Source organism: Meles meles, chromosome 6 (assembly GCF_922984935.1).
Source record: "Meles meles chromosome 6, mMelMel3.1 paternal haplotype, whole genome shotgun sequence".
Taxonomy (NCBI): Eukaryota; Metazoa; Chordata; class Mammalia; order Carnivora; family Mustelidae; genus Meles; species Meles meles.
Window position 1 is genome coordinate 119963068 of NC_060071.1, and position 223368 is coordinate 120186435.

General features: G+C 48.4%; 1 protein-coding gene across 5 annotated transcripts; it reads left to right on the forward strand.

Annotated features, from left to right (window-relative positions):
* Positions 1-59932: 59932 nt before the first annotated feature.
* SMOC1 (SPARC related modular calcium binding 1) lies at positions 59933-210396 on the forward strand. 5 transcript variants are annotated; one of them, XM_046009035.1, is made up of 13 exons: positions 59933-60302; positions 127019-127184; positions 128554-128666; positions 156425-156524; positions 158649-158696; positions 173709-173798; positions 175765-175845; positions 191959-192151; positions 192696-192778; positions 194482-194587; positions 203741-203985; positions 208771-208824; positions 209310-210396. In XM_046009035.1, the coding sequence occupies exons 1-12, from the start codon at positions 60204-60206 to the stop codon at positions 208803-208805; spliced, it is 1359 nt and encodes a 452-aa protein (XP_045864991.1). In that variant the 5' UTR covers positions 59933-60203; the 3' UTR covers positions 208806-208824; positions 209310-210396. The 5 variants fall into 5 exon arrangements, with proteins under 5 accessions (XP_045864991.1, XP_045864992.1, XP_045864995.1 ...); XM_046009036.1 differs by having other exon boundaries at positions 209313-210396; XM_046009039.1 differs by having other exon boundaries at positions 173742-173798.
* The last annotated feature ends 12972 nt before the right edge of the window (positions 210397-223368 follow it).

The following is a 223368-nucleotide window of genomic DNA, read 5'->3' on the forward strand; positions in this document are numbered from 1 at the left end:
CGATTTGTCCGTGGCTCTTCTCCTGCAAGATGACAGGCCCCCATGTCCTTCTAGCCTGTTCTGGGAAAACCCTTATCTTATTCCCAAACCTGAACAGAGCAGGTCCTAGGAGGTGACTATGCTCCGCGGAGGGTAAAGCCTTCGGGGACAGTGAGGGGCTCTCGGGAAGGTTGAGAGGCTTTCTCCTTGAAAGGCAGCTCTCAGGGAAACCCTGCAGCAGAGATGGTTGTGCCCTGATTTCCCAGCCAGCAGCAGCCGGAGTGGCCCATCGCTTGAGAAACTTGCAGATAAGGAAGCAGGAGCGCACAGGCTTTCTTCTCTGATTTCCTGACTGTTCTACTTGCTCTCTGCCCACGTGTCTGGGCCTGGGAGCCAGGTTCTGCGTGGCAGCAGGAGGGCGGAAGGAGAAAGAGGTGGGGACGTGGGACAGAGCACACCATGTGTGTTTGGGGGGGCGGGGAAAGGCAGTCCTGAGCCTCCCCCTGATGAGGGAACAGAAGGCTGGCTGAAACCAGAACACAAGCTGACACCCCGCAACCCTGCCCTCCCCCTCTCCCCATTCCTGGGTGGGACCCCTGTGATGTTCTTCCGGGGATCTCCCAACTATCTTAATGTTAATACCTTGCTAGAGGGGAAAACAATTCAACCTTGGCAAGACCTCATTATCTTGCATGTCCTCTTCAGCAAATGCAAGTTCTTTTGGAACCCCCCTTTTCCTTACGTCCCACAACTCCCCAGTATATAATCAGCCACTCCTCAGGCGGAGCAGCTCTTTCTGCCCATGGGCCGTGTCCCCGAGCTGTAATAAGACCACCATTTTGCACCAAAGAGGTCTCAAGAATTCTTTCTTGGACGCTGGCTCTGGACCTCACCCCATCGAACCTCACCTGTATTCCAAAACCACATCACCTCCGTCCCAGTGGCAGGGGTAGGACAGAACAGACCTCTTCGCTGGGTTGGAACCCACGAGGCTTGGGCGGGGTCTCACAGTTTCATATTTGTCGAAATGGGATGTTAGGCTTTGTCGGGGGAGGGACTAGAGAGCAGGACAGGGATGGGTTGTGAACCCCTGCGGGTTGGGGGTGGGAACAGATTTTGGTTTGGAATGAAAAACCACTTAAAAATCGCCCGGGTGTGGGGGGACCCTGATAAAGGCTGGGGGACCGGATCCACGCCTTTTCCACCACATACAGGAAGGTGCTGCTCCCTGGAGCTGAGAAGAGTACAGTCTGTAGTCTGAATACCGTGACCTTGGGACAGGAACTTGTAACCTTGGGACAGGAACTCCAAACTGAAAGAGGATTTCATCCACCATCACTTTGACCTCAAGTTTTCTAACTGATTAAGATCTTCCCTCCGCCTAACAATTCACACACCTGTACCCCTGGGGCTAATAATACATTATATGTTAATAAAAAAATTTAAAAAAATTAAAAAAAATTTAAAAAAAAGCTCATCTCAGGCAAAAGACCCTGGGGTCAAGGCATCCCCAGAGGGAACAAAACTACCCCCTCGAGCAGTAAGGGCTGCCCTCTGAGCCCCCAAAATCCCACCCGTGATGCTGACGACCTGACCTTTCCTGCGCTCCTGAACATACCCAGCAACCTTGGCCCCACTTTTCCTTGTATAAACCTGGAAATATTTTCGGCACTTCAGAGACCATCTTTGAGACGCTAGTCCGCGGTCCTCCCGGTGTTGCCTCACGGAAATAAACTCCTTGCTTGTTTGACCACCACTACTCTCTCTGCCTTTGGATTTTGTCAAGGGCAGGTGGCTGAACCTGGTCTCTTTGGGACCCCTCTCATGCCCCTGCGCCCTGGCCAGGATGTGGAGAACAAAGGCAAAATAAATGTAGATAAAATTAAATTTCCTTATAACCTGCAGCCCCTTGAAAAATACTTGAGACAGGCAGAGTATGACATTCCTCCAGAAACTCCCAACTGTCTCAGTCTTAATGCCTTGCTGGAGGGAAAAACAATCTCAGTGTGACAATAGCTAGGCCTCCAGATCCTATAAGTCTTCTTTAGCATATGAAAATCCTTCTGGAAACTTCCAGGGTCTTTACATCCCCCCCACTCCAAAGTATGTAATCAACCCTCATGTCCCTGTGCTTTAATAAAACCGTCTTTTTGCAACAAAAACCTTTACAGAATTCTTTCTTGGCTCAGGAACCCTACTTGCAAAGCACATCAGCTACAGAGCTCCTTTCCTTCTCAGTGTAGGAAAGATATTAGGGTTTGAAGCTGACAGCCAAGAAGGAATTCTGCCCCCCCCCAAGAAAGACATCTTTGGGGCAAAAAGGTAGTTTTTATTAAAGCACGGGGACAGTGCTGTGGGCAGAGGGGGCTGCACAGAGGTGGTAAGGAGTGAATGGTTATATTCCAACTTTTAGGCTGGGAAGGGGTTAGGGACAGTGTTAAGTCTCTAAGAAATTTTGGAAGCAAGGTTTCCAGGACCTCGAGGGGGCTAGCTATTGTTGGGAAAAAGTCATTTATTACCGTCTGATAAAATGTCAGTCGTGAGACCCTTCTGATGTGTATCGGTGGGCCTTATGCTTGGGGGATGATTGCCAATACGTACCTTGGGGGGTTTAGAGACAAAGGAAGTTTCCAAAGGAATTTTTATTTGTTAAAGTAGGCTTAGGATCCTGGGGTTCAGGCTAAGATTGCCTTTTGCCCTTGGCAAAGTATTAACCTTGAGGCAGCTGAGTTCCTAGAGGAACGTCACTCCGCCTGTTTCAGGGACTTGTCAGCAGGCTGTAGGTAGTAAGGAAATTTAATCATTTTTCTTCTGCCTTTGTTTCCCACATGACTTGGATTGAGTGTACCTGGAGGGTCAGAAACAGGCCAAGAGAAGGCTGCTTCCTCTCGTGGGAGCAGGTCAGAAGAGGCCCCCTAACAGAGTCCTAGGGCAGAATGATCACAGGTACTCTGGGAATATAAAACACTCTCCTACATGTTCTTGCCCTCAGGGACTTTATAGTCCATAGAAGACTATATGTGACCAGATGGTTACAATGCAAAGCAGAAAGCAAAAAATGTCCCAGGCCCAAAATGTCACTTGGGGCGGGCCAAGTCAGGAAAATGGGGTTTCCTACCTAATCTAACTGCACTTCCAACCTCCCCTCCAAATGTAGCCTTAACTGGTCGGTCAGGAATTTTCTGATAAGCATCAGTGAGGTCATCCGTCACATGGGCCTTCTCCACCCCGCCCCCCCCAAAGGAAGACGATGTAATCTTCATAAGAAGACACTCCCCCACCCCAGGGAAAGGTCATCTTGTAGGAACCAGTCTTTTGCTGATAACTCTCTTGTCTCACTTTCCTTCCTCTATAACCTTCCATTCTGTACAACTTCTCGAAGTCACCCCCTACTTGCTCCGCAGGGTGGTACCTGACTCATGACTCACTTAAAAATGCCAGTTAGATCTTCAAATTCACTTGGTTGAATTTTGTTTTGTTTCGTTTTTAACATGTGCAACAATACCTGCGACCCTGACACCAGAACATTGCTTTTTACACGTTTGTCCGATGCCCAAGGCCGTGAGAGGTCATCAGTCAGGCCCTGTTAGAAGATCAGTTAAAAGCTCCCCAGGGTGTGGGGAGGCATTACTGATGGATGACACCCAGAGAAAGAGCAGAGCTCCCACGAGCACTGTAAACAGGATACTAATTCAGCTACTCCACATTTCTCAGGAACCTGAACTTGTGCCTCCCACTGTGGACTCTTCCCTTTGGGAGAACATACTTTCTTGCCCTGCCCCCCGGCCCCATTCCATTTTATTTGCTTTCAGTTATGTGCCTTTGCACTGAAAGGAAAAAGTCTAGGAAGCTGACAACCTCCATCCTTTTATCCATGTCTTCTCTGTACCTCCTCTGATGCCGTAGCATTTGGGGGATGGAAGGGTCTTCTGTGTTACATTAATGACATCGGACAGTTGCTGTGCTCTGCAACAGGCACTGTGATTGAAATCATGTTTCTTCTTCGGTTTTCACAATAACCTTGGACCTCTTGGTACTGTTGCTATCATCTCCCAGATTAGGAAAGCCTGGCTCAGAGAGGTTAAGCAATCTGCCCGGTTTGCGTTGCTATGGGCGGGGTTCCTGTGCAGACCCCTGTTTGAGAAGCTCATCTTCCCAGCAGCCTGGCTCTAGGCCCCTAAGTGCTCTCTCGTGTTGCTTTGTGCTGCTCCTTTCTTCCACCTCTGCCTTTTTAGATCTCCAATGTTTGAACGGAAAAACTCATTGATGACATAGTTTTTCCAAACTGGACTGGACCAGTTCTTTCACAGGCTGGTTAGAGCCAGCAACGCAGAACCGGAACAATTTACCCCAGGTAGTGGAAGCCAGGAGAATCTGCTTAAGGGGCAATATTGCTTCAGTTCCAGCAAAATGGAGCTGTTGCCCCATATTCTGCTGTGGCATAAAAAGCCCTCCATCAGCCACTACCCTTGCCCCCCGAATCCTACTTGCAGAAAAATCTCCTGCAGAAATACTTGTTCGAGTGCACAAAGGATCTAGGTAAAGGGATCCTCACTGCAGCATCGCTTGAAGCAGCGAACTGTTGGAAGCGACCTGAGTGTCAGCAGGTGAGAGGTGATGGGGAGGGGCACCTGGGTGGCTCAGTCAGTTAAGCTTCTGACCTCGGCTCAGGTCATGATCCTGGGGTCCTGGGATCGAGCCCCGTATCGGGCTCCCTGCTCAGTGGGAAGCCTGCTTTCCCTCTCCCACTCCCGCTGCTTGTGTTCCTGCTCTTGTTGTCTCTCTGACAAATAAATAAAATCTTAAAAAATATATATATAGGCTTTGAAAATCTAGCAGGGACTCATGATCTGAAAGTGTCTGTGGAATATGGTGCCTAACTGGGATGTCTTTCGATTGGATGGGGGTCCCCAAATGTGGGGTAATGATGGGATGGAGGCTAGTGGCACCAGAGGTGAAAGAATTCACCCAAGGCAGAGCAAAGGAGATAGACGTTGATTCAATCCACCAGGGAGTGTGAGCAGGACGCAGAGGCAGTGGGTGGGGGCTGTTCTTAAAGGGGAATATAAGGCGCCCTATGGAATCTTCCTTGTTCGGGACCTAGCCCATTGGTCAGTTAGGGTCTGTGGCTATTTTGAGGTGTGTGGCCTGCTGGCCCACGTGTATTCAGCCGGGGGTGAGGGGGAGGTCACTGTAGCCCTTTCTATATTCCATTGCTCAAGTCTATTTGCCTAAAAGCGGCCTCTACACAGAAACCAGTGTTTTCCTCTCTTTTCTTGGAAATCATTCAAAAGCAACAAGAAAAATGGAAGGAAAATCCCACAGACTATATATATATATATATACTTAAAATTTTCATTTATTCATTTATTTTTAAGTAATCTCAACACCCAACATGGGGCTTGAACTTACAATCCTGAGATCGAGAGTCTCGTGTTATTCCGACTGAGCCAGCCAGGCATTCCTCCTACAGACAATAGTTTTTTTGTTTTTTTAGATTTTATTTATTTATTTGAGAGAGAGAGAGGGAGAGAGAGAGAGCATGAGCAGGGTGGGATGCGGCTGAGAAACAGTAGAGGGAGAGGGAGAAGCAGAATCCCCTCTGAACAGGGAGCCTGATGTGGGACTCAATCCCAGGACCCCGGGATCATGACCTGAGCAGTAGGCAGAAACTTAATCCACGTGCCCTCAGACAATAGTTTTTAATGTAAGTAGGGGACAAATACAATTTGCAGACTCCAAAATATGGGAAAAGGCTGCCCAAGTGCCTGAGAGCAGGCAGAAGTCACAAAGGAAAACGTGACAGGAAGAGGAATAAAAGGGACAGACAGGAAGGCTCAAAGAAGATAGATGTGAGAAAGTTCCAGAAATATATGTGCCCGCTGAAAGTGAAGAAGGCAATTTCAAGGGATATCCCTTCTTTGTAACAGCAGTTCTGGGGACCGCGTCAGCAAGGCTGACAGCAGAAGACATTTTAAACCCCAATGAGGTCCCAGCAACCAGAAGAATGTTTCTGTTATCCATTGTGGGGTAGCAAAGCCCCTCCGAACTTCATGCCTTAATACACCAACTTAGAATCTTTCACAATTCTGAGATGTGGCAGTCTCAGCTGGTTGGGGTTCCTTATTATGGTTGCTGTCGGAGGGGGCTAAGGTGAGCCACGGGCGCCTCCTTTGCTCACGTGTCTGCTGCCTCGATTTGTCACACTCCTCTCTCTCTGAACCATCTCCATGCAGCCAGGATGGGTCTCCTCAGAGCTTTGTGGTCTCGGGATAGTCCGACTTCTTATGTGGTCGCTGACTTCCATCAGAGCAATTGCTCCAAGGGGCCTGAGCCAAAGCAACAAGGAATCTGTGACACAGTTTGGGGAAACCCCACGCTGTCACTTTCACCACACCCTATCTGAGGTAGAGTAGCAAAGGATCTGCAGCCATCTTGAATCCTTCACGTAAAGCTACACAACACAACAGATGGAAGAGCAGTGATTGTAGGCAGCAGCCTGTGTCTCTAGTTGACGATGGTGGGGAGAACCAGCTAGCCTGGAAGGCTCCCCGGGCCTCTTCTGCAGGAGCCTCAAGCGAATTACGAGCCCATTCAAAGATGAGTAATACCCAGCAGCAAATTAAACCCACCATAAAATGAAAGAGGAAGAGAGTAGGAAAAATTCCCAACAACTAAAGAATACTCATCAGGAAAGCATGGCCATAGAGCAGAAGAAAGCAGACCAAACATTATGCTGTTGAATTCTAAATAGTGAATCCAGTCATTGCTATGAAGGAAAACCACAAAATAGAAATATGAGAACAAAGAGTTTTTTTGAGTTCCCATTCTGGAACCCTTAATGCAGTAAGTTGATTCAGGTAAGAATTCTCAAGAGATGGGGGTGCCTGGGTGGCTCAGTGGATTAAAGCCTCTGCTTTCGGCTCAGGTCATGATCCTGGGGTCCTGGGATCGAGCCCCGTATCAGGCTCTCTGCTCAGCAGGGAGCCTGCTTCCTCCTCTCTCTCTGCCTGCCTCTCTGCCTACTTGTGATCTCTGTCTGTCAAATTAATAAAATCTTAAAAAAAAAAAAAAAAGAATTCTCAAGAGGTGCCAAACCCTTTGGGTAAGAGGTAAATGGGGAATAAGATATTCATACAGTGATAAAGGGTCATCATACAGATTAATTAATAATTATAGAGAGAAGATATGTCCTTTTACCTTGGTGAAACTTGGCAGTTACCCACCTTAACCAAGTGATCAAACTGTGAACTACTAATAATGAGACAAGCTGACGTCATATGTCTCCTGACGGAATGCAGTATGAAACGCACAATGTAATTACAGCAAATATGTTTAATATGAATCTAATTAAATCTTTAGACCTAGCTCAAAGTTCATTGAAAATATAAGTGCTACAAAACAAATGAAATATAAAGAATTAACAAGACAAATCTAGAATATGGGACACTAGAATATGGGTGTACGTTTAAAGAAGTAAATATAATGGAAGTTGGGAGTCTGTTCTACATTAAAAGAGGATGAAGAGACAGAACAACCAAATGCAATGTATGATTGGATACTGCTTAAAAAATATCTAACATGGGGCGCCTGGGTGGCTCAGTGGGTTAAAGCCTCTGCTTTCGGCTCAGGTCATGATCCCGGGGTCCTGGGATCGAGCCCCGCATCAGGCTCTCAGCTTGGTGGGGATCCTGCATCCCCTTCCCCCGTCTCTCTGCCTGCCTCTCTGCCTACTTGTGATCTCTGTCTGTAAATAAATAAATAAAATCTTTAAAAAAAATCTAACATTTGGAGGGTGATGGAGGAAATTTTAATATGGATTACATATTACATGATATTATGGGATTATAGTTATTTTTTAAAAAGATTTTATTTTTTTGTAGAGAGAGAGAGAGAGGGAGAGAAAGAGCAGAAGCAGGGGGAGCAGCAAGGCAGGGGGAGAAGCAGGCTCCCTGCTGGTGCAAGGAGCCAGACACAGGACTCCTTCCCAGGACCCTGACCATGACCCAAGCTGAAGGCAAACAACTTAACCGACTGAGCCACCCACACGCCCTTATTGTTAAATTTGTATTGCAGTTATGTTTGCAGCCTGATGTTTTTATGGGTAGAGTGTCATGATGTCTGCAGTTTATTTTGAAATGGTTTGGCAAAATGTGTTTGTGTACTGTGTGTGTGTAAAGAGAGGGCAAATGTTCAGAAAGATATGGGACAATGCTCACAGCCGGTGAATCTATGGGAAGGATCTGTGGATGCTCATTGTAGTATTTTTCTAACATGTTGGCAGTTTGCAATTTTTCAAAATAAAAAGTTGAAGAGAGAAAGAACACAGAGATGTTGAGGTAACAGGAGGAGAGGAATCATGGGCAGGTAGAACCCACAAAAAACGTATCAGAGAAGTAATGATGAAATGGAAGGGGGTACAGGGCACCTGGGTGGCTCAGTCAGTTAAGCATCTGCCCTTGGCTCAGGTCATGATTTGGGGTCCTAGGATTTGGGCTCCCTGCTAAGCTGGGAGTCTGCTTCTCCCTCTCCCACTGCCCCTCCAACCTGCTCATTCTCTCTCTCTCTCAAATAAATAAAATATTTTAAAAAATTTGTTTAGAAATGGAAGGAGGTACAAATAAGGGGCAATTAAAAAAAACCATAGTAAGGGATGTGGAGGAGAGACACCAGAAAGGCAATAATATTGAGTGGAAATAGAGGATTTTAAAAAGATGAGAGAAAATTTTTAAAAAGAGAGAAGATGATAGATCTAGAATACAGGCAAACAAGAGTCAAGACACATAATTGCAGCCTCCAAAGAAGAACAGCAGAACAGTGGGACAGATTGAATGGAACTATGATTTTCTAAGTAAAGGAGACTTCAGTTTTTACCATCTGAAAGGGGAAATTAGCCCAGGAGAGTCACCCTAGAGATATAAGGTAGTTATAAAGGTGTTAGACCTTTAAAGACGATTAAACAAAACCATCAAGATGCTTAGAGGGAAAAAAACTGGGCTGGCCTCCAGTCCTCTCCAGCAATGTTCAAGGCCAGAAATGATGTTGCAATACTTACAAGGGGAAGGAAAAGTGTTACCTAGGGATTTTATATCCAGCCAAATTACCCTTCAACTATAAAGCTTACAGATAGTCTTGAACATGAAAAAAATCAGAAGATATTGATTCTGTGGACCTGTCTTGAGAAAACTCCCAGAGGATGAATGTCAGCCAAGTCAGAGATAATCAGGGAAAATGTGGAAGGAAGATTGGCAACAAGCCTTGAACACATTTACTGGGGACCAAGCTAACATAATCCTACACATTACAGTGATTGAAAAGGGTGTACATTATGCGTTCTGACAATACCAAATCATGTAACAAATGTTGGCAGAGGAAGGGGGAAAGTAGGTGAGAGGTCAACTCTGTTTCCCGATTGCTAGGTCTCTAATAACTGGGAGCCAAAGAACATTCCTCAAAGCTGAAACAAAACAAAACAAAAACACCCAACCTCTGAGAAAGATATTATGGACTAAAATTGGATAGAAGAGGAGAAAAGGGGAAGAAGAGAAATGTGCTAATTTTTTTCATTGCTTATAGAAAGGTAATTGTTAGGGGCGCCTGGGTGGCTCAGTGGGTTAAAGCCTCTGTCTTCCGCTCAGGTCATGAACCCAGGGTCCTGGGATAGAGCCCCACATCGGGCTCTCTGCTCAGCGGGGAGCCTGCTTCCACCTCTGTCTCTGCCTGCCTCTCTGCCTACTTGTGATCTCTGCCTGTCGAATAAATAAATAAAATCTTTAAAAAAAAAGGTAATTGTTAGGTAATAGAAAACGAGAGGTATTATTAAAATTGTCATTATAAAAGTAAAAGCTAGGGGGCGCCTGGGAGGCTCAGTTGGTTAAGCGTCTGTCTTTGGCCCAGGTGGTGGTCCTGGAGTCCTGGAATCAAGCCCCGCAGGACAGTCTCCTTGCTCAGCATCTCCCTCTCCCTCTCCCTCTGCTCAACAACTCCCACCCCCCTCCACCACTTGTGCGCTCTCTCTCAAATAAATAAATAAAATCTTTAAAAACTAATAAAAGTAAAAACTAGAGCAAAAATGAAAACCTGAAATTTGAGAGGAATTAGTCATAGCAACAAAGACGACAGATTAGTGAAAGCTTTTTAAAAACTATGAAGTAAAATATTATTTTAATATGATAGAACTAAGGCTGACATGTGGGATATCAATAAGTATTGAAACAGGCTTAACTCACCTACAAAAAAAGAAAAAAGATTCAGACTCTTCTTTAGGCAAAATCCGCTTTTTTTTTTTTTGAAGTTTCTTTTATTTATTTGAGAGAGAGAGATAGCGTGAGCAGCAGGGAGGGTCAGAGGCAGAGGGAGAAGCAGGCTCCCTGCTGAGCAGGGATTTCCCAATGCAGGACTTGAACCCTGAGACCATGACCTGAGCCAAAGGCAGATGCTTAACCGACTGAGCCATCCAGGCACCCCAAGACCCACCTTTACACTGTAAGTCAAACAAATGACCCATCTAGGACACAGTGTCTTCTGAAAGGTCGAAAAGGAAAGTACGTAAAAGGTACATGAGGCAAATACAAAGAAAACAGAGCACAGGTCACAATCATTTCTTTCTTTCTTTCTTTCTTTCTTTCTTTTTTTTTTTTTTTAAGATTTTACTTATTAGAGAGAGAGCGAGCATGAGAGGGGAGTGGGCAGAGGGAGAGGGAGAAGCAGACTCTCCACTGAGCAGGGAGCCTGACTCAGGACTCAGTCCTAGGACCCTGAGATCATGACCTGAGTGAGCAGAAGGCACGTGCTTAACTGATGGAGCCACTGAGGTCCTATAGGTCATAATCGTAATACCAAGTAAAGTGAAGATGAAGAAAGATACTTTATATGCTCAAAGATGCAATTCACGGAGACTACAGGGATTGTAGATATATACCAAATAACCAAGCACAATATGCATAAAGCTACAATTACAGGAGACACAAATCAGAAATGAAGAAGCAGACAAGTAGCAGAGGACTTGAATGCATCCCTCTCAATCATTTCTAAATCATCTAGAAAAAATTAACTGGGCTATAGAAGACCAAATATTATATTTAGAGAAACAGATTCAGTTTCATAATTTCTTATCTGAAACTTTCCACAACTTCTCAAAGTTTGCAGAGATGATGTAGGGCATTGAGTGTAGCTATGTGACGTCCCGGCTGGGGTCTGGGGCAGTATCATAACCCAACACATCAATAGTCCTGATATTCTGGTATTTCTACCATGAATCATACAACGGGACAACTAAAGGTTGTAAACAGCTTCACAGCAGTTCAGAATAGGGTTTGCTGTTAAATGAATCATAAAACGAACTTCTAGGTGGCGTTTTGGATTTGGAAATTGCAGCTTTGGGAGGGTGAATCTGTATTGATACTGACCTATAACTGTCATCTAAAAAAGGATTGAAGGACATTCAAAGTGCCTGTCGCTGGGGCTACGGTGGGTGGGAACGTTTCAAGCAGAGAGGGCTTTTTCAAGGGACCCACATATCAAGCATCAATCTGACCTGAGGCTCTAGGGTTAAGACCAGTTGGGAGGAGACAGACAGGTTAGCAGCGGTGGGGAATGAGTGAAAGGTGTTCACACAGTCCTCAGCATGGTCTGTTACACATCTACTGAGATTAAACCAAAATGGTACTGTCCAATGTTCTAGCCTGTGGTTGGGAAATGTGTGTATAAGCTACTAAATCAGCAAAGATGGCAAACACCCTCTTTCCCACACTTTTGGAGAACTGAACCCAGTCCAAAATAAATATAAAACGTACGGAAATGGGGGATAGCAAAGCGGGCATTGACACACCGGCTGGCTTGTCCTGGAGCTTCCCGTGGCCAGAGATGCTGACCCACCCCTGGAGTTTTTTTGAACTCTTTCTGTTCCGTGAGACTCTTCTGTCAATGTCCGAATTGGATACTGCGAAGCCGGAGGCCTCAGCAGGTGGCTCACCTGCAGGTGGTCCCGGGGAGACCAGTAACAGAGCACTTGGCCCACCTCTAAGAGCTGAGAGGTCAGGTGGATGCTGAGCGGATGTGGCATGGGCAGAGGGCATTAGCATGGTCCGCTGACCTGATAATGATGAGTTGATGCTGGGGGCTGGGGAGACGCATCCCAGGATGTTAACCCTTTCCTGAAGAAGTTCTTCCATCATCCTCTGGAATCACTCAGGCTGTGATTACTGCCACGCTCCCTATAGTCTCTATACCGCTCAGCCTGGAAAATGGCGAGATTGGCCGAGAGGTAAGCCTCACCCCTTAAGCATTTCTTAACTGTCTGTAGATGTGAGCAAACACTCATTCCATGGCTGGGAGAGAGTGAGATGCATGGGAGGCTAAAGTCCCAGGGGCAGACAGCTACGGGACCCACAGGGTCAGGCGTCCTTTATAACATTGATTTCTTTTTGGCTTAAACGAAATTACACAAGCCACCTGGGCGTATTTTAGACGAGGGAGAAAATAAAGATAAGCACAAAGGACAAAACAAAAATCTTACCACCCAGAGATAAGCATGGTTAATTTTTTAGCAGCTTCCATCTGGGTTTCTAGAGGACCCGAGACTCTGTGTGCTTCTAAGACTCCACAAACACTGGTTGGAATGTAGTCAAGAACGTGTACGCCATCTGGGCCACAGAAAAACTGTAGGGAGCAAGTGGGCTGATGAGCTTGGAGGAGCCATCCCCTGGTGGTGACGGCCAGCGCCGGACCTTGCCTCTCCCGCCAGCTTCGCACACAGCCCCACCCGCCGCTGTCCCTGGGCACTTACTTGTGCCTGTACTCCCTGTGCCTCGTGGGCAGGCTGGAGCCCTGCAGCCCTGCAGGCAGACCCATGGGAAATCCTATGGGAGCCCCACAAGGGCAGCCTCCAGTGTGGTTCTGCATTAAAGGCCCAGAAGGCTCACGGCCTTCCCTTATGCACCCCCCACAGGGGAGTCACAGGCTGTGCTAACAAGAGGGATGTCCGTAACACAAAGGGGTGGTGTTACGTCACCCGGCGGGTCAGTGTAGCACTGGTCTTTAGTAAGGCACAGCAAGGATCCTTCCATTGAAATACCTTTATTAATTATTTTTTCTAAGATTTGACTTATTTGACACAGAGAGAGAGGCAGACAGAGGGAGAGGGAGAGTCAGGCTCCCTCCTGAGCAGAGAGCCCCATGTAGGGATGTAGGGCTTGATCCCAGAACCCTGGGATCATGACCTGAGCGAAAGGCAGATGCTTAACCGACTTGCCACTCCGGTGCCCCTAGAAATACCTTTTTTTTTTTTTTTTAAAGATTTATTTATTTATTTATTTTTTATATTTTATTTATTTGACAGAGAGAAATCACAACTAGGCAGAGAGGCAGGCAGAGAGGCAGGCAGAGAGATAGGAGGAAGCAGGCTCCCCATGGAGCAGAGAGCCCGATGTGGGGCTCGATCCCAGGACCCTGGGATCATGACCTGAGCCGAAGGCAGAGGCCTTAACTCACTGAGCCACCCAGGCGCCCCTATTTATTTATTTGACAGACAGAGATTACAAGTGGGCAGAGAGGCAGGCAGAGAGAGAGGAAGGGAAGCAGGCTCCCTGCTGAGCAGAGAGCCTGATGCGGGGCTCGATCCCAGGACCCTGGGATCATGACCTGAGCCGAAGGCAGAGGCTTTAACCCACTGAGCCACCCAGGCGCCCCTAGAAATACATTTTAATAAGTGGCAAAATGATAATGCTGAATATTAACCTCCCCCATTCCTAAATACAACCGGCTGGGCCCTGGTCTGCCTGGCTGGTGAGTTCTCAGGCTTTTAGAGGAGGAGTTCAGAAAGGCAGAGAGGAACAAGCATGTGATACTCAGCGTTTTGTTTGAAACTCAAAACAGAGAGAAGGGTCTTGATCACTTTTAAGACCAAGGTCTAAGCAGTAGTTTCAGAAAACCTAGGGCAGGGAGAGAGGAGAACCTGGGGGAGGGGGGCAGTGTACCCAATGCCCTCGGTGGCAGGCCAGCCCCCGGTCTAGATGGTTCCTGCAAGTTCAAGTCTGATCTGATCTCCAGTCCCCTATGACTTCTGTGAGAACCCCTACCTTCTTTCAGGATTCCCCTTTTTGTTTAAGATGATCAAAGTTGATTTCTATGGTTTTCAACCATACGCTCTGGCCCAACCCACGTAAGATGCAAAAACATTATTAAAGTCCCTTTTGTTGGGGGAGAGAGATACAGCAAAGAAGCACTCAGAAGTCACTGTCAGTGCTCTCTTTCTTGATCTGGATGATCTGTACTTAGGTATATATGTTTTAATTTTTGGTGACATGTATGTAAGTACATAGACACATGTATGTGTTATTTAGATATAGAGGATATGTCATAATAAATATAAGCATTAAAATGATCACTGGAATGAATTGGAAATTGAGTGCTAGCTAACTCGAGTTTCCACCTGCAACTCTATTCATATCTGGGGAAAAGTAAACAGGTCCTGCTTTTGTTGATTCAGTGTTCTAGATCAGGAACAAAACAGTTGTTGGCATGTTTGAACCCTGGAAGTGCAATCTGTTGGGGGCAGAGCTGGGTCAGACTACCGGCCCGAGAGCCACGGGAAGTCAGCTGGAATTCTGAAATAAATCAGTAGCAGGGTTATCAATGAGGGGCGATTCATTATCTACATTTTAGAGCCTTAAATTTGCCTCTCAGAAAGTAGCCCCTGTTGGAAAACAGCGAAAGAAAACAAAAAAGAGAAGAAGAAACATAGGAAAGTTGAAAACATTTTGCTGATAGAGTCAGAAAAAGAATTTTAAAGCACTTTTGGATGTTGTTTTCTATCTATATCATTACAAATATATATCTATATCTATATCATTATATATATTATATATTATTATATATTATATATTATTATGTATATAATATATATTATATATTATATATAATATATATCTATATCATTACAAATGATTAACTAGTTTAGTTAAACTAGTGTGAATGATTAAAGCTTTATATGAGCACATGTAGGAAATTCCTTATTTGAGCATAAGAAATTATATAATTTCTATATAATAGTTTCTATATGTAATAATAATTTCTGTGTATAATTTCTATTAGATAATAGTTTTTTTTTAAATAACTAGAGCATTCCTACTCCAACTAAACATGTTAAAACAGATTTGAAGGGGTCTCAAGTTACCATCAGCTGCCCCCAAACCCAAATGTCTCCATCTAATCTGGGAATAGGTGAAGATTTGTCCATCTTTACATTCCCCACAGCTCCTGGGTGCTGTTAAATAAATGGTTGCTTTGTGCGTGGTAAAATCACGTCCTGGGTTTAGCGGCAGAATCTGCGGACAAAATCCTACCCGCCCTTACCAATTCTGCCACCAGATGGCAGCAAGTCACCTCTGATGGGATTGCCCTACCTCCAGGGACTGCTGCTGGGGTGGGCGCCTGGGAAATAAATAGCGTTGGAGAGGCCCGGGAAGGTGTAGGGATGGTGTCTTGATATGGAGAATCCTTTGCAGAAAAGGGAAAATCCTGCCAGAAGTATAACTCAGTATTTCCTGCCCACAGCTTCATAAAGCATTTCGTATGTACAATATTCTCATTGATTAACACAATTTAAGAATATCTTTCTGAAATAAGTCAATCGGAGAAAGACAACTATCATATGATCTCCCTGATATGAGGACGTGGAGATGCAACATGGGGGAGTTAGGTGGGTAGGAGAAGAATAAATGAAACAAGATGGGATTGGGAGGGAGACAAACCATAAGTGACTCAATCTCACAAAACAAACTGAGGGTTGCTGGGGGGAGGTGGGGTTGGGAGAGGGTGGTGGGGTTATGGACATTGGGGAGGGTATGTGCTATGGAGAGTGCTGTGAAGTGTGTAAACCTGGCGATTCACAGACCTGTACCCCTCGGATAAAAATACATTATATGTTTATAAAAAAATAAGAAATAAATAAAAAAATTAAAAAAAAGAATATCTTTCTACATATCTGTATTTTCTCTTGACTTTTTATCCACAGTCATTCTGAAATAATATAAGCTTCTTTTGCTTTTATGGGCGGACTCCTCTTCCAAACTTAGAGACTTCTAGGTGGTTCACAAAAGGCATGTAAGACTATGAAGTCGGCTTCCCTCCTCACTGAAGAAACACTTATGACTTTTATTGGGGACCTATTTTGTACCAAGCATTTTACACGGGAAGTTCCTTTTCTTTCTCACAATAGCCTTGGGAAATCGTTTCCATTAACCCTATTTTACAGGTGAGAAAACTGAGGTTCAGAGAGAAAAATAACTGGTCCTCTAATGAGTCAGCAGCAGACTATGGGTCTGAACTCTTAGTCTGTTTGGGGTCCACACTCATGCATGTGTCATAGGGGTTCTCAACACTGGCACTACTAACATTTTGGGCTGGTTAATTTTTTGTTCGCAGGGGTGGGAAGGCCGTGGTTATCCTATATATTGCTGGATGTTTAACAGCCAGCTGACCTCTACCCACTAGATGCCAGGATCACCCCCTCTACCCTACTTGTGGGAACCAAAAATGTCTCCCGACTTTGCCAAATGACCCCCGGGAGGCAAATGCATCACCACGGAGAGCCACTGATACATCGAAGCTTTGACTGTAGACCAGGGCGTTCTTAGAGCAGGGAGATGGGGCTCTGCCCCGCATGGGCTTTTGAGAGTCCTGCTTTGCCTTCTTCCAGCTGCTGTCCTCTCTACAGGGTGAGGAGTCCCCAGAGTCATAGAAATGCCCACCCAGAACAACCCCAGCCTTCTGAAACATATTCCATTTTTCCAGAGCCTGTGTGAGTTTCCTGCCAGTTCCCCCAGCAGATGGCATGTACACTCTGAAGGGTGGTTCAGGATGTCTGCTGAGGTGGGAGGGAAGTGGGCGGGGCTGACCAGGCCAACTAGATTGTTTGGACCAAATGTGTGTACAAGGAACTTTGGTGAAGGGTGATGGTATTGGGGATGGGAAGAGAAGGGTGGTGGGCTGTGGGCCAGGGGCCCCATCTTTTTTTTTTTTTTTTTAAGATTTTATTTCTTTATTTGACAGAGAGAGAGAGACCAGCAGAGGGAGAGAGAGAAGCAGACTCCCGCTGAGCAGGGAGCCTGATATGGGACTTGATCTCAGGACCCTGGTTGAACCAAAAGCAGACACTTAATCGACTGAGCCACCCAGGCGTCCCTCCATTTGTATCTTAACTCAGTTTGCAAATATTAGGGCGGTCCTGCTCCAGACCCCAGCTGCTGGCAGAGAGATGTGGTTGTAGGTTACCCAATCTGATGTGGTGACTGTTTGAAGATCTTAGACTTGCCAAACACAGATAGTTTCTTGGGGTTCCAGACTTTCTCCGGAATCATGTTTTCTGCGGGGAAATGCTCACTTTATTTACATTTCACTTGGTGATCATCTCCCACAAAGAAACAGTTGTTACCATATTTCTCCTGGAAAAGCAGCAAGAAGTCAGACCAATAGAGGTACTTGGAGAAGTGAGTATATTCAGCCTTGCAGAGGAGTAGTCAAACTCCTGGGTTCTCCCACCCCCAAGTGGATCAATATTTTCTATCTTCACATTGAAATGACCTCCAGGTATACACGGTCTCAGGTAATACAGGTGTGGAAATGTTTTAATTCATTTGCAATTACTTAAAGCACAAAGTCTATCCATAATTTCTATTAATGGATATTTTAATGTTGTTTTCAGGTTTTTAAAAAAGACTTTATTTATTTATTTGTCAGATAGAAAGAAGGAGAGTGCACACAAGCAGGGGTAGCAGCAGGCAGAGGGAGAAGCAGGTTCCCTGCCTACCAGGGAGCCCGATGCGGGACTCAATCCCAGGACTCTGGGATCATGACTGCAGCCGAAGGCAGACGCTTAACTGGCTGAACCACGCAGGCGTCCCTGTTTTCAGTTTTTTGAACATTACAGGTAATCCATGTTGGTCGGCAGAGGACCCCTTATTCATTTACAGTGCCTCCGCATGCTGGAATCCAAAGCAAACATTACAATCAGGAGCAAGTTTTTAAAATGAGCCAAGATTTATTTCCTTATTTATTCGTGTAACAAATATATTCTGAGCACATAGTAGGTGTTGGTGCTGGGTTAGGCACTGGGTAATAAAAATACATGTTTTGACTCGTGAAGATGTCCCTTACGGAACATCGAGCTTAAAAAACCATTTTACAGTGTACGACACAATCGTATACATGCTGTTGTGTATTTATATAAGTGTAATAGGAACCATTTCCTGAATGCTGGGACTGACTATGCCTGAAAAATGAGGCTAAGCAGTCATACATGAGAATTTCACTTAATTCGAATGACGAGTGAGATTTAGGGAGGTTAAGTCATACACACACCCTTAAGTTGCACAGTTGGGATCGACTCTAACTACAGAGCCCGAGATCGCTGTCATTGTGCTTTATAGCTTTTCCAAAAACATCCACACACAAGGAAGAAGGGATCTGTGCTGTCAGGATTATGGGCAAATCGCACAGATCATTCTTTCTATTTTCTGAATATTGAATGAACTTTGTAGGCAATTTGTCAACTTCCAGAAAAAAATTGGTGGTTTTGATTAAGATTGCATTTAATTTACAGAAGACTGGGGGTAGAATTACCTTCTCTACAATTTTCAGAATTCCTGTCTAGCAATGTGGCAAATCTTTCCATACACGTTCAAGTTATTTCTGCCCTGCCGTAAATTAAGTGTGGCGATTTCAAATGCATAGATTTCCACACCTTTCTTGTTAAGTTTAATTTCAGGTCTGGTGCTCTTTTAAAAAAATGGACTTTCTCTCCAGTTGTTGTTTCCCCCCCCCACCCCCAACTGGATATTTCTGTTCTAAGTCCAGGTAATTGACTCTTGGGTGTTAATTTTTATTCAGCCACTGCATCGAGTCATCTTATTTGTTTTTAAATTGAGGTAAAATTCATATAACACTCAGTGAACCATTTAAAAGTTCAACAATTCGGTGCTATGCAGCACGTTTATAATGCTGGGCAAGCACCCTGCCCGGGTCCAAAACGCCCTGAAATAAAACCCCTGTCGGTTAAGCTATTGTTCCCCACAAACTGTTTTTTTTTGTTTGTTTGTTTGTTTTTTAACTGAATTTTAGAAGCCAGGGCTGTGAAGCCCATGCATATCTTCGGGTCAGGTGGCATTGCCACCGGCTGGAAGGGGTTGGGATGGCGCTGTGAGGAAGCGGGCTCTTCCCTTGTGGGAAATCCCACAGATCCGGGATTTTTCCACTGCAGGTTGTCCCTCGGATTCCGCCCTTCCTTCTTTGCAGCTCACCTTCCCCACGTCCACGATCAAGAGGAGGCGTCTCGCTCAGCCGGGTTAGCTCAGTCAGTTAGGACTAATTCCTCAAATTCCCCGGATTTTGCCTGGAAAGCTCTAGATGTGTGTTTTGGGATGACCCAGGTGGAGAGATGAAACGATCTAAGGTTCCTGCGAAGGCTCGGACACCCTCCGCCTGGTCCCCAGCCTGCCTGAAAATAAATAGTCTGAGACATGGCTGCTGAAGTGACCCTCAGACCCCCGCTGGCCGGTCACAAGCCTGGCTCTGGCTGCCAAGGATAATTGGTGCTTCCGCACGGCTGGCGCCGAGCTACTCGCTGCCAGGGCGGCCAAGAAGCCCCGGGGCGTGGGGAGGGGGCGGGCGGGGGTGAGGGCAGCGCAGGTTGCGAACCCCCACACGTGGGGACATTTGCATAATATATGCGTACTATGTGTGTAAGCTAAAATGTGGTCCCAATTCCATGTAGGTAAACTTCCCTGTTCTTTTAAAAAAAACCTTGTCTTAATAATGCAGGTAACGTATGAACACCCTTGCGATGTTTTCACTGTTATTTTACATTTGTCTTTCGTTTTGTTTTTAAAGATTTTATTTATTTATTTGACAGACGGAGATGACAAGTAGGCACGGAGACAGGCAGAGAGAGAGAGGAGGAGGTAGGCTCCCCGCTGAGCAGAGAGCACGATGGGGAGCTGGATCCCAAGACCTTGAGACCATGACCTGAGCTGAAGGCAGAGGCTTAAACCCACTGAGCCACCCAGGCACCCTTACATTTGTTTATAAATTTTATTTCTGTCTATCTCTGGGCCTGGGGAAGCTCTGTGTGTGTGTGTGTGTGTGTGTGTGTGTGTGTGTGTGTGTGTGTGTATGTGTGGATCTGGGTGCCATGACCTGTGCTCAGCACTGGAGACATTAGGACAACATCTTTCATGTCTTCAATGAGCTCCCAGTAGGGACGATGAGAAGCTCAACTCCGTTGGTCTCCCACCTCCACGCCACGGAGCTCCTCTCTCTCTTTGCCCACATGTGGCCCCAGTGGGGTTGTAGCCCTGGGTTAGCCAGGGCGGGCGGAATGAAGTGTGGGGTGAAGTGGTCTTGGGGATGGAGAACCGGCTCCCCCTGGGTCACAGCGGGGCCCAGAGACTTGGGACTTCTGTTGTGTGTGTGGAAACCCTGCGCCCTCTGAGCCTCTGCCCTGGGCTTTGGTATCTGTTGTACACTGGATGTTTGTGCCCACCCCGGAATTCCCATGTTGAAGCCCTACCCCGTAGTGCGCTGGTAATTCAGAGGTCCATAAAAATGTCACGATCTTCTGTTGCCGTGTTCATATTTTTCCTTGCAAAAGCCACACTTTCTCCGTCCCGAAAGTGATTGCTGGTGAATTATAAGCTTTAGCATGATCAAATGCCCTTCTTTGTTTCTTTTTCTTTTTCTTTTTTTAAGATTTTTATTTATTTATTTGACAGAGAGAAATCACAAGTAGGCAGAGGGGCAGGCAGAGAGAGAGGAGGAAGCAGGCTCCCTGCGGAGCAGAGAGCCCGATGCGGGGCTCGATCCCAGGACCTTGAGATCATGACCTGAGCCGAAGGCAGCGGCTTAATCCACTGAGCCACCCAGGTGCCCCTGTTTCTTTTAACATCACTTTGGGAGGTGATTAGGATTAGATGAGGTCAAGAGGGTGGAGCCCCTAGGATGGAATTAGTGCCCTGCAGTAGGAGTCACTAGTCCCCAGAGAGGCTGCTTCCCTCTCTGCTCTCTAGCATGTGAGGAAGTCCCTACCCGGAAGAGTGCTCCCGCCAGAACATCCCCGATCTTTGTCTTCCAGCCTTCAGAGCTATGAGAAATAAATTTCTGTGGTTTGTAAATGACCTATTGCTGTGATAGTAGCCCAAGCGGACTGAGCCAGGTTCTGATGTTGGGGTTCCAGTACCGTGATACTATGGGCTTGCATCTAAGCAGCAGTGGGTGAGGGCAGGAGACTGATCTAGAAGACGTTCTAGATGACGTCTGGACCGGCTTATTCAGTTCTCCTTTTCATCCCCTCCCCAAGCAACCTCGGAGTCCATGCTAATGGCTCCTGCTGGTTGAACTCTCCCACCCTACCTCTGCCATACCCTTGCTTGCTCTCTTTTTCTGTTGCATTTTCTTCAGTGATCATTTAAATGACAATTTCTAAAAGATTTAATGCATTAAGTGTTCAACAGTTTGCCAAAGATTTTACTGTATTGTGGACGTAGACATCAACAGCAACGGTGTTGCTCATAGAAAACAGAGCGTGACAAGGTCTAAAGTGGGATTAAGCCACAGGGAGCTGCCACGCAGGCAAGATGGTTCCTCAAGGGGAGGACTGGAACCCAGGACCCAGGTCATGAGATCTTAGACATGTTACCTCATCCTCACATGAAGTCTAGAGCTCTACCTACATGTAAGCCAACAGAAAAATTCTGGGAACTTTTTTTTTTTTTTTTAAAGATTTTATTTATTTATTTATTTGACAGAGAAAGAAACCGTGAGCAGGGGGAGCAGCAGAGGGAGAGGGAGAAGCAGATCCCCATGCGGGGCTTGATCCCAGAACCCCAGGATCATGACCTGAGTCGAAAGCAGCTGCTTAACCAACTGAGCCACCCAGGTGCACACTCCTGGGAACCTTTCTGACCATGATTTTAACTGGAACAGATTAACCTTGTATCATAGAAGTGCGGTTGTCAACAGATGTTGGCAGATCAATATTCTGTCCTTCCCCTGCATTTGTCTTCCTTTTTAAACTTTTATAATATACTTTAAAAAGATTTTATTTATTTATTTGTTTGACAGAGAGAGATCATGAGCAGGCAGAGAGGCAGGAAGAGAGAGAGAGAGAGAAGCAGGCTCCCCGCTGAGCAGAGAGCCCGATGCGGGGCTCGATCCTAGGACCCCAGGATCATGACCCGAGCTGAAAGCAGAGGTCCAACCCACTGAGCCACCCAGGCACCCCTCTTTTTAAACTTTTAAAATGAAATTCTCACCCACATTTCCCTGTAGCCTCATCAACAGAGTAGGTGGTTGTGGCAGAGTGCAGGTGTCAAAGGTGGCTACAACATTGACTGGTCACCATCCCACGTGTTCTTCTGAAACCTTCTCCTCCAGCAGGAGGTGAAACCTGTCTCTTTGCTAGAAACTGCGTTGGCCTTTTTCATTACCGTGGCCCATAGAGCGTGGTGCAAATGGTGTAATGACTTCTGAGATCAGTTCCTAAAAATGTCATGATCTTCTATTGCCATGTTCATATTTTTCCTCGTAAAAGCTGCAGTTTTTTTCTTTCCGAAAGTGGTTGCTGTATATTAATAACTTTATAGCTCCACGGTAAATTATAAGCTTTACCATTATAAAATGCCCTTCTTTGTTTCCTCTAATGTCACTTTTTTTTAATGGATTTACATAGTCCTGGTACACCCTTGAGCATTTCAAGATTGTTAACCTGTCCAAGTCCCTGTTTAGGTATGTCTCTTACATAGTGTGGGGTTTTCCCTTTGCTTTGTTGACCAACCTAAACAAACTAAACCTAAACTTTTATTAGGTGAAGTAAGCATATTTACACGATTGGTATGATCAAAGTTTCGTTCAGCTCTGTTGTATATTGTATGTCATAAATCTATTTTATTTTTCACATAATTTGTCATGTATCTTATATATATCATATATCTTATATATATCATATATCTTATATCTTTCACTGCATGGACTTCATTTCTCTTTCAATATACCTTTTGGTATTTTGGAAGGTTTTACTTTTCTTCTAACAGCTCTCTTTATTTATTTATTTTTAAAAAAGATTTTATTTATTTATTTGACAGACAGAGATCACAAGTAGGCAGAGAGGCAGGCAGAGAGAGAGGAGGAAGCAGGCTCCCCGCTGAACCTGCTTCCCACCCCACCTGGGGGCGTTGGGGGTTACAGAAGAAATATTCTTGAGTTCTTGCATGTTATTCAAGTTTACCTGTGGCCTTTATGCCTGAAGATCAGTTTGGCTGGATACACTGGCCACGGCGCTCATGGTCTTTTCCTGGGTGTCTTAAATATGTCATTCCGTTGCATTTTGGCAAAAAAAAAAAAAAAAAAAAAAAAAAAATTGCTGCTGTCATGTCCCATGACAACCTTATTTTCTTTCCCTTTAAAGTGATTTGATCTTTTTGCTCAGATATTCAAATATCCTTTTCTGTTCCTATTTTTTTAAGTGAGTGGAGTATTTTTCGAGAGAGGGTTGAGTCAAGAGTTTCTTCTTGGCTCTAGAACTCCTTCCTCGGTTGTTTTTTGCAAAATGATTAAAAAAAAAATGACCTGCTGTTTTTTGAGACTTGTTTCCTCTGACTCCCTCTTCTGTTTTGACATTTTCTCTCCTTTGCTCCTTGTGTCCGGTCCTGTTCCAGACCAGGACTTGCCAGCACTTCCGCTTCCTGGTGGGGCTTTCTCTGGAAGCGGGAGTGGCTTGTTAGTTCTGGAAGGCTTTGGGATCCCGTGCCATCAGTCACAGCTGCGCCATGGTGCCCTGTCCGGGCCCATGAATTGCGTCCTCTCCATTTCAGCTACTTAGGCTTAGGTTAACCTGCTGCATTTCCAGTGAGTTTTGGGAATTTGGAAAGGGGGGGCACTTCACGGTTTTTTGAGATACCTTGTCTAGTGCAGTTGCAGATGTTGTCTCTGGGTCTCTGACTTGGCTGTCCTGGTTATTCCATATGCCTCCAGGGGACTCACGGGAGTTTTGACAACTGTGTTACTCCCATCATTTTCTCAGAAGCCATTCTCTGACCCTCACTTTTTGTTTATTTATTTATTTATTTGACAGACAGAGATCACAAGTAGGCAGAGAAATAGACAGAGAGAGAGGGGGAAGCAGGCTCCCTGCTGAGCAGGGAGCCCGATGTGGGGCTCCATCCCAGAACCCTGGACCCTGGGATCATGACCTGAGCCAAAGGCAGAGGCTTTAACCCACTGAGCCACCCAGGCACCCCTTACCCTCACTTTCTAATAGTCCCCTTTATTCTTTAAGAAAGTTTCAGATTTACAGAAATATTGCAAAGAGAGTACAGAGAGTTCCCATATACTCTGCACTCTGGTTTCTCTCTTAGCAACATCCTACATTGGTATGGTACATTCATTACCGTTATGAAACCAACATCAGTGTATAATTATTCATTAAAGTCAATATTTTATTCAGATTTCCTCAGTTTTTCCCTAGCGTCCTTTTCCTGTTCTAGGAGTCCATCTAGGATACTGTATGACCCATGGTCCTCACGTCTCCCTAGGCTTCCCTTGGCTGTGACCCTGTCTCAGACTTCCCCTGTTTTTGAGGAGAACTGGTCAGGTATTTTGTAGAATGTTCCTCTTGGGAACATCCCAAATGTCTGATGTTTTCCTCATGATTAGAGGGCGTTTATGGGTTTTTGGGAGGAAGACCACTGACATAAAGTGCCATTCTCCTCACATCATCTCAAGGGTACCTGCTCCCCTGTTTTCTTGCTCATTCTGATTCCTCTGCCCTGCTCAGAGAAGCCCAGATTCACCAAACTTAGATTGCAGAAGAAGAAAGTGACGGAGCCAGGAGTTGAACCCAAACTCTGTCTGTCTGACCTTGGAGCTTCTACCCTTAACCATTCTGCCATGCTAGGAATTGATTAATTAATTTAGCAAAGGCCGCACACCACCCTCTTCTTTCTAGTTGCACACGGTCTCCTCTCCCCAGAGCTCCTCTCACAAGGGGTCATGCATCCCTTTTATCCTTGCTTTAAATGGAAGACGTCCACTCTTCCTCCCCGTCCAGGGGCCAGGCCATTTCCCCCTTGCCCGCCTCCCCCCATCAGGTCACAAAGAGGCCCCCTGATGAATGGGAAGGGAAAGCGGAAGGAGAGGGAGGGGGGCAAGAGGAGGGAGGGGGAAGGATGAGGGGGAGGAGGACGGAGCGGGGGCCAGAGTGGCAGAGTCACAAACCTTAATTTAATCACAGGGCCCCATGCTCAATTTAACAGACACAAGGGCTCAGAATGGGGTCCCTGTGTGGCGGTGGGGCAATCAGCCGGCTGCAGTTCCTGGGAAAGCATTAATTGCGGATGACAATGTGTAAACAGTGGGGATGAATGGAGTGTGCAGGTGTGAGCCGCTGGGGCCAGCTGGGGCTGTTTTCACACGAGCTTCTTCGGCTCCGTCACTGCTGACCTGCTCCCCAGAACCAGATTAGCGGCAGCAGTCGGGAGACCGTTGAGGGTGTTGGAGTTTGGCAGGGTGCAAGTGGCCTGGAGCAGAGGGGAAGACGCGGGGGAGGGACTGGGAGGGCAGAGGCCCGGGAGAACCGCGGAGGGCAGAGGCCCGGGAGAACCGCAGAGGGCGCGTGCGTGTGTGTGCACGCATGCACACCCACACTGCCTGCTTCTGGCCAAACCCCACGCAGGCCGCTGGCTCTCTGGAAAGCCAGGCTGGACGTTTGATGACAGCTTAGTGCAGTGGCCTTGGGTCTGGGCTTGGGGATGCTGGCCCCCTGGGCGAGGAAGCTGGACATGCCTCCTTGAGGTCGTGAGGTCCAAGGGTCCGAGGGTCCACAGATGTTCTTGGGGAAGGGCCCTGAATCAGCACGGGATGTCCAGCCTGATTTGGGCGGGAGGGCGGTGGTGGTTGTGGGGAACTGGAGTGATAATGAGAGGAAGATCTAGAGAAGCCAGGGCATTCCGACACCTTGCGTCTGAGCACCCCAAGCTCCTTCCCAAAGCTGTCCCACCTGCCAGATACCAAAACAGAGGCCCCTAGTGTATAGGACAGGAGTGAGGTCCCTGGGGGCCATGGCTGGCTCCTGGAATTGACCTGGTGCACTTAGAGCAAGCAAGGCTAGCTGTGGGCACATGACACCCTACAATAATGACAGTGTGACTTACTAGTATGGATTCTACTTACTGAGCTCAAACATTGTGCCTCCATAAACCCGTGGGTCTGCTTCGTAAGTGGCTTCGTGTATCTTTCTCGTCATCTCAGTTTTGTTGTGACTCTCTGGGGACAAAGGCAATGTCCCCCATCTCTCTTGTCTCTCCCGTGATTCATGGGACTCAGTTGGGCCCTCGGGAATCCCAGGGGTTCAGCCTTTATTCTGTAGGCAGTGGGGGTCCATGCCTGTTTTAGGGACTTGATTGTCACTACCCAGTGCGACAAGTCAGAGAGTAGGGGAATGGCTTGGCAGAAGGTTTGAAAGGGTCGTGAGAAACCAGATGAGGCGTGAGGACAGGTGAGGCAGTGGAGTTGTGGAGGAGGGGGATGAGTGGGGAGACCTCGAGGAGTTGAATTTCCAGGACTTCCGGGGTGTGCCGGCCCAGGGTTCCGGTTTGAATGGCTGGCCAGGTGATGGCAGCAGTATCTGGGTCCCTGGCAGGGAACGAGGCCGGTGGTGGAAGATAAGTCGAATTTGGAATGACTTTCTTTCCGATGGTCACTGTGAACTGAAGATTGGTAAAAGTGAGGAACTAAGAGCTGAAAATCAGCCCGATGCGGATTTCCGGAAGGGGCATCCCCACGTCTAGTCTCAGCTGAGCACCCTGGGCCAGGCTGAGTCCCCAGAAGGGAGTGCTCCCGCTCGGGGGTGCTCCTGCTCAAGGGTGCCAAGCTCATTCTGAACACCTGCTGGAGCTGGGCCTGGAGCCAGGGCATGGGCAGGGTAAGTTGGTGGTGCAAACGGGCGACGGGCTCAGGAGAGGGGGAAAAAAATCAAGTTGGCATTAAAATATCTCATGTATCAGCCAAGGAAAACAGCACACAGATGCGAGTTGAACTCAGAATCCTAAATCTGTGTTTTCTTCAGGTAGCCTGTTCAGTCCCTCCCTGCTGCTTGTTTTTATTGCCTTTTTTTTTCTTTGATAGAGAAATCACTTTTTTCTCCTGCAAGGCCAGGTGCCCGAAATGAGTTTAAAAGCTGAAGTAACTCTCCAACCAGAGGGAGGACAATGGTAACTATCTGTATTTTGGAGTCATTTTCTTTTTTCTTTTTTTTTTTTTTTAAGAATTTATTTATTTGACAGAGAGAGAGATCACAAGTAGGCAGAGAGGCAGGCAGAGAGAGAGGGGGAAGCAGGCTCCCCGCTGAGCAGAGAGCCCGATGCGGGGCTCGATCCCAGGACCCTGAGATCATGACCTGAGCTGAAGGCAGAGGCTTAAACCACTGAGCCACCCAGGCGCCCCTGGAGTCATTTTCTTATTTTAGTTTTAAAATAATGGTTTCTAGTATTTATTTTTTATTTTTTAAAAAAGATCTTATTTATTTGACAGACAGAGATCACAAGTAGGCAGAGAGGCAGGCAGAGAGAAAGGGGATCAGGCTCTCTGCTGAGCAGAGAGCTCGATGCAGGGCTCAATCCCAGGACCCTAAGATCATGACCTGAGCCGAAGGCAGAGGCTTTAACCCACTGAGCCACCCAGGCACCCCTAGTATTTTTTTTTTTTTAAGATTTTATTGAATTATTTGACACAGAGAGAGAGAGACACAGCGAGAGAGGGAACACAGCAGGGAGAGTGGGAGAGGGAGAAGCAGGCTTCCCACTGAGCAGGGAGCCTGATGCAGGGCTTGATCCCAGAACCCTGGGATTATGACATGAGCTGAAGACAGATGCTTAACAACTGAGCCACCCAGGTGCCCTAGTTTCTAGTATTGTGGTTCCAGAGACAGAATCTGGGGTCTGATCCCAGCTTATCAACTACCAGCTGTGCGACTCTGGGCAAATTGACTTAAGCACTCTCTGCCTTAGTTTCCCCACCTATAAAATGGGGACAATGCCTGCTGCATGGCACCACTGGGAGGACCACAGGAATTTCTGCACGGACTTGCTTAGAGGTGTGCTGGATCATTGTGAGCATCAGTAAATATTATTATGGCAACTGGGAGGTCTCCCATCCTGTCTTGCGTCAGCCCTCCTTGGAGAGCCCTCTGGCTTTTATGCTCCATTTGTCTTGGTACAGGCTGTGACTGCAGTGTTTTGAACCCTCAAGATCACATCCTAAAGAGAGGTCAGGATGGCCCAGAAATTAGTTTCTCCCACTCTCTCATCTGAGATGCTTTATCTCTGTTGGTCAGACTTGAACAGTGGTTCCTCCCTGTTGGGATTTCTTGAATCAGATAGAAAACACTGATGGACAGATACAACTATTTTGGCAAGTAGGGATATTAAAGAAAGAGTCATCATCATCATTTCATACAGGGACATTTTGCACCAAAAATGTTGGAAAGGGGCATTCGACATTGACGATGTTTGACCTTCAAACATCTCTTCACCTGCTGTAGGTAACAGATCCCAAGTTTTTGCTGCCTTCATCTCCTCCACAGTCACCTGCTGAATCAGAGCTGAAGCCCCATGGAATGCCATCATGGTTTTTCTCCTTTCCTCCAACCCCAGTGATGGAACCCCATGGCTCCAATGGACGCAGTAGGGCACAAAGAGACTTCTTGGAGTTCTGGGACAGAGGCAGCTGCTCCTTTCTGCTGAACTCTCATCTGAGAGGACATTGTGGTGGAGGTGGTGCCGCCATATTGTTACCATGTGGAACATGAAGCCAACAGGGAGGAAGGCAGCATCCAAAGATGAAGGTGTTACTTGACCTCCAAGTCCAGCCATGTTTGAAGACTCTGCCTTTTTTTTTTTTTAAGGGAACTTTTAATTTAACAATAGTTTTGGATTTATAGCAAAATTATGATAGTAATATAGAGAGTTCCCAGACTCAGACCAGTAATATAGAGAGTTCCAGACCCAGGTTCTCCCATTATTAACTTCTCATATTAGTGTGGTATATATTAATGAATGATATTGATACAATTTCATTAAATAAAGTCCCTATTTTATTCAGGTGTGTCTAATTTTCCTGTTATGGCCTTTTTCTGTGCCAGGAGCCCATCCAGAACACCACATTACATTTAGTCTTCACGTGCCCTTGGGCTTCTCTTGGCTATGACATTTTCTCAGACTTTCCTTGTTTTTGGTGACCTTGACACTGGCGAGGAATACTGGTCAGGCAGTTTGTAAAATGCGCCCCCCCCCTCCACTTTGGGGTTTGTTTGATCTATTTCTCATAATGAGATCAGGTTCTATGTTTTTAGAAGACCACAGAAGTAAAGTGCCTTATCGAATATAAGCAAGTGGAATTAACTTAAGCGTTAAACACAATTAAAATTTAACTGATTAATGAAAAAAAAAAAGAAGTAAAGTGCCATTCTCATCACAACATACCAAAAGTACTTACTGTTAACATGCCTTATCACTGTTAATGTTGACCTCCATCACCTTGCTTAGGTTGGATTGGTCAGGTCTCTCCACTGTAAAGTTATGTTTTCAGTCTCCCTTTCTATACTGTACTTTTGGAAAGGGAGTCGGCATGGGTAGCTCATGCTTAAGGAGTGGGGGTTTGTGTTCCTTCCATTTGAGGATGGAGTATCTACATAAATTATTTGGAATCTTCTGTGTGGACGATTTGCTCTTTCCCCCATTTATTTAGTCAATTATTTATTTATATAAATACTCTTGTGTATTTACTTTATACTTTGGGATATAATCCCACACTGCATTTTTTTTGTGCAAAATATTCCAACTTTGGGTATTGGAAGATCTGTCAGTTGGATCCCATCTTTGTGGTCACATGGACTTTTTCAGGGACATGAGCTATCAATTCCTTCTTAGTCCAACCTTGAGTTTAGATCAGGGCTTCTGTTGCTTGTAACTGAGAGATTCTTAACAAATCTTCTTTTTTTTTTTAAGATTTTATTTATTTATTTGAGAGAGAGAGTGAGAGAGAACATGAGACGGGAGAAGGTCAGAGGGAGAAGCAGACCTCCCGCAGAGCTGGAAGCCTGATTCAGGACTCGATCCTGGGACTCCGGGATCATGACTCAAGCTGAAGGCAGTTGCTTAACCAACTGAGCCACCCAGGCACCCAAGATTCTTAACAAATCTTAAAAGAAGAGAGAGTCCTTAGGTTGCATTATGTGTTGAAAATCTTTCATGTTTTTTATGTCAGTGCAGCTAAAATGACAATATTACACTGGAAAGCACCGATCCTCCCCTGGGCTACAGCGGCCACCTCGCTGAACACTGTAAGAGAATCAGGAGGCTCAGGAGATTGGGGCTGTGTGTGGTTCAGGTTCCAGCCTTGTGGTCTTAGACAAGTCATGTAATCTCTGGGTTAAAAAAGCGGCGCAGAGATGAGAAGGGATTAAGTGACATCACATCATTGTGATTTGATCCAGATGCCAAGACTGTGCCTCTCATCTGCTAATAAACCAGCTACTGGGGAGTATAAACGAAGCTCTCAAAGCAAGGCTGCCAGATAAAATATAGGATGCCTCGTTAATGTCAAATAAATGATGAAGAATTTTTGTTTAAGTAGGTCACAAATAGTGCATGGGGATATGCTTACACTAAAAAAATTTTTTTTCCACTGTTTATCTGAAATTCAAACTTAATTGGGTGTCCTGTAGCTTTATTTGCTAAATCTCTGGCAACCCTACCTCAAAGGCCCTCCCATTGTTAGGTTCCTCTGGGCATGGACTGCTGGAGTCTGCAACTCCAGCTCCACTGATGAAGGAACGAGAACCGCGTGGTGTTTCGGGAAGAGTAGGATTTTGTGGTCAAACCATCACGAGTTCAAACCTCTGCTCCACTGCTTTGGGCAAGTTGATTAACCCTTCTGAGCCCAGTTTCCATCTTCATCGTTCAGTGGGTTGATAATTCCTAGATGCTACAATAACCCTTTCCAGGGATGGAATGAGCGATGGGTCTGACACCTGTGGGCACTCCATCAAAGGTGGCTGTTACAGGTGTTACTTTTATCTGGACAAATGAGCAGAAAGTCCTGAGAGGGCAAGAGAGGAGATTCAAGGTCATGGCTATGCACCCTCACTCCCAGTCTGTGTCCTTCTCTGACCCAGCAGGAATGCCAAATCCCAGAAGCAGAGGCCAGGGTGTCGATGGGATGTGAGGTTCTTTGCTAAAGATCAGCACCTCCCCGGGGTCCAGCTTTCCAAGGTCTTGGGGTCCTTCAGGAAGAGCTGGTCCTGAGGTCGAAGGCAGGAGTCTGTATTGGTCAGGATCTAGAAGCAGCTATCTGGGGAAACTAAAGAGAAAACTAGTTCCTAGAGGGGGAGGCTGGCCTTAACCATTCAGGAGAAGGGCTGGTAGGTAGAAACGATGATAGTTAAATTTATTGAGCACTTAGTATGTGCCAGGCACTGTTTTAACATACCCCCCCCCATTTTAAGATATAACTGGTAGATAACATGGTATTAGCTGAAATACAATTTAGCCAAATAATGACTTGATGTATGTATGTAGTACAAAATGATTATCACAAGTCTAGTTAACATGTATCAGTTCACATAGTTACAATGTTTTTCCTTGTGTTGAGAGCTTTTAAGATTTATTCTTAACAAGGGTGCCTGGGTGGCTCCGTGGGTTAACGCCTCTGCCTTAGGCTCAGGTCATGATCCCAGGGTCCTGGGATAGAGCCCTACATCAGGCTCTCTGCTCAGCAGGGAGCCTGCTTCCCTTCCTCTCTCTCTGCCTGCCTCTCTGCCTACTTGTGATCTCTGTCTGTCAAATAAATAATGAAATCTTGAAAAAAAGATTCATTCTTAACAGGTTTCTGATATACATAGAATACCATATTAATAACGATAGTCACCACGCTGTACATAACATTCCCAGAGCTTACTTATCTTATAAGCAGAAGTTTCCAGCTTTCGACCACTTTTACCCATTTTAACACCTGCACCTTACCCTGCCTGCTGCCAGCAACCACCACTCTATTCTCCGTATCTATGAATTTTTGGTTTTCTGTAGATTCCCATGTAAATGAACTCATACAGTATTTGCCTTTCTCTGACTTCTTTCACTTAGCATAATGCCCTCAAGGTCCATGCATGATGTCACCAATGGCAGAATTTCTTTTTTATGGCTGAGTAATATTCGTGTGTATGTGTGTGTGTGTGTAAATCTTTAACAACTTAGGTTGTTTCCCATGTGTTGGTTATGATAAATAATGCTGCAATTAACATGGGTACAGGTATCTTTTTGAAATAGTGATTTTGTTCCCTTTGGATATATACTCAGGCATGGAATTATTGGATCATATGGAATTTCTATTTTTAATTTTTTGAGGATACTTTCCTACTGTTTTCCACAGCGGCCGCACCAATTTACATTTCCACCAACAGTGTGCGAGGGCTCCCTCTTCTCTACGCCTCGCCGGCGCTGATGTCATCATTCTGATGACAGCCCGTCTGACTGAGGTATCACGTACTTGTCATGTGTTACTTCATGTAAATCTCACAATTCCCCATTTTGTTGACAGGGAGACTGAGCCACAGAAGGATCAGGAAACTTGCCCAAGATCGCCCAGTAGATGGGATAGCCAGGAAGTGGTGCCCTTGCCAGGCGCTCTGCTCTGAGGGCAGGGTTTGGGAGGTCTGAGAAGGTCCACTCCTCACCTTCCCCTTCCAGGCCCCACCAGCCTAGCAGGCCCGAAATTCACCGGAGCCTTTGGCCTCCATCAACCCCGGGGGGACTGCTGAGTGCCAGGCATCAGCTAACACGCTGGGTCTCCTGTTTCACTTAGTTCCCACAATAGCCCTCTGAGGGGATGTGATTGTATCTTCATTGCACAGAAGACTGTGAGGTTTATGCAGCTTGCCCAAGGCTGTAATTTACAAGGGCCATGATTCACATGTGAATTTCCAACTTGCAGGTGCCTAGAGGTGTCAGGGAGGGGAGGAGGAGGCCAGGGATGACCTTTCCCCTCGGTGCCAGCCCTCGGAAGAGGTGGAAGTGCCTGCCTTACGGCTTTTGATTTATAGTGGGGCAGGGGGTTTAGTTCCAGGGGTCAACTTGGGAAGCCACTGGAGGATTCTATTTTAAAAAATGAATCTGTAATTTGTAATCGTGAAAACAAAACAACAAACCCCAGGCAAATAGGAAGACAACTTACATGTCCAACAATGGGGGAACCAGTTAACTCAATTATGGTACAAGCCCTTAATGGTGTATATTGCAGCTGCTTAAAAATGTTTTCAGACTTACATAGGAGAATGCTCCAGATAAAGCAAGAGCCCGAGATAAAACTATTTACACAACATAATCCCCTTCAGACAATGATAATTTTATCTACAGAGAAAAAACGCTAGAAGAATAGACTCTGGAACATTGGTAGTGGTTACCTCCAGGCTGTGACATTTTAGGGCAATTTAAAATTTCTTAATTACACTATCATGTACTTGCCTCATAATTTGCAAATCAGTTCACTGACTCACAGACCGCTGGAGTTGAAGGCCATCCAGGCGGCAGCCAACCAGCGCATTTTAACAACGGGGAAACTGAGGCCCAAGCCTGGCCAGGAGGTTCAGATTGGCGGGTGGTTCAGGATGTCCATGCCCGGAGTGGGGTGAAGCCCACGCCTCCACTACGCGTGAGGGGGGCGGCCGCATAGGGGGGGCGCGGAGAGCCCCCTCCAAGGGGCACAGCCAGAGCACAGAGGAGCAGAGAGGGGAAGGGTGAAGGTGGGTGGGGGCTGGGTGGAAGCGAAGATTGGGGACCTTTCAAAAATGGAAACCAGATGAGCCTTTCAAAGGGGAACCCATTCTCCACGGCGTGCTCCTTTGTTGCGGGCGTGTGAGGCGGCGGCAGCTGCGCCCTCGCCCCCAGCCCACGGCCCGATGGGGCGGACACGGATAACTGCATTAGATGCACTCAGCTCTTTTCAATGAAGCGCTCTTGTTGGCGGCACAATAGGGGGAACGGGGCAGCAACCCCGGGCCAGGCCGGGGGCGCCTTGCCCCCGCCCGCGGAGAGCCAAGAGCGCTCTCATTTTTCAGGGCTGGGCTAATTGACGTTTGGCTGCCGTGTGGTTCCAAAGAAAAGGCCGAGCTCTTCAAGTCCACTTCCACCGGAAATGAGCGCCTCCCCCCCTCCCCCAACGTGGGTCGTCCCTGGGGGCACAGCCGGAGACCGCTGGCCGGGGGTGGAGAGGGGGACACGCGCCGCGCAGAATCCCTGCCCTGTGTTGCTTTGGCTCCGGATAGAAGGTCCTGAAGGTGTCTCCCAAAGGGCTTGGGCGCCCAGCCTTCAGTTTCTCCGGGAGAAATACACTTCGGGAAGGAGGCAGTTGGCAGCTGCAAGTGTAAAAGACACTTTCAGGGCTGGAGGACTCCACGCCATTAGTAATGACCAAATGCCACATTCTTTGAGTGGTTCTCCTAAAGATAGCGCCGAACATTGTACGTTGGAGGGGTCGGGGGAAAAAAAAAAGGAAAGCATGGTATTTCTTGTCCCCTACAATGTTTTCTCGAGGAATGAGCTTTTACAGGTGTGGAAAGAAAGGTTTAGAGAGGTTATTGGCTTGCTGAAATGGCACATAGGAGAAATGTACACAGGGGAAGGCTGAGCTGGAGTTTGAACCCAGGTCTGTTTGACTTAAAAGCAGGGTTTCCCAACGTGGGCACGACTGACATTGTGGCCTTGAGAACTCTTTGCTGGGAGTGCTCTCTGGTTAATTACAGAATAGCGGCGTCCCTTCTAGATGGGGGTAGCACCCCCTTTCTAGTTGTAGCAACCAGTGTATCTTCAAACATTGCCAAATGTGCCTGTGCTGAGAACCGCCGCCTGCTTCCTGGGCTGGCCGGCTGGTTTTCCTTGAGCTCAGCTTTTCATCTGAGGATAAAAATTGGGGAAACCAATCTGATCAGCAATGTGGGATCTTTTCATAAAGGTTAGCTCTGCGATTTTTAGAGAGTGTGGCAGAAGATGGCATAATCAGACAGGTCAAATTGCCTGGACACCAGAGCCCAAATTTACACGGAGCGCTGGAGGCATTTTGAATTGGCTGTTTGTCTGGAGTGGCCCTCAGCCCCCCTCAACTGCTCTCCCCCTTTCTTTCTGCCAAGACTGTCCCACAGAGGGTGAGCCAATCTCCTTCCTCCATTCACTCTGCCAAAGAGCGAGAGTAGCCTGGGTGGCTAGAAGGGCTAAACCATGAGGGAACGCAGCCAGGGAAGGCAAGAGGAAGAAAGGTGATGTCACCCGTGCAAAACAGAGCCTGAGGCTCATGGTGAAGTAAGACGGACCTTGTCACAGCCACCAGCTCCCCCGGTGCCCACCATGATGGGAAGGGCCTTTGCCCTGATTTTCACAAGTAAGTGATCACAGCCTTCTTAGCTACGACTTGGGAGTATGATGCTTCCCGGGCTTGCCACTGCTTGAACTTAATACTAAATGGTTCAACCACCGCCACCCCTGGGTCCCCAGAGCTACTCACGTCTCTCAAAAGCCACTCCCAGCCTCAGGGGCCACACTGAACCCAGGCCTGTTTCAGTTCAGCTGCCTCCTTCTCGTTAGGTAGAGTTGATTAATAACTGGGCACCCTCATATTTGTTTTCCTGAATCTGACCTTCCTCCTGCCCAAATGGCTGCATTGACTTTTTGGTGGAAATGCCATTTGTAAAAGGCCCCTCTGGGAAGAGTGTCAGGTCTGGAGGGAAGTCAGAGGCATGAGGGCCTCCAGGCTTTAAGCTTGTCCCCAGCACCCTCCTGGCCTGCAGTTTCTGGGTGGCAGTGGGGGGGGCTGCAGTTCCTGGGTGGCAGTGGGGGGGGCTGCAGTTCCTGGGTGGCAGTGGGGGGGGGCTGCAGTTCCTGGGTGGCAGTGGGGGGGACCTGCAGTTCCTGGGTGGCAGTGGGGGGAGGGCTGCAGTTCCTGGGTGGCAGTGGGGGGACCTGCAGTTCCTGGGTGGCAGTGGGGGGGGGCTGCAGTTCCTGGGTGGCAGTGGGGGGGACCTGCAGTTCCTGGGTGGCAGTGGGGGGAGGGCTGCAGTTCCTGGGTGGCAGTGGGGGGGGCTGCAGTTCCTGGGTGGCAGTGGGGGGAGGGCTGCAGTTCCTGGGTGGCAGTGGGGGGAGGGCTGCAGTTCCTGGGTGGCAGTGGGGGGGGCTGCAGTTCCTGGGTGGCAGTGGGGGGACCTGCAGTTCCTGGGTGGCAGTGGGGGGAGGGCTGCAGTTCCTGGGTGGCAGTGGGGGGAGGGCTGCAGTTCCTGGGTGGCAGTGGGGGGGGGCTGCAGTTCCTGGGTGGCAGTGGGGGGGACCTGCAGTTCCTGGGTGGCAGTGGGGGGGACCTGCAGTTCCTGGGTGGCAGTGGGCAGTGGCGGTGGCTCAGAGACTTGGGGTTGGGGCTTATCCTTTTTTTGATTGAGCCCTGTCAAGAGACCATAGAGGGTAAGGGTTTAAGGAGTTACGAGAGAAGAACAGGCATCTGGAAAGAAAGGAAGTGGGAAATTAGGATAGTAAAGAGCCAGCAACACTTCAGGTAACAAAGGGCTGGGACTTTGGATAATTGAATTTTGTCTTTGTATCAAGTATTTGGGGTCAGCCTCAAAGCATGTGTGTTTATCACCTGCATTCACACACACAGACTTAGTTTAGTTTGGCACAGGATCCACGCCCTTCTGTTTTCCTTTTTATGTTCCCAATAATACATATTTGGTGGCCACAGCTTCCTTCTAGAGGGACCATATCAAAAAAAGGAGACGGGAAAACAAGTGTGTGCGAACCTGTGTGTGTGTGTGTCTCTGCCATATGTAACCGCTTCTTTTCTTCGCATGCCCCCTCCCCGGGGTGGTTCACACTTGCCCTCCTTTTGCTGAGATAATTTGCGCTCTCCAACTTCATTAGTTGCAACCCCCTCCTGCCCGGGAACAAAAAATGGGGCCAAACTGTTCAAAAGAACACATGGAGACCCCATTAATGCTGGCCCTAATTGTGCCAATTCAACCCCCTCAATAACTCTAATTAAAACCTGTCTTGTGTGGGGCGCTGAATGGCAACACAGCTGTCATTCCAAACAATCACAGAACAGAGCTAGAGGAGAAAAAAAAAAAAGTCTCTACATGCGATTTTTGGTGGTGGTTGTTATGGAAAGGGTCAATGGAGAGGATTAAGACAGGGGTGCAGTCCGAGTGGGGAACCTTGAAAAAAGTCTTCTATGTCAGGTCACAGTTTGAAATCTGAAGACCTTTAGCTTTTCTCCCCCAGTTCCCCCCTCCTTCCCTCCCCGCAGGCAGGAACACCTGCAAACTGACTGGAAGGGGCCATGACCACCAGACACATGGATACCACAAGTCGACTCAAACATCTGAAAGAAAAGGAAAAAAAAAAAAATCCAACCAACAAAACCGCACACCAAAAACGGAGAAGGAGTTTTTTTCTCCGCTTTCACCCTTGTCTTTTTAGTATCCAGCTGCACTTTGCTGGGCACCGTAAATAACTCTGCAATTACATTAATTGGTTGCATATTTGTTGACACTGAGGGCGAAGCCCTTGAGGTTGGGGGAGGTGGATTTCAGCTACAGCTTAACACTCCTCCACTCTGCCGTCCCTCTAAGGCTGATTTCCAACCACCCCCGATCAGTTTTTCCGCATGGAGGAAAGCAGCGGGCTGACAGACCCATTTCTGAATAAGCTTTGACAGCCCCCATTGAGACTCATGTCCCCTATGCTGGCTGTCCCAGGATCCGTTTGTTGGTGCGCAGGGTCAGAAGTTAGATCCCACTATGGGAGGACTTGAGAGACGGGTTTCTGGCAACACTTGATGGAGTTTAATTCCCTTTGGAGGCAGGGGGTGTGCTGGGTTCGTTGTCAGGATGATAATATTGTTTAGATGGAATGAGAACCAGCTAGACATTTGTCTGAGTCCGCAAACCCATCCGGGACCCTTCTAATGGGTTGTCCCACCCTATGAAGGTCTCTGGAATTCCAGTCCTTGGGAAGCAATAGGATCTTAGTTATACACTTTATCGTAGTCAGTGGGCAAGACTTGGAGAGTTTTGCTTGAAAACCTGCTCTGTGTTAGGGCTTCAGAGAGCAGGGTGGAGGGTGAGCAGGGACAAGACAGAGTCCCAGCTGGCAGCTCAGAATTGGCTGAGGACCAGAGACTCAGAACTCATTTCCCCTCTTGCAGCTCGAGGATGGAGGGAATTCCTCTGGAGTCCCAGCCGAGGGCTGGAGGGGGAGGGAGAGTGTGTCACACACCCTGATGTTGCATCTTGGAAGTGGCCCCTGGTCAGTCGGAGACACCCTGGAGGGGAGGGGCTGCGTCTGTCTTGCTCATGCTGTATCCTCCGCGCCCAGCGTGAGCCAGACGCACAGGAAGACCTCCGCTCACGTCGGATGCTGGAGGAAGCCCTGAAGTTCTGGTTTCCAGGTGCTCTGAGCTCCAAGAAGGAAGGAATTACCTCATGCTGAAGTCATGGGCCTCACTTCTACACGGTATGGTAGAAAGCATGCAGGCTTTGGAGCCAGCAGACCGTAACCTGGATACGTTTACTTTTTAGAGCCATCGTAAGGATAGGTAAGCTCATGGAAGTAATCCCAACACAAGTAATTTCCTTTTCCTCTTTCTGTGAAGCCAGTCAGAAGAAGAACTTCTTTTTTTTTTAAAGATTTAATTTATTTATTTGATAGAGAGAGAGAGAGAGAATGAGCAAGGGGGAAAGGCAGAGAGAGGGAGAAGCAGGCTTCCCACTGAGCAGAGAGCCCTATGCGGGGCATGACCCCAGGATCCTGAGATCATGACCTGAGTGGAAGGCAGAGGCTCAACCCACTGAACCACCCAGGTGTCCCAGGAGGACTTTTGAATCAAGACCTCTGAGTTCCATAATTAAATATCAATAAAAAAAAGACCTCACAAAATCACAAAATCTTGCAAATTAGCAAGAGAAAGCAGACTTGCGAACCTAAAAGGCAGAACAAAACTGACCTCCCTGGGGTGTTTGCTCTTCCCTCTGCCTGGAATGCTGGGGGTCTCTCTCCTTCAGATCCCTGCTCCAACACCCTATCCAAAACAGAAACATCCCCCTCCCATCACTCTGCATGTCCCTCACCTGTTTTGTTTTCTTTATGGGTCCTATCACCCCCTGACACATAACATAGTCGTTGATTTGTTACCTATCTCCTCTTATGTCTTAAGTGTTATGAGAATAGGAACTTCTTTGTTTTGTTCATGGCTGTATCCGTAGTACTTGGAATAGTTCCTGACATGTTGTAGATGTTCCATCAGTAGTTACTGAATGGTTGGATGAGGTAGTGACTCTCAGATCACTTAACAGGAGGAGACTCTCTGGCCCCAGATATTGGTTGGGTCGAGTTACTTCATGATAAATGCATTGTAGGAGGGTGGTCCCTCTCCCTTCGGTTCCCGACCTGGGGTTCCTAGAGCTGTGGTGCGGATCATGGTCATCAATCTGTATTCAAATGTTGGCTCCACTCCTCAAGAGCAATGTGAACTTGGGATAATTATCCAGCACTTCTGAGCCTCAGTTTCCTCCTCTGAAGATAGTCATAGTGGCTACCGCCAAGACCGTAGGGTGATTGGAGATAATGTTTGAGAAGTGTTCATGACAATTCTTGGCACCAGGTGTATTTAGGACAAATGCTGTACCATTGGCATCGTGGTCATCACCATCTTTATTATTTTGATGCTGAGATTCCCCCATCCCTGAGAGTGGGACTGATCTAGGCATGGCAACACCATGGGGTAATAAAATAGGGGAGAAATGACAAAAGGGAGCATCAACTTTTATTTTGAAATGACTCTCCCCAGCCAATCACACTCCCAGGTGGTAAGCCAAACCCCATTTTGCTGTGTGGTTTTTTTTTTTTTTAATTCCTTTGCTCTCTTATTTTTAAAACTTACACTTGGCTGCCAAGGGCATAGTCACGTAGATGCAGAAGGACCACACATTCCTCGCAGACTTTATTCTCTTGAACTTGAACAGCTGGTGCAGAAGTTCCCCACATGGTATTTGGGTCATTATCACCTTGGCAAGGAATCTGATTCGTAGTCAAACCAGAACAGGTTTCTGTCCAAGGCCAGAGTAAATGCCATCTCTTCAACGAGGCCAGACAGAGGGATCAGGACCAGAGAAATCTGAGTCTTATTCCTCAGTTTCCCCAGGAGGTTGTGAGCAGACACACCATCATTCTCTTACCAGCCACCAAGACCTGATCTCATTTGTGGGCTAAGGACATTGCTTGCTCTGGGGGCTCTCAGCTTTTGAACTTTGGCTTCTCTAGGACTTACTAGCATTTCCCTTCTGTAGTTATTTACCTACCTGTTTGCCCCGTATCAATTATATTGTAGGATTGTATGTACGTTTGTGCGTGCATGTGGAGACGTGGGGTACACACATAAAACCTAGGCATTCCCTTCTTTGGGGGGAGTTGGAAACAATGCAGGTTTTGGAAGTATCTGGATCTCAACTTCAAATTCTAGTTTTGCCATCTGGTAGTTTGGTGACCCGGGCCAAATCATTTATTCTCTGGAAAGCGTAACTGGGGTAAAGGTCCTAGGGGAAAGTCCGCTCATGTTCCACCTCTGTGAACGCCTTATGCACACCAGGAGGAGCTCTCTTTACCTTTCCTGGCCAGAGAAATGGGGTTGTTTAAGCAGAAACTGGGTTGTGATGTCTTGCTTTATGTTTGGGCCTGTTCGTAATACTTTACAAAGCATATTGTTGAGATTTAACTAATACCTACCCTCATAAAATAATCAGGCAGCCTAAAGAAATTCCTGCAAAAAACCAAGTTTTAAAGATAGTATTAATCATATACCATAAAAGAATCAAATATTGTTTTTCAAGCCAAAACAACGACAATGGCCAACTGATACTGCTCTAGGTTCTGCTTTTCAGCCAGCCCCATTACGAGGTAAAAACAAGGATCTGGCAAGAAATCAGTGACAAAAACAAACGTAAATTATCTTAAGTCTACTTGAAACGTGGATTTACAGCAACTCTCAATGAAGAGTCTTGTCTTAAGTAAATATTTCGCCTTGAAATATTAACAAGTGAGAAGTTGAAGCCACCGTGGTTCGTAAAACATAAAAATATCAGTTACTTCATGCTTCTCCCTTTTAAAATATTCTCCGTGCTGTGTATGTAATATCTCAGTGCAAATGGTACATTATAACTAGATACATAAATACATATAGTGGGCATGGATGCTCAAAACATTTAAAAAATTATTTCTTTGAGAGAGAGAGTATGCTAGTGGGGAGGTGGGAGAGGGGGGAAGAGCAGAGGCCGAGGGGGCAAGGAGACCCCATACTGAGTGCAGAGCCGGGGCACAGGGCTCTGTCCCATGACCTGATGCCATGAACTGAGCCAAAACCTAGAGTCACACACTTAAACTGACTGAGCCACCCAGGTGCTGCTCAAAACATTTTTACCGATAAAGGCAGTCAAGAAAAAAAGGTTGGAGTCCGGGGTGCCTGGGTGGCTCAGTGGGTTAAAGCCTCTGCCTTCGGCTCAGGTCATGATCCCAGGGTCCTGGGATCGAGCCCTGCATCGGGCTCCCTGCTCCGCGGGGAGCCTGCTTCCTCCTCTCTCTCTACCTGCCTCTCTGCCTAGTTGTGATCTCTGTCTGTCAAATAAATAAAATATTAAAAAAAAAAAAAAAAGGTTGGAGCCTACCTGTGTTCCTTCGGTTGTGTATGTAGTTGGAGCCTCTGAGGGTGAAGGAGTAAAGGCATGTTTTCAGAGTCTGGCTGTGAGCTAGTCCTGGGGCACCACACAGGCACTGGGAAGCAGGTGTCCAGAACTTTTTAGCTGTACAGGATTTTGTTGTTCTTCCTAAGGATATAGCGGTAGCACTGCCCAGCTGTTTACTATGCCTCATGGAAACAGCCTGGATGGTTTTCTCTCCCTCTGCATTTCAGCTAAAAAAAAAAAGAAAGAAAGAAAGAAAGAAATGGGGTGGCAAGGCCAAGGCCCAGATTGTGTCCAGGAAGAGTTTTAGGCACCTCAAGAATGAAGGCCTCTAATGGTCACACTTGTACTCTAATAACCAACACACTAATTACATTTAATTCATGTCTATTAAGGATTTTGAGTGTTAATCCTGTAACTCTCTTAGTAAATAGTGTATATTCTAGAACCTAATAAAACTGAGTTTCTTTAGAAACATCCCTCTCACCAGATATTTGGAAATATTCCATTAATCAGGATTTTAAGTGATGAGGCTGCTTTTCCTGCAGTGGGGCAAGGTAGAGAAAATTTTACTGGAGATCAGAAAGTGCCGGGCCCCAGGCGGAGGAGGCTGTTAGGACCGAGCTGGAAGGTGGTAGGAAGGGGAGCAATGGGGGTGAGAACGGCCCAGAGAGAAAGGAGAGGAAAGGCAAAGGAGGGTCTCAGGAGAGAGAGGGAAGCTCCGAAAAGTAGCAAGAATGAGAAAGTGTGGGTGGAAATGGTGGTGAAGAGAAGCCTGGGCAGGAAGGCCATGGGCTCACTACACTCTCTGCTTCTATTAAATCCAATTAAAGTGTTGAAAATCAGATCACATGTGAAGCTTTTAACATGAATTTTTCATTACAGCGTTGGGTGGGGGTGGGGGCGGGGAGGAGGGGAGGAAGGAAGCGGGCAGCAGGGAAACCCCCAGTCTGCCCCATGTGGGGATGGGAGCCTCCTCCCTCTCCAGGACACACGGGGCCCAGGCCTGTTTCCGTGCTGGGGCCCACCAGAAACGCTGGCCTCCTCCCTCAATTACGTTCTGCCCCGTTTTTATTTCCTTTCACCCCAGACAACCCCATTCTATCAGTAGGGAACTTGGCAGCTAGGGCCAGAAAGATCACCAAGGGTCCTTTGCTGGGGTCGCAGAAAGGACACCCCTGCCGAGTCCCCCACGCCCTGCACTGGCATTGCCCATGGGGACGCAGGGCTCCAAAGTTGAAGGAGAAATGGTGTAAGATACAGGCGCCTAAGACCCCATAGTTAACTGCCATTTGCTTCAAAACTTGGTGTGAGATAAATAGCTCAGGGACCCTGAGGGGTCAAAAATGTCCCCTTCCGATCCCGAGGAAACATCGCAAGGAAGAGGAAAGGTTTGCTCCAGTGGGAAGGGTAGCTCTCGAGCCCAGAGCCTCCTTCCGTCATCAGTGCACCTGCCATACTTGAGTCAAAATCACTTTGGGAGCCTCAGCCTGGCGCCTGGCTCTGCTCTAGTGACTGTGTCTCCAGCCCAGAGCTTGTGGCTTCTGTTAGGTGACGCAGACAATAAACAAGCGAGCAAACACACTCTTTCAGGTTGTCCAGATGGGGCGTAGGAACCACTCCGATCACACCTTTTATCTAGTTTTCGTCCTGGTTCTAGCCTCTGGCCAGCAGCTGGCCGAGCTGCGGCAAAGGGACCCAGGTCACCCATCACCTGGCCCAAACTCTGCCTCCTTTCAGCACCCCCCTCCCCCTCTGCCCTTGGATAGCCTGCCCGGTGAAGTTCATGGCGGAGGAGATGATTAAGTTCAAAAAGAGAGTCAAGAGGGAAGCGTGTTTGGCCGTGCTGAGTACAGTGCTGATCTTTTCCCGTGGACTTGCTTTCGACTCCTCTCTTGTCTGACCGTGGGAAGGACCAGAGGCATGGCTGGAGTGTGGGAGAGCCAGGGCGGCCAGGAGGTCCCTCTCCTTGAACTCCCCTCTCCATGCTCAGCTCCCCTCCTGCCCAGAGGCCCTCCCCTGAGCCTGGGGTTTAATCTCTGCCAGGCCTCCACACACGCTGGGCCTGCTGGTGTGTGGTCTGTCACACTGATATGCCTCAGCAGCTGGAAATCCTGAGGAGGGAAGGGGGGCACCTCGAGCATAAAACCCTGGCACTTCTCAAAACAAAATGAATGACTCCGGCTTTTAATCAGTTTAGGGCCGAGACGGAGAATCGTGTTTGGTTTTACACAGACAAAGCCCTTTTTAGGTCTCTGCTTTCAGAGGAATCTTCGACTGCCCTCTATGCAAATGGCCGCGGCAGGCTGGGCAGGGGGTGCTGGGAGACCAGGCCATCTGCGTGCAGGGTGGTGATTTGGCCTTCATCAGCTGGACCTCGGTCTGCTGTGGCCCTTGGTATGACATCTCCTCCTCCCCTCCATCCTGGGCTCTCAGAAGCCAGAACCACAGCTTTTGGGACTGTGGCCTTAAGCTCTGATGGGTGGGCTTCTTCAAAAACGGGCCAGCAAATTTAAGTTTTAAGAACTAATTTCTGTGGTAAGACAGCTAAGGGAGCTTGCTTTTTATAGAACCTCAACTGTGAAAGAATACATTTGCAAAGCGAAGAATCCTGTCCATCCTCTGTTCCCCGACAGCTGCCCTGACCAGATTTTCAGCTACCAGGATATCCTAGAAACTATAACGATCCTAAAAGTGACCTAGTATGAACGGCTGAACGCTGAGCCACGTCTCTGGCCCAGGGTTGCTAGATTTGGCAAGTAAAAATAAAGGACAGTTCACTGAATTTGAATATCAGATAAACAGTGAATAGATTTTTAGCATAAGTATGTCCCATGCCATAAATCAGGGTTATGTGGCATTTGGGATGTACTTACAAAAAAAAGATTCATTACTTAGCTGACATTCAAATTTTAACAGGGCCTCCTATGTTTTCCTGGCAGTCCTGCTCCAGCCCTCTTGCATAAGAGCCCCTGAAAATTCTTTTCTCTCTTGGTTTCTTCTAGGTCTGCCTCTTTTTTGTGCTGGGACGCCTTGGAGACTTAGGTCTTCCGGGGCCCTGTCGTCCTTCTACGTTTCTGCCCAGTTAGAATCTCCTGGCGTCTCCATGTGGGGCTTCTCCCTGCTTTCTCTCCCTCGGTCTTACCTCTAGGTGCTGGGTTTGTCAGGATTCAGCCTCCGGTTCTGAGGACTAAAGCCAACGACGGTGTTATCCCCAATTTACTACTGTGCTGCTATGCGCCAGACGCTGCCCCCCTTCCACCAATAGCCATTTTGTGCTCCCAGCGAGACTCGCACGAAGGCAGTTTTGTGTGGCAAAGAAGACAGAACATAAAAATTAACCATTTGAACCATTTTTAGGTGTACAGCTGGGCATCAAGCATATTCCCATTGTGGTATAACTATCACCATAATTTATGTCCCAAATTCTTTATCTTTTATGTCCCAAACTCCATAACCATCCCACAACACTAACTGCCCACCTCTGCCCCCCGCCTCCGGTGCCTGGCAATCAGCATTCTGCTTTCTGTGCCTACACATTTTACTGCTCTAGGTACCTCCTCTGAGTGGAATCTTGCAATCGCTGCCCCGTGCATTAGGCTGATTTCATGTAGCATCAAGTCTTCAAACTTTATCTATGTGATAGCGTGTCAGACTCTCCCGCCTTTTTAAGGCAAAGTAACCCTCCATTACACACACATGCTATGCATTGTGGATCCATTCATTGGATGATGGACATTTGGATTGCTTCCACCTCTTGGCTGTGCTGTGTAAGTCGGTGGTGAGCATGGGTGTCCAGATACCTGTTCTGGTGTCTGCTTCCCATTCTTTTGGGTACATACTCAGAAGTGGAATTGCTGGGTCGCGTGGGAATTCCATGACGTTTCTGCTTCTGGACAAAGTGCCAAGTTGTTTTCCACAGCAGCCACGCCATGTCACATCCCTCCCAGCAATGCACAAGCCTTCTAATTTCTTCACATGTTCGCCAACACTCCTTTTCTTCTTATTCTTTGTTGTTGTTTTTTAGTAACATTCATCCTAATGGGCATGAACGAGGAAGGCATTTTTAAAAAGATTTTATTATTTATTTATTTATTTGAGAGAGAGGGAGAGAGTGGGTGAGAGTGGTGGAGAGGAGCAGAGGGAGAGGGACCAGCAGACTCTGTGCTGAGCATGGAGTCCAACACGGGACTCGAAAACATGGCCCTGAGATCAGGACCTGAGCTGAAATCAAGAGTTGGAGGCTTAAGGCACCATCTAGGTGCCCTAAGGAAGGCACTTTTAATTACTGTTTCACGAATGAGAAAACGGAGGCCCAGAGAGGTGGAGTGACTCATCCATGGTCAGCCACTCACAGAGATGTAATTCGAATCAAGGCCTAACTCCCAAATTGGAACACTTAAGTCTGAGGTTAAATTTCCTGCCTCTAATACATGCATCCAAACGCAAGTTTTTCTGTCTGTGCACAGATGTCTAATTGTGCAAGACATCTGGTAAAGGCACAAGTGTAGGAATGAAATATGTCCAAGGACTTTGACATGTTCTTATCAAAAATACACCTCTCCCGTGGGAACATAGCAATAACACATAATCTACATTTCATCCTACTTAATTTTAAAATAATTTATTCAGTTGGGCTCTCCCATAGTCCCGTATTTCAGTGTCCTCTGGCCTTTTATTTTATTTTTATTATTTTTTAAGATCTTATTTATTTAAAAAAAATTTATTTATTTATTTGAGAGAGAGAGAGCGGAGAGAGAGCATGAGCTGCAGGAGAGACAGAGGGAGAAAGAGATTTCGACTTCCTGCTGAGCTGGGAGCCTGATGCAGGGCTCCATTCCAGGGTCCTGGGATCGTGACCTGAGCCGAAGGCAGACGCTTAATTGACTGAGCCACTCAGGTGCCCCTCATCTGGTCCTTTAAATGGCCAAACTAACAAGTGTGATTGAGCATGGATTTTGACCTCGTGGGGGAGGGTAGAGAAGCCACAATATAGAAGCTATGGGTCCCAGCTTCCAGACATCTGTGGTCTCAATGGTCTGAGAGCTGTGGCCGTCGGAGAGGCATCGTGGAGCAGCAAAGACACAGGACCGCAGCGGGCAGCAGGCTACCGGGAAGACACAATTCAGAAAGGGTAGGCCAATAGCAATGCCCCCATGGCTGGTCAAGGGTGTGCCTGCCTCCTTGGCTGGCTGCAAAGCCTGGAATGCCTCCGTGCAGTGCCCCCAAGGGAAGGGGGCTGTGGTTGATGTTGCCGTACCTCTCAGACCCAGACTGTGCCTGAGTACCTATTTGTTCAGCAGCCAGAGCCCTCCCGCTGCACCATTGTCCTTAAACATAGGTCCCATGGGGACCACCTGCCTCCTGCCTCCCCTGCCAGCCGAGCCCTTACTCAGTCTCATAGGAACAGTCCCATCTAGTCACCCAGCTCTCGCAGGCTAATGGTGAAGAGCATGGTGGTGGGGTTAGACATGCTCAGGGTTGGAAACGACTCTGCCACTGATGTCTGTTTAACCCCAGTATAATGCCTTAGCCCCTCCGCACTCAGTTTCCTGATCTGAAAAAAATGGGAATAATATTACAGACAATGAGCTTGTCATGAAGATGGAATGAGGTGTGTTTTTGAAGTGCTTTGGATGATGTAAATGCTCAGTAAACACTAGCCATGAAAATACATATACAAGTAGGGCTTGTGGAAAAAACCCACCGGATTTATGTGTGTATCTTGTTGTTGGACCATTGTGCCAGTGACATCAGCACGGCCGAACTCTGTGGGAAGCCGCCGGCTGGCGTGCCGGCGTGGGTGAGGATACTGTCTGAACGGGGAGGCGCGTGCCTTCTGGAGTGGTGCTCCCTGAGTGTTTGTTGGGCTGGGGGTTCCAGATGCAGGGGGCCGTGGGAGTGAGAGTCATGGAAGCGTGTGCATTGGTGGGCAGTGAGAAGAGAGAGGACCATACTGGATCTTTTCTTTTAGTATTATAAACAACACTTGCCTCTTATCACAGATACAAAGTTCACTGTAGAAGAAAGAGAAAAGGGACGCCTGGGTGGCTCAGTTGGTTAAGTGGCTGCCTTCGGTTTAGGTCATGATCCCAGGGTCCTGGGATCGAGTCTCGCACCAGGCTCCCTTGCTTGGTGGGGAGTCTGCTTGTCCCTCTCCTTCTGCCTGCCTCTCTGCCTACCTGTGCTCTCTCTCTGTCAAACAAATAAATAAAATCTTAAAAAAAAGAAAATACAGATAGCCAGGGGTCTTTGGACAGGTGTGTGTGATGGGGTGGGGGTGGGGGGGATGGCAGCTTGTTTTCTGGAAAAGCACTACAGCTTGGGAAAATCAGATGGCCATGTGATCGCTGCAAAGCTGTGGGAGAGCAGTGGGGTTGGGGGAGGGAATTTGAGCCTGCAGGGCCAGGTGTCTGGAGCTGCCGTGGGTGGCACCAGGTGGCTCTCTGGGTGATGAGGAGATCATGCCCCCTGTTTATGACAAGCAGGTGAGGTACATGGCCCTAGGCAGTAGTCTGAGTCACCAAAGCGCAAGTCAGCCCTGAGGCTGTGACAGTAAACACCCCCCCCATCCCCCCGCCCCCCCCGCCCCCCCGCAGTGCTGGGACTGAACGCTGGGGGGATGAACAGAAGCCCTGGAGTTAGGGACATTTTGGTTAAAGAAGAGGTGGGAGGGAATCCGAGGGAAATGCAGTGTGTGGGAAGGGAGCAGGCTCAGTAATAACTCACCCCCAAAGATGTCCACATCCGAGTCCCCGAGACCTGTGACTGTGTTGCTTTATATGGCAAAAGGGACCTCGCAGATATGATTGAATAAATACCTTGAGATAGAGAGACTATTCTGGATTATCTGGGAAGGCTCCTTGCCATCACAAGGGAGGAAGGAGAGTCAGTTCAGAGAGAGATCGGAAGATGCTATGCGACTGCTCTTCCAGACAGAGGCTGGGGCCAAAGCCAGCACGTGCAGGTGGCCTCTAGAAAAAGGCAAGGTAGCAGACTCTTCCCTAGAGCCTCCAGAATGAGCGCAGCCCTGAGGATGCTTTGGTTTTAGCTCACGAAGCCTGCTTTTGGACTTCTGAGCTCTGTAACTATCAGATAGTAAATTCGGGTCATGCTTCAACACTGGTAACTTGTTATAGCAGCAATAGGAACCTGGTCCAGGGAGGGAACCATCATACTGAACAGAGCCCAGGGACTGTGCGCGGCTTCCTCTAGATGCCTGGCACGCGTGTCTTAGCACAGCCTGGGGTCTGGAGAGGATGCTCGAGATGGTGCTGCACATGCCTTCACTGCCCAGAAGCAGAACCGGCCTCCCTCTCTCCCCAGCGACCAGATTCCTCTAAAGGAGCAGAGCTTACAGCGCAAGAAACGGCCTGTTGGACTCTTTCTCCCAGGACACCGGTGCCTACTGACCCTTCAATTACACGACTAAAGGGACTCAGGTAGCTTTTCCAAAATTAGGCCATCTGCTGGAGGCAGGTGTCTGCTCCTGCCTGTACTCCAGGGTAAATGGCAAATATCTTGCTGAAGAAGATGAAAAACACAGAACACGCTACTACACCCCATGGTTTCATTCATTCCTCCCAATGACTCTGCAGGCCTTGCTACTCATCTTTGGTGGTGGGAATGGCCAGAGAGGCCTGGATTGGAACCGTAACCCTCCATCTCCATGCCCAGGGCTGATCCACTGCCCCAGGATCGATCGATCTTTCTTTCTTTCTTTCTTTCTTTCTTTCTTTCTTTCTTTCTTTCTTTCTTTCTTTTTAAAGATTTTATTTGTTTATTTGACAGACAGAGATCACAAGTAGGCAGAGAGGCAGGCAGAGAGAGAGGGAGAAGCAGGCTCCCCGCAGAGAGCCGATGCAGGACTCGATCCCAGGACCCTGGAATCATGACCCGAGCCGAAGGCTGAGGCTTTAACCCACTGAGCAACCCAGGCGCCCCTGCCCCAGAATGTTTCTTAAATGAGATCAGACTGTCCATCTGCCACCCCTGGGAGCCCATTCCAAGTTTTTGTCAAATGGATAAAACATTTCTGATGGTTTTAGACAGCTTCTTATTCGAATGACCTCTGAAGGCATTATTTCTCCTACACTGCCGTCTGCCACCAGGAAGTAGTCTCCTCTCTGTTTGGCCTGTTTGGATCAGCCCACTCTTCTCGTTCTGGGTAGGTAGCACCCAGGTTCTGGTAGAACAGAGGTAGCCCTCCCAGTGCGTTCTGGGACCACGGCTGCTCTACTGTGATGTGGTTTCATCCCATGTCCTGGTTTCCGTTTGCTCAATGGCAGATTCTGAGACAAGAAATTTTGGTCCAATAGTTTATCTGGAGATGATCCAAGGAAACACAGTAAGGGGATGTGGAAATGCAATAGGGAAGGGAGAACGGCCAACTAATGGTTCATTAATGAGAGGGTCACTGCTGCGGGCAGCTGGGTCTTAATCCGGTGGGGGACCCGCTAAGAGACTGTGAGATGCACCTCAGAATTGTCTTGCTGGGCAGTAAGGAAAGGGAGGAATGTGCCTACTAATTCCTGTTCTCCACTGGGTGAGGCTTGCTCCTGGCGGCATTACCTTCCAAGACACTTCTGGCTGACCTCTGCATGGGACGAGGAGGTACCCGGAGCCAAAGGAAGTCCTCAGGCAGAAAGAAGAGGTACCTGAGGTTAGCTGGCTGCATGGTGACTTGGGGTCCAAAAGGATGTGGATGGGACATGAAGAGTGTCTGCTTCAAGTCATGTCAGTGGTGCTTCTCCCAAATCCACTAGCTGGTTGTATTAATACCATACAGAAACCCCAGGACCCAATTTTAGCTGATTTTTAAAAGCACTTGCAACTTTGGTAAAGCATAGATATTTCTTGGCTTTGATGGCTTTGATGCTTTTTTCCGATGTCTCCCAGAACGCAAAGGTAAAATTTACCTATTTTTTTCAATATAGACTAAAACTCATTCGATCTTACAGTTATGATACGGGTACACTGGAACGCTTTTTATAAATGTAAGATACATTGCAAAAGCTTCATGATCCTCATTTTTCCTGTGTCTTAAAACATTTATTTTGTCCTCCTAGGAATTATTTCTCATTACTCATCATTTATTCCCAACAACGTTGAAAAAGACTAAAATAAGGAAACCGAAGGACAGCGGAGTTACCTAGAAGGACGGTGTAGCAGTATCATCGATCATTAGTTGTTTGTCATCCTTCAGTTTTCTTAATTCATTGCCTAAACTGTTATATCATTTTTCAAGAAGATATAAAAGAGGCCTGGAGATATCATCTTTGTGATCTGCTTTTAGTTTTATTGCATGCAATGGAAAACTCTGAATTTTTAATTTTCTACTTATAGTGGCAAAGAGAAGTAAATTGATAGCGAGAGGGGTTTCACAATTACTGAATAAATCAGAAGATGAATGCAAAGAGTCAGTAGCACTCCAGAATATAAGCAAATGATGGTGAAATTATGTAAAAGAAATCTTAGCCTATGAATATTTGGATGATGACATCTTAAGGGATTTTCCTCCAGCTTGATTATCAATGAACTAAGAATATGGTTTTTAAAAAGATTTATTTATTTGGGGCACCCGAGTGGCTCAGTGGGTTAAAGCCTCTGCCTTCGGCTCAGGTCACGATCCCAGGGTCCTGGGATCAAGCCCCACATCAGGCTCTCTGCTCAGCAAGGAGCCTGCTTCCTCCTCTCTCTCTGCCTGCTTCTCTGTGATCTCCGTCTGTCAAATAAATAAATAAAGTCTTTAAAAAATTTTTATTTATTTATTTTAGAAAGAGAGAGTGTGTGTGTGGGGTGGGGGTGAGGAGTAGAGGGAGGGGGAGACAGAGAATTTCAAGCAGATTCCTGCTGAGTGCAGAGCCTGATGTGTGGGTTCAATCTTAGGAGCTTGAGGTCATGACCTGAGCTGAAATCAAGAGTTGAAGGCTTAACTGACTGAGCCACCCAGGTGCCCCAAGAATATGTTTTAAGGACAAAAAGGAAATATGTTATTTTCATTGAAATCAAGATGAACTTGATTTCATAGTATTTCATGGCAAAAGTCTGAACCTTCCTATTTTGCTAAAAAGATTGACAATATTCTTTAATATTTTAGACTTTCTGAGCCCCCAAATTTATGTAAGGTGGTTTGTGAGTAGACAAATATTGAAAGTAGGTATACATGCAAAGAGGAAATAGATGCAGAAATGAAAATATTAATTAGATTGAAGATTTGATTTGATTTGATTTTTTAAAAGATTTTATTTATTTATTTGGCAGACAGAGACCACAAGTAGACAGAGAGGCAAGCAAAGAGAAAGGAAGAAGAAGGCTTCCTGCTGAGCAGAGCTCCAATGTGGGGCTCGATCCTGGGACCCTGGGATCATGACCTGAGCTGAAGGCAGAGGCTTTAACCCACTGAGCCACCCGGGTGCCCCAGACTGAAGATTTTAAATTAGGTTTGTAGACCTGGAAATGAAAATGTTTTGCAGTTATAGAACAAAGAAGATGGCTATACTCTCTTCAACAAAATTATGCATCACTGAGAATAAATGAATGAATGAATGAATGAATGAATAAATAAATTATGAGCCACCAAAACTTTCTTTTTTTAAAAAAATTTTTTATTTTATTTATTTGACAGAGAGAGAGATCTCAAGTAGGCAGAGAGGTAGGCAGAGAGAGGAAGAAGCAGGCTCCCCGCAGAGCAGAGAGCCCGACGCAGGGCTCGATCCCAGGACCCTGAGATCATGACCTGAGCAGAAAGTAGCGGCTTAATCCACTGAGCCACCCAGGCACCCCAAGCCACCAAAACTTTCAAAAGTGTTGTGTTTTGATGACGCAAATGCAAACAGAAGAATCATAGGGCTTGATAAGCTAGACCATTTAGAGATACAGTTGAAATCTGGAATCAGTATTTACATGATGAATGTGTTACATGTTCATGACATTTGATGCATGGATATTTTCAGTCAAATTTGTTGTTTATTTCAGTTATATTACTTTCAAAACTAGGAAAATATGAAATAAGATTTTGGGCTTGTTATATTTAAGTCCTTATTAACATTCCTAACAAAGTTGCTTTTAGCTCTCTGGGGTAGCCAGCACCCAAGATGGTTCCCACTGTTCCCTGCCTCCTGGTAGTCACACCCCTGTGTAGTCCCTTCCCACATTGCACTGGGGTTGATCTGTGTGACCAATAGAATATGGCAGAAGTGATGGTATGTCACTACTGAGATTAGGTTATAGAAGACTGCAGCTTCCATCTTGGGCTCTTGTTCTGATCATTTGTTCTGGAGAAAGCCAGCTATCCTGCTCTGAGGACTCATGTGGAGAAGAACCAACATATCCCGTCAATGGTCAGCAAAAAACTGAAGCTTGCTAACTATGATGAGATGAGCTAGAAAGTGGGTCTTCCAACCCTAGAGCCTAGATGACTGTAGTCCTGGCTAGTAGGTTGACTTCAACTAGAACTGGTTACATAATTTATGTGGTCCAATGCAACATTAAAATGGGGGAATTCCCTGACCAAAAATTACTAAAAATTCCAAGACAGCAGCAGCAGAGTCCTCGGTCAAGCCTGGGACTTCTCATGGTTGCCCAGGTTGCATGCATGCCCTGACTGCCACCTAATGAGAGACAATGAGCCAGAACTACCCAGCAAGCACCTCCCAGATTCTGACTCACAGGAACTGTGAGATGTTTGTTGTTTAAGTTTGGGTAGTTAGTTGTTAGGTAGCAATAGCTAACTAACACACTACCCATTTGTTCCTACTTCTGTAAATTCTTTGTAAAATGACTTGGAAATATAAAAACATTAAATGAGTCCATCAGACCCAGATGACTGGTATATGGTGAGAATTATTTTTCCTGGGCTACTGATAGTTGAAGAAATAAGAATGATCCAGTTAGTTGCAAACTTATTTCCATGGGGTCCCCTGCCTCGGTGCCTTTGCATGTGCTGTTCACTATGCCCAGAACATTCTCCCCCTTCTCTTGTCCAGCTTAAACTGGACATCCTTTGGATCTCAACTTTTCTCAGATAAGTTGACACTTTGGATTGAGTTAGACGCTCTTTTTTTTTTCTTTTTAAAGATTTTACTTATTCATTTGAGAGAGAGCGTATGAGTTGGGAGTGGGGGACAGAGGGAAAAGCAGATTCCCTACTGAGCAGGGAACCTGACGAGGAGACCCATCCCAGGGCCCTGAGATCAAGACCTGAGCCGAAGGCAGACACTTAACCATGTGAGCCACCCAGGTGCCCCTAGACACTCTATTTAATAACTCCCCAAATCGCCTGTGCCTCTTTGCAGTACTGTAGACATTTGGAATTTGTAGACACTGTAGACACTTGGAATAAACTGTCGATAATTAGACATTAGCAACACTTAGTTGCTTAATGTCTGTCTTTCTACGAAACTGTGGGCTCTGTGAGGTCAGTTAGTTTCTTTGTTCTCATTGTATACCAGTGCCTAGAGCAGTACTTGGCACACTATAGGGAAGCAAGGAAATTTGTCCGATTGAGTGGTTTAGCTCCGTGTCCATGGACTAGGACTGCACGGTGATGATCTGCAATGGAGTCTTAAACCCCAGTCTCAATGGGGTTTGTAATAATGCTTTCTCTGGGGCCCCCCCAGGCATGGTGGATTATGGGTTCAAAGATATTGGAAAGGCTCCTCGCTTCATGGGCTCCAACATAAAAAACAGACCAATAAAGCAGGCAAGTGAAAGATGAATAGGTGAGTGGAGAAAACCCATACGTGTGGAAATAAGAGTCAATCTTCAGTAATACACAAAATGGCACGTGTGAATATAGCATGTGCTTCTGACTCTTAGTACTGACAGATTTAAGAGGATGCCAACACTTTTTTAAAAAGTGTTGTTTGTTAAAAAGTTTGTTAAAAAGTGTTCTTTAACACAGAGAGAGCACATAAGCAGGGGGAGTGACAGGCAGAGGGAGAGGGAGAAGCAGGTTTCCTTCAGAGCAAGGGAGCCCGATATGGGGCTTGATCCCAGCACCCTGGGATCATGGCCTAAGCCGAAGGCAGACACCCAACTGACGGAACCCCCAGGTGCCTCAAGAATGCCAAAAGTTTTGATGTGCAAGCAAAATATAAGGATCACCTTTGGTGAAGTTAATCTTAGTGGTTAAGCCTCAGTTCTTCATCTGCATAATGAGACTACTAATGCTGTATTATATATTTGAAAGTTGCAGAGTAGATCTTAAAAGTTCTTTTCGTAAGAAAAAACTGTAACTATTTGAGGAGACAGATGTTAACTTATTGTGGTAATAATGTCACAAATACTCATATACCAATTCATTGTGTTAATACAATGTTATATGCCAATTATATCTCAAAAAAAAAAAAAAAGTCTGGGTGTCTGGCCCTAAGCCTATTAATGTTTTTGAGCATGAGGGAGCTGGACATGCAGAGGTGGAGAAAGGCCACAACTTACCATTCTGGACTCTATTGCATTGTTTATGGTTTTTTTGTTTGGCAACTCTAGGCATCATAATGATGTTAGCCAGGGCGCCTGGGTGGCTCAGTGGATTGAGCCACTGCTTTCGGCTCAGGTCATGATCTCAGGGTCCCGGGATCGAGCCCCGCATCGGGCTCTCTGTTCCGCAGGGAGCCTGCTTCCTCCTCTCTCTCTCTGCCTGCCTCTCCGCTTACTTGTGATCTCTCTCTCTGTAAAATAAATAAATAAAAAATCTTTATAATGATGTTAGCCCCTACTGCTAGTTGTCTTCCAGGATTTCATTCTTCTTGGTAACATAAAACCTGATTTTTAGCTGGACACCTGCGGCCACCTCCAATTAAGATGAAAATTTTTCAGTCTTTTTTGGTAGCTAGATGTGGTCATACAGATACAATGAAATGTGACTTCTTGGGAGATGTCTTTAAAGAGAGAGGCATGCTCATTTTTGGTCCTTTTCTCTACCTGCTGATGAGAAAAGAGATGTGATGTCTAGAGCTTGAGCAGCCATCTTGGACTTTGAGGTAGAAGCTGCTTATGAAGAATGACACAGCATGGGTGCCTGAGTGGCTCAGTCATTTAAACATATGACTCTTGGTTTCAGCTCAAGTCATCTCAGGTTTGTGGGATGGAGTCCCCAGGTTCATGGAATTGAGCTCCCTGTGGGGCCCCCCACTCAGCGGGGAGTCTGCTTCTCTCCCACTCCCTTTTGGTTGCATGCTTCTTCCCCCTGGTTGCATGCTTTCTCTTTCTCTCTCAAATAAATAAATAAATAAAAGAAAGAAAGAAAGAAAGAAATGACAGGGCGATACTAGAAGAAGCCTGGGTTAGAGGGAGCTACCCTTGACTTTGAAGGGAGTTTGTGTACAAAAGAAAGAAATAAACTTCTAACTTGTTTAAGTCACTTTAATTATTTTTGACATGCATTTTTTTTTCAGCTTCATTGAGGTACAACTGACAAATAAAATTGTAAGATATTTGAAGTGCACGCCATGATGATCTGGTATATGTGTACATTATGAAAGGTTTTCCCCATCAAGCCAATGAACATATCCATCCCCTCACATATTTTTCTTTTTTTTAAACCCAAGGTTCTTGGTGTCCCAGGTTTCTGGGTGCGGTAGTATATTTGAAAAGAATATAGGACCTTGGATACAACTCACTCTTTTTTTTTAAAGGTTTTATTTATTTATTTGATAGACAGAGATCACAAGTAGGCAGAGAGGCAGGCAGAGAGAGAGGGGGAGGCAGACTCCCTGCTGAGCAGAGAGCCTGATGCAGGGCTCTATCCCAGGACCCTGGGATCATGACCTGAGCCGAAAGCAGAGACTTTAACCCACTGAGCCACCCAGGTGCTCCACAACTCACCCTTTTCTGTTGTGAAGCAAACATAAATCAAAGTATATTTATATTATAGAAGGACTTTTCTCCAAAGCCTCATTCAAGATCTACCTTCTTTATGAGGCCTTCCCTGGTCGTTAGGTCTATAGTGGCTCCCTGCTCTCTGAGTCCCCAAAATACATTGCTTTTAAGTACGGTCTCCAAGAATCTGTCTGCTTTGTGTCTTAAATTAGATTACAACCACTCAGAGGGCAGGGTGTGCACCCAAAATTCCTCATAATAGTGAGCATTGTGGCGGCACAGAAGAGATACATCAAAGTGCTTGTTAAAATAAATGGAAAGGTTCTATTTGTCATATGAGACAAGGCAAGGCTCTTTTGGATTATACAGAAACATATTCTTGAAACGGGCATTTCGAGCTAATACTAAATATTTGAGGCCCTCAGGCCTCAATATGGGATATAAAGTATTATTTTTCTTCTACTGAAATATCCCCTTGCAAATAGAAGTCCCACAGGACAAGGAGTATGGCTGGAACTGGACAGACCAGATGCCAGAATAGCTAAATTTATTTTTGGACCATAAGCCTGGCCTCCAGGGAAAGAAGGAACTTGTCAATTTCACTTTTTGCTTGGATCAGAAGATTGAGCCTGGCAGAGAGGCGCTGTTTGTGACTAGTAGTTCTCTGGAATTTCTAACCTTCTCTGGGGTTGGGAGGAGTCAGGAGAAGAAAATGCATCATTTGAATGATGGCCATGGTTACGACAGGCCCTGCATGCCAACCAGAGGGAAAGAAAATACTTGCTGAGCAAAGTAACTGGAAAGCAGTTGCTCATATTTTAAACTAAGCTACATGGTCGAAATCCAGAAAATGTAGACTTTTGGACCAGCGACCAGTTGGAAATAGGCTTTCTGGCTAGAAAGCAGCATGCAGTGTTATGGATGGAAAGGACGATTGCACAGCCTTTTCCCTGGGTGCGTGGAGCTGCCAGATACTGGGGGGCCATCGCAAGCATATTTACTTACTCCAGCAGATTTCTCAATAATTCCAGCAACAGGAAGAAGTTGACCAGTTTGACCATGCGTACATGGCCAGGTGGTGGAGTCAGGACAGACCTGTCAGGCTGCGGAGCTCGGTGATAACATTTCCATCCTGCCTACCCCTGGTGCGTGAACACACAAGGCACACGGAAATTAATCAAAGTGCTGCATGAGGCGCAGTAGTATTGGGCCAGTGTCACGAGTCCAGCTGGGCGAATTCCCAGCATGCCAGATCATAGGGGCTGTTTCCACGCTCTTCCCCTGAAGTTCGGTGCCGCTCCCAAGTCTCAGTTCTTTTGCAGGTCACGGCTGAGATTTTCCGTGCACCACACAGGGAGCATCTAACCCTATGGCATTTGAGATTGGACACTGTAGTCATCACACAACAGAGGTGGAATTAGAATCTGAAAACCTAGCCTTGAATCTCGGACGTCATTTACCAGCCAGATGAGGAAAGGAAGTCACAATCTCCTGGACTATCTGTTTACTTACCTGTAAAGTTGGATCTCTCTCCCTACTTCACAAGATCATTCTGAGGATAAAATGAGATGAGCCATTTGCCTTGCCCTCTTCTTAGCCGGAGTTGGTATTTCTAACTTAACCATCTCCTTGAATCCTGACCATTCATGAAGTAGAGACCATTTTTATCCCCATTTTACAGAGGGAAAGACTGGACCCCAGAGGAGTAAAGTGACTTGTGCAAGGTTATGCCACTAGGTGGCAGACCCAGGATTTGAACCCATCCTGTCTAGCTCCAGAAAGCTGCCTGACCACTGTGTTGCTTCTCAGCAGAGGAAGACAGGCACTTCCCTTAGAGATGGTCTTTGTTTTTGTCTGGAGAATGACAAGTACTTTTGTTATTGTTCCAGCATCAAGTCTGGGCTCTCTTATCAGAGAGCACTGGGCAGAGTTTAAGTCTATTAACTAGGGAGCAGTACATTCAGGTTTGCTCTTTTGGAAGGATGTAGGGTGGAGGCTGGATGAGGCAGGCAAGGGGAGTAGGCAAAGCTGAATGCAGGAGTTGGGTGGGAAGCATGTTCACACAGTCCAGAGGAGAAGCCATAAGGGAGCAGAGCTAACCTTTGGTAGGACCTCTCAGGCACAAACGGGGGAGGAATTAAGTGCTGGTGCTAATGCTTCCTGCCTGGTTGGAGAAAGGATTCCCTCCTCATGTAGTGAGTGGTCCATTCAATGGAAGTAAACCCTAAGGGTTATAATCCACACAAAAAGGGAAGCCATGGTTCTCTTGGGTTGAATGCAGTGGATGGTGCTCTGGCCCAGGAGCTGGTGTGATGCAGCTGTGACCATTCCCAAGACAGCCCTTTGGAGATTATCCTGGGCAGAGACGTTCAACATCCGGCTAGACCTTTTGTGATGTTATCGTCTCCCAAGTGGGTTGGGAACCCAGGAGAGGTCTCCTCTCCTCTCCCCACTCTCACCCAGCTGTGGGGTCCACAGACCTTCCCTCCCCATCAATATTTTTCTTCCACTCCCCCAGTGGCTGCCCCTTGGCCCTCCAGTCCAGTCCAGTCCAGCCCAAGGCAGGGAGCCAGGATGCCTGGGTCCCAAACCTGGATTCCCACCCCCATCCCCTGCAGGGTTCCAGGTGGGCATTACCCCCACAGCCACAGGGGCCCTCCCCAGCAGGCGGATAACTAGGACGCGCTTCACCTTATCTCCTAGGCACTTCCTAGGCATTTCCGGAGGGAAATGCTTTAGGACTTGGGTTGTCATCCCCTGGAAGCTTCTTTACAAGAAGTGAACGTGCACTCCCCACTCCCAAGGCCATTCACAGCCTGTCCCGCGCGGGTCCCCTTCTCAGTTGTTTTTGGTGTCGAGACGATGAGGAAATAGATTTCTTAACTACTTTGAGCCCTAGTATCCTCTTCAGAAAAATGGGGCTACAAGTATTTTTCCTGCTTATTTTACAGGACTGTTGGGACAACTCGTGGAATTAGGTCGAAAATTACACATGCTTCAGGCCTGATTTTTAGCTGGGTGGGCGATCCGGGAGTTAGGGCCGCTGGAGCTCTTCGAGGCTTCCTCAGACAGAAGGACCGCAAGAAAGTTCCTCTTCCTCCCAGGCTCTGCGGGAGCCCACTCCGGCTGAGCAAGCGGGTGTCGCTCCTCGGTGGGGTTGACCGCGAGCCGCCCCTCTGTCCGCTCTCCGATTGGCTTTCACCTGCCAGAGGGTCGGCTGCTACGGGCCTCTCGGCCCGTCAATCAGGGCCGCCAGGCTCCGCCCCGCCCTTCCCGGGGGTTTATAACGGGAATTCCCATGGCCTGGGCTCTGGCGTCCAACCTGCTGTCGCCGCGGCCCGGCCGAGCCGAGCGAGCGAGCGCCGCGCGCGGAGCACACGCTCGCGCTCCAGCTCCCCTCCCCGGCGGTTCATGACCGCGCGCTCTGAGCGCAGCGCCGCCGCCCCCGCCGCCCCGCCGCCCCGCCGCCCCGCCGCCCGGCAGCCGCGAGGGCCCCCGAGGGAAGGAAGGCAGGAAGGCAGGCGCAGCCGTGCGCCCCGCGGAATCCGCGCCCCCCGCCCGCAGCCGGCTGCCCGGCCCGGCTGGCACCATGCTGTCCGCGCGCTGCGCCCGCCTGCTCACGCCCCACTTGCTGCTCGTGTTGGTGCAGCTGTCCCTAGTTCGCGGCCACCGCACCACGGGCCCCAGGGTAAGTGCGTCCCCGGCCGCGCGCCCACCTGCGGAGGGAGCCTGAGGTCGCCTGCCCCCATCCCTCGGGGTGGGGGTGGGTGGGGGTGAAGGGGGAAGGGAGGTGTCAGACCTCGGCCCCCCCACCCCCCGCACCTACCACCCGGCCCCCGTGGACTTCTGGGCGAATAAAAATTTCTCCCGTTCTTCCTCCCACCTCCCTCCTTTCTTGCAGCGCCGATCTGCCTCTCGCCTTCCCCCTCGAACTGTCACCGGGTTTTCTCTCCCTGTCTCTTCTCCTAGAGTATTTTGCTCCGAGCGGGTGCCTCCAGCGTCCGAAAAAGGCTCGCTCTCTGCTCGAGTGGGCTGCCCTGTGGTCTCACGCCGCGCCGGGTCCGGGTTCCGGAGCGCCGGCGTTCTTGGCAGGCGGCGAGGGGGTGGGGGGCAGTTCTGCCTCCAGAGTTTTAGGTTACCTGAAAACCACACAAGGACCTTGTGTTGTTGTTTTAAAAAGTGATCGCTGCTCATAAAACTCACGGCAGATAATTTTAATGCTCTCTCCTGCTGGGCACAGCCCGGGAGCAGGGGTGGAGGTGGGGGGCTGCGGAGAGGCGCTGCGCAATGCTTAAGAGTCTCTTCCCCCTGACTTCGGGGCTGGGAGGTTGAACTACTTGTTGAACCTTGGTCTGATTGGAGTTTCTGAACGATATGCAAACGTGCCAATTCTGTGCACAGGACAGGCTGTCCAGAGCGTTGTAAAATCTCCTGGAACTGAAGGCATTGTGTTCACGGCTGGTCTAGATTATCGCTCCTCCCACCCCAATTGGTCTAAATGAAGGATTCCGCTGCCTTAAAAAAAAAATGTTCTATTAAACCACCTGGTGGTTCATTTGACCGAACTTAATCCAGAGGATCTCTGGCCAAGAATCAGCTTATGTCAGGGCAGTCTCTCCGGATAGCTGCTTGCCTCGACTGGCAGCCTGAGAGTCCGTGTGAAGCAGCTGGAATCTTTGTGAAAACAAGGTCGTCTCCCTAAGCGCCGGGGGCTTTCCTGGGTATCTGCGGGCCTAGCCCAGTTACCACCTGTTCAGACCGCAGGTTCTTTATTCGCAGCTCTTGCTCTAGGAGAGTCCTCTTTATAGCTCTCGTGTGTGGAGGAAAAGTCTTGCAAAGGCTGGCCAGCCTTGCCGACCTCCCAGATACCGGCTGCTGCTGACGTGGGAGCCCAGCTATCACTGGGAGATCAGATTTGCAGCCACTTAGGAAAGAAAAGTGTTTGTCCCCGTGTTGTGCCGGCCCTTGCTTTTATGACCAGATGTGCCACAAAAAGCAGTTAAGGTGCCGCAGATTAGATCCAGGGCGTGTCGTAAATCCTCGACAGCAGGCGTTCTCGAAGCTGGGGCGAGTGTGGGCTCCGGGAGGGACTTTTATGGATGCAGATGAGGATGCCTTTTAAATGAAGCTGCTTGGTTTGATATTAGGACTCCGCAGCTCTTAAACTCCGAGGTCAGGAGAGCCACAGAGTTCCCTCCAATAATTAGGAACAGTCAAGACAGAGACGCAGACCAGAGCACCCCGACTGAAATCTGGATGCCCGCCCACACGAGAGGCCCGGAGACAAATGGTGGGGGGCTCGTTTGCTGCTGGGCATGTCTAGCATCTCAAGCCATATGGCTTTCCTTCTCTGCCTCCTGAAATTGGAGGAAGCAACTTTTAGGGGAAGGCTAGAGGCTTTAGGGGAAAATCGGGACATTGGTTAGGTTTCCCTCCAGCTTCTTTAGTTTAATCATTCGATAGATCTGCTGAAATAAAACAGGAGCTGTACATAGGCTTGTGTGGATCCCAGCTGTGTTCTCTCTTTCACACACACACACACACACACACACACACACACACACACACACAGTAAAAGTACCAAGGGAAAGCTGTTGTCTTGAGCATGTGCTTACTTGGGTGCATTTATAGGCTACAAGAAGAGCTGCGGTTCAGGGACATGGGGGCTGGGCCGTTTCCATTACCGCTTATGCATAGAACAACAAGGAAGGGGGTCTTGTTAGTGCCATTTTGCAAGTGAGACCCTGGAAAGCTAACTGGCTTGTTTGAAACACTCATGGTGCACATGTAGCTGTGGGACCCACATCCCAGTTTATATGGATTTACAGGTGGTCTGCTCTTCCTGCCACCAAGCCGCCGCAGGGAGCGCTCAACCCACCAGTGGCGCTGTCCCTCTCACAGGAAGAGATGGCTCCTTGAGACAGTACTGAACCTGGACGCATTAGGGGAGGCTGTAAGAAAAGGTTGATCATATTTTTTGGTGTCAGAATCACTAAAGGGTGATGCCTTTGAGTTCCAGGCAATCCCCAAAGATTCCAGCTCTCTTCTGTGGCTTCTTAATGGCCTGAGGAGTGTGGCAATGGTGGCCAGTGTCTGAGAAGCAGAAACATCTGGCTTGTTGCAGTATTCCCTTGGGCACCCCTGGGTCTCTTCTGTTAATCTTTTGAGTGACAGAGGCTTAAGGATTGGCATCTTTTCCAGCTGGCTTTCTAGGAAACCGAGAGCATGCCCTTTTGGTTTAACGTTATCTGGCCCACTAATTGAGCTCCCCCGAGGCCTAGACCCCAATCCTCACTCCCTTATTTGCTTCCTGCCTTCATAAAATTCCTGACATCTGTTTGACTCTGGAAACCCACAGCTATCAAGTATCAGATTGGAGGCTATTTTGTAGGAAGCACCTGATTTTTTGGTCTCCGAGCTCTGAGCAGCCACTTGGCTACCTGGGACGCTGGTCAGGATCCTTTTAATTACTGAGGAGGCAGCCATTTCTTTAATCCTGTACAATTTACTGAAAATGTTTCGGGGAAGGGTGGGGTGGAGGAGGGGCTATCTCAGGCTGATGGAGTCTGGCTGATGGTCAGGCCAAGTCAACTGCCTGTCTTTGTCTAAACCTCTGTCTGCCCAGGAGCTGGGTGATGGCAGGAACCGGCCCATCTTCTCTACTGGTGCATCCCCAGAGCCCAGCACGGGGCCAGGTGCTGGGTGGGGAAGGACTGCGTTGTTGTTTATGGAAAAAATAAATTAATGCAGACAATGCATGTTTAACAGCATTCTATGGGTTCCACTTTCTTAGTGCTTTTGCGCTACTGGAGGCCAGAAATAGATTTAAGAAATTTGAAAAGAGGCGAAAATGGGAAGGTCAAGAAGTCTGAGTAAGGAATTGGGTTTCTTGTTTTATGTCTGTTCTTTATTGGTTCTCTCTCCTCTCGCTGGCTGGGTTTGCCCTTCAAAACCCAGCTCCCGCACCACTCCCCAGGAGCTCTCCTGCAGAACACCCTTTGGGGGAGAATTGGTCACTCTCACCTTCGACCAACTCCTGTATTTGGCTCACTTGCCTTCTAACTTCGGCTGATCTTTCCACGATGAGCATCTCGAGATCAGGCTAGCATCTCCCACCTTCTCTGCACTAACGCTGTTGGCACATCACGTACAGCCCTGTCTTGTGAAATGAACAAACTCACCCCACCTTGAGGGCAGAATAGAGGTCTTATCTGTCAGTGTGCTGGGTTACACTGCGAAGCGTTCTCTGAATGTTTACTGAAATGGGTCAGACTCTGCAGTGATGTCCAAGCTAGACCCCTTGCTCTCATTTGAACCTGAAATTGGTTATTTCATAAATAATGTTCCCCCCATTTATAGGCTTTTGTTCCTTATTTAAAAGTTAATATGTGTGGTGGTTATGGGAGGTTTGGGGGAGGAGAGACAGAACGAGCAAACTGGGATGGGGAACAGGTGTGAAACAGCTTCTAGACAGCTCTCTTTCTTTTGACTAGTTTGCGTCAGTGTCTGGACTGGGGTGGGTCCCTGAGTCTGTGTAGACAACTCTTCCTATTACCTGTGGGCCTGACAAGACCCTTCTTTTCTACCCCAGGAGATTTATCTGAAATGCTCTTCCGGTGTTAGGCAAAGAACTTGGTTTAAACATTTTGATGGAACTGACATGTGAAATTTAGAGGAGCGAAATTGAGAAGGCCAGGGAGAGGAAATGATCATCTTAGAAGCTGTAGGAAATGCTATCAAATGGAAAACACTTGGATGTTATCTCATTTTCTCCCAAAGTTGAAATTCACACTTTGTATGGCCCAGCAATTGTGGTCCTAAGTACGTATGCCCAAGAGAAACTCATGTCCAGAAGGAGACCCATGCAACCATGTTCGTAATGCTGGAAGCCTGGAAAAAGCCCAAGTGGCCATGAGTTGGAGGGCAGATTAGTTGATGTTTTCACACGGTGGAGGATCATGCTCAGGCAAAACAAATGAGCAACACTGACATGCAAAAATGTGGATGAATCTTGGTAATAGGATATTAAGTAAAAGAAATGCACCGGAAGACAGAGCATGGCATCTTATAAACTTAAAAGGAGCTAAAATTGAAGAAAATATCTTCTAGGAATACATATAACTACAATAATGCTCTATGAGAAGAAAAGCAAAGTAATGTTGGACAGAGGATTTAGGCGAAGTTATGGGGGAGCAGACGGTTGGAACCACATGGTGGGGTAAACCATATGGTTAGTGTAAGTTATTGTCAATACTTTACCTTTTGGGGGAGGGAAGGATGGGTTGGAAGGTAGTTGTCCGTTAATAACGATTAGCGGCTGATTAAACGGAAAATGAAAGTGGGGCCTGGATAGACCAATGTTGAGTATCAGGAATCAAAGTTGATGATTAGTTCAACTCTTGGTACCCCATGCTCAGACACACAAAGGTTCCCAGAGCAGGAACTCCTGTCTTGCCTCCTTCTGCTCCTCCTCTTCCAGATGGGCACATGGTCCTACTGAAAATATCACATTGGGGAGTGATTATTGGCTTTTGTTTCAGTTCTTGGCCGGTTCGACCCAGAGCAGGCCCAGGTCCTGGCATCAGTATCTACATCAGCTGGCCAAAGGGCTCATTTATAAGGCTGAGTTGGCGGTGGGCTGTCTTCCCTCTCCCTTGCTCAGGGGGATCCATCCTGCACATCTGGGTCCCCTGCCCCGCAGAGTAGAAAAGTTCACTAGCTGATGCTTGGGTCATAAGCCTTACTTGCCTTTTGCGGGTGGACTGGGGGAGGGGGAACGGAGTGCATCTGATGTGATGCCTGTCTTCATCCTGGCTTCCTCCCTCACCCCCCTGGCAGAGCCTGGGGGAAGGGAGCATGGCCTTCCTTAGCAGGTACAGGGCACCCTTTCTCTCCCGACCACATAGAGATCTATTGTTTAAGCAGCCAAGTTCCTGGCATTGCTGGCGGTGGAAGTGGCGGGGGAGAATGTCTGTGAGGAGGCCCCCTCCTTCCCCGTTTGTCACTGCGGAGCTGTTTGGGAGAGGACAAGGGTTGAGTTGCGGATGAGAAATTGATCGGAGCTGTTTGTGAGGCCTGCCAAACAGGGTTAGCATTGTACATGTGTGCTCTGCACACATCCAGAGTCACTGAGGGGATATGAGAATTGGATCTCCAAGAACATTCCCAGCAGCCTCATAAAGACCCCAAAGCAACATGGGTCATTATAGCAATTAATTGGATTTCATTTTGCATCTGACATCATTCTAAACTCAATTGCTAGATCACAAAATAATCTTACCTTTGGCAGAAATCTACGCTTGTTAGGTGTGGAGCCCTGCACACTTCCCAGACATTGATTTCAGCCTCCTTTTTTTGGGAGCCAGGGTTGGGCAGCCTCTGTCGACTGAGCAGGGAAAGGCTGCTCAGGAGAGCTGGAGTTCCAGGACAGCTTTCCCCACCCCCTACCCCCCAGCTGGGAGGACCACACTGAGCGAGGTCCCAGGAGACAATGTAGCAGATGCTTTGAAACCTGACAGATACTACAAATGTGAGCAGCTCTGCCCTTCCTTTTTAATATCCATTTCACAGGGCAGCGTTGATCTGATTCAGATAAGGACTGAATGCTATTCTTCCTTTTTGACAGTGGGGGAAAACTGGACCTACTTCCCAGAATAGTTCATTTTTAGGACCAGATAAGCATCTCTAGGACACTGCTGGGAGTTTTAGGTATTTTGGGTGGGTGTTTATTGTGTATGCGTTCTTGGAGAACCCTGCAAAGCCAGGGAAAGGACACAAAAGTAGATCATAAGAATGAGGGTGAGGTGGAGAGCATTGCCAAAGCCCGCGGACCGGTCCCTGCTCCTCGGGTGCCCAGAGCCACTGACAATTCACATTGTCCGCAGCACTGTCCGTGGGACGTTTGTTCGGGGATGGTAATATTCTACATTGGCACTGTCCGATGGTAGACACATGTGACTCTTGAAGTTGTAAATGTGCTTAGCACAACCGAAGAACAGAATTTTTAATGAATTTGATTTCAGTTAATTTAAATGTTAACGTTAAAATAGCCACATATGGCTAGTGGCTATCACACTAGACAGTATGGGTCTCTAGCCATTGTGCCCAACCCTACCTCCTGCCAGATGCCTCCACCACATGCCCCAGACTGTGGCCGTGCTGAACCACATCACATTTCCTAACCTGTCTTTTCCTTCCCATCTCCATCTGTCAAAATTCTGCCTGTCATTTGGATGACACACAGTCCTCCCAGACTTGCCCCACGCAGAGCTCTCTCTGCACCCTGGGCTTTGCTCACCCTGGTGTCCGTGCGCGTATCACCTGCCTGGCGTCGCAGCTGACCGTGGTAAGAAGGTACTGGGGCAGCCTCAGCACAGACTTTGGAGAGAGACAGACCCAGGTTTGACTCTGGCTTGGCCTCTGTGGTCCTGGGCTAGTAATTTAATTTCACGGACCCTCAGTCCCCTGATTTGTCCAATAGAGGTCATAGCCTCTATGTCCAGGGTGGTGGGGAGGATGCACGTGGGATGTCTTAGCTTCCCATTCCTGCTATAACAAGTACCACAACCATTGACTTAAATAACACTCATTTCTGGAGATTAAGTCTGACATGGTCTCCATGGGCTAAAAAAATCAGCAGAGCTCAGGTCCTTTTTGGAGGCTGTAGGGGAGAATTCATTTTATTGCCTTTTCCACCTTCTAGAAACTGCCCGCCTTCCTTGGTTGGGAGTCCCCTTCTACCTTCAAATCCAGCAGTAGCTGGTCAAGTCTTTTTCATGCTGCCATCTCTCTGGTTCCAACTCTCCTGTTGCCCACTTTCCCCATAAGGACTCTTGTGATTGATGAGCTCAGATGTTCTCCTTATCTTATGGTTAACTGATTAGCAATCTTGATTCCTCCTTGCCATGTAACATAGCATTATTAAGATTAGGACATGGGCATCTTTGAGGGGCCATTGTTCTGCTTGCCACATTCACTAAGGGTCGAATACAGCGCCTGGCTCATAGAAGGTGCTTGATAAACAGGGGCCATTATAATGACCCACATCTATTAGTTTCTTTCCTTTCAGAGTGGGAGTCTCCTAATGGTGGAATTATTTAATTTTCTTTATAGACTTATCCTGGCCAACAACAGGTGCTTAGTAAATGTTCATTGAACAATAGAATTTTTTGAAATGTAGATTGTTTCTTCCCTTATAAAGATATATTGAACAGTAAAAACAACAAAGTAAACTGCAAATCAGAATATATGATCCTGTTTGCTCAAAGCAAAAAAAGCTGGTTTATGTATAGAAAAATCGGGTGCGTTATAAGTCGTGTGGTTAATGGTGATTAGCATGGGGATATTCCACCTCTATGGGATGTGTTTTAGTAAATATTAAACTAATTTTACGATGAGCACTTTTAAACCTTAGAGGACAATAATAAAGATTAAAACACACGTGATTTAAAAAAAAGTTCCAAACCTGTCTGAATCCAGCCTGAATACCTTTGGATTCCGTCTACATCTGACAGTTAGCCTGTCTCATGTTAGGCTGATTTTCAGGTTTAGTCACTGTTAGCACCAGGCCTCCTACTCATTTCCAGCATGCTTTGAACTTAGTTTGCTTTGAACTTTTAAAAAAGATTTTATTTATTTATTTGATGGAGAGAGAGAAAGAGAGTACAAGCAGGGGAAGCAACAGGCAGGGCGAGAGGGAGAAGCAGGCTCCCTGCGCAACAGGGAGGCAAATGTGGTGCCCGATCCCAGAACCCTGGGATCATGACCTGAGCGGAAGGCACTCGGTCAACTGACTCAGGCACCCAGGCTCCCCAAACTCGGGTTTGCCTTAAAGGAGAGTTTCCAGTTAACCTTAGCATGACATAAATGTAAAAATGTACTTATTGCTGCTGGTGGAAATATAAATTAGCACGATCACTTCTTAGGATTGACTTTTTACTTTCACTCTGCTATATGCCCTAGAGAAATGTGCTTAAATATGTGCCAAGACACATGTTTAAGGATGCTCATAGCAGCATTTTTTGGTGGCAATAACAAAACTGGAAACCACCTACATGCCCATCAGCAGGTGACTAGAAATATGAATTACGGCATATACAAAAAGTGGAATACTACACAGCACCCAAATGGCTAATCTAAAGCTATAACCATTATTATGGATGAATTTCATAGTCAGAACGTTGAGTGAAAGAAGGCAAAATGTACAAAAATGCATACATTATGCCATTTATATAAAGGTTAACATCATGCAAGAGCGATGATTGTTTAGGAGTACATACATATGTGAAGAGTGCATGAGAAAATGAAGGGTAATGATAACTCTGAAGCTCAGGTTAGTGGTTAATTAGGTGAGAGGGCAGGAAGGCCAGTGACACGCTAGAGGGGACACAGAAGGTTTGCCTTGAATCGGTGATGTTTTATGTTTTTAAAGCGGGAGGTGAGTACATGGAGTTTAAAATTCTATTTTGTATGCGTTACATAATAGATCAGACAGTTTTCCAGAAAAGATAAAATGGATTTGGATAGCCTGGGTGGCTCAGTGGGTTAAGCCTCTGCCTTTGGCTCAGGTCATGATCTCAGGGTCCTGGGATCAAGCCCCGCATCAGACTCTCTGCTTGGTAGGGAGCCTGCTTCCCCCTCTCTCTCTGCCTGCCTCTCTGTCTACTTGTGATCTCTCTCTCTGTCAAATAAATACAATCTTTAAAAAAACGGATTTGGATATGTCACAACAGAGTTTTAAGAGCAAGCAATAAGGGGCACCTGGGTGGCTCAGCGGGTTAAAGCCTCTGCCTTCAGCTCAGGTCATGATCCCGGGGTCCTGGGATTGAGCCCCGCATCGGAATCTCTGCTCAGCGGGGAGCCTGTTTCCTCCTCTCTCTCTCTCTCTCTCTGCCTGCCTCTTTGCCTACTTGTGATCTCTATCTGTCAGATAAATAAATAAAACCTTTTAAAAAAAAAAAGAGCAAGCAATAAAAGTGATGCTTCTTTGAGGGGTCTGTGCTGTTGATCACACTTTTCCTTTCCCCAGAAGAACACGTTCAGGGACATTTAGCCAAACATGCGGCTTCCCCAACTCCTTGCATTGCTGGCCACTTCCCTCCTGCCTTCCTGAGGCCCTGAGGCCATGCCTCCCCCCAGCTCAGGGCCAGGCACAGGTATTACTGTCTCCCACATCTGCCTGACAGCACTGGTGTCCCTCTCTGCTCTCCCAGGCCTCTGCTTTTCTCACTGTACCCGCTCTCGTTGCATGATTAGGAATGAGCTTGATCATTTTCTCAAACTTATTGATCATTAATTTAGGGTTGTCAGAACTGGCAAATAAAAATACTAATATAAGATCGCCTAAATTGTAAATTGCATATATTTGAAGGATATAAGTGAATAACATAATGTAGAAGAATGTAAATTACAGAGATTTGAATTCAGGTAAATAACATGGTCTTAGTGTAAATATGGCCTAAATAAAAATTTGTTTGTCATTTATCTAAAATTATTTGTCAATCATCTGAAATTCAAATTTAACTGGGTATCTTGTATTGTATCTGGCCATCCTATGTTAGCTCTTTCTCTTTTAGGAATCATCTCTCCAGGTTTTTTGTCAATTTTTAAAGTAAGTGTGGTAATTTTTTCTTCCTGGCTCACTGGCTGACTTGGAGGAGTTTTTTGTTTGTTTGTTTGTTTGTTTTAATACTAAGGATATTAATCTGTTTTTTCTGTTATGTCTGGCAGATGCCTTTCATTATAAAAAGACAATGGCCTCAGTCTAGTAAATATTTTACATCTGCATGTAGTTAATATGTTATTATGGTTTCTATCTTCAGTAACAGGGTGAGAAAGGTCTCCCCCTGCTAAGATGGTAGAAATTAAGGTGAATACATTTCTAAAACTGCACAAGCTGGGTGACTATATCACACCGGCCATCCATTTCCTGTGTGATAGGAATTTAGATAGTATTTTCTGTGAACTGAACTTCTTAATGTAACCCCATGGAAAGAGCTCTTGCCCTGTATTTCAGAAATTCCCAGCAGTATTTGGAAAGAAGATGTGTCAACTGAAAAATATTCCATTAAAGGTAATTACTTGGGAGAAATGTACATAAAAAGTGTTACTTTGGGTAAGCAGGCTATCCTGGAAGAGATACTAGGACTTTGGCAAAGAATTTAGATTCTCCTTCATCTTTGGATCTCTTCCATTCATCTAAAAAAACTTTTCCTTATTATGAGAACTTCCAAATACACACAAGAAAGGAGAGAGTGGTGTAACAAAATTTCCATGGAACCCTCGCACAGTTTCAATAATGGACAACTCCTGGCCAATCTTGTTCTTTCCATCCATCCCCCAGGCTCCTGTTCACATTATCTTGCAAGTCCAGACATTATATTTTATCATCTGTAAATATTTTCAAATATATCTCTGAAAGATAAAGACACTAAAAGAAACCTAACCACAATGCCATATCACAACCAAAGAATACTAATAAGTGCTTAATACAGGTATTTTGAAAGTTGACATCTGGCCAGTTGGCTTTTATGAAAGATCTGCAGTAGAACCAGTGTTTGCTACCCGACAGACATCCCAGGAGGAGTTTTGCCTTTACAAAAAGAGGGCAAAAAGCAAAAATTGCATTCAGTGTTCATTCTGAAGCGAGCCCTAATGGGGGTGCAGCTCCCTCCCTAGGAACGCCACGACACTCAGCGGCATCTCAGCCTCAAGCCACCAGACCTTTGAGCTGTGTCTGTGAGCATCTCGCTTTCTCTTGATTTATTTTGTGCACCCATTAGCAAGCTGTGTCCTAAGGTATCAGAAAAGCCCGCAAGGTTAAATGTTTCCACATACGTTCATGGTCATTGCTTTTCACTTTGTGCCTTTTCTGCTGATGAGATGTTTCAGAGGACGGCTGTACTTTCAGACAACAGGGGATACCTCTATAATATAATGCAATCGACATTCAGATCTCCCTGATTATCTCTTAGATGTGGTTTTATGTGAGTTTGAAACATGACCCAAATAAGGTCCACATATTGGTTAATCTGTATCTTAAATCTCTTTGAGTCTATGAATTTGCCCTCCACCTCCTTTTTACTTTGTGATTTATTTTTGAATAAACAGGTGGTTCTAGGGTTTTCTGCACTAGATGTTATTGACTACATTCCTGTAACATTGTGTACCACATTCCTCTGCCCTTCATATTTCTTGTAAAATGAGAGGTGGATCTAGAGACTTGATCAGATACAGATTTCAGATATTTCAGATACAGATACAGAGTATATATATATAATCATGTATATATGATTCCATTTATTTATTTGACAGAGAGAGAGCACAAGGAGGGGGGAGTGGCAGGCAGAGAGAGAGGGAGAAGCAGGTCCCCGCTGAGCAGGGAGCCCAGCACAGAGCTCGATCCCAGGACCTTGAAATCATGACCTGAACCAAAGGCACATGCTTAACGAACTGAGCCACCCATGGGCCCCTAGATACGATATTTTCTTGGCAAGTATATTTCGTGGGAGTTGGTCTGTTCTTCCACCAGGGAGCGCATCATGGGGCTCAGTCCCTGAACCTCAAGATTGTGACCTGAGCTGAGGGCAGACACTTAACAGGCTGAGCCACCCACGCACCCTGTCAATGATTTTTAAACAAGTAACAGGTTAAACTGAAAAGAGCTTCTACACTTTGTGTGGCATTGCCATCTTTCTCGTCTCTGGTGTTTCCTCTGGAGGGCTTAGTTGCCAATATTCTCTTCTCAGCAGTGGCCTCCTGATGGGGAGGCTGTGTGTGACTGCAGAGCTCTAAGAGGGAGACATGCTCCGAGTTCTTGGTGGGTGGCCGAGGTAGGAGGATCTCCTTGGTCTCTAGGGGGAAGCAGTAAGGGCATGAGTTGGTTTTACTCTCGAGTGCTAACCAAAAGGCCTCTAAAGTGTAATTGTAGATCAGCTTTGAGTGTGATGTTTGGTATGTACACATCAGTTGGGAATTTATATCATGAGAGCAGAGACCACATTTTGAACTGGCTTACTCAATGAAGATACAAGGTGGATTTCAGGATTGGTTGGACTCAGCATCTTATTAATGCCATCAACAATTTCCCTCTGCCGTTTGTGTTGTCTTTGTGTTTCTCCCTTTCTGCCTTTTGTGTTGTCTGTTTAATTTCAAGCCTAGCTTTTCATGGTGGTAGGATTGTTGCAATGATTCCATACTTCTCATCCCAACATCTTACTTTCTGGAATACAGAAGAGAGGTGACTTGAAGTTGTCTTCTCAGAGGAGCGAAAACTTTCATTCCTAGATGATGTCAGAAAACTTTGGATTTAGCTCATTGATCTAAACTGGATTGGGCCCATTCTTTGGGCCAATCCCTTGGCCAGGAGAGTGCCATGCTGTGAGTGACTTAGGTCTGGATGCCTTAGGACGGTCACTGTGGCAGTGTTGGAGACAGGGTGCCCATTTCTGGAGCTGTGGGTCAGATGGTTCCTCCTCCCTCTGCTGACTGCATAGCCACACATGGTGGGGGAGAGAAAGGGAGAGGAGGGCAACAAGTTGTGTCCGTTTTGGGATTTGGAGCATCATTTTTTTTTTAATCAGCAGAATGGTGGGGTGGTCTGTGTGGTAAGAAGTGTGCTGGACACCGGTGGTCACAGTCTGGTGAAGAGGGATCTCTCCTGTTACTGTGTGATCAGTTCCCTCCTCTACTAAAGGGAGAACAGATGACCTCCAAGGTTACTATCAGCACAGATGTTCTGAGATTAGGAGCCAACAGGAAAAAGGGAACAGGGGAAAATTTGAACCCTTTTGAGGCAGAATAAATAGGCCAAATGAGGATGATTCCAGAAGGCCCCCCAAATGAGATAAGCATGAGGCATGATCCCACAGTGGGAAGGACTCTCAGGGACGTCTTCCTTATATGCATGAGGTAAGATCTGTCCCCACTCTACCTAGTCAGGATCCGGATCCCTGCCTCCTTGCTCTGTCTGTGACTTTCACATTTAAAGGTGCCCTGGAGAACTTTGGGAAAGGGGTAAAGGTCCTGCCAAGGGGAGGAACTAGCTTGAATTCTAGTAGAGGATCATATTTCTGAGTTGCCTTTGGCCAATTCACCAGTTTCCATGTGGCCCCAAAGTCAGGCCCTGTGGAATCCTGACCCTCCGCGACACCTGACTACTGGTATTCTTTTAACTTCTGTTTCATAGGGTTCTGGTTTCTCAATCCCTAAAAGAGGTGAATTCCTGGTTTCTGCAAATGCTGAAAGCTCCAGGTGGGAACGTGCAGCAGAGCAGACACAACAAGTAGCCAGTGATACAGTTGGAAGAAGTAAAGGCTGATCTTGTCAGACTCTTAACGCTTGTTCATAGCAAAGCAGTGAGTGCAGATGTTCAGAGTCAGATGACGAATGGTCTGGAGCACAGGGTGTATGTTTTATGGTTGGCGCAATCTTTTCCCGTGAGGCCTTTTAAAAAATCAATACCCAATTGGAGGGTTGAAGTGGAAACCCTTTGTATTTGTTGAAGAGGGTTTGAAAGCGTCCAGCACACTTGGATGGACACGTTCTCCCTGCCTCCCTGGCAGTGACTTCAGAAAACCCGAGGGCAGGTCCAGGCCTGTGCTGGGCCCGGCGTTCTGAAGGCAGGGGCCGAATAGAGAAGTGGATGCTTCGTTTCTATCAGTCTTGACTTCTCTTTGGCTTTGAGGGTCACGTACCCTCTCATGTACCTTCTCCCCATCCAGGGAGAGGCCTAGAAAAAGATAGCACCCACAGCCTGGGCTCCATCTACTGCTGATCCCGGTTTCTAGCTTTTCTTTCCTGAAAGCCACAGCTAGCTTGAGAATGAAATCCATCTCCCGTATCATTGCTAGGAGGTGAGAGAGGTCGGAGCCAGGCCGTCTGAGGAACTGTTTGCTTTCTTGCCCCTCCGGAATGCAGCGTGGAGTAGTGCTTTGGGACCAACGAGACCTGGGTTGAGTTCCAGGTCTAGTGCTTCCTCACCATGTGCTCCCGGGCAGGTGGACTCTGAGTTTCACCCCCTCATCTGCAAATGGAAGATTTTATGTACCTCATTGGGTCACTGGGGAGCTTAAATGAAATAACGTCAGGACGCTCAGTAAATGTTAACTATTCATACCAATAAATGGACGCAACAGGAAAACGTGAGAGATTCCTAGAAGAACCCGAAGTTGTTTTGTTTCCCTTAGTTTTCCTCCTTGGAATTAAGACTATAAAGCCCATCAGTATGTGGAAGATTTCTAATCTGTATTTCTGTTACCTTTTGTTTGAAATGAAACTGGTTCCTGTGTGTGGGAGAAATCACATTCCTCCCCTTTCCCAACCAGATCCAGGTGAGGACGACTCTCTTAAATGGAGGAAAGACGTTCTTCAGTGTGATCTTTCTCCATTTGCTGTTTGACCATGTCTTCTCCTCCAGGCAACACTCTGCTTCCTGAAACCTTCCTTCACTTTCTCTTTCCCAGGATGGGAGGTTGTCTTCCTGGTTTAACATCTGAAGGAAACTTAAGTGAGCCTTCTCACCTTCCCTTTTTCCTCTAAGACTGTGGGAAGCAGTCTTGCTCTTAGGAGGCAACCAGAGGGCCACGTGACTCCATGCCGAAGTGCCTCCTCCTTACTTCTGGGCTCAGGGGTCAGGTGACTGCCCAGTATGTTCCCAGATCAGGTCACCAGGCCACTGCCCCCAGGAGGCTAGAGGAGCAGTGCCTGATTCTCTGGTGCTCCTCCCCCTCCAATCCAGCCTTCCCTTGGCCTTGTTTGGAAAGCCCATCCCAGCAGGACCTGTGGGTGGGCCCAAACCCAATCTTCCAGGCTGCTTTTAGAACCACATTTCAGAAGGGAAAACTCCTGGCTCTTAGCATCCTGAGGGATAGTTCTAGATAGGGTGACTTAGGCAACCGTATCCACGTCTTCTCCCTTCCAGGTAGTTTCATTGGTAAATTTGGACCATTGATGTTTAAAGTGATTACTGGTGTAGTTGAATCCATTTAAATCATATTTGTGCAGTTTTCTATTCCTTGTTCATATTCTTGGTTCCTGTGTTTGTCTTCCACTTTTTCCCCATCTTCTTGCTTGTAACTGAGCATTCTATGGGACTCGATTTCACTCCTTTCTTAGCATATCAATCATACTTCTTTTTAAAAACTTTTTTTTTAGTAATTGCCGTAGAATTTGCAATATACATTTACAACGAATTAAACTTCACTTTCTTTTTTTAAGAAAGCCTCTTTACTTACTGATTTTTAAAATTCCAGTATAATTAACATGCAGTATTATATTAGTTTCAGGTGTACAACGTAATGGTTCAACAATTCTTTACATTACTTAGTGCTCACCACAGTAAGTGTAGTCCCCATCCATCACCAAACAACCTTATTACAAAAGTATTGATTGTATTCTCTATGCTGTACTTTTCCATTTCTGTGACTTATTTATTTTGTAGCTCACCCTAACTGCCTCCCTGCTCTGTTAACTACCAGTTTTTTAAAATTAATTTTAAATTTTTTATTAACATAAAATGTATTATTATCCCCAGGGGTACAGGTCTGTGACTTGCCATGTTTACACACTTCACAGCACTCACCATAGCACATACCCTCCCCAATGTCCATAACCCAACCACCCTCTCCCTAGCCCCCTCCCCCCAGCAACCCTCAGTTTGTTTCCTGAGATTAAGAGTCTCTTATGGTTTGTCTCCCTCCCGATATCATCTTGTTTCATTTTTTCCTTCCATGTTGCCTCTCGAATTCCTCATATCAGGGAGATCATATGATAATTGTCTTTCTCTGATTGACTTATTTTGCTCAGCATAATACCCTCTAGTTCCATCCATGTTGTTGCAAATTGCAGGATTTCTTTTTTTGCTGGCTGCATAGTATTCCTATATATATATACCACATCTTCTTTATCCATTCATCTGTTGATGGACATCTAGGTTCTTTCCATAGTTTGGCTATTGTGGACATTGCTGCTATAAACATTCGCATGCATGTGCCCCTTTGGATCACTACATTTGTATCTTTAGGGTAAATAGTGTGTGATTGCCGGGTCGTAGGGTAGGTCTATTTTCAACTTTTTGAGGAACCTCCATGCTGTTTTCCAGAGTGGTTGCACCAGCTTGCATTCCCACCAACAGTGCAGGAGGGGTCCCCTTTCTCCGCATCCTCACCAGCATCTGTTATTTCCTGACTTGTTAATTTTAGCCATTCTGGATGGTGTGAGGTGGTATCTCACTGTGGTTTTGATTTGTATTTCCCTGATGCTGAGTGATGTGGAGCACTTTTTCATGTGTCTGTTGTCCATCTGGATGTCTTCTTCGCAGAAATGTCTGTTCATGTTGGTAACTATCAGTTTTCTGTATTAAAGAATCCATTTTTTTGATTGACTCTTTTATTCTTTGTTCATTTGTTTTGTTTCTTAAATTCTGCATATGAGTGAAATCACGTGGTATTTGTCTTTCTCTGTCTGACTAGTTTCACTTAGCATAATACTCTCTAGCTCCATACATGTTGTAGCAAATGGCAGATTCTCATTCTCTCTTCTGGCTGAGTAATATTGCATCATATATATATATAAGTATATGTATATATATGTATATGTATATATATGTGTGTATATATATACACACACACACACGCACATACATACCACATCTTCTTTATCCCTTCATTAACTGATGGACACTTGGGTTGCTTCCATATCTTGGCTCTTGTAAATAATGCTGCTGTAAACTCCATACTGTTTTTCACAGTGGCTTCAACAATTTGCATTCCAGCCAACAGTGTGTGAGGGTTCCCTTTTCTCCACATCCTCGATGACACTTGTTATTTCTTATCTGTTTGATTCTAGTGTACAGTGTACGGTGATACCTCATTGCGGTTTTGATTTGCATTTCCCTGATGATGAGTGATGTTGACCATCTTTTCATGTGCTAATTGAATATTTGTAGGTCTTCTTTGGCAGAATGTCTATTCAGGCCCTCTGCCCATTTTTAACTGGATTATTATTATTTTTTTAAATATTGAGCTGTATAGGGTCTTTATGTATTTTAGATAAATAACCCCTTATTGGATCTGTCCTTTGCAAATAGCTTTCATTCCATAGGCTGCCTTTCTGTTTTGTTGATGGTTTCTTATGCTGTGCAAAAGCTTTTTTTTTTTTTTTTTTGATGTAGTTCTAGTAGTTTATTTTCAACTTTTGTTTCCCTTGCCTCAGGAGACATATCTAGAAAAATGTTTCTATAGCCCACATCAAAGGCATTACTGCCTATGTTTTCTTCTAGGAGTTTTCTGGTTTTAGGCCCTACATCTAGGTCTTTAATAGATTTTGGAATATTTTTTTTTTTTTTTTTTTTGACAGAGAGAGAGACAGTGAGAGAGAGAACACAAGCAGGGGGAGTGAGAGAGGGAGAAGCAGGCTTCCCATCGAGTAGGGAGCCTGATGTAGGGCTCGATCCCAGGACCCTGGGATCATGACCTGAGCCAAAGGCAGATGCTTAATGACTGACCAACCCAGGTGCCCCTTTAATCCATTTTGAGTTTATTTTTGTGTATGGTGTAAGAAAGTGATCCAGTTTCCCCAGCACCTAAGTCCACTTTGAAATACTACTCTACTGCTTCATGCATAGTGTAAGTACCTTATAATAACAAAATATTCCTGATTCCTAGTTCTTCCATCCTGGTTTTTGTTCCATCGAAGTAATTCTTCTCACTTAAAAATAAGTTGAAAACATTGAATGCATTGTTGTTATTATTGCTTTGAACAAACTTACATGTTAGATCAATTAAGAATGAGAAAAAAAGTCTTCCTTCGTCAGCACTCTTGCTTTCTTTATGTAGGTCTGCGTTTCTGACCTGTATCATTTTTCTTCTCCTTGAAGAACTCCCCCCCCACACCCCCACGAAGAACTTTTAACATTTCTTATAAGGCCTGCCTACTGGCAGCAAATTCCCTTAGTTTTTATTCATCTGAGAAAGTCTTTATTTCTCCTTCGCTTTTGAAAGATAATTTATCAGGATACGGAATTCTAGGTTGGTGGGTTTTTTCCCCTCTCTCAACAACACATGGAATATCCCAGCCTGCTGTCTTCTTGCTTGTGTGGTTACTGACGAGAACCCCAATGCAGTTCCCACTTTTGCCTTTTTACAGGTGAGGATCCCCCCGCCCCACCCTGGCTCTTTCAAGATTTTTTCTTTATCTTTGATTTTCTGCAGTTCGAGTATGACATGCCCATGTATAGTTTTGGGGCATTTATTCTGCTTGCTGTTCTTTGAATTTCCCGGATCTGTGGTTTGATATCTGACATTAATTTTGGAGAGAATTCTCAGTTATTACCACTTGAGATATTTCTTCTCTTCCTTTCTTTTTGTCCTTGAAATCCTGCAACATGTGTATTACACCATTCGTACTTGTCCCACAGACCTTGGATATTCTGTTCTGTTATCCCTCTCCCACCCCGTCTTCTTTCTCTTTGCTTTTCAGTTTGGAAGTTTCTGTCAACATATCCTCATGTGTATTATTTTTTTTTAAGATATTATTTATTTACTTGAAAGAGAGAGAGAGAGAGAGCACAAGAGGGTCAGAGGGAGAAGGAGAAGCAGATTTCCTGCTGAGCAGGGAGCCCGATTTGGGACAGGATCCCGGTACTCCAGGATCATGACCTGAGCCAAAGGCAGTCAGTCACTTAACCAACTGAGCCACCCAGGTGCACCTACATCCTCACGTTTAGAGATTGTTTCCTCAGCTGTGTCCAGTTTACTAATGAGCCCATCAAAGGCATGCTTTGTAGTATACCTAAACCAATGTAACATTGTATGTCAATTATAGTTTAATAATAATAATGATGATAATAATAATAACAAAGGCAGTCTTCATTTCTGTTGCAGTGTTTTTGACCTCTAGCATTTCTTTTGGATTCTTTCTTAGAATTTCTACCTCTCTGCTCACATGACCCATCTGTTCTTGCATGTTGTCTACTTTTTCCACTAGTGGTCTAGCATGTTAAACATAGTGCTTTAAAATTACTGATCTGCTGAATCAGACATCTCTCCCTTATCTAAATCTCATTCTGTTGGTAGCTCTGTCTCATCAAATTATGTTTTTTGATTTTTAGTAAGCTTTGTAATTTTTTGTTGCAATCAGACGTGATGTATTACATAGAAAGAACTGTGATGAAAAGGCCTTCAGTGATGTTGTGGTGAGGTGTGGGGAGTGAGGAAGCATTCTGTTGTCCTGTGATTAGGTCTCAGTCTTTTGGACTGTGAGCTTCCTAAGTATGTCTCAGTGTTTCCTTCCCTTAGATGGGATAGGATGGCTAGAGTGGGCCAGACTCAGGAATTTCTCTTCCAAGTCAGGTTGACTCGCTTGGATTAAAACCCCAATAGGTTAGGCTCTGATTAAATGGTTTCTTTTGATGGTAGGCCTTGTTAAAAAGAACTGAATGCCCTGGCTGTTTCTCCTTCCCCCTGCTAAAAGCATGAGGGGACTTTTCTTTGATATTCCCTGTAGGACTCTGGTACATTGTTCTTGCCTGTCCCCAACACCCAAAAGCTCTCTCCTCACATTAATGATGAAAAAACCAATAATCGGGCGCTCCCCAGTGCTGCGGTGAGTCGGTTAATGCATCGCGGTGAAGAGTGTCTTCATGTTCCTGTGCTTACCGTATGACTGGGCTAATAACCACATACCACAATAGCCTGGGCCAGCTCATGGAAACTTTAGTCATATCAGCCTATAACTGGGTGTCATTAACAAATTCTTGGCCTCTTCTCTGAGGAGTAAGACCCAGCAGTTAAGAATCTGTTACAAGGGGGCGCCTGGGTGGCTCAGTGGTTTAAGCCTCTGCCTTCGGCTCAGGTCATGATCTCAGGGTCCTGGGATCGAGCCCCGCATCGGGCTCTCGGCTCAGTGAGGAGCCTGTTTCTCCCTCTCTCTCTGCCTGCCTCTCTGACTACTTGTGACCTCTCTCTCTCTGTCAAATAACTAAATAAAAAAAAATATTAAAAAAAAAATTAAAAAAAAAAAAAAGAATCTGTTACAGGGACACCTGGGTGGCTCAGTCGGTTAAGCATCTGTCTTCAGCTTGGGTCATGATCGTGTCCTGGGATCGAGTCCTATATTGGGCTTCCTGCTTGGCAGGGAGTCTGCTTCTCCCTCTACCCATCCACTCTGCTCCTGATCTCTCTCTCTCTCTTTCAAATAAATAAATGAAATCTTAAAAAAAAATGTTCGTTACATCCTATAGCTAAGTGTTTCTCAAAGCGTATGTTTCCTAAAGTATTGTGTGTAGCTCACCTGAGATGCCAAAGGGTCCAGCAACGTTCATTTCTCAAAAGTAGTGCAGGTGATTCTCATGCATTCTGTAGTATGACGCTTCTTTAGGCTAAAATTGTAGAAAGGAATACAATCTACCAGGCAAGGCTTGGACCCAGGGCTTATGCAACTTTTGACTTAACATAAATTAATGCAAATTCAATTTTCTTTCACTAATACATACGTACATACATCAAGACTAGCTCCCTTGGAAGGAAGGGAACCTCTTAAAGCCTCTGGCTTCTGCTTTCCCAGATGTTAGTTCATGTTTGAGGATAGAAGAGCATCTTGGTTTTGAGTTGGAGCCATTCATGCACTGGGTAGCTGCAGTTCTAAAAGGCTGATATCCAGTTCTGTGGAAGACCAAGTCTTTAGGGCCATAGGAAACTGCTATGCCATGAGATGAAATTTAAGATGAAAGTTTCTTGGGGTGCCTGGGTGGCTCCGTTGGTTGAGCATCTGACTCTTGGTTTTGGCTCAGGTCATAATCTCATGAGTTATGGGATCAAGCCCTGCATTGGGCTCTGTACTCAGCAGGGAGCCAGTCTGAAGATTCTCTGCCTTTGCTCCTCCCCCCACTAGCTCGCATGTGCAGACTCTCTCTCTCTCTCTCTCTCTCTCTCAAAATATAAATAAATAAATCTTTTTTAAAAATGAAGATTTCTTTTTCCAGCCCCTTGTCCCATGCTCAGGAGATGTCCAGTAAGATGAAAATAAGTGCTCCAATGTAAATTAGTACTTTGGAGTCCAAGAGCTTCCAAAAAGTTGGATTCCCACTTGGATTGTTCCATTGACCATCTTTGCCTCCTGTACTGGGGGGGGAGGTTTGGAGCTGAGCAGAGCTCTAGTTAGGGACGGGCATTGTGGTTCATTTCTAGTGCATTTATTCAGCAATGAGTTGGCCTTTGATAGGGCTGTAGGCGGCAAGGAAATTGTTTGCATCTGATCTAGAGAAACCACTAAGTTAAAAGACACTGATTCCTGTTATGGAGGCGTGTCTTCAGAAGCAATGTGACAGACGTCGGAGAAGGGATAGCTTTTGCCAGATGGAAGAATTGTGCAAGTGCTTGTTGCAAAAGGCTTTGTCCTATGTCTTTGTTTTTCAAATGCACAGCAAGCTATTCAGTGGTGCACATAACACCCCACTGGGAAGCTGGGACTTGTCAGCTGGCAAAGTTGCGTGATGCATCGGGAGAGGGGAGTTCAGTGCATTCCGTGGTGGCTCTTTGCCCTGCCACCATCCTGAGAAGTCTGTTATAGTAAACATCTGTTGCTTTGGTCTGCCTTGTATTTTTCTCTCTTTTCTGGTAATAAAATCACTACTTTCTTTTGCGGAGAAAGAAAGTAGAAGCATAACAAGCCACTCCAAAATTTAGTGGCTTAAAATACCTCCCTTTCCTTCCCCATAACTCAGGTGGACTCTCCCACCTCCTGGGCTTGACCAATCAGTGTGTGTGCACAGGGGTGCTCCTGTGACCCGAGCTGGACCAACAAACCCCACTGTGGGACTCCATGGTACAACTAACCACTGGGGGAGAGAAACTCTGGGGTTAGAACACTGTGAGGACGTAGGCCCATGGTGGTTGGATGTCACTTGGTCACTGTGAATGAAAAGCTTGCCCGACCATAAAGCCAACACAGAACAAAAACAAAGCTGAGAAGGAAAGAGACTGGTTTCTGATAATATATTGTGAGCATCTGGACACAGCTACGCCTGAAGCTCCCGTGTAGCTTCCATTATACATGCCAGAAACGTCCTGTGGTAGATTAAATATGGCCATAGTTTCTTTGTGACTCTTTTCATTAAGAGGTGGAGTCTCTTTCCTCATCTCTTGAATTTGGGCTGGCCTGTGACTTGCTTTGCCTCATGGAAGGTGGTCGGAGCAACCATGTGTGAGTTCTGGACATGGGCCCTCAAGGATCCTTGAAGCTTGGACCTTCATCCCCTTGAGCCTCTGCCCCACAGCCAGCATGTAAGAAAGTTAATCTACTGGAGGACAAGAGGCCATGTGTAGGAGAACTGAAGCACCAGTCACTTGCGCCAGCTGCCCTTGAGATCATTTTGGACCTTCCTGCCGAATTGACCTTCCCTCTGATGGTAGCTGCATGGGTGAGCCCAGGTGAAGCCAGCAGAGGAAGTGCTCCGTGCAGCCACAGCATCAGACATTGGTATTTTAAGCCACTAAATTTTGGAGGGGCTTGTTATGCATCAGTCAGTGGCTGATAACACTCCTCTTTTGGCTTAAGTCAGTCTGATTTTACTTTTTGTCATTTGTGGCACAGGCTGCTTTGCGATGCTTTTACCTGACATACTTACATGATATGTGAAGCCTTATCGAAAGTGTGCCTGCGCAGAACTTTCCACCTATGCCACTGGGGCAAGGAGACCAGCTGCCTCCACTTACATCTCCACTTGTCAGTGTGCGCATGTGGACTCATGTGGTGGAACCCATTTCTTGCTCATGTTTGTGTAACTTATTTGAATGATAGTGCCACTGTGCCTAAAAGGTGCACTTGTCTGGAGACCATTCAGCAGCTGGGCTTTACTGGTCGCTTATGTGATTTGACACTTGGCATTCCTTCACCTCACTGGAGACCGTTCTCTGCAAGATGACTTCTTGAAGTTGGAGTTCCTTGTAATAGGCTCTTACACATCGCTTCTGGGGTTCCTGGTCTGTCCTTAAAATGCTTAGGAGATGTGAAGCATGTTATTTGAGACTAAGGAATGTACTAGAGGCAATCAAATAACACCAGCCCTAGAGTTGGATGTATGTGGGCTCCAAGGCTCGCTCTGACACCTGCTAGCAGAGGGCCTTTTTTTTTTTTTTAAAAGATTTTTATTTATTTATTTGATAGAGAGAGAGACAGCAAGAGAGGGAACACAAGCTGGGGAAGTGGGAGAAACAGACTTTCCAGCAGAGTAGGGAGTCCGATGTGGGGCTTGATCCCAAGATCCTGGGATCATGACCTGAGCTGAAAGCAGCCGCTTAACAACTGAGCCACCCAGGTGCCCCGCGGAGGGTCTTTTGCATATCACTCCATCTGTCTGAAATTTTGTTTCTTTACAGGTACAGTGGGAGGTAGTAATACCTGCTTCATGGGGTTATGGGGCCTGTTCTGTGAGGGACGGCATGGGCAGTCCCTGGCAGGCGGTGTCGGCAGTCCACATTTAGCAGTGACTTTCAACATTGTTTCTCTTGTTGAAGGCAGAGTATCACAGAACATATTTTTTCCCCTCTCCCTTTATTTCACTGTTAACACTAGAAGGAATCATGCATTGTTTGGTTTGGAATCAAGATTGTAATGGGTCGCCTATGATAAAGGGAACTTTTTCTAATAGTGTGTCTGTTTATTTCCTTTCAAATATGACTCATATAGAGGGGATGATGATATCAACAAATTTTAGCGTCATGCGATAATGTTGCATGTGATAAAAATATGGTGATGGTGAGACAGCAGCGCTGTGGCAACATAAAGGAAAGAGTGGCTATGATTCTTTTGGGAGCAGAATCAAAGAAGACCCACTTGATCTAGGTATTTAACCCTGAGTAGGAGTTTCCAAGACAGGGACTGGAGAGGAATTTCCAGGCAAAGGCATGGAGGTATGAGGAAGTGGTATGCTCCAGAGACTGCAGGAAATTCAGTATGGAATGTAAGGATGAAGGCTGAACAGATGGAAGCCAATGGTGAGGTTCAAGATGCCTCTGTATTGCTAGGGAGTTAGATTTGTTCCTATAGAGAGTAGGGCATTGCTGGGGGACTTCAAGCAAGAGAGTGACATCAAAGTGCAGGCAATGAGGAGTTTGCAGGGATGCAGGAGGCTGCAGGACCAGCTATGAACTGATGATGGGAGTCCATCTAGAGCTAATGAGGATCTGAGTTAAGGTGGTCGTTGTGACCATGGGAGAGACAAAGGACTAAACCTTCAATGAGGCAGTGTTGCGAGGAGTTGATAGCCAATTAGATGCAGGATTGTCGAGGGTGAAAGACAAGGAGAAATCAAGGCTGCCTATTTCTTATCTCACTTAGATTTCAGAAATTAGGTGGTGCCACAGATCCCATGGGGAACACAGGAAAAGAAGCAGACTTGGTGAGGGGCAAGGGAAGACTGTTCTGGACTTGAATTTGAGGCATCTGGAGAGATCTAGGTGAAGCTCTCAGGATAGCATCTAGATCAGCAGTAGACAGAGGAACCCTCAACCTGTACAAGAGTGTTAAAGCCACTGGTACAAATAAAGTTGTTCGGGGAACATGTGTGCTCAGATTCTGGAGAATGCTACCAGTAAGCTGGGCATGGAAGAGAATGTTGGCAGACAGCGTTTTCCAAAGATGACTGCAACAGTATCCTCTAACCCACATGCCCTCTTGCCTGTGTGACTGTGCCATTCCTCCCAGAGAAGGGAGGGTCTATGTCTCTTTTCCATGATCTGGGCAGGCTGGTGACTCCAGGAGAGGTGATGTTGGGTGACTTCCAAGCTTCAGTAATAAAAGAAGATGCAGCCTCCACTTGTTCCCTTAGGACATCACCTTTGGCGCCCTGAAAACCTGAGGTTGCCATGATTTTAAGAACTCAGGCCGTGGCAAGAAGCTATGAGTAGGCATTTTGGCTGACAGCCCTACCTGAGGTCCCCACTGACCAGCAGGGTCCATACCCGATGTGTGAGTGAGGGCACTACCCGATTTTTCCTGCCCCTGGCTGTAAATTCACCCATAGCCTTTGAGCCCTTCATGAAGCAAAGAAAAGCCATCCCCACTGTGCCCTTTCTGAATTCTGACCCACAGAATCTGTGAGTATGACAAAATTATTGCTTTAAGTTGCTAAGTTTTAGGATGTTATGGCCTGGACATTTGTGTCCCCCCACTAAATTCGTATGTTGAAATGCTAATTCCCAATGTGATGGTATTAGGAGAGGGGTTCCTTTGGGAGATGATTAGGTCGTGAAGGCGGAGTCCTCAGGGATGGGATCAGTGCCTTTATTATAGGTAACCCATTTTATCTCATTTACCATGTGAGGACACCATGGGAAGATGGTTGTCTATGAGCCAGGAAGCAGGTTCTCCCCAGACATCGAATCTTCCAGCACCTTGATCTTGGACTTGCCAGCCTCCAAAACTGTGAGGAATAGATGTTGGCTGTTTAAGACACCAGGCTGGTACCTTTGTTATAGTAACCCAAACTGACAACAGAATGGGGGCAATGTGCTGTACAGTAATAGATAATGAGATAACCAGGGCAAGGACAACAAGGGAAGAGTCAAAGAAGTTGGAAGGTAATGGAGAGAGAGAGGCCTAGGAGAGGTCCAGATGGCTAACACCTAGGAGGTGTCCAGTGGGTTGGCCACTGGGAAACCACTGGCCACTTGACCAAGAACACCTTCAGTGCATCCTGAAGGCCCACGTCAGATTGCCACGGGTGGGAACTGGAAAGGGAGGGCCGGTCTCTTTTCAACAAGCTTGGCCATGAAGCATGGGACAGGAAGGGTGGGAATTAGATGGAGATGCAGGGTCAAAGAATGTTCTTTGGAAGATGGTGGGGGAGGGATTTGAGAGGAGCCAGAGGCTGGAGATAGGAAGGTTTGGATGAGAACAAACACCCTTTTGAAGAAATGGTCTTGAACAGCCTTTGGTGAAGAGGGAAGGAGGCTGAAAAGACGGCGGTGGAGATACTATCTGAGGTTGGGAATCATAACCGCTTTTACTTTGGTGGCTGTCATGAGGTGCATGGTGGAACAGACGTTGGCTTAGAATTCAGGGATTGACAGCAACAGGAAGCCGTACTATTCCATTCAACGTCTTATCATTGAGGAATTATAATATTGCTTTAGTAGCAAAACTTAGGTAATTTCAGGGTCTATTTATAAAAGATGAAATCTACCCCAGGAAATCTTACATACCTTATTTGCTTCTACTATGATTAAGAAATTATTTCTATAACATCCTTACTGAGGATCTATTTTCTTAAGTACATAAGTGATTGCTTTTTCTATTAAACAAAATTCTGCCTTTCTGAGACTTCTCATTGGTCCTGGCTCTCCCTTCAGAGTTACACAAAAGGGTAGGCACACAGATCTGGTTTCATCTTGTAATTAACTACAGGTAGAGAGAACGAAAGTAAGGACACAGAATTTAAGATGACTCTGCTATTTTTTTTTTCTTTAGCTGTAAGGGCAGTGTACCTCTCTAATTCAGTGACATTCAGTAAAAATGAGGGTAGACAAGACAGAAACAGAAGAGAAGAATGAACTTAAATAGAAAGTAGGTGAGTAAGTTATGGCACAAATCTGTGGCATAATCTATAAAAATGGTCTTATGCTTTTGATATGGATAAGTATTGGGGGAGGGAGGAAAAGGGGTTAAAACATTATTGTATAATAGGGGTGCCTGGGTGGCTCAGTGGGTTAAGCGACTGCCTTCAGCTCACATCATGATCCTCAGAATCCTGGGAACGAGCTCCGCATCCGGCTTCTTGCTCAACAGGGAGCCTGCTTCTCCCTCTCCCTCTGCCTGCTGCTCTGCCTACTTGTGCTCACTTTCTCTCTGTCAAATAAATAAATAAAATCTTTTAAAAAAGAACATTATTACATTATAGAGTCCCATTTTTTAAATGATAAATATGCATAAAAAGAAGAGTACACATTAAAATGTTGTTTCTTGGGGCGCCTGGGTGGCTCAGTGGGTTAAAGCCTCTGCCTTCGGCTCAGGTCATGATCCCAGGGTCCTGGGATCGAGCCCTGCATCGGGCTCTCTGCTCAGCAGGGAGGCCTGCTTCCTCCTCTCTCTCTGCCTGCCTCTCTGCCTACTTGTGATCTCTGTCAAAGAAATAAATAAAATCTTTAAAAAAATGTTATTTCTTTCCCTCTGGGTAGAGTATTACAGAGACTTTTCGCTTTCCTTGTTTAAAGGGAGCATGCATTTCTGTGTGAATAAGTACTATTAGGAAAAATTAAGCAGTGGCTGAAATCTGCATGTCTGTTCATTTCAAACGTGAAAGTCGGCCGGTAGCATCGCTCACTTAGCTACGCTAAGAAGGTAAGTCCTGGCTCTTGCCTTTCCCGACGTTCCACTCCCTTGACTGAGGCTCAGAGGGTGGTGGGAACAGGACAGACTGGCCACAGAGCAGTCTGCATTTTAAACACAGGACGGGAAAGAACACAGCTACACCCCTGAGAACTTGCTGGCCAGGACTGGGAGGGCCTGGGGCTCAGCATCCTCTGTCCTCTCTCTCATGGGGCCTCTGTCCCATTTCTTTGAAAAATATGCGTATGTTGGACTCGTCTTTAAATCCCGACGGTGCCTCTCCTGCGGGCGCCGTGCTGGCTTTGTGGGGCGATGTTCTTCCTGTTAGTGCTGGAGGTGAAACAGGAGATGCTCTGGCGTGTGACGGTGACCTCCTCAGGTACAATTAGGAGTTGGGGCAGCTGGGCTCCAACAGCGGAGGGAAGTGGTTTTTCTGTTTTCCTTCTCTTTCCTTACCCTTTTACTGGTAGTCCTAACTACTGGTGTGTGTGTGTGTGTGTGTGTGTGTGTGTGTGTGTGTGTGTGTGTGTGTGTGTGTATTTCTTTATTTATCTATTTTTTGGAAGGATTTTATTTGGGAGAATTCTACTTTCCAGACTGTCTCTTCGGAATGTCCCTCTCCTCTCCGTGTCTGTCGCCTGCCACTTTGTGCTCCTGCCTGCTAATGCCCTCTGTGGTGACGGATTCATTTGCTCACAGTACAGTGATCTTTTTGCCCATTAGACGGTGGGCTTCTTGAGGGCAGGAACCCCCAACCAAATCCAAAGAACTCAGCAGACCCTTATCTACAGTCTCTGTATTTCCAGCCCCCAACACTGCCTCAAGTGCTGAACCCACTGATAACGGCACCAGCCAGCATTTCATCATCCATACGCGTTTCCCGGGTCTCGGAACTACAGCAGGTGTGGGCTCTCTCTGGTGTGTAATTTTACTTTAACTGGTGTATGTGGAGTGTGTGATACGCTGTGCCTGCTCCAGAGACGGGCTAGTGCTCCTGCCTGTTTGTGGTAAGCCTCTCTAAGCAAACACGCGTCCTCTGACAGGCTTCACTTTGACTGTATAGACGGATACATCGAATTCTGCCTTACAGAGTTCCCGCTACAGTCTCTAGGCGGTGGAAAATGTGGCTGGGGAGGAAGACAGCTTCTAGTGCAGGGTGTAGCATTGGGGAAACATGATTTCTGGCAAGGGTTTATGTAAAAGCTTTTCAAAATTGTGACTGTATCTTTAATGAATGCTCCATCTCTTATTTTTGTGAGGAACTATTTTCCATTGGAAAACAATCTTGGGTTTTAAGTTATGCGGTGTAAAAAGTTTCCAGAAAATGTCAGGGCATTTTCCAAGAGCACCCTAGGAGGTAGGAGCAGTTAAAACACTTAAAAAAAAAAATCTGTATTCTGATGGACGTTGGCCATTTAATTTGTTTTTCATTGATTCTTGGGCCAAAAAGAATTCCAGCTGGGTGTAAGTCAGGATAGTTATGAGTGAGAGAGCAGTGGAGTCTTGGTCCCGCTCCCCGGGGAGGGAGCCACTGGGTTACTAGTCCAGGTAACACAACTGGAGACCAGATTTCTTTTCATCACTCACGTATCAGTCCCTTCTTTGAACCAGGTTTCCTAACTTGGAGCGCATGGCTTCCTCCTGCTCTCTGATCATTTGCTTCTGCTCCCTTTTCGGCTGTGTTTTGGGGCTGGTGTGGGGTAACTCCAGATTGGGGGAAAGAGAGGCTTAGATGTGATGAGTGTGTTTTATGAGTTAAGTCCCACGTAGGTGTTCTATACGGACATTCATTCATTTCAGCCAGCTGTCCTACAAAGGGGACCAGTTATTGTCCCCACGTATAAAAGAGCACACCGAGGTACAGAAGATTCAATCCAAGTGCTCGGGGATCCTGGGAAGAGACTGGATTTGCATCAGCTCTGCCTAGTTACAAAGCCCTATGCTTTCCAGGACGCGATGGCCCATTCATGGCACGGTGGAGTAAGGTTCAGGTTACCCAGCGCAGGTGAGTGGGCAGAAACTTTCTGAAGACATTTACTATATTGCAAGCATCGAGGGTGGAGTTCATGATGGCTCGAGGCTCATGAGGCAGGAGGCTCGAAGCTGGCAAAGTTATTCTGGCACCTCCTACCCACAAGACAGACTCTGTTTATTTCGTGCCAGCTAATGTGGAAGGTGCCGTAAATGAGTTATGTTGGAAGGATTTGGGGGGGGGGGTGTGTGTCAACAAAAATACTCCTATTGCAATGAGCTTTGGCTTCTCCATTTTCAATAAGCCAGGCACAGTAGTTGCCTAAGGTCAAGAGCGACAGACTGGGGAGGTGTCAAGTCAGATGCGTTCCAGATCAGAGTCCACCCCTGAACAGAAGGGTTTTCCACGGCCCGACTCTCGGCATTTAATCCTGGACGTTCTCAGCTTTAGGGTGTCCTCTGCCGGGGGGTCATCAGGGATAACAAGTAGGAAGCCTGAAACTGGGGGCCTCAGGAGGAAGGGCGCTGCTGTCGGTACCATTACTGGCAAGTTTCCTGGGACTGAGATGGTTCTGAACTACAGGTTGAAGCCCAAAGCATGGGGCTGTATCCAGACTCTGTGTTACCCTGGGCAGGTCCTCAAGATGCGTGAGCTGGGCAGCTGCAAAGGCCAGTAGCCGGGAGTCACCTTGGAACTCGCTGCTAATGTTTACACAGTGGCCTGTATGGAGCTGCGTACAGTATGGCCATTGCTCCACACTCTAGGGTTACCACTTAGCAGCTGGTGTGAAGATGTGTTCAGGTTGGACGGAGTGTCCTCTCTGCTCTACGGGTTCCTGGAGGAATGTCCAGACGGTGTCTGGGCCTTGGGGCTGGGGCAGATTGGGGTGGACACTGACACTCAGGCCGAAGGGGGACATCCCAGGGAAGCCACGTGGCCGTTTCGCCAAATGCTTGGTATTGTAATCCCCCATGGTAAAGATACAGAGCACTTTGTTCCCCCCACCCCTCATGTTTTGCCTTTTCCAGAATGACCTGTAAATGGAATGATGTAGTCTTTGAGTCTGGCTTCCTCTGTGTAGTATAGTACATTTGAGATTTATCCATGTTACCGTACCTACCAGCCATTTCTTCCTTTTTACTGCCGAGTATGTACTGTGGTTGGTTTACCTGCTCACTAGCTGAAGGACAGTTGAGTTGTTTCCAGCTTTTAGAGATGGTGAATAGAGCTGCTAGAAGCATCCACGCACGCACGGGTTTTTGGGTGAACGTAAGTTTTCATTTCTGGGAGTGGGGTTGCTGGGTCATCAGTAAGTGTACACCCAGCTTTAGGAGAAACTGCCAATTTTTTCCCAGAGCGGCTGTACTGTTTTGTATTCCTGTCGTCAGTGTGTGACGTTCTGGCTGCTCTGTGTACTGACCGGCATTTGGTCTTGGATGTGTGTCTCTATCTATATTTTTAGCACGGGTACTTTGCATCTCCTGGTGGTTTTTACTTGCATTTCTGTTTAAATGTTTCAAACATTGTTTCCAAATGAGGTTCCTTGTCCCAATTTTCAGGATCAAAAGAAGTAAATAGCACAATGATACTAAATTGTATTTTCGTAGGTAGGAAACAACCATTCCTTTGTGAAGTGCGCATACTTAAAAATGTAGCACAATTTTGGTAACCTTGTTTTGGTGTTTCTCTATTTTCATATTCCCTTGAGCCTATAGCATTTAGGAGTAGTGTCTGGCTACAATTAAAACCTACTCAACTGTAGTGGAGGCTTAATTATGTCTGGCTTCATTCTCCAACGTAAAGGGATTCTAGCTGCACCATGCAAAAGCCCGAGGGACCCAGGTCCCAGGTTCTTTTGTCTTTCCATGCCCTCATCCTTAGATTGTGGCTTCCTTTCTTAAAGTCACAAGATGGTTTTTATTTTTTATTTATTTTTAAGGATTTTATTTATTTATTGGACAGAGAGAGAGAGAGCGTGCGCGCGCAGAAACGGGGGGAGAGAGTGGCAGACAGGAGGAGAGGGAGAAGCAGGCTTCCCACTGAGCAAGGAGCCTGATGCAGGGCTCCATCTCAGCACCCAGGGATCATGACCTGAGCCAAAGGCAGGCACTTCACTGACCGAGGCACCCAGGAGCCCCACAAGATGGTTTTTAGAGCTCTAGCTATCACAGTAGCTTCCAGGCAGGAGGGAGGGAATGGGGAACAGGGAAGGGCTCTTTCAGCTTTTTCTCATGTGAGATGAACACACATTTCTTCACTACCCTGGCTGTAACCCTGCTCAGGCTCTAGTTGGTCCATATCCCTGACATGGGACTACTTTCTGCCTAGGAGAGCGATCCAGACTTTTACTTGGAACCTGTTTATTTCCACTTTAAACACAGTTTGAACAAGTCCATTACTTGTGTTCATTTGGAAATTGGAAGACTCAACTTGGAAGCATGAGAACATTGGAGGAGGGACGGCCAACAGCTAGTCTATGGAGACCCTAATCAGGACAGTCTGACAAGGAAGGAAGAGGCAGACAAAACCCAGGGGATAGCCTAGGGCCAGCTGGGGCTAGGGCACATAGCTGTGTGTGTGGCTTCAAAGCCTCTGGCATCTTGATTGTGTCATTCCACCTGGAGGGTTGGCTTGCTATGTAAGGAAATCATTTCTGTATCTCTTTCCTTTCTATGAGACCGTATCCCCCTGAGGGCAGGAACATGGTGGCTTTTCCATCTGTACCCAGTGTTTTATATACCTATACATGAACATTACATGTTCTTTGCCAGCTTTCTAGGAAGACCAGATGAAATAAGATTGGATGCTCTGTGAAACCGTAGAGTGAGGGCTGCTAGAGAAAGCACAGGACACCTATCAGCTTTGAATTCCAGACAGTGGTTTTTTTTCATTTGTTTGTTTTTAGTATGAGTATGTCTCAAATAGCACATGGGATATACTTATATTAAAAATACATTCACTGCTTATCCGAAATTCAGATTAACTAGGAGTCATTTCTTTTGGGTTATTAAACGTGGTAACCCTACTTAGAGTGTATGGGTGTCAGGAGAAGGCCTTGATTACCTTTCAGCCTGATAGAGCTGGAGGGGTAGAATTGATTTTAATGAAACACTCATTCTTGGCACAATGGTAGAAAATTTGTTGACCTAATTTTGCTCTGAGTGTGAGACTTCCGATGCTCTTCTGAAGCAGAGAAAATAAATTTCCCTTTTCATAACTGCTAACAAGCTGACTGAATACAGCAGGCTTTAGAGAAACCCTAACTAAGGTTTAAGAGACATAGGGATATGGAGCTTATTATCTCTTTGACTTATCCCTTGCCTATTTAGAAGTTTTTTTTTTTTTTTTTTTAAAGAGTGGTATATGCTTTCCTCGACTATCTGTTTATGCATTTGGACCTCGAATTAGAACAGGAAAGCTCCGTTCACTGCAGAGTCATGAATAAGATCTTTTTGACGTGAGCACAATAGGCCCACATTGACAGATTTGGGGCTTTCTCCAAACCAGTGATTCTCCAAGTGTGGTCTCTGGACCAGGAGCTTCAGTGCCACCTGGAAACTTAATTGGAAATGTAAATTTGGGCCTCACCCCAGACCTGCTGGATCAGAAACTCTCTGTGATAGGCCCAGCAATCTGTTTTTAACAACTCTTGGAGGCATCTGATGCATAATAAACTTTTGAGAACTGTGGCTCTAAATCAAAGATTGATAATTTTTAAAAATTTTTGAAAATTTATTTAAAAAAAAACATTTTATTTGTTTATTTGAAAGAGAGACAGTGAGAGAGAGCAGGAACGAAGAGAAGGTCAGAGGGAGAAGCAGACTCCCCGTGCTGGGAGCCCGATATGGGACTCAATCCCGGGACTCCAGGATCATGACCTGAGCTGAAGGCAGTCGCCCAACCAACTGAGCCACCTAGGCGCCCAATAATTTTTTTTTTTTAAATCAAGGAGCAGATAGTAAATATTTTAGACTTGAGGGCCACAGGGTGTCTGCTACTCAGCACTGCCATGATTGTCCAAAAGCAGTTACAGATAAGGCGAGCATGAGTGGCTGTGGCTGGGTTATAAAGCAAATGCGGCTTTACATCACAGGAAGCAGGAGCTGGGCCAGAGATGTCTCTCCCGAGTAGCTTCCTGACCCCTGCAGGAGCACTTGGGAACAACCCTCGGAGCAGGCGGACTTGCTTGTCACTTGCCTCTTCTCGTCATTGAGAGATGTGCAGTGCTCTTCAACAGCCAATCGGCAGGGAGAGCTACCAGAAGGAGAAAACGGCAGAACAGAGCTGCTGGGTCTGGTGAAGTAGCTGCCGTCCTTCGAGAAGGCTCGCTCTTCACTGGCCTGGTGACTAGGATGGCGCTTTGTCCTTCTGGGGGTTCCACCCTGTTTGCAGCTCTCATGCTCCCTAGTGAAGCCATTTTCACTGCTCTTAGTGGGGGTTTATTCCTCTGTGTCCCAAGTGCTCCCTGGCAGTCCTGTTCTGTTTCTCTAGCCCACTCACTCTCCCTTTGTTCTAGAGGACAAGCTGACACACCCACCCCTCAACCCTCAGCCCATCTTCCTCCCTCCCTGCTCTCAGCTGATGGCCTGCTCTGTCACTGAGGACATAGAAAACATAGAGGCAAGAGAAGAGAAGAGGACTTCTGCAGGATGCCATTATTAGATCTCTGAACCGACCACTTTCTGTCCCCAGGATTCCGTTTGTCCTCCTCTCACTGCAGATGAACGGCTCCTGCATCCGTCCAAGGCAATCTCTTCACTCTTGGACTGGATCTCATCTCCCTGCACCTGCTTGAGGACATTAGTGTAGCAACTGCCTCCCTGCCTTCCGTCTTGCTGTCCCTCCCACCCCCGATCCCTCCCTCAGTGTCAAAACCGCTGTGATTTCTCCCAAGTAACGTTCCTGCCACCACCCCATTTCTCTGCTGGCTCTGAGAGCAAAACTCTTGGGAAGGGTTGCCGCTACATGTTTGCCCCATTCCTTGTCTCAGTCTTCTCTTGATCTCACACCTATCTGGCTTTCGTCTCCATCACTTCCCTGAAACAACTTGTCAGTGTCACATTGACCTTCAGGCTGGCTAATCCCATGGTCAGTGTTCATTCCCTACCTTACTAGGCTTTCGAGCAGCATTCAACATGCTTGTTCACTGCCCCTTCACAACGTGCTTCCCTCAGGTTTCTGGGACATCACTTTTTCAGCTCTCATCCTGTTTCCTGGGTGCTCCCAGCTCATCTCATTTCCTGGTTCCTCCTCCTCTGCCACACGTCTAAATGCTGAACCTCCCCAGGACCTAGCCCCTGGATCTCCTCTCTGTACTCATTCCATTTCTGATCTCATCTAGTTTTACAGTTTAAATTGCATCTCTGTGCAGAGCTATCACAGGTCTATGTCTCTAGTCTGCTGGGTACATTCATAGCAACACAGCCAACTTCCTACTCAGCTCTCCTCCTGGAAGTGTTTTGGTATCCAAAATGAGAAGTGCCCAAAACCCAACTTCATATTTTTTCCCACCAACTGTACCAAACTCATTTACCCTCAATCAATCAAAACCAAACCTGATTTCTAACTCAATCCATGATGATGCTGTCTTTACCGATGTGACAAAACCCTTGGAGTCCTCCTTGACATTTCTTTCTCTCACATTCCCAATCATAGCCATCAGCACGTCCTGTTGACTTTAAAATGTGTCCAGAATCCATCCACTTCCTAATATCTTGGCTGTATACCCTAGTCCAAGCCACTCTTACCTCTTTGCAGGATCACTACGACAGCTGCCATTGTGGCCTCCTTTCTCCAGCCTTTGCCCACCATACTCCATTTCAACACAGCAGCAGAATGAGCCTTTTATAATGAGGATCAGACCAGTCCTTGCTTTGCTTTCCATCCTATAGCGGCTTCCAGAGCCCCCCATGATCTGCTCCTCTACTCCCTCTCTGATCTGACCTCTTGATGTTACCCCTTATGTTTAATTTTTTTCAGACTTCTAAAAATCAGAATAATGCTTTTTCCAGACACATTTAGAAGGCACCTCAGTTTGTAGGATGGATATCAATGGTATTAGAATTCATCTAATGTTAATCTTGCTTTAGTTGTCTTTTTTGTGAAGTGTTGAGAAAGTCCCGATTTATATTGCAACAGCAGAATACTCTCGAACTAAACTGACCCAGAAGTTTAAGGGGAGGATAGTCAGATATTTTTATTTCAGAGTTGAGTTATTAGCAGCATTTAGCAACTGGTCATTCGTTATTGCATGTGCAAATGTGCCCACATGCCAGTCAGGGAAGAAGTTATCCAGATTTATAATGAATGGGCTGCTTTTATGATGTGATGAGTTACACATTCATGGGTTCTTTTTCTTTTTCTTTCTTATTCTTTTTTTTTTTTTTTAGAGATTTATTTGTTTATTTGAAAAAGAGAGAGCGAGCATGCGAGAAGGGGGAGGAGCAGAGGGAAAGAGAGGAGTTCAAGCAGACTCCCCGCTGAGCGCAGAGCTTGATTTAGGGCTCGATCTCATGACCTGACAAAAACCAAGAATCTAGTGCCCAACCAACTGAGCCACCCAGGTGCCCCACACATTCATGGATTCTTAAACAATCGATCCACATCCGTGATGAGAATAGTTGCTGAGTATGTGCCCGAGCATTTGAACGTAGTACACATGGGCTGTTGCAGGGAACTTGCTTCTAGAATTTCACACGAATGACACGTGTGGCCTGAATTTAAAAAAGCAAAGCAAAACACATAGACCTGCCACTTCTTTCCTAATCAATGAGTGGTGTATTTAGAAAACATTTAAATAGATACACAAAGATGGGCTGGAAGAAGTCTTGTTACTGGGTGTCGTGCAAAAACCTTGGGATCACAGGACAGTGTATTTGGGAGCATGGGGCAATGCTTTGGTGGTCTTCGGTGTGTTAACATTTGGACTTGCAATATGTCAGTTGGCCATTTAAAAATGTTTTTTTTTTAAAAAGTTTTATTTATTTGAGAGAGAGAGAGCATAAGTGGGAGGAGCAGGGAGAGGGAGAGAGAATTTTAAGCAGACTCCACACTGAGTGCAGAGCCCGACTCAGGGCTTGATCTTGTGACCCTGTGATCACGACCTGAGCTGAAACCAAGAGTCAGACGCTTGACTGACTGTGCCGCCCAGACGCCCCTAAAAATGGTTTTAAAGCAGATTCTTCTGATTTATTCTCTTTTTAAGCTATTGAAGAAAAAATAGCCAGCATTGTGTTTTGGTTTCTGTATGAACAAAATCTATTGAGGCCAGTGAACTTGGGTGTCTTTTCCAGAGAGTCATCAGGAATGATTCCAAAGACAACTTCTAAGCACACAGTAGACATTCAGTTCGTGAATGCTAGATGTTGGATGAACACAGTGGAAGTCAGAAGGGGAGGCACTATGGAGTGTCTTCTTCAAAAAGCAAAACCTTGCCTCACCACCCGCACCCCCCACCGCCACCTTCCTGCCTGTATGATGTGGTTTTGACCATGAACCCTAGGGTCAGACAGGCTGGATTCCATTCCTGGTGCCATCAATCACCAGGTAGTGACCTTGGCCAAGGAATAGAGCTTCCCTGTGCCTCAATTTCTTCATCTCTAAAATCTATTAAAAAATAAGTATCTCACACGACTGTTTGGAGGGTTAAATGAATTCACATGTGAAAACACCTGGAATAATGCCCGGCAATAAGAAAAATGTTTGCCACCATCATCACTGTCATCATTACTATTTTTTAAAAATATTTTATTTGTTTATTTGACAGAGAGAGAGACAGAGATCACAAGTAGGCAGAGAGGCAGGCAGAGAAAGCGGGAGAAACAGGCTCTCCGCTGAGCAGAGCACCCGATACAGGGCTCGATCCCAGGACCCTGGGATCGTGACCTGAGCTGAAGGCAGAGGCTTTAACCCACTGAGCCACCCAGGCGCCCCTGTCATCATTACTATTATGAGAGGTGATGCTTTTCATAGCTGCCCATCGAACAAAGACCACAGGATATTGACCTAAGAATAAAGATTCTCTGTCTCTCCTGAACTTGTAGCATTTTGAGGCACTTCGGGTAATTCTCAGGACATCACATACTCCCAAGCGAATGATACAAGGATGAGGACATGTCCTCTTCCTGTTAATGTGCATAAGCAACGGGATTGTGGCTGTCTCTGATGACTGCTTCTCTGGAGTTTAAGGCATGTATTTTCTTTGCTGTTGCTTCTGCGGGCACACACACTTGGGGTGGGGTAGAGAAGTGCTGATTTGGGGTTATTTTTTGTAGAAGGGATAGAATCTTGTTTCCCGTGGGGCTGGTTTCCCACTGGGAAACCCTGTCGTTGCCTCTTACAGCCAGGTCAGGCCGATGGGAAGAGCCGGACTAAGCAACCATCTTCCATTCTGGTACAGAAAGGATGCTTAGAAACCCAGAGGTTTCCCGTGGAGGTGAAGAATTACACCCATTTTCCTGGTGCAGCCCTCCCGGCCCCTTTCTCCAGTCTGGACTCTAGCTCCCCAGCATTGTGTCTCCCCTGTCCACTTGTGTTCTGGCCAAGAGGGAAGTTACTGTACTTCCCACACAGACCCTGAACCTCTGCCTTCTCTACTTTAGAAAATAATGATTATTATTTTAACCGCAGGAATTATTCCTGCTGCTGTTTACTGAGACCGAGAAGGAGCCAGGCACATGTAGTATCATAACATACCTGTGATTATTTACACTTCACGGACATGCAGACAAAACAGGAGTATGAAATTTGACCTAAGCCCAAGATTGCTTGGCTCGGGAATGTGAGGTTGGGCTTCAAGCTCGGACTGTGATTGCCTATCTTGTCCTCTTAACTCATAGTTGTCAGAGCTGCACTGGGGATCTGGTAGGCCTGGGACCTGCAGGGAAACCCGCTTTGTTCATGTTCCTGGCTTTGGCAAAGTTAGCGGAAACGTGGCCGAAGTAGATTTTTCAAGAAATGTGTTTTCATTATACAATTATTCAACATTGATTTGGAGATGTATTATTCATATAGGAGTAATATAACCATCTGTATTTAATCATCCTATCAACGCAAATGCCGCTTGTGTGCATGTACACACACACACACACACACACACACACACACACACAGCCTCCCCTGGAGCAGGGATGAGAGGCACACCACATCCTACCTTTGCAGTCCCAATGGCTGTCTGCCATATCCATAGTCTCCGGGGATGTATGGGTGGTCTCCTGTCTCTTTCCCTGGTGGCTGCCAAGGCTGTGGGCATGGATTGATTTCAGTTTAAGGGATCCCATCGGAGTGAGGCCCAGAGTCTTTAGCGGGGACTGGATGTGCAGGCGGAAGGACGGAGTGCCTCCCTGGGAGCTGTGAGAGCCCCCAAGCCCCTCTATTCTGTCGTGGGAAACTCTTTCTATGATTGGTTTCTGCAGGGCTTTGCTATGACTGACTCTTTGCAAATGAATGAGCCCTAATGTGCTGATTCTGGCTATAATTAGTGTGGTTGCTGGCTCTGTGCTTGCCACCCACCTGGCTGTTGGGTTTATGGATATGCAGATCAGGCAGGTGCAGAGGAGCTATGGGAACCCTTGCTGGGAGCCCGCATAGCATCGGCATCTTACGGATAAAGGGCTGTTGCGGAGCTGGGACTCAGAGTCCTCATTCCCGTGCAGACACGGCAGCAGCTTCTGCCACATGCAAACCGGAACGCCAGTGCTCCATCCTCCCGACCCAGTTCCAGCGTTTGTCCCGCACATTGATGTTGAGCTTCTGCTCCGAGCCAGACACAGCCAGACTGAGTGACGAGAGCAGAATGGACACAGCCAGTGCCATGGTAGAGTTTCTGTCTACGGGGGTGGGCAGTCAGCTAATCCCATGGGTAGAATACGGTTTTGACATGGTGAGAGCTACAAGGCAGCTTCTTGGCCCATGGCTTTGCCCCAGCCTGGAAGGCCAGAGGGGCAGAGAGGGTCTCCCTGAGGATGTGATGGTCCAGGTGGGATGTGGAGGAGGAGGAGAGGGAGGATTTGCCTGGGGAGGAGAGTGGGGAGGAACACTAGGCAGAACTCACGGACTGGGATAGATTTGGTGGCTGGAGGTGCGCTGTGGAAATTCTCCCCATTCTTTTTTTTTTTTTTTTTTTAAAGACTTTATTTACTTGATAGAGAGAGAGCACATGCACAAGCAGGGAGGAGAGGGAGAAGCAGGCTCCCCACTGAGCAGGGAGTCTGGTGTGGGGATTGATCCCAGGATCCTGAGATCATGACCTGAGCTGAAGGCAGATGCTTAACCGATGGAGCCACCCAGGTGCCCCAATTTTCCCAATTCTTTAAGCCAATTCACAGTCACTGTTCCCATGAGGAGCCCTGCTCTGTGCTCCTGAGTCCTGGGTTTCTTATGGTGTTTGATACATCCTGGCCCCTGTGAGGGGCTAAATTCTTTGTGGGTGAGAGCCCACATTTGGTTGCCCAGAAGGGCCATGAACTACCCTTTCTCAGCCTAGCTTCCTGCCGCTGGGCTGGCGGGATGCCTCTCAAATTCTGCCTCCTGCCTGAGTCACAGCCTGGGGATGCCAGGGAAGGGTTAGGAGGGAGCAAGCCTGACTGAGCAGCCCCCAGCCCCGCAGGCTTCTACCTTGGTCTTTCCATCACAGCAAGACCTGGAAGACTGCGGCGGAGAAGGAGTGGCTGGCCTGGCCACCCGTCATGCCTTGCAGAGTATGTTTGACCCTTCCCAGGGCAGGCTGTCAGGACACGAGGCTCACAGCCTCCTCTGGCTTTCATTTCCACTTACTCACAGCAAAATTTAGAGTGATGAGTCCTTCTCTGTGCTGGCCAAGTTTCCCAGTAGAGCAGGAGACATCATTCATTTAGCAAACATTTATTGCACACCCTGATGTGTCCTGCCCTGAGTCCCTGGGCTCTGGGGTCTGGGGCCTCTGTCCCCTGTCCACAGGGGCTCCCAGCCTGTGGTAGTGCCGGGCCCCTCCACCTCTCTGAACTAGTCTGCAAGATGGGGGGAGGTGAGTGAAATCCCATATCACACAGGCCTTTGTATTCTGGGGAGGGAGACAGCTGGCCAACCCCAGGAAAATCTTAGTAGTTTCCTGTGTGCAACCAAAGAGCATTCCCAGGGGCTGGGCTGGGGCCCTAACTGGGGTGGTCTCATTGCATCGTCCAGCTGGACAGTGAACCAGCACTTCTCACGTACTTCTTTCCTTGTAGAAGACGGCTCCGAGGGTCTTGAAGCCTGGAGTGCTTTGCGGTGGCCACCAGAAACAGCGGGCGAGGCATCACTATGGGGAAAGATGGGGACCGAGGGAAGGAGCCCTCCTCTCTACCCCAGGACCCCTGAAGTGTTCTGGGGGAGTTTGGCTGGCTATGGTCATGGGATGCCCACCTGGGACCACTGCTTCTATCTGCTGCAACCTCGGAGGACCCCTCGATCCATTGCAGAATGAGGCAGTGCTCCCGTTCAGAGTCACTGGGCTTTACATACTCCATGAGCTCATCTAAGAGGCAGCTCAGTTGTCATGGTGCAGAGCCAGGCTCTGGAGTGGGATTGCCCAGCTATGTCGTCCTGGGCTAGTAGCAGAGCTTCTGGAGCTTTCTTGTGGGTAAGAAGGAAGTGCAAATACCACACATTGTGCGGATAGAGCAGAAAGCGCACGTAATGTCCTTTGTGGAGTGGCTGGCACAAAGCTGGCGTCAACCGGGATGGATGTTGCTACCTGCATCTGTTACTCTTCCTGTCAGGCTCTAGGCGGGAAGGTTATGCATCATTCCATGCTCAGGCAGAGTACGTGCTGCTGCTTGAAATGCTGGAATGAGGCCCAGGGCTCTCTGAACCCCTCCTGCTACGGGAACTGGCTTTCCTAGGGAAAGTCAGGTTGACCTCCTGCTGTTGCCCTTGACAACTGCTGTTGGGTGAAATGCATTCTCTATACCCTTCATGTTGGAACTGTGGTGTGGTCTGCCCAGCCAGCATCGTTGGCAGCACTAGAGGCTTGTTAGGAATGAAGCATCTGTGTGGCTGCTCCCTGCCCACCTCCAGACCCACTACAGGAGAACCTGCATGTTAACAAGATCCCAGGTGATTCGTATGCACCTTAAAGTTCGAGAAGCCTGCTTGTCCTCATATCGGCTCATGGGAATTAAGCTCTCACTATATTTTTGGTGTGGTGGGTCAAGGGTACAGATGGGCAGAAGAGGGGGGAGGAATGAGCAGATGAGACAACTGAAAAACCAATAGAACTTGACCTGGGACTTTCTGCCTCCCATCAGTTGTCACACTGAACCTCATTCACCTGTTGACTCCTCCCATAGGTGAGCTCCTGGAGCAGGGTCTCTGCTGTCCCCAGCAAACGCCCTCCCTGCCAGTTCACCCCTTGGCTCACTGTAGGACTCAATAAATGTTTGAGTAAGTGCAACAAAATGATTTCCATGGAAGTGTGAGTTTTCTCCCTGGTCCTGACAGCCAGGTGCTGATGGGGGTGGGGCAGTGGACTGGAAGGAGGGAGAACTCACTGGGTTTCCTTCTGTGTCTCCTTGGCTACCTCCTCTCAGTATGGGATTGCCCGTGCCATGGTCTTGGACTTTCTGTCTTGAGCTGTACCGTTTCACCTAGATAGCTTTAGATCCATGCCTTGGCGGCGCATTTACATCTCTAGCCCTGACGACTAGGCTCCTAGGACAGCTGCCTACTGGACATTTTCATTTAAGAGTTGTTTTGTTGGGTACCTGGTGGCAGACAGAGTCTGAGATAGGGATTCTGGTGTGTGAGATTTACTGAGAGCATGCTCTCAGGGGAAAGCGAGTAAGGGAAACAGGATAGGGTAGGAGAGGAGACTTGCAAGGTACAGTGCCATTCCCTTATACATGGAATCTTAAAAAGTCAAGCTCGTAGAGATAGTAGAATGGGGTTGCCAGCAGCTGGAGGTGGGGAATAGGGAGATATTGGTTAAAAGGTATGAACTTCCAGTTATAAGAGGAATAAATTATGGGGATCTAATGTACAGTATAGAGACTATAGTTAGTAGTAATCTAGTGTATACTTGAAAGTCATCAAGAGAGTAGATCTGAAGTGTTCCCATCATGCAAAAGAAGGTAACTATGTGAGGTTACCTTGTTAATTAGCTTAATTATGGTAATCATTTCATGCTGTATACATCTGTCAAAACATCATGTAGTATGCCTTAAATAAATACAATTTTTATTTTTCGGTTATGCTTCAGTAAGCCGGGGGGGGGGGGGAAACCAGGTAGTGCCAGATAATCTCTGGCCTCGGCCTGATCTTGGCCTGATCGGGGGTGGGGGAGTGAGGGGCTAGGTGTATGGGGAAGGCAGGCACATACCTCCCTGTGTCCGCTGGTGGAATGGCTGCCTTCATAAGGCAGTTCTGCACTTGCAGCAAACGGGTGGTGGATGCACCAGCCAGAAAAGGGGATCTGCGTGGGGTGTCAGTGGCAGCTACTACCGATGTCCAGTAAACATCTATGACTTAATAAACCTCAGTTTGTTCTTCCCCGTGCAAGCTGACTCCTCCCCAGCCTTGCTTATCTCAGTAAATGGCACTACCATTCACCCGTTTGCTCAAGCCCAAAATCTAGAGATCACTCTTGGTCCATTTTTTTTTTCCCCCCTTAACTACTCACATCTGGTACATCAGAAAACCCCATAGAGTCTGCCTCCAGACCCTCTCCCATCTGTACTGACTTCCCTCTCTCCAGCACTCTGACCCATCCTGTCAAATCGCTCCCAAGCCACTATCCTACTTTAAGCTGCTTCCCTCATCTCTTGGGCCTGGATAGCGTCAATGACCTCAATGTTGATTTCCCTGCTTTTTTCTTAACCTCTTCGAAAAGTCCCTGGGGTGAATCTTTCTTTCTTTCCTTTTTTTTTTTTTTTTTTTAAGGGCTTTAGTTTTGAGAGCAGTTTTAGATCTGCAGCAAAATGAAAAGGAAGGCACAGAAATTTCCCCTACAGCCTCTGCCCCCACACGTGCACCGCCTCCCTCATTATCAGCTTCCCCCACCAGAGTCGGACATTTATTACAGCTGGTGAACCTACACCAACACATCGTAATCACCCAAAGTCTGATGCCGTTTACATTAGGGGTCCCTCCTGGTGCTGTACATTCTGTGGGTTTGGACAAATGTTGAATGGCCTGATTCTACCATTGCGGCATCGTGCAGTGTGTTTTCACTGTCCCCCCGAATCCCCCAGATTCATCCCTCTCCTGCAACCCCTGATATTTTTACTGTCTCCTTGTATTGCATTTTCCAGGACACCCCTGAGTTGGAGCCCTAGAATACATAGCCTTTTCAGATTGGCTTCCTTCACTTAGTAATACGCATTTCAGTTTCCTCCATGTGTTTCATGATAGCTTGTCTCTTTTTGATGCTGAATAATAGTCCATTCTCTGGATGTACCCCCAGATTATCTATCCAGCCACCTACTCAAGGACATCTCGGTAGCTCCCAAGCTCTGGCAATCACGAGTAAAGCTGCTATAAGGATCCATGGGGAGGTTTCGGTGTTGACGTAAGTTTTCATTTCCTTTGGGTAAATACCAAGGAGCACGATTGCTGGGTCATAGGGGATGAGTTGGCTTCCTTTTGTAAGAAACTGTGATTGTTTTCCAGAGTGGCTGCAGCGTTCTGCCTCCCCAGGAGCAGGGGATGAGAGCGCCCCGGATTTTGTGTGGGTAGCAGCACATCTTGACCTTCAAGTCTCTGCTCAAGTGTTTCTCCACCCCCAACCGTCCACCTTCCTCGACCTCATGAGCCCATCACTTGCTACGCCGTCGTCACCTGGTTCTGTTTCCTTCAGAGCACATATTACTGTCTGAAATCGTTTGTCCTTTTACTTCTGTGTGTCTGTCCCAGCCCCCTAAAGATGTCAAGTCTGTGAGAGCAGGGGCCTCTTGTGTCCCACTCACTGCTGCATCCCCAGTACTAAGAACAGTGCCGGGCACATAAGGGGCTCAAGTGTTTGTTGACTGAATGACTGCACCCTGGGAGACTCGAGAGCTGCCAGCTCTCTGGGCCCCTCTCGGGGGCCCAGTTAAGGTCAGGCCACTCCATCCATGGTAGGTTAGAAGTTGTTCTTTTTCCAACTTTCTTCTTATCAAAATAAGCAAGGCAGGAAATGAAACCCAGTTTCCTGCTTATACCTCAGACCACCAGGAAAGACAAGTTCTGGAAAAGTCTGTGCACACCCTGGAGTGGTGTGCTGGCTCTTCCTGACTGAAGGTGCACCTCCCTGGGGCCCTGTGAGCTGTCCACGAGGGGCTCATCTCAGGAGCCCTCTGGCATGGAGGGCTGTGGAGCTGGTTAGTATCACGTCCTTTTACATTTTTTCCCCCCCTGTCTCCTGACTTGGTATTCCCAAAGCTCTGATGAGGTCTGGATATTGTGTGTCTGGGGAACAGACACAAATGAACTATGTTCTCCTGGATGACACCTTTGTTTGAAGAACAAGAAGCAGCATTTTCCTGTTGGGAGATTCTTAGGGCACAATGAAGTTAAGCCTTTCAGGCCTTTGAATCGTGTTCTGGGAAGTTTCGGAAGGAGGAGGCCCAGTATCCGGAACAATCGCTCCCCTGTGGAGAGCTAGGTTGAATCTTGGCTTTTGATTTTGTGCTGGGGAGGACTGAGCCATCCTCCCTGCCTCAGGCTCCGGGTCAGGTGACAGTCCCCATAACTTTGAAAGCGCAGGGAAGGGAAAGTGGAAAGAATAGGGCTCCGGGGGCTCGGCTCTTGTTGTTTCTCCCCCTCGTGTGGCCTCCAGTCCTAGAGGCCCTGCAGAGGATCAAATGGCCTTTTCTTCAGAGACCACGGAACCCAACTTTTGTCCCACAGCCAGCGCTCTGAGCAATCCTGTCAAATTGCTCCCAAACCAGCGTCCTTGATTCATACTCTGCGCTCTCCAGTGGGGCACAGTTGGGGACCACGGACACCTGCCCTGCTCGCAGCTGCCGCTCCTGGGGCAGAATGGCACATAGGCACCAAGTGACTGTTCTTGGATGTCGAATGGTGGGAAGTACATTGGAGTAAGAAGAGCTCACTGAAAGCCGTGTTCCAGCCGTTCTTTATGTGGGACCTTGAGGACGTTCCTTGGCCTCTCTGAACCTTAGTTCAGGTGCCCAGGACCGCGCACCCGTTGCCGTGTTACGACGTGGGCGACCATAATGGCCATTTGCGAGCGCTCACTCGGTGCCGGGCATGATTTTGCCTTCTTTACATGCCTTCACTTTGCTTGTGCTATCCTTATGTACTGGTTCTGTCATCATGCCCATTTCACAGCTGCGGGAACTGAGGCACGGAGGAGTTAAATAGCACGTCCAAGGCCACAAACAAAGAGCGAGGAGTGGAAGCTCTGCACGTATTTCCCCTGACCACTTGAGATAATATATGCAGAATGTGTTTTGTGAGTGTTGGCCACCTTCCATTGCTTCGGTATTACCCACCCAGGCAGGCTTCACGAGGTCTGGGCCTGGGGCTTGGTTTTGGAGGTCGTTGACATCTGAGCATTTGCTGCGTGTGTGCTGGGACCCACAAACGCCAGACAGGAAGGGCCTTGCGATTGCTTGAGAATGTGAGGGGGCTGGGAGGATAGGGAGCTGAGCTCAGTAACATGGTAAGAGGAAACCTCTCACCCATGCCAGAAACCTCAGAGGGAGTGCAGGATTGCATGGGGCGAGGCCACTTCTCCGGCCACTTCTCCTTGCTCTGGTTTTCTGGAGGGAGGCTGGATGGGCCTTATCCTCTGTCCTTGCTCACATCTGAACCAAGCATTTGGCAGGACTGACCACCCGGCGGGACTTCCAAGCCACCTTGGGCAGGGGTAATGCAGCAGAGTTCCCTTCTGTCCAGTAACGTGAGGCTGAGAGGGAGGAAACTAGAAACGGAAGAAGCAGGAAGCTGGGGTCTGTGTGCGGAAGAGAAGGTGACTGGGAACTGGACAAGGAGAGCCACTGGGTTTGATGCACTCGGCTTCCTGCCGAAGAGAAGGGATGCTTCTCATAAACCCGGAAAGCTTCAGACCTCAGGCCCACGCTGGACAAGAGACTTGCCCAAGGCCTGGAGGAAGCTATGCACTCATAGCTGTTTGCTGCTGGCACCCAGGCTGGAAACGTGGTCGGGCTGACCTGGGAGCCCGCCTCCTCCTCCAGGAAGCAGCCAGGCTTCCTCAGCTGTGCTGTGCCCATGTGCAGCTCTGATTTATTTCAAGATTTTCCTTGTGTGTATCAAAGATGGTTTTTCTTGGCAAATCAAGACTTTTTCAGAAAGCAAAAATGCAGTCTCCTCATAGCTTGGGTCATCGTAATCCCTTGCTTATGCAGGCTCAGTGTGTTTGAGGCCAGAGCCAGAGGCAGCCAGGGGTGAGGGTCCAGCCCAGCCCAGAGAGCTTTGTAGCTGGATTTGCGTACTCCGGCATGGTTCCAGCTCTGGATCTTTCTGGTTGTTGGTGCAGGTAGTATGGGTGCATGCCCTGGGTTCCCTTTATTTCAGAGTGCAACTGAAATAGGAACCCACCGAACATAACAATCTAGATTAATCTGTTTTGCCCAATTAATGTGCTCATCTGGGTAGAGTTACTAATATTACATATCTTCACAGCCCAAATAGTTATATCATGCATATATACCTATATATACAAATATATACATATATATGTATAAACACATGTACGTGTGTGTTCACATACATACATATGTACACATACTTCCTTTGCTTATGTCTGTTCTTATTTTCTACCTTCATAAATTCACCAAGGTTGGGTCAGGAAAATCTCCCTCTTTAACTCCCAAGTGATAGAGATGGTATAGGTGCTGGGACAGAGACAGATACCTTTCTGGAGAGGAAATGACCGTCCGGAAATCTGTCTACACTGGAGTGGCAACTCTCTGGAGGGTCTGGATCTCTCTAACAGAGGATCTCTTCAAAGGACTGGGGAGAAAAGCTTACAAGCTGCATAGGAAGAGACCTTCTAGAGGGCAGGGTCTGCCACAGCCAAGGTCCCTGGGGGCTCTACACCAGCGGGTTGGAGGAGAAAGAGGAAGCTGGGACCATTCCACAGGCTGAAGTCTTTCTCCTCCATTCCTTACTTCCTCTTTCTCCCCTATCGGATTTTGGTGTGAGGGCAGTGGCGACGTCCGCAGAACAAAGACAGCCACCCTTTATCTAGCATTTGCAAAGTGCTGGGTGTTGTGCTAAGTGCTTTATAAGCACCCTTTCAGTAGTTCTCGTGACAAATCTATGGAATGGAATTATTCTTATTTTACCAATGAAGAAGCTAAGGCTCAGAGAGGTTAGATGACTGTCCTGGGGTCACACAGCAAGTAAGTGGTGGTGCTGGGATTTGAAATCGTGGTCTGATTCTAAAGGTCACGGTCTTAAATACTGTGCTACCTTGGCCACAGAAATGCCTGAGAAACCGAGTGCCTTCCAGGGTGCTGGGATGAGCGTTTTAGACAGATGTTCTGCAAGTCATTTGAAAGTTAATCCCGGGACAAAGGGTACTGAATCTTGGAGGCTTCTTTAGGCATCCAAGCCCCCAGAGAGCAGGGGGCAGAGAGCCAGCTATGTGATCTCCAGTGGAAAGTACAAGTCAATAAGGAGTTTCTTGGGGCTGGATTAAACACAGGTGGGACTTCTTAGTAGTCACTTGGATTTTGGCCAGTCTCCATGGGGCTTATTTCTCAGTGTGGACATGGAAGGAGGCAAGGCCCCGGGTGGGATGGTGGGGTGGAGGTTGCTTCAGGCTGGCAAAGGAGAGAAGCTTTCCTACAAAGAAACCTCTTTGTGGTATGCGCACCAAGCTGGGGATAGTCACTTTTCTGGAGGTTCAAGTAAGGGCAGGTGCACGACTTCCCAGGGACTTGCTTAGCTCTACACCCACTCTTGTCTTCATCTAAGGAGGCGGGGGCAGGCCAGGGGGGTGTCACAGACCCTGAGAGAGCAGCCTGAGCCCTAAGTCCGCTTCTGGGTCATTCCTGGCCCTGTTCCATCCTCTGCCTCCACCCTGTCTCCGCCCCTGGCGATGGACTCCCTGCTGGCCCCCTTCTCATCTCTGCGCATCTCTGGCCAGGTCACCGGGTGACTACAAGGTTGGTCCCATGAGTCAGCTGCTGGGCCACCTCACCCAGGAGGTCTGTGTGGCACTTGTCTTGTGCCCAAGACATTTCTGAGGGAGGCTGGGGCTGTGCTTGGGGCGAGGGTCAGGGGCTATTGAGTGTTCTGTGGAACATTAGTTTCAATCACCTGGACCAGGCTGTGGCTTTGGGGAAGAATCTTTCCCTTTGGCAGCCGACAGGGTGCAGAGTAACACCACCCAGCCACTTCCCCACGCTCCTGGGTAGGAGCCAGCGGCCGGGTCCCTGGGTGGAGTTGGGAGGGTCAGAGGTGTGAGGAAGGGGGCCCCCTGGGACACTAGAGCCCGAGTCTCTGGAACTCCAGGGTCTGAGCTTGGGAAAGCTTCCTCTCCAGGGGGACCCACAGAGACGGTCCCAAGAGGAGCCTGGCTGGTGACTGAGTGCTCCTGCCACTCCCTCCCTGACAAGGACACTCATCCGGCCCGCAGTGCCTAAAGCAGCGGCTGTTGGCCCGGAGCAGGGAATGCAGGAGGTGACCTAATTACATTGCGTTTACGAAGGCAGACTGGAACCAGAAGATGGGGACAGCCATTTCCAGAATCTTCCTCTAAACCACCTCCCGTATTGATTCTTTCTTTCCATCCCCACTGCCACCGGCTAGCCCAGGCCCCTGTCAGCACCTCCTGCCTGGATTTCCGCCAGGGCCTCCTCACTGCCCATTTTACGTTTACTCTCTCGGCCGCCAGCCCTTCTCCCCGCCGCAGTCTGAGGAGCCAGAGGAAAACACCAGTTTTATGAAGTGACTTTCCTACACAGGCCTCCACGGGGACCATCTGGCCCAGTGGGAGACACCCCGCTGCATCTTCATGCCGACGGTCCTAGGCAGCTTCCTGCGCACGCTCCCTCTGGGCGATGAGCACGCAACGATTTACCCTTCAAGGACCCCACATCCTATCCCCTCCGAGGAGTCCTCTGTGTCCTCAACTCCTCCTTCTCCTAGATCTCCTGTCCCACCTGCTGTCCTGCTTCAGACGACCAGTCAGGGAGGCCCTAGGGTCTCCAGTCAAGATGTGGAACTGTGGAGTGCAGTTTGAAAAACCCTGATTGAGGGGCGCCTGGGTGGCTCAGTGGGTTAAGCCGCTGCCTTCGGCTCAGGTCATGATCTCAGGGTCCTGGGATCAAGTCCCGCATCGGGCTCTCTGCTCAGCAGCGAGCCTGCTTCCCTCTCTCTCTCTCTGCCTGCCTCTCTGTCTACTTGTGATCTCTCTCTGTCAAATAAATAAATAAAATCTTAAAAAAAAAAAAAGAAAAAAAAGAAAAACCCTGATTGAGTAGATAACAGAAGTAATAATGTAGTGATATCTTAAGATTTACCAAGAACCTTTCATGTGCCAACCTACTCTTTCATTTGCAGATCAACCGTTGGCAGAAACGGCTCTATTTCCTTGTCTTAACAGACGAGGATACTAAGACTCACAGAGGTTAAGTATCTTTAAATGAGGTCCACAGTCCATGGATGGCATCCCGGGTCTGTCTACTCCAAGTCTATGCTTTTGATGCCTGCATTTTCTGCCAGGGGCAGACGACCCTCCCAAACAACACCTTCTTGGCTGTGCCCTGTGAAAGGCTCAGATCTGGTTCCTGCTAAAAACATCACAGCTGTCTGACAGTTGGGGTTTTGAGCTAGTCTGGTATGCATCTTGCCCCCTACTCATAAATAAGGACAAACCCTTTTCCCCCACATCAGAAATAGAATGGCCTTGACTCTGAGCTCTGTCCCTGATGTTTTTACCTGTTGGAAATAGCTCTCAGCCAGGTGAGATGGGGAGATGGGGTGGAGCTGGACCACAGGAACTGGAAGTGTTGGGTCCTGGGAAACTCTTTGCTTGGGACCAGGTGCCGTGGCCTGGGAAGGATCCAGAATCTTTGTTTTCTCTCACTCTTCCCCATTGCCCTCCTGTCCCTTTTTTTTTTTTAAAGGGATTTGGAGGCAGGAGGCAAGAATGTGGTAGCTGGGTCATAGGAATCTGTATTTTCTTTATTCAGTTGTACAAGGACATAACCATGTCAGACTGAATTTTTAAAACTCTGAGACTTTATGTAGCCCAAAGCTAGATCAGGTGACTCTTTTTTTTTCTTAAAGATTTTATTTATTTGTTTGAGAGAGAGACAGCACACACAGAGAAAGCGGGAGAAGCAGATTCCCTGCTGAGCAGGGTACCAGATGTGGGGCTTGATCCTAGGTTCCTGGGATCATGACCTGAGCCAAAGGCAGATGCTTAACCAATTAAGCCTCCCAGGGGCCCTCTCCTTTCTTTCTTTCTTTCTTTCTTTCTTTCTTTCTTTCTTTCTTTCTTTCTTTCTTTCTTACTTTCTTTCTTTCTCTTGTAGATCAGGTAACCCTTGTGGGTCCTCGCGTGGTGTGTTGGCCTGTGATATTTTGGAGTCATAGGTCTGTCTCTGGGTTCTGACTGTGTGAACTTGAGCAATTGCTTGACTTTCCTGAGCTTTGGTTTTCTCATCTGCAAAGTGGAATGCAAAATATTACATCTTGGGTTGTTGTCAGGACTGATGAAAAGAATTCAAATAAGATGCCCAGCACTGTACCTGGCACACAGAAATCATACAATAAATGAGAATCCCCCCCAAATTTATTTCTCCAATGCCTCTGCCTCTCCAACTTTCTCTTTCTGCTTTGAAAATGTAGCTGGGAAATTAGGTGTTTTATAGTCTAGGTTAGATAAATGTAGTCTTCTTTCTTGGAACTTCTGCACTAAAATATAGTGTTTTTTGGTGGATACCGAGACTCTAACAGATTTAGATCTGGCATGGAGACTCTATTTAAAGCAAAGAAGCTTCTACTTAAGCATGTTCTTCCAATATGCTTTAAAACGCATCAGGGCTTAGGAGGATGTATCTATTGAGGTAAAAAGGGGCAATTTAGAAATCGTCTTTTTCTGCTTTCCCCACAAGGATAGTTTCTTGTATAAGATCAAACGTTCCAGCACATTACCCTTAGTGCTAATCCTCTTGGAGGCCAGGCTGGGAGGCAGTTATCTCTGGATCTTTTTTTTTTTTTAAGATTTGTTTTTATTTTGAGAGAGCAAGAGCACTTGTGCAAGCACAAGTGGGAGGGGCAGAGGGAGAGGGAGAGAGAATCCCAAGCAGCCTCTGCTCTCAGCGTGGAGCCCAATGCAGGGCTCGATCTCACAACACTGAGATCACGACCTCAGCCGAAACCAAGAGTCAGATGCTTCACTGACTGCGCCACCCAGGTGCCCCTCATCTCTGGATCTTGACGTGGCCTGAGTACTCAGGCTAGCTGGAACTACACCGTCTTCCGGCAAGTTCTCTGGGTTCTCCTTAAAGTCAGTCTGTTTTTCTGGGTCAGCTGAGGAAGAGCATCATCTCTTCTGGGGGGGTAGCCGTGTTGTGATTCAGACCGAGAAGAACCTTCCGCAAGGTTTCTACTGCACATGGGAGGTACATGCTGCTTCAGCCCACCCCATCCTTGAAGTCGGCCTGCGTCCTGACTTGGTAGCCTGGCAGCCCCAAGGACTTAGAAGGACGTCATGTGTATGTAAATACGAACTACAGGGCTGTAGAGACACAGCACAGCCCCTGTACGTCATGTCAGAAAGCCCAAGAAGCCCAATTCCTTGCTTGGTGTCCCGCGGTGCTCCCGGATAGACTCAGCCTACCCTCTGCCCTATGGTTCCCCCCAGCTTGCTTACCAGATGCAAGCTGCTCAGCGCAAAGGTAGGTGTCCTCTCCATCAGATTGTCTGGCCTGGTGTTTGAGGGAATGTGGACGTAAGGGTATGAATGTCTGAACTAAAAGAAAAAGATTCCCTAAAGTAAAATACAGGCTTTATCCTTCAAAGAAAGACTTTCTCTGTGCCTGGGAACCAGAAGGGTTGGAAAGCAGAAGAACCATTCTCTCTCTCCCACAGGAGGGGGCTTGCTCTGGTTTTCCACTAATCTTCCATTCCTGCCTGTAGAATTTGACATGGTTCTATTTACTTTTCCTTGGCCCAGTTTGGGTCAACAGGATTTCTCCCCTGCCCAGAACAGCCGCACGCTTGTGTGAAGTAAGACGTGAGCCTGGGCTCTGGACAGCAGTAATTAATCCTTGTCTGAGCGACGCAGTGGGGATTTTCAGCCCAAGATGGGCTGACAGCACGGGGGGTTTTACATGGCACATGGCCGTCCTGCATGGGCCAAACTATTTCTTTTTCCCTTTTGTCTGTAAGCGACTTTACAGGCAGTGTGCGTGTGTGTATGTCTGTGTGTGCGCGCACGCATGCGCCCACACGTGTGGGTGAGGGTAACGGGTGTGTACGTGTATGTGTATTTGGTGATCTGAGGCCCAGCCCCCATACAGCAGGACCTCCAGATGACCATGGAAATAGCAGTAAAAAGACACACACACACAGTGTGAGCACACACAGCCCAACACAATTTGGGGACAGAGCAAGACAGATTTCCTCTTGTTTGTTTCACTCTCTGCTTGCTCAGCCTTCATCCCCAGGGCTTAGTGCTGTAAAGGGGTGGATTGCCCCAAGTACCTCTTCCTCTGTTATCTCCCTTGTCTACAGAAATCGCCCCGTGGTGTAAGCAGATATGAAAATGAGCCTGTATATATATATATATATATGCCATAGTATCTTGACCGAATGAAACAGGCATTAAAATGACAATTTCCCTTCATGATAATCCCATGGCACTAGTTTCTGCATTGAGTTATGAGGGAACCATGAAATAATTCCCGGGAGCCTGGAGGGCGTACCACTCCTGCCCCTTCCTCCCGCCGTGTTTAGACTTTGCGTGGGAGTGTTTTATCTCGGGTGGGCTGCGGTGGGGCTGGTGTTGATAATGAGAGCAGTCCATGGTACTGCCGCATACGTGAGTGGACACATACCTTCTAAGGTCAGAAAACTAACAGCAGCAGCACCAAGAATCCCAAGCCGTGGTCTTGGGAGGGCCCAAGGCGGCCCTCTGGCAGGATGAGAAAGGAGACTTGGCCAGTGTCTGTTTTTCGGGTGGAGTGAGTCAGTCCTAAAGGAGGCTTGTGGGCTTCTCCAGCACCCAGGATGCTGGGGAGGGGGGCGCTGTTTGTGTGAGGAGTGACAGCAGGAAGCACACCACAGGGTCTCGGGCTCAAATGGCCCAACTGGCCTATTATAGGAGGAACCAGGAGTGTCATGACTTCCGTGGGTGGTGGCAGGGCTCACTAAATGGGGTCTCCGCTCACTTCCTCTAGGGAACGTATTGTCACGTGGAAGGACTTAGATCTGAGAGTGCGAGGCAAATCCGCGAGGGGAGGGAAACAGACTTCTGGTGCTGTTGCTTGTTCAAGTCACTTAGCTGGCAGCTCTCTTCGTCAATGTGCTTGACCCCAGACTCTTGAACCAAAGCTAGGGATTGTGCCCACCCCCCACCCCAGGAGATAGTTCCGAGAGTGTGTGTGTTTGCACACACGCACGTGCAGGCGTCCACACAGTGGACTCACGCATACTCCTTAGCCTTGAACGGGTTCAGTTGACTAGCTCTTTGGGGGGAGGACTGTCCGACTCCCACCCTGCCCCCCCCCCGACTCTCCATCCTCCTCTGGGCCAAGTGTCTTGAGCTTTTCTTCTGCCACATTCTGAGCTACTGAGGGATTTTACTGACCAGCCGGGGAGCCCGACAACCATGCGCAGTGTCACCGTTGTGGAAAACTGATCTCCAGCTTGTCAGTTAGCCTTGCAAATTCTTCCTAAGCTCAGGGCTGCTCGTTTTGACTCCCACAGCCTGCGAAGTAGACTTCACTCCCATTTGTCTCTGTCCTTACAACGGATATCTCCAAACCTCTTCTGCCTGTGTCTGACGGACATGGCACCACATTTACCTTGACTCCCAAATTGCAATGACTTCAAGACCCTCATCGGCTCAAACAGCATTGGGGTGCTTTAAATATTTCCACAAATTAGTCATGATTTTCCCCGTTGCCCAAAGGAACCTCATTGCTGGCCGTGCCCACCACGAGAACGCCCGAGTCTGTGCCAGTGGAACTCTCTCCAACGGCCAAAGCTGTTGACTCGGTTGCCAGAGCTGGGCTGGGTTTCATGCAGAGGTGGGGAAAAGACTTGTCTCCTTTCTGTGTCTCTTTGTCACCTAAGCCCTCGAGGAGCTCTGTGCATGCCTAGAATCTCTCCAAGTGATCTTGAGTCTCTTGAACATCTTTTTCAGGTTCTGTGCCTCCCACTTTGCCAAGAGCCCCATCCAGTCTCCTGTGAAAACAATTCTGTTTCTGGGACCTTGTCCTTCCAACCAGAGGGGCTCAGTTACTGCCCAGCACCCAGCTTTATCAGGACCAACCCCAGACACCCACCACCGCTATAGTCAGTAGCCCCGATCCTGACCAATCTCCTTGCTCACTCCCCGAGTCGTAAAACCCATGTCACATATCCCTGGGCATACAAGGCTACTAGGGACAGGGGACAGAGTATGGGGGGGCAGGGCCAAGGTGTACAGGAGTCATGTCTGGGTCCCACTGCCACTGCCAGCATGTTCAGTGACACGTTAGATAGTTCCACTCATAGCAACACCCAGTGAAAACTTGGGGCATATCCCTGGGCAGAGCCTGTGAGAATGTTCAGGATGACGTCGTAAGGAGCCACCGGCCTGGACAGAATAACTTGTTCCTGCCAGGTGGAGAGATAGTGCTCATGTAGCGGATCCTTACCACCAGATGTGTGTGTCCCTGGGATACACACACAGCTGTTTGGGTCTTGGTGCTCTTGGCTCATCCAGTGGGCCTGCCCAGCCACTTCCTCGGCTCCTGTATGCCCCTTCTTCTGCGTTGCTGCTGCGTGTGACTCTCGTAACTTCCTGGTCATTCTCTGTGGTCTTTCCTACCCCTGCCAGGGATTTCCACAGCTCGGGCCTGACCTCGTCTTTTACTTCCTTCACTGGCTTCCAATTCTTAAAAAGGAAGGAAGGAAGGAAGGAAGGAAGGGAGGAAAGAAAGAAAGAAGGAAAGAAAGAAAGAAGGAAAGAAAGAAAGAAAAAGAAAACTTGGCATTTTCAAGACCCTCTGTGTTCTTGCCCCCAATCTGGCCCTAGAGCCTTATTTCTCCCTAAATGGTAATTCCTAATCTTTCATTTATTTATTTATTCACTCATTTGTTTATTTATTTATTCATTTTTAAAGATTTTTATTTGTTTATTTGACAGAGAGAGAGACAGTGAGAGAGGGAACACAAGCAGGGGCAGTGACAGAGGGAGAAGCAGGCTTCCCGCTGAGCAGGGAGCCCCACGTGGGGCTCAATCCCAGGGCCCCTGGACCATGACCCGAACTGAAGGCAGATGCTCAACAACTGAGCCACCCAGGTGACCCCCTAATCTATTTTTGGCTCAGGTCATGATCGCAGAGTCCTGGGATCAAGCCCTGCATAGGGCTCTCTGCTCAACGGGAAGTCTGCTTCTCCCTCTCCCTTGGCCCCTCCTGCCCATTCTTGCTCTTTCATGCTCTCTCTCAATTAAATAAATCAAATATAAAAAGAAAAAAGATAAGTTTGCTTTTTTACTTCTGCATACCCCGCACTGTTGCTCAGGATGCCTTTCTGACATCCCTCCCTGTTGTGGAAAGCCGTTGTGATCCCCTTGATGGCGCCTTCTCTGAGAAATCCTCCCGGATCCTTCTAGTCTGAATGGACTTCTTACTCGGACCCCACAGAACAGGGGGGCAGCTGCTCTGTCCTCAGCACTCAGCATAGCCCCGGGCGCGTAACAGGTGCTCAGCCATTCTTTGCTGAATGGATGCCTCTTTTGTCTTTCTTTTCTTTCCTCTCCTCTTTTCCCTCTCTCTTTTTCAAAGAGTTAGCTGTCTTGGACTTCTTGGCACCCTATTTTCAAACTCGCCATCCTTTTCTCTGAGACATAGGCTTTGCTTCCTGGTTGCTGGTGTTGCAAATTCAGTCCTTGTGGAACCAGCTGTGTACATACTAGTCTTTGCGACTAGCTCAGCTTTGGAGGACAGGGCCTTTGTTCTTGCCTTTTTTCATAATCCTCAGTGCACCTAGCAAGATGCCTGGTAATCTGAGGCAGTGGGCAGAGAAATCTCCAGAAACCTCTTTTACAGCCTACGGGAGGTCCGATGTGCCATTCAAAGCAAACATGCTTTGGCATTATTTTTCTTTAGTTTTCTGGTTATTTTTGGTTATTGAGATATGATCTACTTACAGTACAGTTCACCCTTTTTAGGTATACACTTTTTTAATGATTTTTAATGTTTATGTAGTTGTGTGACCACCAACATAACCAAGATGGAGACTAGTCTCCCCACCTCCATTCTCTCACGCTTCTCCTCCTCCCTCCAATTCCCGGCAATCACTGATATCTGAATAGTTTTGCCTTTTCCAGAATGTCATATAAATGGAGGCATGCAGTATGTGGCTTTTTGAATCTGGCTTCTTTCACTTACAAACATGCTTCCTTTTTTTTTTTTTTTTTTTGGAAATTTGATAACGCAGACCCTAACCCACACTTTATCTGCTCTGCATTTCTCGTAGACTGGCCAGGGACATGCATGGGGAGTGGACAGGTCTGTGTGAACTGCCAGTGTCTGAGTCCTTTTTTGTTAGTGCTTCTTGGGACCCAGGGTCCCAGCTGCTTTGTCAAACCCACTGACCCTCTGTCCCCTCCTGTCCCCCACAGTGGCACCTGGCCTAAGACAACCTCTCCCCTGGGTCCTGACCGGTCATCCACATAGCTGTTGGGGGGCACAGTGGAGGGGGGAAGCTGGGTAGATGGGGTGGGGTGACCACTAAATTCCTCCCTTGGGGAGGGAGCCGGGTGACAAAGGTCAGGCCTCTCCTGGCTAAAACAACAGAAGTGGTTCCAGCTGCCGAACAGCTGGAGGGGGACGTCTGCTTTCCCTCAGCAGCGTGAAAAGCCCTTTAATCGGGGTGCGTGCTGTTGTCAAGCCCCGCGGTGAAGGTGTGTGGAAGAAGAGCAGACACCGGGGAGGCTGCAGACCTCCCCTTCCCTTTGACCTCCCTTATCTCCCCTCCTCCATCTTCTCAGCCCCACTCTGCAGCCGCCAGATCGAGACCCTCCTTCGCACCTGTGTAAATGCAGTGGCTGTGGGGTCAGGGAAGGGTGAGAGCAAGCTGGCAGAAATCGGGATGTGGCTTTTCCATGCAGATGATGGATTAGATAGCGGGTGGGTGACTGACGTTTTAATGTGAAATGGCTCTTCATTCCCAAAGACGCAAGCCCCGGGGGGGAAAAGACCAAAGTCCGGTTTTGCAGCTGGTGAGGCAAGTGACAAGAGGCGGATAGTCCCTGCTTAGAGAGTCAGAGGCTGAACTACAGCTAGACATCTGGAATGCGGTTCTCTACTGTTTGTTCCAGGCACTGGCTCCAGGAGCGGCTTTTTCTCCTTTCAGTGGCAAAGAGTTACCTCCCAGAAATGCTTTGTGGTGTCTGAGCTCTAAACCCTTGAGCTGGGCTTTGACTTACAAACATGATGGGAAAAACAGTCCTCCCTGAGGAAAGCTTGCTTTGCCTGTGACCCTTGTGCTCTCCTGCCCACCCAGGGACCCCGGAGACCCTGGGCACCGCTGCCAGAGCCAACACAAGAGCCCCCCGCCCCCACCCCAAAGGAGGCCCCTCGAGGTGTAGTAGAAAGAGTCTGGCCCTTCCGAGGCAGACATAGAGTGTGCTCCGCCACTCACTAGCTTGACCTGGCTGGGGGCCTTGGCTTCCTCCTCGGCCGTCGGCTCAGCCAGTATTTCTCCAGTGCTCACTTTGGGCAAGGCTCCTGCTGGGCACTAGGGATCCAGCGGTGTAGCCCCCAGATCTTGGTGCCTCGGCAAGAAATGTACAGTGGGACTGCTGGTCGTTAAATGACAGTCGTGACACAGACCACAGTGGGAAAAAAGCTGTCAAGGAGGCTCGTCACAGGGATCCGGTCTGGGAAGTCAGTGCCTCAAAGAAGCAGCATTTGCGCTGAGATTGGAAGGATGAAAGGAGGTATGAGATTGGGGCACAGTCCACAGAGAAGGGCCAGCAGGTCCTGAGGCAGAAGGAACAGTCCCAGGGGGGCTCACCGGGGGCCTGGGTGCGAGGGGCCTTCACTGTGCTTGTCATCTACACAGCAGGCACACAGGTAGAGATCCCTCCCCTGCCTGCTCCTTCCAAGTGGGCATCTGCAGTCTGGGCCAGGAGGCTCGCCATGACTTATAATCTTAATTCTGTGGAAAAGTGAATTCAGGGTGTCAAAAACCTGACATATAATAAATGAATCATTGATACTATTGTATCATCTGGTGGTTGCTCTTAGTCAAGTGCTTGCATAAGGCAGAAGCAGGAAAAAGCACGGTGCTCCCCATGCTGGCTGTTAAATTAACACAGTTTTCCGCCTTGACACACACTCATTTCAGACACAGCCAGCCTGGGCCTCTCAGATTACTGCCTACCTTATGGAGGGAACAACTGATCTGAAGGGGAGCAGGAAGGCGTCTGGGGGCCTGCGTGAGGAGCATTCCCACTGGGCCAGCCTCGCTTGGCTGCTTCATGATGGCATCTGCCGTGGGTATGTGGGTTCTGCCTCAGCCACTCTGGTAAATTCCTTCAATGTCTTTGTGATTTCTTTTAATTTGAGGGGAAAATCCCATGTTTAATGCATGGCTTTCCTTATCTAATAGATGTTCCTTAAAAGGAAAGAAGAGAATAAGCAGCTTATATTCCTCTATGTGTTTGAGAGTTTTAAGCTTTTGGTAGTGGTTGGCCAAAGAATATCTCTTTCCGGGCGCCTGCATGGCCCAGTTGCTTAAGCGACTGCCTTTCACTCAGGTCATGATCCTGGAGTCCTGGGATGGAGTCTGGCATCGGCCTCTCTGCTCAGCAGGGAGCCTGCTTCTCCCTCTGACTCTCCCCTTTCTCACGCATGCTCCCTCTCTCTCTATTTCTCTCTCTCTCTCAAATAAATAAATAAAATCTAAAAAAAAAAAAAAAGAATATCTCTTTCCATAGTACCTGATTTAAAAAAATTTAAAAAAGGAGCTTCTTTTATCCAGGATATGTTTTCGGTACGGTTTGACAGTCACCCCATTCCCCCTCAAACTGGTATCGAACCACTCTTGTAGATCAGGCACTGTGTGAGGCCCCGCATAGCCACAGAGGGCAAGGTGGTCCTTCACACACACGTGAACACACAAATGATGGTGCAGTGTGTTGAGGGCTTGGGTGAAAGGGTGAACACGAGGCCCCAGAAGCTCCAAGGCACTAAATAACGGTGGCGTTTAAACATGAAAACCTTTGCTCTTTAGGATGATAACCTCTGTGGGCTATGGAATTTGGACGGGAATGGGGAGGAAAGGTCGGAGGTACAGTCATACCTCTAGGCAAGAGAGAAAGGACTGAATGAAATCATCATGGATGAACGAGGAAAGCCTGCTGGAGAGGGAGGCCCAACTAACCCCGATGGAGGCACCAGTGAGGGACCCCACAAGGGCCGTTCCAGCCCCAGCCAAGCTCCTAGTGGAGTGCGGCCCAAGCATGTTATTTCAGTTGGCACCACGTGGAGCAGAAGAACCTCCCAGCTGAGCCCCGCCAACCCATGGACTCGGGAGAAATGATTAGTTGTTTAAAGCCAACGAATATGGGGCTGGTTTGCTTTACAGCAACAGATAAGCAAAGGAAAAATATTGAAAGTGAGTGGCAGAAGCTGTGCTATGCACACACTTGTTAAAGAGAAACCTCAGATCGGTGGAGTCTGACCTGTGATTTTTGAACCTGTTATCATAAAGGGGAATGCCCCTTACCACTCCACATTGTGGCCTTCACATTTCTAAGCCCAGTGGGTGGGTCACCACCCCATCTTCTACACCTGGGAAAAAACTGAGAGATATGCGTGTTACCAGGAAAATGCTGACTTAGAATTTCAGCTACTGGTTAACCAGCATAGTACAGGTGGAAGTTAAGACTGCAAAGCCAATTCTATATTGTAAAGGACTGCACTTTAGGCTGCCTCTGCTGTTCCCTATTCGTCATGGAAAGCTGGCAGTCAGTCCAACCAAACACGGCTTGTGGTACTGGCATGGCCTCTCTGTGCCAAAACTGTGGCAGAGTTTGCCTGCCACACTGCTGGAACCTGAGGGCTAAGAAGGGCATGCGTGCATTTCAGGGAGAAAGGCTTGTTGGTCTGACTCTGATTTTGTCTACCTCCATCTCTATGGAGAAATGGCCCCCAGCCGGTAGCTTACTTTTCCACCAGGAAGGATGGATTGTTTACGTGTATTTCAAGGGCTTGTCCTACTTTACAAATGTGAGCAGAACACAAACTGCCGTGTGTTTGCTTTGGAATCATTCACTCCCCAAGGAGAGAGGGTGGGAGTAGCAGAGGACGGCAAACTCACAATTGTCCTGGCCCCTTTTGTTTGGTTTCCGTATTACACAATCATATTTAGCATAATTGTTTTGTTTTTGTTGTCTTTTGGTTAGGAAGAAGGAAGGGAATATATGTGAGGATTTTTATGAAAATACCTTGCCCCACCCCCCACCGCCCCCCAAGGGAAATGGTTCATGCTTTGTCTAGCTGGGGAGACAGTTTGCGCCTGCCCAACACCAAAATCTTCCTACAACCGTGGCTGCTTTTGAGCCCACGATAGACGTCTGTGGCTCTGGGGTTCAGGATCCCCCAGGGTGACTCAGACTCCTGAGTTTGGTCTGTGTGCCCAGAGAACTGACCCAGGCCACAGGCTGGCACTTGGGACTTGTAGCCTGAGCTCCTAACTCCCGCGGAAGAGAGGGAAAAGCCACCATTGTGACTTCAGGTAGACTGAGAAACTTCTGGGCTGTGGTGCTGTTGGTCAATAAGTTACGAACTGATTTCATGTCCAGCTTCAAAATGTGGAACGTGCCCTCAGGCTCTGCTTCTCTTTTGCCTTGGACCAATGAGTCTTAGCTTGGCTCAACCAGGAGAAGCTCCAGAGAGGATGAACCTTTCTCCCTTCCCCTCAATAGCCGTGCTCTTGAACACGGCAGCCCTTAGCCACATGTGGCTATGCAAATTTAAGGTAACTAAAATTAAATGCAACTAAAAATTTAGTTCCTCTGTGGCATTAGCTACATTTTAGTGTTTAATGGCCGCATGTGGTTTGTGGCCACCGTGTTAGACAGCACAGATATAGAACATGTTTGTCATTGCAGAATATTCTGTTGGACTGTGTGGCTTTTGGCATTGTGGGGTCCCTAGGACTCAATGCTCTCTAGGTCCTGCAGTATCCTGTTCCCTTGCTGGATGGCCACTGCCGGCTCACTTGTCTCCATTCCAGAGTGCAAGCCCAGTGGGGGCAGGACCCGGGTGGGTGTGTTCTGCCTGCCAGGCCTCCTGCAGGGCTGGGTGCATCATACTGGCTTACTGAAGACAAAAGTAGATAAACGGGTGGATGAATAAGCCGAGTTGTGGACCCAAAGTGATCCCCTTGGGCCCTGGAGCTTTGGGTGATCCATTAGGGCATAGTCATCCTATTAAAAGTCCATTTTGTAGAACTCATTGCCTTTTTTTTTTTTTTTTTTTTTTTAAACAACCACAAATACACACAGTTCCTGAAACAGATGAAAATAGGACACCACAGACGGTGGAAGAGTCTTTTAGCAATGGCCCCATGCCGTCTCGCAACTTTTTTCCTTGGCCTCAGGGACCAGTAATTTCTAGATAGAACCATTTGGGAGCCCCTGTGGAGGTGGGAAGGATCTCCGTGTGTTGGGGTAGGTGGGGCTTCTTCTGAAGCTCTTTAACCTGTCTGTTTGCAGACAGAATGTTCCCCCAGTCGTTAAGTTGGTCTCTGGCACGGCTGCCGCAGCGTCTCTGTTGGCCCAGAGCTAGCCATTTCCAAACCAAATTTATGGCTTGTCGTTCAATGCCACGGTGACGCCCACAGCTCTCCTCTCCCGTGCACCGAGGAAGGGAGAACGAGGCAATCTCCTTCAGTTTGAAAAGACACTTTGTCTTTTTTGATCCCTCCTTTTTAAAGTGAACAAGGGCCCTGTGAGGAGCTTCTCCCAGGAGGCCTCAGGTGCCCGGAAGGCAGGCCTATATGGTCTGGATCTTTAGCGGCTGGCGGCTGGCACACAGTAGGCTCTTGGTAAATCGTTATTGATTTTGTGAATTCCGTTTTGCAACTGGGTCAGAGCTCCTACTTGTGGCCTTGCTCTGGAATAATGAAGAAGTGCGTTTGGGTGTAGTTGGGAGCAGAGTCCAAGCCAGGCTGGGGGGTGTCAGATCTGACACACGTATGTGCTTGGAGGGGTCACTGGGCTTTGGTCTCCTCATCTGTAAAATGAGGATTGTAACTTACCCTGCCTCATAGGGTTAAATTCGTTAATGTATCATAAGTGAAACCTAATTATCAGCTTTTATAATTATTGCTCTTGAGGCTATGCCAATCCCTTTGTGACCAAGGATGAGTTCCTTGGTTTTCCTGGGCTCTAGAAGATACAGATAGTTCTGGGGCTCCTGGGTGGCTCAGTCGGTTAAGCATCAGACTCTTGGTCTCAGCTTAGGTCTTGATCTCAGGGTCATGAGTTCAAACCCCACATTGGGCTCAGCGCTGGGCATGCTGCCTACTTAAAATAAAAAGAGAAAAAAAGAAGATACAGATATTTCCATCCTTGTCTGACCATGAGAAAAAAAAGGACATGTTTTCCCTTGGCCCCTGCTGATTCCCATGGCAAAATCACTTAACAAAACAGGTCTTATGAGCAGGTGTCACTTCAGGTAAGTGGCCCGTGGGGGCACTGGTGGGAAGCTGTGTGATAACAGCAGTGCCTTGGCCTGCTTTCAGACAGTCTTGGGGTTACAGGTTGGCCTGGAAGCTGGGGTGGGAGGATACCAATGCCACCGTCTGGCTGGGGACTGCCTCTTCACCAGGCAGAGTTACAAAGGCAGATCCAGCTGCATTTCTAGGCTGCAGACATTTTAGGAAGGGGGCTGGGAGGGCCACACAGAGGGAGGAAGGGAGATGTTTGAGGCCAGCTTTGCTGGTTGCAGTTGCCTGTATCCTGTGCCCATTCAGGAGCCTGTGGCCGGGGCTTCCCCAAACCTGCCTCATCCAGATGGACCTTTGTGTTCCAAGTTTTCCCTGGTGCGCAGTCTGTCGTAGATGGGAGGCCTGTAGTGGCAGAGGGCTCTGGGCCGGGTAGGAGAGAAAAGACCCACCTACCTCTCAGTCTCAGAGACAACTTAAATTTTGAGGTGGAGCCAGGACAGGAAGCTGTGGACCACCTCTGTCTGCCTGGAGATGCAGGGGAGACGGGGGTGGGGGCACAGCCCAGGGATCTCCTGGGGTGGCGGGAGCCTGCAAAGCCAGGCCGGTCACATGACGCCAGCTGGTTTGGAGGCAACACCATGTGGGAGAGGCTGCGACAAGATCACATTCACCCTTCAAATGCTCGGGCGCCCAGCTTTGTCCTAGATGCCGGGGATGCGTTCACAGGCAGGAGAGACGTTCTCCTTGTCTTTGTAGGGTTCAGAGTCGGGGGTTCCACCGTTAATCAGATCATACAGTTCATCATCACAAACCATGTTAAGTGCCGTGAAGGAAAATTGAGGCGTGAGGGGTTATTATAGGGCACCTGTGAGAGTCGGGGAGAGCCTCCTAAAACAGACGATATGAGCCGAAATCCGACGGAGGGGTGGGAGGGAAGTGTGTCCAAAGGCCTGGAGGGAGGAGCAAATGGAGCCCCTCTGGGAAATGGAAAGCAGGCTAGTGTACCCAAGCAGCGGTGAGCAGGGTGGGGACGAGGCCCTAAGAGCTGAGGCCAGGGAGGGGCCCCAGGGTCAGAGTCTGCCAGGCCTAGGAGACCGCGTGGAAGTCCCCAGGGATGATGGGATTCTGCTCTAGGGTTTAAAGCGGGGGCAACCCGAGGGGAGTAAGGCTGGGGATCCCATGCAGGGTTGAGGTGTGGGTGATGCCACCCCTGATTGCTATCTCGTGAGCTTCAGCTCTTCCTTCTGCGCGGTGGCCTGGGAGGCAGCGGGCTTCCTCCGGATGTGGCTCTCTGCAGTGTTAGTTACAATCCCAGAACGCTGGACTCTCTCATGAGACACTCAGGGCATTTCCCTCTGGGCTTGGGCAGGACTCAGGTTGAGCCCGTGCACGTGGGAGCCCCAAGGGTCTGCAGGGAAGACAAGTTGCACTGCCCATCCTGAGGAGGCCAGCATGGTTTCAGCCCACAGCTGCTCCCTCCCTGTGCTGAAGGAGGTCAGGCTAGTGGGAGGGACTGGTTTTATAGTTGGGAGGCGGTCTGTGTGCTAGTGGATGGGCTTGGACTCACTAGGAATTTGGCCAGTATGGGGGGTAGGGGTGTCCCTAGTGCTCCCTTGAAGGGCGTGATGCTGCCTCCAGTCTCCCTCTGCTGTTCTGGAAAAGGGTCAAGTTCTCATTTATTTGCTTTGCACAACGGGCCTCAAGATACACCCGAAACAGGGGTCGTATTCACACGTCCCCTAAACCCTATGAGCTTGGCATGATTATTCAGTCAACTCTAGTATCACCAATGGCCAGATGTACGCTCGTGACGTTGCCTGCATTATGGTGAGATATGCATTCTGTCAGCTTGTGCTGGTAGGGAGCCTTGAGTGGGCCTAGAACTCTGGTATTTAGGGATGGCTAAGAATGGATCCAGCTCTCAAGGCCCGTGCAGCCTCATCATGGGTTATTCAACAGAAGCTCATTATTGTAGGATCCAATTATTATTTTCCTGCTGTATCCTATAGGTGCTGATAAAAGTGTTCATGGTCAAGTAAGTGGGAGATGCGTTGTCTTACATCCCCCTAGTCTCTTATCTCTTATCTCTTAAGCTTATCTCTTGCTGTGTAACCAGCTACCATAAAACTCAGTGGCTTAGCACAACGATGTATTACTATCCCTTACAGCTCCCTGGGTCGACTGGGCTCAGCTGGGCGATCCTCACTTGGGGCGTCTCACACAATTACTTACTTCTATCTGGTAGCTGCAATCAGAGGAGAGTGGGGGTGGGGTGGACTCATCAGATGGCTTCTTCACTCACTGGGTCTCTGTGCCTGGGTTGGTGGGGCATTTCTGTCTGCCCGTGGCTCTGGCACATGCTAGTTTGGGCTTCCTCATAGTGCGGCGGTTTCAGGGTTGTTAGGCTTCTTGCGGGGTGGCTGAGTTCCCCCAGAGTGAGTGTTGCGAGAGGCCTGGGAGGAAGCTGGAAAGCTCAAAAGTCCTAAATATCATTTCCACAGCATGCTATTGGTCAAATTACTGAGGCTAGTCCAGACTCAAGGGAAGGGAAGTAGCTCAATGGAAAGAGTAGCACACAATTGGCTTCCAGCATGGTGCATAAGGACGTACCAAAGGTGTCTGAGAAGTCCTGCAGTAAAGGAACCTGTTTAACTCAGTGTTTCCCAATCTGATTATTATGATCTTTTTAAATCAGGAAATCCCTTTCTCATAGAAAATCACTCGTATTCTGCCAGACAGCAGTGGGCAGAAATTGAAGGGTGATGGAGTTGGGTCTCCAAGCTATTTTCTAATACACGAAACTCTCCAAAGATGGAATGTAGAGATTGCTAGTGAGTTCTGGATTTGGGAAAGTACCCAAGCAGAGGTCGTGTGGCCATGTGCGAGGATGGAGAGACTGAATATCCTGGTCGTGAAAGCTTTGATTTGACTTCTGACTGATCTAGGTTCAAGCCCATCACTTATAGCTGTGTAACGTTGGACCAGTTACCTCTTTCTGACTGGAATTTCTTTATCTACAAAACAAACAGTTCCTACTTCACAGGGCCATTGCGAGGATTAAGGAGATCCTGCCTATGAATGACTTAGCACAGGATACTTTCCTTGGTTAGGCTTCATGGCTGCTCCGTTCCCTTCCCCTTCTAGGGTTTAATAACTTTCTGGGTTTATTCTGGACTTGCTCCTCCAGGCAAACCAGTATTGTGAGACATGGACTCACCCCTACTTTCCTTGCAAAAGTAACCTGGACACCCTTTCACTTCTCTCCAACCTAGTTCCTCATAAGCGACCGTGACCCTCAGTGCAACCTCCACTGCTCCAGGACTCAGCCCAAACCCATCTGTGCCTCCGACGGCAGGTCCTATGAGTCCATGTGTGAGTACCAACGAGCCAAGTGCAGAGACCCAAACCTGGGCGTGGTGCATCGCGGCAGATGCAAAGGTGAGTGTGTGCACACCGGCCCAGCAGACAGGAGGCTCCCAGGCAGGTGCCACCATGCCCTGCATGGGGCGCTGTCCATGGGGGAGGCTCAGAATGAGTCCATTCCTTGTGTTTGCTGCTCTCCTCCACCCCTCCCCTGGGGACTAGGGGAAGGCGAGCCGGCCTGCCCAAAGGAATGAGCACTATTCTGTCTTTCAAATACTGCCACCAGGCTAGGGCTTAGCGGATGTACTGCTATCTGGCTAGAGCTATTTATTTTTATTTTTTATTTTTGTAAATGGAGATGCTTAAAATGGCAAGGCATTATTGTTGGCTCCTGAATAGGGAAGGCTTCCAAATTGTTGGCCAACAGATGTATTTTGTTTGGGCTGCTCACATGTTTAAAAATATTAAAAACATTTGAGACAACATTTAAAAGTGGAGAGATTCAACATGAAAATCTGGGTTTTTAGACTTCTCATAAATAATTGGAAGCTCTGATCGTATTAGGTCTGTGTTCCCTCCCACAGGGAGACACATGGTGAGACCTGAGTGGCAGCTCCCTCCTTTAAAGGGGGGCCTGTTCTCCAGTTGTGGCGTCTCCAAGCTGAGTGCCATTCTTTGCACACCCGATTCAGCTCCCTAATTTATATCACTTTCCTCCGCCCTGTAGATATGTGCGTTGGTGATCCCCGGGCTGCTTAGAGCTGTTGTAGGAATTGTGTGAGACCAAGCAGGCCGCCTTAGAGCTTCTGATCTTCCAAAGAAAGCACTGCCATTCTTTTTCTTTTTCTTTCTTTCTTTTTTTTTTTTAAAGATTTTATTTATTTATTTGATAGAGGGAGAGATCGCAAGTAAGCAGAAAGCAGGCAGAGAGAGAGGAAGGGAAGCAGGCTCCCTGCTGAGCAGAGAGCCCGACATGGGGCTCGATCCCAGGACCCTGGGATCATGACCTGAGTCGAAGGCAGAGGCTTAACCCACTGAGCCACCCAGGCGCCCCAGCACTTGCCATTCTTGAACTCTAAAACATCTCTGAGACCCCTTGGGCTTGCAAGATTTTCAATAAACCCAGTGAAAAATAATAGAAGTGGGACATTTTTCCCCCCATGGGAGGGGCTGAGGGTATTTGGGAGAAAAAAATAAGCAGAATCTGGTATAAATGCACCCCCCCTAACTTTTCTAAGAATAACACTAAGGGGAAGGGGAAGCTGAGCAGCACGTACTAGCCACTGACTTTGTGTTGTTAGAAAAGCCAGTTGGTGGTACGGGGCTCACCCCCCCGCAGAGAGGCTCTGTCTCAGTTTTCCTAGGCCTGGGCAGCCATTTTGTCTCATGGCTCCCGTGTGGATTTAAGGGAAGTAAGAAAGTCGCTCCTCCTCTCCTCTTATAGATGCTGGCCAGAGCAAGTGTCGCTTGGAGCGGGCTCAGGCCCTGGAGCAAGCCAAGAAGCCCCAGGAGGCGGTGTTTGTCCCGGAGTGCAGCGAGGATGGCTCCTTTACCCAGGTGAGGCCTTGGCCGAGTCTCTCAGGCCCATTTACTGGACTGCAGCCGAGGGGTGGTGCTTGCGAGTGGGAGGGCCCCTCAGAGCCTTTGCTTTCTGGGAAACTGCGGAGGGCTCTTTGACACCCCTCTGTGCTACCTTCTGGTGCCTGCATTCCCCCTCCTGGGCCCTTCGTGCCATCCCTTGCCAGCTGGCAGTGGCTCCTGAAAAGGGGCATGGAAGTCTGAGCCAGGAAACTGGCATTGCTTGGTCCCCGTCCTCCCTGCTGGCTGTCTCCCATTTTTCTCTTCTGTCAAATGCAGACTGATTATTTTTCTTATCCCTGCCAGTTTCCAAGGGCAACCCTGGTAATCCCTTCACTATTTATTTCTACCCCTTCTGCACTCCCGTTCTTCCCACCTTTAGTCCTTGAACGGAGCAGTGCTCCTTTTGAGTACACATTGTACCATGATTCTTGGAGTGTGTGTGTGTGCACACGCACGCACATCACACAGGCACGTGCATGCATGCACTCAGATTTAAAAATTGCCTTCGGGCCGTCCCCCCTCTCATCCTGCACGGTCTTCTGGTTAGTGCTTTGTGTAGAATCGACGTTGGGTATGCTGGTGTTGGCACAACTCTTTCTAAAACACAGGCAGCACGGGACAATAGGGCACTCCTTTATAAAGCTTTTCGGCTGGATGGGGTATATAGTCTGCCAGGTGTGAGGCAGCTGGAGGAAGGTGTGGTTCGGGTGAACATAGGGAAGGTCACACTGGACCAGTGTGAATCAGTCATGTGGCTGGGGGTGGACCTGGTGCCTGCTTCTCCCCGTGGGGAATAGAGCGGCATTTGGAGGAGTCCCACTGCCTCAGGGCTGGAAGCAGAGGCTTCTGAGGTTTAAAAGCTTTCCTGTAATTCTGAATCAAGGGGGCAGACGGTGCAGGCTGGCCTTTGGTTTCTTTCTGGGACCGGGCCTGGGGATTGCTGATTTCAGATAGACCACTTGTTGGCGTGGAAATGCAGAGGGGTGGCGGCGAAGGGTTTGGGCATCGTACTTTTTAAAGTTCCCAGCTGATTCAAATGTTCAGCCAGGATGGAGAGCCTCTGGGTTAAATTGACCTTGGCTGCCGACAATTCAAGAAGCACTTTTATTCCTTTTTTCACTAAAGCCTCACCACAAGCCTGCGAGGTACGAGGTACTTGTTGTTATCCCCACGCACAGGGACAGGGAGCCGCAGGGCTGGGCTTCAGAGTCAGACCCCTCCCTCTCCCAGGCCCTCAGTCATCCCTGTTCTGCCATGCCCTGCCCCCGCAGCTTTCCAGAAGGCTCTAAGGCGTGGACTACAAGAAGGAAGTCTCCTGCTGTGGTTTTCCCTGGGGATCCTGAAGGCACCCAGCCCTCAGGCGAGTCATAGAGCTCTGGGCCTCAGTGTCCTTATGTGAAAAATGGAGATTATGCTCACCACTATTATCATACATAATCACAGTCATTACATTATGTATGTTATTATATGTTACTCTTGTTATGACTATTATTAATGAGTATCACGATAGCTTACCTCATGGGGCTGTGGTGAGGATTTACATACGCTCGTGCACGTCCAACCCTTGGAAGGTATAGATGCTATTTAAATATGCTGCATTTTCTTCAGCGTCCTCCCCGTATCTACGCTGGCGGAACTGCTCACGTCTTCCCAAGATGTTACGGACAATGTCGCTTAAGGAAAGGAAAACTTTCCATTGAACCTCTCCCTCTGCAATTTCTTATTCTTCATGTATTCTGGTGAAAAGAAGGCAGGTGGTGTTTGTGTCTGTCTCTGCTGGGAATTCCCGCATAGGGGAGAAAATCCGACCTCTCTCCACTAGGTTTGGGGCCAGGAACCGGGGTAGAGGCCGTGGGGAGGAGGCCAAGTGGATGGTCGTCATTCTCCCCTTTCTCGAAGATTGTGTCACCCCCGGTGTTGCTCGTGAGAAGTTTGACTCCTGCCCTCCTGGCTCTCAGGGCTTTGCTGCCTGGCGACAGACAGCCGCTGGCCGGCTTTGGCTTTGGCGAGGCCGGTCCTGACCAGGTGGTGTTTGCCGGGAGAGGAATCGCTAAACACAGGGGACCTTGAAGTTCAGCAAAGGTTGGCTAGACAGTCAAGAACCCCGTCATGTGTCTGACACGCTAAGCACTGCCATGTGTCCGCAGGCCCGAGGCCGGCTCACCGCGGTGGGCAGCCGGCGGCCCGACGGCCCGCTCGCCCCGTTACGGTGATTGAAACGGATATGCTTTTGCCTTAATCAAAGACGCTGCAGTAACTTCGCGAAGTGAAGCTGCCTCTTTGAATGTGCTTCAGGAGCACGGACAGGCTACCCGACAGCTGTGAGACCGCGCTTTCTGCCTCCCCCAGCCACCTCCGTCACTTAGCCGGACTTTGTTGTTTTGTTTTGTGAGACCAGCATCCAGAGGCCGGCTGTTACTTTGGTACTCCTTAGAATACTGATAGGCACGCATCCTGATGTTACTACCATATTTCAGCCCTGTGAATTATTACCAGTAATGGGCTCTTGAAGTTTATAGAGGGAGTAAGGGAACCCTAATAAGACTAGATTTGTTTGGCATGGGACACAGCTTGGGACCACATGAGTGGGCTGGTTTTAATGGGGTTCATGTGGGATGCGGTGGTCTCTGTTCTCTTCTTTGTTTGCCCTGTCCTCTTCCCAGCCCCCACAGCAGGGGGGCTGCGCTTTAGGTCATGTTCAACCTTGAAAAACCTCAGTACCCAGTCCACACGCCGCATGCTGGGAGGGGAGTGGGCCCCAGACATGGTGTTATTTTCAGCTCTCTAGGTGATGACAGCGTTTGGTCAAATTTTGGAATGACCCGCTGTTGTCATCACTCTTGTTCTTGATTGCATCCTTGGAATGTGGAGTTCAGGCTCTCTGGGGACCCGCTGAGTCAGGTTGGGAGTTAAGTGCTTTGTCCTTTCCTATGGCCTTATCTGTTTTCTCTTCTGGGTGTCGGGAACATAATTCCTGACGTCTGTTCTGCCAAGTCCTCTGCCAAGCGGTTGTCTGGTGCCCAAACCGATTAACTGAAAACTCAGCTGTAGGAGAAGGGTATTGGATTAACACCACCAGGAAATGCTGGCTGGAGCTTGTCAGGCTGGTGCATCACTGAGTCATGATGAAGGCTCCTCTGCTGAGTGCTGGTGGGTGCGAGGCACTGAGTTTTATACCCGTTAATCTTTGCCAGAACCCTTTGTGGTAGTTACTAGTGCCCTTCCTTATAAAGGAAAACTCGGTCTCAGAGAGGATGAGAACTGGTTCAAGGTCACTGACACTAGAAAGTGTTTATACCCAGCCCTACGTAATTTCAACGCCTGGGCTTTTAAGGTTTTTATGCTATAAAAAGTGGCCTTGATGTGTGTGTAGTTCATATTCATCACCATTGTTATTCCAGAAGGCCCCACTGTGAAGCTGGTGGCCAATCCATAAAGGGGGGGGGGGAGAAAAAATCCTTTTGATTACAGAAATCTTCAAATATACAACAAGAAGTAATAGTATAAAGAACCCCTTGTACCCCTTACCCAGCCAGAGTTAACAATTACTAACATGTGGCTGATTCTGTTTTGTTTCTGTCTTGTTTTCATCTCCCACCCTGAACTGGACTGTTTCAAAGCAAATCCCAGACACAGTGCTGTTTTCATCTCCGACATCTTGGAGTTCTGCTCTGGGCTGTGTGCTGGTTGCCGTGGAGGGTTCAAGAAATGTCGTGACGTGTGCCTTTGAGTAGCTTTCCTCGAAAAGATATGAAAACCAATGATAAAGTTGCTAATATACAGGGTCGTATTTCAAATGGTTATATTTCACATCCCCATTTACAAATCAGTAATTTGGAGTTCCAAGTGCATTTTATTGTTGAAAAAATTTATACCAATGAAAAGTTTCTGAGCAGGGGCTCCTGAGTGGCTCAGTCGCTTAAGTGTCTGACTCTTGATTTCAGCTCAGGTCATGATCTCAGGGTGGTGAGATCGAGCCCCACAGCAGGCTCTGTGCTCAGCGAGGAGTTGGCTTGTGATACTCTCCCTCCCCTCTGTCCCTCCTCCATGTTCCTCCTCCCTACTCTCTCTCTCTCTCTCTCAAATAAGTAAATCTTTTTTTAAAAGTTTCTGAACATAAAACCTTAACCAAAACTAAAAGACAAATGACATTTATTAGCCTTAATGACAAAGAGCTGATACATGAAGCATTCTTACGCACCGGAAAGAAGATCCTAGTAGAAAAGCAGGCAAGAGATACCAACCAGCAAATCACACAACTAGATGATAAATGAATACAGAACATCTCATTTGTCTTAGTAATTAAAGAAATACAAACTAAAAAAAAGTCATTTTGCTTAGCGAATTGTTAAAAATTGGAGAAAAATTGTTAAAAATTGAGAATTACTAAGGGGAAAAACTACCCCCCCCCCGTATTTCAGTTTGGAAAGTAAATTGGCATTGACATTTTGTGGGACAATTTTGCAATGTGTGTCAAGAGTCCTTAGATGTGCCCACATCTTATGCCCACCCTTCTACTTCTAGGAATTTATTCTCAGGAAACATTAAGAATATGTGCAAAGGGGTGCCTGGGTGGCTCAGTGGGTTAAGCCTCTGCCTTCGGCTCAGGTCATGATCTCAGGGTCCTGGGACTGAGCCCTGCATGGGGTTCCCTGCTTACTGGGGAGCCTGCCTCCCTTCCTCTCTCTCTGCCTGCCTCTCTGCCTACTTGTGATCTCTGTCAAATAAATAAAATCTTAAAAAAAAAAAGAATATGTGCAAATACTTAACCACATGGATTTTCATCTAAGTTCTGCTGAGAATAGCAAAAGTTTGGAAGCAATCTAAACATCCAGTAATGAAGAATCACTTAAACCAATTAGACATCGTTTATACTCAATTCATAGCTGCTGCACCCTGCAGCTAGTAAAATGATGTGTTATAGAGGCTCATTTTACATAGTGGCTGTATGCAGGTATGTTAGGGACTCAATTCATCAAATAGTTAAAAAGAGAACTCTCTTCATTTTTTTCTAAATAGAAAAGTTATATATGCTTTGTAAAGAAATAATTCTGATAAATGCAGAGGTGTGTAAGGTAGAAACGTAGAGTCAATGATCTCACCTCCTTGAAAAAGCAACAGTTGGGGGTGCCTGGGTGGCTCAGTCAGTTAAACGTCTGCCTCGGCTCCATTACCATCCTAGGGTGCTGGGATAGAGCCCTGCATGGGGCTCCTTGCTCTTCAGGGATCCTGTTTCTCCCTTTCCTTCTGCCTGTCGCTCCCCATGCTTGTACACGTGCTCGCACGCTCTCTCTCTCTCAAATAAATAATAAATAAAATCTCGGGGCACCACCTGGGTGGCTCAGTGGCTTAAAGTCTCTGCCTTTGGCTCAGGTCATGATCTCAGGGTCCTGGGATCGAGCCCCTCATCAGGCTCTCTGCTCAGCAGGGAGCCTGCTTCCCCCAACTTCTCTCTGCCTGCCTCTCTGCCTACTTGTGATCTCTGTCTGTCAAATAAATAAAAAAATAAAATCTTAAAAAAATAAATAAAATCTTTAAAAAAAGCGGTGCCTAGGTGGCTCAGTGGGTTAAAATTAAAAAAAAAAAAAAAAAAAAAGGAAAGAGCAACAGGTAAGTGTCTAACCCTCCAGTTTTTTCCCTCTACACATACTTATTATTTAGCAAAAAATGGTATAATATCTTATACCCTTTTTTTTTTTTTTAAGATTTTATTTATTGGGGCACCTGGGTAGCTCCGTGGGTTAAAGCCCCTGCCTTCGGCTCAGGTCATGCTCCCCAGGGACCTGGGATTGAGCCCCGCATCAGGCTCTCTACTCAGGAGGAGCCTGCTTCCCCCTCTCTCTCTCTGCCTGCATCTCTGCCTACTTGTGATCTCTGTCAAGTAAATAAATAAAATCTTAAAAAAAAAAAGATTTTATTTATTTCTTTGACAGAGAGAGATCACAAGTAGGCAGACAGAGAGAGAAGAGGAAGCAGGCTCCGCACTGAGCAGAGAGCCCGCTGCGGGGATCCATCCCAGGACCCTGAGATCATGACCTGAGCCGAAGGCAGAGGCTTAACCCACTGAGCTCCCAGGTGCCCCAATGTCTTAAATCCTTTAATAACATTTTCTTTTTAAAAAATTAATAACTAATACAATTTATTTATTTTAAAGATTTTATTTATGTATTTGTTAGAGAGAGAGCAAGCGAGCACAAGCAGGGGGAGTGGCAGGCAGAGGGAGAAGAAGGGTCCTCACTGAGCAGGGAGCCCAATACAGGACTCGATCCCAGGATTCCAGGATCAAGACCTGAGCCAAAGGCAGACGCTTAACTGAGCCACCCAGGCGCCCCTCTTTTAATAACATTTTCTTAAACTAATTACATTGTGGACTTATTTCCATGTTATAAATCTACCTAATTTTAAAATTTTTATTGACGTATAACTGACATACAATGTTAAGTTAGTTTCGGGTGTACAACACAGTGATTCAATTTTTGTGTACAGTGTGAAATGATCAGCTCAATAAGTCTAGTTACTGTCTGTCACCATACAAATGTAATACAGTAACACTGATCACATTCTCTATGCTCTGCATTATATCCTCATGACTTACTTATTTTACAACCGGAAGTTTGTACTTCTGGTTCCATTGATCTTTTTCACACCTACCAACCCCTCTCCCCTCTGGCAGCTTCCAGTCTGTTCTCTGTATCTGGGCATTTGTTTGTTTTGTTTTTTAGATTCTACATACAAGTGAAATCATGCAGTATTTATCTTTCTCTGACTTATTTCACTTAACCTAACACTCAAGATCCATCTGTGTTGTTACAAATGGCAAGATTTTATTCTTTTTATGGGTAATATTCCATTGCACACTCACACTCACACACACACACACACACAGGCCATGTCTTCTTTTTCCATTCAACTATTGTTGGACACCTAGATTGTTTCCATATCCTGGTTATTGTAAATAATGCTGCAGCAAACATAGGGGTACTTCTGTCTCTATGAGTTAGTGTTTCCATTTTCTTTAAATCCAAAAGTGAAATTATTGGGTCATATGGTACTTCTATTTTTAATTTTTTGAGGAGCCCCCATACTGTTTCTGTAGTTATGCCCCAATATACGTTACCGCCAGCAGTCCACAAGGGCTCCCTTTTCTTTTTTTTTTTTTTTTAAAGATTTTATTTATTTATTTGACAGAGAGAGATCACAAGTAGGCAGAGAGGCAGGCAGAGAGAGTGAGAGGGAAGCAGGCTCCCTGCCGAGCAGAGAGCCCGATGTGGGACTCGATCCCAGGACCCCGAGATCATGACCTGAGCCGAAGGCAGCGGCTTAAACCACTGAGCCACCCAGGCGCCCCAAGGGCTCCCTTTTCTTGACGTCCTTTCCAACACTTGTTATTTCTTATCCTTTCGATACTCACCATTCTGACAGGTGGAAGGTGATATCTCATTGCGGTTTTGATTTGCATTTCCCTGACGATTCGTGATACTGAACATCTTTTCATTGCCTGTTGACTGTCTGTATGTGTTCTATGGGAAAATGTCTATTCAGATCTTCTGCCCATTTTTAAACTGGATTGTTTGGTTTTTGTTTTTAAGTTGTTGTTCTTTATATATTTGGATGTTAACCCCTTGTTGAATATATAGGTTGCCTTTTCATTTGGTTGATGGTTTCTTTCTCTGTGCAGAAACTTTTTGGGTTGACTACAAATGGGTAGTCCCATTTGTTTTATTTATTTTTGCTCTTGTCCCCCTTGCCTTTGGTGGAATCTTTAGGGTTCTCTCCATATAATAGCATGTCATCTGCAAATAGTGAATGTTTTACTTCTTCTTTTCCTGTTTAGATGAACTTTATTTCTTTTCCTTGCCTAATTGCTGTGGCTAGGATTTCCAATATTATGTTGACTAAAAGTGGGAAGGGTGGGGCTTGTCTTGTTCCTGATCTTAGAGGAAATGTTTTCAGCTTTTCATCATTGAAAATAAAATTAGCATTGTGTTTGTCATACATGGCCTTTATTATGTGGAAGTACATTCACTCTATATCCACTTTGTTGAGAAGTTTTAATCCTAAATGGATGTTGAATTTTGCCAAGTACTTTTTTGCATCTATTGAGATGATCATATCATTTTTATCTTTCATTTCGCTAATGTGATGTGTCACTTTGATTTGTGGATATCGAACCATCCTTGCATCCCTTGAGTAAATCCCAGTTGATCATGGTATATGATCCTTTAATGTATTGTTGGGTTTGGTTTGCTGACATTTTGTTGAGGAGTTTTGTATCTCTAGCACCCTACTTACATCAATGGATAGATCGTCCAAACAGAAAATTAACAAGGAAACAGCAGCCTTAAAGATTTTTTATTTATTTATTTGACAGAGAGAGAGATCACAATTAGGCAGAGAGGCAGGCAGAGAGAGAGGAGGAAGCAGGCTCCCCGCGGAGCAGAGAGCCCGATGTGGGGCTCGATCCCAGGACCCTGAGATCATGACCTGAGCTGAAGGCAGCGGCTTAATCCACTGAGCCACCCAGGCGCCCCGAAACAGCAGCCTTAAATGAGACATCAGACCATATGGACTTAATAGATATATATAGTTCTTCAGGGATATTGGCCTTTAAATTTTCTTTTGTTGTTGTTGTCCTTATCTGGTTTTTGTATCAGGGTGACGTTGGCTTCTTAAAATGAGTTCGCGAGTGTTCTCTCCTCTTCAACTTTTTGGACGAGTTTAAAAGGGATAGGTATTAAATCTTCTTCGAATGTTTGATAGACTTCACCTGTGAAGACATCTGGACTTTTGCTTATTGGGAAGATTTAGCCTCAGTATCCTTACTAGAGATCACTCTATTCAGATTTTCTATTTCTTCTTGATTCAACTTTAGAAGATTGTATGTTTTTTGGAATTTATCCCTTTCTTCCAGTTTGCTCAATTTGTTGGTATGTAATTGTTCATAGTAGTCTCTTAGAATCCTTTATATTTCTATGGTATCTCTTATAACTTCTCTTTCATTTTTTATTTTATTTATTTAAGTTATTTCTTTTTAACTTTCTTGGTGAGTCTAGCTGAAGGTTTGTCAATTTTATTTACCTTTTCAAAGAACCAGCTCTTAGTTTCATTGACCTTTTCTATTGTCTTTTTATTCTCTATTTTATTTATTTCTGCTCTAATCTTCTTCCTTCTACTACCCTTGGGTTTCACTTGTTCTTCTTTTTCTAGTTCCTTTAGGTATAAAATTAGATTGTTTATTTGGAATTTTTCTTGATTCTTGAGGTAGACCTGTATTACTATGAACTTTCCTCTTAGAACTGCTATAGTTACATCCACAGATTTTGTTATGCCATTTTTCTGTTTTAATTTGTCTCTTGGTATTTTTTTTTTTAATTTCGTCTTTGATTTTGTTCTGGTAGTTGTTCAATAGCATGTTGTTTAATTTCCAAGTGTTTTGGTTTTTCCAGTTTTCTTCCTGTAATTAATTCTTAGTTTCATACCACTGTAGTCAGAAAAGATGCTCGAAATGAGTTTAATCTTCATCAGTTTATTGAGATTTGTTTTGTGACCTACTGTGATCTATCATGGGTAATGTTCCATGTGCACTTGAGAAGAATGTGTATTCTGCTGCTTTTGGATAGACAGTTCTGTACATATCAAGTCCATATGGTCTAATGTCTCATTTAAGGCTGCTGTTTCCTTATTAATTTTCTGTCTGGATGATCTATCCATTGATGTAAGTAGGGTGCTAAAGTCCCCTGCTATTATCATATTGCTGTTGATTTCCCCCTTTATGTCTGTTAATATTTGCTCTATATATTTTGGTGCTCCTATGTTGGGTACTTATATATTTATAAATGCTGTATCTTTTTGCTGGATTAACCTCTTTATCCTTACATAATGCCTTTCTCTGACTTTTATTACAGTCTCTGTTTTAAAGTCATTTTGTTGGAAATAAGCTTTCTCTTGGTTTTCATTTGCATGGAATATGTTTTTCCATTCCTTCACTTTCAGTCTGTGTGTGTCCTTACTTCTAAATTGAGTCTCTTCTATGTAGGCCGCATATATGGGTCTTCTTGTTGTTGGAGTGTGTGTGTGTGCGCAAGCATGTGTGTGTTTTAATCCATTCAGCCACTCGGTGTCTTTTGTTGGAGAATTTAGTTCATTGACTAAATTCTTTTAGTACTTATCGATAGGTATGTAATCATTGCCATTTTGTTAATTGTTTTCTGGCTGTTTTCGTACTTTCTCTGTGCTCCTTTTTTGTCGTTAGTGTTATGTTTGGATTCTTTTCTCATTTTCTTTTATGTATTACTATAAATTTTACTTTATGGTTACCACAAGGTTTACATAGAATATACTGTGCATATATACCAGTCTCCTTTAGGTTGAATTTGAAACTTGAATTTGAATATATTCCCAAACTCTACATATTTACTATCCCCCCCAAGGTTTTTGTGTGTTTGACATTACACTTTAACTCTTTTTATCTTATATATCTTATAACTAATATAGTTTTAGTTAATTCTACTACTTTTGTCTTTTAACCTTCACACCACCTTCCTAAGTAATTTAACCACTACCTTTACTATATATATTTATCTTTTTCAATGAAATCTTTACTTTTGCATTTTGTTGTTGTTGTTGTTAATTAATGCCATTTCTTTTTAGTTTAGAAGTCCCTTTGACATTTCTTATACGGCTGATTTAGTGGTGATGAATTCTTTAAGCTTTTGCTTATTTGGAAAACTTTGTCTCTTCTTCACTTCTGAATGATAACCTTGCCAGGAAGAATATTTATGGTTGGAAGTTGCAGAAAAGTCTGCTCATAGTCTTGTGGGGTTTCTCTTTTATATAACAAGTTGCTTTTCTCTTGATGCTTTTAAGATTTTCTCTTTAACTTATGACATTTTAATTATAATGTGCCTTGGCGTGGATCTCTTTGGTTTAATTTCATTTAGAACTCTTTGGGCTTCCCATACCTGGATGTTTGTTTCCCCCCCAGGTTAAGGAGTTTTTGGCAAATAAGATTTCTGCCCCTTTCTTTTTCTCTTCTCCTTCAGGGACCCCTATAATGTGGATGTTACTCTGCCTGATGTTATCTTATAGGTCTCTTAAGTTACCTCTATTTTTACAATTCTTTTTTCTTTTTAAGATTTTATTTATTTAAGGAGAAAGAGAGAGAGAGGAAGAGCAGAGGAACAGGTTGAGAATCTCAAGCAGACTCCCCACTGAGTGTGGAGCCTGATGTGTGGTTCAGTGCTGGGCTTGATGTAGAGCTCGATCTCACAACTATTTGACCATGACCTGAGCCAAAATCAAGAGTTGGATTCCCAACCAACTGAGCCACCAGCTGCCTCTAAAATTCTTTGTTCTTTTTATTGCTCTGTCTGGGTGAATTCCAGTGCTTTGTCTTCCAGGTTGCTGATCCATTCTTCTGGTTCATCCAGCCTGCTGTTGAACCCCTTTCGTATATTTTTCAGCTCAGTTTTTATATTCTTTAACACTGTGACTTCTGTTTGGTACTTTTTTTTTTTTTAAGATTTTATTTATTTATTTGACAGACAGAGATCACAAGGAGGCAGAGAGGCAGGCAGAGAGAGAGACGGAAGCAGGCTCCCTGCTGAGCAGAGAGCCCGATGCAGGGCTCGATCCCAGGACCCTGAGACCATGACCTGAGCCGAAGGCAGAGGCTTAGCCCACTAAGCCACCCAGGTGCCTCTTTTTTTAGGTACTTTAAAAATATTTCCTATCTCTTTGTTGAAGTTCTCACTGGGTTCCTTCATTTTTCTCCCAAATTCAGTGAGCATCTTTTTTTTTTTAATTTCTTATTTTTTTTATAAACATATAATGTATTTTTGGCCCCATGGGGTACAGGTCTGTGAATCTCTAGGTTTACACACTTCACGGCACTCTCCATAGCACATATCCTCCCCAATGTCCATAACCCCCTCCCCCTCTCCCAACCACCCCTCCCCCCAGCAACCCTCAGTTTGTTTTGTGAGTTTAAGAGTCACTTATGGTTTGTCTACCTCCCAATCCTATCTTGTTTCATTTATTCTTCTCCTATCCCCCTAACCCCCCATGTTGCATCTCCACGTCCTCATATCAGGGAGATCATATGATAGTTGTCTTTCTCCATTGACTTATTTCACTAAGCATGATACCCTTTAGTTCCATCCACATCATCGCAAATGGCAAGATTTCATTTCTTTTGATGGCTGCATAGTATTCCATTGTGTATCTATACCACATCTTCTTTATCCATTCATCTGTTGATGGACATCTAGGTTCTTTCCATAGTTTGGCTATTGTAGACATTGCTGCTATAAACATTCAGGTGCACGTGCCCCTTTGGATCACTACATTTGTATCTTTAGGGTAAATACCCAGTAGTGCTATTGCTGGGTCATAGGGTAGATCTATTTTCAACATTTTGAGGAACCTCCATGCTGTTTTCCAGAGTTGTTGCACCAGCTTGCATTCCCACCAACAGTGTAGGAGGGTTCCCCTTTCTCCGCATCCTCACCAGCATCTGTCATTTCCTGACTTGTTAATTTTAGCCATTCTGACTGGTGTGAGGTGATATCTCATTGTGGTTTTGATTTGTTCAGTGAGCATCTTTATGATCATTTGAATTCTTCACCAGCTTGATTACATATGTCTGTATCATTACAGAGGTCTTTTTCTGAGGTTTTGTCCTTTTCTTTCTTTTGGAACATATTTCTGTCTCCTCATTTTGGTTGACTTTCTTTGTCTGTTTCAATGCATTAGGCAAAACAAGCTACCTCTCCCAGTTCTTGAAGCAGTGACCTTGTGTACATGATTGAACCTTACAGTTCAACTTTGCCCTAGTTCTTGTTGTCTCCTGAGCTTTGGTGATTGTCCAAACAACCCGAGTTATTCTTGATATATCAGGGCATGTCAACATCTGTCCATGTTACAAGGGAAAGGATCTCATTTAGCACCTAGTTTGAGGCCAGACCCTCAGGCAGCAGCTTTTAAAAGCTTTTAAAGAATATGTATGTGTTTCTATAGTCCTGTGAGGCTGCATTCGTCATCCCTGCCAGCCTCCAGGTCAGGAGATCTGGAGGTGTCCCTTGGGTGACAGTTGCAAAACTCAGGGCTTCAGATGACTATATAAACTCCTTTCTGGGGGTCTTGTCAAGCCGTAGCAAGACCAAAGGTCATGCTAGAATAGTGTCTCCCTGCTTATGTTCTCTGAGAGTGTCTCACTAGCCTCTAGCAGTGTGGGAAACCTGAAGCCTGTCCCCCAGGCTGTAGCTCTCGGATTAGTAAATAGGCCTTTTTCACAGGACTGGGTGTGTGTTTCAGTTGGCTGTCTGGACTGTGCCTGCACAAGGTGTTGGCTTGCCGGGAACTGTCTTAGAATTTATAACTGTCTGTTATAGTCCCTGGGAGCTCAGGAAAGCCAGCTCCCTTGGCCACCAGGGCCAGGCAAACAAGGGGTATCCCCTGTGCAGTCCGTGTGTGCTGACTTTAGCAGGGCAGCTGGAGAGAGCAGGGGTGGGGCCCACTGTCTGGCTTCAGAAATGCAGTGGGATAATGCAGCGACTGTGCGCACCCAAGGACTTCAGCCGTCCTGCTAGAGAGTGCCTTGCCTGCACTGGGCTCGCTGGCCCCAGATTGGGTGTCGCAGAAAGCCACGGCCACTCAAAGTCACCAGCCCCAATGAGGGTGTGGGAGAGTATGATAATCACTTGTGCTGCTGACTTTAGCAAAGGAGTGGGAGAATGCCATGGACATCGGTGACTATCTACCCCAGCTAGGGAGCAGGGTGGCTCTGTGACCGCCTGTGGCTTCAGCAGGGCAAGGGGACCATGCCAGGTCCATCCCCTCCCCACCCTTCCTCCTGCCTCCCAGTGGGGCAGGGGAGGGTGCTGTGTCTGAATGGGCCTGCATGCCGCAGTAAGTGGAGAGGACCCAGATAGCATCTGCTGGCACTATTGTCTCTAGAAAGAACCTCAGCTGTCCACTGCCGCTCTAGCAGAAGCCCCCAGACCAGGAAATGAATCTCCTTTACGTACAGTCCAGGTGCTTTTCAAATTGCTTTTGGACTGGATCACTCAGTGATCCAGTGAGTAAGTGAATAGGTGAATAGGACTGCCTGCAAGACCTTTAAAGAGGGAAATCTCAGTTTCTTACAGCATTTTGGGTGCCTTGCCATCATCCCCTTGCTTTTCCAGGACAGGTGTTGGGGGCGGGGGCTCATCTCCCTGGTGCAAATCCCAGGAGCTCTTGGACAGATGCTGGACTGGGGAGAGCCTTCCCTGTGTGGGTCAGCATGTGGCTGGGTTGAGAGTGTGAGGTTTTTGCCAAGAAGGCATCTCTGCCTCTCCCACCCATTTTGATGGGGTCCTTTTATCCTTTCCTGTAGAGAAGCAGTTTGTCTCGCTTTGAGATCTTTTTCAAAGAGAAATGATCCGTATGCAGCTGTAGGTCCAGAGGTGAGGTAGATGCAGAGGTGAGCTCGGTTTCTTCCTGGGCTGACATCTTGGATCCCCCTGTCCTGCTACCTGGTTTTTAACAGCTGCAGTGTGTTCCACTGTGTGGACTACACAGTGAATCCCAGAAGTCTGGGGATTCAATTTCTGGAAGTCAAATATTGGGTCAAGAGGACACGTATTTTTTAAGGCGTCTGATGCATACCGCCAAATAGCCTTCCACAGCATTGAGGGCAACATGGCTGATTCGTGGCTATTATCAAATACATTCCCAAGCCACTTGAATTTTGGGGGGTAGCTGGATGGTTCTAACAATGCTAGAGACTATAAGACACCATTTGTGATGTTACTTCTCTGTGACAAAATGTATTCTGTTTCCCATCTTTGATTTCATGTTCCAGGAACAGTCTTCCTTAATAAAGATTTAACTGGCACTAACACTTTCCTCATTTTTATTTGTTCTAATCACTGCTTCCCACACGAATGCACACTTACACATGCTTTTTTATTTCCTGAGGGGTTTTTTTTGGTTTGTTTTGGTTTTGTTTTGTTTTGTTTTGTTTTGCCTATAGGGACCTGGGGAGCTGTCATTATTTTTTCCGTCAATGATGCTTTTTTCTGAAGTTGGAAGTGCAAAGAAAAAGTTCTGTGGTTTTTTGGCAAAGATGGTGGGCTCCCCTTGTCAGCATTGCTGTAGTTCTTACCGATATATTTCCAAAACCCTAGGGAACCATTATTTCCTTAGTGCCTGGGCCAAGCTAGGAAGCAGGTGTGGATGTTCCTTTTTTTTTTTTAAGATTTTATTTATTTATTTATTTATTTATTTATTTATTAGTTAGAGAGAGAGAGTGAGCACAGGCAGACAGAGTGGTAGGCAGAGGCAGAGGGAGAAGCGGCTCTCTGCCAAGCAAGGAGCCCAATGTGGGACTCGATCCCATGACCTGGGATCATGACCTGACCCGAAAGCAGCCGCTTAACCAACTGAGCCACCCAGGCGTCCCTGGATATTCCTTTTTGAGCTCCTCCCCCTCCCCACCCCGTCATGTAGAACTGCTGTTCCTGAAGTTACCCCTGTGGACCTGAGACGTGACTGGCTTGGCCTGGGATCACCCGGGCTTAACAGCTGGACCTTCCTCTTCCAGGTCCCCCACAAGTACAGAAGGTATCCGTGCCGTGCTGACCAAGGTGGATTGAACATCAGCAGGCAGGAATGCCGAGCACTGTTCTAGGGGAAGGGTCCGTCCTATCTTTGATGAGTCTAGGAGCTATGTCTTTTTGTCTTCATGGGGAACTGTCTTACCTAGAGCAGCCAAGTGGGTCTCTGCTCATGGCAGAGGCCTCTCTAGGTAAAGTACTAAAACCCTGGCTGCATCCAGAAGCTGGAGTATTCGGAGCTTCTCTAGCTATAAATGGCTCCTTTGGATGCCCCCGGACAAAGCCGGTTCTGTATGTTTTAGTGCATGGTGGCCTACTCCAGGCTCCCAAGCCTTCTGCGGCGTGTACAAGGCCAACTTTTTTTTTTTTTTAAAGCAGTTACACTGTGAAGAAAAAAAAAATCAAGCCCATCCTTTATGTATAAGTGGCATAATGGTAAATAGACCCACTGTCGGTCAAGTTGTTGCTTTTCTTGTTCCTTTTCGGTTAAATAAGCAACAAACACATTATTATTGTTACAATTTGAACATCTACCGTGCCCAGGGCATCCTATTCCTATTTTTACCTATGTTTTTTATTGTGTTGCTTTTGTTCCTCAACCAGATACTACATACGATAATTTATATGGAAATACCCACTATTTAGCACAAAATGGTGAGTTTTCTTAGATGTTAGTTTTCTTCCTCTTCCTCAGTTTGCTCAGCTGTAAAATGGGAGAGCTGGTTGAGCCGTTTCAGAGGTCAGGACACTGGGACCTGGGAGCTGGCTGCCTGGTTTCATTCTTTAAAATAACAGCTTGAGGGGCACCAGGTATGGAGCTACAGCTGCACATGGTTAAGCTAAGTCAACCAGTCTCAGCTCAGGTCTTGACCGCAGGATCGTGAGTTCAAGCCCCGAGTTGGGCTCCATGCTGGGTGTGGAGCCTACCTAAAAAAAATTAAAATAACAGCTTTAGTGATGTAATCCACATTCCATGACATTTATCCTTTCAAGTGTACAATTCAGTGGCTTTTAACATTCACGGAGTGGTGTGCAGCCGTCTTCATGGTCTCGTACCAGAGCATTTTCATCAAATCCTATACCTGATCACTGGCCGTCCTGTGAAAGTGAATTTTTCATTTTGTGAATGATGGCAGGGACAGGGCCTGCTCCTTCCATGTGCAGGAAGGACTCGTCTAGCAAGGGGTTCATCTACGCTCTTGTACACAGTGGGGGCCACCACTCTCCTCTTTTCAGTGAAAGAACTGGTCACCCCCAGAGTCACCCGTCCAACGCAGAGGAGTGCAAGATGGTGTGGGTGGACGGAGCCTGCTTTATGCTCAAACACTGTATCCATTAAGTTCTGTGGCGACCTGGCAGCCCAGGTCCTGAGCCCAGAGCCCAGAGCCCTGCTCTGTCCTGCTCTTCGATGCTCAGTGGCCATGGAGCATCCTCTCCCAGACTGGCCGGCATCATTTGCTTTGCAAGCTCAGCATGCAACTGGGGCCTGCAGCGGTGACTTCAGGAAACACAGTTCTGGAGTGTGGAGGGGGAGAGGAGGAAGAGCTAAAAAGGAACATCTGGACCAGCTTCTTAGCTCCAGCCCAGGCACTGAGAAAGAGAACAGCAGAGAGGGTGATTGAAGCCCCCCACCTCTGAGCCTCCCTTTCCCCATGGCTGTAGGAAGGCTGGAGAAGCAGGCCTCCGTCCTTCCCTCCCTCCCAAGTACACCCCCCTGCAGCAGTAGCAGACACTGCCCAGAGCTGGCACCTTTCATTTCCCTGATAGACAAATGTAGGGACAGACTTACCAAGGGCCGTGGGGAGTTCAGACACCCAGCTGGGAGCACCCAGACCCTGCACGCTTGCGCAGGAGCCAGACATGTTTGATTTGCAGGTGGAAGAACCAACAGATGGGATTGGGGGGCAGGGAGGAGATGACCAGGGGGATACAGAGAACCATCTTCCAACCTCTGTGGATGACAATAGCTTTTTACTGAATAGTCCCAGGGAGCTGACTCAGGACCACTGAGTAAATGCTATAGTGACTCAGATTCTGACTCAGAATAGGGAGAACTTTTTACAAGTAGAGCAATCCACAGATGGAATGTCTGACTCAGAGAGGACTTACCTTCCCATCCTGGGAACTGAGTTGGCATCTAGCAGGGCTGCTGCAGGGGAGAGGAGGGAGCGCTCCTGCACTGGGAGGGAGGGTCACTTGATGGCCTCTGGGAGGTGACCTCCACACTTTTTTTTTTTGGATTTTACAAGATTGTAGCTAACGTTCAGTTGGGTGGGGAGGCACAGTTGGTGTGCAGCACACACTTAGGAACCTTTCAGGCTCAGCCGTTAATACACATGCACTTAGGACTTCTGCCACTCTCCTGTGGTCGCACACGACATGCCAGGAGCTGATCCTGCAGGTCAGTTAGCTAAGTGATTCTGCAAAATTAAAGGGGTAGGATTTTTTTTTTTCCTGATCAAAGTAGGAAAAGGCAATAAATAAGAACATAGGAGGGAGGTATGAAGGTGGAAAGGTTTCATTAAACGTGAAGTCCGTTGGAGAAACAAGAAAGAGCGCCCACTCCTGCAGGCCATCCCTGTCCCTCCCTAGTTTCACCCCTGGCCAGACTTGCCCAGTTCTGCTCTGAATACAGCTCCTACCCACAAGCAGCTTTATTACTGGGTACCTTTAAAAAAAAAAAGCATATTTGATTCAACTATACTAAAATTAAAAAATTAAAAAAGAAAAAAAGCATATTTGATATTGTCCCCCCCCCCCCCCCCCAACCGAGCCCAAAAGGAAATAAAAGTGAGTAAACAAGAAATGCTCTATTTGCTACTTACAAAGCCTGGGCCTTCTAGGCATCAGACAGAGGGAATGGAGTTAAGGAAAGAAAGTTCTCTGGGTCCCTGAAATTCTAACACCCAGGTTTTTAAAACCTCCCTTATGTGTGTGTTGAGGGGATGGTGTTTATATTTTTTGAAAAAATACAAAAAAATGTTCATCAGATACTTGGAAGTGTGGTCCTAACTGATCATTAGGGGCCAGTTAGTAGATTCGCACCATACTCCTGGGTAGCAGACGTTCAATTTAGAGCAAGGTGTAGAATCACAGAGCTTTTGGGTAAAAGGAGACCTCAGAGGTATAGTTCATCTTCCCCTTCCGCTCCCTACTCTGTCTCAATCAAGGGCTCAGGACCCAGTCATCTACCTCCTTCTTGATTGCCACGAGGGACAGGAAGCTTATCACCACCAAAGAAACAGACATAATGTATTTCAGGACAATTTATTAGGAAAGTCCTTCTATACCTTGACTGGAGAGCTGTCACTGGCAACAGATGACCCCTGTCCCAGTTATGGGACTCACTGAATCCACAGAAATCTCACATTCCTAAGGAAAGTCTGAAGATAGACATCATTATGTCCTTGTGAAATTCTCTCTTTTAACCAAAAAATCATTCCTTTTTGCCCTGGCAAAAATCCTTATTTCTATTAGTCATTCCCATATCATAGGGATTTGTGTCTCTTTTCCCCCTGAATTCAATTTGCCAAGACGTCTCTTACAGAGTGTCCTTCCCAAAACTGGGGTGTGGTCATAAACAGCCTAGGAAAGAGAAACTCTGGCTCGCTTTTTGAATTCGCTTCTTCTAACAAATATCATGCCTGCAGCTCCATTACACCATCGACACATAAAACGTGTCAACAAAGACTCCCGTGTTGAGGAGGATATTTCATATTTGAAGTTGTAAGATCACCTTCCTTTCCCGCATCTCCTCCATTAAACTCTAGAGGTTGAGGTAAATATTCTAAAAGGAAAGGCCCTCATTCCCCAACATACAGGCTTCCCTAACCTGGCAGAAGGCAAGAGACAGTGTCTTTAGCCAATAAGAAGATGGCGCTCTGAAGTGATGACCTCCATCTTGCCTGCCAAGGGAAGGGGAAAAGGACAAGTTCAGCTTGTGCCAAGTGCATACATGACAGCCCACAGCATTTTAGATGCTTTATCTATCTTGTCTCATTTTGTCTTCTCAATAACCTTCAAGGTGGGTGCCGGTAGCTCGGTATCCCAGACAGTTCAGAGAGGTTAAGTGACTTGGCCAAAGTCACACAGCTTATGGCAGAGATTGATATTCAAACCCCTGTCATTTTTACTCCAAAGCTGTGTTTTTCCTTCTGCATCTTGTTGCTTCTGAGCCAAATCTGACTAATGATGAGGGGGCCATTTGCGGGATAAGCTTTTCTAAACCGAGGGGAAAAAACAGCTCCTGCTAGCCAAACCAAAAGAATTACACCATCCCTTCCCTCTTCCCCCTTTCTTCTCACCACAAGCAAACTCTCTCCCATGTGTAAAATCACCCAGACGATTTAATGCTGCAATCACTAGACCCATGAATCAGAAGACTGCGCATGTCATCAAAACAACGGGAATGTGAAAACTTGGGAGGGAAGTATGGTCATAAGCTCCTTGTTCCCAAATTCTCACCTGGAAAAGGACTTGTTTCTCAAGGAGCTCATGGTAAATGCCAGAAAGGGCGGTTTGGGGGAAGTTTCCTTTAAAGCAGTGGCTCTTGAACTATGGGGTTCCTGCAGCAACAGCACCTGGGAACTTGTTAGAAATGCAGATTCTCCAACTGATCCCAGACCTAAGGAATCCTGAAACTGTACATGTGGGGAGCACACCCGATAAAGCACGTTCTCAGGCAGCTTCAGGCGGAGAGAAATGTTCTAGGGCAACAAGCGGCTGTCTCAGACGGCCCGCCTGGGGCCTCATCATTCTTCCAGCGAGGGCCTATGGCACGGATGGAGGCACACGGTTTCTCCGAGGCCCCATAGGGAATGCGGACAAAGGGAAAGCGGGGCCGCCGGAAATACTGCCCCGAAACAAAGTTATCAGTTGGACCAATAGCAAGATGCTGAACTCTCACTGTGCGTTAACTTAATCCAGAGGACCTGCTAACTGATCTGGGGCAACTGGCAGATAAGAGAGAAAAAAAAAAAGTCTCTTAACTCCCACTGCCAAAAGAGAGTCAGACAAATATCCGCATGCCTTCTGCTTCGTAGTTTCCCTTTTTCCCACTGGGAAGTGTTCGTGTGCCTGATCGGAGTTATTTCACGACGAGTTCGGGGGTTGCTACGAAGAAGGCTGCATCGAGCCCCTCCCTTTGCTTATGACTCACGTTTTCTATTTTACAAAAGAGGCACAAAGAAAAGAGAGGGGGGAGATGAAACCACGGGGTGAGAAGGTGCTGTGCCTTGGAGGGGTTCCAGTTGTCCGGGAAGGTCCGAGGCAACTCAAGATGGATTTCGTTAATAGACACAGAGCTTGAGAAAGTGTTACAAAAAGGCGGTGGGGGTTTGCCGGAGGGAAATTATTTCAGGAAGATTGAGCTAAAATGAGAACCCGATCTGGGGCTCAAAGAGAAGGTCGGACTGGGAAAAAGCAAGGAATCCCAGCAAGGCCTTGCAGCTCATTACATTGCCTTTTTCTAAAAGCATGTTTCAGAGACCATCAGTCCCACGAAATGCTCCCCACACAAGATTAAGGGAGGCTCCCCCCGTTAAAGAAGTTTAGGAGTTGCTGCAAACAGTATCTTCCTCTTCGAGCTGAATCATGATCTGACTTCTCAGAGTCTTAAGTCAGATAATCAAGAAATCTTTCGATTTTTTTTAACCCAATGTTTCTGAAGTGATTTGGCTAGAGAACTTCTTCCCCATTAATTCCCGGTCACACCTTCTGGAACACCTGCGGTCTTCACAAGCATCTTAGTGTGGCAGGAGTTACAAGCAGGGGAGACCGGCCTAGGGTATCTGGGGGCCCTTGGCGGCAAGGAGAGCAAATGCCTAACAACAGAGGAGCTACTCTGGGATGTGGGGGTCCCGCCCTTGTCACAGAAGCCCCCCAGGAACAGCCAGAGGAAAGCAGGCCGGCCAGGGGCCACAGTGGAGCACACCCCCCCCCCCCAATACCGTCACCTGAACCACACCGGAAGCATCCTCTCACCCAGCTGGAGCAAGAGACTTTTCCAGCCGCCTCCTTTATTCGAGTATTTATCCCATTTCCATCTCCACCCCTCCCTTCATCTCCCCCAAAAGAGTTCCATATGCCAGAGAGTTACAAGGCACAAAGAGACCCTGTCAGTTCCCTCAAATGCCGGCACAAGGGGACATGCCTTTCTCCTTCTCCCTTTCAGTTCTGGGGGACATCCAGCTGCCAGGACTCAGGCTGTGTCCGAGGACTCAGACTCAGACCTGTTTCCTCCTTTGTGAAATGTTTGCGTTAGACTGGCGATCATTACGGTTTATTTTTTCTTTTTTCCCTAGCTCTGTCAATTCTGAAATTTTATGGCGGTTTGAATCCAGGGATCCAGATTCTTTTTTTTTTCTTCTTTGGAAGTTTCTTTATTTTATTTTTTTATTTGAGAAAGAGAGCGAGAACAAGCCGGGGCAGGGAGGTGGAGCTGAGAGAAAGGGAGAAACAGACTCCCCGCTGAGCAGGGAGCCTGATGCAGGGCTCGAACCCAGGACGCTGGGATCATGACCTGAGCCGAACCCAGATGCTTAACCAACTGAGCCATCCAGGTGCCCCAGGGATCCAAATTCTTAAGCTGTTAAGAACTAGCTGTGACGTTTAAGCACATAACCTCTGCTCCTCGTGCCTGTCCTATAAAGGACCTGCACACAGCATGACTCGGAAGGTCCGGTGGGATCATCGGTGGTGAGTGAAAAGCTGCTGTGAAGTAGCAGAGGTGTTTTCCATTTGGGGCATGGAAGCAGTGGGGGACAGTTGTCTATATGCATTGTCTGGGAGTCTCCTTTGTTTGTCTCACTTCCGTCCTTGCCTTCAGTCCCTGATCTGCTTTATCCTGGGAGCTGGTGTTTGCTCTGCTCCCCGCACTCATGAGTTTCTCACCGTGTTTGTTGAGAGTGCTAGCCTCCCACATTCTTCCAGATGTCTGGGAGTTGGGCTAATGTTGAACAGGCTTAAAGTAATTTCACATTTGTCTTAATTTGGACAGAGGTTGACCTGAAATATACCATTGGGCTGTTGATGCAAAGGGCTTCTTGCCAAAAATATTTAAGTGTATGAGTCAGAGATGAAATTTGCTTACCTAAAAACATACTGTTTTAAAGTGCGTTTAGTGATTTTCTGCCCGGATGGTCTCCCCTCCGATGCAAGTGGGGTGTTAAAGTCCCCTACTATTATTAAGTTACTATCAATTTCTTTCTTTATGTTTGTTAGTATTTGCTTTATGTGTTTAGATGCTCCAATGGTGGGTGCATAGATATTTGCAATTTTTATATCTTCTTGTTGGGTTGATCCCTTTATCATTATATAATGCCTTTCTTTGTCTCTCATAGTCTTTGTTTTACGGTCTGTTTTGTCTGCTATTAGTGTTGCTACCCCAGCTTCTTTTTTCACTTCCATTTGTAGAGTAAATATTTTTTCATCTCCTCACTTTCAGTCTATTTGTATCTTTAGATCTGAGATAAGTCTCTTTGTAGGCAGCATTTCGATGGGTATTGTTTTTTTAATCCATTCTGCCTGCCTGTGTGTTTTGATTGGAGCACTTGGCCATTTACATTTAAAATAATCATTGATAGGTATGGATTTATTGACATGTTGTTAATTGTTTTCTCATTGTTCTGTTGTTCTTCTCTGCTCCTTTCTCCCTTTGTTCTCTTTCTTTGTGATGGATGAGTTCCTATAGTGTTATGTTTGGCGTTTTTTCTCTTTTGTGTGTGTGTGTGTGTGTATCAATCCTAGGTTTTGGATTTATGGTTACTGTGAGGTTCGCATACAACATTTTCGGTGTATAAAAGCCTATATTAAGTATGCCAGTCATATTCAACAGTATAGTTAAGCAATGAGTAATTTCACTTAGGTTGATGTGTAAACACTTTTGTCTCTGAAGGAACACCCATCAGTTGACATTTCAGCTTTCCCAACATGCTCCAGAGAGAATAAGAGCAAACTCCATGGTTTGTATCCATACTCTTGGGCCTGGATCAGCCCTGAGCTTTAAGAGCTGCACAGTGAGATCCTAGAAATGGCTAATTACCTTTGCAATTCCTCATGGCCCATGACTCTCCCATTAAATATGAAAGTTGATTAATTTGAGGCTGGGGTTGCAGGAGGTAGAACAAAAGGGATTTCTTATTAATTTAAAATATTAAATAAGTTGTCAAGGTAGGAAACCAAACTAGGTAGAATTTGCATTTTGATTGTGTGTGTATAAACCATCAATTTTATAGCATTTATAGCCTGACTGCTTTTCTGCAAGAAGCCTTACTTCTCTCCTCTGAGAGTAATTGAACTACTTCTGTATGAAAACAAAATTTCCCTTCTCCCACTAACTTTTTCAAACTGTTTGCTGAACTTAGACTACCCCTTCCCCTGGGACTGGTCAGAATAGTATGTTCTTTGGTTTCCATCAGGGAATCTGGCTGTGCCCTTCTTGAGTATACAGATAGGTTGCTGAAAAATAACATGATAATAAAAATAAATAGCTAAGCTTAACTGGGCACTTACTGTGTGAGTTCAGTGCTTTATTTACATTATCTAATTTAATCCTCTCAACAACTGAGTGAGGTAAGTATAATTATCTCCTGTTATTTTTCTAAAGATGTTATTTATTTTTAAAGAGATAGAGAGAGCACGAGCTGAGGGAGGGGCAGAGGCAGAGGGAGAGAGAGAATCTCAAGCAGACGCCACACTGAGCACAGAGCCTGATGCAGGGCTTGATCTCACGACCCTGAGATCATGACCTGAGCCAAAACCAAGAGTTGGACGCTTAATTGGTTGAGCCACCCAGGCGCCCCATAATTATCTCCAGTTTTTAAGTAGACAGGGGCAGTCTGAGGCTTGGTTTGATTAAGAACATTTCCAAGGCTGCAGAGAGTTGAAAGGTAAGTGGCTAACTTAACTTCAGTGGCGGAACTAGTTAGTTAAGTGGGCTGCAGTCTGACTCCATGACCCTTGCTTTCTGTCCCCACGTAATTTCTTTTTCCTTTAGAAGAGGTCTTGGAAACTCCCCCCAAGACAGCTTACAAACAACCTCTTGGTCGAGAATCATGGGTGAATAACATGGGGCTCCTTTGGCAAAGGGAAGTGACCTTGTTGGTCACCTCCTGGGTTCCTACAGCCCGAGACCTTACTCGGGTCCCCTGTGAGTCCATTACCGCATGCCCGAGGAGCATGGCAATAATTCCTCCATTCAATTCTAGTTCTCTAGCATTTGGAAGCACCTCCCAGCCGGAGGATTTTGTAATCTGGAGTCTATTCCTTGGAGCCCAGTCCGAGGAAAATGCTGAGAGCCCTGGGGAAAATGGGGCTGTGTTTGGGCCTGTGGGCCTGGCTGGGGGCTGGGAGGCAGCGTCCACATGCCTGTAGGGATACAATGGGCACACTCAGTGAGCTTGTGGCCCCGGGGACCTGCTTAGCCCAGAGGTCAGATTATAGCCCCTGAAACAAAGCGTTGGGTTTAGCCTCATACTCGTGCATTTAATTTGCTCTTCAGTAGCTTTGGCTGGGACTCTGCGTGCTTGGGTGAAGGAGGCTTTTGTCCAGCCATTCCCGCAGCCTGCGTGACCACAGCACCCAGTCCCAGCAGGTAGCACTGGGCCAGAGGACCGCGCCAGTGTTGGACTTGGGGGGTAGAGTCCTCACAGAGAGGGAAGCTGGCTCTGGCCATGGGAGCCAAGGGGCCTGGGAGTGAGTCAGTGTGGCCGCCCAGCCCTGGGGACTGGTTTCCCCACAGGTGATTACTGGCTGGGGAGGAGAAAGCAACCAGCCAGGCCCCATTAAAATGCTGCCGCTGGCGAGGAATCATCTAGAAACTATCCCCTGCAGGGCTGACAAAATCTGAAGGGGGAAACTCCCAAGTTTCCAGGAGCGTTTCCCACCCAGACCTCTGGAGGTTACCAGGGGAGCTCTGGCCTGGAAGGAGGCCGGCTTGCCAAGTGTCTGTGACACAGCTGGGAGCAATCATCACCGTGACCACCTTGTACCCAGCCCTCTCCCGGGCCAGGCACTGGACTCACACTGTCTGTTTCCCTTGCCAGGGCCCTCCAGGTTTGGCGGTGTTCTTCCCATTTTATAGATGGGGCTCAGAGAGCTAAGTAACATGCCTAATTTGTAACTGGCTAGATCCGGATTCAAACCCAGGTCTGTCTGGGTTTCTTCCATTCCGTCATTAGGCTTTCTCAGAAGGTAGCGCTGACTCAACCCAAGATACCGATCTTGGGTGAGCATCTGTGGCAGCAGCCATAGCCGTTGGGTTTACAGATGTCTCCATGAGATGAAGTGGGATGAAAATACGGTACTGGAACAAGGGCACTGAATGTAGTTTCTTTACATGGAACAGTAGAGGTAAATGCAGTCATCATATTGGTAAGGTGCCCCCATCTTGTTCTTGTCCTGATTTCTATGGGTAGGTCTGTAGTACAACACCTTGTCTTGGGGAAAACTATAGCTTTTGGTACCCACAGAAGAGCAGAAGCCATTGTGGAGCGGAGCTTTTCTGCCTTACTGATAGTTTCTGGATTTCACCCAGACCATCAGATCTCTCTTGCCTTACCCCTATATACTTTACTAGCCAATTTGTATGCTGTTACTGTCTATCCTTGATTCCAAAATGTCCTTGATCCCAAGAAGCACTTTTTTTTCACATGTTAATGTCTTTGCATTGGCACCCATCCTGTCCTTGAGGTCCATGTTTAATGTGGCGGAGCTGTTTAAATGGATGCTACATTTTTAGAATTGATGGGGACCAAGAATTGAGAAAATATGATAATGAAGCACTTATTCAACTCATCAAATTGCCTACAGTAAATGTCAGGCATTCTGCTAGATGCTTAGGAGGTAGAAAATAACCAGCATGCAGTCCCTTGCCTTAAGAATATCACCGTCTTGGTGGGGGAGATAAGGGCTCTGAATTTAGAGAGCCAGGGTATGCGGAGGGTCAGGAGAAGAGAAGGGGGGGAGGTTGGGATTGCTTTGCAGAAAAAGTGTATCACAAAGTGGGCGGCAATACAAAGGGGCGAGGAGGGGGTTGGGGATGTGTTGGGGTATGGTATCCTGGAGCACTGGATATTTGGAGCAAACAAATGTTCAGAATCATAAAATCCTAGGATGTGTTTGCAGGCTCGGAAAGGTTCAGTGTGGTTCCATTGGAAGGTATGTGTGAAGACATGGGTGTAAAACGAGGCTGCGGGGATAGGCAGGGGACAGATCATGGGGGACCTTGAGCTCCACATACAGGAGCTTAATCTCTATCCTAATCCAGTGGCAAATCATGGAGTGGTTTTCAGCAGGGGAGTGATGCCTTGATTTGTGTTTAGGAACTCCACGTTGAAAAATGGGTGGGAAAGGGGGGCACTGGGGTGAGAGGAGGTGAACAGAGTGATAGCTGTTGGGAGAGAGAGAATAGTTACCCAAATGAAGCAAAAGCCTCATTTTTATTTTATTTTATTTACTATTTCCAGATGGGGTGGACCCAAGTAGGGAGGCTTGAGGATGATCGCACAGAGGGGCAGCAGGCCATCTTGAACTGCAGAGTCAAGTGACTTTGTTCTTACCTTAACCCTGTCATCTCGTGGGCCACTGCTAGCGTGTGCCCTGGTCTGGAGAGAGCCACCTGAGCAGTAGGCAGTCTGACCGGAAGCTGGGAGGAGCTAGAAGAAGAAGAGCCCAGTACTTGGACTGCTTGTTAAGGAAGGGTCATTTCAGCCCCTCATGGTGACATCCCAACTTACACTTGCCAGATTAGTTCACCAATCCGAAGTTATTACAATCCAAACCAATGCTTGGCGGGGGTGGGGGCGGGGGCGGGGAATGTTCAGGTCTTGGTGAGAACCCTCACAGGAAAGACAAAGTGGACCTGTCGATAGGATATAAGACACTCAGCATTAAAAGTCATAAGAAAGACGTAGGTAGGTTGCTGTGGTTGGGCCTGGGGGCTCCCACAGAAGACACATATCCATGTTGTCTGCTGATCGACCCACCTGCCGGAGGTAGTTGGGACAGGTGTTGGGTGAGAGGTGGAAGGAGCTCCTTCGCCACGGTGGCAAGGCTTTGGAAGGGGTGGGAGCTGACGGTTGATATGTGACCCACGACTTACGGTTCTCTCCCCCCCCCCCCCGCTTCCCTGCACAGGTGCAGTGCCATACCTACACGGGGTACTGCTGGTGTGTCACCGCAGATGGGAAGCCCATCAGTGGCTCTTCTGTGCAGAATAAAACTCCTGTATGTTCAGGTACCGTAGGGAGAGGGCGGGAAGAAAGAAAAGAGTGGGAGAGAGACCCCTCCGCTGGTCTCCTGCAGCTCGCGGGGGAACCTTGGAAAAATGGTGGAAAGATGGCGGGTGGTTATGAGCCCTCTTGACCGGGTCAGAGAGCGCTCCACGCCGACACACCGGCTCTGTAGTCAGCTGGGCGACGGGCTCAGTATATGCCTATGGGTATATATTCTTTATTTTGAGTTGAGGTTTCTGGTTCGACGCTCTCTTCCCAAGCATTGGCTGGAAGTCCTAGAGAATGGCATCTAAGCTTTCAGCTGGGGCGCTCTGGCTGCTAGTGGTCTTGGGAGCACTTTGCTGAAACAGATTTTTAAAACTGAATGGGAGTTTGGCATCAAAGACTGAAGGATCAGCAAGTCACAGGCACACGAGGAGGGCGTGGTGGCCTGGGTGCCATATATTTGCTCCTCCTCCCCCCAACAACGTAATGTAGAGGAATGGAAAGCTTTCATCAAGTGGCCCTCCAAGCTGGCAGTTAGCAGCAGTGCCCGGGGAATTAAAAAGAGCCCAGGTGTCGAGGCTCCCCGGAACAGTCTGATCCAGCAGGTCTAGAGTGAGAGAGACCCGGAGTCCACCTCTCTGCGAATTCTGAGGTGGTTTTGATAACTAGACGAGGGAGGGGATCATTGCTTCATAGCGACCCACTACACTAGTCCACCGAGACATTAAGTCCTTTCTCCTGCCAACTCTACGAGCATAGAGAAATTCTGCTCTTAGGTCAACTCACGGGATCATGGATTTTGGATTTACACAAGCCCCACACTTCCTACTTCTGTTCAGATGGTAATGGACTTGGGGGTCCCTCCGTTAATTCACGGTGTGGCTCAGCCCTCACTCAAGAAAGCCCATCCAGCCACCAGCCACTTCATATTTCTTCGTGTCTGTGTGTTATGAGGTTTTATTTATTTACTTATCTTTAATTTTTAAGTGCAAGCAAAGGATAAAGCATTGTTCTAAAGCCTATGGGAAATGCCAAGGGCCAGCAGCCTTGCTATCATAACATTTTTCTTTTTTCACAAGCTTTATTCATTTTTCTACCGGCCCTGCTATATAAGGGAATGGTGAGGAAGGCAGTAAGCATCTACATTAGGAAACCAAGATTTGCAGGCCAAAATGGAAAGTTTACTTTATTTGTGGTTTACGTGGAAACTGGAAACCTTAATTGGGGTTGGTGTGGGGAGAAGCAGGAATGAGCCCTCCTTGCAAATGCCCTGGAAAGTTTCATTTAAAGCAAACAAATGCACTAGAAACAAGCCATGCAGAGTAATATAATTGAATTCTCACAAAACTAATATATGGAGAAAGGGGTATGGTACAGAATGAGAAAAGAGGGAATCCTTTTTTTTTTTTTTCTTCGTGGCCAGACCTCCACAGATGTCCTTACGTGGGTGTGCTGGCTCTGGCCTGCATGTGTGGGCTTCATGGAGAAGACAGGTGCCACAGGGCCCGGGCCACAGGATGGGTGCACATGGCGTCCTAGCAGACGCAGGGCAAAACGTTTGGCCAAACACACGCACTATAACCTCTTTGAGGAATTGACTGCGTCTAGAAAATTGTTTCCATGCCTCAGACTATTTTGGCCCACTCAATACAATTGGGCCAACAATTTTCTACTTAATGCAGATGGAAAATCGCTGATTTCCTGCCCCAACCAGCGAGGGATGTCAGTCATTGCATTTTCAGTAAGAGGGGCTTCTTTTCAGTTGGCCCTACTGACAGGATCTGGCTCAGAACACGGCGGTGGTGGGATGTGGGGGAGATGGGGAGTGGAGGTGAGGTGCAGTGACTGGAACGTTCACCAAGGGAGTTCTGCGGTGGGGAAGTTTTGTAAAAATCTGGTCAGGATTATTGCCGGGAGATCATGGTTCATCTCACTGGTACTGCGATATCAGTGACACTGACGTGAAGCAAACACCGCTGGACATGTATGTCCGTTCTTTGTATATAATGTCCCCAGACGTGTATACAGTGCATGGATATACATAACCATATGCTTACAGCTGCAGGCTTTGCCAGCTCTTTGAAAGAAACCAACCACGATACGTTCTGAATGTCTGTGTTTTTGTTTCCCTTTTACCCAAGGTTCAGTCACCGACAAGCCCTTGAGCCAGGGTAACTCAGGAAGGAAAGGTGAGTAGAGTTTTATGCTCTATCCAAATGTTTGCTTCTAAAGCCAGTCCAAGAAGAGTTCTAGACGAGATGGAAGGAGCCTGGGTGTAGGCTAAAAGTCCCCCCACAGAAAATCTGCATTCCTATTCTAGGTTTCTTCCTAGAAGGACTGGAGGAGGTAAGTAAGGCTCATACGGCAGTAGGGTGCGCGCTTCCAGAATTTCTGAGGAAGGTGAGTGAGCGCAGTGGACAGAGCTAGCAGGGACCCTGAGAACTTTGGTTCCTGGGCCATTCAGGCAGCCAGCTACCAGGTAGGCAGCAGGCCACCGAAAAGGACGCGAAGGCCGTCATGTCCAAGTCTGCCCCGACCCTCTCGTTTTGGAAACTGGTTTGAACATCTTTTGCCCCTCGCTGATTCTCCCTAATGACTGTTCTAGGACATCAGATTTTCTTCACTAAGAGGAGCCTGGCTTCACAGGCTTGCAACCTGTGCTGCTGCTGTTTCGGAATTCTTGATCATTCTGTCTTTGAACTTGTGTTCTGTTGCGGAAAGCCCAGTGGGCCTAGGAGGCGCGCGTGTGCGCATCCTCATCACCGCGTTGGCGTATCTCTTTTGTGGTGCGGGCTGTGGGGGCTTCCACAGGACGCTACAGGTTTTAATCCTTCTTTCCCTAGAACAACATTAAATGGAAAAATTTAAAAACCACAACAAGTCAGGAGAGAGACCATGGAAGAGAGGATTAAACTTTGCAGTTCGGTGTCCTTCACGGCACTATTTTCCTGCTTTTTGAACAAAGGGCCTTGCATTTTGATTCTGCACCGGGCCCTACAAATTATGTGGCTAACCTCAATTAAGGCATTTGTCTGAGTGCTGTTTAGTGGAGCAGCCAACATGAGGACTAGGTCCCTGGGCTGTGCTGACCACAATTTCCAGTGTGAGGGACACTGAGCTTCACCACCAGGATAACAGAGAGGAAAAGAGAGGGGGAGAGAGAGAGTGTGCTCTAGTAGCGCAGGGAGACCCAATACCAATGTCATTGCGTGTGCAAGCACTCCGGGACCCCTGTTTCGGGCTCTTGGGCAAAAGCCCAGCCGGGACACAGTAGCTGAGTTTGAGGCTTTGCACCTGTGTCTGGGCCTTGGGAACTTCATGTTCTTAAATGTCCACATGGAGCGTCAGGCTTGTGTAGGATCAGCGTGAGGTACATGGACTTAACCCGCACCCGTGGTCGCAGGGAGACTGAGGCGGGGCCTTGGAGCCTGCCCTACATGCTTATCCCATGGGAATGGGAAGAGGAGGCAAAACCACCCTGCCCGGATGCAGGAAATGAGACTCTGGAGAAGCTGCTGGCCCGAGTGTAGGTGTTCCAAGAGGACATAGAAGTGGAGCCTCGGGATCCCACTAGAAAACACGGACTAATGGGCCTTTCTGCCAGCAGGAATACATATAGGGGTAAAAAGAAGGGAGAAGATGCCTTTCCAGGTCCTTCCTAGAACAGGGAGAGGCAGCCGTGCGTGTTGGCGGTTCCCGTCTAGGTGGCAAAGTGGGAGAGGGGTGTGAATGTTTCTTCTGCAAAGATCTGAACTCCTCAACACTGTGTGTGGCTTGTGTGTCTGTCTGCAATTCATTGGAGTTGCGATAGGGAGCTGCCTTCAATTTGACTTGTTGCAACTCAAGACTTCAGGAACATCGCCTCTGCTCTGGGGCATGAGATCGCGGCAGTAATAAAAAGCAATTGGCAATCGTGCAAAACCGACAGCCCAGATTTCCCCCACCAAAGGGAACTGAAGGCGTGATGCTGAATGGAGCGCCCACGCCGAGAAGGGCGGACCATGGGATCTCAAACTATACTGAGGAGTACTTCCCAGGTTGCTGTGGCTTTGCACCCTGTGGACAACAAAAGAAACAGACCTGTAGCCATTGCAGGCTCCTGCTGATCCAGCTGGGAGAGGACAGGGACACCTGATTCCTCCAGGGACGGTGCACGGAATAGGGGCATAGAGTCTGAAGCCTCATCGCAGAGATAAGTTGCTTAGTTTCCAGCAGCTGGCTCCCCTATGCCTGTGGGCTCCTCCCTCCCAGACAGTTCTGCAGAGCCTCTCTTTGGTGCAGAGGCCCGCTGAGGGATGCTAGGGCACACTCACCCCTGGAGACTTGACTTTTGCCCAGAGCCTCCCCTTCCTTCTCCTTTGGAAAGGATCACCTTAGGTGCTAATCCTCTTCTCTTTGTCTGCCACGGACAGCGCGCAGAAAAGCAGGCTCAGGCCACCTGTAGGAAGGGCCACCTGAAGCCACACCTGTCCAGGAAGCTGGAGCTGGAAGGGGGACAGGGTGCGAGAGGGCATTTGTAATATCCTGTGTCGGCCGCCGAGGTCCCTCTCTCAGCTGCCACTTAAGAATGGAATGTGCTCCGGAGGGCAGCAGGTGGGAAGACACAAAGGCCCCTTGTCTGAGCTGGTGCCCACACGTGGGGTTTCCTACACGGGATCTCCCGAGAGCTGGGGCTCACAGCCCTGAGGCCTGCTGTGGCCCCGGCTCGAGCAGGGGGAGAGGCACACCCAGCAAGGACGCCCCAGGTCTGGGTGTGAGAGTGGAGGGGGCCGCTGGGGGTGGCGGGGGGAGGAGCGGGCCCAGGCCTTCCTCTCCCCACCTTCTTGCCTCTGGGAGCCCGCTCCACTGACAGGGCTCAGAAGGATCGGTTCTCCCTGCCTGGAAGGAATGAAAAGGTGTATTGTGCGGAAACGGAGGGTCTGGTTGCCAGCCAGGAGTTAGGCCTGCGGAGGAGAGGAGGAGAAGGCTGAGCAGAGGAGGCTGGGGGAGGAGGCTCGGAGAGATAGCAGAGGAAGGGAGGAGAGAGAGAAGCCAGGCAGTAGCAGGTCACAGGCGGCTGGCCCAGACAGAAGGCCTGGCTCGAGGCTCCCGGGGTCCACAGGTGTGCGGCCCGAGGGGAGGGGGAAGGAGGGAGGGAGGCGCTGTTATCTTACCCAGATGCACGTGCTCTGGGAGGGGAGGAGGGTCAGAACTTCAGACTATTTACTTAATCCCTTGGAATGTCCTTTCCTCGCTCTGTTCTTTGGGCCCCTTGTGTTTAACGGACCCCTTTATGGGAACATGTGTGGTAATTAACACGTGCAGCGTAGGTCCCGGGGCCATGTGTTTGAGTTTCAAATATCCATTGATCTGGGGCACTCCCATCCTGGCTCCCCTCCCCTTCTCTTCCTTTGGTCCTTGCCCTTGAAGAGAGATGTGGGAGTGGGGGGGCTGTATTTGGGGAGTTGGGGGGCACACGTGCCTCCACATGTGTTTTATTGATGCTTCAGAGGATGATCAGAGGAGAGGAAGAGGGCTACCAGCAGCCCCTGGAGCTCTGCGGATCTGCTGCTAAGAACAGTGGAAGGCTGCAGAAGCTGAGGCAGAGATGGATCGGACAGCTGGGACATGGCTGGGGAGCAAAATGTGTTTCGAGATCATGAATTTACCCTGAGTGGATTTTCCTGAGGTGCCTGTTTTTGTGGTCTTGATGAGAAGGAACGTGGATGATTTGGGGAGCGTAAGAGCAAAGTCGGGGGCGGCTCCTGGGCAGGATTGCTTGTGAGGTGTGGGAGGGGAGTTCTCAGACTCCCGGGGAAGACCAGGGGGTATAGAACAATGAAGTGGGAGAATGGGCGGAGAGCACTTGTGAAATTCTTTCCTGGCCCTTCTCCGGGAGCTTGCTTCTTCCGAGCACCCACGACCCTGGAGATCCTCGGCTGATGCTTCAGTAATCGGCGAGGGAAGGTTGAGGACCATGAGGGGTTTTCTGCAGTTTGCATATTTCCTACTTGTAATATGTCTGGGATTTAGCCGTTTAAGGAAGGTGAGAGAAAAACAGAAACATTAGCAGAGTCTGCTTGTATTTTCTGCATGGACTTCTCTATTCATCAAGTCAGTGGTGGAGAGGGGCAGAGCTCCCCAAACCCAGCCGACTTTGAATCCCCCAAGAGCTGCTCTGTACCCTGTGCTCTTCAGTTATTTGTCTTAGGGTCTCTGTCTCCATTTTTAGACTCTCTCTTGGAGTCTGGTCTACAGGTTAGTGCCAGCTTGGATGACCTGTCACTCAGGTGACGGGTTCAGCAGCACGCTTACTGAGGGCTGAGGGATGTGCTTCAGGCAGGGGTGATGGGCCGCAGGCATCCCAGACGACGGGGACGGTGTGGCTTCCAGCCCTGGCCCTCCTGTGGTCAGCACACCCAAATGAGGTTGGTCTCACTGCCCTGAGCTGCACATTTCCGGCTGTCTCAGGACATCCTACACGTGGAGCTGGCCCTCCTGCTCAAATGACTCTACCCTCTTCCCAGCGTCCCCTCTTTTCCTCTCCCCTAGCACTGAGGGATCTGACCCGTCGGGATGGTTGTCACATGGCAACAGTCTGATTCCCTACCATCTGGGGTTGGACGTAATGGGGGTGGGCAGCTGATGACCTCAACGGGTTGGCCTCTGCTCACACTGGATTTCCCCAGGGAGAGGCAGTCTTTCGCATACAGCACCTGCTGAGACAGAAGCAGGCCTAGGCAGCTCCAGACCCATGGGAGGCTTTTTGCTGTCTGCATGGGTGTGGCTGCTGCCTGCCGGGGCCCCGAGCCGCGCTGACCAAGCCAGGCACGTCAGGGTACCAGCTTTGCAGTGTAGACAGGTGTGCGTGGGTATGCTCGAGTGCGCATGCGTGTGCCCTGTCTCCTTCCTTCCTCACTCCCCAGCTCGGCTCCATGCGCTCAAGCCCTGCCCTCCACCCAGTCCCAGTGCTGGGGTCTCTGAAAGAAAGTTATACGTGGAGGATTCTAAATGAAGAGTTTGAATCCCTGCCATATCCCCATTTCCAAGGACTGGAGAGGAAATGGGGTTTAGGGACCTGGAAAAGCCTCCTAGTCGTGGATTCTTTTGCGTCCCTGGTGTTATGTGTAACCTCTGGTGTTTCTACTTGGTTTCTCATTCTTTCATTCAACAAATATTTACTGAAAATTTCCCAAGTGCCAGGCTTGTTACGATCACTGAGGACCCAGCGATAAGGAACACGATAAGAGCTCGGCCTTGCCTTGTGGCACTCACGTTCTAATGGCCCTTAGCCTCTTTCTTAGAGAGGTTCCCTTCAGGGGGAGGGAAAGCCTCCCCAGGAGGCACAGGCTTCTCGGTGCTGGGAAGCTGTCACCTCTGCTGGGAGGCAAACCAGGTGGCCGCCACACAGCCGTGGTTGGTGGTTCCCGTGGCCAGAGCCTGGAAGGAAAGACCCCTGGGGAAGGTGCCTGGGATGAGCACGGCCCACTGGCAAGTTCTTTTTTTATTTTCAATCTAAATTCAATTAGCCAACATACAGTACATCATTAGATTCGGATGTAGAGTTCAATGACTCATCAGTTGTGCCCATCACATCACGTGCCCTCTGTAATGCCCTTCACCCTGTCGTCCCATCTGCCACCCACCTCAGCAACCCTCAGTTTGTTTCTTGTACTTAAGAGTCTCTTGTGGTTTGTCTCCCTCGCTGACGACTTGCCATTGACGTTTTATTTTTTTTTTTTTGCCATTCACGTTCTTGATCCCTCTGCCTGGTACCTTTGTGGGGTCCCCCACATCCAGGTGAGGACTCAGAGATTTTCAGGCCATGGAGAATTTGTTCATTGGCTCCCTGTCCCTTGATTGAGTTCAGTTCCAGGCCTGGCTCAGGAAGGCAGATGGAAGCAGAGATTTCCGTGTGTGCACACAAAGGTCTCTAAGCCGCATCGGAGCCCCCGTCTCCAGCTCAGAGCACCACGCAGCTCCTGGGGGAGAGGTCCTGCTGTACCAATTCTGTGCCAGCTGAAAGAAAACAGAGATCCAGGAGCTGCTTATTTGAAAGTCTACATGGAAAGGCAATGGAGCTAGAAGAGCTAAAACAATTTTAAAATGAAAAATTAAGTGGGAGATATCACTCTGATTTCTTTTAAAAACAAAGAGCTTTCATGCTTTACTCCCCCATGACCCTTGATAAAGTTTCAATTCATGCTTCCCTGTGTTCTTCCGAACAAATGCTGTGACCTCTCCCTTTTTAAAAATGTTTGTCTCATTTCCTTTTTCTTAAAAAGAAAAAAAAAAGACTTCTTTTTTTTTTTAGAGTAGTTTTAGCTTCACAGTAGAATTAAGAGGAAAGTACACAGATTTCCCATATAAACCCTGCCCCCACACAGGCAGAGGTGCCCCACTATCAACGTGTACGCCAGAGGGACACATTCGTTATAATCAATGAATTTTCACTGACCCGTTATCATTACCCAGGACCCATGGTTTACATTAGCGCCCACTCTCGGTGTTGTCATTTCTGTAGAAATGGACAGGTGTATAATGGCACGTGTCCACCATTTCAATATCATACAGAGTATTTTCGCTGTCCTAAAAATCCTCCATGCTCTCCAGTCCAGGCAACCCCTGCTCTTTTTACTGTCTCCATAATTTTGCCTTTTCCAGACTGTCATGAAGTTGAAATCATAATACCCTGGTGAAGATCTACAGTGCTCTAGTAATCAGTACAGTGTGGTGTCGGTCAAGGGATGGACACATAGATCAGTGGAGCAGAGTAAGGAACCCAGAGAAAGGCCTGCACAAGGCTGGAAAACTGATGGGACAGAGACAGAAAGCAGTTCTGAGGAGGATGGCGCTGTAGCGACCGGACATCTGTAGGCAAAAACAAAAACAAGATACCCCAAGCCCTCAACCCAGACCTCCTTTTCTTTTTTTTTTTTTTAATTTATTTATTTTTATTTGTTTATTTACAGCATAACAGTGTTCATTGTTTTGGCATCACACCCAGTGCTCCATGCAGTACGTGCCCTCCCTATTACCCACCACCTGGTTCCTCAACCTCCCAACCCCCCCACCCCCCCCGCCGCCCCTTCATAACCCTCTAGTTGTTTTTCAGAGCCCATAGTCTCTCATGGTTCATCTCCCCTTCCAGTTTCCCTCAACTCCCTCTCCTCTCCATCTCCCCATGTCCTCCATGTTATTTGTTATGCTCCACAAATAAGTGAGACCATATGATACTTGACTCTCTCTGCTTGACTTATTTCGCTCAGCATAATTTCTTCCAGTCCCGTCCATGTTGCTACAAAAGTTGGGTATTCGTCCTTTCTGATGGAGGCATAATACTCCATTGTGTATATGGACCACATCTTCCTTATCCATTCATCCGTTGAAGGGCATCTTGGTTCTTTCCACAGTTTGGCGACCGTAGCCATTGCTGCAATAAACATTGGGGTACAAATGGCCCTTCTTTTCACTACATCTGTATCTTTGGGGTAAATACCCAGCAGTGCAATTGCAGGGTCATAGGGAAGCTCTATTTTTAATTTCTTCAGGAATCTCCACACTGTTCTCCAAAGTGGCTGCACTAACTTGCATTCCCACCAACAGTGTAAGAGGGTTCCCCTTTCTCCACATCCTCTCCAACACACGTTGTTTCCCAGACCTCCTTTTCTTACACAAAAATGATTCAAAGTGGATCTTGGACTTAAATGTAAAATGTTAAACTCTTAAAACTTTTAAAAGAAAACAGGAGGAGATTCTCAGAAACCATAGGTAGATGAGCCTAGAGCTTTTTTTGTCTTAGAACTATAATCACATGATCCCCCAAATTTAAAATTTGTGAAATCTGACCTCATCAAAATTAAAGAACTTGCTCTGAAAGCTCTTGTCAAAAGAACAAAAAAAGTACAGACTAGGAGGAAATACTTACCAACCACATATCCAGTGTAGGACTTCTATCTAGAACATGTAGAGAGCTCTCAGAAACTCAACCTGTTGAAAAGCAGTTCCATTTAAAAGTGGACAAAATCCATGAATAGACATTTTACCAGAGCTCAGATGCAGAAGGCAAATACACACATCAAAAAGATGTTCAACATCATTAGCCATAAAGAAATGCCAATTAAGATCATGATAGGCTATCATACACACCTACCAGAATAGCTAAAATTAAGAAAAAAAAAAATAGCGACAATATCAAATGGTGGTAAGCCTGTGGAGAAACTGGATGTTTCACACATCGTTGGTAAAAATGTAAAATGATACACACTCTGGGAGATACACTTTGGACGTTTCTTTATAGAGTAAACAACGAAACAAACACTTATCCTATAATCTAGCAATGGCACTCCTGAGCCTTAATTCCAGACAAATGAGAACTTGTGTGTACTCAAGAACCCAAACATGGATGATCCCGGCAGCCTTATCTGTGGTAGCCGAAGAGGAAAACCACTCAGATGTCCTTCCGTGGGTGAAACACAGCTCGGTGCCTCCACCCCGTGGACACGACCTAGCGGTAAGAGGGTGCAACCCGTCCGTGTGTGCAAACCACGACTTGGATAGACCTCTAAGGCATTATGCAGAGTGAGAGAAGCTGGTTTCAAAAGGTCACTTCCTGCATGATTCCATTTAAATAACATTCTAGAAAAGACAAGATTGTAAAGATGGGGAAAGGATCAGTGGTGGCCAGGGGTGAGAGATGGGGTGGAGGAGGGCACATGTGATGAGCAAGGGGCCATAGAGGGAGATCTTCGTGGTGATGGAAAAGTTCTGTCTCTTAATTGTGGTTACATGAATCAGCTTGTGGATAAAATTGCATAGAAATACCACCCGCCTCAACACACATACACACATGAGTACACATAAAACTGGCGGAATGTGGATGAGGTCCATGAATGACCCCCTGTCAATGTCCTGACTCTGATATTGTACAACAATGAGGTTACCTACGTATTTGTAGGTTGCTTATATATTTAGGTTCACTATGACAATGTTACCATTGAGGGAAACTGGGCAAGGCATACATGGAACTTCCCTGTATTATTTTTGCAATATCCTGGGAATCTATCATTTTTTTCAAAATAAAGACTTAAAAAAAAAACTAGCCCAGTTCTCTTTGTGAACCCAACTCGGAACTGACTCTGCTGCTGGTGGTTCCTCCTCTCCCTTCCTCCCCCCTTCTCCCCGCTCCTCTCCCTCCTCCTCCTCTTTCTTTTCTTCTTCCATGTCTGGTCTGTTTTTTCCACCAGCATCATGTTTTTACTCTTATTCAGAGGAATGTGGAGGTTGAGGATGTAGGGAATTGTTTGCAAAAAATAGCTTTGAGCTTGTTTCTACTTCTTTTGGGAGGGAGTGTATAGGTGGGCAGATGGAATGTAAAACATTGATCTCTTGCTCTGGAAAGGACCTGAAGTGCCCAGATAACCCCTGTTCTCAAAGGTCAGGATTAGGAAAGCTCATAGTACATTTCTGAGCCTCATTTTTCCTGGGACTTGGATCTCGGGAAATGTTGACTAAAATTCCATCCTCCTCCTCACATGATTTGGGCCAGGGTCTTAAGGGACTTTTGCAAAAGGCACCGGTGTCTCCCTGTGATGCCCAGAATACATCATTCCGACTTCCACACTGGGTCCCTGAGTCACAAGCTGAGGGGGCTGGTGGCTCTGGCATAAATGTGGTCCCGTCAAAAGCAAGAAACTTCCAGTACTCCTGCCAGGCTGAAGTTTCTCTCCATGTCTTTGTAAAAGACGACCAATGGCGGTCTAAAAGAATTCACGAGGGAGGGTGGCCGGTGATGGACATGGCTTGGGCAGAGCCCAAGAATCGAAGGGGACTTGGGATCATGGAGAGACCTTCCGAATCTCGGAGGGTGGGGGGCAGCAATTTCTTTTTTCCTCATTCTCCAAGGCTCCTCAGTCTCAGAGACCCCAAGAGCTGCCATTAATACAGATTCCTCCTCTGGCCCCCTTGACACATTTGCTTTTGAAGGACCTGGAAGAGAAAGCTCTTTGTATGTGGTCAGAATAAACTCATTGTACACCCGAACAATTAACTCCTCGGCGGACTCGCCAGCCCCTTGAAAGGCCCGGCCCTGCTTCCCCGGACCTCTTGGGCTCTATTCAGTCCCTTAAGCACACCAATGTTTTTGAGTTTTTGTTTTGTTTTGTTTGTTATTCTGAAAAGTCTTTCGCTGAGAACAGTCAGAGCGGATCAACATTTGTCCTCAGCCTGCATTTATCTCCACTTGCCAGAGAATGTCAATCAGGAATCAAAAAGCCAAACAGAGAGGCTTTGAACGGTGTCATTGGGGGTCGAAGTGACTTCCAGCTGTCTGTGCGTGGGCCAGGCCTTCTCGCAAGGGCAAGGAATTGTGCTGTCACACAAACCCACTGTCCGGACAGGCTCGCGGAACCCGTGCGGGGGGTGCGGCTTTGTGGGGCTGCACCTTAAGGAAGAGATGGGGTTGGGGGTTGGAGAAACTGGAAGGCCAAACTCCAGGGTCCTGGGCCTGGGCAGTTTCCAGAGCTTCTCCCTGCCTCTGGGCTCCGGAGCAAATCACTTTCTTCCTCTGCGAAGCCATCTCTTTTTATCTGCCCAGTGACCTCCTCTGTGCTGGCCATTGGTGAGACTAGATGAGGAAAACCACCTGCCAGAAAGTGAGTGTTGCAAAACGTGGTCTCATTATTGCGGATCTTGACATCATCCTTGAGAAATTCTGTCAGCTTTGTCTCATTCATTTAGTTATGAATGTAAGCTTGCCTTTTTTTTTTTTAAATTTTGTTTAATTTTTTCTTTTGCTTTTTATTCCCCCCCACCCACTGTTTCCAAATTTACATTTTTCTCCCTGTAGGAAAAACAATAATCTTCGAATTGGCGTTTGCAGTGTCCTCTCCTCTTCTTGTTCTGGAAGAGTGTAGTGGTGTTAAAGAGGACTAACGTCCTACTCTGTGAGGCCCGAAAGCACCACCAATGATGAGCATGAGATATTACATCACCATGAACTTAGTGTCAACTGAGATTGAGATACATTTTTCTTTAAAATATGTGGGAGTCTCCCTGCCAATTAAGGATCACTGAAATAATTCAGCGGCTGCTGCCTGAGGTTGAATCTGAGATGACATTGGTACTCTAACAGCTTTACTGAAGCATGATTCTATACCATAAAATTCACCCACCATAAACATACAGTTCAATGAGTTTAGCACATTTAGAGCATCATGTAGCCATTACCAGAGAACATTTCCGTCACTCCAAAAGGAAACCTTGGACCGACTTCTGGTTACACCCCACTGCCTCCTCCAGCCCTGGGCACCTGCAGATCTGGACTCTGTAGACGTATCTTTACTAAGCATTTCATCTAAGTGGAATCCTACAATATGAGCATTTGTACATGGCTTCTTTTGTTTAATGTTTTTGAAGTTTATCGATAGCGTCACTTGTATTCGGAATTCATTCTTTTTTGTCGCTGCATAGTATTCCATGATAGGGCCCTATCACCATCTGTGGCCTGTTCACCAGTTGACAAACATTTGGGTTGTTTCCAGTTTGAGGCTCTTGTAAGTGATGGTGCTATGGATCTCTGCACACATGTCTCTGGGTGGACATGTTTTTCTTTTTCTTGGATAGATTCCCAAGAGCGGAATTTCTGGGTCGAATGGTAAGTTTATGTTTCACATTTCAAACAAATTGCCAAACTGTTCTCCAGCATGGCTACTCCATTTTCTATTCCCACAGCAAGGAAAGAGGGTTTTCGTCTCTCCACACCCTGGCCAACATTTGGTATTTCCTATTTTTAAAATCTTAGCTATTCTAGTAGGTACATAGTGGTTTTAATCTGCATTTTCTTAACAACTAATCGTGTTGAGAATCTTCATGCGTCCCTCAGCTGTCCATGCATCTTCTTTGGTGAAATGTCTACTACAGTATTTTGTTCATTTTAAAATCAGGTTGTTCATCTTCTTACTGAGTTGAAAGGTTTACTTTTATTTTTTTTTTTAATTTAAAAACTTTGATAGGATTTTAATTTTGTAAATCCAATTTGAAAAGTAAGCAGTTGGTTAAGATGGTTTATACTCACAGCATTCATACCTTTAAAGTCCTTGCTCCTCAGCCTTTAAAGTCTTTAGTCCTGCACCTTGTCCCAAGACTAGGGAGGCAGGCACCCTTCATTTCAGAAGAAGCTATCACTACCCAGAGAAGAAAAGTGAGGGGCTCAGGTTACCCAGTTTTTTGGATGTAAAGCCAGGATGTGGAGTGTGCCCCCACTGGAGACGGGGAGACTAAGGGGAAGATTTCTCTCTCCCCAGGGCTCAGTGTGGGGCCTGGTATTGTCCCAAGGCCTGCCAGGAAGCTGAACTGATGTGGACCTTGGACCCAGGCCTTGGACCTATGTTTGGTGGAAGGGTGTGCTTGTTTGCTGGGTTGGGAGCCAGGGGCCCAGGTGCCCGGAGATGATGGTCAGAGGGTCCTGTTGGCTTTGGCTTGGCTTCTCATCCTTTGGGCAGCTGAATTTCACAGGTGGTTCTCCTGGCAGCGGGGCACTTTGTCTTTTCTCACTTCATAAAGATTTCTGTCTAGGGCCTCCATTGTGGCGGTCCAGCTGTACCTCCTCACCCTTGGTGACCCCGCCCGGCAGGAAGATTCATTGCCTGCACGTGCCTTCAGGTGCTGTGGGCTCTGGGCCTGCGTCTGGGCAACGTGGAGGTACCGGGCCTGCCCAAGTGCCAAACTTTTCCAGGAGACTGGAAACACTTCTTCCTCCCCTGGGGCAATGGACGTTTGCTGATCGCTAGACCAGATGGGCAGCCCCAGACTCTCATCGGATTGGTGGGAGGAAGCAGCAGAATGTTCTCTGTTACCCTGCTCCAGAGAGAGCTGCGGCTCTTGGAATATGGGGGGATTTGTAGTTGAATATTAAAATCTCCCGGGAGCCATTTTTCACTTGGGTTCTCACCATCGTCACTCCGGGAATGTTTGATTTCTCACTTTCCCTTTGTGGCCCTGGAGGCCCTTAAAGTGAAGCCACCCCAGGTGGAGGGCCTGAACCCGTGGGGCTGGGCTACTTAGACTATGAACTCTGCATCCGGAGGAGCAACCAAATGCGCCTTACTGCTGCCGCGAGCCTTCATTCAGTGGCTCATTGAATTCAGTGGAAAGAGGTGTTAATAGAGTCAGGGGAAGGGATGCTATTAAAAAAAGCGACATTGTGCGGTTCTGCTCTGTGTTTATTCTCCTTCAATGACTTCCAGATCAAACTTACACGGTTGTGCATCAAAAGATGCCTGTTCTGGACTCCGGTTGGAGGCAAATGAGCTAGCCAGGAAGTTCACTCCTCTCCCCCTGCCCGTATCTTGTTCCTAGGGATGATTGTCGGCTGGTGCAGGGTCGCCTCGGCTGGGTAGGAGCTGGGTCTTGGTGTCAGCAGAGGAGAATAATAGCAGGGTCATGTGTCACGGACGGTGGGGCTGCTGACCTCAGCCTCCGGCCAAGATTAGGGTCTCTCTAGAGCTCCAGTCTGAAGATCCCAAGGGTAGGGTGTGAGTCTGAAGCTCAAGAAAGGGATCAGGACTTTGTGTTTTTCCTCGCTCCCTGATAAGATGCAGGGAAGTCGGCCAAAGGTTTTGGGAGCTCCAAATGGCAGCGGGTGGTGGTGGGGGGGGGGGGTGTTGTTATTAAGGGTGATCTGACTGGCGTCACAGAGACGCTCTGAGAACTTACTTTCTCCATAGTTAATGAACTTGGTGGACGGGATTAAGAGGTACAACCTTCCAGTTATAAAATAAATAAGACATGGGGATGTAGTGTGCAACACAGGGAATATATCCAGTAATACTGTGACATCTTGGTGCGGTGAGAGAGGGGACTAGACTTACTGTGGTGATCATTTTGTAATGAACGTGAACACCAACTCACTCTGTTGTACACCTGAAACTAATCCAATAGTGTATGTTGATTATTCTTCCATTAAAATAAATAAATACCAGTTATAATAACCAAAAGCTTAAAAATAAGAACCATTGGCAAAACAAACAGATAAATATAAATAAATACATAGCAATTAAATGAATAAAATGACCTCAAATAGTTAGTGCTTGGAGAATGTAGTGCTCAGTTGTACAAGATCTCTGGGGGATGGTGTAATCATCCCACTGGCTGAGACCACGGGGCTCTTCTCCGCCCGCCCCCACCCCATCCCCACCCTGCGGAGGGAGAACACAGAGAAATCTCTAAACTATGCATTCTCAATGGAGGCAGAGATATCAAGAAGGGGAAGTTGATTGGGGGTGGAGGGAGGCAGGAGGACAAAAGAACTCTTGTTCTTTTCTCCTATAAAGCACAGATACACATATAGTACATCAGCAGATATACACACAGTGTCTGTGTTATGAATATTTCATTAGGAAGGCGATTAGGAAGAAAAAGTCTAAAAATGCTCTTTAGCTGGGCAGTAATGAAAACAAGTTGAGAGACACTGACCTGCACGAAGGTTTTGGGGGATCTTGATGGAAGTAACCCAGAGTCCTGAAGGGCGGTAAATTCTACACTCACTCCTCCCTGGCAGACATTCTTGCTCCCTGGGAATGGGCGGGCACGGTGTTTCACACTTAGAAGTATTCTAGGGATTCCTGATTCTCTCCAGTTCAGCATACTGGAGAGAGGATGGTCCTTCCTGCCTGTTTTTCCTTTTTTAGGGGAGGATAGAGAAATAGCTAGGTGTTTGGGAGGGAATACAGCATCGCCTCTTGTTTTCCTGAAGCTCTTCAGTGAGGGCCACTAGGTACCCGGCTGGTACCTTCCACAAAAGGGCAGGAAGGAACTGGGGACACCAGGATTTGAGGCCACGAAGTATGGCAGCCTTACCCTACCATGCCGGGCCAAAAGCTCAGGACTGCTGGGGAAGGTACACACCCACCCCCACACCCCAGCTTTCCTGCAGGGGGGACCACGGCTGATAGTCATCATGCCAGGTCATGCGGATTGATGTGGAAGGGCCTTCCAAGACCATGACAGTTGAGTTGCCTTTTGTCCCTCCCCTGGGATGGTGAACATACACTGGATTTGTCTTACTATTGGTGTCTCTCTGTGGTTCTTTTTGTTCTTCCTGTTCTTTCTTTCTTTCTTTCCTTTCTCTTTGCTCTCTTCATTGGGACTTGGCCGGGCCATGTGCAAACCCCAATCATTCAACAGTGCTGGAGAGTAGATAGTATTTACCTCAATAATGGTAGTCTCTTTTCGATTCTTTTTAACCCTCAATTCAGATGATGGGTCGAAGCCAACACCCACGATGGAGACTCAGCCCGTGTTCGACGGAGATGGTAAGCTCTTGTATGACTTCCGACTCGTATACTCCCACCACCCATTTTTAGATTTGAGGAACATCTTTCCTTTGGATGTTTGTATAAACTTTATTATTGGGTTTTTTTTTCTTTTTTAATTTCAGTTTTTCCCAGGTTAGGCTGGGTTGTTTTAACCTTTAAAAAAAAAATGCAGATCCTCCCAGGAACTGGTACACTCTCTACTTCTGGAAAGGCCCTCTGTTCTAGCCAGGCTTCCTGCCTGGCTGCTGATGTCCAAGAACAACACAGCCTGGATGGACCCTTTGAGCTGCCAAGACCAAAGAGCCATGGCTGAGAAAGACAGGCCAGCACTGTCCCTTCAGTAGATGAACCAACACTTACAAGTCCCTTCTCTGTGCCCACCATTGTGGTAGGCCTCTAGGGGACCAAGAAGGAGTAGTTGAGAAGAAGCCTTTGCTCTCAAGACAATGGCAACTACTGGAGAGCTTTAGATGTTAAATTATATGGTCTTAGTTTTTTATTGTGGTGGACATTTTTGGGAGAAAGGAGATTGCAGTGGTCTGGGGGAAGACTATGTGAAGAGATGGCACCTGACGCTGGGTCATGAAAGGAGAAGGGAAGAATCAGGGCAGTGGGGGGACTGGTATGGACAGAGGGGGAGAGTATGGTGGGGCTGGGGTGTAGTAGGAAAGTAGGAGGAAAGAGATTGGTTAGTGGACCTGGTTTGACAAAGTTGGACCTTGAGAGCATTTGAGAGGGAATATTCTAGGGCAGGAGACATAGTATTGCTGGTAGGAAGATAGAGGCTGAATGTCCCTGGGGTATGAGGGCTAGACAGATGGAGTGTGGGGTGCAGAAGGCTGGCCTCTATTTGAGTTTGAGCTGCGCATGGCCTACATTCTTCAGTGCACTTTGCCGTATGTTCCAGGCTTCCATGAGGGGAAGTAGGAAGCTTGGCAAAATGCAGTTTCTAGAAAGTCTGACACCGGGGTTCGGCTGTCAGCAATACGCAGCAAACTTTGAGCAGCTTTCAGCTGAGTGTATCCAGACCTGGATCGCGAGACTGCACTGGGAGACAGGAATAAAAAGAAATTATGCCACTGGTCAGTACTGTGGCTACGGATGTCCCGAGCAGAGGCCCACCCCTTTAAAGCTCTCCTTTACAACTGGTCATTTAGTGGAACATACATACATGTGTTCATGCCTAGAAATTCAGATGTTCCTGTGATCCACAAATCTCCTGGATTTTTGGCAAGTCGGGGATCTCGAGGGATCAGATGGGAAATGGAGACCGTGTCACCTTGGGAGATTGCCCCAGCAATCTCACTGAAGGACTCATCACTCTTGAATTCGGGGTCTCCTGATTCTCATACCACTAGTCCATCATGTGACCCAAGCCCCAAAGGACCTAGAGATTCTCCCCCCCCCCCCAAGCTCTCTGGATGGAGGATTCAGCCTGTGTCCATGAGAAACCATTAGGAAGGTTATTGACGCACACATTGGACTCACCACTTTCCTTCCCACGTGGAACAGAGTCTCAGCTAGCTGAAATCTGTTGTGGCTCAGCCGTTTCCTCCAGAATGGTCTCTGTGGTTTGTTTGGCATTCATTTGTTGATTTATCCCCTTTAAATCTTCTTCCAGGGAAGCAGCTGAGAGAGACTTGGCTTGGCCCATGCTCCTCACCTCCTGGGATAATATTTTTATTCCTGGATGGAGCAGCTCAGCGCCTCTGGACTTAGACCACTCTGCCTCTGAGCAGGGGAGGCCCTGGTTGGCTCCCATGAGCTGGCGGGGAGAGGAGCTTCCGTAGTGAGAAGGGAGAGGTGTTGGGACAAAGTGGATGTGAAATGAGGAAGAAAGCTCAAAGCCTTGATGCCTCAGGCTTTAGAAAAAGTTCCTGAAGCCTGGGGGCTACCCTCCAAGTTAACCACTCCCTTTGCCCAGATTTTCTCACTGCTTCTTCTTCTTTTTTTTTAACCCCAGAAATTACAGCCCCTACTCTGTGGATTAAGCACTTGGTAATCAAGGACTCCAAACTGAACAACACCAATGTAAGGAATTCAGGTAAATAATCTGCCTGGGATTGTGTATGTGCCGGAATCGCCTGCAGTTGCCCCACGGTTGCTCCGAGACTACCCACGGTGTGGGCTTGGGCAAGTCATCTAACGTGTCTTGTCTTTAACTTCTACAGCTATAAAGCGAGTTAGATGAGTGAATCCCTTCCAACTTTAATTTTCTTCAATTAGTAGCTCAGGTATCATCTTTCATGAGGAGCTGATCTTTTAGCAAAAAATCTTTTGACTGTTTTTCTGTTTTAATTGACTCTACATGCCATGCAGAAGAATTTGGAAAAAAAAAAAAAAATGACCTGGCATGGAAATGTTGGACCTCAAGGCTTAGGAGACTTGGTTCTATGTATTTTTTTAAGATTTTTTTTTAAGATTTTATTTATTTATTTGAGAGAGAGAGCATGAGAGGAGAGGTCAGCGGGAAGAGCAGACTCCTTGCTGAGCAGGGAGCCTGATGTGAGACTCTATCCCAGAACTCCAGGATCATGACCTGAGCCGAAGGCAGTTGCTCAACCAACTGAGCCACCCAGGAGCCCCGGTTCTATGTATTTTTTAAGGCTCCAAATAGTTGCTTACAGTCATGTCGTTTCTGGTCTCATCTTTTGAGGGTCTTGTGAGTGGTCAGGTTTGGTACTGGCCGAGCTCCTTGTAGAAGGGTGATGAGTTTTGGAGGGTGATCAGATTCGTAGGACTCTTTCACAGAGTTAATTTTCAATGAAGACGAAAGTCAATAAAGTTCATTTCACCATCAGCAAAGGCTGGATGTCCACCAACAGGAAAGTGTATAACAAAGCCAATCTGTATCTCCATCATGGGGAAATCACCCTTCTTTCCGCCTAAGACTTCAGTGTGAGAAATGCATAATTTATGCCTGCATAAATTTGGTGAATTTCATTTTAGCCATATCATTTTCTCCTTACGGATATCAAGGTCTATAAACAAAAGATCCATCCCTTTGAACTGATGGGTAGTTTTAGAAGACCTTTAATTAGGGGGTGGGCTATCATTGAGCCCCTTTAGGAGTTTCCGTCTGCCAGCTCTAGCCTAAAGGTGGGAGTGGGGGAACTCAAGTGTACGAAGGAAGTTACCCATTTTGGTGACCCCATGCAGCATCTCTGGATTTTCTGTGTGATGTGGGCCGGTCAGTACCTCCACATGTGTCTGGTTCCCTGATTGACAAAAGCTGGAGGTAGGGGATGATGGGGCGGGAAGAAGACCAGGTGAGTCCCATGGGCCAGGGTCGTGGACAGAACAGTGCCGTGGTGAAAGCACAGGTATTGGAATCAGCAAAACCTGCATTTGCTTTCAGGCTCCTGCACTTAGTGAGGGATCCAGGCAAGTGAAATAATCCCTCCAGCGCCTCAGTTCTCATCTGGGGTCATGATCTTTCCCTCGAAAGACTGTAGGTAAAGGTTACCTGAGATACTGTCTATCTGGCACTTAACCAGTGTATAACAAACCAGTAAGGGCAGAAGAAGCTGAAAGTACGTTAGTTTTTGCGATCATTGCAGTAGGAAAAATGGGAATGTTAATGATGCCACTTACAGTGAGAATTCTTCAATGCAAGCTTCTTTGTAGAACCTTCTCCCCCCTCCCCTCTTGCTGTTAGACAAATGTGATAAGTCAAAGCGACATGGTTTTGGTGCCAGTGGCCCCCTATCCCTGGTCCCCCCTCCTCCCAGCAGGTCTGCAAAGCCTTTATTTAGAGGCTTTATTGTCACTCTGTGACCAGTGCAGCTATGACAGTCAGTGCTCTCTGAAATCCTGTAGCACCGTTTGCCTGGAACACTCACTTGACATTTAGCAGTTGCTTCCAGAAATTGCTTTCATCTACCAGTGGTTACTTTCTCTACCAAGGCTCTAAACTCTGTGAGGGCAAGGGCTTTGTTGCCTGCCTATTATATCTATTATAGAATCTAGCTCACTGTGTTTAAATGCTCCGGGGGAGGACAGAAAAGACCATCATCACCACCATCATCATCATCATCAAAATCGGAATCATCCTTTCGGATCCTGCACACCTGACAGGTGTTATCTCCTTGAAGCTTCACCACATGCCAATGAGATCAGTGCGTTATCGTCTCCATCTGACAGGTGAAGAGATGGAGGCTGAGAGAGAGGAAGCAACTTATCCTGGGTCCCAGCTAGTAAGGGGTGGGACTTTGCCAACAGAGTGCTTATGCTCTTGGGCTCTTTTCTCGGAGTGAAGTAAAGTGGTGTTGTGAAGCTATTTGATGTTTGCTTCTGCTCGAGTTCTTCAGTTTTCCATTCCTACCTGCCCTAGATAGTTGCCAACTGGATGACTACTGGGTCTTCATGGAGAAATGGTATCCAGGCAGGTACAACCTCCTTCCTTTTGTTGGTGTGAACCAGCCACCTTCATTTTTTCCTGGTTGGCCCCAGTTATGTCTGGAAGGTTAGTGTGTAGAACAGGAAAGTCCAGGGAGAGCTAAAGCTTCCCTGGGAGAAATTGAGGCCAGCAATAATTGTCAGAGATCGAGACCTTAGGCATTTTCTGATAAACTGAGGACTTTCTCCATCATGATCCAGTGGTAATACTGAGTACCTGTCAATCCTTTTGATGGAATTATGTATAAAAAAACATGGTGTCACAAAGGCATTTAGGCAGGGATTGGCAAATGGCCAGCTTCCTGTTCATGCAAATAAAGTTTTATTGGAACACAGCCACACCCACTTATCTACATATCACCTATGGCTGTTTGGGGGCTGCAACAGCAGAGCTGAATAATTGTGACAGAGACTGTCTGGCCTGCAAAACCTAAAATGCTTTCTATCTGACCCCTTACAGAAAGCAGTTTGCTGGCCCCTGGCCTATGGGTTTGAATTAGAAGCATCTGGACGGGAATGTGTGCATGGGGGTGTCTTTCTCCTGGTGCCTGGCCCCTCTCATAGACCAGGCAGAAGTAGGGGCCATGCCTCGGGAGATGTTTCCCGACATGCCCAGGGAAGCCTGCATCGTCAGCTCAGGGACTTGGGGTAGCTCACATGGCCCGGCCCCGTGCAACGTGAAGCTTTGCCAAGCTTCAGCATTCTGTCCTGGTGTCTTCTCTCACAAATGGGATGCCGAGGAAGCTTCCTGACCTCTGGCTTTTGTGGGCAGAGCTAGGGATCATTTTTATACAGAAGTGGTAAACCTCGTAATGGCATCAGCATGGGCTTCGGTATCAGACAAACCGGAAGACCTGGCCTCCCGTGCTGGCTTCCCGTGAGCGGCTGAGTGACCTTAAGAAAGTTCATTAGCTGTGAAACAAGGTTCTGAATGCCTTGCAGGGTTTTTCTGAGGATTCAACGATATATATGAAATGCCTAACACAGAGTAGGTATATCATGAATGATTTAAAAAATAATGGCTACTCTTTATGGAATATCTTTAAATCTTGTGCCAAGCGCTCTTCATGTTATCTCATTTGGGTTGATGAGAAGTCAGATAACACGTTAGTGATAACTCATGTCTGGGCAGCCGGCTCTGGTACAGAGTGGAGCCTCTGGGTCAAGCCCCCCAGGCAGTTTCCCATTGGAGTTTGCCAGAAGATTCTGGGTTAGGAGAGTTTCAGCCCCCACCCTTGGGGAGGGTGAAGCAGGACTCAGAAGCCAGTCTAGGTGAGCGCTCTTCCCACTCTCTTAGAGGCAAGAAGGCCATCCTAGTCCCTTCTACCACCCCAAACATCCTTCTTTCACACTCAGACCCTGTGACGCCAGGTTTGTTTTCTGGCCTGGGGACTGTTGATGTTGGAAAGGTTCCACTGGGCAGCTGAAGCTTTGCAATAACATGACACATACGCCTGCAGACTTATCCTGTCTCCTTCTCGCCTCCCGGGGGTGTCGATCCTTGTTTTTAAGGCTTTGTCTTGTGTTCCCCGTGGTCAGTATTGCCTTTTGAGGACTTGGCAGCCTCAGTGTCGATGGGTTTGCCCCTCTGGGCTCCTGTCTCTGATTCTGGTCTCTGTTGCACCAAGAGCTCTCCTGCATTCGGGAAGACGGCATACCTGGCCAGCCGACACCCTAGAACTTGACACCGGCCATCCTCTCACATAGGGGTGTTGGCCGGAGATTGTGTTCTGCTTTTAGGACCAAATATGAACTATTGCTGAGCTTTTGGTATCAGACGCTGGCTACCAAAGCATTTCTTAATATAACTAGAGTGTAAGAATCTTTTTAATCATCTGCATTTTATAGAAGAGAGCAGAGAGATTAAAGAAATGACGAAAACTAGGCTTTGTCTCATTCTTCATCCCATATTTCATGTCCCACTGCTTCTAATTTTACTATGTGCAGACACTTTCCTACACCTATGATTTATAAAAGTCTCTCTCTTTTTCTGTAGGACAGAATTCTGTGCTTTCTTGTCTGGGAAAATACTCTCGGGAAATATGGTCGTGTGAGCCTTACCCCTTCTCTTGGAGCAGCACAGCGACGCCCTCATGGCACACAGGCCCTTTCCCTCTGCTCCCGCATGGCTGGCCACCTCTTGGAGCCGCTGGTGGGGTCCTTCGACTTCTCTTCTTCTTCCCATCTCTTTCTTTCCCTTTCCTTTCCTGCCACCTTTCCTCATTAACTTCTTTCATGATCTGCTCTGGGATTTTGAGAAGGCCCTAGAACTTGACCCTGGAGGTGAAACCCAAATGGACTTGCTTTTCCTCCCTTGCCTCTTTGCCCGGCAGAGCTTCCTTCCAGACATCCCTGAATGTGGGCGTGTGTGGGAACTCTGCTTCCCTGAGACAGAGCCGTCAGCAGGGTTACAAGGTGAAAATCATTTCTTGTAAGTTTTGCCACGAACACAGCCCCGTCTCCTCACACGTGGGAGCGTTTGCCTACCTCACCGTCCGCATGGCTGGTCAGATGTTCGCAGCACCCCTGCTCCTTCCTACCTGCTGGTGTCAGATCCCTGCTCCTCTCGGCCCGCTGTGGGCCCCTGGGCTGCATTTGGACCACTCCTTCCTCACCAGGGAAGCTCCTGCCGGGACAGCTGCGATGACTGGGATGCGGGGTCACTGAGGCAACGGCACCTCCTGGCCGGATCCCCCCATCCCCCAAACCAGCACTCTTGGCCTGCCCAGAAACCGCGGGGTGATGTAATGACCTGAGGCCTGGAAAAATAAACAGCTCTCAGGGAAACCAGCGGTAGCCGTTGTAAGCAAATACCCCGCAGCCACCTGGAACCTCACACATGACGTGATTGGAAGGAAGAATGAGTAATCCGCTAACGTTAGCAGCCGAGGACGAGTCTGGGCTTGCGAGCATTTAAAATATCTGTATAAAAACAAACCTTGAAGTTTATTTCTATAACTGGCCTTCTGGACGCCTGCCCATCTATCTGCTGCAGGTGTCTTGGTCTGTCATGGCCAGAGAATAGAGCTGGGGACAGGGAAGGGTGGTCATGCCTTTGGCCATCTCCATAGCAGTAAAGGCCTTTCTCAAGCTTTCCCTCTGCAGAGAGGACCCCTACACACATTTGGAGGCCCCAGAAAGCCCAGCCCCGCATCCATTTTTTCCTTGTTTTTTTAAAATTAGTTTTCCCAGTCATCTTGCTTCTTCACCCCACCGCATCTGCTTAGGACACAGGGGTGCAGTGACGGGCCAAGGTGAGGTTAGAGTGTGATCGGCCTCTGGGCCTTGCTTGAACAGCAAAAGTTGTTTTTTTTTCAGTAGGTGAGTTTGTGCGGTTTTTGGTGCTGATAGCCAAACCATGTGCCCTAGCATTTTCTTTTGGCCTCTGCTACTAAAAACCTGAAACTACAGGTCCCTCTCCGGTATTGTAATTGGCTCCTTCCCATTTGCTAGAAGTCAACTCTGGTCTCTGCTCTGAGGATCCTCATTCTGTGTTTATTTGTAAAACGGATTTGCGAGAAGGCGGAGTATATTGTCTTATAAACACACTCCCACGTAAGTGTTTTTGGGAGATGAAGAGTAAGTTAGACACTTTTTATGACAAATTAAAAACTCTCTCTTCCTCCCACCGACTCCTGCCCCAGCGTGTGCTCCCTCCTTCCTTCTTGCCTAAATGTGTATCTGCTAGCTCTTGTCCTTAAAGGACAGAGCTTGTCAGATCAAGGTCAATGAAGTTACTGAGCAAAACTAGAAAGAAGACTGCTTGCCACTTCTCAGTACTTGTCATTGCAAAACACTGGGAAACATTTCATATTCTTGTTGGTGGAAGGGTCACATGAACTCAATAGCATGAGGTAGGAGAGATGGAGCCTTTTCTAAAATTTGAGGGGATGTGAGTCAGGGATGCTTTGGGGGAAAAGTTAAAAAAAAAAAGAGCCTATATTCTATATTGGGACGATCCATCCTCGAAGAAATATCTGCTGTAGAATTTATATCTTGTTTTCCTCCACTCCTCAGTTTCTTCTGTGTGGGAAGGCAGAGGTCGGTGCTTCCAACAATGGGGAACCATGCCTGCTCATTTTAGGTTCCACAGAGAGAAATCATTTAGACAGGCCGGTTGGTTTGTAATTTTCCCTTCCACGTCCTCACCCACGACATTTTGTCCCAGCAGCATGTCCTATTTACAGAGCCAACTGCAAACACCCTTGTGAGTAGGTGCCCAGAGCCAGCATGAGGGATGTGGGATGGGCATGGTGACTTTTGTTCTGGGGATGGGGCCTCTGAGCCACAGGATGGCTCTAAAGGGGTTGAGAGGTACAAAGGAGAACCCGGAACAAATGCAATAGCCTTGCTTAACCCCTTTCTAGTGCTTGGGTTCCGAGGGGACGTGGGAGGTGGAGTTTGGGCCATGGGGGCGGAGTTTGGGCCATGGAGGTGGAGTTTGGGGCGTGGGGGCGGGGTTGGGTCGTGGAGGCGGAGTTTGGGCCGTGGGGGTGGAGTTTGGGGCGTGGGAGGCGGAGTTTGGGTCCGGCCCCAGAGTGGTGGGGAAGTGCACCCAAAGCTGCCTGATTGTAAGGCTGTGGGCCTTGAGAGCGCCTCGTGTCGTATCACCGCTTCATTTTCAGTGATAGAATAGAGCCCAGGCTAGTCAAGGGCCTTGTCCAGGGTCACAGGCACATCCACCTGGTGCGAAGCGGAAGAAATGCAAGGCATGTCTAAGCAAGGAGCTGGCTGTTGGGCCGGGACGTGCCGAAGGGAGGGGGCAGTGGTGCCGTCCACTCCAGTGCAGAGAAATGTTCTATCACTGATCTTGTTTGGTGTTGACGACACGGCAGTCATAAAGATCTTAGTTCCATTATTATCTGTTTAGTTGGCCTACCAGCAGTGTGCCCCTGTATCACCTGCACGTGTGTGGACTGTGGCCACTGCCCACCTGTGGTCCATCCCTGCAGTCCAACCGAGGAGACTAGTTATTCACGGGGATGGGTCAGGAAGCCCAGGTTCCTTCCACATTTGCTGAGAACACTGCCACCTTGGACCGGCTAAGACTCTGGGGCCAGGGGCAATGCTTGGCCTCTACTTCTTCATTTAATCCCCCAGGGACCCTAAAGTGTGTGTGCTATCATTACCCCGCTTTCACAGGTAAGGAACCTGGGACTTAGAGAGCTGAAGGAGACTCCCCAAGGTCACAGAGCTAACACATGGCAGAGGCTGATCCATCTGACCCTGTGCTCTTGGCCACCACCCTATGTGGCATCCAGCTGTTGTTGACTTCCATGAAACAGCCACAGAGCCTTCCCTGTGCCAGGCCCGGGGGTGAAGTGGGGAGTGCTAGGCTCTTACTCTTGCTTTCAGCCTTGCCAAGGAAGCCCAGGTGCCCCCATGCCACACCCGCTCCTGTTCCTCTGACTGCCCTGAGTTCCCTCTGGTGTTTGGGACCAGCCAGCTCCCTGAGCCTTGCTGCCATCCTCACCTGTTCTGGGCCAGGGGGGGAAGAGCATCTCTTGGCCAGTTCGTCCATCAGAAGGGGTCACCTCCTCCAGAGACCAACCTCTCCCAATGGCCCAAAGTCCATCTGTAGGTTAAGATTGGGTGATGGTATCATTTTCATTTCATTTGGCTGCCCACCTGCTAGCAGAAAGGGTCTTTAGATTAAAGAGATGGGAGAACCCATGCCAGTGGAAGGGCGACTGTTTTAAATGTGTGCATATTCTGTCTCTGTCCTCAGAGACAGGTAGCCCCCGCTACCTGCTGCACCCCTGAGCACAGTTTCAGGGCTTGACTCTGTTCTGTTTGTCGGTGAGGCTGCTTCTCCTCTGACCTGGCAGGGCCTCTCCTCTGGGCCTTTCCTTTTCTAGGCCTGTTGTCTGTCCTCAGATCTGAAGGAAGGCCTGAGCAATGGTTCTGTGCGTTCCCCTCTTCTCTCAGGGGCTCTTGAAGCCCCTAGACGAGTACGCCTTGAGAGTCAGCACTGGCCGTGGGGCAGCTCAGTGCTGGATATGACAGAGGGCCCACGGTGGCGGGGCAGAGCCAGCCCAGCACAGGGTGCTTGCAACCGTCCTCCGGGGGCTACTTGGCCCCCCCTGTGAAAAAGTGCAAAGTCCACAAGTGAGAAAAATAACCTCTTCACACAGTTGGCTTGAAACCATAGGTGCTAAAACCCTGTGTGGCCAAGTAAACAAAAAGGGCCTGCTTGGCAACGTTCCATTAATCATTCCTGAAGATGGTGGGCTCCAGCAGCTTGTCCTCCCCTGGAGACCGCACCTCCCGCCCTTCAAGACCAGGAAAGTCACTGCCTTCCGACCTGGTCCTACCTGTCCCTCCTCTTGCATCTGCCGTCCCTCTGCGGCTGGATTCTCCACCCCGAGCCTGCCGCCGGTGGTGTAGATGACTCCCATCCTCACTCGCTGACTCAGGGAACACGGAGGCAGGGGCCGCGGGAGTTCTTCCGCCTCTGGAATTTCAAGTTGTGATTTAGGAATGGTTGTTTTTAACACACGGTTTGTTATTTTGGGTTATCGGGCAGCATTGCATTCATTTTTGATAGGAGGCAAGGTGGGCATGTGGTATTGGAAGAGGTTTCAGGCGAATTGTGGGCAATCCAAGGCTAGTGTTTTCCTTAATGTTCTTGGCCTGCTGGACGATTCCATTCACGAGGAAACATAAATAAGCTCCTCTCACTTTCCAGGCGGGTCACCTTTTACGGGTTTTTTTCCCCTAAGAAAATCCAGTGGTTGATAGTCTGAGGGTGGAATGTAGCATTTTCCAGGATGAGTCAAGGGATAGATATTCTTATCTTGGTCTCTGCAGTCGCAGCCCTCCATTGGGTATTTACTCCGAGGTGCAGGGCCCCATGTATGAAATGCCAGGCTAGAACAGAATTCTGCCGCTGGAGATGGCACATAGCAGGGGTTCAAGCAATAGAGGGGTTCTTGGGTGAAACACTCTTTCTGTATCCTTTAAATAGAGACTCCATGGTTGTGCTGTGAATAAGGAGCTGGGGGCCGGGGGGCGGGGGGGGGAGGATAAGGAAGGGAGCCATAGAGTCCTCACTCTCGGGAACCTCCAGTCCAGAGAAGTCATGGTCCCGAGTCTCCTCGAGGGGAGCAGATCCTCGGTCCTAGACTCAGGAGAGGGAGACTTGACTAAGATTGCGCCCCTCAGGGAAAGCTTCAGGGACGATGGAAGTCCTGACGTGAGGATAGGTTAAGACCTCACGGCTAGTTCTTTCGTCTTACTATGTCTCCCAGAACTTCCGTGACCTCTCCAGAGGCTGACTCAGTGCCAACCCATGCCCAGTATCAGACCATGTGATAACTTGTGTCCAACAAGGCCCCTGACCTCCTCTGTATCCTGTGAGCCCTAATCTCGTGGGTCACTCAGGATCCATGTCAGGTCCGACGCTCTGGGGATACCCTCCTCTCTCAGCCCACTGTCCTCCATTCCGTCATCTTCCCACTTCCTTTCCTCTCATGGAAGCAACTCTTGGTCAGGATGGCCTGGGCAGCTGCCCTTCGTTACCAACCGTGCCTCCACTGGGAGGAGAGCCCCTGGTTCTTTCTCCAGGAATATTGCCTCAGTCATCAAGACACCTTCCCAGTGCACATTTCTATGGCCCATGACTCTTGGTTCTTCTGAGTATGGTTTTCTGTAAGACTGGGTTTTTTTCTTGCTCTCATTTTTCATATGGACCTTGTGACGGTTCATTTGGTGTGTGAACTTGGCTAAGTTACAGTGCCCAGTTTCTAGACCAACAGACTGTTTCTGCACTAGTCCAGACGTTGCTGCAAAGGTATTTTTTTTTTTTTTTTAGAAAAGGTTAACATTTGTAATCAGTTGACTTTAAGTAAAGCAGATGACCCTCCATAATGTGGGAAGGCGTCATCCAATCCATTAAAAGTCTTCAAAGCAAAATTTGAGATTTTCTGAAGAAGGAATTCTGCCTCCAGCCTGCAGCATAGAAACCCTGCCTGAGTTTCCAGCCTGCTGGTCTGACCTATTGATTTTGGACTCAGGATTGCAGGATCACTCCTACTTGAATTTCTAGCCTGCTGGCCTACCCGGCAAACTTCCCACTTGCCAGCCCCATGATCATGTGAGCCAATTCCTTAAAATCAATACCTCTCTCTCTCCCTCTCTAGATATATATATATATATATCTCCTTCTCTAGATATCTAGATATATCATATAGATATATAGATATCTAGATATATATATATATCTAGAGAGGGAGAGAGAGAGAGATTGATAGATAATATATTCATATATATATTATCTCTCTCTATAAATCCATATATATGTGAACTTGGCTAGGCTATAGTGCCTATATATATATATATACACACATATATATACACACACACATATGTGTATATGTATATATATGGATTTATATAGAAAGATAATATATATATATGAATATATATATAGAGAGAGAAGGGTCTAGATACAGACAGATCTAGATATCTGGGTATAGATGTAGATGTAGGTCTTTTATTGGTTCTCTTACTCTGGAGAACCCTGATTGCTACTGCCCTGCCCCGACTAACTGCCTTCTTTCTCCCTGCCTCCATCGCCATGAGGCTCCTCTGCTCTTTCTCCAAAGAGTTCACAACGTGACTGGCTCTCAGATACCTGCAGGCCTGGGTTACGCAGTGTCTCAGCTTTTCTCTCTGCTCCTTCCTTTACCAGCTCCTCTTCTGGAAGGCCGCAGCCAGAAAGAAAGACCAGCCCAAGGACCTGAAACTCGAATCCTCTAATGTTTATGTTTGTTGGCCACTTTTGTTTAAAAAAGAAAAAAAAGAAAGAAGAAAAAAAGGAAAAAAATGATAAAGGAGAAAAAGTTCCCAGGACAAAAGGATAAACTCTGGGCTAAAATCAGGATTGGGGATTAACTGAGGATTTAGGTTGTCCACGCTCTCCTTTGCTCCTAATTACCACGGGTACTTGAGAGGCCGAGGCCGGGGCGGCCGCAGCAGACAGAGCTGTTCTCCGTGCTTATCCTGTCTTGGCGGGACACGCGAGAACCCGTGCCCTGGGCCTGCAGACGGGGTTTAGGTTTGTCTGGTTCAGCCTCGTCTTTCCCTTCCCTGACCCCCTCCCTGCCCCTCCCACCCCGCTTTGGGCCTGCTTTGCCCTGGTGCTGGAGTACGTGACGGCAGAGAAGGCCGTGTTTTCTGGGGGCCAGGGCTGGGCCGTGTCCTCATTTCTTCCACAGGACAGCATTCTGTCGTATTTCTTCTCTCAGGCAGCCAGAGGTGTGTCGGTGGACCTCAAAGCCCCCACTGCCGGGTGAGGAGTGACGTGGCTGCCGTCTCTCTTCCGTACCATCCTGGCACTGGATTGGGGGGGGCGGGGCCGGGCGTGAGTGTGTGAGAATGTGTCTTCCTGTCTCCGCTGGCCCCCTGGCCGGCCCCGACTGCTCCCCTCTCTGTCAAGCGTTTGCAGATGGGCCTGGCCCTTCTCCTCACCATCAGGCCAAACCTTCTGATGTTGTCATCCTTCCCTAAATTCTGACGCAGGGACAGAATGTTATAAAGCAGGGGCGTCCCCTTCTGGGCAGCTCCCTCTCTGAACCAGAGGTCAGGAAGAGACCCCTGAAGGAGACCACTTGTCTTGCGTGATTGCACGGTGACTTCTTGGTACCTGGGAAAATGGATCGTTGTGAATTTTAGCATTCCTTTGGGAGGTGACCCAGAAGGGCAGAGGGTGACAGCGGCCCTACGGAGGGGGCTGGCTTCTTCTGTCTCCTCAGAACAGAATGAGTTTTGCCCCTTGGTACATTCTGATTTGTATTTGCATGACCTCTGGGGAAGCACTGGAGGAATAATCCACTGATTGACTATTATTGATCGATTGACTGAAGGGTGTGAGAGGCCACAAAAGTCCTTGTATAAGGAGTAAATTGATCGATGTGGAGTTGAGCAAGTCAAGGTGTTTCACATGCTACTGCTGTGTAACAATCCACCCCAAAACTTAAATGGCAGACAACAAAAATAATTTATCCTTTCTCATGTTTCTGTGGATTGGCTGCATGTTTCCCTGACTGGCTCTGTCTGAACTCACTCCTGGACTCATCCAGCTGGAGGGTCCATGGGATAGGGTGGCCAAGATGGCCAAGGGCACGCCTCTGGCGGTTGGGCTGGCTGCAGACTGAGTGACTCCTGTTTTCTTCTGTGCCTTTCATCTTCCGGTGGGCTGGCCTGGCTTCCTTCCGTGCCGTTCTCAGGTCAGCTTCTAAGAAGGTGAAAGGAGAGGCTGCAAGGCCCCTAAAGCCCTAGGCCTGGAAGGGACACGCTGTACCCCCCCGCCTGCCCTTTCCCTTGGTCCAGGCCAGTCAGCGTCCGGGTGAAGGGGTCTGAGGTGCGATTCACCAGAGCCCCTTTCTAACTATTTGCCACACCAAGGAAAAGAAGAATTGGGAATCGAATGAAGATCACACTAGCATCTGGCAGTGAGAGATGGTGTTGAAGAGCACAGGCCAGGAGCAGACCCCCCGGGGGGACCCCCGCTCTGCTACTCCCTAGTTGTATGACCTTGAGGAAACCCTGCAGCCAGCTTGCATTCCTGGGTCCTTCTCTGCTCCCTGAGGGTGATAATAGCACCTATCTTGAGGCTTGTGGTGAGCTTGAAGTGACTAAATACAAGCCAAGTGCCTAGTTCCAAGCTTGGCCCACAGTAAACCCTGAAACAGGTGTGAGCTCTTCGTCTTCGTTTTGTGTTCTCTGATGGCAGGTGAGTGACAAACGTGGCTTTAAGTTTTCAGTTTCACAGCAAAGAGGCAAAAATACTCGGGCACAAGATGTGTGGTGTGTTCAGGCTGAGAAAAATTGATTCAGAAGGAGCTGTGCCGTGTTAATGGGCAAATGTGTGAGCTTACACACTTGGTTTCAAGTGTGGCAGACATGGGGAGTCTGCACAGTGACTGACCCAAGAGAACGTCACGCTAAAGATAAATTCATTTTTCTCCCGGAGCAAAGGATTAGAGACAGAAACCTGTGTCTAAAATTTAGCAAGACAGGCTCAACCGTCAGAAGCCCTTGACTGGGGTCCCAGCTCTCTCCTCTCTGGTTGAGTGCACGTGGGAAAATTTATGAATCCCCCAAAGCTCAGCTTCTTTGTCTACAAAATGGACATAGTCCTAGTGCCCCCCTCAGATGGACAAAGAGACTAAGCAAGCAAAGCCCTTTGTCTATCACCAGGCACGAACTACTCAATGAATATTTGCTTTGACTGTGATTCGTATAAAGATGGTCTTAAGGGAGATCTTCTCTTTTGGAAGATAAATTCTCTGGGTACTCTTCACGAATGGGTAGTGATTATTATTATAAACTTCTCCTGTCTCTTTCTTAGAGGGGCAGCTGGAATTTTCAGGGCCTGTCCTAAAGTAGCAAGCGAATGTGCCAACAGGCCATCACCCCTAGACGTAGCCTTCTCTCTAATTCCCCGCCAGGCCCATGTTTCCAAATTAGCCAGATTTGTCCCTCGTGTGGTTTTTATTCTCCATCGAACTCCATGCAGCCTCTGTGGAGCTTGGCAGCATATAGTTCAGGGCAGCCTTCAAGGACTTCCAGAAGTCTGTCGACAGCCCCCAAACCATGGCATGCCGCCTCCTCTTAGATGGCTTCTCTCATTTCTGCAGTTTCGGGATCCCCAACGGTGTGAAGTCAGGTGATCGTTCTCCCTGCCCCTGGGGAAGCTCCCCCCCCCCCCCCCCCCCCGCCTCTCGCTTTTGGGCTGATTTATGGCTTTAGAATGTTGGCCCAGAGGATCTTAATTTAAAGCCTCTGTTGGGGTTGTTGCATGAACATGGTGCCAGTAAAAAGCTGTTTGCCTTTGGTTTTGCTCCTCCGTCGCCTTTCTCAGGGCATGAAATATGAGGTCGGGAAGTAAGGTAACCAAACTGCGATTGTGGGAGCTCTTGAAAAACTCTTGCATCATCCAAGCCAGGGGCCCAAGTCAGGATTCTGGGCCTGTAAGCCAACTTCATGTCTCCGGTAAACCCATCAATTTCTGTCTCTTATTCCAGCTGTCTCCAGAGTCTCTTCTGCTGGTAGTTCTAATTAGGTTCAGAATCCCTTCTCTGGAGTCTGTCCGCTCTTACAGACTCCTATTCCTCTAGCCATGGGAGTTCTGTTTAGTTGTGCTGTATTTACTTTATAAGAACAGTAGTATTTTTTTTTTCATTTTCCAAATTCAAAATTATATTTTAATTGTGAATGTGTTCTGCTCACCTGCCTCCTCACCCTGAGATGTCTTTACAGCACTAAGGAGACATTTCCCTCCCCGCCCCCACAACAAGAATCAAGGGGCTGTCGCTTTTCCATGTTTTTTCTGGGAGCAGAATCCTTTGCTCATTGTGTGACTTTTCCCGGAGACCGCATTGGACTGCTTCGAGGCGCCGCGTGCACCTGCTCTGTTGAAACACCTGCGCTGCTCGTCCGTGGGTAACTGACGGAGCTGCTGTTCAAAGGCTTGGCTCCTGTCGAGTTCAGCGGCTGTGACTTGGATGTTTTGGGCTCTTCAGTGAGTTCCGTGAGCCTCTAGGCTGCTGATACCGGCTTCCTGGCTGGAAGAACAGTATTTTTATTAACACACTGTTAACATTCCATGGGATGCCCAAGACTATTCCTGTCATCTTCAAGAGGAAAGCTGTGGCATCACGTTCGTGAAAGAAATAAAGATATAATAAAGAAATAGACAAAAGAGAGTAATAGCTCAGGTTTATGATGTGACCCCTTTTATTATTAAAAAAAAAAAACAAGTGGATGTGGGCATATGTATTTTTTCATGTCGAAGGTGCAAGACAGAAGGTCTAGGGCAGGCAGTGTTTAATTTCCGTGGGATTCTGGGGTTTTCACAATTTTTTTTTATACCAAGAAACCCAATGCTATTTATTTTTTAATAACAACAAGACAAATGAAAACACAACAAGAACCGCCCAACAGGAAAGGGACATCAGGCAGGTCATAGACTGGTGGGTGGGGTTTTCCGGCTAGGGGCCGGGCTCTGGGCTCTGCACACAGCCTGGGCCTGGCTCGGGGAATCCAGGTTTGGCTGTACAGAAGTGTTCACGGGCTGCCCGCAGCCGCTGAACACAGACACTTCCTGTGGGTGTCTTTCTCTCCCACTGGATCGAGCAACACCATGTCATGGCCTCGGGTCTGTCGAGCCTACTTTGCCCAGCCCTATTGGAGCCTGGGAAGGCTTGAGCCCTGTTTCTGCTGTGTTGGGCGCTGAGCGTCGATCCCCTGGGGCTGGGGGCTGTGGCTCTGTCCTGCTGGGTCTGGGTTTGGGAGAGTGTCCGCACACAGAGGCACTCCTGCGTCAGCTACTCAGCTCTCAGGGGCCAGACTTCTGTACCTCCGCCTCTCCCAGAGCCAGGAGAGTAGCCCCAGCGGGAACCACTCTGAAAACAGTCAGGAATTCCACCCCCAGGGCAAACTGCTGTTCAGATAAGGAGCGGCCTTGCAGCCCCCAGCTGGCTTGTGGTCCTGCTGGAGGGAACTTCTCCAACTTCGTGTGAATGCTAATGAACCCTGGCTTTGGGGAGGTTCTGGGCCTCCAAACCCCCACTCCCATCCCCACCCCCATCCCCACCGTGGAGGCCGGTGCAAAGCCCTTGCGGGAGCCACAGCTCTCTGCTGGGTGATTCCCCAGCCATCTGTTGCTTGCGGGCCAGGCCGGATCCTTGCTGGGAAAGCAGCAGTGATAAGCTACAAGAGTGCGGGTCATCACAGGCTGCCTGTTCTCTTGCAGAGAGAGTCCATTCGTGTGACCAGGAGAGGCAGAGCGCCCTGGAAGAGGCCAGGCAGAATCCCCGGGAGGGCATTGTCATCCCCGAGTGTGCCCCCGGGGGGCTCTACAAGCCTGTGCAATGCCACCAGTCCACTGGCTACTGCTGGTGTGTGTTGGTGGACACGGGGCGCCCGCTGCCCGGGACCTCCACGCGGTAAGCCCTCCTCACCCCGCACACCCGCAGCCTTTCCAGTCCCTGAGATGGACCCCAGGGGGAGGAGCAGGAGCTTGCTGTTAGGCTAGCCTCACATTTCCCCGCTTGCCTGGCCCGGTGGGAATCAAGGCACTAGGAGAACGTTTCTGCACTGTGTCCTGGGTTCTGGTCACAGTTCTATTCCTTCCTAGCTGGGTGACCTTGGAAAAGCAGGTTGGAACCGCAGCGCACTGGTGAGGAGGTTAAGGCCCTGCCTGAGTCCCTAGGTTCTGTAGATCCCAGAAGTCCTGCATGCAGACACAAGGTGACATAGCTCTGCTTGAGTGACGACTGGGGACATGCCCCAACATGTCTCTGTGGGAACATCGCTACCAGGATGTATCCAGCAGGAGATATCCTGGACAGCGCAGGAGATAATCCGCAGCCTGCCCTGGGAGTTTTAGGCTTAGTGGCAACAGGATGGTTGCTGCTAGCCATGGCTCCAGCCGGCTGAGTTCTTGGCCCCTCCTCACCCCGCCCCCCACTCCCATGTCTCTCTTCCCAGCTACGTGATGCCCAGTTGTGAGAGCGATGCCAGGGCCAAGAGTGCGGAGGTGGACGATCCCTTCAAGGACAGGGAGCTGCCAGGTGGGAGACAAGGCTGCCCCTTGCTGATGCCCTCCCCTCTTCCTATTCCTGCACCTCCCATCATGCCCAAGCATCTCCTTCCTCTGCTCTGGCTCTGTCTGCCCTTTTGAAGGATGGTGTGGGGGGAGGGGGATGGGGTGAAGCCTCCCAGGAGCCCTGGGACCTGCATCCAGGCTGGGATCTGTCCCTAAGGACACCTGTGCCCTTGAGCAATTTGTTCCTCCTCCTTGCTCTTAGCTTTTATCTTCAAAATGTAGCCATTGGGTTAAAATCGTGTCCTTGCAATCCTGCAATTCTTTGTCCATCCGGGGATGATGTTCCAGGGGCTGAGAGGAGAGCTTTCAGGGAGGGGCTGTCCTGAGGGGCATGGACAGTGTTCCATGGCCAGCCCAGTACTGTGCTTTCACAATCATCCCGGTGGCACAGGACTGTCACTGGGATGTGACACAAAACGCACGGACAGGGGGCCCAGCTGGCTGCTGTGAGGGGTGTTTCATATTTACAGTGTGCTCACTCAGCGGGTGACAGGAAGGTCACTAAATATTGGTGGCTTGGAACAGGGTAGTCTTTAGCAAGCACAGACTCGGACCTGCACTGAGGGGAGCTGGGCCCCCTCCCCGCTCCCCGTTCCCCATCAGGACTCCACCCTGAGAACTGAAAGCAGAGGCTCCTGAAAGTCCGGTTGTGAAAATCAGCCTGTCCGGAGAGATTGGAGTCGTAGAGGCCAGGGTACCCGCTTCCGGTCCCCTCCTCAACAGCGTGAACTGAGATTATGCCATGTGCCGGGCACGAGGGTGAGATCAAGGGCTCTGAACAGCACAGGGCTCCCACAGCTGAGGAAACAGATACAAATAAATGAACACAAGCTGGTATAAAGAGCTGTGGCAGGTGCTCTGAAGGGGAAGAGCAGCGAGCCCTGAGACGTGCAAGGAGACTCTGCTTCAGGGCCCTGGGGCTTCTCCGAGAAGGTGGCGGTTCACCAGAGACTGGGTGGGTTGCCAGAGGGAAGACAGAGCTGTCACCGCAGAGAGGAGGGTTGTAGGAACAACTGTAGGGCCCAGTGGGGGCCAGCAGTCATGAATTTACAGGGACGCCCACCTATCTGGTTGTTCACACCAGCAGAGCTAATGCATGGGGGAGAGACTGGGGTTTTGCCGAAACCAAGCAATGGAACAAACAAGAAACAAAGGAAGGGAGGTTTTATCATCATCCAAGCTGGATGAGACAGAAGTGAAGAAAGGAGATGGTTCTTGGACAGATAAACTGGTGGGGCTACTTGAGTCACCTCCGACCACTGGGGGACATCTCCGTCCCTCGTGCCCTCTCAGCACCTGCTCCTTCTCGGCAGAGCAGTGTTTCTGACGCTCTAGCGTGACCCAGCAGACTCTGAACTTGGGCGGATAGGGACCCTGTGTACCGAATTCCTAGCATTTGACACAGCGCCTCAGTTGATACTCAGCAAAAATTTGTGAACAGAAGAAAAGTGAAAGCATGATTTTCCATTTGTTCTGCCGGTCCCTTGTGGGCTGTGGGTAGAGAACTGTGTAGGTTTATGAGACTCATCTGAGCCATAAATAGTTCCCAGAGTGGATTTGGCTGGGCAAGAAGGACCTGGAGAGGTTTGGGAAATGGTGGCAGTTGAAGAAACCATTTGCTTGATTACTTACCTGGCAGCTGCCTTTAAATCTCACTTTATCTTTCAGGCTGTCCAGAAGGGAAGAAGATGGAATTTATCACCAGCCTCCTGGATGCTCTCACCACTGACATGGTGCAAGCCATTAACTCAGCAGCGCCTACTGGAGGTGGGAGGTGAGAATGTGAGCAGGACTCAGGCCCAGTGGGGGAGGTGTGTCCCTGACTTTCAGAAGCTTCAGGAGGCTGGGAGAGCTGGGAGGGGCTAGGCAGGGCAGGGGCCTGTCCCACCTTCTGCCAAAGATCAGATCCTCTCTCCTCCCCATTCTTAGGGACTTGGTTGCTTCTGCCTTTTAGTTACCTGATGATAGGCAAGTTCAGGGTGTTTGGAGACTTCCAGCACCTTAGTCTCAGGAGTGGATGCATTGGGGTGAGAGTCCTCAGTCGCAGGAAGGAGGAGGGGTATGTAACCGGAGCAGAAAGGAAGGACAGAGCACTTAGTGAGTTTCTTCTGAGAAGGCAGGAATCATGAGCTTTTTTGAATTCCTGAAAATCCCAAGGGCTCCAGCAGGGAGGTTGGACATTGCCATACCCAAATCCATCCTAGTTCAGGAGACGATATGTAGGCAGAGGCAGTCCTAAATGAGGCTGAAATGCACACATGCATCATGACCAGCATCCCAGCACTCACTCATCAGCCCATTAGGCTAGTGGTTAGAGTATATATCCATCCATCCATCCATCCATCCATCCATCCATCCACCCACCCATCCATCCTTCCATTCAACCACCCACCCATCCACCCATCCATCCATCCATATCCACTCATCCATCCACCCACCCATCCACCCATCTAGCCATCCATCCATCCATCCATCCATCCATCCATCCATCTATCCATCTACCCATCCATCCACCCACCCATCCATCCATACACCCACCTACCCACCCACCCATCCATCCACCCACCCACCTATCCATTCAGCACCTGGTGAACATACACAGCATGCCAAGCACTGCTCGAAGGCCTGGGAATGCAGGATGTGAGGCATGTTCTTGTCTTTAAAGTTTGCAGCTTGGTGGGCACCCTAGGCTGTAGATAGATATTTGCAAATTACATCCTAAGTATGAGAAATGAGGAGGAAGAACAGAGAAGGATTTGCCAACTCAGTCAGGAAGAATCCGAAAGCCTTCCTGGAGGAGGTGATAGCTGGGCTGAATTTTGAAGGACAAGTAGGACTTAGCCAGCGAAAGGAGAGTCATCCCAGGAAAAAGGAAAGAATACCGGGGCTCCAAGAAAGAGAGTATCCATAGTCCAGATGGCCTGGGCCAGGGAGGACAGGGTGAGGAGGAGAAGAGAGTGGCAACAGACGAGACAGAAGGGACAGTCAAGAGCTAGAAAGCCGGAGAGGAGGCACAAGAGGGGATGAATGTGGAGGGGGTTCAGCAGTGGAGGAAGTAGCCAGGCTCGGCAGGGATGGACAGCCTGCCTCTGGGCTCCAGGCGCATGGCGGGGGTGGGGGGGGGGTGGGGGGGTGGAGGAGGGGGCGAGTCCCTCCACATCTGCCCAGAGGCAGAACTGTCGTCAGCAAGGCAAGGAGTGCCCGCATGGTGACAGGCCCAGGCCCGTAAAGGGCCCTGGCATGGCCGCCTGGCCAGCGAGCCACAGAACCACAGGGCCTGTGTCCGGCGCAGGGAAACAGGGCTGTCAGCGATGCTGCCTCCTGAGGCAGGTGCAGGCGCTGTCCGGGAAGCCGAAGGTTAGGTCATGTCCAAATGACTGCAGAGCTTGCCCCCTCCTGGGTGCCACTCGGAAGCTGCCAGTCCAGCGCGCTTGCTCTCAGCAGCCCCACGGGCCTGTGAGCTCTCGGGTTGGTTTCTGGTTTAACACACCCTGTGGATGGGATCAGCCTCCCCAGGAGGCCCAGCCCTGTGTCTGAGACGATGGAGAGGGACTGACAGGCTGGCGGATGGGGGCTGCTTGGGGGCAGCGGCAGGTGCTCGGCTGCTGGGCAGCTACGGTGGAGAGAACTATAGCCAGACCTCCGAGAAGGGTCAGTGGGGTGAGATGGTGAAAGCTTATTTAGTAGCCCATGCCGTGGTGATTTATGCTTGGAATACCTGTTGTTTCAGGCAAAAATGGGGATGAGATATTTGTGTTTATTAGAAGAGAGAGGAAAAAGTACCCAGGAGGGGGCATGGGCTTTAGAAGTCCAGGTCTGGGCGCTTCGCCCCCACAGCCCCCCTGAGCTGGCAGCTCTGACCAGCCACTTGTGGAGCCTGCCTGTGTTTCCACAGCGCTACTGAGGAGGCAGGATTTCAAGTGCGTCCCACTCTCTTCTTGGGAGCCGCCCCTTGAGCATGGTCTGGCCTGGGCCCCAGGCGGACTGAGGGCACTAGGGAAGTATCAGAACTGAACGGGTCCTGGGCCAGCGGGTAAGGGGCCCACAAGGGGCTGAGGGCACAGGCGGGGGCCCCTGGCCAGGGGACATCAGGACTTGATGCCTTGCCCTCAAATTGCAGGCCAAAGAGATCTTTGCTGAAAACGAAAACTAAGAAGTGTATAATGTTTTTAATCACAGTTTTTAATATCCATGTGTCTTTAGGGAAGAGATTTTCTTTTTTCTTTTGAAAAATCCTCTCTTTAAGGTGTAATACAGATACAGACTTGGGAAAAGATTAAAAAAACATTCTTTCCTAAACGTGTTTTCCATTTTAAGCTCCTATTATGCCAGACCGTGCTTGGTTTTGATGGGAATGAAAGGTTTGAACCACACAGGGAATTGTGTTACTTAGAGGCTGTATTCATAATCAAAACACAGGCGAGGGGAACCAAGAAATCGTCTAGAAATCCAGGTGGGGGCAGGGGGATGCAGGAAGAAGGAGAGGGAAACACTTGTACAGGAGGCCACTTCCTGGGTTTCAAGTCCTCCAAGGTTTCTCACTATATTTCGGGCGAGTTCTAGCTCTAACCTGAACTGGCCCTGCAGGTGGGTCTCACTGGGCATGTCCTCTCTCCCTTCATTGTGCTCCAGCCACTGTCCTTCTCAGTACCTCAAATAGACCTTGAACCTGAACCCTCCGGGTTCCTGCCTGCCCCCCGGGCCGCCATGCCAGCTACTGCTTCAGCCTGGAACATCCGGCCCCATCTTTCTGTGACCAGCCCCAACTATCCATTTAAATGTCACCTTCTTAGCAACCAGCCAGTCTAAAGGGGCTGTTGGTCACCTTCTATCTCCACACCTCTGTTTAATTTCTCAGCCGAGCACGTACACTAGCTGATATTTTGCTGGTTTATTTATTGTCTGTCTCACCCCTACTGAATGAAAATCTAAGTTCTGTAGAGAAGGAACATGGGCTGCGTTCTTCCCCCGCTGTGTTCCTAGCACTTGGAATCATCCGTGGCACATAGTAGATGCCCAATAAAATATCCGTTGCACGAATAAGCAGCTGAAGGTACCCTTTTTATCCTACACATCAGCGGGTTCACCACCTGCTGCAAGACTCATCACGAGGCCAACCGTAGCCATCATTCACCATGGCCCTCCTTTGTCACCAGGGCCCTACGGCACCCTGCGCGGGCCCCAGAAACTTGGGGCACTGTGTGGATGGACCCTAGGTAGGCATCCCTGTCGTGAAGAAAACGCCAGGGTACAGGCAGCTGAAGGTTGGGCGGCACATCTGGAAGAGGCCTATGGGAGAGAAGTTGGGAATCCAGGCTGCCTGGGTTCTGGCCTTGGCCCTGAATTTGGGCAACATTGGGACTGTAGACATAGGAGGCTGAAGTCAAGGAAGACACATCCAATCCCTCCTCCCTCCTCTCAGGGTCTGGTAATTAAGCCTGGACATTCGCTGGGGCCAGTGGGAAGAGGGGACAGAGAAGTCATATCTTCTCCCCGACCTACCACCTGTTGGGTCTAGAGATTCGGGCTTTGTATGAACTATTACGTCTCCACTCTTCCCTGGTGTAAGCTCTGCATGGGATTCTGTGGGCAAATGGGGACAGAGGCAAAGTCCCTGGCCTGGAGGAGCTTCTGTCTGGTGGAGAGAAGAGGTATGCAATCCTGTGATTGCGCTATGAACTCAGTGGGACAACAGAGGACAGGAGAGTGCCTCAGAGACTTGGGGGTGGGAGGGCCTGTGAGGGGAGGCTTCAGAGAGATGACGTTTGAGCCACATCCTCAGTGCGAAGGGGAAATGCCCAACCTAGAGGGACTGGGGCAGAGGGGCCGTAGGAGCCGTGAGGTGGGGCCTGTGCAGGGAGCTGTGAGAAGTGCGGCTTATATCTGGGAGGCAGGCAAAAGGTGAGGCTGTAGTTTGGGCAGAGGCCAGACCACGCCAGGCCTTGGGATTCATGCCAAGGGCAGCACGACGCCTGTGATTTAGGTGAGCGTGTTGGAAGAATCATCCTGAAGGCTCTGGGGACGCTGGATGGGAAGGGAGCAAGATGGAGTGGGGAGGGTTACAGCCATCATCGGAGGGACAGGTGAGGAGAGGCCGCACTACAGCTGTGGCAGAGGGGATGGTTCGCTGAAGCTTTAGCAGCGAAATTAATCCGATTTCAAGATGATTTGTTAGTTATAGGACATGGCAGGGAGGGGAGATAGCTGCTTCCTTTTCTGGCCTTCCAGACCGATTTTGGGTGGGGGAGCGGTACTGCCCAAATCTGAGAATAGGCAGAGTGGAATGGGGTGTCCACGGAACCATCTGTGGTCAGTGCTGGGAAGGGCGGTCGGCAAGTGTCATTGGAGGCTGGCAGCTCTCAGTGAAGGTTTGGGGATGATTGGATTATCCTCACGGTCCTTCCCACTGGGGCTCCAGGAGGAGAGCTGCCCCTTAGACCGGCCCTCCCATGGTGCCCATTAACATTTATCAGACCCCAAGGAAGAGTTCTGAGATCCCAGCTGGCAGAATCTTCTCGAGCAGGGAAGCCCTTCCCTTTCTCCATCTCACCCTAGAGAAAGTCAACTTAGAGGGGAGGTGGGATGGGCTGTGTCAGCCTTCTGGTGGTCCCCCAAAGAGAGACCCTGTGCACAGTGGCTCCCTCCTTCCTGCACAGTGCAGCTACTTGTCAATGGCCTTGCAAAGAAGAGGCTGGAATGTGGCTGACTTGGCATTTCCTAGCCCCACCCGCCCACACAGCTGGCAGGGTCCAGACCCCTCTCCAGATGGGGCTCAGTTGGTCTGCTTGGCTTGGCTAGTGCCTCACCTTCTTTAAAACTGCTTGGGCCAGCAGAGCAAGGCCTGAGATGTTGGCCAAAGCAAGTTTTCTCGGGGCGAATGGGGCTGGCTCTCCAGCTGTGCATTGCTGCCAAGGCAGGCCTGGCAGGGCGAGGCTGCAGAAGCAAAACTGAAAGCAATGCAGGACAAGGGCAGCACCTGTCCCCTCTCCATTTGGGAGACAACTCAGTGGGACCAGACCAGGGAGGCGCCTGGCTCGAGCGGGCTCCCTCATCCATGGAGGTGGCAGTCCACAGGACAGCCACCCAAACAGCTCAGACACAGAGCTGCCACCCGTCTTAGGATTTGTTTTTCCAAAATCTGGAATTTGGTATCCTGTGGGTGTGACTTTCCATACCATATCCAAGGAAGCTTGGATAACTCTACACATGCAATGAACCCTTTCAGTAGAGTAGAGCCTCCCCTGCAGGGAGGCCGGTGGCACGGACCACCAACATGGAGTGATGTAAGGAACCATCTCGCCCTCTGACGCAGGGTCCCCAGCCCTCACCTGATGAGCAGATTTGAATTCCAGCAACTCTGATCTCTAGGGGCGGCCGTGTGCACGTGTGTGAGGGAGCGGTTGGAGGTTTGGTGCCAGTGTAAGTCAGCCAGGAGCTAGGAGTGCAAGCTGCCAGTGTTTTCAGAGGACACTTCTAGAAGACTGCAAGAGCGGAGGCATCAGTGGGGTATGGCTTTGAGGTCAACGATAAGTTTGGCGGAATCTAACTGTGATGGAAGGGACTCCAATAAGACTGAGACGTTTCTGGAAACTCTGGGGGAGGCCCTTTTGCCCCATCCAGCCACCACTCCTCTGGGAAAATCTCAGCTTCTCCTTAGCTAACTGAGGCCTCTCTTGGCTCTTTTGCATATGCGTGCCCACTGCCGGTTTGACCAAACCCAGACTCCTGACCCATCTCAGTCTTGACTTATTTTGTATGACGCATGGTATGGACTTAAAGCTGTTGTCAACTCAGAAACCTGGTTTTCAGAGTTTTAGACCAAATACCTTCAGTAGTTTTCTATTATGTTTTGTTGGAAATATTTGTTGGAAACAGCTTGCAAACCCGTCCAGCCACTCACTGTCCTTTGTCTTGCCCCATCTTCTTCCAGAAGACTTATGGTTAAGCATTCTTCCGGGGGCGTGGCTGCAGTCTCCTTCCCTCTAGATCAAGGGTTCTTCAGCTGAGTCCATGAGCTTGGGTGAGGTTTAGGGAGTCCAGTCAGCAGAGTGCTACGCGCATATGCATTTTTCCAGAGAAGACCATAGCTTTGTTTAGGTTCTTGAAAGGGTCCGTGATCCCTCAAAGCTAAGAAATTCGTGCTTTAAATGCACTTGGACTTTGGCCAGGGTAAAGCACTGGGTTCCAAAGTAGGACCCTAGAGTTGTCAGCGTCACACATAGAGCTGGGCTCTGTGATCAGCAGTGGGGGTGGGATGTGGGTTTCTAGAAGTCAGAGGAGTTCAGAAGCAGGGAGCCCTAGGCAAGCTAGGGAGGAAGAGGGGTGCCCCTCGGGGCCCACGGGGCAGGCTGAGAGTGTGACAGGGTCAAGGAACCCAGAGGCACTGCTTGAAGGGGCCTCAAAGGACTTCCTTCTGGGAAGCGAGTGTCCTCGGAGCCTCCAGGGCCAGGTCAGGCCAGGGGTCATGGCTGCAAGATGCTGGGGGAGTGAGCAGGGCAGGACCAAGCAGACAAGGGTGACAGGGCAGGCAGAGAGAGTCAGAAGAAAAGGAAGGAAGAGGAAGCAGGAGCCAAACGATGATCACTCGTGTGAGGGGAAACTCCCAGAGGTTGTAAAGTGGGGTGAAGAGCAGCTTCTTGTGTGGACCGGCCCAAAGGAAGGTGGGGGAGCTCCCTCGGTGCAGTCCCTGAGGAGCGGACAGGCAGGAGCCCCAGCAACACGTGCTGGAGGCAGTGGGCCTCTCCTGGCAGGGCTGCTGGGCGGGATGACCTCATCCCTTCCCGGCTCAGCGACTGAGGCTTTATTATTCCAGCCTCTAGGTAGACATGACGCTATGCGCTATGCGGAGCCTAAAGGTTAAAGAAGGAGCTGCCTTTGCCGCCACAGGGCTCCCATGGCCCCTGGCTGGAGGGGCCCAGACGGAGAGCGCTCCGTGGGAATGCAGGAGTGCCTCCCTTAGGGCTCGTCCTGGCTCTCCTCCGCAGCCCGGGCGCCTCCCTCACATTTCGGGGAACAGAGGCAGATGGGGTGCTCGAGAGGGAGCTAGCCACCCTCCCTCCTGTGCCTTGAACATCTTGAGAGAGAATTTTCCGCTGCTCACCTGGTCTGCCCTGCAGGCTTGAGAGTGAATATGGTGGGTAAAATAAAGGAAGTTTTAAAATACGAAAATACCGCATGCCAATAGAAACAAAAATCTGAGTTCCACAACGAGTAACTCCACGTCTGTTTCGAAGACCTTCTGAGCCATGACAGACCAGGTAGATCCCCGAAGAGCCAGGGGTAGACGGTCCCTCGCACCTTCCCCAGGTACTCCCTGCATTAAACCCACGGGGGTGACATTCCTCTGGCAAATGCGATAATTGCGCTGTCTGGGAATCAGCCCAGGATGCCCAGGGGTGCTGGCCCGGGACTGCAATCCAGTTAATTAGCAACGGGCATTTAGCAGGAATGCCTGGCTTTTTGTGGTAATGAAACTTCTTTTCCCCTAAATGTTGAGGTCACCTGGGGGTGGGAAAGGGAAAGAGTTTGCTGGCTTGTCTGTAAGGGTGGGGTCAGAGATGGTCCCCTCCCTTCTGGAAAACTCAGGAAACCCCAGGGAAGAACCCCAAGGTATTGGCAAGTGCCTTGGATATTTTTCTTGCCAGATATGGTTTCAGAATGTGCTGGCAGCCCAGAGCCCCTGGTCTGGGATCCCTGTGTGACAGTGACCCCCTCCACCTCCATTTCTGATCCGCGGCGGAGCTATAGTTCAGCTCAGGGCCCTGCAGACAACTTGAAGGTATTGGCCTCCCAAGCTGAGCCTTCCTCCCCCCTACAAAGGGAAAGGTGCCCAGGATTTTGAACACAAGGGCCTGAGCCATATTTACTCAGTGCCAAGCCCTGGGAGCAGAAGCTACAGTCACCCCCTCTGGAACAGGCTTGTCATTGGCTCTAAAAGTTCTAACTATTAGCTGGCACCCTAATGGCATAAGTAAATCAAATGGATGGGTAGGGCGTGTGTACTGTGACACGTTAAAAACACTGGTCTTTCCACTTTATGTGCTGTGTAGACAGGATGGTGTTACATGTGTGGTCATTACTGTGTACCTTGACCCCAGGAAGCCTTCTTGGTTGCTATATAGTCTAGTACTCCTGAGCAAAATCCCCAGAGGTTCTAGTATACCCTTGGTTTCCCAGGTCCATCCCAGACTTCCAGTCTAAAAACCTCTGCGTGGAGAGACACACTCCTAGCAGGTCTGGGACTTGCCAGCGTCAGACTCTCTGTCTGTGTCCATAACAACTGCCTTCTCTCCAGTTCCTACCATACTTGGTGCCTGACAGGATCAGGCCCTGGGAGCTTCGTACCGAATCGTCACTGCCTGGTGTCAGCATATTGGGTTCTGTCCCAGCAAGATGCTGAGGAGTGTGAGGCCAGGGTCATTTGTCTCAGAACCTGGCCTGGTGTTGGGTATGTGTGCGTGCTCAATCATAGTCCCGATTACTGAGTGTTCATGTTCCTACGGGAACAGCAGCTTGTCCTGCAGAGAACCCCAGGCCAGGAGGACGGCTTGGATGCCAGCTGCGTCTTACTTGGGTGAATTAAATCTAACCAGTATACCCGGAGCCCCCATCTTGTACAGGAACACTCCTGGCTATGGTAGAGGGTGAGACAGGCTGATGTAATAAGAGGGACGCGCTTGGGGACCCTGGAAAAATAAAGTGTCCAGTCTTGAGAGTCAAGCTGGAGAGGACAGCTCCATCCTGCTGCCGGCTGGGTGGGGCTGGGAGGTCTTTGGCTTGGGAGAACCATTTCTCCCCGGCTGCAGGCAGCGCAGCACAAGGACCCCGGCGTCTGACCTTGTGGGAGACACCTGCGGCAGGGCGGGTGGCTCCAGCAGGATGCTGAGCGGGGATCTCGGGGCGGGGTGGGGGTCTGCCTGTGGCCCAGGTTTGCAGAACCGGACCCCAGCCATACCCTGGAGGAGCGAGTGGTGCACTGGTACTTCAGCCAGCTGGACAGCAACAGCAGCAACGACATCAACAAGCGCGAGATGAAGCCCTTCAAGCGCTACGTGAAGAAGAAAGCCAAGCCCAAGAAGTGCGCCCGGCGTTTCACTGACTACTGTGACCTGAACAAGGACAAGGTCATCTCGCTGCCTGAGCTGAAGGGCTGCCTGGGTGTTAACAAAGAAGGTGAGTGCTCGCTCCTGGGCTCCTGGCCTTCCAGAACTTGGCCCACGGGGGCACAGGGACCGGGGACTCCCCCCATAAAGGGGGCCCCAGGGAGATGCCTGGGGCAGTGAAGGAGTCCACAGGTAAAGTCCTTGTCCTCCCACATCTACCAAGGAGATAGATAGGAACGTATTTACAGACATTGTGTTGAGTGCCGTGAGAGTGCGTTCGGAGAAGCCAGGCTGCGTAACGAGGAGACCCATGCATGTTGTGGTTCAACACAGGAGAAACTCGTTCATCTTGCCCATGCGATAGTTCAGCATGTGATTCCGGGTCATGGTGTGTGTGTGTGTGTGTGTGTGTGTGTGTGTGTGTGTGTGTTCCAGGGGGACAGATAGGAATGAAGACTGCTCTGTGCACTCGCTCTGAGATCTCGGCCGAGAATGATTCGTCATTTTTATTATGGGCTTCCAGGTGACCGTGGGGGTCATTTCCATTCCCGGTCAGCCAGAGGGAGTCAAGCACAGAGCAGTGCACATGCCCGTGGGGGAGTTTTATGGGCCAGTCCTGAAGTGACACATCCCTTCTCCTATCCCTGGGGTTGCAACGGCCACCAGGCCACACCCCACAGTAGGGAAGGCTGGGAGCCCAGGAAGAGGAGGAGAACACAGATTTGGGTGGAAACCTAATCATCTCTGTCATGATAGAACAAGTGTGGAGTATTGTAGGAACACGGGTAGGAGCGCTTAAATTAGCTCAGGGGCAGGCGGCCTTGGAAAACCTGGTGCAGGAAGTGATGTCCTAACCAGCCATGGCCCTGGGGCCCCATCTAGTCCATGGCCTATCTTTATATGGCCTGTGAGCTAAGGGTGGTTTTTATATTTTTAAAGGGATGTAATTTTCAACAAAGAAGAACAAATGACAGCCTCTACTTGGCCCACGAAGCCTAAAATATCTACTACCTAGTCCTTGACAGATAAGTTTGCCGAGCCCTGGTCTAAACCGATACCCGAGCCACGGGGACAAGATGGCCAAGCCAGGGCGTCAGGGAGGGCGGGGGTTCTCAGCTACGGCAGTTGAAGAGTGCAGGCTTGGAGGCGAGGGACTGATTGTAGAGGAAGATGTTGGTGGGGCTGAAATGCATATTTGAAGGTGGCAGCAGCCGGGGGCTGACAGGAGGCAGGGGGGAGTCTCAACTTCATAAGGCCCATGGAGAGCTGTCACAGGGGCAGAGAAATGACTGGATGGGTTTTGCTTTAAAAAATCGTTCAGGCTGCAGTGCAGGAAATGGGTTTGCAGACGAGCAAGGCACCCACCGGAGGCTGTGGTGGGAGATGACAGAGACATAGCAGGGGTGAAGCGAGTGGATTTGAGATAGCTCGAGCTGTGGTTCTGGTGACCAAGTGGATAGAGGGGTGGAGGTGGGCTCGGGCAACTGGACGGGGGGGTCTGTTTACGGAGTTGGGCGACATGGAAGGAGGAGCAGAGCACGTGGGGTGGCAGGGAGACAACCAGTATGGTCTGGACATGTCAAGTTGGATGCACCCAAAGGATGGGTGGTTCTCTAGTGCAGGTGAAGGGTTTGGGTGGGTGATACCAATTTATTTGAAGTGGAAGCTTTGATAAAGCTGAGCTTGCCCAGGGAGAAAACATAAGGGCTTTCCCTGGCACTAACCCTCAGTTGACATTGAACCCAATGGGTAGCCCAGGAAGTGGATGAATGACCACTAGGGACCCTGTCTCGGGACCTCCCCACTCCACAGCTGGTTCTGGCCCTGCCTCTGGGGCCTGTGACCCTGGAGGAGCAAGCTCGTTGCTCCGGCCCCTCCTGTGTGATCGAGGAGGCTCTGTGTGTTCGCCCAGGACGCAGAGCAATGTCATGGCTCAAAGACTGCCTCAGCTACAGACTCGCTCCTTCACCGTATATAAACCACACAACCGTTCTGGCTTTCAGTTTCTTCATCTGTACAATGGGTATAACCAGGGTATTTACCCCATAGGACTGTTGTGCTGATTCAATGGGACAGTGAGTGGAAACATTTATCCAGTCCCTGGGACAGTGAGGGAACTGGATACAAGTTCAACATTCCTGTTCTTCTCAGGATTATTGCCGGGGGCAGCCGCATCCCCACCCTGTAGCGGGGTCTTCCCAGTGTCCCTGCCAGCGCCGGGCATGGCACCGTTCCGTTCCTATCCGCCCAATGACCTCATGGGTAAGGGGGCCACCCGCTCTAGCAAAGCCTGGAGTCTGCGCTCATCTCCCAGAGCACGAGCAGAGGGTCAGTATTGGAGGAACCCACCCACTGTTAGTGTGGAGCCCAGCCACAGGAGCATGGAGGGGTCGAGGGGGTACGGACTCACAGAGGTCTGTAATGACTCTGCCCTCAGTCCCCTCTAGTCTACGCACCACACAGAAGCCAAGGAGAGGCCGAGGGTGGGGACCTCTTGTCTGCACAGCAGATCAGGGCTTCCGGGCCTTTCTCTGAAGCCTTGCCAGATGCCAGGGTCTGCCAACGCTGGCTGCTACCTAGGACCTGAGGGGAGCACCCAGGAAACCTGTCCCCTGGGATGTGATATTTAGGGAGCCCTGCTCCTCCTCACCCAGACTCGGCCGAGGCTTTCGTGTCAAGTTGCCCAGGGAGGCCCCCAGAGGGCTTTCTCCTGCCAGAGAAAGGACCGTTAATGGGAGGCGTAGGGGAGGCCGGGGCCGGGGCTGTGGGTGAAGAACAGAAGCTCCGGAGTCGGCCAGACCTGGCTTTTAAATCCCGGCTCTGCCACTCGCTAGCCCTGTAATTTCTGGCAAGTCATCGAAACTCTCTGGCCTCAGTTTCCTTGTCTGCAGAATGAAGATGATAACATCTACCTCATGGATTTGGTGTGAAGGTTTAACAAGATGGTGCCTGTGAGGCACTTAGCCGGGTAACCCAGTCTGTGGTGAATGCACAGGAGAAACTGGTAGTAGTAGAGGAGCGCGCCCACGGGCTGAAGGCAGCTTCCCTAGGGCCCTCTGCTCTGGGGAGTGGCAGAAAAGCCACTTGGGTAGAAGGTTATGTGGGGCCTGGGCCCAGCATTGGCCATCTGGTGACACGCGGTGCCCTCTGGTGGGCCGAGAGGGGCTTGCAGGCCCCGTGGGGGGCTCCAGGGGACTGGGGGAGCACACACTGTTTAGGAGAGTGTCGCTTTGGGTCTCAGAGACCAGATTTTCTGGAAATGCCTCATGAACACTGGTATTTTTACTCAGCAGACTGTGAACTGGGAGGCCGAGCCGTCCGCCTGGCATGAGGGGTCAAATGTTGTAAGGGCCGGGCCTTCTTTCTTAGCTTGTCCTCCTCAGTGAATAAACCGTCCTGGTCAGGGTGGTGGTCACCATTCTGTGAGGCAGGCAGACTGGAGACTAGTTCCTGCATTTGTGAAACATCCCAGCCCACCCTTTGGCCTTGCCCAAGGGTGCCCCGGGTTCCGGCCTTTCCTCCCCCACACCCCTGCACCCCTAAGAGCGTGGTGCTGGGGAGGGCAGAGCCAGGCCTGAGTTCACTTCACACATAAAAGCTATGCCATCTCAAGCCTCAGTGCCCCCATCATAACATGGGGACGATTGGATCATTTTGTAACTATCATATAAAGTTGCCCCGCAGGGTAAATGACGAGATTTAGGTAAAGGATTAGTGCCTTAAGCCTCCCCAAGCAAGGGCTGGATCTTCCCTGGTGGGTGTTTCCTTTCCCCAAGTCTCTGCTTGGCCCGGCGGCTCAACTAAGTCACCTCCCCGCCCCCCTTCTGTGACTCTTCCTGCTCTCAACTGAGAGAAGCTGCCACTGGACAGAGCAGATGAATGATGGGATTCTGAGTCAGGTGGGATTCTGTCACTGCCCACCTGCTGGTCCCCGGGCCCATCACTCTCTTCCCAGGCTTGTTTCCTCATCTGTAAAATCGGACATCTCAGTTTCTGCCCCCGGCCCGCCCCCCAGCTGGGGTTCTGTTGCTCTCAGGTCTTAGGAATGTTAGCGTAATGGGGAGATGGGAGCTTTGAGCTGTGGTTCTGCGTGGCCTATGGGTGGGTGTGGGTTCCCGCAGCACCTCACGCTTTTCAAAGCCCTTTCTCCACTTTATGAATTCAGTCCGTCCTCAAGGCAGCCCTGTGAGAGGCAGAGCAGGGGCGGCACAGCTGTGACCCCAATTCTCATTCTATAGACTGGCCCAGCGGGATTATGGTAGGTACGCAATGTCACGCAGCCTCCCGGGATCACGCGGAGCTGGCCCAGCTCCCACTCCTCCTCGAGGAGCCCTGGGCCCTACAGGAGTCTTCAAGACCCATCAGCACCCTATGGGGCAGAGTGGGTGTTAGCCGAACGAGGCTTGGGCCTTGGTTAACTCATGCAATTGCGCCAAGCCCTAGTTTCCAGATTTGCTGGGTGAAGGGGCGGGACCAGATGGTCACTAAGGCTCCCTCCACCCCTGACATTCTGTGACATGGAGAACCGGGACCCAGGAAGGTCATGCAAATGTCCATCGGCATCAGAACCCTTCTTAGCTAATAGCTGGGGGATTTCAGAGAGGCGCTCCAGTGAGGGCCTGGCCTTACGGAAAAGGGACTTTGTTTAAAGGTGCTGGTCAGCGGCGGCTTCATGCAGGCAGAAGAGGGACAACACCCACAGAACAGGAAGCACGGCCACACAGTCTCTCTCTCCTGAGTCCATTCTTCATTCCCGGGACTGGAGGAAACAGCTACCCAGGCACAGACGAAGCCCCGCCCCACCAGTTCTCTGGGTCAAGGCCCCCTGAGTGTCATATGTTCCTGTTTGTTGCAGGTGGTAATCTCAGCAGCGTCCCCCAGGGAAAATGAGCCGGTCCAAACCCATTCAGTAAGTCGCCTTCTTTCTGGGGTCCCCTCCGTGGGCCCCCTAAATGCAGCAATGGTAGTCTGGCCTGAGTGGAGGAGCTGGCCAAGTTACCTAGGCTCCCATTTTCCATTTTTGTTTGCTGGGGACACAGGGAAAGATTGGTTCGTGCTACAAGGCTCCGCCATCCCCGAGTATAAAGCCACGCCTGCCTCTCACAGGTTGAACGGCTAGTGTCTGGGAGTCGAATGGCCCACAGGGACTGCATTCCCCCAGCCGCGCTTCCTGGGCAAGGCCTCATTCTCTGGAATGCCAGACTTGCTTCAGGGGCCACAGTGGTGCTCCATGGTGCTCCATGGCAAAGGATGGGTTGGTGAAACACGGGCTTACCTGTAAGCCTGGGCTCCCTGCATCCTGCCCAGCCCGTCTCTAACAGGCTGCTCTTGTGAGGAAATGGATGTGTGCGGTTGGCCCACCTCTGACGTCTTGCTTCTGCTTCCCTTTCCCAGTAGGACGCCTCGTCTAAGGAGCAGAAAACCAAAGGGCAGGTGGAGAGAGCAGGGAGGCAGGATGGACCGCCCGACTCCAAACCTTCCCCAGCTCCCCTGGCCCGGCTGCATCCCGTGTGACATAAGTGGTTGGTGCCCACCGTGTTTGCACTTTCGATAACTCTGATTTGCGCGTGTTCTTTTGGGTTTCATTTTTAAACACCAGTATCTAATACCAGTGGGAAAAGGAAAGGGAAAAAGACTGTTTATTCTCTCTCTTATTGTAAGTTTTTGGATTTGCTACTGACAACTTTGAGGGGTTTTGTTGTGGGGTGGGTGGGCGGGAGGGTGTTTGTTGCTGGGACTGAGAAGAAAGAGATTTATATACTGTACATAAATATATATGTAAATTGTATAGTTCTTTTGTACAGGCGTTGGCATTGCTGTTTGTTCATTCCCCTCCCTCTTCCTGCTCCCCTTGTAGGGGCTGTGGACACATGGCCCCGATTTCTAGACCCCAGGACTGTATCCCCAGCCCACCTGGATTCCATTTGGAGGCCAACCCTTGTGTGCATAAAGGCGGGAGCCCTACGATGATATTGTAGGCTCTGTTGGATCTTTTCTGGGGGGAGGAGGGTCCGGCCCTTGCTTTAGCCGTCAGAACTGGCAGGTCACTGGGCACTTGGCCTTCTCAAGGGAGGTTTGTTTGGGGGACAGATGGAGATGCCCCCTGGGGGGAGGTCAGTAGCCAGCACAGGCACCCGTTCTCACATGCCCACATGGTCCTACTCTCTGGACCCTCAGGCGGCCCAGAACAGAATCCATCCGTGGGTATGCCAGGATCCTCGTGACCCACTGAGCACACGATCCCCAGACGATTTGCATTAGGTCATTTGAAACATTTTCGCCCATGTTTAGCGTCTACTCTGTAAAGCACGAGAAGGGAGGCAAAGAAGAAAAAGAGACAGTGGGGCCTTCTATTTCGTAGCTGTTCGATGTTTAAGCCATGGAGGAAAGAGGACAGAGGCCAGCACTGATGAGTGCGCTGCCAGCCCCCTGCAAACGCACAAGCAAGGCTTCCCAAGACTGGCCCTCTCAGCGGTGGGGTCAGACAGTCTTCACCTCCACTCTGTATCTCCCGGGCCATTCTGTCCTCAGTGGTGATGACAAGCCTGAGGGAGGAGCTCGACTGCTCATCTTGTTGGTGACTCAGTGGTCTATTTGTTTTTTAACCCAATACTGAAATTTTTTTCCTTCTCCCTCAAATGCTCCTAAGGGCTTCTAGGCTCAAGGCCAGTTCCAGAGCAACCCTGATCCTGGGCCTTCAACTTCTGTCTCCCTTGGAAGTGTAGGGCTAATAACCCAACTAGGGGGAAATCCAGGCCTCACCTTTCACAGACATGTTTCTGGGATTCCACGGCAGCCTGCCCAGCCTTCCTCTGCCCGGTGGCCGTGCCCATTCAGACAGCCATTAGACAGCAACAAGTGACACTGAGTGTCTCTTCCCATGAGCAGCCGTGGCAGCATCGAAGGAGGACAGGCGGCCCAGGACCGGTGCCCCTATCAGACTGGTCCTGGAACTGAACTCTGGAACTCTGGCCTCATCTTGTATCCCACCCAGCATTCCCATAAGTGCACCCACCTCAGCAGACGGTGAGGTGGGTGCACTTATTTCCGGTCTGGAAGGCATTGGCACCAGAAGCACCAGCCCACTCACGGCTCCGCTCGGGGAGGGCCCAGGGGCAGAGTTGGGGGCAGCACAGCCTCCTCAGGACATGCTCTGGTGGGGCCTCAAGCTAGAGAAGGTTCTTGAGCAAGTCCAAGAGGTTGTCTCAGGGGTGACTGGAGGCCCCATCCCCACGTGGTAAGGAGGAAAGAGAGCGCCTCCCCCAACCCCCGCCCCCAGCGATTGGCCTGGACCAGATAACACAGCGTGCTAGAGCAGGATGGACCTTCCAGGAGGCCCCAGTCCCTTTCCTGGGCCTGGGGGAAGCATGAAAACACAGAGAGGGCGCCCCTCTGTGGAAATTCAGAACTCCTCCTCCCCGACCCTGGATCTTCTCTCTCACACGTGTGGGCTGTGTTGTGTGGCTTGCCTTTGTGAGGACAGAGGGAGGTATTTGTAGCTTGTTTTATAAAAAATAAAAATGAGTAAACCTTGGTAGCTCTTGCCTCTTTCTTTGGGTGGCTTCCCCTGATAGAAAAGTTTCTTTTTGGTAAAAGTTTGGTGGTTTTCCCTGGTGCTCTGATTCTAGGAAGTCCGAGTTGTCAGATGAGAAGGGAACCCTGAAGTGGCTGAGAGGTGTCGGCCTGCTTTGCTATGAGGACATTGATCCCTTTGGCCTTCACCTCCCATGTCTGTACATCTTTGTACAGCTGCCCCCCCCCCCCAAACCCATCACCAGAAGGTCGGCAGTGTTGCAGGCCATGCTGTGGGGGCCGGGCTCTGGGGGGTGGAAGCCCGCTCCGTGGCTTCAGGCTGGCAGGGGTGGGGACATCGGCCATACTTCCGGTCTCAGGACCCCAGGTGGGAAGCAGCTGCAGAGAGGGTGCAGACTCCCCAAGGGGTTCATGCCATCTCTGGGGTACCTACTCGGGTTGAGGCTGCTGGCCTGGTCCACATTGCTGGGGGGCTTCGACTGGCCGCCGAGGGGAGGCTCTAGATGTTCTCAAGTATACTGGCATCTCTTCCTTTCCTCCCCTCCCCACACAAAGGGGCGGGCTGTCCCTGGAAATGGCTTCCCCACCACCCTCTGAGAACCTTCTCCAGAATTTCCTTTGCCACACTCTGCCCTTCTGTCCTTTGCCAGCAAACAGAAAGAAGGTAATTCCTCTTGAAAACCCTCCCCTACCCCTTTATGCAGCTAAGTGCTCCTGGGAAGGAAGGTCACCCGTGCATGTCATCACGTGGGTTTAGTGCTGACACCGAGTCTCCAGGATCGCCCCCGGCTCCAGCGCGCTGTCTACGCGCCCTATCCCGTTTATCCCCACAGCCCAGCGAGACGCATCTTTCTCTCCATTTCATAAGAATCACACTCTGGAGGTCGGTGACTTGCTGGTGGCATCACCCGCGGCTTTCCTGCCCACTCCCGGCTGCCCTCCTTGAGGCGCTAGAACAGCAGCCTCTCCCCTCTTGCCCCCCAATTCTCCCCCCCAATCCCAGGGCCCAGGTGGTTGCATTCAGCTCTGAGTGTGTTTTACTCTGAGGTGTTTAGAGTCTCAGTAAAAGCCCCCTGGTTTGCTGAGGCTTCCCATAGGCTTCAGGGATTTGGGGGAGAGAAAAAGGGGAGGCATCTGCGCATGTGGGACGTCAGTGGGAGACTTAGGGCAGACCAAGCCTCCGGCAGAGAGTCTGAGCTCGCGCGTGAGTGCGGGGCCCACCTGCAGCCCCGTTCAGCCTTCCTCTGCTTTCCCCAAGGACGGGAGGACCATTATCAGTAGCAGTCAAGGAAAAGATAGACCCATCCTGTTTCTTCCTTCACCAAGACGCTCCTGAGCCACACCTAGCCACCACACCTGGCCTCTGAGGGGAGGGAAAGAGCGAGGACATTTTTAGTTAGGATGTGAGGAGAGGGGTGTCGCTGGGCCTGTGCTGCCATCTGGGGAGGGACCTGTAGGCTGGTATACACCCCTGCTTCTCTAGGGGACCCAGGGAAGAGGGGAAGCGGGCAGCACCCACGCCTTGTAGAAAAAAACCCAGAGAGAGCCAGCCTGGTCACCTGGCCGTTTGCTCCCAAGTTCCTGAATGACCCCCAAGGCCACAAGCGTGGTTGCAGACCTTCTCAGCACGCCCATCTTCTGCTCTGTGGCACTGGCCTTCTGTTCCATTGTGCAGGTGGGGACTGGGGAAAGCTGACCTTTTCTGGGCAGTGCCAGGAACTCCAGCCCTCCTGCCTGCAGCCTGGACCACTACGCCCCTTTGCGTGACCTCCATGAATCCACACAGAGAACGCTCACGGCCTTAGCTGCATGCCTGCCCTCTGAATGGGGTGCAAAATACATGACACAGGTTCCTCCTGTTGTTTCTTAGCAAATCTGGGTGAGCGCTCTGGCCAGTTCCTTCTACGCTTCCCCGTCATCCCCAGCCAGTACCTCACCAGCGCTGCCTCAGTCCTTCCCCCACCAGCACCGCCCCTTTCCCTTAAACAAGGGACACGCTGTGAAGGTCCCCTTGCGGGGAGGGGGGTCTTCCTAGCCACAGCTTTGACGTAGAGGAGAGACCACCGTCAGCTGCAGTAACAGACACCCACAGCCCTCAAGGTCTTCAATCCCAAAGGTGTTCTTCTCATTCCTGCAACTTATCCATGAGACGTCAGCAGGGGGCGCTCCTCCTTCTTGTCCTCACTCAGGGACCCAGGCAGAGAGAGGCTCCACCCTCCACGATGGTGGTGGCAGAAAAGGGGGACGTGGGGGACACGTGGTAAATTGTACGCTGGTTCCTAAAGCTTCCATCTGGAAGTGACATGTCACTCGGCCCACATGTCATTGACTAAAAGCAAACCACATGGTTCCCACCTAACTCCAAGACAGCTGGTAAGTACCCAGAGTAGAATTAGAAATACTTAGTGAACTCCGGTGTCTGTCACAACATAGATTATCTCTGTGTTTTCTTCTCCATATGGATTAAAAATTTGCAATTTCTACATTGTCTCATGGCTTCTGGTAGACCACGTTTGTGAAGCAGCGGGAAGATACCTTCCCTCCTGTGAGCTCTCAACGCCCCCTCTGCCACCACCTGGAAGCTGCGTCTCTGGTGACGGAGGATCCCAGGTGCTTGAGAGCTCAGTGAGGGTAGACAGCCGCCACCCCCCTTGCCATGAGGAAATCAGGGCCCTGGGGACAAAGGTAAACTATGTCCTCTGGGCTCACTATTTTCGGCACCTTCTTTCCATGGTGCCCTGGATCCCTTAGGACAACTACTGGCCACTTCCCTTGTTTAAAAGCTCAGTTCTGCCCATTACCAAACCTCAGTCTCCAGCTCGATTTAGATCCTGTTCCCCCACCCCTCCCTGCTGCCCCAGCACCCCCTTGAGCGGGCACGTGACTGCTGGCTGGAGAGCAGGGTCCCAGCAGGCTCTGAGACCATGCCCCCTGGGCTTTCTCAGGACTCAGCTCTTCCAGGGATGGGTAGTGAAGGAGGGAGAGGAAACCCGTAAGGGCTCCTTAGCAGAAAACAGCCGTCTTCCTCTGTTCCCGGTGGAGGCCTCTCAGGTTACCGTGGTAGCCCCCACCTCCGTGTGCAGGTGCCCCAGTGCTGGCTCTCGGAGGGGGGCCCATGTCAGGTCCTAGAGTGGGAGCCTCCCCGATGCACAGGGCCTTTCCATGGGACAGTCAGCCCTGGCTTGACCTCTTCCACACCTCCCACACTGCCCTACCCCATGTCTGCTTCCTTCTCAGGAGCCTGCCTGCGGTTTTAAGGGTTCAGGCCTCGTTTGCCTCTGTGGTGCCCATTCACCCCTGGGAAATCACATCTCATTTCCCTGGAGCAGGTTGACCCTCAGTGCCTCCTGTCTTGGCTCTGCCTCTCCCTGCCTCTCCCCTGCCTTGCTGGGGAGAGGCTGGTCAGCAAGCCTGTTACCTCACAGACTTCCAAAGGCCAAATGAGGTGTCCGGCCGGCAGCTGGCCTAGATCTCCAGGGGCAGTTCTCCAGGAGTCTCCCAGCTTCTCCAGCTGCTAGGAGAAGGAGAGGAAGCAATGCAGGGATTCCGCTCTCCCTCGCTCTTCCCACGCCCTTTGTGGACTGGAACGGGGAAGGGTAGCTGGTCGCAGGGTTGCTTCAAGTATCATGCTCTCCTCGGGGAGGGCACTGGGCTCCAACTGTGGCTCTTCAGGACATGGGATACTTAGCATCTTTTTTCTAAATTATGCGCCCTAATCACGAATTCTGGAAATAGAAATGAGTACACCTCCTCCCCCCGCAACGTACTGTTAATGGTGGGTTTAGTGATAGATGCAAAAGGAAGTTGATCCCAGGGAGAATTCCCCAGTAGCTCCAAGTCCAGGACCAGGGCTCTGGGGTTCCCACCTGAGAACCCTAATGGGCATGTGACTCCAGATGGGTCTGTCCTTGGGGCGTCTGCCCCAGGGCGGGGTCGGCCCCCTGGTCACCCACTTATCCTCACTCCTCACATGGCCCACTGTGCTGTATAAAAACATGGTCTAAATTCCTACCAGTAAGCCCCAGCAACACTGGCGCAGTGGAAGGAGGAGGCTTTCTTCAAGGGGAGTCCTTTCAGAGACGTGACCCAACACCGCACATGGAAACCCCCGTCTTGGCAGGGTTCCCATCCTCCCCACTGCCCGGTGTTAGCAGTTCTTTCCCACAGGCTACCTCCTCCCTGTTAAAGACGGGAACTCTGCTTTTGGAGATCCCGAGCGACGCTGGGCTGGGCTGGGCTGAGCGGACTCCAGGATGTTGAGCTGACCTCCCTGAACACAAGTCCCTTGAAAACCCTTGACTGGGCGTGGAAGGGGCCTGGTGGGGACCAGGACGGTGCACAGCCGGAGAGCAGGGCAGGACCACGGGCTGGGGGCCGGAGGGCAGGAAAGCTTGGCGGCCTGATCCTCAGGGAGGGTGGTAGGGCACGGGCAGGAGATGGTGAGGAGGGCCCCAGGACAGCCCGGCTGAGGTGAGAGAGTGGGGGTCTGTGTGGCCCTAGACGCCTGTGGTGTCGGTTCCCAGGTGTCTCAGGACGAGTCCTGGACTGAGTGTCGGATCAGCTTCTGTGGTTTAGCCACTGAGCCACCACCTTTGGCTCTGGGTGGCTCCCTTTGCCCCCACAGACCTAGATTCTTTCTGACCAGACTGTGCTGTGCTGCGCCCAGGGAAGTTGTCCTTGCTTCCAAGGCTCCTGTGTTTCAGGGAAGGGAGAGATGCACGTGGAGAAGGAGGGGTCTGGACTGGCCATGAGGGAAGAAGGGCTAGTCCCGACAGGGAGACATGGCAAATACACCTTCAGCAATGGGGGCGGGTGTGGGAAGGCCCCCTTGGATGGGCTCCACAGGGTGGGGACCATTAGCAGGAAAGAAAGAAGAAAATGAAGAGTGGAGATGTGCATGGGGAGGGGGAAGTACGATGCAGACCGAGGAAGAGGTACACAGGGGAGGGAGGAGAAAGGCAGGAAGTGATCAGAAGCGTGTTGGAGAGACGTTGATGGGCTTGCCCCAGGGGAAAGGCATGGGGGGGGGTGTGGAGGAAGAGGAATGGAAGGAAGGGGGCACCTTAAACTGGAAAAACAAACTAGACCTAGGCTAACGCGCGTCTGCCCTAGGCTGTTGGTGTTTGAGGTTTTCACAGTTGTGACGAGAAGGTTTTGCAGGGTGGCGCGTGGGCTCTTTTCGGCCTGGAATAGATGTTCAGGAGGCTTGCGACTGCGCTCGGAATCTGCTACTGAGATTGTCCGTGTCTCAGACCCCAGCCTGAGTGTCTGCGGAGTCCGGGCTCCTGGACGCTTCCCCTTGGGTGCCCCCCAGCCCGACAACTCAGCCTGCCTAGAACTGGACCCTCCAGCCCCACCCGCCTCTCCCTGTCCCTCCTGGCAGTCACATTTCCTGTGAGTCCCCCTTCTAATTCTCTGTGCCCTCCTTTCCACCCGCATGACCGCCATTCCATCTGCCTCCTGCTAGTCCACAGCTTGAACGGCGCTGGTTTCCACTCCCCACCTCCACCACCCACCACGGGGACGGCTAGAAACGGACTTAAGGGAAAGGCAAACCGGATCATGGTACTCTTGCCCCTTGTCCTTAGAGTCCCTCCGTGGGACAGCATGGATTCGTGTCCCCCAACATTCATGTATTGAAGCCCTAAGTTCCACTCTGCTGTATTTGGAGATGGTCCCTTAAAGGAGGTAATTAAGGGTAAATGAGGTCATAAAGGTGGGGGCCTGATCCAATAGGACTGATGTCCTTAGAAGAAAAAGAGGAGATGGTGCGCCTGGGTGGCTCAGTGGGCTGTGTCTGCCTTTGGCTCAGGTCATGATCTCAGGGTCCTGGGATCAGGCCCTGTGTTGGGCTCCCTGCTCAGTGGGGAGTCTGTCTCGCCTTTTCCTGCTCCCCCTGCTTGTGTTCTCTCTTTTTCTCTGTAAATAAATAAAATCTTTAAAAAAGAAGAGGAGGAGGAGGAGACACCAGAGAACGTGTCCGCGCAGAGAAAAGGCCACTTAGACACAATGAAGTGGCCATTTGCAAACCAGGAAGAGAGGCCAAACCGGAAACCAACCCTGATGGCACCTTGACCATGAATGTCTAGCTTATAGAACTGGGAGAAAATAAACTTCTGTTGTTTAACCCACTCGCCTGTGGTATTTTTTTTAACGGCGGCAGACTAGAGCAGAGTAACACAGTAGCTTCTGGGGTAAATCCAGTTGCCTCCGTCAAGTCCGAGCAACTAAGCTGCTTGGTCTGGCCATGATCTTCAGTCCCTCCTCCCACGCACACTTTCCTGCAAAAACAGACAATTCCATTGTTGTGATACTGCCATGCTGCCCTGGTGTGCGTCTGGTTAACCCTGCTTGCTGCCCTGGTGGGCGTCTGGTTAACCCTGCTATTTCCATATCCCGCGAATTCCGCAAGTCGTAAGTGGCTACGCTCTGTCCCACCTGCTACTTAACGCCTTCACATTTCATGTCTTCTCCTGGGACAACAGCCATGTTAGTAACAACATAAATAATCACAGAATAATGCATAAATTACAGCAGTTATGTATTTTAACTGCCCCCCCCCGCACTAAACTCTGAAGTAGAGAACAGTATCTTAAGTGTGTAACTGAGTGAAAAATACAACACTTGAGCTCCTTGGGTGACATAGTCAAGGTCAATCTGCTAGTCAAAGGAGAGCAGGACTTGAACCCAGATCTTCACAAATGAACCACTCCCTGCTCTCAATTGCTCCTCCCTATAGCATTGCTAAACTGCCTGGAACGGGTGCCCTCATCTGTCTTTATTGATGCCTTATCCTTCCAAACTTGGTTCACCCCATCTGATTCTCAATGCTTCCTCCTGATGCTCCCCAACCCCCCATTCTTACCTCAGCCACCCCCCCTGAGCTTTCAGAGGGGAGGTGGTTAAAACTGGAGTCTCTATTTTAAGGTCTTTTCTTAATTTATCGTGGCGGGGGAGGGGGAGTAGCTAAAATCTCTGACTTGGTGAAAAGATTTTCTTTCTGTTCGATTTTTTTTTCAAAAAAAGAACTAAGATTCAAACAAAAATATCCCCACAATAACAATAATTATTCTTCTTGTTCATGTTGGAAACTCTACCCAAGCATTGCTTCTGTATGGAAAAAATCCTCACCTTCTTTGTTCATTTCGCGCTGCTTTAGAATCGAATGCCGCTGCTTCCTACATCCCTCCAAGCACATATCCCTGCCTGGGTGTAATCATTCATGTCTGCTCCTTCGGCTAGACGGGAACCACCACCTTAAGGCTTAGAATAGCTTGCAAACCTAAATGAAGGCAGTTACAGTAAAGCACTTAAAGGGTGTATGAGAGGGGTGCCTAGGTGGCTCAGTCGTTTAGCATCTGTCTTCGAGTCCTGGTCCTGGGGTCCTGTCGGGTTATGGTCCTGGGGTGCTGGGATTGAGCCCCGCATTGGGGCTCCTTGCTCAGCAGGAGGCCTGCTTCTCCCTCTCCCACTCCCTCTGCTTGGGTTCCCTCTCTCGCTGTGTATGTCTCTGTCAAATAAATAAATAAATAAATAAAATCTTGGAAAAAAAAAAAAAGGGTGTATGAGAGATACTGAGATGTTTCCATGGGAAGAATTATGCAATCAGCACATTTGAAGGTAGAATTGGAGACACAAATAGAAAGACACTGAGGCTGTGTTTACAGAGCTGTGTTGCTATCTGCATATTTGAGCACATAATAAGATGTATATGATGAAAGAATCGGGAAAGGGAACAGTAGAGCATAATGGTTTGCAACATTGGACTTCACCTTTGAACAGGCATCACATTCACTTGGAGGGCTTGTTAACCAAGGTTTGCGGGGACCTATCCCCAGTGGTCAGGAGTCAGGGTGGAGCCTGAGAATTTAAATTTATACTAAATTCCCAGGTAATGCTGTTGTTGTTCATCCGGAACTATCCTTTGAGAATCATTGGTTTAGAGTTTGGTTTCCAGTATCATCTGATTCCAGTATACGTTCTGATGCTGCTAAAACGTACTTGGGTGACTCTGGGCAAATCACTTGTCTGCTCTCAGTTCCTTCATCTGTAAAATGGGGCTAATAATCCATTCTCACAGGGTGGCCCTGGTGGTTCAGTGAGCCCAAAATGTTAAAGTACAGGGCACAGTGCCTGGTACAAAGCTGGGGCTCATTCTCTGTGAGCCCTCCCCCTCCGCCTCCCCCTCTTCTTCTGCATCATCAGCAAACTTTGATGCTAGGAGGAGCCTGGAAAATCACTTGCTCTATGTTTATGCATGAAAAATGCAAGACCAAGTACATGAAGAGGCCTTCTCCAGAGCAGACACTTAGCTTATGGAAGAGCCGGAATTAGAATCCACTTTTTTGTGGCCCTTAATTTAGTATTCTTATAGCACTTAATATGGTAATCTAAAGAGGGGTATGATGTACATGAATGGTAAAGTCCATTATCCATGTAAAAAGGAGTGTGTCTACTGCAATGTTGAGTACTACTAGATAATGTCCATATCTAAGATGTAAGATGCTTAGGGAGGGGGTTAATGAGATGTATTTGCTGAGGCAGGGGAATAAGGCAGAAGTACCATGAGGAGATGTGGGTTCTGTTGCAAAAGGTGTGGTGAGGGGCTGTATCATAGGGAGTTAACTCCTTGAGGAGAAGCTAAGAGTGAAGGGACAACTTAATGTCAGTAGCAAAGCCACGTGGAATACCGGGGCAAGGAGGGGCAGTGGAGAGAGCTTCAAGTGTGGGAGTCCCAGCTGGCTTTGCTAGGAACTGGCTGTGTGTCCTTGAGCAGTTAGCATCACCTCTCTGGGCTTCATCAGTGTCTTCACCTGTGAATGCTTACTATCTGTCAGGTACTTTGCTAGGTTCGTTCCCTCATAAAAACATTGCAACAGCTCTATATGGTGTGCCAGAAATCACCTACCTGACTCTCTAGTGACACTCTTTCCCCTTCTCCACCCACTGTCTGCTCTACCATGGGAGGCAGCTTGTATGAACGGCATCTTTGGAACTCCTCTCTCCTCTGGATAACCAGGAGTCCAGCAGGAAACAGGGATGAGGAGTTGGGAAGGAAGGAGGACAAGACACTTACTCTCCTGGTTCTTCCCGTGAGGTTGACTTGGGCTGGTTGTGTTTTTCCACTTAAACTGCTCCCCCCAAGGAGGCTTATCTACATGACTCTCCTTCTCATTCCAAAAACCTCTTCTCTCCTGAAACGTGTGCCGACAGGTGGTAACAGCTCCAGTCCTGCTGGTCCTGGATTTCAAACACTGTCCACACCTTTGCACTATCATAATTTCAATGTTCCATTTGCTTCTATGGGGATTCTAGCTGATACAGAATGGATGGTGGAAGTGGACCCAGGAGACAAACTCATACAGTGGGACTCTGGGTTTGGGTTGGCCATGTGGTCAGGGATAGCTTCCTTGATGAGGGCAGAGGGGACAATGATAGCTCTTGGTAGATGGTGGCATCATATTAATCCAAATGATCACTGAAGTTTGTATGATAAAATGTGGAGGGAAAGGTGTTGGGAGAGCAAGTGGTTCTAGCACCTAGTCACCAGGACTACAACAATGATTATAAAAACTGTGGATTCACCCGAGTCTCCTATGACCTTAGACACAATATATAGGAGAAAAAGACAAATGAAAAGCTATGAATATGCGCACGGACAAGTGGATGTACCCCAGGGAACTCTAAAGCAGCCCCTCCTCTCCTGTAGGCGCTGGGAGGACAGGGATATGGACCAAGCCCAAGACTCTCTGTTAAGTAAATGCTTAATACTATTAGTTCTCTTGAGGACACAGGTGGGGAAGAAACCAAGTGACATGTGACTTAAATTACGCATGGACAACTGTGCCTTACCCAAAAAACTACAAAATCAAGGCTTATAAGGCAGCATTCCATTATAAAACGGCAGGTACAGATACTGAGTCCAGGCCAGTCAGGTCAAGAGGGTGCCAGTAAGCTGCAAAAACAGGTGACATACTCCTGTATCTGCAGCTTTGTAGCCTGTCTGTCAACCACACTATGGTTTCACAGAGAATTCCCTGCAATCAGTTTATAAATAAGGACAAAGCACAAACCCAGTTCAGGATTGGATCTGCACAGCATGCCAGCACCAGCCAGAAGTGGACAGCACCATGCTGCAGCCCCACTTGGATGGTCCTCAAAGACTGGTAAATGGAAATCCTCCCAGGGGACAGAACATCAGGCAGTGTATGTGATTGTCCACTTTGGCCTGAACTATGGATCTACACTGACTCATGCAGTGGATAATGGGTGTCTGGATCATTGAAGCATTGGAAGATACTAGTGTTCTACATGAATGCCATCCTAAAACCAATCTTGGCTGTGGAGGCTCTCAGTACTCAAATGGACAAGTTGACTCATCCTGTGGATCTTAGTTGGCCTTTTCCCTAATCACTCTGATGCTTGCTCAGTGGACCATGTATGAAATGGTCTTGGCAACAGAGATGGAGACTATGGTTGCGCTCGAGTACATGGGTCCCATCAACAAGGTTCACCTGACTCATGCATGATGAATGGGCAACCTGCTAATAGTAACTGATAAGCCCTTCATACAATACTATATACCACAATGATCAGCTAGTTACTTGGTATGAGGTTGATTATATTGGATCATTCCCATTATGGAGGAAGGAGCAGTCCGTCTTCACAGGGAAGGGACACAAATTCTGGGTGTGGATTTACCCATAGTTTCTGCTAACATCTCCATTCATGGACTTCAGCATGCCTTTTCCATTGCCATGATACCTTTCACAATATTGCCTCTGATCACAGGCATTGGTTTTAGCACATTTCCCATTATGCAAAGGTAGCCGGCTTTACATAATATTGGAATGACCTGATGTAGGCTCAAATACAGCACCAGCTAGGAGATAATAATGCCTTAAGTTGGGATGCTATCTTACTGAGTACACTTAAGCTTTAAACTGGAGATCAGTAGATAGTGCTGATTGCCCCTAAACTGGATACATAGGTCTGGAGACCAAGAGGTAGAGATGCGGGAGGGAGGTGATCCTTAACATTATCGTGCCTAATAAATCCCTTGAAGGGTTTTGCTTTGTGCCCCTACAACCTTGGGCTCAGTAGGTTGGGAGGCCCTAATGCCCAAGGGAGAAGTGCTTCCAACAGAAAACACAGTTATGGCTCTGATGGCTTGGAAGCTGAGCCTGCCCACTATGCATTTAGGGCACTTTATGCCAATAAACCAATAGGCAGAGAAGATCACTGCAGTGGTGGGGCGATTATCCCAATTACTTGGGGGAAATTGGTTTGTTGTTACACAATGAGATAAAGAAGGACTATGTTTGGACTCTGGGGATTCATGGGGAGTGCTTCTTCATAGTCCCCTGCCTGAAAGAACTGGTCATTAAAAACTGGAGCAGTGCATCAAGAATTCAAATTTTATGGGAATGAGGTTTTGAGTCATCCCACCAAGCGAAGAACCTCACCCAGATGAGATGCTGGCTGAGAGTCTACATTCAAAAGGGTAGAAATGGTAGCACCAATGTCTGAAAAGCCAAAATGCAAGTACCTGAAGCCTTGACCCCATAGCAGGTGTCACCACACAGATGGTTCCAGGGGCCAGGCGAGTCATGTGAATGAGAGAGGTGAGCTGGGTAGGGGCTCTAGTGAACTGAGAACATAAATGCTCTCTATACGCGGGGTGGCCATTTATCAGCTCCATTGGATTGTTGCCACATGAGAATGCCCATAGAGTATGGCCAAAGAAACCCAAGTCCACATTTTTACACAATATATTTTTGTTTCAAAACATTAACAGTTATCCCATTAAAAAAAAAAAAAACCACTTCATTGATCAAACACATCAAGCTTCATGGCCACCAGGTTTTAACTGCTGCCCTACGGTCATGGAAAGAGAAACTGAACGAGGATCCAAGTCAGA

What these genes read in the sequence shown, in the direction of transcription:
- SMOC1 (XM_046009035.1), top strand. Translation starts at nt 60,204, where the DNA reads ATGCTGTCCGCGCGCTGCGCCCGCCTGCTCACGCCCCACTTGCTGCTC. An exon ending in CAAGGACAGGGAGCTGCCAG is followed by an intron (nt 192,779 to 194,481) that starts GTGGGAGACAAG and finishes TTTATCTTTCAG; the next exon opens with GCTGTCCAGAAGGGAAGAAG. An exon ending in CCTGGGTGTTAACAAAGAAG is followed by an intron (nt 203,986 to 208,770) that starts GTGAGTGCTCGC and finishes TGTTTGTTGCAG; the next exon opens with GTGGTAATCTCAGCAGCGTC.